The following is a 288,358-nucleotide window of genomic DNA, read 5'->3' as shown; positions in this document are numbered from 1 at the left end:
ACTAATTACACAACTTTTCTCTTTCTCTTTTGCTAGTCAATCAATCAAAGAAATACAGAACCATCTTTGGAGAAGCAAATAGGTGAGTCCTTTTATACAAGAGCCCTGAGTTCCCAAAGATGATCCTCAGAACTGAACAAAGTTGGTGGAATGTCTTGAATTTTGTCCCATTCTTAGGTTTATGAATACTATGAGAGGAATCCTGGCTAATTTTGAATCTCTGGTCAATATGGTTCCTTGAACTATTTTAAAATATTAAGTGAATTTACTTGCTCAAAATCAGGTAGCTGAGCACTGTTCATAATTCAAACTAACTTCCACTTCACTTTGAAAAGAGAAATAGACCTGGGCCTTTGCCCCCAGCTCCAGACCACTGACCCAGGCCTGGCCCTTTCTCACATGTCCTGGTTCTGGGACGGGTGCTAGTGGCTGTGACTCCATGGGAGGAAAAGGGAGATGTTTGGGGGGAATGTCCTCCACTCTTTTAAACTCTCTAGAAATGATTAGAGCTAAGCTTTATTTTAAAGTATTTTATAGGACATGACAAAGATTTCAAAAAGTGGACAATCAATTGCCCACAGTAGGGGTTCTTTTGAAGTCACTGGGGACCCAAGGGTACACTTCAGCTGTTCTTCAAAGGAAGTTCAGCTTCACCCACAGAAGACTCATGAACTGCCTTTGACAACAAAGGAGAACCCTTTGCCTGAGATCTGGGACAGGAAGAAGAAGACACGTGAAACCCTGACCTCAGGAGATTTCAGGGCAGAGTTTTGGAAGCTGTAGACAGATAAAGTTTAGGGTATTCTTCATTTGTCATAAACACAGATTCACTGAAGTTTTCGATTTGGTTTGAATTAGAAGGGAGCTTCCCTGGTCCAGATAAATCTTATTTTTTAGAAGAGAAACAACAGATGAATTAGATAACATGCCCAAGACTATCAGCATGGAACTGGGGCTAGATGAAAGTCTCCTGATGGCTTGTCACCTATAGGTCCTTCCAGGACATGGTCTGGTGCCTCATGAAATAGAGAAACTCCTGTCTCTGTAATAGCCATGGAATGGGGAAAAGATGCCAAGCAGGATACCTCCGCAAAGATGATAGGCAAATCTTATCCTTAGAAACTTAGTAGAAAGTTTCCTGGCAACAGCAAACCCCGGCCATCTTCAGTGCAGCTGGTGGAGACTCAGAATGTGCCTACTGCCGTTGACCCAGGGCAGCTCCGCATCTTTGGGATGTCTGGGCCTAAGTTCTGTGTCCAAGTTTCTAAATGTTAGAGAGCCCAGATGTATACAAGCCGGGGGCACTAATAGAACACTGAAGCCTCTGGGAGGATTTCTAAAGTACAATCACTTTGAAAATCAGTGGAATGTGGCTTGTGAGATGGGCACCTAATTATTCATTTTTCACCCACTTCATGGAGTTATTTTAGTGTTTTGAAGTCAAATGAAAAGATGAGTCAGGTCTACCAACCGCAGTAAAGAATTATCTTCTCTACATCCACCCAGGTGGACCAGAAATTGGTGAATGATCATATGGAAATCAAATTAGTAACTTTACTAATAAGAGATATAAAACATGCAAAGAAAAGACATAAGAGGAAAAGACCTGCTTAAATTTTAGTTTCAGCCAGTATGCATGGAAGGTAGACAAGAGCAAGCCAGTAGGTGCTTCCAGTGGCAGGTAGAAAGCCCTGGTGCAGGAAGGAGTCCCCACCACTGTCTAGGATGCCTTTCTAATATTTATCCAGCAGATATTTAGAGTGAGTACCTTGTATGAGGAGAGTGTTATACTAGGCTCTGAAGGATATCATGATTCGAACATGTGGTTTTCAGTTCCATTTCCTGTTAGTTTGTGGCCACGTGCCAGCAGAGCTGCCCGGATGGCTGTGGTATGGGAATGTAAAGGAAACTCAGTTTTGCCTTTCCTGCTCACTCACACCTCCCTCGAGGTGGTTTGTCTTGGGTGCTAAGAGGTCACGACTGCTCAGGTAATGTTCACAGGGGACAGGGCCGTTTTCACACCTGGGGGACTTTCATAGACTGATCACTAGCCTGAGGTGGACAGGCATCTTTCCTGTGAGTCGTTCCTGAATGTCTTAGTTAGCTGAGTTAATTAGCTAAGTGACAGCTTTCTACCTTGGCTAACGTATTAAAGGTTGGAGAAACGGTGTCTGGTTAGGAAAATATTATCAGTTTCAACTCCTTTGATTTAATATGCTGAGCATTTGCTGAAGGCAAGCTTCGTGTTAGGAACCAGGCTGAACTCACTCTGATGAAGTCAGCATATAGTGAGGAACCTGCTGTTTATTTGGGGGGGGGGGGAGAAATAAAACAATTTTTACATTAAGCAAGGATCCCTAAGGTCCTATCCAACTTTAGAATTTCTTGGATTTGGCTTTTCCTTTCAGGGAGGGACAACAAAGTTTAAAACTTTCAAGTTTTAAAGATCATAAGATCTTTGTTTCAGAGAGCTAAATTTATCTCAAAATTTTTCAATGCAATTGATGGGGGACATCTCCTTAGAAAAGGGGAGTCAGAACTGCCAGGAGAAGTAAAAACAGAGGGGTCTTAGGTTTCAAAGGAGAGAAAGAACATAGTTGACTTTAAATCTGGGAAGGTTTCCCAAAGAAGGAGACATTTTCGATAGAGCTTAGAGAATGGATTGAAGTTTGGCACAGAAATCTCTCTGGGACAGCATCCAGGCAGACAGCATGGCGTAAGTGCAGGCCCAGGTGGAGGACCAGGGGCAGTGTCCAGTGGGAGTGAGCAGGAGGAAGTGAGGCTGAAATCACGTGGGGCCACAGAGGTGTCTGAGGTCTCAGTGACATGGGTGGCTGAGGACTTAGAATGATTAATGTGGGTGCAGATTGTACAATGCCAGTAGGAAGAGACCTGGTAGCCAGGAGACACATTAGCAGTCTTCTTCTCTGTGTCCCTGGGGCAGCACAGCCAGAGTGGACAGAGCCCTGGATTACAGCAGGAGACTGGGCATCGGTCCCATCGGTGACTCTGAATGCTGAGTCATCCATTTTCCAAGCTCACTTTGTCAACTGTAAGTCAGGACAATAATCCCTACCTTCAATACCATGGGAAGTTCTAAACGAAATAACTGATACAACAGTTTTATGCACAGTGTAACATTACAATGAACATATGTGTCTATTTCAATTTGGCTTACTTTGTTCAACCTGTTTCTGAAACACAGACTGTTGTTGAGAATCTCTCAGAATATCGCCACCTATGCTTTTAAAATCTTGTATTCAAATGGGATTGAGTTCCACCATGGTAGTAGCTGGCATCTCATTTTACGTATGTCTTTTATCTCTCTGTGATACAGGCCACCCCAGTTCACCCTCTGATAAAAAGGCACTGAGGAGAGCGGCCCATTTAACAGGTCTGTGTCTGCAAGCCCCGGGTGGGGGCTGGGAAAGCCTTTGGCAAAGCGCAGAATGGTTTCCGTGACCAGTTCTGGGGACAAGCGCTTTCCAGCAACAGTATTTGGAACCCAAGAAACAGCTTTCTAGGGGGTCAGTCGCATGCCCCTGCTCTGGGCGAGTGCTAGACTGGAGCTGTGGAGTGAATGAGATCCGAGGGAGCCCACTCTTTTCAAACATTTTAAAGACCCGGAGGGGTTCCTGCCACAGAGAAGAGTGGGGAGTGAGTGGTGAATTATTTTAGTGCTTCTCTGATTTTCTGGAAGTTTCATTCTGCTTCCAGAGGAGAAATAGGAGTGAGAGGCAGCCTCAGCCCTGGCCCTGGGGCTTCAGCCTGGGATTACGATGGGCGGTGAAATGGTGGCTGTCAGGATGGGATGGGCACTCCCACTGGAAACCACAAATACAGGAGAAGTAGACAAAGGTCACACAAGGTTGTGTGCTGTGCCACTGCTTCTGCAGTTTCTCAGGCAGAGGCTGTAGGTTGACTCAGGTAGACCAGCAAACACTTCAGGAGTACCTGCTGTGTGCCAAGCTTTGAGGGCATGGAGACAGAGAGCTCATGGTTCCTGCCTCCAAAGGAGCTTGACATCTAATAGGGGAATACAGGCACACAGCCTTAAGTTCAGTATTGGAGCGAGTTCTTTGTTTAAGGTTTGGACATAGGGGGGAGGTGTGAGGGATAGAGAATTTCAGCCCAAATAGAGGAGTGGAAGAATCCTGGCTGTGGTGAGAAGATGGAGCAAGGATCCCTTAGGTCCTACCCATGTCTTCTTTAAATTCCCTGGATTTGGCTTCTCCTTTCAGGGAGGGACCACAAAGCTTAGCAGTGTTGCTTCTAGTTCTGAAGATCATAAAATCTGTGTTTTAGATAGCTAAAATTATCTCAGTAATTTTTACTGCAGTCGGCTGGGGGCATTTGTTATTGTCCCTAGTGTGTAGATGATAAGATTGATATAGACAATTTGACAAAGAGAATTCAGTGATGGGCCACGTTCTGACCCCTCCGCCCGTTCGGTGGGAGCTACCTCACTCTGGATAGAACATTTGTAGAAGGACAGGCCCGTAGTTATGCCTGGGAAGTTAGCTTGTCGGCTGCATGAGCTTTCCTTGCTGACGGCTCCTCTCTGATTGACTTCAGGTAAGCCCAACTCAAGGCCCAGCCCGCTGGAATGGGAAGACACCTACGGAATTTCCCTGATCTCTGGAGTGAAGTATCAGAAGGGTGGCCTTGTGATCAATGACACTGGGCTGTACTTTGTGTATTCCAAAATATACTTCCGGGGTCAGTCCTGCAACAACCAGCCCCTGAGCCACAAGGTCTACATGAAGAACTCTAAGTATCCCCAGGACCTGGTGCTGATGGAGGGCAAGATGATGAACTACTGCACTACTGGCCAGATGTGGGCCCGCAGCAGCTATCTGGGGGCTGTGTTCAACTTCACCAGTAATGACCATTTATATGTCAATGTATCTGAGCTCTCTCTGGTCAATTTTGAGGAATCTAAGACATTTTTTGGCTTATATAAGCTCTAAGAGAAGCACTTGAGGATTCTCTCCCTGTGGTTCCTTGTTATAGGCACTGGGGACATTGGCCTGAATGAAGGTCTTCTTAAGCCTATTGAGTTCAAGTGCAAAGACATAACCACAAAGACCTTGAGACCACAGAGTCCAGCAGGTCTGCAGTTCCTCATCTCACCCAAGGTCCATGAGCCAGAGAGGAAGAGGAATGTGGCTGAAGAACACAGAGCTTTGGGCTGCCACGCAAAGGTGCAGGACATAGAGAAGCCGCTGCCTGGAGTTCTAGACCCATGTTAAGTGGCCAAGAACAACTTACGTGGAAAAGGAGGACACCTTCGAACCCAACTCCCAGGGTGGGTCTAATTGCTACCTCAGGGAAACTGTCTTCAGATCCATGGTTATAACATGGATGGACAGGGATGGGGAAGGAGAACCAGGCACGCATGATAAGCTAAAGAGACCCAAGGAGGTCAGCACCCCATTGGTGGCATCTTTACTTCTAAGTGCATATCCTGGGCTACCAGGCCATGCTATCAGAGAAGCGAAAGGAGTGTTTGGGGGACTTGGTCCACTCCTACATCATATGCATCTCTAGTGCAATTATAAGGGGGGGGGGAGAGAGAGAGAGAGAGAGAGAGAGAGAATCAGTCTAAAGAGTCACATACATAGAGCAAATGTGAGATCATGAAGTATGTATTTAGGAAAAACTGTTTTGAATGCTTCTTGGCAACCAAGTGTAATAATAGTCTTCAAAAATTTTTGTCACCCACCAACATTCAGCTCTTGATGCTGTTTTCCTTTAATATAACCAATATTTATTTTTTTTTTGCATTTTTAATGAATGGTTGACATGTAATAAAAGCTCCACTTTAGCATCTACAAAAGTATTGTGAGTATAAGTTTTGGAAATCACCAAGATTTGGGTTTTTTGCTTGTTAGTTTTGTTTTTTTTTTTTAATCTATGGTTTCTTCATTGTGACTTCAGATCACATTAAGGAGAATTCTTTAAGGTGAGAAGAACTGTGCTGCAAATCCTTTCATCTGTGCCAGGCTCTTCTCTCTTTTTCTGTCTCTGTCCTCTGTGAACCAGAGTTTCCATTATCAATGTAATTGCTGGTGCTAAGCTTGCCCAGCTTTCTAGATACTTGATGACGAGGTGTCTTCCTGGGGCAGAGCCATGGTCTGGTGGAAAGGGCACAGACTTTGAACTAAAAAAACAGAATTTGAATCTTTGTTTTTCCACCTACTGACTTCACAGGCTCTAGACAGATCACTAGAACTTTCTTGGGCCAAAAAGAGCTAATATGTGCACAAAGTATCTGACATGCTGTAGGACATCAAGAAATGGTACCCAAGATTGCTCATAAACTCTTCTTTCAGAAGTGCTTTCTTCTCGGGAAGAAGCTCTTTTGGGGTGGTGCCTCCAGACACCTGGGCACTTGTGTCCTCCCACTCCTCACAAGGACCTTTTGCTGTTTTCTTCAGCTACTCACAATCATGGCCTTTCCCTTGACTTTGTTATCATTGAAAATTCCTCCTCTGGATTTTGGTTTTTGGTGTCTTCTGTTCACAACATTATCACGTATTGTTCTAGTTCAATTACTCCAACATTTTCTTTTCTAAAATATTCTTAAAATACTGAGCTCTCTAATTAATAAACTGTATCTTTTCCCTAATGTGTTCACCAGGTCCTTCCCCAGCTTCACTTCCCTCTCTGCCCAGTTCCATCATCCTTCCATTAGAATCAGTGCCTTGGAAAGACTCTTAATTCCAGAATGATTCCTTCTTCCCTTGTGTTCTGCTCATAAGGATCCATTTCTTTCGGTTGCAGGTTGCTGGAGAAAAACTGCCCAAACCGGATGGCTGATCTTATTTTTATTTATTGTATATTTAAGTCAGCCCATCCATTATTGACTTCTTACTGACTTATTTCTATCTTTTGATTGACTTGAATAGGCAACGTGTACATGTACAAATTTTAAAAGAAAACGCAAGGATATAGGATGAAAGTCTTCTTCTCATTCTGTCCTGCAGCCCCATTTCTACTTTCATAGAAGATCACTGTCTCCTTGTGCAGCCTTCCAGAGATGGTGTGGACATAACCCTGACACCACTTTATGTCGGAGTTTCTCAGTTTGGGCTCGGCTGATATCCCACGGCGGGCAATCCTTTGTGCTGAGGGCCATCCTGGGAGTTGTGCCGTGCTTAGCCGCATCCCTGCCCGACCGATGCTTGACAGAAGCCAGGAGCATCCCCCATCTGCCCACCCAACATGTGCCAACCCAAAACTACCTCCAGACATTGTCCCTGGGGGTGAGAGGAGGACAGTTACCCTGGGTTGAAAGCCACTGCTTTACATTCATGGTCACAGGTCTCCAGTGGCCCTTCAACACGGCCAGCACCGTTTCTTCGGTTCCCTAGTGAGATGGGCTTTTGTTCTTTGAGTCATTTCTGTCATATTTTCCCTCTTGCATCATCAGCCACATCCCCACCTCCCACCACTTAACCTTCCTTCCACACAAAACTCAATTCCATCTGCATCGACACCCCCTCTTCCTTTGGTCTGGTTGCAGGAGGAGAACCATCCATTTGCTCACATTTCCTCTTTCCTTCTTTGCCACTTACAATATCTTTCTCTGTCCCCTAACCCCCAGACCAGCCCCATCTAGGAAATCATTTCTAACAGCAAGTACTCGTGTTAAAGCAGCCCTTTCAGCACAGACCACCCAACCCAGACCAAACAGAATGAATCTGCACCCGAACCTTTCTTTCCCCTCTGTCTCCCTCCCATTTCTTAGGTAGATACAGACAGCTGAGCAGGTGGGACACCACAAGGCCTCCACTGCCTTCTCCAGGGTGCTCTGCTTGGGTTTTTCACATGGAATTCAAATGTCATCTTCTCTCAGATCATCCTAGCTAGGGCCTATTCTCTTTCCAAAATTCCATTGTTGGAATGGAAATTCCCAAAGCAGAGCCTTTGTTATTCCTCTATCCCAATCACTTAACCCAGTACCTGGTACATATTAAGCATTCAATAAACATTTGTTGACTAAATAACCTTGATTATAAGGCAAGGGTCTCTCAGCTTTGGATGTGTGTGATTTAGGAGTTGGGGAACCCATGTTTATGCAGTCTCCTGAGCATGTGAATAATCCAGCTTTGAGGAGATTATCCAATGGGAGTTTGAGGTCACAGATACTAAATCATACTAATTCACAGCATTGGAAAATAAGAAAGATAGAGCTGGTTTCTGGCAGTGCCAGGAGTTTAGTTAGGAGAGGGCTGAAGGAAATCACCATTGCTTCAGTAAAACTATCATTTAGAAGATAGTCAATAAGTATTTGTTGAATAAATTAAAGAACAAAACCAAAGTTCCAGGTTGGAAGGTGTCATCTAATCTTCCTAAAACTTCACTCATCTACTCTGGAGGATGAGGTTCCTGACGGGACATCTCATGGAGACAGAGAGGTTTTGCCCTTACCTTGGCTGCTGATCCGCATTTCCAGCCACCATGATGAAATCCTCCTTGTCTTTTCCCTCCTGTTTTGACTTCAGCCATCAAGTGTGCCAGTTGCAGGGGTCATGGGACGTTTTCTGGTAGATGTATGATTTTTTTGGTCAATGGTACCTTCTAGATAATAGTACCTTGTATCACAGCAAGAGGCAGTGGGGATGGAGCTGGGCATCCTGAGATGACTTGGTGCCATCAGCTAATGGTGACACCACTGGCCCACGATCTCTCCAAGCCTCGGCTACACTAGGATACCTTTGGGATCCTCTGAAGATAGGATTATAGCTTACTGTGCTTTCAGTACTTGTTCCAGGGAAGAGGTATTAACAATTCGTTTGAAACACTGAGCTATTTTTCTCTAACACAGAACATAGGGAATGTCAGAAACCCAGGACCTTTGTTCCTTGAAGGTGGGACCTGCCATTGCTCCTCTGTGAAAAGCTAACCCCAAAGTAGAGCACAGGTTTCACACAAAAAAGGCTGCTGCTGGTTCAGTCGTTCGAGGTTTCTTCTTTCTTTCTTTGTTTTTTCAAACAACTATAAACACACAAAACCCGTGTCTTAGCCCCTCAGAGTGGTGACTGTGTTCTCTGAAGTAGGTTTTGACTTACCACAGCTGAACAGGAAAGAGCTCTGCTGTGGGCATCATGGTGAGGGTGACAACTTCGAAATGATAACTTATCGGAAGAGGGAAGTGGAAGGGAGAAGCCAGGCCCCTCAAAGCCAGACCGTGGGCTCTCTGTGGTGGGTTGAGTCCTAGACATTCTCTGGCCGCCCCCCTTTTTTTTAAAGATAAACATATTATATCTATCTTTATTTTATTTATTTTTATGTGGTGCTAAGAATTGAACCCAGTGCCTCATACATGTGAGGCAAGCACTCTACCACTGAGCTACAACCCCAACCTCTCTGGTCCCTTTTTGAAGCAGCATGTTAACTTACATTCTTTAGGGACCTGAGTAAAATCTGGTGTTAGTAGAGATGGATTTTACTTTTTTTTTTCTTTTTAACTTTCCAAGGTTTTGGATCATCCAGAATCAGATTAATTCTACTAATGATTCCTATGAGGACTAATAGGATTAACAGAGCTCAGAAATGAGTCCTGTTCAGAAACAATAGACCTATTGACAGTGCCGGGGACCTTTGCGATTCGCTTGGAAGGCAGCCAGCCTGAGGACCTGGTGGGTGCTGGGCCCCAGCGTCTACCCAGTGGGTGGAACGCACCTCTTCAATGGAGGGCTGCCCACGTGGGTCCAGTCTTCCCCCTCCTGCGCGACCCCTCTCCACATTTCTGGAAAAAGGGCAGTAAAGGCAGGGTAGATGTCTGTCTCCCCCACCCACCCAGGCTCTCTCAGGCTTTGGGGCCATCCTTCCTTCCGATTCTCAATGGGATGATGTGACCTTTGACCTCGCCTTCTGTGGGAATGCAGTCTTCTCTCCAGGCCCCTGGACACTCAGGAGAGACCCTCATTCTCTTGGGCAGTCCACACAGCAGCCGGTTTCCTGGTTCTGCTTTGGACTCTAGCAGTGGCCACTCACTCAGGGCTCCTACCACTGCCTCTGGGGGACACTTGTCTTCAAGACCTTCTTACCACGAGCTGCTGTGTGTGGACGGAGTTCACCGGAGGCTTGGGGTAATGGAGAAAGATCACCTTATGGCACATGTGTGTGAGCTGCACGTCTCTCTCCACCACTCCCCCATCTTCCACAAGTGTCTCCTTAAAGACGCCACCCCAAATTCCAGTACTTGAAGTGAGGGTGGGCACTTTATTTATTTGTTCATTCCTCAACAAGTGCTTTTCCAGTGTCCTCTGGGTCCTAGAAACCACGCTTGATACTGTGGAACAGGGGAAAACAAAACCTCTGTGGAGTTAGTGTTAATGGAGAGAAGGTAACAATTAAAAAAAAAAAAAGCAGATCAATATTCAGGTGACGTGGTAGGAAGTGCTAAGAAGAAAAAGTAAGCAAGTCAGGCAGCAGAGCACCAGGGAGAAAGGGTGCCTGACAGGAAGGAGACGAGCCTGGGCAGAGCCCACCAAGCAGGACAGCGCCACACCCAGCCTTGGGTCCCCGAGCTGTTTGGGCACCTGAGGCCAGGGGGCTGGTTAAGGTGAGCTAGGGGAAGCCGGTAAAATTGGAGGAGTAACCAGGAACGAGATGATGTGGGGCCCGGAAAATGTGGAAAGGTCTGTGGATTTTATTTTAATTGTGATGGAAAATCATGAGACAGCTGGGAGGTGATAACACGTGATGTAAAAGGAACATCCGGTTGTTCATGGAGAACAGGCTGTGGCCAGTCCAGCTCTGACCTGGGCAGTCCAATGGGACAAGCAGCAGTGTGAGCAAGGGGGTTGCTGACGGTGCTGTTGACAGCTCTCGAGGACATTAGAGTTAACTAATATACTCACTGGCTCAGGATTGACAGAAGGGTCATTCTCTGACTTCTGATCTGAGTAGCTGGCAGAGGTGGGTGCTGACCTTGGTAGGAGGCACAGTGTGGAACGGAGGCAGAAGACTGTTTCCTCCTTTGTGTTGCTGAGTTGGTGCCACGGGGCTGGCTCAGCTGGTGGAAGGCAGAGGCCGGCCAGCCTCTGGGTTTTGCAGGAGTCTGTTCATTGACAGGACTTTGTAACAGCCCCCAGAAGGAAGGAAAACGTTGTATGTTGAGATTACCACAGGAAAACCAAAAGCTGTTCCAGTTGCTGAATGCCACTCATTGCAGACCTTGGGTTCAGATGTGATCTCAGAAATAGTAACGGGCACTTTCCCCTCCAAGCCAGGAGTGCTTCCGCCATATTTCCACATACTCTCATCTCCAAGCTTCCTGCAGAAGGGCCTTACTGAGCATCTGTTTCTGCGCTGGACGATATTGCATTTTATCAAGTTCTTTCTTAGGTTTTTAAATCCTCTGTTTTTAAGTTCCACACACTGGCCATGGCGTTCTGCTGCTGGATGCCCCCGTGCTATGCATGGCTCCCTAAGCTCTCTCATGCCTTATCTTGTTCAGGTTTCACAACAGCCCTGTCCTGCAGATTGTTACCCTTGTTTCATACATGAAAGCAACTGAAACGGAAAAGTTATGGGCCTTGCTCAAGGGGACAGAGTGTATAGGTGGTGAAGCTGGGACTTGATCCTAGCCATCTCACCCTAAACTTAACACTTAGGGTTTCCATATGCAAAGAGACTTCTAGAACCTACATGACAGTACTCTCTCCGTGAGCCTCATTCCATTAATCTCCAGCAACACTTCTTATGAGAGGTGAATGTTATCATTGCATTTTGATGTCAGTCTCTCTTTGCCCAATATCCATACTCTGTGTTATATAGAAATATACGTGAAGTTCATGGCATCAGTGTGTATTATATACATAAATAAAGATATATATGGTCTCATGACTGCTATGGTCTGAGTGTGTCCCCCAAATTCTCATGTGGGAAACCTGATCCTCGACGTGCTGCTTTTGGGAGATGGAGCCTAACAAGAGATGGTTGGTTCATGAGGACAGGGCCCTTGTGCAGGGACTAGTATCATTGTCCCAGGATTGGGGGAATTTCCACCAGAGCAGCTGGTTACAAAAGCAGATTCATGGATGCGTTCTTTTCTCCACGTCACTTGCCCTTTCACCTTCTGCCAAGTTACAAGGGAGCACGAAGGCCCCCGTCAAACATGACCGCCATGCCCTGGGACTCCCCAGCTCCAGAACTGGGAGCTACACAAGTTCCTTTTACAGCCCCCACCCGCCAAGTCTGGTGGACTGTTGTAGGAACTGAAAATCGACCAAGAGGGTGACGCCGTAGATAGAGATCTAGTGTCTCCGCAGTGTCAGCAGCTTTTAGATTTTCTTCTCCTGTTTCTTCCTGAGTTACTGGTCTCTCGTCTGTCTCTTGCTCACTGTCCCTCTGAATCGCCCTGTGGCCCCTCTGCCACGATGGCCTCCTGCTTCTAGTAAAGTGAGAAGGGAAGAGGTTGAGCGTGGGGTCAGGGGGCCTGGGCCCGAGTCCAGCCTCCATAATTCCTCGAGCTCCGCGGTGCCCTTGGCAGCACGTGTACACCTTGAGGCCGCGTAAAGCGGGGAGGCTAACTCCTGTCCTCACGGCTGGGCAGGCACGTGGTTAATGCCAAGTACCCGGAGAGTAACTCTGGTGCAGGAAGACGCGGGGAGGCCAGCAGGACCGTGGGCTCCTCACACTGCTCCTGGTAGTCATTGGTGAAAAAATCCTAATGTTTAGTTTTCCCTGAAATTGATTATCCATAATCCTGCCACACATAAGGACCCACCAGCCATTAAAATAGTAGAAAGAACAGATAAATTCCATCCTCTGTGGTATAAAACAAATGAATACTATTTTATATTAACATAGCCTTTTAACATTTCTCTTGTGCCTCTTGCCCTCAATGTTTTTCTAAATACAAAATAATACACATAACCTCAGCTGGCTTGCATCAGATTCTGTATAAATGTTAGTTGAACATGTTGACTATATTCCGTCCTAGTCACAGCCTGGTATGATTCACCCTTTTGATAGCTATTCTAATTCCTGAAATACTATTAAGCATTTGACTTTAAGCATTTGATATTTAAGCATTTGACTAGGGAAACAACACTTAAACTCAATGCCATCCTTATTTACAGTCAGTGCAGGGTCATCCGCAAGATGGGAAAGGGTGAGGGATTCCCCTCCTCCAGCCTGGCTTGCAACAAGGGGACAGGACCTCTTGGTTCTCATGTGGCAGCCCAGCTTTCTGTAGGTAAACCACTTCAAAGATATTGTGAGTTTTGTTGTGAACTCTTAAGTGTGCACACACATGAGACCCTGTGTGCAAGACCAGAGCCATTGCACATGAGCCCAGAGAGTTGGATAGGTATCTGCTGGCACCTTGGTTGCATCTCTAGGCAAGATTCCGGTAGGTTCCTTTGTTTCGGAGCTAACACGGCATCCTGACACCATTCCCTCACCACCTCAGGCTGCAGAAGGGAACTTGATACATTTCCTGGAAGAAAGAGTTTTACAAGTTGTTCTTGATTGGAGGAAAAGGTTGATGGATGATTCTGAAAGCTACACAGAGGCTTGTCTCTGTCCTTCAATAAATGACCTAGAATTCTAGACCCTCACAACAGACACTAGTCTAGAGATGGGGGTTCATGGGCCATGAAAAGTGTTTGCTCTCCTCGCCCCAACTTCATGGAGGAGACACCGCCCTGACGAGGTGGTGAGAAAGAGAGTGAGGTGTTAAACAGAACTCTCAAGTGTGAGCTACAGGGCACCAACCTCAACCTCAGCATCCTCTGTGCATCACTGGGGTGGGCCGTGTTCCAGCTTCTAAGAAATTCTGGAGGCCCAGGCACGGCTCAGGAGGGGTGATGAGGAGACAGAACTGCATCTCAGCCCCTGATGTGGTCGACTGGACAGCCAACTAGCTTTTCCTACCTCCCCAAATAACATGAAAGATGGCTTCCACTTTGGAAGAGAGAGTCGCCGATGGAGAAGATGGCCGACAGCAGATTCACTTTTTTTTAGTACCAGGGATTGAACCCCAGGGGTGCTGTGCCACCGAGCCACATTCTCAGACCTTCTTATTTTGAAACAGGGTCTCATTAAATTGCTGAGGCCAGTCTTGAACTTGTGATTCTCCTGCTTCAGCCTCCCAAGTCACTGGGATTCACTTTTGAAAGGAATGTGAGTAGGGTATACTTTTTCTGCCTTACAGCCAAGTTTACATTATGGCACGCTAGATGGTTATTGTTTTATTTAACAATAATGGGACACTTACTACAAGACTTATTCTTGCCCCGAGTCTACTTACGAAGTATCTGAGCAGCAATGATACTTGTCCTTTGTCGACTTCCTATTTGTAAGAGTTACATAAAGCACCCAACCTTTGTGCTTACTAATCCTATAACAACCCCCTAAGTCAACTTTTACTAACTCCATTCTGTAAGTGAAAAAAAAAAAAAAAAAACGATGGGGGTCAGATAGGTTAAGTGAGTTTCCCAAGGTCAGAGCAACAAAGTAGGATTCAAGACCAGGTGTGTTTAATCATATTGCCTCATTTTTAAAAAATGCTTATTCTTCATCTATTCAGCAGTGTTTATTAAGTCCCTGTGAGGAACTGAGCATCACTTAGAGAATAGAATGAATAATAAAATAGATAATAGTCATCACTATCCTTAAATTTACGTCCTAGTTGGGGTGAGGAGACGAGTGGAAAAAACAGACAAACAAGCACGTAAGTACATAAATTAGGAAGCTATCAGATGATGATAAAGCTACACAGATAATAAGATGGGAGAAAAGATGAACAGAGAGACTAGAGAACATGTTAGAGGGAGGCTTCTCTGAGGAAGGGTCATTTGAAGTAACAGTGCAGGCTGCCATGCAGCTCAGTGGTGGGGCTCTCCCCTAGCATGCCCGAGGCCCTGGGCTTGATCCCTAGCAGCACAGCTCAGTGGTGGGGCTCTCCCCTAGCATGCCCGAGGCCCTGGGCTTGATGCCCAGCATCACAGCCCAGTGGTGGGGCTCTCCCCTAGCATGCCCGAGGCCCTGAGATTGATCCCCAGCTGCACAGCTCAGTGGTGGGGCTCTCCCCTAGCATGCCCGAGGCCCTGAGATTGATCCCCAGCATCGCAGTAAGAAACAGGTAAATAAGAAAAGCCACGCTGTCATTACAGGGAATGAGCAGTTAGTCAGAGGGAAGGGTTTGGTGGGCTGCTTTTGTGTCTTGGATGAAGCAAAGCACCACTGGGGGACAGTCACAGCCATGGAAAGTGCTTGTCATTCCTAGGATCCAGATGACAGTGGGTCTCTCTGCACTGTGACAGCCGAACACGTCCCCTGCTCATTTCCAGACCCCCTGTGGGGCCGGCGTCCTCCTCCCTTCTTGTTGAAAACCACTGGGCGTTAATCTTTTCTTCCTGCTCTTCCTCCCTGCTCTATTCTTAGTTGCTCTCATTATATCAAAGAAGACATTTGGTATTTGTTTTTTAGGGATTGGCTAGTTTCACTAAGCATAATCTGCTCTAGTGCCATCCATTTCCCTGCGAATTCCATGATTTTGTCATTTTTTAGTGCTGCGTAATACTCCATGGTGTATAGATGCCACATTTTTTAATCCATTCATCCATTGAAGGGCATCTGGGTTGTTTCCACAGTCTAGCTATTGTGAATTGCGCTGCTATGAACATTGATGTGGCAGTATCCCTGTAGTGTGCTCTTTTAAGGTCTTCAGGGAATAGTCCGAGAAGGGCAATAGCTGGGTCAAATGGTGGTTCCATTCCCAGCTTTCCCAGGAATTTCCATACTGCTTTCCAAAGTGGCCGAACCAATTAAACAGAGACATGAAGGGGGAGGGAAAGGGAGAGAGAAGGGGAATTGCATGGAAATGGAGGGAGACCCTCATTGTTATACAAGATTACATATAAGAGGCTGTGAGGGGAATGGGAAAATAAACAAGGAGAGAAATGAATTACAGTAGATGGGGTAGAGAGAGAAGATGGGAGGGGAGGGGAGGGGGGATAGTATAGGATAGGAAAGGTAGCAGAATACAACAGTTACTAGTATGGCATTATGTAAAAATGTGGATGTGTAACTGATAAGATTTTGCAATCTGTGTTTGGGGTAAAAATGGGAGATCATAACTCACTTGAAGCTTATGTATGAAATATGATATGTCAAGAGCTTTGTAATGTTTTGAGCAACCAATAAAAAAAAAAAAAGAAAAAAGAAAACCACTGGACGACGGTTCTCAAACAGGAATGAGCTTGGTGTGGAGCAGGAACAGTGGCCAGGGCCAGGCGGGGGTGACCGAGGTGGAGAAGCGGGCGGCAGGGCTTGGTAAGCCACTGAGCAGGTTTCGGTGTTCATACCAGGGGGGCCTACTGAAAAGCATCACAGAGGAACTGAGGGGAAGTGGAAATTTTTGATATATATTTTGCCAGTAGAGTTTTCAGGTCTGCTGTCGGGTGTTAGGTGCATGGAAAAGAGATGAATCAAGGATTACGCCTACTATATTTCTCGGTTTCCTTCACAGCACGAGCTGCAATTGTTTCCTAGGCTGCTCTTTCCTATTTGCCTGTTTCTCCTGTCGGATCCACGTCTACATTTATTCTGGTGCGAAATGAAATGTGCTGAGTGACCCCTGCCTGGGACCCCATGGTCACCTCTCACCCCACACACAGAACTACCCTGTTCTTCTTCAGGGGCGTGTGCAGAGAGCATCACGTTTTCTGTCACTTTTCTTACTGGGAGATATTTAGGTGGTTCTCAATTTTGAGTCTTTCAGAAAAGTGTTGCAATAATTATGTTTATGTACATGGCTATACTTTCCTGCTAATATTTCTTAGGATAGAAGGTTGAATTGGAAGGACTAGGCATAAACTCTGCACTATAACTTCTGAGGTACATTATCAAATTGCTTTCTCAAAAGTTGTACAAACGTACACTCTCACCTGCACCATGTGAGAGTGTCTTCTCTTTAGTGTAAGTACTCTTCCATATATTGTCACTTATACAAAAATTTTGTAACAGCAGCAGGCAAAAATGATCTCTGATTTCAACTTGAATTTTAAAAAAATATTTGGGAAGTTAGATTTGCATTTTTATTTGTTGCCATTCGCAATTCTTCTTCTGTGAATTACGTACTATAATTTGTTCTTTAAAACTCAGCTCTTGTCCTCTGGAGTGGTTAAGACAGTTCTTTACATGACATTGATCTGACTCTGTTACATGCTTCACACACATTTCCTCCCAGGTGTCATCTGTCCACTTTTCCGTGTAAAAGTGCCATGTTTTCTAAAAGAAGTGTATAGTTTCCTTCAGAGCCTCTCATCCCTCAACCACTGGCCTCATCCATGATCACAAACATTTTCTTCCAACACAAAGTTTTCATTGTGCTCCTTACAAACCCGTTTTTATGCAGTGTGAGGCGAGGGGTAAGCTTGAGTTTGTGAAAACAGGTAACTGGTAAGAGCAGCACCATTGTTTAGTTTTTTATTCATTGAAATAAAAGCACTGTGGACTAAACTTGGGTTTGGTTCTTCGTTATTTTCATCTTTTTTTTTATTATTGGACTAATGTCTCCTTTAAATAATTGTCTTTAAGGATTTTTTTTCTTCAAAGTATCATTGGCAATTTTTGCGTAGTCGCTCTTCCCGTAGACTTTATAACAAACTTGTCAATCATCCCTCTCTCCCCTCTGCTTCTCCGCTAAAGCCCATTGAACTTTGGAGTAGAAGTACATGGAAGTTATTATAATTCAATTTGTAAAAAATCTTGACTGCTTTACAACTATGGCGTCCACCTTTCAGGGAAAACACGGTGTGGCTCAGCTTTTATTTAGGTTGCCTTCACTCCTGATTCGGTCAGCTTTTGCACTGCTGTGGCCAAAAGAGCTGCCAAGAACAACATAAAGGAGGAAAGGCTTGTTTTGGCCCAGGGTTCCAGAGGTCTTACTCCATGAAGGCTGGTCCACTCCATCGCTCTGGGCCCCAGATAAGGCAGCACATCATGGCGGACGGGCCTGGCAGAGCAGAGGACAGCAGCTCAGACCACAGTGACCAGGAAGCAAAGTGAAAGCTCTGCTCACTAAGGACAAAATATACCCTTCAAAGGTAGGTCCGCCCCTCTGCCCCCCCCCTCTGTCCCCCCTGCCCCCCTGCCCCCCTCCGCCCACCATGACCACTTCCTCCAGCCGCACCCCACCTGCCTACAGTTACCACCCCAATAATCCACCCATGAGGTTAAAACTCTCATAATCTGGTCACTCTTCCTCTGAATGTTCTTATGTTGTCTCTGAGCTTTGGGGGACACATATATCCAAACTATAACAATTCCTCTAGAAAACTAATAGTTTTCTTTACATAGGTTTTGGGTATTTCTTAATATATACTTTATAGTTTTATATTTGGCCGCTTTATTGAAACCTCTTATAAATACACCACCTTTAAAATGCCTGGATTTTTCTTCTCCTACGTATTGCTGCTTCCCATCTCTTTGACTTTAAACCAGCCAACACTACTCCTCGGAGGGCCTTGCTTTTTCTCCACGTGTGTGCAATACACTATCAGCTGTGAGGCAAGGTGTTGGCTGGCAACTGGCAGATCCATTAACAGCCATTCCCTCCTTACTCCCTGCCTTCAGATGGTACCCTTGCCTTTCCCCGCTCTGCCCTCAGCCCACAGGCTGTGCTCCCCAGGTTTCTGGAGGCCTGGTGGGTGGTGGGAGGCAGAGGAAAGGAGTCCAGGCGGTCCCTCCTTTGCTCTGTGGCTCACACAGCAGCCCACAGGCAGCTGCATCTTCTCCGTGACCTACTACTGCCTGACAGGCGGCCAGGGTTTCCGCTCTACCAGAGGCCACTGGGCCTCAGTAAGAGACCCTCCCTCCTTTGTCAACCCGGCTACTGGGGCTGTGCCCCACCGTCACCTGGCCTTCTCTGCTCTGGCCACTTGTGCACATGTTTGCTATTTTAAGCACTTGGAATGATGTCCTTTCTCCTGGTTGGACCTGACTGACACACATCTCTTCAAAAGTCTGTTGAATTCAGAAATCAGATGAATTTTACAAAAGTCTTCAAAGCATGTGGCACAGGTAGGTCTCCTGGGAGACTTCCAGTCAAGAGAGACGTGGTGGGATGAGACTGCTCAGGTGGCAGTGGGGAGGGAGGAAGGGGTGTTAAGGAGGGAGGAGAGGAGAAGCATTTATAATAGTGGCCATGCTGGGGACTTTGTGACGGCAGCCGTGCATGGTAGACACTATTTCCATTTTACAGTTGAGGAAACAGGAGGCATCCTCACAAAGGATGTGGCCACACCATGACCTACCTGCTCTCACCGCAGATCTCCAAAGAAGTGAACAGCCTTTGATGGTGTAATTACAGTGGTGAACTCCATGTCACGGGGAGGGCTGGTCCCAATCCTGGCTGCTTCCCTCACACCACTCTGCAGGGCCCAAGGTGACTCTCTGTGCTGCCTGGGACTTTGTCTGCTAGTGGCCTGTAAAACCTTGGCCAGGCCTGTGAAGTCTTGTTCCATGTATTATTGGACTCCAGTGACAGATGGTCTGGTGTTTTTAAGGAAGTTCATTCCTAATAATTGTTTTAACTTTCTTTTTAAAGCTGATCTTACTCTCTATCAACTCAAAATGTAAGTGGGTCAGAGAGGGCCTTGGATCCTAAGACCCATTTAATCAAAGCGGCAGTGTTTGTCTCCCGTGACTTCTTTCCTCTTTGACCCATCTTCCCCTCCATCTTTGACATTCCCTACCTCAGTAAGCCAGAAACCCTGTTTCCTTTCCTTTTCTTTCTTTATTTTTTATATTCAGAAGACCCATTTCTTTTGGGTTTGTCTTTTGTCTTTCATCAAAACTTACATTCTTGAGTTTCATTTTCTTACTGGATGATGGGAAACAGTTAAATGAGCTAGCAATTAACTCAGGAAGAATTGTTATTGTAAAGTGTAACTTTTCTCAGGCAATTGAATGCCTTCCGCACAGTGAAAACTCATTATTAGGCTCATAGTGTGCGACCGTATGAGTGTCTGTTTATTATCCCACCTTACAGATGACTGAGGCTTAATTTAATTGCCCAAATTCACACAGCTGGAGAGTGGATCAGATTAGCCCAAGTCAACACACCGACAGGTCTCCCAAACTGTTGTTCTTCCTACTCTGAAATTTCTTACAGGGTCATCCCAGGAGTGGTGTGCTGAAGGTGTGAATTAGGGTCATGGCAGGGGGGAGACAACAAGCCTGACTGGAGGGGCCTTCTGACTCAGCCTGGGCTCATGCCCAAATTCCAGGCCAGGGAGGTTGGGTGGGTGAAGAGTCGGTCACCAAAAGATGCAGACAGAAGATGAGGGTCTCTGGGGAAGGCGACGAGCTGAGTTTGGACAGTGGAGTTTCTGATGCTGCTCCTGAGGTAAAGAAGGGGTGCAGAAGGGGTGCAGTTTTTCATGAGTTGGGGTGCGAGGACAAAAGAGAAGGGTGACCCTAGTCCTGGAAAAGGGGTTGTTGACATCATTCCCAACAGCTAGGTCCCCACAAGCTTTACTACTGTTAACGGCCCCTGAGTCTTCCTGGAATACATTGTTTACCCTCTAAAGTGCGTGTATTCTACCAAGGTCTCCAAAAAGCTTGCTATTCTTTCTAATCTTGCTTGATGAGCACGGTGTCATCTAGAGAATGGATGAATGGGATGTTCTTTGGGTTGTCCCTCCAGACTTTATTATGACAGAAGGAGAGGGAAATATAGCCCCAAGGCAAGACCATAATGTAGACTGATGTTCCTTCCATAAGAATGTGAACTGTTTCTGGTCTGCTGTTTTGACAGGGTGTAAAAGAACTCATTGGCCAGAACCAGGGTGAAGCCAAGCCTTTGTCCTGGTCAACACGACTCCCATGCAGCTGGTTCACTGATCCCCACGGGGAAGTGGTCTGGAGCCAACAGGAGGACTGGACTGCAGACAGGTGTGGTGAGCCAGGGGCACTGACCTGCCCCCCCCATCCCCAGCAGCCCTAGCAGCCTTCCCAGGACCAATGTGTGGTGAGAAAATAAAAATGGAGGCAGACCAGAGTAGAGACTGCAGGAAAGCTCAGACTCAAGGGCTGACCATAGCACTGACACTTTCCAAGACCAGCTGAGCATAAATTTGAAGCAATAGCTTTTGTACTTTTCCAAAACCTGATTAGCATAAATTTGGATCAGTAGTGTTGACCCAAAAGCTCTATAAATTCCTAGACCCATGCTCTCACGCACTGACCTGCTATCAGCTCCCTCTTGCCCTGCAGGAACTCTGTCTCTTCCCCCCTCACTTGAAGAAATCCTACCCCTTTCACTCTTGTCTTCTGTTAATTGTCAATGGATTTCACTCTTTGAATGTGTGGGACAAGAGCCCAGAAAGCAATTGGTGGTGAGCTGCTGGGGTCTGCTGCGACCCTGGAGGCCATAGCCCATCATTACAAGCTGCCACACGCCCCTCGGTAGCAGTGGAGAAGAATCTGAGTTACTGGCTGTCATCCTCAGAGCTGACCTCAGCAGGCGTGCCCTGCTGTGATGGGCTCCTGACACTAAAATGGGCTTTCTCATCTGCAGAGGCCTGCAGCTTACACAGACTCCACCCACCAGCAGAAGCAGAGAATCGAGTTCCATCTCAAACCCTGTTTTCTTTTTTCTTTTTTTTTTTTTTTACAATACCCTTATTTTATTTATTTTTATGTGGTGCTGAGGATGACACCCAGGGTCTCACATGTGCTAGGCAAGCACTCAACTGCTGAACTATATCCCCAGCACTATTTTTTTCTCTTTTAAGTCATCTTCTAACTAGCAGATTTTTTTTTATTGGTTGTTCACAACATTACAAAGCTCTTGACATATCATATTTCATACATTAGATTGAAGTGGGTTATGAACCCCCAATTTTACCCCAAATACAGATTGCAGAATCACGTCGGTTACACATCCACAATTTTACATAATGCCATATTAGTAATTGTTGTATTCTGCTACCTTTCCTATCCCCTACTATCCCCCCTCCCCTCCCCTCCCATCTTCTCTCTCTACCCCATCTACTGTAATTCATTTCTCTCCTTGTTTATTTTCCCATTCCCCTCACAACCTCTTATATGTAATTTTGTATAGCAATAAGGGTCTCCCTTCATTTCCATGCAATTTCCCTTTTCTCTCCCTTTCCCTCCCATCTCATGTCTCTGTTTAATGTTAATCTTTTCTTCCTGCTCTTCCTCCCTGCTCTGTTCATAGTTGCTCTCATTATATCAAAGAAGACATTTGGTATTTGTTTTTTAGGGATTGGCTAGCTTCACTAAGCATAATCTGCTCTAGTGCCATCCATTTCCCTGCAAATTCTATGATTTTGTCATTTTTTATTGCTGCATAGTACTCCATTGTGTATAGATGCCACATTTTTTTTTATCCATTCATCTATTGAAGGGCATCTGGGTTGGTTCCACAGTCTAGCTATTGTGAATTGTGCTGCTATGAACATCGATGTGGCAGTATCCCTGTAGAATGCTCTTTTAAGGTCTTCAGGGAATAGTCCGAGAAGGGCAATAGCTGGGTCAAATGGTGGTTCCATTCCCAGCTTTCCCAGGAATCTCCAAACTGCTTTCCAAATTGGCTGCACCAATTTGCAGTCCCACCAGCAATGTACAAGTGTACCCTTTTCTCCACATCCTCGCCAGCACTTGTTGTTGTTTGACTTCATAGTGGCTGCCAATCTTACTGGAGTGAGATGGTATCTTAGGGTGGTTTTGATTTGCATTTCTCTGACTGCTAGCGATGGTGAGCATTTTTTCATGTACTTGTTGATGGATTGTATATCCTCCTCTGAGAAGTGTCTGTTCAGGTCCTTGGCCCATTAGTTGATTGGGTTATTTGTTATCTTATTGTCTAATTTTTTGAGTTCTTTGTATACTCTGGATATTAGGGCTCTCTCTGAAGTGTGAGGAGTAAAAATTTGTTCCCAGGATGTAGGCTCCCTATTTACCTCTCTTATTGTTTCTCTTGCTCAGAAAAAACTTTTTAGTTTAAGTAAGTCCCATTTGTTGATTCTTGTTATTAACTCTTGTGCTATGGGTGTCCTATTAAGAAATTTGGAGCCCGACCCCACAATATGTAGATCGGAGCCAACTTTTTCTTCTATCAGACGCAGAGTCTCTGATTTGATATCAAGCTCCTTGATCCATTTTGAGTTAACTTTTGTGCATGGCGAGAGAAAGGGATTCAGTTTCATTTTGTTGCATATGGATTTCCAGTTTTCCCAACACCATTTGTTGAAGATGCTATCCTTCCTCCATTGCATGCTTTTAGCCCCTTTATCAAATATAAGATAGTTGTAACTTTGTGGATTAGTCTCTGTGTCCTCTATTCTATACCATTGGTCCACCTGCCTGTTTTGGTACCAGTACCATGCTGTTTTTGTCACTATTGCTCTGTAATATAGTTTGAAATCTGGTATCGCTATACCGCCTGATTCACACTTCCTGCTTAGAATTGCTTTTGCTATTCTGGGTCTTTTATTTTTCCATATGAATTTCATGATTGCTTTATCTATTTCTACAAGAAATGCCATTGGGATTTTGATTGGCATTGCATTAAACCTATAGAGAACTTTTGGTAATATCACCATTTTGATAATGTTAGTTCTGCCTATCCATGAACAGGGTATATTTTTCCATCCTCTAAGATCTTCTTCTACTTCTCTCTTTAGGGTTCTGTAGTTTTCATTGTATAAGTCTTTTACCTCTTTTGTTAGGTTGATTCCCAAGTATTTTATTTTTTTTGAGGATATTGTGAATGGAGTGGTTTTCCTCATTTCCGTTTCAGAAGTTTTGTCGCTGATATACAGAAATGCCTTTGATTTATGCGTGTTGATTTTATAACCTGCCACTTTGCTGAATTCATTTATTAGTTCTAGTAGTTTCTTTGTAGACCCTTTTGGGTCTTCTAGGTATAGAATCATGTCATGTGCAAATAGTGATAATTTAAGTTCTTCTTTTCCTATTTTTATGCCTTTAATTTCTTTCGTCTGTCTAATTACTCTGGCCAGTGTTTCGAGAACTATATTGAATAGAAGTGGTGATAGAGGGCATCCCTGTCTTGTTCCAGATTTTAGAGGGAATGCCTTTAACTTTTGTCCATTCAGAATGATGCTAGCCTGAGGCTTAGCATAGATAGCTTTTACAATGTCAAGGTAAGTTCCTGTTATCCCTAGTTTTTCTAATGTTTTGAACATAAAGGGATGCTGTACTTTGTCGAATGCTTTTTCTGCGTCTATCGAGATGATCATATGGTTCTTATCTTTAAGTCTATTGATGTGGTGAATAACATTTATTGATTTCCATATATTGAACCATCCTTGCATCCCAGGGATGAATCCTACTTGATCATGGTGCACAATTTTTTTTGATGTGTTTTTGTATTCGATTCACCAGAATTTTATTAAGGATTTTTGCATCTAGGTTCATTAGAGATATTGGTCTGTAGTTTTCTTTCTTTGAGGTGTCTTTGTCTGGTTTCGGAATCAGGGTGATGTTGGCCTCATAGAATGAATTTGGAAGAGCTCCCTCTTTTTCTATTTCCTGAAATAACTTGAAAAGTATTGGTATTAATTCTTCTTTAAAGGTTTTGTAAAACTCCGCTGTATACCCATCCGGTCCTGGGCTTTTCTTGGTTGGTAGTCTTTTGATGGCTTCTTCAATTTCATCCATTGATATTGGTCAGTTCAAATTGTGTGTATCCTCCTGACTCAGTCTGGGCAAATCATATGACTTAAGAAATTTATCGATGTCTTCACTATCTTCTATTTTATTGGAATATAGATTTTCAAAATAATTTCTAATTGTCTTCTGTATTTCTGTAGCATCTGTTGTGATATTGCCTTTTTCATCCCGTATGTTAGTAATTTGAGTTCTCTCTCTTCTTCTCTTCGTTAGCATGGCTAAAGGTCTGTAGATCTTATTTATTTTTTTGAAGAACCAACTTTTAGATTTGTTAATTTTTTCAATAGTTTCTTTTGTTTCAATTTCATTGATTTCCGCTCTGATTTTAATTATTTCTTGCCTTCTGCTACATTTGCTGTTGTTTTGCTCTTCCTTTTCTAGGGTTTGAGATGAAGTGTGAGCTCATTTATTTGTTGGTTTTTTCTGTTTTTGAGGAATGACCACCAGGCGATGAATTTTCCTCTTAAAACTGCTTTCATTGTGTCCCATAGATTCCGATGTGTTGTGTCTGTATTTTCATTTATCTCTAAGAATTTTTTGATTTCCTCCTTTATGTCTTCTGTAACCTATTGATCATTCAGTAACATATTGTTCATTTTCCATGTGATGTAGGATTTTTCCTTCCTTCTTTTATCATTGATTTCCAGTTTCATTCCATTATGATCAGATAAAATGCAAGGTATTATCTCCACCCCTTTATATTTAATGAGGGTTGCCCTATGGCATAATATATGGTCTATTTTTGAGAAGGATCCATGTGCTGCTGAGAAAAAAGTATATCCATTTGATGATGGTTGATATATTCTATATATGTCAGTTAAGTCTAGGTTATTGATTGTGATATTGAGTTCTATAGTTTCTTTATTCAACCTTTGTTTGGAGGATCTGTCCAATGGTGAGAGAGGTTTGTGGAAGTCACCCATAATTATTGTGTTGTGGTCTATTTGATTCTTGAACTTGAGGAGAATTTGTTTTATGAAGGTTGCAGCACCATTATTTGGTGCATAAATATTGATAATTGTTATGTCTTGCTGGTGAATGGTTCCTTTTAACAGTATATAATGTCCTTCTTTATCCCTTTTGATTAACTTAGTCTTGAAGTCGATTTTATTCGATATGAGGATGGCCACCCCTGCTTGCTTACGAGGACCGTGTGCGTGGTATATTTTTTCCCAACCTTTCACCTTCAGCCTGTGTATGTCTTTTCCAATCAGATGTGTCTCCTGGAGGCAGCATATTGTTGGATTTGTTTTTTTAATCCATGTTACCAGCCTATGTCGCTTTATTGGAGAGTTTAAGCCATTAACATTCAGAGTTACTATTGATATATGGTTTGTACTTCCATCCATGTTTGATTATTTATCCTTTTTTAAAAAAAATTAGTTTGTTTCTCCATGATTATCTTTCCCCTCGCCCTCTATCTTTACCAAGGCCCTTCCCACTGATGGTTTTGGTTATTGTTTTTCATTTCTTCCTCGTGTAGTGTTTTGCTCAAAATGCTTTGCAATGCTGGTTTTCTGGCTGCAAATTCTTTTAACTTTTGTTTATCATGAAAGATTTTTATTTCGTTGTCATACCTGAAGCTTAATTTTGCTGGATACAGAATTCTTGGTTGGCATCCATTGTCTCTCACTGTTTGAAATACATTGTTCCATGACCTTCTTGCTTTCAGTGTCTCTGATAAAAAATCCGTTGTTAACCTTATTGGTTTACCCCTGAATGTAATCTGCCTCCTTTTCTTGTAGCTTTTAATATTTTCTCTTTGTTCTCTATATTGGATATCTTCATAACAATGTGTCTTGGCGTTGGTCTACTGTGATTTTGTGTGCTCGGTGTCCTGTATGCATCTTCAATTTGTATATCTGTTTCCTTTTTTATTTCTGGAAAGTTTTCTGTAATTATTTCATTCAGCAGGTTACTCATTCCCTTGGTTTGAATCTCTGTACCTTCTTCTCTCCCGATGACTCGTAAGTTTGGTTTTTTTATGTTATCCCATAACTCTTGGATGTTTTTCTCGTGATTTTTTACCAGCCTTTCTGAGTTGGCTAGACTCTTTTCAAGATGATATATTTTGTCTTCATTATCTGACATTCTGGCTTCTACTTGCTCCACTCTGTTAGTGATACTCTCAATTGAGTTTTTAATTTGGTTTATCGTTTCCTTCATTTCTAGAATTATTGTTTGATTATTTTTTATAATCTCTATCTCCTGATAAAGATGCTTAACTTCTTCTTTTATCTGTTTCTGTAATTCATTCTCAATGTGTTCTTTCGCTGCTTGAATTTGCTGTCTCGTATCCTCTTTAAGGTTCCATTCCATCTGTCTAAGGTGTTCCTTGAGTTCTTTATATGACCATTTTTCTGATGACTCTAGGTCCTCCTGAATATTTAGGCTGTCCTGCATTGTTTGTACTCCTTTTCTTCCTTGCTTGTTGAAGCTGCTCATGTTACTTCTTGTTCTGTTTGACTGCTGAGTTACTGTTTACTTCTATAAATTTATTTGATGCTTGGGAGGAAAGGTATTAGAAGGGAAGGGAAGAAGTCACTAAAGAGAATGAGAGTAAGCAGGTATAATTCAAGGAAGGGGGGATAAGATAATTGAAAAGAAATGAAAAGACAAAAGAATAAAAAAATGGGAAATAAAAAAAGAAAAAAGTTTTTTAAAAAAATAATTTTAAAAAATTAAAATTAAAATTAGAAGAAAAAAAATTTAAAAAAAAATTGTAAAAAAATTTTAAAAAACAACAAGAAAGAAAAATGAAAATGAAAGAAAAACCCAAATCAAAAAAAAAAAAGAGAAAAGAAAAAAAACCTAATAAATGACGTCTTAGAGTTTGATTAACTTCTCTTCCAGTAGGTGGCGCTGTGCCCACTAGGCCAAGGTTCTCCTGTCAATACGCGGGAACCAATCACTGTGCAGCAGCTCCTCCCAGACTGGGCGAGTCTCCAGTCCTGAGTGCCTAGGGCCTCCTCTTGTGTCTAGTCACTTCCCACTTTTCCTCTAGCCAGGCCCCTCTCACGGGCGCCGCTCATCACAATACTGGCTGCACGCCAGGTCTGCTGCTCCCGGGAGCCCTGTTTTCATGAACGACTGGGCACACTCTTCCAGTTTGCCATTCCCTCAGACCCTAAGTTTGTAGAGCTTGGGGCTGAGAATCCTCAGCGAATTTTACTTGCCCTCCGGTAGCCACACCCCCGGTAGCTGGTGCAAGAGACCTCATCTGTCAGCACTGGTGGGAGCGGTAGTTCCGCGCCGCGGGTCCCGCGCCACCTCTGATTCCCTCGGGCTGGCTGTCGCACTCACGGGAGAGCTGGGAGGGGCCCTTAAGGTTTCCCCGATGTGTGGAGAGGGAAGGCTAGGGAATTACACACCTGTAGCCGCAGGTTTCAATGAAGTTATCTCCTCCGCCGCAGTCTGATGACGTCAGTTCTCTGCCATGGTGGTGTCTCTTGCAAATGGTGACAGTTCGTTTCCCTTTGCCGGGCGACCAATGCAACGGGTGGGTCCTTACTGTCTCTCCCAAGCCCCGTTTCAAACCTGTGGCCACTACCTATGAAGGCTCGGTAGGCATTTACCTCCGTAGGATCAGAAGGGCTGACCAGTTGTTTCAGCCGGATGGATTAGTGCTGAGTCACAGTTGTTTGTCTGCGGGAAGCAGGCGAATGGGAGCTTGAATTCAGCCGATCCGGGCTCAGTGTGTGTTCTGAGAGGCCCAGACTGTTCGCCCCAGATCCACGTCAGCTCAGCATTGCCTAGTGATCCTGAGCAAACAGATTTAGGTTGTTTACGACTCCCTATGCCTGCACAGCTGAAGAGGTCAGGGACTTGATCTCTCTGCGCCCGCCGCCATGTTGGAATCTCTCAAACCCTGTTTTCCATGGCACATGTGCTTATTGCTCTAGCCTAGGTACCATCTGTCTCAAGGCAGCTGCATGCAGAGCTGGTAGTTTTGGAGTTTGCTGTAGTCCACTGGCATCCTCCAGGTAAATCAGAGTGGGAAATTGAATGGGGATCTGCTGGTTACTGCAGCTTGTTCTGTATCTGCTTCCTTGGCTGTGAAGCGATGGTGGTGGGTCTGGTTTTCCCTACTGTGTCAGAGTATGCTGTGAATGACTCTAGTGGTTGGTCTGGTGGCCAGAGGGGAGGTGGCAGTATATTCTGACACTTGGAATTATTGTCCCGCAAGGCTTGGTTTCTGGGTCATTTTGGAGCAGTGGGGAGGAGTGGTCCACTCTGCAGGTCCTGGAGGAGTAGACAGAATCTGATGTTTCAAGGACTCTCCCTTCACCCATGCAAATGTCCCATTTTTCAAGTCTCTGGGGACCATTCTTTTTCAAATAGGCATAGCAGACTTGACAGGGTATTGAACTTAAATTTCTCTGGAGTCCACTAACCTTGTAATTGAGACCTGGGGCTGATTCGCAGGTTATTTTTTGCCCTCCAGCTTCGGGAAGTGAAGGTCTGTCTCTGATGCTGTTGGGGTGGTGGGGTGTTCTTTCTACTGTAGGAGGTTTAGCAGCCTCACTAACTTCTGTGCACCAGCCAGAGCAGCACCCCACTCCTCAGCTGTATCAACCCCAGATGCCCCCAGACATGACCAATCTTCCCAGAGGCAGAATCACCCACCACAGAGAACTGCTGAATTTTGTAAAGTGTTGACAGGGCAGAGCAAGCAGACACCACGCGCCTTCACAGCCCTGATGCAATATGACCCTCCCTTCAAAAGAAAGCTGAAGCCAGGTGGAGTGGTGCAGGCCTGTAATCCCAGCGCCTCCTGAGACTGAGGCAGGAGGATCGCAAGTTTAAAGCCAGTCTCAGCAACTTAGCAAGGCCCTAAGCAACTTAGTGGTAACCTGTCTCAAAATGAAAAGGGCTGGGGATGTGGCTCAGTGGTTAAGCACCCTGGGTTCAATCCTGGTACAAATAGTAATAATAATAACAACAACAACAATAATAATGCTGAAGCTGGTGCATTCAAACTGGAGAGCACACAGCTTTTGTGCATGAGGTGTGTTGCCTGCCTCTCCCTGCAGGGCAAGGTGCTGGCTGGCTGGCTGCTGAGTGCTGGCCACTGAGGTTTCACAGCCAAGCTGCCTTGTGCAAGGTTCCCGCCCGCCCTGTATGCACCTGCATGCACTGCTGGGTGCCAAGAGAATGTGCTGGCAGGTGCCCTCCATCCAGTATTTGAGATGTCCAAGGGACATGAACTCATAAGGGCAATGGGCTTAGAGGGCTGAGTGCAGTCGGTGCATTGAAGAAAAATGAGGAGAGTCTGGGGTGGGAAACCCTCGCAGTGCTGGGGCTGGTGTCTTTGACCTGATGGTTTCAGCCATTGGCCATCTTTGCTTGACTCGACTATTCACTAATGTTTGCAATTTTGTCATTTCTTCCACATTTATTAGTTAGAATTCTGTGGGGTGGGGTGGGGGGAGAGCTTTTTCTCATCATCAGGGTTTACATGATTAAGATTTTCATTTAGTGTCATAGGAAAGCCAGTTACAAAATGGGATGGTAGGAAGGAGAGTCAGAAAATAATGACGATTTTTTCCTGTGGACCTAAGATACAGATAATTGAAACAGGTAGGAATGAAAACCAATGAGATTTGGTAGAAGGTAGTTGCTGAGGGTAGACAGAAGTTAGGATGGTTGTCTGATTAGGAGGATGGTTTTTCCAGTAATTAAATAGAAGAGAAAAATTGGGAGAGTAAGAGACGCCGAGACACTAAGTGCAAGAACTGCTGTAGATTCAATTCTCCTTTAGCAAATATTCACGTCCCCTTCCCAAGCCATGGGACAACTTCCGGGAGCCTGTGAGCTTGGCCACTGGGATGTGATTGAAATGACAATGTGCCCTTTTCGAGTCTGGCTCCTCACAAGAGGCAGCGAGCATTCCTGCTCAGGGAAGGAACCTCCAGCCTCACCGCAGGTCCCATGAGGTCACAGGAGGGCAGGCCTGCTTCTCACCTGCAGCCTAGATCCCTTGAGCTGGCATCAATCAGCCTGCAGACTCAGGAGCCTAGGGGTCCCGGTTTTCCACCTGCGATTTTGTGTAAGATTGTTCCATGTTAGGAATTCTCTCTATGTGCTTTCAAATCACTGACAGCTGCAGTATGCACACAAACTGTGGATTACCTAGACGTGATAAAACAACCACCTGCGGTTTTTCCCGGTGAAGAGTCTCTCTCCCAGGGTAGGATTTGGTAGTTTGACCTGGAAGGGAAATGGGCCCTGCTTCTCTGGACTCTCCAGTTCAGCTTCCTGCTTGGCTGGGTTCTGTCTCCACAACAACCTTTCTAGTCTTCTAGGTCTATTTTTGTTAGAGACCATCCTAGTCAGTTTCTATCCATCTTTCCTAATTATTCAGCTGAGAAAACTCAATTCTTTTTCCCTTTAAGACACTGCAAAAGTTGATTTTATTCTGCAAAGGCAGGAGGTTCCTGTGTGGTGTTACGCTGATGGTCTCTCTTGGCCACCCTCCTCAGTCCTCCTCCTCTCCTCCTCTCCTTCCTATCTTCTCTCCAAGTTCCCACCTACACAGGTTTTCTTCTGTCTTTGCTAGTAATAAAATGTTCACCTTCCTTTTAAATGTCACGTTTCCCGTTAGCTGTAAGAATCACAGTCATATCCTTGACCACAAAAATGCCTCACGACAGGGTCTGGAGCCTCTGCTTCAAGTCTGGATGGAGACAGACTCAGAACTGAAATGACACCAAACCACACCTACTGGCTTCAGAAGCCCTCCTTCCCAGTTCAGCCTTCAGAGCCGTTTCCTGTTCTCAAGAGGAACAAACTGAAAGGAACTGCTTTGTGCAGACCAGACAGACCCAAGAAAGGTAGTGTCATTTCCTATGCTGAGATTACAACTTAATTCTCAAACCTTTAGCAAGAAAGGGGAAGTCCTGGGGGATAGCTAATTATGTGGTCAGGCAATCTATTTAATTTGAGAAGTACTGAGTTTCAGCACCTAGCAAGGTCAATCACACCATTTGGGGATCTGTGCAGTCAGTTTGGCTTTGTGCACACTGAGTTTGAGGTCCAGGGAGCGTTCATGCCGAGGCGACCTCCAGGCAGGGCTGTCACACAGTAGAGATGTCAGGGCCTGTTCAGATTCAGGAGTTCCCTGGGCATTCGAAGCTTTGAGAGGTGATGGGGCAGCACGGGAATGACGGGAGCAGGAGGCTGATGCTTGAGCCTTGGGTCGTGTGCGATTTGGAAGATGGAGGAGAAAGGAAAGCTAATGAGAGAGAAAGGTTAGCGCCTGCCGAGGGCACTGAGAGCGGCGCCTCTTGCACACCAAGGCCAGGGGTTCTGAGAAGCAGCGTGGTGATGAGTGTCTGTGGCCAGAGGGATGGGGAGGATGAGCACCGAGCAGCCATCTGATGGGTGACAGGGGACGTTTGAGGAGATAGTTTCTGTGAGGTGGGTGGACGGGGACGGAGCCCGCAATTAGGAAGTGATTCTGTGGTGAGGACAGACAAGTTTTCACGAAATGTAGGCAGGAAATGAAGGAAGCAGAGAACTCTAGAGTTCAGCTATCGTCATGCTGCGAGAGGCGCTTCGGGGCTCCCCACGGCCCTTTGTCCTGGGGGCGGGGGTCGTGCTTTCTGTGATATTTGTGGCATGTGTCAGCCTTTTAGAATGTCCAGTTGGTTGTCATGCTTTGCCTCACTGTGAAGAAACCCTGACTTTTGTATCTGCTTTCATATTTGTAATTTCATATTCTTTATTGTAAAGGCTGTCACTGAAATTGTGAAAGCTTTAGGATGCCCAAGCACAGCTGCTCCCCAGAGGGGACGTGTTCTAGCTCTTCCAGCAAGCAGGCCAGCAGCCGGAGGTGACCAACCAGACCCGGTGCCAAAAGGGTTCTTCTGGCTTTTGACTCTTCCTCCCCTTTACACTCACACTAGCAGATTGGTGGATGAGTGTCGCCACTGTCACTATTACCTTAATGGGTGAGCCTGGAAGACTGGGTTCTTTGTCAACTTGAGGTTCTGCATTTATTTCAAAGAGCAGGACTTTGAGGGTGTCTATGATCAGAGGGGACAACAGGTGGTGGAGAGAGGGTGGCAGGTGCATGGCTTGAAGAGAGGATGCAGAAGGGGCAGCATGAGAGGTTCTGTAGGTGAGGGGTTGGGGTGGGGTGCCTGGGTTTCCTGGGGTTGACTGAGAGCCAGGCTCAGCTGGCAGGACCAGGGACAAGAGACCAGGGCAAGCTGAACCAGAGAAGAGAGAGGCGTGGCAGGGGAGGGTGGTGTGGGGTGGAGATGCCCCCAGAGCACCCGCTCACAGGAAGCTTCTGATCACTGACTCACCCCGTGGCTGGCTCTTCCTGTGCTTTAGTTTCCCCTTCTGCAAGATGAGAAGCACCGCAGGGGGCTCTGGGGAGGAAAAACTAAGAAGAATAGGCCTCCAACACTGGCAGTGCATAAGTTCTTCTGTGGTTTCCAGGGCAATGCTTCTGGGTTGGAATGAAACAAACAAAAACAATGTGAAGCGAGCAGAGCCCTTGTCTACTCTGCTAGGAGAATGCAGTCTAAATCGGGGTTTTTCTCTTCCAGGGGAAGGTCAGTAAAGAAACGATTTCCCCGGAGAAAACTCCAAGTCTCAGTCTCCCTAGTATGTCATTGTCATGCAGAAGTTGAATCAGGCACGACCTGTTGGCAGTAGGGAAAGAAATGCGACAGGAATATCAGCTCTTCCATTCAGAATGACATTTAGTGCCCCCAGAGCTCAGACAAGCCAGGAATGCAGGGGACAAAAGCCAGCCCATGCTACACAAAGAAGCAGCCCACATGTGAGCCAGGCTCTGCAAATGCTGGATGAGCACAGCCCAGTAGCACAACAGAGAGAGGGAGGCCATAAGCCTCCAGTCACAGATGCCAGGTGGATTCCTCTTCACACACCCAGGGCTTTCCCCAGACTTCTCCCTGGTGGAGTCCCAACAAACGCTTCTGTTTAATTCACTCCCTTTTCTGAAAGGATGCCCTGGCTTCTGGTTGACATGAATACAAAGACAAGCAACCCATACATACCAAGTTCAGGCCCTTTGTGACCTTGACTCACCTTGGGCTGCCCTGTGCCCACCCCCTTGACCTTGCACTTGCTCTGTGGCTGCTGCATTCCGGGCCTCTGGGTACCCGTCCTCCTGTCTGGACCAACCAAGATTACCTAAGTAGACTCTCTGTGCTCCATCCTGGTTTTCTCTATTATTGTATCTTATTGCCAAAAGATTTGTTAGGTGAATTGAATGTTGCTTGGCTTACTGAGGGCTTTACTATATGATTGGTACTATGCTCATTTCCTTATGAATATTTCCTCAGTTAACCCTGGTAATAAAGTAAGTTCAACTATGATTCCTATCGTACAGAAGAGGAAACTGAAACTTAAGAGAAGCCAAATGAATTGGCACAGGAAACACAACTAGTGACAGTGACAAACTTAGAAATCAGAAAGTCTGATTATAGCATCTACCCTTAAGCATATTTGGCTGATTTTAAATACTTCCTTTTGGATGTGTCTGTCCAAAGAGTTGGCAAATGATGATCGTGTATTTCTTTCACATCAGTCTTGTGTTTTGTGAATTTTTAAATGATCATGAAAATTAATCTAGAATCTTTCACTGAATTTTCTATGTCATCTATGATTTCGAATTAAAGGAAAGGAAAGCATAAAGTTCATTCTCTCCCTTTGACTCATCAAATTTTCCTTCTCCACAATTTATACGATATCAGTGAGCTTGCATTTGGTGGCAAGTTCCAGGGCGGGCATCTCAGACATTCCTGGATCTTACCAAAATGCAGCTTCTGATTCAGGGTGCAAAGGACCCTGAGGTTCTGCATCTCTAGTGTTGTCCTGGGTGGGGTGGCTGCTGCTGGTGGGGGAGCACTCTCAGAGTCCCAAGTTCCTAAGGGACGGTGTAATTTAGAACCTGGGTTTTCCCTTCTTCTCTCAACAGGAGAAATAAGACACTAGCCATTGAGGGGACAGATCTTGACAAGGATGAGCGTGAGCATATAAAATTACGCTAGAATCTAATCTCCAGGAGACCAGGGTCTTTTTATACCTGTTCATAGCGTGTTCCCCATTTTTGACACAGAGTTAAAGCTCAACAATTATCAAAGAAAGATGATCTAAGAGAATCACTTACAAGAGTAGACAGAAGCTCTAGCCTTATTGTCCCATTCATTCCCAGCTGTGTGGTCAGAGTAGGAGCCACACACACGCAGGTGAAATCCATTCTTAGGTGACAGGCAAAGCCCATATGGGAATGTGAGAAGGAAAAGGAGATCCTAAGACTTGAACTTCTACTTTGATTAATAGTCAAATCCTTCTTGGAACCGTTTTTCTGGTTTAGGGTCATATGAATAGACAATCCTCTACTTTAAATTGAGTATGTTTCTGAACACATTTATTCATTCATCTAGGACATATTTGAAAAGAACCATTTTTAGGATTTTGAGAAGCATGAGTTGTTAAGAAAAGACTTCGATCCCCACAGAGCATCCTTGCAGCTGCTAGAGACAGAAATAACCACAAATAATCATAATCTGTGCTATAAGGTGATAGGGCTAAGAAAGACAGGTGCGGAGCAGAGTGAGGACAGGTGGGAGCTGAGGTGGGGGGAGCTGGGGAGTTGAATGGGATGGCCAGAGCGGGTTTTATTGAGAAGGTGGCTCTTGAGTGAAGACTTGAGCAGGGGTGGTAGTGAGGAATGAGTTTGCCAGACAAAGGCAACAGCTGGCACACAGAACCCAGCAGGAGAGTCCTGGAATGTTCCAGAGACAGCAAAGAGGGCAGTGTGTCTGAAGTGGGGCAAGGAATGGGGACAGTGATAGTGAGTGAGGTCCGAGAAGTAAGGGCGTGGGAAGCTTCGTTCAGGTGGGTCCCTGTTGGTCACTCTAAGGACTTTGGCTTTTACTCTGAGTTAAGTATGTGATCTGATATGTCTTAAAGGGGCCTCTCTGACTCTGTGCTGTGAACAGACTATGGATGAGGAAGAGCAACGGCAAAGAGACTGTATAGAGTAGAGAGGGATCTACTGTGCCTGGTGTCAATAGGACGAGAGTTGAGCATTTCTGAGAACTGATCACAGGAACCTCCAATGGTCACCGTTGGTGACCTTGACAAGAGCAGGTTTGATGGGGTCACGTGGACAAATGTCTGACCGAGATGAGTTTAAGAAAGGGCAGGAGATGAAAATCTGAAGATGATAGCATATACAGACTCACTTGAGGACTTAAAATACAGCCTATTATTAAGGAATCCTGAGACAAACTTATGATGACGTTTGAAATAGAAATGGAAAAGAAATCCCTGCAATTAAGTAAGGTGAAGAGGAGAGGAGAGAATGGAAATCCAACGTTTATTTATTAGAGAAAACTAATAGGTTGCCTGGGTGATAGTCGAATCATTTTATGGTTCTTTCAGTGTGTAATTCCAAACACCCAAACCAGAATTCCCAGCTCATACTTCTCCACATTTCTGCGTACCTTCGAGAAATTCAAACACCCTTAAGTGGGTCCCTTGATCAGAAATGATGAAAAGGGCTTTGGAAAGAGGCCCTTCCTTTCTTGTAGATGAAAGAACTACAGAAAGGACACAGGGACCAAGCGGCTGCTCCTGAGTGGTGGGGAACCTACATCTCAGTCCCTTTCCTACAACATGCTGGTTTCCCAGGATAAAGGTGCCTTGTCCTTTCCCAAACTTATTCAGAATTGATGCTCAACTAGGGTTGCCTTTTACAAATCTGGAATTCTAATGGAGTGGATCATGGCTTTCTTCCTACCTGCATCCTAGGTTTGTTTTCTTTGTGGAGGAGTTCAAGAATAGAAAAAGAGTCAATTCATGTAACACCAAAGAGACATGGTGGCTAGGGGGTCAGGTCTTAAACTAGGTTCTAGTTAACTGTGGCCTGAGGCCAATTACATCACTTGTGGAACCAAGGCCGGCCTGGCCTTGCTCAGTGCCAGGTAGAATTTCCACATGAGTCCTGGTCTGAATTAAAGGACAGGGGCTCACTGGACAAGGTGGCAAAAGCCATTGCTAGGGAGTGTGTGGACCCACATCCCTGGAGAGATGGATAAGTGTGGACCCAGCAGAAAGACGTGAACAACAGCACACAGTAGTAATGCCCGTGGGTGTGCAAGGGCCAGTATACTCTTCTGTCACTAAAGTTGAGTCGATAGTTCATAGAGAGGTGAAGGTCAGGGTCACCAAAGAGGGCTACAAATCCTTTTAAAATCTCATTTTACTCAACAGTGGTGATTCCTCACCTCGATGGAACTTTACTTTTGAGTTGCTTAGAAGAAACAAAACCAAGAAATGGTTTTTCCTTTTGAAGTTGGTCACCTCTTTGATGCTGTGGATGGGTGGCACTTATTCAGAGGCTGCATCCGGAGATGGGCCAAAGACAGAATCAGAGAGAGTGTGGTCATTACTTAAATAAAGGGTCACAGGGGTCAACAGGCTTTTGTCTGCCTGGACTCTTAAAGGAGTGGCCTGGTCCTGGGAGCAGAGGAAGAGAATTTTTATAGGAGAGTCAAATGTACACATGCTTCTACAAAAGAAAGATATCAATGCTGTATGCAACATACACACCTTCCCCCCACCCCAATTTCTGTAAATTTCCTACATTGTAAGGAGAAGGAACATGAGAGGATTCCCAGCTCAGACCCACCAGGCCATTCACAGGCAAAATGAGGACATTTTCAGGACCAAACATGTGGCACACTCAGGAAAAGGGCACAGTGCAGGGTGCAGAATGAAGAATGCCAAGAGAGAGTCTCGACCTTGCCCCCCGACCACTGCTGCTTTCCAGCCTCTGTAGCACTTTCTCAGTGGTCACTTCATGTGCCCAATTGTGGCCCCTTCCAAGTGTGCTCTGTTACCTTCCAGGATCCCCTTCAGGAAAGCAGCCTCTGCTCACCCAGCCTTAGGATGAGCCCATTGTCAAAAGTCACCCGCCATGTTCTCCTCCTAGGCTACCTGTCAGGCCTCCAGTCTGCACAGCCAAATGCCCCTCTGCTCCCAGAGCCAAAGAAGAGGAGAGGGCTTTCAGTGAGCTTCACTGCAGCCTTGATGCTTGATGGTTATTTTAAATCATTTCCTTCTCAAGGAAAGTATGATTCAAATCATTTGCTTATACCTTATATAAGTATGTATTATCTATGTATCTACTATGATATACTCATATGATACACACAGATAGTAGTGAACATAAATGAGCTAGGCCTCCCGACCTGGAGAGCAAACATGTGATTCCACAGGCAGCGAACCAGCCTGGGCCCTGTGGGGAGGGTCCTCTTTATTTTCTGCAGCTGCTTTGTTCTCTTCTCTGTGAACTAAATACCAGGCCAATGCAAGGCCGCAGGCCTGTGGTGTCCCTGTGACCATGGTAGTGTGACCTTCGTGGGGCAGAGAACCAACATGGGAGGGCTTCAAGCAGTGGACTGGGCCTTTTCACATTAAATCTTATTTTTGAACCCCACTCAAGATGATCTCTGGTCATCTCATCAGGGCAGAGTCCTCGTGTTGAGGTCATTTTTATGACCTTGGGGAAACAGGAGTTAAGTATAGCGTTTGAGTCTCTGCCCCAAGTGGGGTTCAGGGCTGCTGAGGCTGCTAGAGGACTGCAGAGCTCGGAGAGGTGAGGCTCTTCCAGACACCCCGAGTCAGTTTGTAGATGAGCTGCCCAGATTCCTGCGCACAACTTGGGCTAACAGGGTGGGGTAGGGTGGTGGAGATGGTGTGATCTTTCCTACCTCTTATACAGCTCAAAATCAATGTTCCTCAGTCTGAATTTCTGTCCCTCCTCCCTGGCCTCTTCGTGGCCTTCCCTGCTCTGACTCTGAGTAACAGGCACTGCCTTCTACCACTGGGCCAGAGACCCGGGTCTGATTGCCACCCCTCCTTCCCCCTGCTCCAACCCGGTATCAAGTCCGCCTACCACTTACACGCTCTCCACTCCCGGAGGCTTTCCCCTCCTGGCATTCCCTCTGCTGGTCCGCTGCTCTCTGCCCACTCCTGACCCCGTTCTTAGAGTTTCTCCTGTCACCTCACACCCCAGTGAGCCATTCACTCTTTTGCTGATACCTTTCCTTGGCTTCTCAGTGACTTGAGCTCAGCCCCCAATTCACAATGTGGCTTACCTCCTGGTAGCTACCCTGCCTCTGTTACCCCTCCAAGGTCACTCTGGGTCTCCCTCTCTCTGCCCCAGCAGTACCTGAGGTTTGTTGTTTTTCTCAGCTGCGATGGTCTCTGCTGCCCCCAGGCTGTCCTGTTACCTGAAGCACCTTCGGGTCTCCAGGCCCCCTGTCCCCTGCCCCCCCCCCCCCCCGCAGTCACACATGCCCATACCCCATACCCGGTGCTTAAATAATCCCCATTCACTCTTCAGGACTCAGTGTAAATATCACTCCTTCAAGATGACCTTCTCCGATGACCTCTTGGTTGTGTCCCTAGTTATACCTGCTTGTGGACCCCAGGATTCTTCACGGGACTTCCCACGCGCTGGAGGTCTCTTCACTGTGCACCCTGAAGTACCCAGTGTGTGTCTTCCCCACTCAGCTGTCACGTGGAATTCCCCCTACCTCCGGCTACATCCGCAGTGTTCCCAGTCCCCTGGCACGTGGAGGCACCAGAAGTTTTGTTTCATTTTTCTGATTAATGCTGACTTCCCGGATCAGGATGGTTTGGCCAGCAAGTAGCAGAACCCCCAAACTATATGCTTTTCTTTCTTTCTTTTTGAGAAAAAAGAAAAAGAAGGTTTATTGCTTTCCTAGCAAAAGAGAAACCCAGGGGACTCCTGCCCCAAAGGCTGTGACTCTCTCAATCAGTAGGGTCAGGGGGGTTTTAAAGGAATTTTTCAAGGGCTACCTTCCTGTAGGGGGTTCCAGGGTGCCCTGATGGTGTGTTAGGGTTCACTTGTTAATGTGGGAGATATTCACTTCCCAGATCCTCAGCAGGCATCTCCTTCCTGTCGTGGGTGTGTTCAAGGGCAGTTAACTAGGGGAAAAGATAACACTGTCTCCCTGATCTTGTTAGGGATGGGGAGAGGGGAGAAGAGAGAAAAGAAACTTAAAAAAAAATAACCTTAGAGCAAAGAGGGCTACATTCAGAAGGTGAAAGGACCACTGTGGCTCTTCCCCACTGTCAATTTCTATCTTCCATTTCTATGGAAAAGTGGGCAATGATATCTCCAAGCTACTTCGTGCTGAGAGGGCAAAGTTGGGGGAAAGTGACCCAAAGTCCTTGTTTTCTGTGGGTGGGGCATGGACAGTTAAGGGTACTCAGCATCACAGCAGTCCAGAGGCCCATGGTGGCAGGGGGCAGACGACTGGACAAGGTATACGTAAGGCAAGGTCCATGCTGAGTTTTAGAGCCCTTAGAGGGGTCCCCTCCTTCTCTGGGTCCTGGCTGATCTTAGAGGACAAGGGTCAATATCGGCTGCTTTTTATTTTGCCCTTTTACTTCCTTGACTTAGGTCTCCAAATGTTGGTTTTAAACATCCAGCAAGCCAGTTTCACCAGACTTGAAGAGGGGGTAACAGGTTATAGCTTTAATATCTGTAACTTTACAGTTACCCCTTCCATTTAATTGGGTATTAGTACTGCAAGTCAGCATCATATACTATCTGTCCTATAGGTGATGGCTTTTTCTCCCAAATTAACCCGATTTGGTTTTTTTTTTTCTTTTTCTTTTAGAAGCAGTACCTCTTGGTGTAGATCTCGATGGGACCTCCAAATATGATACGGCTGGTTATGGGTGATGAGTTCTGCTCCCTCACATGCTCACGTTTGAACATTAGAGAAGCATGCTGAGGCAAGCATTTGAAGCAGGGTTTATTTAAAAAGGGGTGACAGACTTCTCCAAGGAGGGAGAAGGGGGCCAGAGCTGGTACTTTGGTATCCCTACGTGTGCTTTCTTTAAGATAGGGTGTGTGATTCTTTCCTGTGCCACAGTTCAGAGAGAGGCAGACGTCAGGGCTGCCGCTGAGTCTGCAGCCTCTGAGGTCATCTGCATGTCTCCATGCTGCCCTCCTCTGCCCTGGTTTTAATTTCTGTGTGGTTGTTAGAAACTTGCATGGAGTCTGCCTTGCTGCTGGGGTGGGGGGTGGGAGTAGGAAGGGACCCTGGCCACGGACACCTCAGAAGCAAGCTTAGGGCCTTGGGTCCCCTGCTGCTGGGACTGCTTAGTCAGCAGGGTGTTCAATATTCTACCAGCACCGCCACTTAGAAGGTGTTCCTTATGTAAGATCTGTTGAATAAAATGCTGTCAGTCCTGTGCTGCTTCTTTGGAGCAGTAGGAGGGCACAGCAAGCTTGTCCTGCAGATGGCCCTGACTTTCCCAGGACAGTCCAGCACCTGGAGTGACCTTTCCTCCCAGGAGGCTCCAGATTGGCCTGCAGCACCTGCCACCCTGAATGTTGAGTGGCTTAGTGACTTAAAATGCCACCTCTTTTTTTTTTTTTTTTAATTTTGGAATAACATGGAGATGCTTGGGTTTGGATATAAACAAGCGGTTCTTAACTTTACTTTCACCTTTAGTAACAGGCCTGATTTCAACACTGGACTTAAACTTTCTGCTTTAATTAAGAGGAGTCAGGATTTTCCTTTTCTATTTCCTCAATTCTGTGGGAACCATGGTAACCCCTGAGATTCTCTGCTTTGACAAAACATTCAGATTTTTAAAAATTACATCTGGGGAGGGGCGAGAGACCTACAGTGAATAAACCACCCGTAGACCTTGGTGGTAAGAGAGCGGCCAGTTCTGTGACTGGGGCTTGGTCAGGTTGAATGAAGACTCTTGGGGGCAATGACAGATTCAAGGAAATGAAGGCCCTGGGTTGGGGCTTCTGAAGAAAAGGTTTTCCTGGCCGGGATGTGGGAATGAGGTTCCTGCTTGTTACCGAGATCATCACCCATTTATTACCTGCTCAGAACGGACTAGACCACAGGGCTGTCTGCTCTTACATTTGTTGCTGTTGTTCAGTTAGTGCTATGAAGGTAGGGGTGTGCTGCTTCTCAAGAGCGACCTCGTGCCTGCGTGGGAGGAGGACGGAGGCCAGGTGGGCCTCCCCTGCTCGGCTCGGCCTCTTTCTGAGCAGAGGACACCTGCTCCTGCAGACAGGGAGAAACGAGCTCATCAGCTGAGGGCTTTCTTTCGATCCTTCCACTGCGGGTATTCCCCCACCTCAGGTTTGCTGAGCATGGATTTCCACTGCCGAGAGGAGACTTCTGCATGTGTCACGGTTTCCCTCCTTGTCAACTTTTACTTTTTATTTACTCAGGCAACCCCGCGGGGGTGGAATCTTACCTGGTTCCAAGGAGCGCCCAACCAGACACCCTGGGGCTGTTTGCAGCCTGGGGCTCTCGGGGACTCCTCCGCTGCAGAGCTGATGGGCATCTTGCAAGTTAGCTTTGCAGGCTGAGCCGCCTCCTCTTTCTGAGGCTGGGGAAATGAGATGAGAAAACGGTTTTGTCTTTTCTGCTAAGCTCAGCAGTTTATTTTTAAGCTACTTGCAGAGCGCAGCCTGGTTCTGTACTCGGATAGTCGGGACAACTGCTTATCCCTGCTCTTTGTAGGTCCCTCCAGAAGGTTCCATTTCAACAGGAGAGGCTGCATTTTATTAATAAACAAGCTCCTTTCTGTACTCAAGAGTATTTGAGGAATTAACATGGCTTCATTCGTACCCTTTGGCCCTCAGATCATCTTCTCAGAAAGGCCTTTCACAACCTCATTAATAAGTGTTCTCTGTAACTCTACACCTGTTCTATCATGCACTTATCAATAACTTTTGATTATTTGCCTGTGTATTATCAGTCTCTCCCTGTGGGCCCACAAAGACTATTCTTATTGTTTTTTCTTCTCTGTTCTCTTTTTCTTGAGGTGGGCAGATGATCTAAAAGAAATAATTCTTTGTAGATTATTTTCAGAGTTATGGTATAATTTACATCCTATAAAGAAGGAAGACTGTTAATGCTTTGTAACCATCATTTATATGAATTTCCCATCAACTGTGACAGTTTCCTTGTGCTTTTCTCCTGCTAATTCTTCACTAGGAGTGAAATTTTCTGACTTAAACATCACCTTAGTTTTGCCTATTCTTGACTTCTTCTTTCAATAGGACATCTGTAAGAATCATTGTTGTTGCTGTATTAGAAGTTCATTCCTTTTTATTCCTGTATGAATATACCAAAAAAAAATGTATCTCCATTCTCTGTTGATGACATTGGGATTGTTTCCAGTTTGGGACTATTATGGGCAAGATATTTGTACATATATTTTTATTGATATATATATATATATATATTCTTCTCTTGGGCAAATATCTAGAAATGGAATTTCGGATTAGGGGGTGGATGTATATTTAACCTTAAAACCATAAAAAAAATGACTAAAAAGTTGTCCATGTTCTGTTCACTAAAATATACTGGACTTCCATTTTGAGGCCTGATACATAGTAGTTACTTACTGGTCTGTTGAAAGACTTCCTGCTGTTTTGGTGTTCTGACTTCAGACAGGCATCAGTCAGTCAATTATTCAAGGATGAAATTATTTTTTTCTTGGGTCATTATGATAAACAGACTTTGGCTAGAAAAAGATACAAGGTCAATTTTGAAATCAGCCCTCAGCCTTAGTATTTTGTTTTGTTTTGCCTTTTTTTTTAATTTTTATTTTTTATTAGTTGCTGGAGACAATACAATGATCTGGACATATCATACATTTGACTCAAATGGGGTATGAATTCTCATGTTTTGACTTTTTATTCTTCCATTTTTTTTCAGTGACCACCACTGCTCTCTAAGCAGAAAACCTACCATTTGGTAGTCCAAGTTGAGCGCCATGTGGGTTGTGCTCGGTTTTCCTTCCCAAGAGGTCAGAGTACTTAGTGTGAAGTACCTGCCAGGTAGCACTGTCTGGGAAACTGAGTCTTCTGGGTCAGGGTAGGGCTGCAGTTATGCCCCTCAGCTCTCCTTGTCGTTATTAGGAACTATGAAAGCTCATGACTTCCTCTCCATACCCGTGAGTCACCCGATACATCAGTGGGTGGAGACCATGGGGCTTCCATTCAGGGTAAAATCTCAGGGAGTCCCCTTCCTGATGTGAAGTGATCCACATGGGTTCACGGGCTCTTGGGTCCTTTTTATTCCTTCGATTTTTGCGGGGAATCTTCAGGGAGCTCAGGAGCCTCTGGGGGATTCCATTAGGTGAGTGAACCTGGACGGTGGGGAGGTGGGACTGAGGAGAGGGAGGAAGAGGGTAATGAGTAGGTGGCAATTAGCTTTAAAAATCGGATGCTGCTATTGCAAGTAACTCCTTAAAAGGCAGAGTCCTCTGGGTTCGTGCATATTTGCATAACTGCTAATTAATACTCGGGAGAACTGAGTCAATGCCACGCCATGCCATGGGGCTGGTGGAGTCTTGTGGTGGGCATGGCTTGCCGGGCCCCTTCTTTTCTAGCGGTCATCGGGTTGTAGTGACCTGCAAACACCGATGACTCAGGAAGCCTCTGGGGGTCAGATGGGGAAGGAAAGACACTTTGATTTTCCTTTCCCAGAATCTTGGGTAGTATCCAAGTGAAATGTCTTACAATATTGTGTAAGGCCATTCGTTTTTTTCATAATTTTTGCCCTTCCTATTTCAAAAAAATATGTTTTAGGTCAAGCTATAGTTTTCAAGAAAGTATAATATGAGGCAACTAAAAAACATATCAGAAACTGTCTGTAGGGGAGGAAGACCATACGCCCCAACTGGGATGATATTATCAATATCAGCAGATTCTACAATTAGTGCTGGTCTTCATGGCAACCTTAGCAAAACAACAGTGATAACTAAAATGCAGACACAGTTCCTGTTATTTGGTGAAGGGATCCATAAAAATCCATTTGAAGTTTATCTTCTTGGTATTGAATTTCTAAGAGAAATTAGTTTACTGGGAGAAATGAGCCATCTATTAGGAGATGGCGGAACACTCAGTGCAGAGGTCCGTAGACTCTGGACCGTTTGAAATCTAAGGGCATAATGTTACATTGTTCTCACTGAATGAATTCAGCTTGGGAGCTAAGCTAACAGGTTTTGCTTAAAGATGATCTAATTTGATACAGTATTAGAGTTTTGTGAACTTATTGCAAGAGTTCTTTACTTTCTTTAGCTGTGGTCCTATTTTTAAAATATTTCACATCCATGAAAAAAAGCATTTAGGATTACCTGGAAGGCAATCACATTGACATATAGTTGTCCTATTTGAAACAAAATTGTGATATAGTATAATTAACACACTAAATAACCAGAACTATCAGCTGATCTATAAACTATCGAGTTTAAAATAGTAATGAAGCAAACACTGTTTGAACATATTTCTACAGCTTCAACGTGAAAAGAAAAAGGTATCTGTGGTTTCTATCACAGACATTGCTAATACTACTGAATTCATTCCCCATATTCATAAAAGAAGAAAATATAAAATATTAGGATTAGTTAACATAAAGATGTTCTTTCCCCATTTAAGTTCGTGGCTCCGTGTGGTCTATCCATGGACTTTTTGGAATCCATGGACACCATGGATTATTCTATTAAGCTTGGTGGAATGGCTTAGAGAAATCAAAATATCCAAGAAAGACAACCCTTCATCCTGTGTTCTCATCAGGAGTTTGGTAAGAGTTAATTCTAATATAGATGTTCCTCAGCTTATGATGGGGTTACAGCCTGGTAAACCCATAATAAGTTGAAAATACTATCAAGTCAAACAATCTTATAATTCACCTAACTACCAAGCACCACAGCTTAGCAATGCTACAGGTTATTGGCTCTTATGATTGCAGGGCAGACTGGCAGCCACAGCTCATTTTTGCCGCCCAGCACTGCCAGAGGGTCTTGAATCACACATTGCGGGGGTGGGGGGTGAACAGGATCAAACTTCAGGCTGGGGCTGCAGCTTAGTGGTGGAGCTGTATTGATTGACTTATGTAAAGACTTTCTTATAAACGAACAGAGGTCTATCAGCTTTAGATAACTACAAACAAAGTTGACTTTTTATTATGCAAACATGTTTTTCAGTCTTTTATTTGCTTTTCTTTGTTCTCTTGATTTAAAATTATTCCTTAATAACACTTTAATAGCGATGAAATGCTTTATTTCATTTATCTCATGCTCTGACAAAAAGAAAAAGATATAGTGTCAATGTTTGAGTAAATAAAGGAACGAATGAATTTGCTCTTGATGATCTCTAGCTTCAGTTCTTCCAATACACCTTTCTCAGACCTGCTAAGAAGAAATAGAATTGATTGATTTCCCTTCCTTTTACCTCTCTAACCTATTGCACTGTAGAGAGTTCAACACTTTTAGCAAAGGAAAAAGAAAGAAGGCATGATTTTGCTTGATAAAGGTTCTTCATGCATAGAAAAAAAAAGAGAGAAAAAGGCAAAAAAAAAAGATTCTTTTTTTTGGTATGGAGGTCGAATCCAATGCTTAACCACCAAGCCACGTCCCCAATGCTTTTTATTCATTTATTTTTTATTTTGAAACAGAGTCTTGCTCAGTTGTTTAGGGCCTCACTAAGTTGCTGAGGCTGGCCTTGAACTTACAATCCTCCTGCCTCAGCGTCCTGAGCTGCTGGATTGCTGGTGTGTGCTACCACTCCCGGCTGGAGGGCATTTATGAGAACACTAATGAATGACCATCTGCTGTTCAGAAGGTCAAGGCCAGTGAGGCCCTTTCTCCTGCTGTCATCTTCCTTCTCCATCATTCACAGCTGCAAATGCAAGGACCAGAGCAAGAAGCAGTGGAGGGGCAGGAAGAGGAAAGGGCGGTGGAGGTCGGGGAGAGGAGTAGTGAGGGGAGGAGCAGGAGGAGGAGACAAAGGAAGAGACGCCACGGAAGCTACGAATTAAAAAAAAAAACAATTAAAATTCTCTGTGTTCAGGATAATTTGCCTTGGGAAGTGATACATACATTCCCTGTCACTGAGAGTATTGGTAAGCACCCCTGGATTCAATCCCCAGTACCATTAAAAAAGAGAGAGAGAAGCTGGTGTGCCTGTCATCCCAGCAGCTCAGGAGGCTGAGGCAGGAGGATCTCAAGTTCAAAGCCAGCCTCAGCAAAAGTGAGATGCTAACAACTCAATGAGACCCTGTCTCTAAATACAAAATAGGGTTGGGGATGTGGGCAAGGGTCTAGTGCCCCTGAGTTCAATCTGTGGTACCAATAAATAAATAAATAAACAAACAAATAAAATAAAATTTAAAAAGGGGAGATTTAATTAACGTCTAAGTTCCTGTTCCAAACCTTGAGATTCTGTTTAAGGAACCCAATCTTATAACTGATTTATGGAGTTTGTCCAACTTGATTAAAGGAAGCAAAACACTGTGGGAAAGGCTGGTGCAGATTCTGCTCCTTGGTCTTTCACAGCTTCTTGGCCTCAGGCAGGTCACCCCAACATCTGGGGCTTCTCCTTAGAAGGAAAGGAAGGGCTTTGAGCCACAGGACTTCCAAGGCTGCACAGGGCTTGAGCGCTGTGTACCTAAGAAGCGTCATGCTAGCCTTCTCTCCTGCTCACGGCCTTCTCCGAGGGCCCACCTCCTCACAGCTCACAGGGGCTCAGCGGCCAGCAGCAGTGGCCTCTCCTGAGGGACTCCTCTTTGCCTCTAGGGAGGCACCTGAGCAGCAGGTCTACACTGCAGGCCAGTGGCCACTGCACAGGGGATGGGTCCGGAGAGTGGTAGGGTCAGGACCGTCCAGGTCTTGGGGTTTATCCCAGTGCTTGTCGCCCCCAGAGCCACAGCTAGAGGTGGAGTGTCAGGTAGCCGCTGCCTTTCATCTTCCTCCACTGGGCCTCGCAGGGCTTCCTATCCTCACCCCTCTCTCTGCTGCCGTCATGTGATGGAAAAAGGCAGAGGAGACTCGGCTTGTTTTGCTGCCTCTCTGGGGAGACCAAGCTGAAGTGTAAACAGAAAACCCAACGAATGACTGAAAAACAAAACTTGAAATTATTCTGAAGAGTCAGTGAGAAAGCCACGCACCAAACCCACATCAGAAGCCCAGCTGGTGGGGGACCCCTTTCCATTCCATAACTACAGAGGCCACAACAGGAGGGGGCCAGGCGGAGGCGAGGCGTGTGTTTGAAGAAAGAAAAGGTCAGGGTGGTAATGAAAAAAAAAGTAGCCTGGGGCGGAGGACAGAGAGACTATGGAGCTTAGTTCCCAGGAGGCACAGGTGATTTCTTACTGTCACCTTCCTTTGTGAGAAGTTATTTTTGGCAAGTCTTTCTGGTGGATTTCACTGGAAGATATTTTGATGAGATTTTCTCCCCCACCATGGGCAATTTTTTTTTTTTTAAAGCATGACTTAAATCCTGCAGCTCCCTCTCAGAAGACAGATTTGAAGTCTGGAAAAGGGACAGTGAGCGTGAGCAACGAGGGCAGACTGGGGTAGGGGAACCCAGATCCTTTCCAAGTGGGATCTGGGAGTGGGGCTGGTGCAGTTCCAAAATGGCACCGCGCCCAGTTTTGGACGAGGCTTTGCTTGCTTTGTGATCCACCTCTCACCCTCCGGCAGGGGCAGTTGCGCCGTAAGCAGTGTGTTCGTGAGGACTTCCTTCGTCACGGCAATGTCAATGACTAGACATACTTTCTGTGATGTCACCAGAGATCCAGGAATGATTGCTTCTAAGCACAGGAAACAAAGACTGAGGACACCCCATCAATTCCTGGGCTGGGAATCATTCCAATATCTCACAGCTGAAATCAAATAGAACAGATTGCTCCCACGAACTCCAATGATTGATCTAGTAATGTTTTAGTCCTGTGGATCAGAGATAGGGTGAAGTCATTTAAAGGAGATTCCATAGAAAGCATGAGGATTAGGGGCAGAACCTAAGCAGGAGCTCCGAGCAAAAGCCAGAGGGAAAGAGGCATTGCCCTCCTTTTGGGATGTTTGAATATTAAGGAAATAATTTGTGGTTAATAATTATGGCTTTGGGGTCAGACATCTGTGGATCAAATCTTGCCCTTTCAAGTGGTATGCCTTGGGAATTTTCTAAGTCTGAATTTTCTTATCTAAAATACATGGAAAATGCTAGTTCTTGTATGTAGCAGTTAAGATGCTTTTGATTCTGAGTAATAGAAAACTCATGCTAATGTAATGGTCTGGTTTGATCTAGATGCTCACATTCTTCTAAGGAGTCTTGCTCCATGTCTCTGCCACTTTCTTGGCTGTGCCTGCCTTCTAGTTCTAGCTATCCTCTCAGGCTGCCTTGCCTCAGGGCAGCAACTGCAACTCTAGACCTCACATCCTCACATCGCACTATTTAAAGAGGTGGTTCCCTTTTGCTAGTTCCCTGGAAGAGAAAATCTAAGAAGCCCTCACCAAGCAACTCTTTACCTCTCAAGCTCTGAAGTAGCACAATCACTGAGCCGAGGAGCTAGGATATTCGACTTCAGGTTCACTCCTAGACCTGAGGGTGGAGTCACATGCACACCAACCACCTGAAAGGGTCCAGGAGAGGCAGTTCCTCAAAGGCAAATAGGCATGTTGTTCCAGGAAAGGGAAGAAAAATATGTCAGCAGGCATCCAACAGCAGTGCCCCTGGGGTAGGGGGTGCTCGTACAGTGCAGGCTCTTGGGAGGACTGGGTGCACAGTAACCGAGGCTGCCATCTGGTGCTGTCCTGAATCACTGTTCCTGCCTAGGTGTGGCTCCTCACCTGTCCTTCCACCTTCCCCTGTAGTGCCACCTCTCCTCTTTACCACGTTGGGAGAGGACTGCGCCCCAGTTGCTCAGTTATTTCGGTGAAGCTACTGGTTTCCTGCTTTATGCTTTAGTTTAAGGACAAAAACCTATGAAGTGCGGCAGATCTGATTTGAACCCCGGGTCTGCTGGTGCTGTGATTGGAACCCTCCAAGCCCCAGCCTCTTTGATGGTACAGGGGGAAGATGGGAAATAATATTTAACATCCAAGGCTGGCTTAAATGAACGTGAAGAGTTGGACTGAGGTAGAAGTTGAAATTTATATGGTGCCAGAACCAATAAGTGACCTGTATTTAGGAATGCATGTTGATGATTTGATCCACTTTCATTTTAAGTGTCTTGTCATATATTATTATATTATTCCCCCTCAGGGGTACTGAGACATTGGAAAGTTAAATTGGTAGCATAGGTTGGGATGTTCCATGGGGTGAAACCCCACCGACTGTTTCCCCCACTCCCCTGCAGGCCTGCATACGCCTTCCGCTCCCTGGCGCCACCTAGTGGCCATTTCAGGTATTACTCAGGCCCAGTAGTGGCATCAGTCTTTGAAGGAAGAGTCTTGGAAATTGAGATCCTGCCTTATCCAGAACCTGGAGCACCAGGAGTGAGGCTCATGTTGGGGGAATCTCACAGGAAACCTGAAATGACAGTGAGTACTTGAGTTCTCCTGTCTCTTCATGAGCTTCATGAGCAAAACCAGATTCCAGGAGTCAACATTTTTGGTAATGATTTAGTCATTCTTAACAAGCTAAGATAAAATGATGAGACTGAAAATGTAGGGAGCAGAGGCGTGGAGCAGAGCTTTTGGAGCCGGTGGAGAGATCGACACACATGACAGCTGTCCAGCTCCAAAGAGGCACCATCATTGATGGATCCTCAGGAACAACAAAGTGTCCAAAGAAACATCTCAGGATTCGGTGTTCATGTGAAAATTTGATAACATACAAGATCTCCAAAGACTCTGAAGTACTTGTTCATGGCATTCTTATTGTTACTGGCTCAGTGGGTTCTTTTGCCCTCTATCAGAAGAGATAGAGAAAAGAAATTATTCTGTTTCTGTAGGATGGAAGGCAGATTAGTGTCATTCTGTTTAGCTAATCTGCAATTACATTTATTTTTATCTTGTTTTCTCTTGTTTCTGATGTGGGCAATTGACTGAATTCAGTTAGTCAGGATCTCAGCAACCTCTGGTCTGGTTAAAGATTTCTTTTTCTTATTAAAAGTACTATTAGCAATACTCTTGGTAATAATAGCAATACTTAGAAGTGATTTTAGAGTAATTTGCCAGTGTGAAGAAAACTCTGGAATTGGAATGTGGGATCAGGAAAAATTGCCTTTTGAAAAAGAAAACAATGAAAAATCAACGGATAATTGTGCTCTTCACTAAACCATCTATAAAAGTAGCCTATTCTGAGGAATAATTTCTAACTGTGTTGCTGTTGAGAATCTAAGAAATCTCCAAATACAAATAAGAAAAATTGAATGTGATTGTTTTTACTGATTAAAATGGGCATTTTAGTGACAGACAAAAAGAATATTTGGGCAGGGAGCACTTCTCTGTGTAGCTATGGCTATTCCAGGCTGCAGATGGTGTTATGTATGCATGGTGTGTTAGAGCTTGAAGGGACCTATGGGACATTGCCATGCCATTTCTTTAAAGATGTTTTAAAAATGGGGAACTGAGATCCAGAAAAGGGATTTCTCCAAGATCAGGTGCAAGTCATGAACAGAGTGAAGTGGAACACCCAGATGACTTCCCATCCTTCAGGTACATGGCCTGGTGAGCGCAGCTCAGGTCCCAGGGTGAGGAGCAAGGAGGGACCTTGTCCACAAGAGCTTTACTGTCTAGTGGAGGAGACCCAGAACAGGCAGCTATGTGGAAAGAATGCCATGAGGGGACACTAAAGACATGAGCAACTCGCACACTTTGGGAAGACATTTGAAAAGATAGTTCACTCTTCCTGCAGAGAGTTTAAAAAGTGTTAGAGAAAACCTTCCTATATATACGGTAATAACCATTTTCAGAAGTTTGAAATAATGGGGACAGCTCCAGGAGTCTTCCTAGAAAGGTGACCCCAGGCCCCTTGGGTAACAAAAGAGCGCTTAGCTCCTGGGGTGTGGGATGAAGCCATCTGCAGGGTGAGCCCAGGGCCCTCTCTGCCTCTCCCCTGGGGTGGTGGGAATTCCCTTGACCATGAGAGAATCCCCTGGCTCCTTCAGAAGAAAGAGTTTGCTGTAAGAAGAAACCAGGAAGGAGACGGACATTTCTTGAACTTCTAATTTGGCCTAACATTGTGTTGGAAACTTATTATATGTGTTACTTATTGCTCACAACTATGTTCGAGGGAGAATGAACAGGTTAGAGTCTTCATCTTTTTAAAATTCCTGAAATTGACGCGAATTAAAGTGAGTTAAATTTGGCCTAAACCTGTCTCCTCACTCCGGTGACAAAGTTTGGCCTAGGGCTGCCTCCGTACCCCGTGAGCTGTAACCTAACTTGATGCCTGGACCAGCTCTAACCAAACTTTGGAGTACTCCCTTGTAACCGGGCAACGGTCTCAGCCCATCAGCGCAGCTGGGCGGGCCGTGAGAGGCGGAAGGCCGTGCAGGTGCGCCGAGGGCCTGCCTGCGGGCCCAGCGCCTCAGGTGAGGCTGCCGTTTCTCTGCGGCTGCTTCCTTTTCTCTCCCCTTCCTGTCACGCCTGTGGCCTGGCACTCGTGGGTGGGGTTTGGTCCGGGCAGTGTTGGTGGGCTCTGGAACCTTCTCTAGCTCTCAGAGGCTGAGTTAAATCTACCTCCTCGGGGCGCCTGCACGCGCCGGGAAGGCGCTCGACCCTGGGCTTTGCCACTGAGCTGCACCGCGGCCCTTTTGATTTTGTATTTTGTGACGGGGCCTCGCTGAGTTGCCCTGGCCGGCCTCAGTCGCGGGAGCCTCCTGCCTCAGCCTCCCGAGTCGCAGGGTCACAGACGTGTGTCACCAAGACTGCACGATTTTTGTTTTTGTTGTTTTGGGTTTTTTGATGCATACGATTGGCAGGGGTGGCAGGGGGCTCCCTTTGCTGCAAGAGGATCCCTTTCGGGTCGGAGCTGCTGTCCCCCACCTGAGCTGGAACCTCGCTGGTCCTAGGGACCCCTTGGGTTCGCCTCTCCACCGGGAACTTTTAATTAGCACCAGGGGAGTGACACATCTGTTCGTAGACAGTGACTGAGGAAGTAAGGAAATGGTGGGCGCTGTTAGAAATGAAGACCAGCAGAGCCGGCCGCCTGCTTCTTAACCCCAGAGACCCCCTAGGTCCAGGCGGGAGGATGGCATGTTCCAAGCCCTAAGCAACTCAGCTGGACCCTGCCTCTAAATAAAATGTTAATAGGGCTGAGGTTGTGACAAAGTGGTTAAGTGCCCCTGAGTGCGATCCCTGTACTGAGAGACCAGGACGCAAGGAAAGACCACTGACTCCAATTAAAATCAAATTAAAGCAAGCTTATTATTTCCACCAGCCGGGCTGCCTCTCCCAACAAAACCCCCGAAACAAGACAGCACTGCAGCTTTCCTGCAGCCTGCTTTATAGCCCAGAAAGTTACACAAAGGGGGGTTACAGATAACAAAACTCTGACAAGCATCACACAAAGCCCTGACATCAGAATTTATGAAGGTCATTAGAGCCTCAGAGAGGGGTGTTATGTGGCCAGGGAAGGCCAAGATTTGTGAGGTGTCACTAAAGTTTCAGAGAGGGCTGCTATCTGGTCAGAGAGCCAGGCAGGGGTGAGTTCAAGGCACGGGCAGGCATTCCAAGCAGGTTCAGAATTTGCAGTAATTTATAGTAAAGCCCAAATTAGCTTTTCATGCCTTTGTGGCCAGATGGCTCCCAATTTTAAGAGGGAATCAGACTGGGTCTATCAGTATCAACAAGTAAATACTGACCTGAAAACAAGGCAGTGTGTTTTGGGGCTGGGGCTCAATGGTGCCCTAGGTTGGATCCTCAGCACCACATAAAAATAAATAAATTAAATGAAGGTATTGTGTCCAACTACAACTAAAAAATAAATATTTTTTAAAAAAGACTATATGTATGTATGTGTGTGTGTATGTATATGTGTGTGTGTGTGTGTGTATATTTAAAATCAATTTCAATCCAATATGCATAGAAGAATCTCATTTTAAAACTACAAATGGGACTGGGAATGTGGTTCGCCTGGCATGCGTGTGGCACTGGGTTTGATCCTCAGCAGCACATAAAAATAAAGATAATATGTCCACCTAAAACTAAAAAATAAATATTAAAAAAACTGTGTGTGTGCATAAACACAAATTTCTAAAGTTATATGATGAAGTGCTGACCATGGTTTCTTAGGAAGATGGACTTGGGATGAATAGAGATATAGATAGGTAAAAATAATGCTGGAAATGGGCAGGAAACCTCTTTTAGTTATTTGTATAATTTTCATGTGATGAAATTATGAGTGGGCTTTTGTGGTATATTTTTCAATTAACTCATTTTGTTCCATCATCCTAGATATGAAAAATCTGTAAAAACTTAAATATAGCACATACCATATAATTATGTAATATGTAATATGACAATAAGAATATGATTATACTATCAATGTTAATTAATATATACAGTCTAGATTATGGTATTCGAACCTATTTTAATGCATCTGTGTTAGTTTTGTTAAAATATTTGCAGAATTGAAAACTTGGGATTTAAGGGATTATGAAAAGGCATAAAACCACTCTTCACCCCTGCTTTGTTTCTTAGGTTTTGAATCAGGATACTTTGTACTCTTGATGTAATGGTATAGATTCGGGGGAATGATTCATCTTTAACCCCCTCTTCGTTAGAGTCCTCCCCTCAAGGACTCTGGTATGACACATGGGACTCTTCACCTGACAAAGAGCCTTAGTATTTTGTCTCTCCAGTCCTGTCCATGGACCGGGGTTAGGCATGTGCACTCTGGATAACTTACTTCCTTTGAATAACTACCTTCCTTTGTATTGCGGTCACTTGGTGGATTCTCTAGAGGTATTCAGAGAGGACTGATTTGCAGTATGAAGACAACTAAGGCAATTAATCGGTGACCTCGGCATACAGAAATTATCATTCATAAGGCAGCTCAGAGAAACTGAGGAGCTCGTCCCAGTCACTTGACAAATATGTGCAAAGCAAAGAGGCCTGTAGCTAGGCCCACCTGCCCAAGCCACGCTCTGCTCTAGTACCGTCTGTCTCGCTAATGTGATGTCTTATGCTTTGAGATTGGTGGGGTGTTGTCATCTCTTGGTGGCAAAGCTTGCCAGCAAACAGGCACGGTGGTAAGCAGAGAAGACCTATCTCTTCTTGAAGCCCAGGAAGAAACTGCTGCGCCTGAGAGCTGGAGTGCTGGCCAGGAGGAGCGGCTGGAGACCTACACCCAGGCTGTTTGCACTCGTGACCAATTCCCTTTCCACTACTGATTTTTAAATTGCTTTCCCATGTGTTTCCATTGGAAGTTTTCTCTGGATTCCATAAAAATAAGATTCAAATTAATTTTTCAAATATATTTTGATTTTCCAGAAAATCGTAAAAGAAATCCTTTGTAAAAATAGAATAGTTTCTTTTGCCATCACTGTGTATGTATGTGAATGCCTTATGATAATTCTAAGGAAACTCTGCACTCGCCTTGTTTTGAGTTTAGACCTGAATAATGTCTGCTGATACAACAAGTGCAAGTGAGCAGGCGTGGGGGCGCGTGCTGTGAGTCCGTGACCTGGGAGACAGAGGAGGAAGATCACACATCCAGGCCAGCTTCCGCCACTTAGGGAGGCTCTGTCTCAAAGAAAAGGGAGGTGGGCTTGGGCTATAGCTCAGTGGCAGAGCACCTCTGGGTTTAATCCCAAGTCCCCCCAGAGTGTGCAAGTGGATATGTGTGTGGCCTCCAAGTAAGTGTCAAGCACTGATCGGACACCTCTTCTCTGAGCTTCATGCCATTCTAGATACTTGTGCAATAACAAGTTAAAGTGAAAGAAGATGGGTAATACAATATTTTACTTTTGGTTAATTTAGTATTTAAGTTCTGGATGGTTTCTGGGTGGTTTTGTCTGACTATATAATGATAAGGAATAGAATCACTAGCTAAATATTATTTAGTGGATGAACTTTAAAAGCAAAAATTAAGGCTCGTCATCTTTTTAAAAAAATTTTTATTTGTTTTAATGACAGTAGAATGCATTTATGTACTTTGATATATCATATGTAGATGGAATATAATTTCTCATTTTTCTGAGAGTACATGTTATAGAGTCACATATATACATAAAGCAGTAATGTCTGTTTTATTCTACTATCCTTTTTATCCCCACATCCCCTCCCCTCCCTTCCCTCTACCTAATTTAAGGTACCGTATTTTTCTTTAGTGTCCCCCACCTTATTGTGAAGTAGCATCCACATATTAGAGAAAACATTCAGCCTTTGTTTTTTGGGATTGGGTTATTTTGCTTAACATGATATTCTCCAACTCCATCCACATACTTGCAAATGCCATAATTCTTCTTTAAAGCTGAGTAATATTTCATTAAATATATGTGCCACATTTTCTTTATCCATTCATCTATTGAAGGATACCTAGGTTGGTTCAATAGTTTAGCTATTGTGAGTTGAGCAGCTATAAACATTGATGTGGCCATGTCATTGTAGTATGCTGATTTTAAGTCCTTTGGGTATAAACTGAGGACTGGGATAGCTGGGTCAAATGATGGTTCCCTTCCAAGTTTTCTGAGGAATCTCCATACTTCTTTCCATAGTGGTTGTACCAATTTGCAGTCCCACCAGCAGTGTATGAGTCTACCTTTCCCCCTACATCCTTGCCAACATTTATTGTTTCCTGTATTCCTGATGATTGCCATTCTGACAGGAGTGAGATGAAATTTTAGTGTAGTTTTGATTTGCGTTTGTCTAATTGCTAGAGATGTTGAACACTTTTTCATGTAATTTTTGATTGATTGTATTTCTTCTTCTGTGAAGTAGAAGATTGTATTGTTTCTTCTGTTCAGTTCCTTAGTCCATTTATAGTTCTTTATATATCCTAGAGATTAATGCTTTATCAGAGGTGCATGTGATAAAGATTTTCTCCCAATATGTAGGCTCTCTCTTCACATTATTATTTCCTTTATTGAGAAGCTTTTTAATTTGAATAAATCCCATTTATTGATTATTTTTTTAAAGACATTTTTTTAGTTGTAGATGGACACAATACCTTTTTAAAAATATTTATTTTTATATGGTGCTGAGGATTGAACCCAGTGCCTCACACATTTGAGTAAGCTCTCTGCTACTGAGCCACAATCCCAGCTCCCATTTATTGATATTTGATTTTACTTCTTGTGATTTAGGGGTCTTGTTAGGGAAGTCAGATCTTAGGCCCACATGGTGAAGATTTGGACCTACTTTTTCTTTTATTAGGTGCGGGGTCTCTATTCTGGTGCCTAAGTCTTTGACCCACTTTGAGTTGATTTTTGTGCAGGGTGAGGGATAGAGTTTAATTTAAGTTTGCTGCATATGGATTTCCAGTTTTTCCAGCACCATTTATTTAATAGGCTATCTTTTCTCCAGTGAATGTTTTTGGCACCTTTGTCTAGTATGACATAACTGTATTTAGATGGGTTTGTCTCTGTGTCCTCTATTCTGTAACATTGACCTACAAGTCTATTTTGGTGCTGATACCATGCTTTTGTTATTATAGCTCTGTAGTATAGTTTAAGATCTGGTATTGTGAAGGCTAATCATCTTTTAAATGACTTGATCCACTTAAGTGAAGCTATTCTGAGATTTCAGTGTGAGCCATTCACTTTGAAACTGCTTCTGTTTGTCTTGACTTCTAAAGTGCTGGCTCTTCCTGTGTGAGTCATGTGAGCTTGACAAACCTGTCATTTGCCTTCTCAGGATTTCAGTTTTCTGATCTGCACACAGAAGCACTTGAACTCAAAGAGCATTTTGGACTGCCTCAGCTCACTGATTCTCTGAGAGCTCCTAAGTTCACAGCTCATTTACAAGGCTAGTGAAATTTACTTTTGGGAACTCTTTTCCATGTCCTCTGAACGTTAACATCAGAATTCATAAATATATTAAATAATATAGTCACTTATAACTGGAAGTATCTTAAATGCTTCATTTTTTTATATTCAGAGTTATAGTTTGTCAGGAATTATGTAAAATAAAGCATGTTGATGTGATTTATTCTATAGCATATTTCAAAAATATTATGCAATAGTCCTAAATTTATAGAATGCTTCCTCAGAAAGAGAAACTGATACCTTTCTAAATTTTAGTTGTTCATGTATAAGAAGGAAACCCACTTAATAACTATTGAGGAAATTCTGCAGAAATAACTAAACATGTGGAGGAGTATTTGCTATTTGTAATATTTGACATTTAATTCTGTAGGTTCTAAGATTATCCAAACAATGAAAACTTAAATCTATTAATAAATGTTGCACATTTATTTTACCCAAACAGGGAACATATCTTTTTTTTGTGGTTGTTCTAATTAGTTATACATGACAGCAGAATGCATTTTGACTCATTGTACACGAATGGAGCACAAACTTTCATTTCTCTGCTTGTACACAATCCAGAGTCACCATTCATGCAATCATACATGTACATAGGGTAATGATGTCTGTCTCATTCCACCATATTTCCCCCCTTTACCTCCCACTCTCTCCTCCTTCCCCTTTGCCCAATCCAGAGTTCCTCCATTCTTCCCTTGTCCCGACCCCATTATGGATTAGCATCCACTTATCAGAGAAAATATTTGGCTTTTGACTTTTTGGGATTGGCTTACTTTGCTTAGCATGATATTCTCTAACTCCATCCATTTACCTGCAAATGCCATAATTTCACTCTTCTTTAAGGTTGGGTAATATACCACTGTTTTTTTATCCATTCATCTATTGAAGGGCATCTGGGTTGGAAACATGTCTTTTTAAAAATATTTTTTTAATATTTATTTTTTAGTTTTCAGTGGACACAACATATTTATTTTTTTAAATTTTTATGTGGTGCTGAGGATCGAACCCAGTGCCCCGCGCATGCCGGGCGAGCGCGCTACTGTTTGAGCCACATCCCCAGCCCGAAACATGTCTTTTTAAAAAAATCATTATCAGTAAAGATAAAATTTTTAAATCTCTTTGATATGTCCTTTCACATGGGGAGGCTCTCTATGCCACATAAAATCAGCATTTCAGAGATGGAATGGACTTTAGAGGCCATATATGCAAACCATCTCATTTTGTTTCATAAAGATGCCCAAATCCCCAAAATAGTTTTAACCCTTGAAAAACTCAATGATATAATTGTAGTCATTTACTTCTTCGCTATTTTATTCATCTTTAATTTACATACATGAAAATTCACTCCAGTATGTATAGTTCTATGAGTTTTGCACATGCATGGAGTCATATAATTACTACCACAATCAAGATACAGAGTGGTCTCACTGACCTCCAAATTCCTTGCAATAATTGCCCACATCACTCACCCCTACCTCTTTGTTGCTGTAGGGTTGCCTTTTCCAGGAAGCCATAGAAATAGAATCAGACATTTTATGACCTTTCAGTCTGACTTCTTTCACTCAGTATAATGCACATATTTGAGATTCACTCATGTTGTTGTATACATCAATAATTTGTTCCTTTATGTTGCTGTTGGCATTCCATTGTATAATGTATCATAATCTGTCTACCAATTCACCAGTTGGAAGAATGTTTATTTTTTCCCTGTTTTTTAGTGATTGTAAATAAAGCTGCTATAAACATTTGCAAACAGGTTTTAGTATGAACAGTTTTTTATTCTCCTTCAGCAAATACGCAGTAGTGAGGTTGTGAATCATACAACACATGTACATTTATTAACTTTAAGAAATAGTGATTTCCAGAGCAGCTATGCCATTTTGCTTCTCTACAAACAACGTGTGGGAGTTCCAGCACTTAGTATTGTGAGTTACAGTTTTTTTAAGTTATGGAATTCTGCTAGGTGATAATGTAATAGGTGAACCTGGGGAGGACATGAGTTCCTGCTAGTAGTGCTTCACTAAAACTCAGAAGAGGCTGGTGAGGGGACAAGACAGGTTTTATTCAAGGATGACCTTGATGAAGATAGAGGAGAGCTTGTCCTTTCTCAAGTCTCCTTTAGGGACTGAGGCACAGGAGAATTTTGTAAGAGGAAAGGAATCACAGTGGGACAAAAGGCAGGATAAATAGGTATGTGCACTTGGCTAAGCTGTGTTAATCAGAAACGTGTCACAGTGTGAGGTCCCTTGGTTCCAGTCTGAGTCAGGGGGCATCCCTCAGCTTCCATTCTCAGTGTGAGTAAGTTCAGAAATTAAAACCATTTGGAGTTTCTAATTTCAGCAGGTGTCTGTTTTATAGGGACTTAGGCTGCCTTTGCTAACAGCACTGACCGTACTTGGGTTTGCAGGTGCTCAAGGGGTAGCTAAAAGCAGGAGAAAGCTTGGCATCTCTGCTTTCATTTTTTATCTGTCTCCTTTATTGCTTTAAAGTGGAGCTTTTTGACACTGCTCCTCCATTCTGCATGTAGGCATGCTAACCATTTATGAGGTGTCCATCTAAAAACTAGTAATATGGAGTTCTTGAACCTAAGTTTACCTAACCTATCTCATCTCCCTTCAAGACCGAGACAAGGTTTTTGGAGATGTTCTACTGTGAGCATTTAAGATCCCTGGAGTGGCACCTAAAAGTTTTCAGTCACTGTCCTGCACTTTCCAGGAATAGTAGGAGGCAGGCACATCACTCCAGTATGAGTGATATTTCCAGTCCTGTCCCTTAGGAGCAGTCCTCTCATCAGAACTGAATTGCCCCTTTCCAGGATCACAGGTCTGATGAAATCCTGAACCCAAGTGGAAATTGAAATTGCCCCCTTAAGCCATGAAGACTTTTCTGAAGCCATCTTGCCTGAAATAATGATCAGCCAGCCCCAGTGTGACCAAGACTGCTTCATTGTGCATTCCCCCACCCTGCCCTGGTGCTACCTCTATTTTCTCAAGTCAGGGTGAGAGGCTGGATCTCACTAGGACTTCTCAATCTTCTCAACATGCCCAGATTGATTCAAGTTCCTTTCGTGCTTTTCACCATTACCTTTTCTGTTTGGTTTTTGGGGTGAGTAGCAGGATCTGGTTTGTTGGGAACCGCAGGATCAGGCATTTGGCCTAGAACTCTGTAAAAATTGTGGTGTCTCATTTCTCTGGTGACTGTGATATGGAATATCTTTTCATTGTTTTTTTCTTTTTGAATGTACTTGGATTTGCTGGTATTTCATTGAGAATTTTGTGCCCATTTTCATAAGGATATTGTTTTTTGTTTTATTCAAAAGGATATTATTTTTTGTCTTGGTCTGGTTTTGATGTTGGCTTGCTGGCCTCATGAAATACACTAGAAAGCATTCCTTCCTATCCTGTTTCTTACTATATAAAATTGACATTATTTCTTCTTTAAATGCTTGGTTGGCTTTAGCAGTGAAGCCCTATGGGCCTGTTTTTTTCTTTGTTGGAAGTTTTCTTAACTAAATTGCTTTCCTCAATAGAATACACTACTTGATTTGTCTATCTTGAAGGAGTTTTGGTAATATGTCTCTGAGGACTCAAATCATTTCAGTTAAGTGATTGAATGTATGGGCATAAAGTTGTTTATAATATTCCTGTTTGTTCCTCCTTTCCTAGTGACGTTACTAGAAAGATAAGGTTTAATTTGAAGTTCTAGTGACCAAAGGACCCATAAGGCTTGGGGTTGTGGCTCAGTGGTAGAGAGCTTACCTAGCATGTGTGAGGCCCTGGGTTCAATCCTCAGCATCACATTAAAATAAAATAAAATAAAGTTATTGTGTCCATCTACAACTAAAAATATTTTAAAAATATTTAAATATCCTATCCATGGCTGGGATAACTTCAGGTCAAAGTGATAGAGAGGAGAGAGGGAGAAAAACAAGTGATCCCTTTACATTTTGTGTACCAAAGGTCTCTCTGTTTCTGGTTTCTTTGGTCATAAATTTGGATTTTATTTCAGGTATTAGGTGCTGGAGGCCCTATGGCCACCACATTGTAGTTCATGACTGGAGATGCTCTTAGTGCAGACTTGGAGAAGAAATAGTGTTAAAAAAAAATCAATGGGCTTTCCCCCACCCTCTCCCATTTTTTTCCAGCCTTCTTTTTATGGAACTGCTTTTCCCAGTCCTTTGGCCAGAAAGATGCTATTAGTGTTTTTGCTACCTCTGCCTGCCACTCAGTTCCACAAGGGAAACCCCACCTTTGGGTTGAAGTGGGAAAGCAAAGGAAAAATAATCAATGACATTCATCTGTGTATGAATTTTGGCTCAAGTTTAGGTTTGCTCCCTAATCTGCTTACATTCTTTTCACAGTTCTCAGATGGTTGCTTTTTGTGATTTGCCCACAATCTCTGGTTGTAAATAGTGGGAAATAAAGACTGCAGGGGACTCATTCCACCTTGCCAGCAACAGGACTTCTGTGTGTCTTTTCACATTTGTCTGAATTCTTTAAAAAAATTATTTTATTTATTTTTATGTGGTGCTGAGAATTGAACCCAGCCCCTCACACATGCTTGGCAAGTGCTCCACCACTGAGCCACAACCCAGCCCCTGTCTTAATTCTTAACCACTTAATGTATATCACTTAGGAAATGATAAAAATTATTAGTCGAGTGAAAGAATGAATGAATAAACAAAGGAAAAGAATAACATGAAAAACTTAAAGGATAAAAATGAAGAAAGTAAAAATGAATGAGTGGTGAATTTGGATTGAAATGGCTGTCTTTAGGCATAATTCTACTTTTTGGTCAGTAGATGGCAGTAGAAGCCAATGTGAACTCTGATCCTTCAAAATGTGTTCATTGTGCTGGGTGCAGGTAGAGAGTGCCTGTAATCCCAGCAACTCAGGAGGCTGAGGCAGGAGAAGTCCAAGTTTGAGGCCAGCCCCTGCAATTTAGCAAAGCCCTAAGCAATTTAGTGAGAACTTGTCTCAAAAAATATAAAAGGGCTGGGGATTTAACTCAACGGTAAAGTGCCCCTGGGTTCAATACCTGGTACTAAAATATATATTTATATAAACAAATGAGATTGAAGTAATCCTATCATAGATATAAATTAATTCTGCAATAAAACAGGGGGAGAGATTAATTCTGATCACAGGATTGGATTGAGGAAGGTTTTGTAGAAGCAGAGTTTGAGTGAGGCCATGAAAGATGGACATAGGTTGAATTATAAAGATGAGGAGCTGGAGGTAGGGAGGGGGAGGCATTCTACACACAGGGTATAAATTTGAGGAGAATATTTATATAATAGTAAATATTCTCGTAGTGTAGCTGTAAATATGTGGAGGAAATGATGGGAAATTTGTATCTAGATATGGGAGTTCTTAAATGCTGAGAGGGTCCCCAGTCCTGTGTCATGCCCCTGTCTGAGTGCTTCCTGGTGGGTAGTCCTCTGCTGGTGGGGCAGCCTGTTTGAGGGCCCTGGCAAGCCACTGCTGGATTAGAAGCCAAAGACTCAAATTGGTTCCTAGAGAGAAGCTAAATGAATGCCCTAGACTGGTTGGTTATGCCAGACACAGTCTCTCGCGATGGTCTGGTTGAGCTCATCTTGTTACCATGTGGGGATGCAGGCCTGGCATTACCACATCTTTCCATTTTTCAAGAGAAATTAGAAACACAAATATGGAATTTCCTGATTTTTAAATGCTGGTGCTGATGCACAGTTTATAAAGCAGAAAATGAGCCTGTCAGAACATGTTGGAGGGGGCCCTGGCCTGTCACCATGTGACATCCATTGCTGTCACCTCTGATTTTTCTCCTGGTCTCTGCCATGGCTGAGATTGAGACCTAAGTGATCTTCCAGGGTTTCCTTCTTTCCTAACCCCCTCATCCGTGTACAAGGCTTCCCCCAAAGTATGTCTGGAAGTTGTGCTTCCTACCCTCTGGCTCTGTGAGCCCTCTCGTCTGCCATCTCCTCTAAGAAGGCACGAGAGTGCTGGCCAGTCAGGGCAGGTGCCTGGCTGCAAGGCACTATGTGCCCATCATCTGCCTTGGACGGCAGATGCGGGGCTGTGAGCTTCCCATGACCCTGAGGCTTCACTGGTGCACAGAAAACATCATTTAGGAGTTACGTTGGTCTTAAAAATCAACTTTCTTTTTGTTTATTTAAAAACGTTTTTAAGCTTTTGGGTTATATTTAAAATATTTTTCTACATACCTGTATGCAGATATTCATAATTAGTTTTTGGTGGTTAGAAGTGGAAGAGAATCTTGACTTTGCCTTTCTCTTGCTGATTCCTTCTTATAGCTACCCAGATCCAAGGAAAGGTGTGATTGCTATTCTGTTTTCCCAGAGGCCATAGAATAGGAAATCTGGCCTGAGGTACTCTGGTAACTGGAAACTGTAACAAGAGGCCCAGGATGCAGGCTCAAGACAGAGATAGGAAGTTTTTCTTCCTCTTTTTCTCTGTTCTCCAGCCATCAGTGCTCTTGGTAGCATAGGAAGAGTTAGAAAAATGCAGCAGTTAAGAGTACTGTTTCTCTCAGATTCCACCTCAGCATTCCCCCAGTCAGCAAGGCACCTTTGGGCACATTGCTTAGCCTCCCTGTGCCTTTACTTTCCTCATCTGTGAAGTGAGGATATTAGTTCATATTACTTTGTGAGGGATGGGGAGAGGAAAGATGTTGATCAAAGGCTACCAAGTTTCAGGTAGACTGCAGGAATAAGTTTTAGTGGTCTGTTGCACTGCATAGTAACCACAGTAATAACATATTGTATTTCAAAATTGCTAAAAGAATAGATTTTAATATTTTCACTACAAAAATATGATAAATTGGTGAGGTGATGGATTTTTTTTTAAATTTTTTTAAGAGAGAGAGAGAGAGAGAGAGAGAGAGAGAGAATTTTTTTTAATATTTATTTTTTAGTTCTCGGCAGACACAACATCTTTGTTGGTATGTGGTGCTGAGGATCGAACCCGGGCCGCACGCATGCCAGGCGAGCGCGCTACCGCTTGAGCCATATCCCCAGCCCCAAGGTGATGGATGTTAATTAGCTTGATTGGGTATTTCTACAGGGTGTGCATAGGACCCAGTGTGTCACTAGGAACCTTTTTTAATCCAGGTGCACAAAACCAGAAAGGTAGGAAGTACAACTTCCAGAGACATTTTTTGGGGAATCTTTGTACACAGATAAGGGAGTTAGGAAAGGAGGAAATCCTGGAATCCCACTTAAGTCTCAATTTCATACTATACTTCATAAGTATATGAAATATTATGTGTACACAGACACACACAGACACACATAATCTTAGAGCTACTGAAAAGGTAAAACGTGGACTAATGGAAACAGAAATAACGAATATTTATTTTTTGTTTGTTGACATTGAATTCATTTAAGGTCAACGATAGATAAAATTATGATGACATAAAGATTTCCTCTGGAATCTCAGCCTCACTTACCGTACAGGGCTTGGAGATCCCAGCTGCCAGGGATCTGCAAGTGCTGAACACTTTCTGGCGTTTCAGAGCTGACATCTGAGGGTCTGATTGATTCTCTGTGTGTTGAGGTGAGGCTGTGTAGAACCTGAAAGTCTGTGGCAACTCAAGTGCCCCGTTGGCTGCACAGCATCAACAGGTGGCAGCAGAGCATCATGAAGAATAGGGAAAAGGAAAGGTGGATTACTCAGTCTCTGTTATTCTGAAAGTGACTCATTAGTGTTGTCACATCAAGCTGATTCCAATATGCATTCGGTAGTAGTATCTCCATAGAAAACAGCCGAGAGAGAAGAGATGGCTCAGTCAGGTGAGAAGAGACTGCAGAGCTGTGGACAGCAGACCAGTCCCCACCCTGGAGAAATCCATGGTGGGGAAACCTGCATGAGCATCAGTTGATGGGCTACCTGGAAGTTCAGCGGTAGGTTTGAAGTGCAGGGGCAGCTCTTTGTGTCGCTGGCATGGATGAATTGGAGAAATCAGGAATGTGTGCTCTTCCACAGTGTGTCCCAGTTTTGCTATGGCCTACTGGGGTCACATTTGTTTCTACAAGGAAACTCTTGCAATCCAGGTACATGACAACCCTCCAACTTAGGAACAGAATATTAACTTTATCAGTGGAGATTAATATTCTTCAGATCAGTTTACTACTTGGGAGAGTAAACTGGCCCAAGGAGGGAATGGAGAACAGAAGTGTTTTAAGTCCGAGGTGGGGGGAGGTTAGAGTCTTTGCTGTGGAACTTGGATTTAGATCAGGGTGGCCCTGCTGGATGAACACTGTTCTTGCTCGGTCGCCTAGACCTTGTTGTTGCCAGAGCCAGCCCCGCTCTCATGGCTGGGTTTGGTGTTCTGTTGAATAAAAAAGCCAACATCTGACAAGGCCTTTCTGTGACCATTATGGAGCAAGGAAAAAAAAAAGCACTCTATAGTCACATCTGACCACAAGCAAAACCAGGAGCACTGTCTTGGTGACACAAATGACCAAATATGTCCTTATTCTTGTTGGCGGGAGGGGTTGCTGCTATTTTGCCAATAACAACTTTAACTTTATTTCATTCTTCACACTTTCTAGATAAAAATTATTAAGATACCAGACAATGTCCAATCCCAAAGTCCCACTTTCTTAACCTCTTCCCCAAATCCTTTAACAGAGTTTCACAAGAGAGCAACAGATGTTCAGGGACAGGATCAAAACTAAGGAAGAAAGTGAAATAGAACAGGGAAGGGACAATGAAGTCAAAACCCACGGCTTCACAATGGGACCTTGGAAGGGCCCTTGTTTCAATGTTTTCAGTAGCCAGAAGCCAAGGACCCTGTCTACACTTGATGCTGACATTTGTTCATTGCTTCAGGTCTTTGCTTAGCAAAGAAGCTCCCGGTCATCTGGAACTGGGAATGAATTTGTTGAGTCCACTGCCTCTTCTCCTCCCGAGCAGCTGACTTATTCTGATGTGGTTTTGTGGTTACACAGTAAGAAACACTGCTGGTGTGGACATGGTGTACTTTCAGTTTCTTAAAGTGAGTCATGTTGACTTTCTTCTTAGGAGTAAAACTGACCCTTGTTCAAAGGAACTATATGACTAGAAAGAAGAAAAGCAGAGGCCACCAGTACCAGAATGTTTACACTGTAGGCCAGCACTAGTTTCTGGGAGTGCTGTCATTTCTTCAAGGTAAATTAGGAAGAGTCTTTGAATGTCTGCCAGTGTTGAGAGTATTTCTTTATTCTTACTCAAAGCTTGGAGAGATGATTTTCGCCTAAAGCACTTAGGATCTACAAATGGACTCAGATTTTCACTTGATTGGTTGGTGCATGATGGATGAGGAAATTTACAAGAGGATTATTTGCTGTCATATCTTTAATTTTCTTATCTATTAAAGAGCTCATGATACTGGACTTTCTACCCAGACCCTAAGAAATCTTGACAGGCCTATTACAAATCAAAGTTGAGCCTGTAAAGAACCAGCCAATAGAAGAAGGGCTTTTTTGTAATTGTTAATTTCCTTTGTGGTTCCATTTCATTAATTTTTCATGAAAACATGGAAAGCCATAATGGACTTATGTTGCCACCTCTGTGCTCTTGACAAGCACTGTTAATTACTTGTAGCACTTTTTCATACTGAACAGGAGTGTCACCTTAAGATACTTCTTATCACTGTGCTCCACGCATCATTCCCCCTGGGTTACAATACGCATATGAGATAAAGCCTGCTTGACCTGAGTTTTCAAGGCAAGGCAATCCCCTTTCAACTTATTTTAGGTCCTAGGCCTCAATGTTTGGGATCCTGAGTAGTTGCTATAAAGTAAGCAGTGTTATCTATTAGGGCAGAATAGATTCAGTAATGGGCCCTATGTAAATTGTTAACATTTATGAAATCTAGCATTCGATACCTATTTATCCTTTTTCTATAACATATTAAAATCATAGTTTGTAAACTTTGATTAAATAATGTTTCAGCTCAGAGTCTTGGTTTCATTGAATAGGTATGAACCTTCAATTACATAAGCAGAAAAGGACTGATTAGAAGGATCTAGAGTAGCTCAGAGAAGCAACCAAAAGAACAGAAAAACCGGACCTACACCAAAAGACAGTCTCCACTTTAATGTCAGGTCAGGAGCTGTGACTTGTCTGATTTCTCTTCAGGACAGGAGTTTTTAATCTTCCTCATATGAATTCCTTTGGCCATAGGGTGAAGCTTATGAACCATCTTTCAGAACAAAATTTTAACATGTGTAAAAGAAAGTACATAAGGTTGCGAAGGAAACTAATTATATTGAACTATAGTTATTAAAATCAGAATATCTCAAACATGCTTTAGTAATAAATGTGCTTTATTAAAGCATTAATTAATATTAATTGATGGGTCTGATTACTTATGTAATTTCTGTGGTAATGAGCATAAAAGAGTCTTGGGTATCCACTTGCTCAGTAGCTTAGTATCTGCAATGACTATAAAAATGTGAAACTATCATTTCAGTTGGTGACAAGTTTACAATTACTGCTATAATATTGATGTTAATCTATTGCCTATATCCATAATTGAAGGAAATACTAAATATCAGTTTGCAGTTAGTAAAAAAAATGGAATATATTTTTTCCATGTGATTTCATGGATTCTTTTGAGTTCTATTTTTATACTCCAGGTTAAGAACCCTTGTTTAAGACTATGGATTTCTTTTTTTTTTTTTTTTAAAGAGAGAGTGAGAGAGGAGAGAGAGAGAGAGAGAGAGAATTTTTAATATTTATTTTTTAGTTCTCGGCGGACACAACATCTTTGTTGGTATGTGGTGCTGAGGATCGAACCCGGGCCGCACGCATGCCAGGCGAGCGCGCTACCGCTTGAGCCACATCCCCAGCCCAGACTATGGATTTCTTAAAGGTGGGATTTGTGTTATCTCTATTCAAGTATATTCTGCAGGTATTCCTCTAGAGGGTTAACTTCTTTGACTATTAAGTAGCATACTCCTTTTTCTAAGCACTTGTGGAAATACCCAGTACCTGGGGCAATAGATCCCTAGCATTTTGCAGATCACCATTTAATACTGATGATCTGGGGGTTTTCTTTGTATGGAGAAGCCCACCCTCCTCATTCTGTTGTCAGTACACTTTACTCCTTTCCCTAGTAGCACTTGTGGAACTCTGAGCAAGAGTCATCCTGTGCATCTTCTGCAGACCCAGCTGCTCTCCTGCACTACATGGATGGGCATCTTCCAGAAAGACAAAGGCTTTACAGTATGGATTTTATGCCCAACCCTCTCCCAGGAAAGCAATGCAACTGCTTTCCAGGCAATAAGATTATTTTCTCATCTGTTAGTTTCCTTGCTTAATTGGAGTTTCTTCCTATTCTCCCTTGGCCTTCCAGTTGCTGATTATTTCTTGTTTTACAATCCTTTTAAATTTGAATTGAGCAACTTGTTGTTAATGAGTGTTAAGGAAAAGTTTATGGTGATGATATGAAGAAGTTTCAGATGCAGTGTTGACTGCCTCTAATATCCCAACTCTCCGGTCCTCTGTGGATCCTTACGTCTGCGGCAGCAATCAGTGCCTTTACCCTACTGCAGTTTAGTGGCTTCCTCTCAGCGTCTGGAAGTGACTCATCAAATGAAGCATTTCTTTTCTTCTCTTCTCTTCTCTTCTCTTCTCTTCTCTTCTCTTCTCTTCTCTTCTCTTCTCTTCTCTTCTCTTCTCTCTCTCTCTCTCTCTCTCTCTCTCTCTCTCTCTCTCTCTCTCTCTTTTTTGTTACCAGGGATTGAACTCAGGGGCACTCAACCACTGAGCTTCATCCCCAGCCCTCTTTTGTATTTATTTAGACAGAGTCTCATTGAATTGCTTAGCACCTCGCTTTTGCTAAGGCTTTTTGCTAACTCTTTATCCTCCTGCTTCATCCTCTCAAGCCACTGGGATTATAGTCCTGTGCAGTCAGGCCCAGCTGAAGCATTTCTTTTTTACCTCCTTCCTACCATCCTTATCTCATTGGGAAACATAAAAAGTAAAGAAATACAATGTTAAATGTCAAAAAGCATCATAGGGGAAAACTCCCTAAAATACATGACATTAAAAATGTGAAACAAAATAAAGTTCTCACATTAATCTGAGCTTTGAAAAGTTATTGGATATCACTGAAGGAATACTACTAATCCCATTTGATCAGAACATCTTCCTGAAATAATAAGTTGTTTCTCTTCTGAAAATTAAGCCAGGAAATTCACTCTGTCCCATTTCATTCCCTTTATTCCACAAACATTCTTTTTTTTTATTCTCTAGGTATCAAGAACTGATGTAAGACAACCCTAAGGAATTTAAACCCTTGAAAATTTGGTCACATATCTATCTAGAATTACAACTCTGAGGGATTATTAGCCCTCTTAAAGAGATAAGGAAGCTGAGGTCCAGTAAACCGATCCAACTTGGTTAAAAGTCAAGCATCTGTTGATCGTCCACAACAGCCTGACGTCTACATTTTTGAAATTATATCTAGTTGTCTCTCCAAAGAGTCTATTTTCACAGTAAAGTAACTTTCACATATCAATCCTTTTTAATCTTCTTAAAATAATTTTATTTAGCATTTAGTATTTCTAAGATCAACTGTTTACCCACTGTGGATATTTTTTCCTAGAAAGAGCAGTAGTCATCCGTTGTGCTGTGGAAACCTGAGCCTGAGTGCTCTCTTCAGTCATCCTGGAGCTGTCGACACAAACTGTGTTTCCCTCAAGAGGAAATGCAGTTCACTTTAGCCTAAGTGTCTCTTTCTTCAAGCCATTTCTGTGTAGCTTTGCTAAGTATTTATTAAGCAGATGTTGTCTGTAGAGCCTGGTACTTCTGTTCATTCAGAGGACTGGGACATGTATCATTGGCCATTCCTAAGGGCTTTTACAGTGGACAGACACCTGGTCTTTTTTCTGGGGAGGAACTGTAGAATTCCCAGACATGATGATCGGAGGCATTTCTAATACATTAACTACTTCTGAGAATATGCCCTTACTGGTAGAAAAGTTGACCTATTGCTTCCTCTGAATCATATAAAAGTGTATTTTGGTTCATTACCATAACTGTGTGTGCACAGGATGAACTGAATTCTTGTCCTTTAGAAGTAACTGGTTTGAGTATAAAATAAGGAAGTAATTTCCTTTTTATTCAGATTTTCCTTTTTTTAAAATTTTTTTTTTCTTTTGGCACTGGGGATGGAATCCAGAAGCACTGAGATATACCCCTAGTCCCTTTCTTTTCATTTTAAGATGGGGTCTTTCTAAGTTGTGGAAGCTGGCCTCAAACTTGTGGTGATCCTACCTCAACTTCCTAAGTCACTATGTGCCACCACACCCAACCCTTTCTCTTTTACATAATTTTGGTTTTTCAAAGGATGTTTATTGAGTCAGAACCAATCAAGGAGCATACAAACTATATGAATAAAATATGAGTTTTGGTTGGAGGAGGAAGACATGACATAAATTACAGTGTAATATGTGTTTCTGTAGTGAAGATATCTATAAAATTCAATGGCAGCACAATGCATGAGTGCCTAACTACTGCAGGTAGTTAAGCATGGCTTTAGACTCTGGTGAAATCTGAACAGGGTCTTGGAAAATGATAAAAGTTTCTACTTGTAATTTAAAAATTCTGCATTCTGCAGTAGATAAATAACAGATGTCAAATAGAAGGATCTGATTACCTTAATTAGATTTTGGGAAAAGAGACTCCAAGGTGCCAATCGACTGCCAACGACTTCCTCCTTTTGGGCCTCTGAGGGTTCTGGTGGGAGGTCTGTAAAGCTAGTGCCTGGCTTCTCCACCAAATACCACTTTGTTCTTGGGGAGAGGGCGTTGGCCAACAACTCAAAACTGAAGTTGTTAGTTAAACCACAGCTCTGACTACTTAGTCCCCCAAGTCTCCAGTAGTACTTGTTAATTATCATCTCCACTCCTACACAAAATCTGCCCCCCTTTTGCTGGGTGATGCCAGTAAACTCACCTCTGACTAGGATCAGGCTGTATGGGAGGCTCAAAGCCCTGTGGGATTTTCAGAGTTTAATAGAGTGTAAAAACATCTATGGGGGGGTGGGTCACATGTGCCAATGTGACCTATACCCATCCTAATGTCTCAAATACATGTACATGGTGGCTTTCTTTCTTTTTTTTTTAATTTATAGTTACTTTTAATGTTTTTAGGCTTTGTAAGAATAGCACTTGTTTTAATTCTGTAATTGATAATTTGGTTGCTTCTTTTTATTTTTTTAATTTTAATTTGTTATATATGCAACAGAATGCATTACAATTTATATTGTACATACAGAGCACACTTTTTCATATCTCTGGTTGTACACAGAGGAGAGTCACGTCCTTCGTGTCTTCATGCATGTGCTTACGGTGATGATGATCATCGCATTCCATGGTGGCTTCCTTTTAAAGCTCATTTGCAGTATGTGTATTTATAAGTGCACAGCTAAGAGACACCTCACCTTTAGAAGGAAGAGTCAATGACAAAACTTCCAGGGTCTCAATGCAGATTCAGTTAAACCTCTTCAACTTTTTATTCCTGCATCTGTGCTTCATATACATAATTATGGAAGATCAGACTAATGAAAAATGTTTTTTTTTTCCTTTTTTAAGCCAGAAATATTAGAGCAATAAAAATTAAATCAGAAAGGAGGTAGCTGTAAGTTAACCATACAATTACCTTGAAAATTCTTTTCTCTATGTGTTTGGGTTAATTGGTTTCTTTTTTTTTTTAAAGAGAGAGAGAGAGAGAGAGAGAGAGAGAGAGAGAGAGAGAGAGAGAGAGAGAGAATTTTTTAATATTTAATTTTTAGTTATCGGCGGACACAACGTCTTTGTTTGTATGTGGTGCTGAGGATCGAACGTGGGCTGCGTGCATGCCAGGCGAGCGTGCTACCGCTTGAGCCACATCCCCAGCCCTAATTGGTTTCTTATTATAAAATATTGTGTATTCTTATTCATTTTATTTATTTAACTAAAAAGTTTTAGAAGTACTATACATGTCAAGAAAAGAAAGATTATTCAATAAAAAATGAAGAGGAATTGTATTTTAATTTTAATTCATTGCTTAATTTTATTGAATAACTTTTATTTCATTATACAGGACAATTGCATGCCCATTGTTACAAAATAAACACAAGACAATAGTCACAAATTTAAATGCTCTAGCTTAGTTACAGATTTTATGTACATTTAACCGGTGATTTTAGACAGGATTGGGGTTCAAATCACTTATGGAATATTTTCAAAATTATATACTTCCTTCAGTGCCCTGCCAGTTGTATTCACTGGATGAGAGGCTATCTGGATGAATGTATTTTGGAGATACTTCCTAAGTAATTTTGAAGTTTTCTATTTTGAGAACTTCGTATTTAGATTTTTCTCTTTTAGTCCTTGTATTCTTCATTTTGCCTCATCCCAATTTGCTGCTTAATATTCATCGAGCAGTTTTTATTTCTTGATTTGTATCACTTCCTACCTACAGACTCCAAAATGAACACAAGAATTCAGAGATGTGTAGCAATAGTTCATCATCTAGTAGATGCCAGTCAATTGTCTATATTACAGTGTAGAGGACCCTATGGGAGCAGAGGCTGAAATGGGAGGAGAAGGTGGAGAAGCCTGGGGTACTGAGACCTGTGAAAAAATGAGATGAAGCTGGGTTCCCTATGAAGACGTGGGAGCTGTGTCAAGAGTATTGATGAGAGTTTAAGAAGGGCCAGTCGTTTTCCAGTTGTCATTGTTTTCAGAAACAAAGCAGAGAATTATGGTTCATTGGCTTGTGCTCTTGAAGTCTTGCCTAGTTGGTTTCTGAGTTCCAAAGGAGAATTGATTGTCTCATTGGCCCTTCTGGAATGGATTAGAACTGTGGAGGGGATTGACAGGCCCAGTTCAAACGATCTCACAAAGCTTTACCTCTCATTGGTATGTTGAATTGAAATCTCTTTATTCTTACCACTCTACGTACAACTGAGAACTCCACCATGAGTCAGTAAGTGAAGACTTATCATTAGTGGGGAACTGCTGTCCTAAGGATGAGTCAGTCAAAAAGAGAACATTTCAAACCAAATATTTCATTCCTGTGCCAGCATTCTTTTCAGTTTCTAACTTAAACTTCTAATTTGAATGTACTACAAGCCATGGATTTGAAATCTAATGTCATGTCAGTTTTCTTTGCTTTCCAGGCTAGGAGGAATTTCCCAATGTCCCCATGCCCTGCTGGGTTCAGTCTGCTCTTGCTGTGTAGCTTTCCAGGAGTTCTGTTGCTTCCTCTTCTCTCTTCTCCATTTTTACAAACACTATGACACAATAACTGTCCCTCTCCTTTTATCAAACCACATAAAGTCACAACAAGGAAATAGCAATACTTCAGCAGACACAGTGCAGATATTTTCTTTCTGTGTGTCTTGAGGGAGGATAATGAAGAATTTGACTCAAATTTTCTGCATTTCTGGTTGGAAGTATACAATCACTAAACCACTAGTCATTTTCACATTTTCTTTTGGGTATTGTACTACAAAGACAATCCGTTTCTGAACCTTAATGAGATTTTATGGATAAGGATAAAAGGAGATGAAGATTAAAACAAAAAGAGTTTTCTCAAATACTTTTTTCTTTTAACATCTTCAGAAAGAAATAGCCATTTATTTTCATGATTGTGAAACAGAACATGATTTTGTTCTTAAAAAGCTTAAAAATGGGGCTGGAGATGTGGCTCAAGCGGTAGCGCGCTCGCCTGGCATGCGTGCGGCCCGGGTTCGATCCTCAGCACCACATACCAACAAAGATGTTGTGTCCACCGAGAACTAAAAAAAAGAAAAAAAAAAGCTTAAAATATTGAAGTTAAATTTCCATTAACTTGGAGTTAGCAAATGTAGATTTACTATATATGAAAAAAGATAACATTCATCATAACTATCACTTTCAAATGACAAAATAGCTTAAAGGTTTATTTCAGATGTATAATGTGGTCTCAGAGGACAAAGGAAAATTAACCTTTGCTTAGAGCTCAGCAAGATGTCCATCAAGTACATGTTAATAGTATCAATTCTTACATTATTAGCTATTGACCTTAGGAGACAGACATATTTTAGCATAGTATTTTTTTCTTTTAGTTAGTAGACTTCATTTTTAGAGTAGTTAATAGAAAAATTAAGCAGAAAGTATATACATATTACCACCACATCTACAATTCCTGTTGTTTTAATATCTGGCATTAATTTAGTGTATTTGTTACATATTATAATTAATATGACCTTGAATTTTATAAGAATTTAATTGTAAGGAGGAAGGAGAACATTCACTAGTCAGAAACCACTGTTCTCAATTTCCTTACATCAAAATTGCAAGATTTGTTTTTCTACTTGAATATACTCAAGATCCATCCAAGATTTCTTAATGATTAACAGGGCCAAGGAAGGGAACTAGTGATGTTAAGAAAGGGAATCTGAGATATTTTGATGCTCAAGCTCAAAAATTTTTATATATTCTTCTTAATCTTCTGTTATGGGCTAAATTGCTGCCTCTCAAAATTCATGTGTTGAAGCTCTTACCCCCTGTACCTCAGAATGAGACAATTTTTAGAGAGAGTGCTGTTAAAGAGGTTATTAAGTTAAAATGAGGCTGCCAGGGTGGGCCCTAAAGTAGTCTGACTGTTGTCCTCATAAGAAGAGGAAGACACAAAGAGAGGCACCAGAGGGAACCATGTTTACATACAGCAACAAGAAAAGCTGTCTGCAAGCCAAGGGCAGAGGCCTCAGGGGAAATCTCAATCCTGGTAAGATATGGCAATGGTGGTAGGGGACAGAGAATCTCAAAAATTTCTGTTTGAGATGCCCATATCACTTACCCTGGTGATATCTTAATCCTGGACTTGCAGCTTTCAGAACTGTGAAAAAAAAATTTCTACCTAGTTGAAGCCACCTGGTCAGTGGTGGTCAATGGATGGAGGGAAGTAGACGCTATTCCCTTTTCATTCTATGGGTAAGGCATTCTCTCAGTTTGGAGCTTGTGGATTGGATACTTGTATCACTCTGGGTACCTGTATCACTTTAACCACTTGGAAGGTTAAAAAGTTGGGTCCTAGCAATCTAATACACCCTCAATTGGTACACCACTACAACATTCCCTTTGCATAAGTTTATTTCAACATGACCTTTACATTTCTTGTTCTGATTTTCAAACTATCAAGGACCTGTCCCTACTCTACCTTTTCCCACATAAGTTACACTACACACAACTCTAGCAAAAATTTTCAATACCTCACCTTTGTACTTTATATGTTCATATGTGTGTCTTGTACTTTATATGTTCATATCTTTGTTTATTCCATCCCATGGGATCTTATCCATCAATGTTCATTTCAAGTACATACTCATCTATGGTTTGGATTTTTTTAACTAGCATATCTTTCTACATATTGTCATTTATATTTTTTTCTTATCCCTCCTGCTTGAAGGTAAGATCATAATGTGCACACCATATTTTTATACCCAGGTATAAAGCTTCTAGTACAATATCTTCCAAAAAGAAGGTGACTGCTTCATTCATAAATTCACCCATATGCTGCTATTAGCCATATATTGTATTAACTTGTGGAGATAGAACCCAGAATAAAAAGGATTTGGTGTCTGCTTTGTGAAGCCCATATTCAATTGAAGGTACAGATAAATGAGTGAGCAAGTTATCTGCATCTTAATGCTCAGTAAAGGCCTTCTGAGGAAGTTCTGTTGAAGCTAAGACAATTAAAATAAGAATAAACCAGCCCCACACAGAGGGATAAATAAATGCTAAGCTCCAAGGTAGGGCTGAGTTTAATGTGCTCTAGACTAGTGTACATAGAGCACTGTGAGCAGGAGAGAGAGTGACAGGAGGGAAGGTCTTGCAAGGCTCTGGGTGAGAAGAGGCTTTATTTTAAAATTCCAAAGAATTTTAAGCAGGGAAGAGTCATAGGATGAATTTAAAGTCACTCCTCTGTGTGGAGAATGAATTGTAAAATTGAAAACATGGAAACTGGTTAGCAGGTTAGTGTGGTGCCCAAGTTAGAAATGGTGGGTCATAAATGAGGGGTGGTGGTGATGGCACAGAAAGAGAAAAGTGGTGGGTATGTGATATTCTGAAGCAGAACTTGCAGAGGGAGAGAATGTGGGGGAAAAACAAAACAACAACAAAACAACATCATGAATATCCCCCCCCCATTTCTGTCTCCATTTTAAAAAAAATAGCTAAATAAGACCTAATCATTGAAAATAGTCTTAACACACACACACACACACACACACACACACACACACACACGAAAATTTCCCAACTTTGCCAAATTCCATGTGTCAGGGATAAAGGGACATAATCTCATCAATAGTTAAATATATATATTTTTCCAGAGCACTTAATTGCTTGTGTGTGTGTGATGAGAAGAAAAAGAATATTTAAAATAAAAAACAGCCATAGTCATTTCTACCTTCCATGGGATAGCTTAAATCCATCTAAAGAAAACAATGTTTTGGGATTGGGGTTGTGGCTCAGAGGTAGAGCGCTCACCTAGCACTTGCAAGACCCTGGGTTCGATCCTCAGCACCACATAAAAATAAATAAATAAAGGTATTGTGTCCAATTACAACTAAAAAATATTAAAGCAATGTTTTGCTTAGAAAGTCACCTCAGTGGGTGCTTTTGGTGAGTGGCCTGGTGGAAGAGTAGAAAACAGAGAAGTGAATTACCCTGTGTAATAAAGTGATAGAACTGAATAGACAGGGGCAGCTTGGGAGAGAGAATTAGAAAATGAAAGAGGGGCATATGTGAAAGAGTCATTCAGTAGGAGCCTGAGGAAACTCTGCATGTGGACATGATTTGTGGTAAAGGTGGTCAGGGCACATCAGGAAAGCAGTGATTCTGTTGCCACAAGTTTCTCAGCCTTGTCCTGCTCCTTCTTAAACTTCCATTGAAATTCTGTTACACACAGCAATTTTAAGCTAATGGCACTTTAAGGAATAGAAAGAGGGTTGGTTTCAGTGTGGGAAAGGCAGTGTAGAAAGGGATATCAGGCCAACAGCAGAAGGCCAAGTAGTCATGGAGAATCAGGAATGGACCAATGGAGGGAAGTAGACGCTACTCCCTTTTCATTCTACGGATAAGGCATTCTCTCAGTTTGGAGCTTGTGGTTTGGATACTTGTATCACTTTAACCACTTGGATGGTTAAAAAGTTGGGTGTTTAAGGATATCGAGGCACTGGAATCTCTGCATGTGTATGTACACTGTACACACACACACACACATACATTTTAAAAATTATTTGACGGCCTTCTCATGTATGTTAAGCATATTTCAAACAGTAAAAAACTATATCTGTAGCTAAACACGTTTTTTGAACATATCTTACTAGGTTTCTAGGCCTAGCGTAAAATTTCTATGAGAAATTTCTAGGCCATGAGTCATAGTTCTTTCATTATTTTAAACAATTCAGTATTCCTGGTAAGATATGGCAATGGTGGTAGGGGACAGGGAATCTCAAAAATTTTTGTTTGAGATGCCCATAAATAAGAATTGGCAAAATTATTACGTAGCTTTTAAATTTAGATTTTTCAACTATTGCAACTTCTGCATTTAATCTATATTTGAAAGGTCACTAGAAACCAAGAGTTTAGAAAAAATAGTGTTGAAACCGAGAAAAAAAAGTTTAATCAACTTCTATTCAAATCAAGATCCCTTCTTGCATTTTTTCCCTTTGAGGAGGTTATGGGGTAGAGTGAGTTGTGGGGAGCAAGGTGGTGGTTATTGTTTTTGTGAAACTATTTGGTTTTGACTTTGACCTTTACCTTATAGTGGAAGGTAGAATGTTCTGTATTAAATGGAAGAAACTTGTGGTGAAGGAGTAGAGAAATTTTAATTGTGGAAGCTGTGATATGGCCTAAAAGATTGGTCAGAGAGAATCACTTAGCAGCAACATATAAACTCTAAGTGGGCAACAGGGTGACAAAGTTTAATTCCAAAGATCAATGTTCCAGGGATATCTCATAAGCTTTAAAAATTTGATTTGTCTTTCCAGCCTTGATCAGTACCATCTCTTTTCCTCCTAGCTCCTAACTCCTTTTGCATCATATTCTACCAGTTCAAGAGAATGTTGGCATCTTGACTGCAAAAACTAGGTAGGGTTCCCCAAGTGCATCCACTGCTGCATTCTCCTCAACATGCCTTTTCCATAAGATCTACTTCCTAAGAAATTGGGACAAATAATGGAAGATGACTGAATGGTTTTGATCAAGTTCACTCTATTTTGTTCATCAGGCTTATAATGTGTATAAATAGTAACACTGGGGTTCTCTTCTTAGTTCTGTAGTTGACCTTGGTGTATTTCTCAAGAACCTAACAGTCTTGTGTAATACCATACCCACTAGCATTGTGAGAACCAAACTACTTTGAAGTTTTTCTGTAATATTAACTTTATCCTTGTTGTTTTCAACCACAGGATTTATTGCTCTGGGTACTTTACTTTCATGGTGAAACAATGCAGTTATTTGAATTCATGTTTTGATTTTCATGGAAATTCTTGCATTGTGGTTAGCAAGAAGTTAGTCACTCTCTAGGGAGCTACATAGAAAGAAAGCACAGTTGCCTTAGGACAGCAAATTATTAGTGATAGTAATAATTTGGACAACTTGTCAGAAAGGAAAACCAAATAACCAAATGAGAAATCCGATTTTTCCTTTCCTTCAGCCTCACTTTATCTCTATTCCACTGAATCACAAGGAGCTTCCTCTGATCCCAGCTGGGGTTCTTGATTCTTTCCATCAGTCGTGGTTCACTAAGAACTGTTCTTACTCTGTGCTATAATCTAGAGCTTTCTAACACCATGCTTGCTCAAGAAGCTGGCTCATCTGCCTGCCAAATATAGAGCTACTTGGAGATTGGGATAGTGTCTTTCCTATTCATCTGTTCCTCCTCGGGCTATGTCAGCATGAAGGAAGACTACTTCATCACAATGTGTGGGCCAGTCTTGGGAATATTTGCCATCCTAGGGCAGACAAGGCATGCTGTTTGCCTCAGGATTTCCCGGGCTAACTGGAGAAAGACATAATGGAATTAATACTCCTTAATAGTTCAGACAAAAGAAATCACAGCTTGTGGAAATAGGAAAAGAGATGACCTGGGGGATGGACTGGGAGTGTCACTGAAGTCACATTATGACAACTGAGTTGCTGGTTCCTAATCAGGAGGATCACATTTGAATTGATATGTCAGTGTCACTCTAATGCATTATGGTCTAGTGTTTGGGAATTTGTCTCTGATTCCTTAATTAAAAAAAAAAACATTGTAAATTAAAATCCTAAACCTCCTTTGAGGATTAGCTCAAAGCTGGGGCAGAGAATCTGTAATGGCAGGGGTAGAGAAGCAGCCATCATAAAGGGGAGGCTTGCAGCTATTGTGGAATGTCTCCTAGCTGTGATGTGAGGAGAGGCTTACAGCTGAGTGGTCAAAATGGTGTTAGACAGAGCAAAATTCCAAGGATAGAGCTCACAGTGAAAGAGGACAACATCCATTCACAGGAATAGGAGACACTGGGACACCAAGGAAGAGATGAGACTTAGGGGAGTTGGATCCCATGTCAACAAAGGTCAGGGGCTGAGGAGATCAAAGACACCCTCGTTGCTATCCAGCATGGGTCAGGGGGCCTGAGTTACACCTGGGTGATTGGAAAAATCATTGCTTTCTCAAGGCAAACAGTTGATCTGATGAACAGATGAAGGAGTAGCTTTCTTAAGAAATCCATGGTTCTTTTAGTGAGAGAAAATAACTTAATAGTTCCCCAGGGAAGATCATGCTCTTGGTGAAAAATGCTGCTTTCCCATGAAGAAGGTGTATTTGAGCTGGTCTGTTATCTGTGTAAAAGGCTTTTTCATATAAGATCAAAATGTGTGGTGGTTGGGGTTTGCGTAGGGGCAACCCACAGGTGAGAAGCACTTCACTTGGGTTTGTGTTTGAGTAGGCTGAGCAAATGAGGAAGGTTGCAGGGAGCTCAGTAGGTTTTAGAAGATCAGTTTCAGTCCCACTTGGCTGGTTGGCTGGCTACACAACTGCTGCTCTGTCTCTAGAAAAGTTTCACATTCAACCTTTGAAAGTGTTCTCACATCTAGATTCTGTTTATGTAAGAAGTTTGATGAGACGCCCACAGTCACAGGAATACTTTAATTACGTATAGGAAGGGTATCCTCTCGCCCCCACCCATGTCTTAATACTCAGAACAGAAATGTTGCTCTGTTCTCTATACCTTGAATTTCTAAGGTAGAATCACCTCACACAAAACTGTCTATCTCTCAGTGGGTATGCTATGGTCAGTTGACCTCCTTGGTTTGTATTGCTACAGGACTAGGGGTTAATGATTGGAAATAAAATGAGTAAGCATGAATTTCTGACTTTTCCATTAGATTCCTTCCATTATAAGGAATCTGCTCTCTTCCCCCATACTGTGTCCCTCTGCAATTACAGATAGTTGGATAGTAATACCTCTACATGATAAGACACAAGAAAAAGATCAGGATTGGGGGGAAATCTTTGGACATATTGAGTGAGGGATACTTGGAATATATTAAGTGGAAGATTTAAGAAGTTCTTTAAATATATTGCCTATAATGTTGTGGAAAGTTCATGGTCAAACAGATTTATGGATCATCAATTTATAGCAAGTAATAAAATATGGATGACAGATGAGATCATTCAAAGAGAACATGTATAGAAGGATGCCTAAAAGAGAAGCACGGAAAATGGTTGAGTGAAGAAAGGAAAGTTTAAGAAGTGGTAGGAAAGAAGAGGAGAGTAAGAAGTGCAGTATCATAGAATCAAAGCAGGAAATATTGAAAGGTATGGTTATGTGTGTCAAAGGATAGAGAAAGATGCTTCTCAAAGTCTGTTCCAAGGAATAATCTTCCCATGAAATACTCTATGGGAAAAGATTCAAATAGAAAATACTGAATCTGTACATTTGTCCTGCAGAATCTCTCTGACACACACATACACACACACACAAACACAAACATTGGCATACTAGTGACTCTGAGAAGCCTTGCTGTAAAGAAACCCATAAATTTTAATTTTAATTTTCAAATTATGTTCCAAAGCTTACTTGGGCAGTATTACTTCCTTTTCTTCCTGCAAAACTACCATTAATAGTACATAGAAAGCGGGGCAGGGGCCATAGCTCAGTGATAGAGCACTTACTTGCTTTGCATGTGTGAGGCACTGGGTTCGACCCTCAGCACTACATAAAAATAAATAAATAAATAAAGATATTGTGTCCAAAAATATTTTTAAAAATATTAAAAATTGTATATAGAAAGGAAGTCCAGTGAGCATTATTTGAAAACCAATACTCTAGCATAGTCAGATAAGCATTGAAAAGACTCCTTTGCATTTGAGAATTAGGAGTTTTATTGTTCTTGTCTGAGTGGTTTTTATTGTGAAATCTGAAAGTTGAATAGGATGGGATGTAATAAAAGCAAGAGGAATAATGAACTCCTCCTATAAGAGGAGGGAAGAGGTAGGGCTGTGTTTTGGGAGGATGTTGTGTAAGGTCAATTATTATTAGCTAAAGAATTTAGCCTTTATTTTATTTATTTGTTTTTATGCAGTGCTGAGGATCAAACCCAGTGCCTCACCTATGCTAGGCAAGCACTCTACTACTGAGCCACAACCCCAGCCCTCAATAATTATTTTTGAGATGAGGAAGATATGACTAAATTTATAGACAACAGACTGAGGAATAGCAGCAATAGGAGTTGTACATAGTCATCACTCTATATCTCTGGGTTCCACATGTGGAGATCCAATCATTGATCAAAAATATTTAGAAAAGAATTTTATCTGTATAGAACATGTATAGATATTTTTTTCTTTTCAGTATTCTTAACAAAACAACTGTTCACATAGCATTTACATTACACTAGATATTATACATAATCCCCAAATTACGTGTGTGTGTGTGTGTGTGTGTGTGTATGTATGTATGTATGTAATGGCTGTTATAATTATATATGTATGGCTGTGCATAGGTTATATGCAAGTATAAGGACTTGAACGAACATATGCTGAGTTTTGGTATCTGCAGGGAGTCCTGGAACCAATCTCCAATGGATATCAAAGAGATGACCAATCAGTAATTAGTAATGGAACAATGTCTACAAGGAGACAGAGAAACTCAAGTCAGAGAATGCACTCCTCTTTTCTAGAGACTGGAGTAAAGGAAAGAAGAGAATGCCATGTATAAGTAGGAGAAGAGTTTGAAGAATCCCATGACAACTTTCTCAGACAAGAACGTGTGCCCAGAACTTGCCTTTGATATTGAAACAAAAGGTTCTCTCCGCTTCTAAGAAACAAACAAAAGGCAACTCACATATGACCTTGCTCATGTAAAACTCTTTTTCAGATGTTACCATTGTTACTGCTATGGTTAGGGCATCACCTCTATTTTAGACTTCTGTATAAACATCATTGCCTATACCTTTAATCACCTAGTTGGATGCATTTCTATGTCTGGGTTACCTTTCAGAGTGTAGTGCTATCAACATCGTGGAACGATTAGCAAGTCGCAGAAGCCCCCCAATCTGCCCAATGAATCACATTACTATAGCTTGAAGAAGTCTAGTGCCAGGGTGTAGTTACTCCAACCAGTTCTGTATACTCTTGGTGTAAATCCTACATCAAGATTTGTCCTGATCTGGTTTCTTGGTATTCATTTCATGTTATCCATGCTCAACTCACTTGATTTCATTATCCCAGATTGCTCTACATGGTTGTCTCAAAAAGTATGTTGACTTTGTATTTCTCTGAGTAAAGCCTCTATCAGAGAGTATGACATAAATAAAGTTCAATATGTCAAGGTTATTATTATTATCTTTACAATAGATTCAATTTATGTTATAAGAGCCATTTTACCAAAGCTACAAAGAATTGTATCTCTCAGTTATCTAGGTACTGTTTTCATTCCCTCCTTTTTCTCCACATTTTCATCATGATTTTTCTCTTTATAAACTATTTAGTCCTTTTATGTATCTACTTTCTTAGTTTTTTATCATCAATTTTAAATTTATATTTATTTAACATACATATTTATTTAATATTTATGTTTAAACTTTGATTTCTTTCCTTCTCCAGTGTTTCTCTTACCTTTAATTTTTCTCAATACCAAGCACTCAAAAATATCATTCCTTTATTTCTTTTCCCTCCAGTCATTAATTTCTAACAAGAAGTCTGGGGGCCATCTTTCTTTCTTTCTTTCTTTCTTTCTTTCTTTCTTTCTTTCTTTCTTTCTTTCTTTCTTTCTTTCTTTTTTTGTCAAGTACTCAACAAATATTTGTTTGTTGTGTACTTACTGTGTTCTAACAACTGTGTTTGCACTGAAGATATAAACAAGGTAAATAAGCCATGAAGTTTATATTCTAGTGAAGGAAATAAATATTGAACAAGTAATACTAGGTAATTAATACTTAGGTGGGTCATTAGACAGTAGAAAACTAACTTCCAAGGAATCTGTGGCTTGGGCAGAGAATAATCCAGGAGCAAAGACTACAGGCAAGCTGCATCTGTTACCAGATCATGTACAGAGCGAGTCTAGCAGTGGTCATATGGAACGACCCCAAAGGGTTAACAAGGCAAGGTGTGGATGATTGGGGGTTGTTTTCTGTCTTGTAACCATTTTAGTCAATTCCACAGTACTGTCCTAAAGCAGTCCTACTTAAGAATTGTTGCTGATAACCTTCTAGGGATCTGAGGCTAGGTTTTGTGGGGGTATCCTCAGTAGTAGAAGGCAGCTATGAAGCACATTTTATTATTTGGATCTTCTGTTTGGGTTTTTAAACAGTCATTGCCATTATATAGATGACAGCAGCAGCTCACTCCCTAATGGATGCCAGAATCTCACTCTTAAAGAAAATAAATCTATTGAGAAAATAATTAGTGGAGTTTTTGAGCTGTTGGTATTTATGGAATCTTCAATAAGAAATAGTCAGTTAGCATTTTAATACATAGAGCAATGGGCTTTAGAGGGGAATCTAGGCCAGAGACAAAATATTTTGGTGTCATCCTAGTGGGAATGAAGGAGATTGTCCGGGAAAGTGTGCAGCATTTCTTAGTATTTAGAGCAGGGTGCCAGGTAGGGGAGGAAGTGACAATGAGAGGAGAGAAGGTTGAGGGACTCATTGGATTGGCAGCTCTGATGAAGATAAAGAGCAGGCATAAGGAAAGTCACTGAGTGAGAGAGATGGTGGAGTAAAAGTTTGTGTTCAGAGATGACTTAATCTAATCTTTTAAATCTGGAACTATTGTAAGTGTCACAGTTATAAACATTCCTAGGAGGTGGACAAAAGGGAGGAGAGGTCCTGTGAAAGGATTGTTAGCAAAGATAAAAAGGAGAGGACAGGTGGTACTGTGGCAGTGATGAGGGTATGCAAGAGATTAACTTTCCCAGGGCTTAGGTGTCAGGAGGTGAGTGAGGATACCAGAAATGTACGGCATAGGGAACTACAATAGGGAGAAGACACCTGGCTCCAGCTGGCCCCTGGAGAGATGGCTGTGGGTAGAGCCCTGTGGGCGCTTCTAGATTGAGTGAAAGCCTATATAGGCTACATTTTTTGTGGGAATGTTAATTGTCAAGGATGTGGCAACTCAGATCTCTATAGGCCTCCATTGAATTGATTCTAGGGTTGAAATTGTTGGTGTTCCACCTTGTACTAGTTGTTGGTGTTCTGGGTTTAAAGTTGTTGGTTTCAACCTTGTACTATGTAGAGGTTCTTGTTCTGAGGATGTGGACTCCAGGCATTGTAAATAATACAATTTCTAGGAATCTGTATTAGCTATTACTTTACTGTCTTCAAATGTGTTATCCTGTGGGCTTTTCTGCAAGCCCATACCAGGGAAGAGGGAATAGGACTACATCCAGCTCACTTGTGGATACCCTGTTGAACAAATGGATGGAACATTTGGAACATCATGTGTTGAGCTAAAGGATTTAGTGAGAATGAATGAATACCAGGCAGAAGGTCAGAGCCAGAAGGGGATTTGAACCACTTCCAAAATCATTAAACCACAGAGGTAAAATGAGAGGATTAGCAGGTCAAATGTATTGAAGATAAAAGAGAATGGTTAGATATGGAGTATCTCTTCTTCCTTCTAATAAGCTGAATTTGTTATTAGGGTCAAAGTAGAAGTGAGTCTGGTTATATGATATACGATTGGTTTGGTATTAACGGTATGCCTCCTTAATTGCAGAAGCTATACAATTAACAACAACAACAACAACAACAACAACAACACACACACACACACACACACACCAAAAACAGCCTAGCCAAAACATGGCTATGTTGAATAGTTAGCTCTTGCAACTTCTAACCAGTAAAATGATCTTGACCAATCTCTTAAAGTCCATGGTACTCTGTCTCCTCATCGGTAAAAATTAAGCAGCTGGGTCAGGTGATCTCTGAAGTTTCTGATTGCTCTATGATTCTGTATCATTTATTCTTCCCTCATTCCCATCCCCAGCATGTTCCTCATTCCCCAGAGTTCATGTTAGGGCTCAGAGCACACCTAAAAGTTCATTGCATTGGGGCAAGTCTAGCCCTATATGTTTGTTTTCATTGTTTTATTTTATGTTGAAATAACTGAAGATATTTGGGGGAGAAGTAACTCATATCCTGCTGGAAATCACTGAATAATCTAATTTCTCTAGAACAGAGTGTGATTCCTTGTTTATATTTTGTTTCTTTGTTACCAGGCAATCAACATGAATGAACCCTGTTGGAATGTTATGTATCAGTTGGGTATTATTATGCCTCATTTCTTCTGAAGGAAGAAGAGTGTAAAAGCTGCTTTGGGGAGTAGAGAAGACTGAAGAGAAGGCAAAGGGTATATGCAGAGAAACAAGATGGCAGTGGTGGAGAGAAAAAGGGAAGGGAGGGGGTCACAGTGGTGCTGAGAAGAAACAGACTTTTCTGCTGTGAAGGGCAGAAGATGGCAACTGATGTTCATTCAGCTGATAGTGTCCAGGGACATCTGGTTGCAGAAATAACACATCATGTGGCAGCCCACTTCTTCAAAATGGTGAGCTTTCTGAGCATTTTCATTATCTGATATGAATGTTGTCTAGCTGGAAGCTGTATTGCATAAGCATGTCTTGGCAGGTGCAGACCTAATCAAAGATCTAGTGGTCTTTGAGAGGAGGACATTGCTCTCATGATGGCTATATATTTTATTTGAGAAACAAGGATGGGAGAATTTGGATTAGTAATGGAAAGATATATGTTTTTGTGTCCCTTTTAAAATATGAGAGTTGACTCGAATTGTGCAAACTATTTTCTTCTCATTTCTATATTACCATACACTTAACTTGTATAACAAACAGCTTTTTTTTTTTTATTGAGTAGCTCAAGTATAAGAACAATATCCTATAGAAAGGGAAAACAAAATCAGAAGCAAACCTAAACATTATTGATGCCATGATGTTCCTCAGTGGCTGTCTCATGATAGTTATTTCATTATACCACACAACTCACACACACACACATACATACACACATGTGCATGTGTGTTCAATACTTTATAGTAACTCACCACATATAGGGAAATTATGGATTTTCTACCTTCTTTTCTCTTTATCTCTTTCACTTCCTTCTAAAGCGCTGAATTTGGATAATCTGGGGGATGCCAGGTTGACCCTAATTTGCATTCTTTTTCTTTATTTTATTTTTGGTACTGGGGATTATACCCAGGGGCACTTTACCACTACATCCCAAGCCCTTTTTATTTTTTATTTTGAGATAGGGTTGTTGTAGGGACACACGAGGCAAGGCATGGAAGATAGCAGGAAACAGTTTTATTTGGCTGCAGCCAGGTTCAGAGGGCACAGCTTTTGCTGTAATCAATTAATCCCCTGAACCCCAAGTTCGGATAGTTTCAGAATTTTATACCCAGCATGTAAGGGGAAGGGTGTAGAAGTTCACAGTCTATAGAAGTTCACATAAAATGAGCTTTTTCTTTCAGTGCTCTGGGCAAGTTAACTCTTCAAGGACAACACCCAAGAAGGGGAGAGCTTCTTCTCCCCTTTCTTTCCTCCCCCTGCTGCTGTTACCATGGAGCCCAATCACTAACTTCTCTTTTCTTAGAAATGTGGACATCTCTGTGAAGCTCCAGCTCAAGGCCAGAGGCCTTGTTTACATCTCTCTACAAATTACTGTACTGGATAAGTGTTTGTAAAAAACTAGTAAGGGGGTGTCCAGCACCTGGCATGCTGATTCCCTTCCAGGCTAGTGGCCAAGTAAAATAGGGCAACACGAAAATTGGAAGTTTATGTCTACATTGAACTCCTTTGTAGAGACTCTTTTGCCAACAGTCCTAAAATCAGCCGTGGTGAAGATTTCTGGAGAAGCCCAGTTAAGATTTTTTGTTGAGGAGGGGGTGCCACTACAGGGTCTCATTAAGTTGCTTAGGGTCTCGCTAAACTGCTGAGGCTGGCTTTGAACTTGTAAACCCCGACCTCCCAAGTTGAGGGATTATAGATGTGTGCCATTGTGACTGGCTAATTGGCCATTCTTTTTTAAAAAAATATTTTATTTTTTATTTGTGGTTGGATACAATATCTTTATTTTATGTATTTATTTTTATGTAGTACTGAGGATCGAACCAGGGCCTTGCATGTGCTAGATAAGCACTCTACCACTGAATCACAACCTCAGCCCTAATTTGATATTCTTGAAGAATATCTTCAAATGTCAGCTTTCAAAATGTAGCCAAAAAAAAAAAATAGATTTCTCTGTAAGTTTTATAGCTTCTATGTAATTTTTTTCAGAGGCCTTTCTGATTCTAAAATTGTTAGGTCTGTGATTCTTTTGTGATTTTCTTAAAGGAAACATTTTGGAGATGAAGAGACTGAGAAGTTACTATAATCTACAAAATTAGAGAAATCAGAAAAAACATGAGGTTAGCATAACAGTCTTTGGAAACTGAAATAATTCAGTAAAGAGAATTAAGTTTAGAGTTTTAGAATTGAAAGTTGGATTTTTCAGAATCTGGTATGTTTCACTCCAAATTTATTATTCATAGTCATTATGTTTAATAAATTGTTAATATTTAGTGATGTTCTCTATAATTTAAAATAGCCCATTTTTTTCATGTGCAAATAATCAAAGAAATGGAAGACCTTAGGGACAATTATACAAGAAATTATTTTTAGAGTTGGCTACTTGACAGCTATTACACAAGGCAATTCTTTCCATCACATTGGAAAGTATTAATTAATTCCAGATAAATTCAGAACAGTTCTAAAACTGTGGTCTACATTTTATGCTGAATAAATACTTTGTCATTTAAGAATTTGTTCTAGTTTCTGCATGCTTGCTGCACTAGATTAAGATTTAAAGCTCTGAAATTTGAGTAATTAGATGAAGCATCTGGAACAATTATGAAGAATAATTTAAAAACAATTACTTATTAGTTTTATTTCAACTATTATTGTTCTCAAGCTTAAAAAAATCACTTTTGCTTTTCTTCCCTTTTCTAATTTTTTTGTCCATTCCTGTGTGTATTTTTAAAAATGTTCAGTCATGGGCTGGGGCTGGGGCTCAGTTTCGAGTGCTCGCCTAGCACGTGTGAGGCCCTGGGTTTGATCCTCAGCACCACATAAAAATAAATAAACAAAATAAAGGTATGTGTACAACTATAACTTAAAAAACTATAAAAAATTTATATTTTATATAAAAAAATGTTCAGTCATGGGCTGGGGTTGTAGCCCAGTGGTAGAGTGCTTGCCTAGCATGTATGAGGCACTGGGTTTGATCCTCAGCACCATATAAAAATAAAAATAAAAAATAAAGGTCCATCAACAACTAAAAAAAATGTTCAGTCATAACTCAAGCAATAACAAATCCATTTAAATCTCTCCATACCCAAAGAAATCATGTCCCCACTGTGGACACTAATGTCTCATCTTAGTGAAGTGGAAACCAAATTAAGTGTGGACCCAAGTCTCTGGAGGAAGTTCCTGAGGAGTCTGGTTCTGTTTAAAGCCTTGGGGTGATTTTTTTAGCCTGGTCACAGAGAGTAGGGACTTTAACTCGCAGGCCTCTTGGGGGAAGGCAGTCTTCCCCTCACCAGACTTCCAATAGAGCCAGGGCACTGGAGTTTCTGAAGGAGATTGCAATCCAGGGCTCAGATCCCCGTGACCGTCACACTGTTTTCCACATTTATATTCCCAGCCCAGGCACTTTCATTCCTACTTCTTCTCCTCTTAGGCCTCAGGCAGAGCTCTTTCTCAGGCCCTGTGCAGAAATCTCCTTATGGGAAATGGAGAAAACCTTGAACACACTTTTCCTCACTGACTCAGTACCTAGTACGATTCTATTCTAGCCCTTCTTTTACTTCCCTGCACTCTCCCTCATCCCCCACCTCCATTTTTGTGACTCCCTCATAGTTGAAGTGACTCCCCTGTGTGATGATCCATCTGACCCTCTGCCAGTGTGCCCTTCCACAGGGGAAAAAGGAACAGAAAGTTAGTGGATCCTCTACTTTTAGCCTCTTGCTCATACCATCACAGTAAGAAATTAAAGGCTTAACTCTAACCTTGGGCTTGTTCGATGGGCTACTGTGACACCTGGTAGCCTAACTCTTTCTTGTCAGTTTCTGTGTGACCCCTTAAAGGTTGTGTGAAACTAAGGTGAATCATTTAACTTTTCTGAGTTTTAGTTAATCTGTAAAATTTGGACAATAATACTTGTTTCATGAAGGTCTTATGAATATTATATATAATGCTTGTGAAAAATATATTACTCAGATCTTATTTAGTCATATGTAGAAACTGAAACAGAGCTATATATAGCGTGGTCACTTATCTAGGTCCCCTGGGCAGAATTCACACTTATATATTTTCCTGATTTTACATTAAGTTGTAAATGAATTCCAGGCTCCAAAACAAACAAAAGTTTCAAGATTCTCAGCTTCATTCCCAATTGTTCTATTAGAATGGATTCTCTAATAGCAGAAGGAACTTCAGATAAAAGTCTAAAATATGTAGGGTGAAACCTCACTGAAAAACCTAACAAGGTGATATTTCCCAAGATTATCTTTGAAAGGATCTAGAAATGACTAAACATATCACCTCATATCAATGTCAGGGAAAAGACCAAGATTAGACACCTAGATCATGTTCATATTTTCAGACAGAAGCTTTAGCATGAACTAATAGGTATCTAGAAAACTTTGCCCATGCTGGGACAGGTCAAGATACTTTCCTTAAAGCCAAACATTTTAAAGATGCCTTTTGCTAAGTTGGTTGATAGATTTATTCTGTGGTTTTTCAAATGGCATTGCCTTGAGTTGAATTTAAATAGTTATTAGTAATTTTCAGATCTTAGACATGGCCTGTCTCACCATTAGATGACTGATTCTGAAAAGGGGTAATCTCTGTTTGTAGATCATAAAACAACATTGACTGTTTCCATTACCATGTAAGATATTTCAGCTTTGGGGGTAGAATTGAACTGGTTCCAGTTTTGGCAATTTTCTTTATGTTAGCACATGCTAGAGTTTCTGCTGTGACAAACATGAGCACCATCTGCATTTTTGACCTTTACCTTCTTCTTCATTACTGAATCTACCCTCAAAGCAAGCAGGTGCTGTGTGTGTGTGTGTGTGTGAGTGAACGGAAGTCTGTGATTCCTGAAGCATGTTTCATATGGTTTCTCAGAAGGTCCTCAGGAGAGTAGCTAGGATATCTTCATGAATGGCAGGGAAATTTTGGAGGGAAAGGTAGGAGATAAGGATGTGGTGACTGCTAGGGGGAGATTTGCTGATTGTCAGTTCTTTGCATGAAAACCTGTGACATAATCCAGTGACACTGCTCAGATTAGAGATCTAACCCCTGCGTCAATCGCATATCTCTAGAACACACAGGTCAAGGCCAATTCTCATGTAAGTTGTGTGTGGCATCCTACACTCTGCCCCTGGGGGAGAGGAGAGAGAGTAGAACTGTTTTCTCATAGAGAAAGATGCTTACTGAAGAAAAGATGGGATAGAGATGGTGGCTGAGAAAACATGGGAAAACTGGAAGGTGTCTTTTTCATCTGGAAAATTTTCCAGTGGCCACTGTACCTCCCAGGCCATGATTCTTGTTTTGAGTGAGACATCTTTGTTTTAAATGAAGTCCCCAGGTCAGAGGAAGTAGTGGGTCAATCGAGGAGATTACCCTGTGAGGCCTGGACATCTGTCCATATTATTAGGGCAAAGACTGCTGTTAAGAGACTCTTGAGGACTGAGTGAGGAGGAAATGTCTTTATGGGATATCTTCGTGGATGGTAGGGGAATCTTGGAAGGGCAGATGGCAGTTAAGGATATGGTGGGGAGATAAGCATATGGTGACTGCTAGAGACAGATTTGCTATTCATCAGTCACTAGTAGTGGGTCCTGTGAAATGACATTGGGGCATTCTTGTGTCAGAATATTACATTCTTTAGTCAATTTAGCTTTTCCTAAGTTTCCTTCTTGGCTGATTTTTTTAAATTAAAAAAAGAATCTGGTAAGTTTCCCATAGTTTTTTATTCAGAAGAGATCTTGGGTAATTTATGGGTAAATTATGAGGTAATTTCTCCAACACTGAGGTGGAATAAAGCAAGGATTAAGTTTGAAATCCTAAGCAGCAACACTTACTAGCTGTGTGACCTTGGGAAATGTACCTCAGCTTCCTCATCTACACAGTGGAGATATTGAAAGTGTCTCTCTCATAGAATATTGCAAGGGGTAAGTGAATTAAAAGACAGATGCTTGATACATAGCCCTTAGTAATTGTTTCCCACGGAAATAATATGCAAACTGATCCCCCAGCCCAGGCTGCAGAGCCTTTTGCAGTTAGACTGGATATGAGATCTGCCTAGATCAATTAGAACAAATTAAATGTTACTTCTTACACACATGCTAACATGCACATATGCTTCGTGCATATGAGGCACTGGGTTTGATCATCAGCACCATTTAAAATAAACAAATAAAAAAAGGCACACTGTTCATCTACAACTATGAAATTTTTTTTAAAATTAAAAATGTATCAGAAAGAAGCTAGAATAACAAATTATTTTTAAATTATGTAGTAGCAAGGAAAAATAAGTGTAGGAGCAGAAATATATGAAGTGGATAAGAAATAATATAGTTAAAATTTGATAAAAATCAAATAAGTCTAATCAAGAAAAAAGCAAGAACACAAAAATTAATATCAATGGAAAGGGAGCTATCAACAGATGCTAAAAATATAGTAAGATAATATTACAATTGTATGCCAACACACGTGGATAGCTTACATAACATGGTATTAGAGAAGGACCCATGTGCTGCTGAGAAGAGAGTTTTAGTCATTGATGGATAAAATATTCTATATATGTCTGTTAATGTCTAAATTATTGATGTATTATTCAGTTCTGTAGTTTCTTTGTATAAATTGTATTTTTTACTTCTATAGCTTCTTTATTTAGTTTTTTTTTAAATCTAAGGAAAAATTATTTTCTTTTAAGGTAATGATGTCAGTCTCATTCAGCTAGCTTTCCTACCCTTATAACCCTCTCCCCCACTTCCCTTTGCCCAGAGTTTCTCCATTCTTCCCATCCCCTCCCCACCCTAGATCAGCATCCACTAATCAGAAAAAAAATTTGGCCTTTAGTTTTTTGGGATTGGCTTACTTTGCATAATATTCTCCAAATTCCTGCAGATGCTATAATTTTGTTTTCTTTTAATGATGAGTAATATTTCATTGTGTACATACACCACAGTTTCTTTATCCATTCATCTACTGATGGGCATCTAGGTTGGTTCCACAGTTTAGCTATGAATTTAGGGAATTCAGCTGCTATAAACATTGGTGTGGCTATGTCACTATAGTATGCTGATTTTTTAGAAATATGTTTTAAGTTATAGATGGACACAATATCTTTATTTTATTTATTTTTATGTGGTGCTGAGGATCGATCCCAGTGCCTCATGCATGTGAGGCAAGCGCTCTATCACTGAGCCACAACCCCAGCCCAAGTATGCTGATTTTAAGTCTTTTGGGTCTAGACCAAGGAGTGGGATAGCTGGGTCAAGTTATGGTTCCATTCCAAGTTTTCTGAGGAATCTCCATATTGCTTTCCAAAGTGGTGGCACCAATTTGAAGCCCCACCAGCAACTTATGAATGTGCCTTTCTCCTCACATCCTCTCCAACAGTTATTATTGCTTGTATTCTTGATAACTGCCATTCTGACTAGGGTGAGATGAAATCTTAGTTTTGATTTGCATTTCTCTAATTACTAAAGATGTTGAACACTTTTTTTTTAATATATTTGTTGATTGCTTGTATATCTTCTTCTGAGAAGTGTCTGTTCAGCTCCTTAGCTCATTTATTGATTGGGTTGTTTGTTTTTTTGGTATTAAGTTTTTTGAGTTTTTTTAAAAAAATATTTATTTTTTACTTGTAGTTGAACACAATACCTTTATTTTATTTATTTATTTTTCTGTGGTGCTGAGGATCGAACCCAGGGCCTTGTACATGCTAGGTGAGCACTCTACCGCCGAGCCACAATCCCAGCCCTTTGAGTTCTTTATATATTCTGGAAATTAGTGCTCTATCTGATATATGTGTGGTAAAAATTTGTTCCATAATGGAAGCTCTTCATCTCAATAATTATCTCTGTTAGAATAAGCTTTTTAGTTTGAATCTATCCCATTTATTCATTCTTTATTTCACTTCTTGCACTTTAGGGCTCTTAGTTTTTGTTTGGAGGATCTATCTAGTGTTAAAGTCACCAAGTATATTGTTGTGTTGTAGTCTATTTGATTCTTATCAGTGAGAAGGGTATGTTTGATGTATGTAGATGCTCCATTGTTTGGGGTATAAATATTTATGATTGTTATGTCTTGAATCCCTTAAGCATTATGAAATGTCCTTCTTCATCCCTTCCGATTAACTTTGGCTTAAAGTCCATTTTATCTGATACAAGGACAGAAACCCTTGCTTGTTTACATGATCCATGTGAATGTTTTTTTCCCATCCTTTTACCTGCAGTCTGTGGATGTTTATGCCTTTGAGGTAAGTCTCTTGGAGATGGCATATTGTTGGGTCTTGTTTTTTAATCCAGTCTGCCAGTCTATATCTTTTGGTTATTATTGAGATATGATTTGTATTCCTGGTCATTTGGTTTATTTCTCGTTTTTAATTTGAATTAATTTCTCCTTTGATTGATTATTCCTTTAGTGTAGTTACTCCCTTTGCTGATTTTCACTTTTTTTTCCCATTTCATCTTCATGGAATTATTGTTGAGACTATTCTATAGTGTAGGCTTTCTAGTTGCAAATTCTTTTAACTTTTGGAGAGTTTTTATTTTATCTTCAAATCTGAAGCTTAATTTTTCTGGATATAGGATTCTTGGTTGGCATCTATTTTCTTTCAGATCTTGGTATATGTTTTTCTAGGACCTCCTAGCTTTGAGGGTCTAGGTTGAAAAATCAGCTGAGATCTGCATTTGTTTCCCTCTCTGTGTTATCTGATAATTTTCTCTCGCAGGCTTTAAAATTCTATCCTTATTCTGTATGTTAGGCATGTTTGTCATAATGTGCTTTGGCATGGGTCTGTTGTAATTTTCTACATTTGGCTCCTGTAAGCCTCTTGTATTTGTTTTTCCATTTTATTCTTTAGATTGGAAAATTTTCTGATATTAATTTATTAAAAAGAATGTGCTTTCCTTTGGTTTGTATCTCCATGCCTTTTTCTATGCTGGTTAATCTTAAAATTGGTCTTTTCATGTTATTCCATAATTCTTAGATGTTCTGTTCATAGTTTTTAACATCTTATCTCCATAATCAGCTCAATTTTCAAGATTATATATTTTGTCTTCAGTGCCTGAGGCTCTGTCTTCCAAGTGGTCTAGTCTGTTGGTGATGTTTTCAATTGAATTTTTAATTTGGTTTATTATTTCCTTCATTTTGAGGATTTCTGCTTGTTTTTTTTCTTCCAGAATCTCTGCCTCTTTATTGAAGTGATCTTTCACTTTATCTTTTTTCTCTTTGATTTCATTTCTTACACTGTCCTTTACTTCTCAGATCAGTTTAACTATATACATTCTAAATGCCTTCTCTGATACTATTTCCACTGTGGTATCGATGGATTCTGTTCCTGAAGTAGCTTGGTTTAGGGCAGTTTGTTCCCTTGTTTTTTCAAGTTTTTTTTTTTTTGTGTGTGTGTGTGTGAGTGTGTGTATACCCATCTAAAAATATATAGATCTGAGGCATTAGAGTTTCTACCCTGTGGATTTCCAGTGTCCCTGAAGATTTCCAGTACCTCACTGTTTAGTGGGAGACAGATAATAACATCAACAAATGTAAACAATCTACAGCATTAAACCAAATAGTTGCTACAGTGCCATCTACAATGTTAATTATCACAATAAACAAATGATACGATCAGTTATTGCTTAGAATAAAAACATCAAGTTTGCAAAGGTGTTTACAATTTCAAATGGTGGACAGTAAGAGAAGTGATATAGGATGTGATGGTTATGAGGGAGGAGGAGGGATGATAGAAGTAAAAAATTAAAGGAAGGATGAAGGAGAGAACAATAGCGATTGTCTGTTAGTAGAAGAAAAGAGAATCAAGGGAAACAGAAAATACACACACACACACACACACACACACACACACATATATATATAGTAAAATTTTAAAAACAATTAAAAATAACAGAATACAAAGCAAATCAAAAGGATATTATTCAAATATCCTAGTTCACAAAAGACTAATCCATGAAAAATAACTGGCTTCAAAAATGCTAGAACTGAGAAAAAACCAACTATGAATATGTATAAAGAGTGTATTAATTTTTCCTTATTTAAAAAAAATTATTTTTAGTTGTAGTTGGACATAATACCTTTCTTGTATTTATCTATTTTTATGTGGTGCTGAGGCTCAAACCCCAGGGCCTTGCATGTGCCAGGCGAGTGCTCTGCCGCTGAGCTACAATCCCAGCCCCTCTCCTTATTTTTAAAGGAATGTTTTGCTGCATAGAATTTTTGTGTTGAGTCTTTTTATTAAGCACTTTGAATATGTCATTCCTCCACTTATTGGCTCAACAGTTTTTGATTATAAGTCAGCTGTTCATCTTATTGAAGATCCCTTATTATGAAGTAAGTAATTTATTTTCTTGCTGCTTTTGAGACTCTCTTTTTATCTTTCAACAGTTTGACTATTATATGTATAGGTACCTACCTCCTTCAGCTTATTCTATTTGGAATTTCTTATGACCTTTCTATGTGTAAAATAATGTTAAATATGTTCTTATCATATTTGGAACATTTTCTGCCATTATTTCTTCAAATATTCTTTATGTCCTTTCTTCTTCAGGAAATTGCATTATGTGTATTAAGGTATGTTTGATGGTGTCCCAAAAAAACTCTTTAACTTTGTTTAGTTTTCTTCATGTTGTTTTTTTCTTTCTAATCCTTAATCTGGACAATATCAGTCTCAATTTACCCATCCTAAGTTCCAGATTGTTTCTTTTGTCAGTCCAAATTTGCAATTGAGCCTCTGTAGTGAATTTTTTATTTTGAAAAGCTAAGTGCTTTTCAACTCTTGAATTCTTTTGCTTGTTTACATTTTTACCACTTATCGATTTCTAAATCTTCATGATATTTTAGTTGAAAATCACTTTCATAATCTTCTTTAGTTCTGTAGATATTTTTTCTACCAGTTCTTTGAACATATTTATAATAGCTGATTTAAAGGCTTTCTCTAATAAGTCCAATACATGGGTTTTCTTAGGTATATTTTCTCTCTCTGTGTGTGTGTGTGTGTGTGTGTGTGTGTGTGTGTGTGTGTTGCTGGTGATCAAATCCAGGGTCTTGTACATGCTGGGCAAGCACACTACCATTGAGTTATATCCCCAACCCTTTAGGTACATTTTCTGTTGAGTGCTTTCAATTTTACGTGAGGAAGCATTTCTTCCTGTTTGTGTGTTTTTTGTATATGTGTATTTTTGATTTTTGGTAAATAATGGGAATTTAAAATAATGTAATATAGCAATTCTGGAAATCAAACTCTCTTCTCCTGTATTTTTTTTCTGTCTGTTGTTATTATTGCTACTATTATTTACTAACTTTCCTAGATCAATTCTATAAAATCTGTATTATTCATAATGTAAAATCTCTGAAGTCTCTCCTTGTTTGCTTAATTATCAGTTAAGATTAGACAGAAATTGCCTTAAATGTCTTTTATCAATAAATTTCATACCTTTTACTGGGAGGCTTTGTGCATAGTGTTGGGACAGGCTTTGCATACCCTGGAAGTTTATACTCTGCCTTAGCTATTTCTTCCTTTGTGTGCAGATCTTTTAGTTCAGCTAGAGTTGATTATATCTTTTAAAAAATATCTTTCTTGGGGATGTTCATAGGCCCCAAATGCTAATATTCTTTTAGATTCCCAGGAATATGTTGAAACTCTCAAAGTCTACTATAGATATCTTATTCCCCAGATTTTTCCATTAGTTTCCCGACCAGTTTCTTATTTGCTTCAACTACAATCCATGCCAAGGCCACTGCAGTGCAAAACAATCACCAGATCATTTCATCAGATGTTCTGGAGGTAGGGCTTTTCTCACTGTGTGAGCTCTACGTCTGTGCAAACAACAAACCTTATGAATAGGGCTTTCAAAAGGATCTGCCGGACAGATTAAATAGTGAGATTCTCTAGGAATGGGGCTTTCAGGGAAGGCCCTCCAGTGGATGCTAGATTGCTGGTTTAATAGTTCCCCTGGTTCCAAGATTGCAGAATTTCAAGATTATTGTGGTCAGGGCCACCTTGGCTACATTACAACAGGGTAAATGAGTGCAAAGGGAAATGACTGTATATAGAAGATGGCAGGTACATGGAGTGGCCATGCTTTATAATAACCTGCTCTCTTGGGAAGTAGCTGGAGTCTTCTAATCCTTTCTGAGATAAATGCCCAGTGACCTAATTACCTTCCATTAGGCTCCACCTTTTAAAAATTCCCCTACCTCCCAATAACACTACACTGGACACCAAGCTCCCAATACAGGAACTTTGGGGGACACACCCAAGCCATTTTTAATGGTAGAGTGGATACTTTTGCAGACTGCTTAGTATTTTCCCTGGATTCCCAAGAAAACATTTTATTTTCTTAGTTTCTAATTTAATTCTGCAGATTCCTCCAGAGTCAATACCATGTTATCAATGTTTTATTATGTTCAGTTCTATTTGCTGAGTAACTATTAAATATGAGTAATAGTCACTGACCCTTTTTCTTGAGTCTTCTTCTTGATTTTTCCAAAGTACTGGGACCAATAATTACATGAGTATATGTATGATTATATTATATGTGAAGTAGAAAATAGGTAGTCATTAAGGAATAGAGCCTTAATGACTGGGCAGGAGGTGGGAAGAAGATGGAAAGAAGCATGTAAGAAAAATATAGTCAATCTCATGAGGAAAGAAAACACAAAGTTCAAATTGGGTCAGTAAGAATGAGTGTATGAAATAAAGATAAGATGTACAAATAGGGGATGAGGAATGTATAGGGTAGGAGCAAAAGATAGAGACCTGAAAAAAAGGGTAAGCAAGGAGAAAAGGGTAAGAATATTGGGTCTTAAAATGATGGTTTAGAATATAATAGAGGGTCAAATGATAAAAATGAATGAAGATTGGGAGAAAAAGAGTCACTGGGTTATCATGATTAGAAAGAGAAAAGATGAAGCTAAGCCCTCGACTCTTGGACTGTGTTAAGAGAAGCTATAAGACTATGGATTTGTTAGGTGTGTTTTTTTTTTGTACCAGGGATTGAATTCAGGGGCCCTCAAATACTGAGCCCCATCCCCAGCCCTATTTTGCATTTTATTTAGAGACAGTGTCTCACTGAGTTACTTAGTGCTTCGCCATTGCTGAGGCTGGCTTTGAACTCTCAATCTTGCTGTCTCAGCCTCCCAAGTTGCTGAGATTACAGGCTTGTGCCACAGTGCTAGGCAGATTTGTTAGGTTTTGAAGTGAGGTAAAGACCTATGAAGGGAAGGAGACTGAGGGTACCTGGTATTGATTCTGTCTTAGGGTTCTCTAGAGGAACAGAGTCAACAGGAAGTAAATTATAAAAAGGGGACTTACTAGGTTGGCTTATGCAGCCAGAAGATGGATAGTCCACAATGGCCGTCTGCAGGCTGGAGAGCTGGAAAAAACTACACAGTCTACACAGTCCAAGAGGCTGAAGCCCCAGAACAAGAGGGATCAACAGTGCTACCCTAGTCTGAGATCTAAGCCTTCTGGAGAAGAATCACTGTCAGAGTCCACTTTGGAAGAGTGAAGAAGGGAGCATTTGATATCATCAGGTGATCCATCACAGCAGTAATCAACAACTTGTTCAGGAAGAATTGAACTTGGATCTGCTGCTGCTTCTTTGTTCTTCCAACTTTTATTCTATCCAAGCCATAATCCTATTGGTTGGTGCCACCACTGCTTAGGGATGGTCTCCATTTCAGTTGGCTATCCCACATGCCAACTATTCCTGGATTCACCCTTACCGACACACCTATAACCCCCTTAATCCTTGGCATCTCTTAATGCAGTCAAGTTGACAATTGACATGAGCCATTATAGATTCCTAGTGCAGTTCTTTTGAGATTTCAGTTTTATTCAAGAATTTACTTTTCCTTCCTTGTTTTGTAAAAGAGCATAATATAGCAGTAGGATACTTGTGGAAGAGAGTACCTTATAAGAGCAACATACAATTTATAGATTCCTGATTCACAGCACCCAAGAAGAATTAAAGCACAAAAATCACAAGACAAAAACCCGTGCACCCTTCTTGAAGTTCTTTCTTGTGTTCCTTCTCTTCATCTCACCCATGTACATAAACAAGAAAAACTTAACCAAATTCTAAGTGATTTGTCACATTACCTACTAGAGGAAGATTACTGTGTTTTCCTTCAACAACAAATACTTAATGAAAGTCGTTTAATTGGGCTGGAGTTGTGGCTCAGTGGTAGACACTTGCCTAGCATGTGTGAGTCACTGGGTTCGATCCTTTTACTACATAAAAATAAAATAAAGTTATTTTTAAAAGTCACTTAATTTACTATGTGCCAGATATCCACTAGGCCCTTGAATGCTATGGTAATAGAATTCATCTCTTCTAACTTGTGCCTCTTTGTGTGAACTCATTTTGGGGTCAAGGAAGGGATTGTGGTGGTGTCAGTGGTGGTGAAGGTGGCAGGACTGCCCCAGGGATGACCTCATTAATCCATATTGTAATAAGGCCTTTGAGCTGGCAAAATTCTAAATGGCAGTTACAACTTTGCTGACCCTAGGACCCTGTGTATGGTTGAGGTGCCTACCTTAAGAATGCCGACCAGTACAGTGACATGGAGCAGTAGCAGAAGGGGACATGGGAATAATCCAAGAAGAGCCCTAATTGCTCATCTGTCTTCAGCACATTAATGCTCCTCTTCCACCTGTGCTCAGACAAGGTGGGTTTGCTTAAACTGACTATCTGCTCTAATGCTCCTCTTTATTTATAAGATAGTATCTAAGGGAATGAGGGCACAGGTGTGTGCATATTTGTGTATAGTGTACATCCCCTTTTCCTCTCCTTTGCTTTCCAATGCTTATGTTATTAACTAGGCTGATTGTGGCTGTCCTTGATATTCACTTAAATAAGATCAAGTCTTTTAAAAAGAAACCTCGGTTAGAACTTGGCACTCAGGAGACTTAATTTGGTGCCTATGTATAAAGTACTAAAGGGCACATATGGTGTGACTTTTCATGACTTCTGCATTCTCAGTAGGCCTCCTCCCTCCCAAGCCTCAGCTGAGGAGGGACTCAAGGGTAAGAGATTGGCTTTCTGTGACATTTGCTATTTGTTGCTGGCTCACTGTTTCGGTGGAGGAGGTGTCATGCTGTCTGTAGGGGCAGTAGACCATGCACTTTTTGACACTATGACTCATCTCTTATGGAGAATGTCACCTAGTGTTACTTCCCCCATTTTTTGGTGTATTGGAGCTGGCCGACTCCTTGTTGTCTCTCATGCAGCAAGCAGCAGACTTCACAGCCTCAGAGTCGGTGAGGGAAGAGTCCTGCCTTCTCTCCTTTTGGTATCTGTGTTGATGTGAGCCCTTCAGCTGCTGTGTCCCTTAAGGAGGCTGAGACTTGTTCTGCCCCAAGCTTTATGATGGGTGCCTTGGCTTATTTTAAATATTTGAGAATCTTGCTGGGTTAGAGGGCTCTAGAAGGGGAACTCATCACTAAAGTGTCTGTTGGTTTCAGTTTCTGCCCATCACTCTGTGAAACCAAAGCACAGGGTAAACTTTCTCAGTTTTGTTTTCTCGTGTTCTAAGGCCTTCATGTCTTTCCCTCAACATTTTAATGCACAACAAGACCTTTTAGCTGAACTTTGAGTTTAAATTAAAACTAAATGTTTTTGTTAGATTGGGAGGGACCTTTGATAAACCTTTGTGCCGGAGTGTGCCTCCTCATTGCAGACTCACTTTTCCCATAGGTCAGTTGACAAAAGGCGTCTGTGGTCAGGTGTAACTGTGGAGCCCTGGGTAAACAAGGTCGCAGCTTCTTCTGGGAGTCTCTGTATTGCTGAGTCTCTTCACATGCCAGGCACTGTATGGGGGCTGCAGACCAAGTCCTCACACACATCTAAGAACTCTGACCTCCCTTTTATTTTGTAACATCAATTAGGCTTGGGGTGCTGAGGAACACACTTTGGGAAAGGCTCTGTAGGTTGAAGAGGATCTAATAAATTAAAAAAAATCCAAGAAGAAGATTCTCAATGGCTCCCTATTTTTCATACACAGAAGCTTGTTTTCTAGAAGACTTCAGACTTACATAGGTGCAGGATAGGCTTGCTCAGGGAGGCAGCATGGTCCAGTGCAGAAGTGAATAATACATAGTTCTGGCCCTGCTGCTCCCTGCCCTTTTCCTCCACATGACCCAGGTTTGCACTGGCTTCACTGAGAGGCACAGCAATATGTTGGCCCAAAGCTCCAGCCTCAGACACACCCACTTAAAATTCCTGCTAACTCTAAGTTACAGGCAGCTGTATGTCCTTCGAGCAAAACACCTGGGCAATGCTCAGTAAGTGGTGGTTACTAGTTTGAAAGGGCATTGTGTTCATAAGAATAATCCAGATTTTACAGCCCATAACTCCACTCATCTGCTCCTTGGGGACCTTGAACTTCTGCAAACTCTCTTCCTCCCTCCTCCTCCTCTTCCTCAACACATGATAATTATTTTTAAAATTTATTTATTTTTTTTATTATTGGTTGTTCAAAACATTACAAAGCTCATGACATATCATCTTCCATACATTTGATTCAAGTGGGTTATGAACTCCCATTTTTTACCCCAAATACAAATTGCAGAATCACATTGGTTACACATCCACATTTTTACATAATACCATATTAATGACTGTTGTATTTTGCTACCTTTCCTATCCCCTACTATCCCCCCTCCCCTTCCCTCTCATTTTCCCTCTCTACCCCATCTGCTGTTGTTTAATTCTTTCCCTTGTTTTTTTCCCCCTTTCCCCTCACAAACTCTTATATGTAATTTTGTGTAACAATGAGGGTCTCCTTCCATTTCCATACAGTTTCCCTTCTCTCTCTCTTTCTTCCACGCCACTCGTCTCTGTTTAATGTTAGTCTTTCCCTCATGCTCTTCTTGGGTGTTCTGATCTTAGTTGCTCTCTTTATATCAAAGAAGACATTTGGCATTTGTTTTTTAAGGATTGGCTAGCTTCACTTAGCATTATCTGCTCTAATGCCATCCATTTCCCTGCAAAATCCATGATTTTGTCATTTTTTAGTGCTGCGTAATACTCCATTGTGTATAAATGCCACAGTTTTTTAATCCATTCATCTATTGAAGGGCATCTGGGTTGGTTCCACAGTCTAGCTATTGTGAATTGTGCTGCTATGATCATTGATGTGGCAGTATCCCTATAGTATGCTGTTTTAAGGTCTTCAGGGAATAGACCGAGAAGGGCGATAGCTGGGTAAAATGGTGGTTCCATTCCCAGCTTTCCTAGGAATCTCCATACTGCTTTCCATATTGGCCACACCAATTTGCAATCCCACCAGCAATGTACAAGTGTACCTTTTTCCCCACATCCTCGCCAGCACTTATTGTTACTTGACTTCATCATGGCTGCCAATCTTACTGGAGTGAGATGGTATCTTAGGGTGGTTTTGATTTGCATTTCTCTGACTGCTAGCGATGCTGAGCATTTTTTCATGTGCTTGTTGATTGATAGTATGTCCTCCTCTGAGAAGTGTCTGTTCGGGTCCTTGGCCCATTTGTTGATTGGGTTATTTGTTATCTTATTGTCTAATTTTTTGAGTTCTTTGTATACTCTGGATATTAGGGCTCTATCTGAAGTGTGAGGAGTAAAAATTTGTTCCCAGGATGTAGGTTCCCTGTTTACCTCTCTTATTGTTTCTCTTGCTGAGAAAAAACTTTTCAGTTTAAGAAAGTCCCATTTGTTTATTCTTGTATATAACTCTTGGGCTATGGGAGTCCTATTAAGGAATTAGGAGCCCGACCCCACAATATGTAGATCAGAGCCAACTTTTTCTTCTATCAGGTGCAGGGTCTCTAATTTGATATCAAGCTCATTGATCCATTTTGAGTTAACTTTTGTGCATGGCGAGAGAAAGGGGTTCAGCTTCATCTTGTTGCATATGGATTTCCAGTTTCCCCAAAACCATTTGTTGAAGATGCTATCCTTCCTCCATTGCATGCTTTTAGTGCCTTTATCAAATATAAGATAGTTGTAACTTTGTGGATTAGTCTCTGTGTCCTCTATTCTATACCATTCGTCCACCCGCCTGTTTTGGTACCAGTACCATGCTGTTTTTGTCACTATTGCTCTGTAGTATAGTTTGAAATCTGGTATCGCTATACCGCCTGATTCACACTTCCTGTTTAGAATTGCTTTTGCTATTCTGGGTCTTTTATTTTTCCATATGAATTTCATGATTGCTTTATCTATTTCTACAAGAAATGCCGTTGGGATTTTGATTGGCATTGCATTGAACCTGTAGAGAACTTTGGGTAATATTGCCATTTTGATGATGTTGGTTCTGCCTATCCATGAACAGGGTACATTTTTCCATCTTCTAAGATCTTCTTCTATCTCTCTCTTTAGGATTCTGTAGTTTTCATTGTATAAATCTTTCACCTCTTTTGTTAGGTTGATTCCCAAGTATTTTTTTTTTTTTAGGATATTGTAAATGGGGTGGTTTTCCTCATTTCCATTTCAGAAGTTTTGTTGCTGATATACAGGAATGACTTTGATTTATGCGTGTTGATTTTATATCCTGCCACTTTGCTGAATTCATTTATTAGTTCTAGTAGTTTCTTTGTAGACCCTTTTGGGTCTTCTAGGTATAGGATCATATCGTCCGCAAATAGTGATATTTTAAGTTCTTCTTTTCCTATTTTTATGCCTTTAATTTCTTTTGTCTGTCTAATTGCTCTGGCTAGTATTTCAAGGACTAAATCAAATAGAAGTGGTGCGAGAGGGCATCCCTGTCTTGTTCCAGATTTTAGCGGGAATGCCTTCAGTTTTTCTCCATTTAGAATGATGCTAGCCTGAGGCTTAGCATATATAGCTTTTACAATGTTGAGGTAAGTTCCTGTTATCCCCAGTTTTTCTAGTGTTTTGAACATAAAAGGATGCTGTACTTTGTTGAATGCTTTTTCTGCATCTATCGAGATGATCATATGGTTCTTATCTTTAAGTCTATTGATGTGGTGAATAATATTTATTGATTTCCGTATATTGAACCAACCTTGCATCCCAGGGATGAATACTACTTGATCATGGTGCACTATTTTTTTGATATGCTTTTGTATTCGATTCACCAGGATTTTATTGAGAATTTTTGCATCTATGTTCATTAGAGATATTGGTCTGTAGTTTTCTTTCTTTGAAGTGTCTTTGTCTGGTTTTGGGATCAAGGTGATGTTGGCCTCATAGAATGAGTTTGGAAGAGCTCCTTCTTTTTCTATTTCTTGAAATAGCTTGAAAAGTATTGGTATTAATTCTTCTTTGAAGGTTTTGTAAAACTCCGCTGTATACCCATCCGGTCCAGGGCTTTTCTTGGTTGGTAGTCTTTTAATGGCTACTTCTATTTCTTCATTTGTTATTGGTCTGTTTAAATTGTGTGTGTATTCCTGACTCAATCTGGGCAGCTCATATGACTTAAGAAATTTATCGATGTCCTCACTGTCTTCTATTTTATTAGAATATAGGGTTTCAAAATACTTTCTAATTATCTTCTGTATTTCTGTAGTGTCTATTGTGATATTGCCTTTTTCATCCCGTATGTTAGTAATTTGAGTTTTCTCTCTTCTCTTCGTTAGCATGGCTAAGGGTCTGTCGATCTTATTTATTCTTTCAAAGAACCAACTTTTAGTTTTATCAATTTTTTCAATGGTTTTTTTGGTTTCGATTTCGTTGATTTCCGCTCTGATTTTAATTATTTCTTGTCTTCTGCTATATTTGCTGTTGTTTTGCTCTTCCTTTTCTAGGGTTTTGAGATGTAGTGTGAGTTCGTTTATTTGTTGGTTTTTTCTTTTTTTGAGGAATGAACTCCAGGAAATGAATTTCCCTCTTAGAACTGCTTTCATTGTGTCCCATAGATTCCGGTATGTTGTGTCTGAATTGTCATTTATCTCTAAGAATTTTTTTATTTCCTCCTTTATGTCTTGTGTAACCCACTGATCATTCAGTAACATATTGTTCATTTTCCAGGTAATGCAGGATTTTCCCTTCCTTCTTTTATCATTGATTTCCAGTTTCATTCCATTATGATCAGATATGGTGCATGGTATTATCTCCACACCTTTATATTTACTAAGAGTTGCCCTATGGCATAATATATGGTCTATCTTTGAGTAAGATCCATGTGCTGCTGATGGTTGATGATGGTTGATATATTCTATATATGTCGGTTAAGTCTAGGTTATTGATTGTGTCATTGAGTTCTATAGTTTCTTTATTCAGCTTTTGTCTAGAGGATCTGTCTAACGGCGAGAGCGGTGTGTTGAAGTCACCCATAATTATTGTGTTGTGGTCAATTTGACTCTTGAGCTTGAGGAGAGTTTGTTTTATGAACATTGCAGCTCCATTGTTTGGTGCATACAAATTGATAATTGTTATGTCTTGTTGGTGGATAGTTCCTTTTAACAGGATATAGTGGCCTTCTTTATCCCTTTTGATTAACTTAGGTTTGAAGTTGATTTTATTCGATATGAGTATGGCTACTCCTGCTTGCTTCCGAGGGCCATGTGAGTGGTATGATTTTTCCCAACCTTTCACCTTCAGCCTGTGTATGTCTTTTCCTATCATATGAGTCTCCTGAAGACAGCATATTGTTGGGTTTGTTTTTTTGATCCAGGTTACTAGCCTGTGTCTCTTGATTGGTGAGTTTAGTCCATTAACATTTAAGGTTACAATTGAAATATGATTTGTACTTCCAGTCATGTTTATTTATTTATTTATTTTAGTTTGGCTAGTTTTTACTTTTTGATTTTTTTCCTCCTCCTTTACTGAGAAACCTCCCACTGTTGGTTTTGGGCACTATTTTTCCATTCCTCTTCTTGTAGAATTTTGCCCAAAATGCTTTGCAGTGCTGGTTTTCTGGCTGCGAATTCTTTTAGCTTTTGTTTATTGTGAAAGAATTTAATTTCATTGTCAAATCTGAAGCTGAATTTTGCTGGATACAGTATTCTTGGTTGGAATCCATTATTTTTCAGCGTTTGAAATACGTTGTTCCAGGATCTTCTCGCTTTCAAAGTCTGTGATGAAAAATCAGCCATTAACCTAATTGGTTTACCCCTGAATGTAATCTGCCTCCTTTCCCTTGTAGCTTTTAATATTCTCTCCTTGTTCTGTATGTTGGCTATCTTCATAATTATATGTCTTGGAGTTGGTCTATTATGGTTTTGAATGTTTGGGGTCCTGTAGGCTTCCAGGATTTGGCAATCCATTCCATCTTTCATCTCTGGGAAGTTTTCTAGGATTATTTCATTTAGTAGGTTGTGCATTCCTTTGGTTTGAACCTCTGTGCCTTCTTCTATCCCAATGACTCTCAAATTTGGTTTTTTGATGAGATCCCATAACTCTTGGATAGATTGCTCATGAGATTTAAGCATCTTTTCAGTGTTGACTATACTCTTTTCAAGTTGATAAACTTTGTCTTCATTATCTGATGTTCTGACTTCTACTTGATCTAGCCTATTTGTAATACTCTCGTTAGCGTTTTTAATCTGGTTTATGGTTTCTTGCATTTCTAAAATTACTGTTTGGTTTTTTTTTTAAGATCTCTATCTCCTGGTATAGCTCGTTCTTTGCAGTTTGAATTTGTTTGTTTAGTTCGTTTTCAAAATATACTTTCAATTCTTGGACTTGCTGTCTCATGTCTTCTCTAAAATTCCGTTCCATCTGAGTTAGGTATGCCTTGACTTCTTTCCCTGTCCATGTTTCTGATGCTTCTAGGTCCTCCTGTAGATTAAAGTTGTCCTGCATTATCTGTAATCCTTTTTTCCCTTGTTTTTTCATGTTGTTCATGTTACTTTCCAGCTCTGTTTGACTGCTTTGAAACTGCTTTCTCCTATACATTTGTTTTGGCTTTGTTTATCTCTGTTGTCTCTCCTTTGTGGTGGGAGATTATGCCTATAGATGTTGGGCTTTATTGTACTTTAGAGCTGATTTATTCAATTTATAAAGGGCTTCCGGATTTTGTATGCATATAGTCCTTTGTTTTTTATTCTTAGGACTTTAGGTTAGGTGCTATGCAGGTATAAGGGTTAGTATGTCTTGGCTACTTTAGAAGATTGCTCTACTGAAGGGGGATACTAACCATCAATTGGAGCTAGGTATTTAGGAGCACTATAGACGGCCTCAAAACATTCACCTATTTGCATTTAGACAGTTACACGAAATGGAGGACGTAATGCTTGGGATGAAAGTTGGGGGGAAGGGGAAGGTAGGTGCTCTTGAAAAGAAAGAAGGAGAGGGAGATAGATAGCATAGAGGAGAATGGAAAGAGCAATAAAACTTGGAAGGGGTGAGAGAGAGGGAAAAGGGAGAGAAAAAAATAAAATGAGATAGGAAATAAAATTAGGTCTTAGAGATCCATTTTCTTCTCTTCCCGTAGGCAAAGCTGTGCCCTCCGGGCTGAGTTTTGCCCTCAATGTGTCATGATAATTATTAAGCACTTACATCATGAGAAGTGTATTTGCATTGTTCTGTAAGCCTTCAGTCCTTAAATCTCTGTTCAGTTATTTCTTTGCAATGAAACCTAATTTAATTGCCTTATTTAAAAGTGAAATTTGTCCCTTCTAAACTCCTAATTCCCCTTAGCCAGCTCCTCCCCCATGGGACTTACCTTCTAACATACTCTATATTTACTGTGTTTATATATTAATTATTTACTTTTTTTTTTACACTCCCCTTTTAGAGGATAAGTTCCACAAAAGCAAGGAATTCAAAAAATATATTTTTTAAATGATGAAGCCTAAGGGTCAATGCAGCGTATAGCCGGAATACATGCTTATTAAGTATCTGTTCAGCAAATGACTGTCATTTATTCATCAAAATATGTGTGACTCTAACAGTGCTTATTTTGCGATTAAGGAAAATGAATTCTAATGTGTAATAAAATTGTGGAGGGAATAGCTAGTGTGCTTTGGAGTCTGAGCTTCACTTATCTGATTTGAGAGCTCAGCTCTTGATGATTTGTCTTTATCACTCTGTCACCTAATCTGCTTGGGGTTTTTCAAGGGATGTTTCCTGTGTGATCACAAAAAATCCCACTCTTGTTTGGCAGCACAACTGATACCCTGTGAGCCCTTAGATGGCAGAGCTGGGTGGTCAAGGTAATGTGGAGGAGACAGCCTTTGCTGTCTTTGTGTACTCTTTTAGAAGAGCCCCAGAGAGGTGTTATTTGTGTCTTTATGTTTCTCAGAGTGTTCCCTAAATCTTCAGTGTTATGTAGAGCACATAGACCAGGTGTGATCAGAGCATTTTTGCTTTATCTTCGACAGCTGAGCCTTTTAGATCAATACTTTGATGCGAATCCTTAAAGAGTATACTGTGTTGCTTCTGGAAATGTCAACAGTAGCCTCGGTCTCACTGGTATAGAAAGTGCGATATTGTCCCTGCTATCTGACTATTTCCAGGAGATGACAAGCTGAACAACCTCTGGGCTGGAGTCTGGTCTTAATTTTTTGAGAGTTGATGAGAGTCTCTTTTGGGAAGCCAGTAGGAAAAATTGTGAGCCAAGAAATTGAAGTCAGCACAGTTGGTGCATCGGACAGGGAGAGCATCTGGGCGTCTGATATTGATGTGATCGAAATATGCTGCTACTTATCTCAACATCACCTACCTGTAGCCCTTAGGTGTAGAGCAAAGCAGAAATGATTTTTTTGGTATGAAAGAATGTCTTTAGCTGGCCTATGCTGAAGGGAATGGAGGAGATCCTAGAAACTTCTGTCAACCCAGCATCAGGACAAGCCAAGGACAGGTAAGAATCTGTACCTGGCCTATTATCATATTCTGTACTCAGTTTAATAAGATGAGTTAACAGAGGTTAGGCCTTAGTAAGGGAAGCTTTTGTCATATTTGTCTTGAATCACATTGCTTCAATTCAGCCTGGTGTCTAGACTCTAACTTCCTGTCTGGAGGGCAAGTGCTATCTGCCAGTGTTCTGGAAGCAGAAACAGATGGCAAGAGTTTGATGAACTTTGTATTCCTTCAGCACATCCCTTTCTCGCCATGTTGGGTGAGGTACCTGTGCCTAAAATGAACCTTCTATATCCCCAGCTCTTTTGCCAAGATGGAGAAATGTGGAGAAGATGAAGGAATCTAGAGATTTTAACTACCCTTGAAATAGTATTCACTTGACACAGCTTATTTCAGATAGCTTTTTTTACTTCTAGTTCTAGCTGTTGCTAGCTTTCAAAATGTGTTGCTGTGGTATCTTCTCCTAGTCTACCTTTTTTTTTTTTTTTTTGGTGGATTTGTGTCTTTTGAAAGCTCCCTTTACTGTATTTCTAGTTTTAGGAAAGAGTGAAAAGAAAGCATGTATTAAATCTGTCACCTTAATCTGGAACCTCTGAGAAAATGTTTTTCTTTTGTCCAGAGCCAAAACTGGAACCTCTTCAGGAGGACTCATTTGTTGATTACCAGGGGAGAATAAAAATCATAGTGTTCATCATGTTTAAATTAGTGCAATCTGATAATTTAATCAGTTACTTCAAGTACTACTCAGTCTCTCTAGGGGAAAAAAATAGATTCTAATTGCTTTTCCTTCTTTCCGTGTTTCTCCCAGAAAGGATATCTAGACTTCTGGGTAAGGATGTGTGAACAGAGGACTATGGAAGCATATTCTCTGGAATTCAGGTGATGTTTATGTTTTCCTGGCTGCTTTTTGCCTTGCTAGCATTTTACGTGAAGTTGAAAGCTGGTATTTTGTTCTGGCTTGCTCAGAACCTGTTAGTACCCCTTTGGCTGGCCTGGCTGTTATTGGCTACAATCCCGGGGTCTCCACCATGCCCTTCAGCTAATGATGTGGTCCATAGATCCACCTCAGCCTCTGCAATAAGACTACTGCCACTCTGGAACCAATGGCTGATCAGCTGGATCCAACAGGATTGCTTGTGGAAGCTAAACTTAAGAAATCTCCTCCACACTGGATTCCAAACTGATGTGGTCATACATCATTTTGGTGTGATCATTCTCCACATGCCTTGCCGCAGTCCGCCTGCAGCAAAATAACCGGGGGGTGAAGAACAACTTGTGTAGATTGATACAGCAGGAGTGGGAGCCGTTTATCGTAGGACCGGAGTGATATTTGTACATTCCCCACAGCTTATCTTAATTAGCATAAACTCGATACAGCAGTCAACCAATCAGGAATCTCCACACTTAATGGCTCGCTGGCATTACTTCACAAACCACTCCCTCTGGCATTTTGTCAGGTGCCATCCAGACTTGTTTACAGACTCTAACAATGCGTCAGTTGGGAGCAGACACTATGGAACCCCTCCTGCCCTCAGTGCCGCACTAATGTGTCTTATCCTATATGGGCCAAAGCCTGGAATGCAGATCTTTGGGACACACATGGCTAATAGTTTTGTTTGCCTGTCTCCCCAACTTTCTTTCTTTTATTAAAAAATGGAGAGGAATGGTCTTTGTTTTTACAGGCAGAGTCATGTCCTCCCCTTGTCTTTGAGCAGAAAGTCTCATTGGGGTTTGCTCTTGGGCCCAGGGCTCTGTGTCTCCACACTGAAGGCCATCTCTTGGAGTGGGCTGCTGGATGTGGGTACAATATTGTTTGGAAAGATCCTCTTTCAGGACAGTAGAATATTGTCTTCTGAATATTTCTATATTGTATTTCAGAGGCTGAATGTTAGTACCCTTTTTCTCTTTGCATTATTTATGTAAAATATTCTATTTTTTCCCCAAATAGACTCCTTATGCTGAACTATTCAAAAAAGACAAAAGAGAGAAGCAGGTATAATTTTTCAAAATTGAAAAATATTTTTGACTATAGGATTCTGGTTACTAAAGCTGTAAGTCTAAGGTTTGGGGCAGATGTTCACTATCTACACATTAGCTGTGTGAAGTAGAGTCATTATTTAATTACCATTCCTTTGTAAAGCAGAGTTGTTAAAATTAAATGAGAGGGCTGGGGATGTGGCTCAAGCGGTAGCGCGCTCGCCTGGGATGCGTGCGGCCCGGGTTCGATCCTCAGCACCACATACCAACAAAGATGTTGTGTCTGCCGAGAACTAAATAAATAAATAAATAAATAAATATTAAAAAATTCTCTCTCTCTCTCTCTCTCTCTCTCTCTCTCTCTCTCTCTCTCCTCTCTCTTTAAAAAAAAAATTAAATGAGAATGTTGTAAAACATAAGAGCTTCATAAATTTTTACCATCACTGTTATTAATGTCATTACTTTTAATACAGTATTCAGGAGTCCATTACCATGATTTGAAACATGTAAAAAGCCCAGGTGTTCTGGTTTTCTGATTTAGAGTGCTTCCATTCGAATTATACAGGTTCAGTGGAAACATCTTTGGATTAGCAGATAAAAAGATGTAGGGAGAAGCCAATGCACTAAGGAATTTAGGAAGTAATTAAAGACAGCATTAATAAACAAGTGAGTGGCCTGGCTGAAGATACCACCCTGGACAAAGGTTGCCCAAACCTTGTCAACTTTAATGTTTTTACTATTGGACATTAATTTAAAGTTCCAGAGTTGGTGACTATTTTTGGCTAGGTGGGATTAAAATAAAAAGTAAAATAACTTTTATAAATATGAGAAATATTTTTAAAATCTTAACTCAGTAGAATTAATAAATGATTAGTTAGTAATTAAGTTAAAGCTTTCAGTTTTGAAAACTTCAAGTTTTGAAGGTGCCAAAATATTAAAGATTACTCTTGGTGCACTGGATTTTGAGTGATGTTTTTGCCTTTTATACCCCTAAGAAACGTCCACTTTTAAAAAACTATCAGAAAAGAGAAAAATATGATAAAAAGGAAAGCAAAAGGACAAAGATATTATGGAATTAATTTTTATATCTTAAAACTATAAACATTCTGATTATCACCTTAGGTTTGACTCTTAGTAGGCATGTTTCCTATTTCACCATTGCATTTGAACTTGTATACATGTGCATTAAAAAAAAAGATTCAAATGAAAATCAAACTTTATGTTAATGTCATGGCAGAATGGCGGTTGATAAAGATTAATTTTGGAACATTGTTGTGTGTATATTGCTGCATTTTGTCCATCTGATGGACTTACGTTGTCTGACAGGATGCTTCCTTTGGGTTTGAGTAAAAATGCAAAGTTTCTTTGTGTTTTGTGTTGTCTACTTTTTATATATATAACTACTCACATACGCATAAGATATCCATGATCAAGTTAAAATAAAAAGAAAAATTGAGTAAATTACCTCTGTTCTCCTTGTCTGAAACATAAGGAGATGTTTTCTAACGCCTCTAAGCAGCAGACATCTTCTCTATTGTTTTTTTTAATTTTATTTTTTTATTGGTTGTTCACAACATTACAAAGCTCTTGACATATCATATTTCATACATTAGATTGAAGTGGGTTATGAACCCCCAATTTTACACCAAATGCAGATTGCAGAATCACGTCGGTTACACATCCACAATTTTACATAATGCCCTATTAGTAACTGTTGTATTCTATCCCCTACTATCCCCCTCCCCTTCCCTCACATCTTCTCTCTCTACCCCATCTACTGTAATTCATTTCTCTCCTTGTTTATTTTCCCATTCCCCTCACAACCTCTTATATGTAATTTTGTATAGCAATGAGGGTCTCCTTCCATTTCCATGCAATTTCCCTTTTCTCTCCCTTTCCCTCCCATCTCATGTCTCTGTTTAATGTTAATCTTTTCTTCCTGCTCTTCCTTCCTGCTCTGTTCATACTTGCTCTCATTATATATCAAAGAAGACATTTGGTATTTGTTTTTTAGGGATTGGCTAGCTTCACTAAGCATAATCTGCTCTAGTGCCATCCATTTCCCTGAAAATTCTATGATTTTGTCATTTTTTATTGCTGCATAGTACTCCATTGTGTATAGATGCCACATTTTTTTTTATCCATTCATCTATTGAAGGGCATCTGGGTTGGTTCCACAGTCTAGCTATTGTGAATTGTGCTGCTATGAACATCGATGTGGCAGTATCCCTGTAGCATGCTCTTTTAAGGTCTTCAGGGAATAGTCCGAGAAGGGCAATAGCTGGGTCAAATGGTGGTTCCATTCCCAGCTTTCCCAGGAATCTCCAAACTGCTTTCCAAATTGGCCACACCAATTTGCAGTCCCACCAGCAATGTACAAGTGTACCATTTTTCCCACATCCTCGCCAGCTCTTGTTGTTGTTTGACTTCCTAATGGCTGCCAATCTTACTGGAGTGAGATGGTATCTTAGGGTGGTTTTGATTTGCATTTCTCTGACTGCTAGAGATGGAGAGCATTTTTTCATGTACTTGTTGATGGATTGTATATCCTCCTCTGAGAAGTGTCTGTTCAGGTCCTTGGCCCATTTGTTGATTGGGTTATTTGTTATCTTATTGTCTAATTTTTTGAGTTCTTTGTATACTCTGGATATTGGGGCTCTATCTGAAGTGTGAGGAGTAAGATTTGTTCCCAGGATGTAGGCTCTCTATTTACCTCATTATTGTTTCTCTTGCTGAGAAAAAACTTTTTAGTTTAAGTAAGTCCCATTTGTTGATTCTTGTTATTAACTCTTGTGCTATGGGTGTCCTATTAAGGAATTTGGAGCCCAGCCCCACAATATGTAGATCGGAGCCAACTTTTTCTTCTATCAGACGCAGAGTCTCTGATTTGATATCAAGCTCCTTGATCCATTTTGAGTTAACTTTTGTGCATGGCGAGAGAAAGGGATTCAGTTTCATTTTGTTGCATATGGATTTCCAGTTTTCCCAAAACCATTTGTTGAAGATGCTATCCTTCCTCCATTGCATGCTTTTAGCCCCTTTATCAAATATAAGATAGTTGTAACTTTGTGGATTGGTCTCTGTGTCCTCTATTCTATACCATTGGTCCACCCGCCTGTTTTGGTACCAGTACCATGCTGTTTTTGTCACTATTGCTCTGTAATATAGTTTGAAATCTGTTATCGCTACACCTCCTGATTCACACTTCCTGTTTAGAATTGCTTTTGCTATTCTGGGTCTTTTATTTTTCCATATGAATTTCATGATTGCTTTATCTATTTCTACAAGAAATGCCGTTGGGATTTTGATTGGCATTGCATTAAACCTATAGAGAACTTTTGGTAATATCGCCATTTTGATGATGTTAGTTCTGCCTATCCATGAACAGGGTATATTTTTCCATCTTCTAAGATCTTCTTCTACTTCTCTCTTTAGGGTTCTGTAGTTTTCATTGTATAAGTCTTTTACCTCTTTTGTTAGGTTGATTCCCAAGTATTTTATTTTTTTTTGATGATATTGTGAATGGAGTGGTTTTCCTCATTTCCGTTTCAGAAGTTTTGTCGCTGATATACAGAAATGCCTTTGATTTATGCGTGTTGATTTTATATCCTGCCACTTTGCTGAATTCATTTATTAGTTCTAGTAGTTTCTTTGTAGACCCTTTTGGGTCTTCTAGGTATAGAATCATGTCATCTGCACATAGTGATAATTTAAGTTCTTCTTTTCCTATTTGTTCCATGACCTTCTTGCTTTCAGCGTCTGTGATGAAAAATCCATTGTTAACCTTATTGGTTTACCCCTGAATGTAATCTGTCTCCTTTCTCTTGTAGCTTTTAATATTTTGTCTTTGTTCTGTATATTGGATATCTTCATAACAATGTGTCTTGGTGTTGGTCTACTGTGATTTTGTGTGCTCGGTGTCCTGTATGCATCTTCAATTTGTATATCTGTTTCCTTTTTTATTTCTGGAAAGTTTTCTGTAATTATTTCATTCAGCAGGTTACTCATTCCCTTGGTTTGAATCTCTGTACCTTCTTCTATCCCAATGACTCATAAGTTTGGTTTTTTTATGTTATCCCATAACTCTTGGATGTTTTTCTCGTGATTTTTTACCAGCCTTTCTTAGTTGGCTAGACTCTTTTCAAGATGATATATTTTGTCTTCATTATCTGACGTTCTGGCTTCTACTTGCTCCACTCTGTTAGTGATACTCTCAATTGAGTTTTCAATTTGGTTTATCGTTTCCTTCATTTCTAGAATTATTGTTTGATTATTTTTTATAATCCCTATCTCCTGATAAAGATGCTTAACTTCTTCTTTTATCTGTTTCTGTAATTCATTCTCAATGTGTTCTTTTGCTGCTTGAATTTGCTGTCTTGTATCCTCTTTAAGGTTCCATTCCATCTGTCTAAGGTGTTCCTTGAGTTCTTTATATGACCATTTTTTCTGATGACTCTAGGTCCTCCTGAATATTTAGGCTGTCCTGCATTGTTTGTACTCCTTTTCTTCCTTGCTTTTTGAAGCTGCTTGTGTTACTTCTTGTTCTGTTTGACTGCTGAGTTACTGTTTACTTCTATAAATTTATTTGATGCTTGGGAGGAAAGATATTAGAAGGGAAGGGAAGAAGTCACTAAAGAGAATGAGAGTAAGCAGGTATAATTCAAGGAAGGGGGGATAAGATAATTGAAAAGAAATGAAAAGACAAAAGAAGAAAAAAATAGGAAATAAAAAAAGAAAAAAAAAGAAAAAAATAATAAAAAAATTAAAATTAAAATTAGAAGAAAAAAAATTAAAAAAATCGTAAAAAAAATTTAAAAAGACAACAAGAAAGAAAAATGAAAATGAAAGAAAAACCCAAATCAAAAAAAAAGAGAAAAGAAAAAAGAAAAAAAAAAACTAATAAATGCAGTCTTAGAGTTTGATTAACTTCTCTTCCAGTAGGTGGCGCTGTGCCCACCAGGCCAAGGTTCTCCTGTCAGTACGCGGGAACCAATCACTGTGCAGCAGCTCCTCCCAGACTGGGCGAGTCTCCAATCCTGAGTGCCTATAGGGCTTCCTCTTGTGTCTAGTCACTTCCCCACTTTTCCTCTAGCCAGGCCCCTCTCACGGGTGCCGCTCACCACAATACTGGCTACACGCCAGGTCTGCTGCTCCCGGGAGCCCTGTTTTCATGAACGACTGGGCACACTCTCCGTTTGCCTCCCTCAGACCCTAAGTTTGTAGAGCTTGGGGCTGAGAATCCTCAGCGAATTTTACTTGCCCTCCGGTAGCCACGCCCCCGGTAGCTGGTGCAAGAGACCTCATCTGTCAGCACTGGTGGGAGCGGTAGCCGGGAGTTTTGCGCCGCGGGTCCCACGCCACCTCTGATTCCCTCGGTCTGGCTATCGCGCTCACGGGAGAGCTGGGAGGGGCCCTTAAGGTTTCCCCGATGTGTGGAGAGGGAAGGCTAGGGAATCACACACCTGTAGCCGCAGGTTTCAATGAAGTTATCTCCTCCGCCGCAGTCTGGTGACATCAGTTCTCTGGCATGGTGGCGTCTCTTGCAAATGGCGACAGTTCATTTCCCTTTGCCGGGTGACCAATGCAACGGGTGGGTCCTTACGGTCTCTCCAAGCCCCGTTTCAAACCTGTGGCCACTACCTATGAAGGCTCGGTAGGCATTTACCTCCGTAGGATCAAAAGGGCTGACCAGTCGTTTCAGCCGGATGGATTAGTGCTGAGTCACAGCTGTTTGTCTGCGGGAAGCAGGCGAACGGGAGCTTGAATTCAGCCGATCCGGGCTCAGTGTGTGTTCTGAGAGGCCCAGACTGTTCGCCCCAGATCCACGTCAGCTCAGCATTGCCTAGTGATCCTGAGCAAACAGATTTAGGTTGTTTACGACTCCCTATGCCTGCACAGCTGAAGAGGTCAGGGACTTGATCTCTCTGCGCCCACCGCCATGTTGGAATCCCAGTAGAATCCTCTTGAAAATCAGCAGACATCTTTTCTGTAATTCAACATAGTAGCCGACTAGGGGAAGTTGAGAAAAACGCTGTTCTCCAGAGTGGCCACATGGTGGCGCAGTGACACCTCACAAAAGTGATGCTCAACCTCCCTGCAAGCAATTGAATTATTTAAGGACTCTAGGAGATGCCTGAACCAAAGGAAGAGCCAGTTCCCTATGCTTTTGGCTCCCACGGAGAACAGAAACTTCCTACTTTTTCTGGATAAAAAAGTGGTTAGAACTCTACCAAAGGCAGTGCTTAAGACTTTTTCTTCTGCTCTTTTGTCTGAAAGAGATATTTGAGTATTAACCTGTATACTTGTAAGCTTTCTCTTGTTTTCTTTAAAACAATGGGTTAAATAAAGACCACCAGTTCACTGAGGGCCCCTGCTGTCTCAGAGGCTAAGTTGTACTTCATGACTGTAAGTCATCTACTCTTTAGCTTATCACATTTTGAGCCCACACTCATTGGTGAGTTTTTACTGCCAAATCCAGGACTGTATTCTCAGTCCTTATCTTGTGCCCCATCTTAAAATCTCTGGTTGATTTGTTGATTCTCATCTGTCTTGGTATTCCTCCTACTTCTTTAGTTATTCTTTCTTGGTCTTTCTGGGTTATTCCTTTTCTCTGTATCTATTAACCACTGGTGTACCTCAGGGTATATCCCTGTCTTCATTTCTTTAACATACTTTACTTGTGGAATCTCATCATTAATATTTTCAAAGGGATAGAAGGTGGTGATCAGGAAATAACAATTAAGGCAGTTTTAGATAGGTTAAGTTTGAGAATTTTATGGATTAAATTAAACTAAAGATCACATCTGAGGTCAAGATTAAAGATAACATTTATCAGTGATTGTCATCACTGGCATCACCATCTAATTGCCCAAACAAGACAGAGGAGTCATGTGAAACGTGTTTTCCTGAAACTCCTGTGTCTACAAAATCAGCAAGATCTAATGGGTTTAGTTCTAATGTGTATCTTCAAATCTGTCTTCAGATCCATCTGTGATGGGATTCCTGTGTAGGCCCCCATCCTTTCTTACCCGGAGCATTGCCATATGCTGTCTCCTTTATCCTATCTGGATTCCCTTGTATATGATCTCTACAATGTAGAGAAAATATTCTCTAAAAGCAAGACCCAATCGTTTAACTTCCTTACTTCAATATTTTTAATGCTTCCTCATCATTTATAGATCAGAATGAAAAGTTTTAAAATATAGTTTATAACACCTTGCATGTCTGGCTTATTCCTTCTGGTCATGTCCATCTCATCTTTCACCAGTTCTTGTTTTACAGTGTTAATTATCTATTGATACTCAGCTGCTTCTAGTCCTGCACCACACCCCCATGCATTCTATTTATGTCTCCAGTTTTATTTATTTTATTTCTTTTGTCTCAAATTCATTTTCTTCCTTTCTTTGTCTTGATAGCTCTTTCTTATCTTTTAACATTCTTATAACATTCTATCTCTTCTAAGATTTTCTTTAACCTCTAACTGGACTAAATACCTTCTGTACTCACTTCACAGCACTGTGTTTACTTTCATCTTGGAATTTCCCATATTTGAATAAAATGTTATGTTTATGTGTCATATTATGCAGATGATATTTCATGTATTATTTTTAAGTCCCTTGAAAGGAGGGATTGCAACTATTCATTTCCTATGTTCCCAGCATAACGAGTACTCATAGCCTTTTGTGAATAGAATTTTACATTTTTGAGGCTCAGAGTCCTTAAGAGTGCTCAGTGAGACCTACTGTAGTTTTGAGAAAACTAAATAAGATTTAACTGTGGCTAATTCCTGGAAAAGAAAAGACTTGAGTTAACAGGGTTTGGAGAATAGGAAGAAGTGAGAGGTATAATCAAACAGAATTATATAAGTGAAGGTGAGAAGTCTTGTATGGAGGAGAGTGTAGACATGATGTTAAACATGGTATTTCTAAAGCAGAGTAGTGGATGAAAGTTAGGATAGGTAGAATCCAGATTATTAAAAACCTCTAATGAGGGGCTGGTGGACTGGGGGCTCATTTCTATAGTCAGAAGGAACCATTTAGGGATTCTTAAATAGAGGAATGCTGTGGCGATGGGAAATAGATTGGAATCAGTGAGGCTAGTGGAAAGGGATGACAGTTGAGAAGATGTCAGATGGTGAGACCTGAGACCAAAATGACAGCTGGCTGTGAAAAAGGAAAGGGTTGATGTTTTTCTAGTTGAGCCACTAGAAGGAAGTCAACAGAGCCTGCTGGCATGTGGTCATAACGGAGAGAAGAGTCTTGATATTTTGAGGTAAAACAGCAGAAAGTTAAGGATATATGTTTTTAAAAAGGGGAAAATAGAAATGGAGGAATGGTTTGTGGGGTGGCAGGTGACTTTGGTTTGAAACCTTTAAATTTGAGATGAATCTTTACAAGACTTCATTTTTACCAGGTTGCTTAAGAGGCACTCTGTGCATTTGAGCTGGTGGACAGATGAATGAAAACTCAATAGAAGGGTCTGTCAGGCAAACAAAACTGAGGTATGAACAGTAATAAATAAAAATTAAAAAGCACATTTAGAAAGTAGAAAATACCAGTTTGTTAAAAACAAAAGTCCTCACCCTATATTTCTTTTCTTAGTTATAGTAAATATTTTTTAAAGATTAAAAAAAATGTAGAGATTGTAAGCTCAGAGGTGTGAAAACTGTAAGGGCATGAACTTCTGAAGAAAGGAATGTAGGGATGCAAGCCTTGGGAGTGTCTGTTTTTTAGGCAAATGGAAGAGTTATTGAAAACCAGTCAGCGCTTAAGGTGGGTGGGTACAGATCTGTTGCTTTGAGCCTAAACAAACATAACTCAATTGCTTGCCTCTCAAATAAATATGAGCTATTAAATCAATTAGAAAGCAAATTTCCAATCACAAAAATATTTTAGCATATATGTTCTATACATGGCCAGAATATACAAAAGCTTCTTTATGTTACAAAGAGAAAAATGGATATTCTAGCAGGAAAAATGGCAGAGGGCATAAACAGGAGTTTCTAAAACAAATACTCAACCAAGAAACATGCAAAAATAGAGTATATTTTGGTATATTATATGTACATGGAGTGGAGTATAACTTATTCTAATTAGGATCCCATTCTTAACTTTATAAAGTATAGAATTCTAGATGTAGTTTAAAAAATATTAACTTCATTGGGGAAAAAGACAAATTAAAATAATATGATTTTGTTGCTTGGCTTGGAAAAATTTAAAGTAGAAACCAGTACTCATAGTTATGGTGTGGGAAACAGGTGTTTGGTAGAAAACTAAACTCAAACGAACCCTCTGGATAACAATTTGGTGATATTTATCTTTGACTCAGGGCTTTGTGGTCCAGCAAGTTCTTGAAAAGTATCTTAAACAAATAATTGCTTAGTACCAATATTTAAATACAAAAAATTTCACTTTTACTTATTAGTTATGCAAAGTATAACAAACTCTAGTTGATCTTATATGTTATATGTAGTGAATTGTGTTTACTTTGTTTCCTAAATATCTTGCATTGCAGTAGTCAAAATTGTAACTTATTTCTTCTCTTATACATTGCATACTTTCATCTGGTAATTCTCTTGATTCATCTATGACTCTCTTCATTTACAATTACACTTCTCCTCCTTCTGACTTCTTGTCCATTAGAGTCTCATTTTGTTCTAGAGTCTCATTTTGATGTAGTGAACTCTGGTCTCCCCTCTGTTTTACCAACATATTTTTCACAAAGAGTGAAACATATTTTCTTCAGAGTGCTTGCACTTCTATTGATTGAACATAAATCAATCATTGTTATACTTCTTTAAACCTTTGAAAACAGTAAACAGTGGTTGAAAAAACTGCATGGAGTACTTATATTGTAAATATTCTGTTGTCAGAAATATACTCAATTTTTGCAAAACTTTTGCTGCATATTGTTGAAATAGGCAACTTTTATTTTAAAAAAAATTTTTTTAGATATACATGACAGTAGAGTATATTTTGCACATTAGATGTACATGGAATGGAGTATAACTTATTCTAATTAGGATCCCATTCTTAACTTTATAAAGTATAGAATTCTAAATGTAGTTTTACAAAATAGTAAGTAAATGCATGCTTAGAGGCTTATACTATTTCTATATATAGTATATGATTTATCAACTACCATGCCAGTAATTATAAATACATTAGTTAACACTAATAAAAAGCCTGTAACATTTTCACTTCTTGGGAGATCCTACGGAAACTTCCTTCTGACCTTTGGGAAGTATTCTTGAATGTATTGTAGATAATGATAGGTAGGTAGATAGATGATAGTTAAATAGCAAATATTTGAAAACAATGGGGGATTGGTTGAATAAAGAATATAATACATTGTTTTACTTAACTAACAAGCATCAAATGGCAGTCGCTGCAGTATTGACCAGTGCCTGTTTCATCATGCTTTCTTTGATATTGCCAAGAACACGGAGGGAAATAAGAGAGGTGTCATCATCAGTCATTAGACTTGTTTGAACCAGTTACGTGTTGAGGTTCAGTTTAAGTTTATGTGAAGTGCTTCTCATTTTTACTATTTATAAAATAGTAAAATTTTTTCTCTCCCTAGGGCAATGGCCTGGGTTTAAAATATTGCTAATGTATCTTAAAACAACTGAACAACACAGCTTCTTTATTTTGTACTGGGAAGGAAGGGAACATGTAGTTGTTTACCAAAGAGTGGTGAGACAGGGAAGATTGACAATCACCCATCTGATGTCACAAGGACAGTGCATTGGACAGTCCTAGTCATGTATGATAGAGGTCTGTAAAGGTTGCAGGAAATACATCCCCTGGACTCTCTTGCCTCTCATAGAATTGGGGGTAAAGACTTTTATTCCGTGGTTAATCATTTTATTATCTGTAAATAACATCTTAATTCTGTAGTGTTTGTCATGTAGATAATTCTGGTATTTTGGTCAGAGAGTCAGGGTTAAAAATCCTTGAATTCTGGGGTCCTTGAGTTCTTTTGGGACCATCTCACTTCCTGTCCCAACCAAAGTGAACTCTGGTTTCCTGCATCTTTTCCAGCCCTGTCTAGCACTGGCTTCTGTCTCTTTCAATTATCAAGATCAGAGTAAGCAAGTCTGAGGAGGTGCAAGCTAAAGAATATCTTTTTAGGATGGAGCATTATCTGTGGTTTGATCTGCAAACCCCAGGGAAAGATCCTAAGCCACATAGGGTAAAAGTCTCCTACTTTTAGGAGGCTTAGGGCTTTAATATCTTTAATATATCAAAAATTCTAGTTTTTGGCACTTTAGTTCTATTAATTCTTTGAACTTAACCCCCAAAAATTGAGTGGGAGAAAACAGAGGGGAAGAGGACAATACGTTACAATCACTGAGTGATTGGTGGAGGCAATGTAGTGTAGCTGTCAAGGGAACCGGCACTAGTGCCAAACTGCCTGAGTTAGTGTCTTGTTTCTGTCACCTCACACCTCAGTCAAGTTACTTAATGCCTTTGTGTCTGTTTCCATCTGTGCTATGAGGATAATAATACATGACTCTTTAAGAATTACTTAATAGAGGCAAACTGTTGTTGGGACACACCAAGTGCTTAATAAATGCTATTGTTGTCTAGAGATGCTGTATGGTAGCTTTGTCAGAACCTCACAGAGCAGTGCTTCTAGGAAGCAGCCAACAATATCCTCCTCCCCCCAAAAAAAATAGTTGTTGTGCTCACAGTTTACTCAAGTAGACTTCTTTGTCCTAACAAGACTCACTACCAACTGATTATGAACGTAGTAAGTAGTAAGTGATGATGTAAGTATGTAAGTAATGATGGGAGGTACAGGAGCCTTGTGGACTAGAATGGTTTGTTCTCATTGATGGGTCATTCTCTCCATGTAGAAAAACTACCTGAGATATGAAGTCAAGTAATCAGAAAATTAAATGGAAAACATAAAATTCAGTTGTGAGAAGATTATGTGCACACTCAATATTCTTGATCAAATGTACTCATTATGTCCTAGAATAAATATGCAGATTGGTAGATCAAAGGACATCTTGACTGGACAGTGAAGACATAAGGAAACAATGCTTTCTGGGCTTCTCTTTTCTAGACTCCAAGAAGTCTGTTTCTCTTTCCATTAATAAATTTCCACTTTCAAGGAGAGTCAGCTAAAGGGGTTAGGTTTTCAGATATATTAGTTACAATCATATGTAGTCTTATTTTCAGGAATCTATATGCCATTTGTCCTGATCAATTTGGAAGTCCTCAAATTTTAGTCACACAATTAGAGATGATCTTGTAGGACAGTATTTCTCAAATGTTAATGTGTATAGGAAGTACCTGTATATCTTGTTGATATACAGGTGGCCTGAGATTGCATATTTCTAAGTAGGAAGTGATGTCAATCCTACCGGATCATGCCTGCATTGAGTAGCAAACTTGTCAGTTACTGGTATGAATCCTAATGCCAGCCATTGCCTGCATTTTTTTCTATGGTTTTATTTTTGAAGAAATATATAATCTTTCAACTCTGGAAGTAGGAATGGAAAGAAAAGTGGGAAGGGAGAGTAATTTGGTGTTGCACACAGGGACTTGCTCTTCTGTGTAATAAGGCATATCACTGAGAGCTTTTGGCAGGATATTTGTGAGGCCATGTAAACTGTGAATAATTACCCAATCTAGATGGACTGTTATGGACAAACTGCTTTATTTTTTGTGAAATAAAAAACATATCAAAAGATATTGAACATATCTTTTATATTTGATGAAAAATCTGCTGTTTTTACCTGATGGAATAATAAATAGTATTTGCTTTATTTACATATATTAATTGTATATATTTGCATATATTAATATGTATTTGTGGTACTGGGGATTGAACCCAGCGTGCTTTACCAAGAATCTGTCTCCAGCCCTTTTTATTTTGAGACAGGAGGAACTTGGGATCCTCTTGCCTCTGTCTCCCAAATAGCTGAAATTACAGTATGCACCACCATGCCTAATTCATTAATTGCTTATTAATAAATAAATTCTGCTAGTTCCTTGCTACTTAGATTATGCATATGGCAAGAAACTGGATAGCAAAGTAATGCTTATAATTTAGAGCATCTGTGTTTGTCTTTTGACATGGGCTCTTTTAAAGTCACTGTTGTTTTCTGTCTGTAATGTCTAGCCCAGAGTACCACTCCCAACAAACCAGTCATTTGTCCTTGTTTCTAACTTCTTTGGAAAGTACTTCTGTATGTCTTTGAGCAAGCCACAAAGTTAGTTTTGGAAAACCACAGTCTCTCTTTTAAGTCAGACTATCTTGAAAATATCTTTTATATTCGGTGAAATATCAATTTGCTAGTTTCACCTGATGGACTACTAAATAGTATTTCCTTCATTTACACATATTAATTTTAGACATTGTTGTTGAGTCTTACTACTACTACTAATAATTAATATTTTTTGAGTTCTTACTTTGTACCATGTACTATTATATACTTTATATACATTCATGCTTTCCTATCCCTATCGTTGAAATAAGCCTGAAAAGTGAGGCTTATGTATTGATCAGAACAGTTTCAACTCAGTCAAGTTCTCATGGCCCCAAGATCACCCCAAGAAAGACTAAGAAATGCAGTCTTTCTGTTGTTCAGGAAGAGGAAAATAAGATGGGATCTGGTGAATACATAGATTGCTTCTGCTATACTATTATGATCTCCAAGTTGTAAGAGTAAACTGTGGTCCAGTTGATTGTGATTTATCTCAAGTATTCATCTTGTAAATGGCTGAACAGTGCTTGAATCCAGGCACTTGAATCCAGGGAAAGAAAATCATTTTCTTTCTCTGTATCACATGACCTCTATATTTAAATTAATAATCCTGACCATGATAGATAAAATAGTCTGATTGATCATATTTGCAAGTTTATAATTGAGAAGGAACTCTGGATTATCTTCAGAGTGAAGGCCAATAAGAGCTAAGGAATCAGCTGGGTTCCAGTTAGGTACAGTCTGTTTGGACATTCAGAATATTGAATATAAAGGAAAGTGCCTAATTTTTCAGTTGTGTTGTCAAAATTTGAAGGTAAAAAGTCAGGGAGATTATATAAGATTAGGAAATAACAGCTAATAGAGGCTTTGAATTTTTGTCTAAAAAGAGGTATAAAAAGAACAATCTTATACACTAGCAGGTTCTTTTGGTGAAGTAGATTGGTTAGAGTCTGTCTGCTATCCCCAAGGTCACTGTATTGCATTCTAACCAGTGCTACCTTGATAATATATCTGGGGAATCATCAAGATAGCTGATGGTGAGATCAGGGAAGGTACATAGTGGTGTAGAAAGTCCCCAGTTATCACCACAGCAAGTTCCTGGAAACTGTGTCATAAAGCAGACCATTATGAGGTGGATCATATTTTTCCAAATGAACAAGGCTACATATTGAGTGGAGGTTGTGCTACTAACTAAATACCAAGTCAAACATATGACTGTATGATTTTTGATAACAAGGATATATAAACTATAAACTCCTATTGTAATTTAACAACAGTAGTGCCAAATTCTAGATTTTATATAACAGTCATAAATATAGAGTTTACATTGAATGTTAAGGGGATTTTAATAAAGTATAGCACATAAATTATATCTCTACTGTTTTATAAACTTGACCCCAAATGTAATCTCCTACTTATTATGATTAATAATTTTGTTTGCAACTTTAGAATGTAAAGTTTTGTTAGGTTATCCAGGTGATTCCAGTCTCTTTAAGGACTTATCTGAGGAAGTCTAGACTTATACACACACACACACACACACACACACACACACATTTTCACACAGATATTTATCTTCTATGAAGTTTTCCATATTAAATATGCATTTTCAGAATAATTTTATGGATCTATTATTTATTAAGTTAAGAATAGAGATAGAGATGTACTAGGAAATTATTCACCTATCTACAGTAGGGGAAATGTGCTTATCTACAGTAGAGGCTTCTGTTTATAATAAGGACTGTCTACAGTTGGGAAATGGTAAGAATTGGCCCTTGACTTAAGAATTGGCACTTCAACAAAATTGATAAATTCTTGTCTTCATCTTGGAAGCAACATGTGTGAGACAGAACTTGTTTGAATCAGTATGTCCCATTTCCCTTATAATTCATAATAAATGTTCTACTGACTTGGATATTTTCATATTAAACTCCACTTGCTAATGATGAAGCAATTCTACTCCTAGATACGTAACCAAGATAAATGCAATGTTATATCCTCACAAAAACATGTTTGTGAATGTTCCTGTTAGCATTATTTATAGTAGCTCAAAATGAAGACTACTAAATGTTTGTTGTATTATAGCCACACATAAGAATATTATTTTGCCATCAAAAAGAATGAAGTATCGATTCATGTTATAACATGAATGGACCTTGAAAGCATTATACTAAGCATTGATAGCATAGCAAGGTCATACACAAAGGCCTGAATATCGTATGATTACACTTATATGAAAAGTCCAGAATAGGCAAATTTGCAGAGGCAAAGCAGATATGTGGTTGCCATAGGCTGGGGAAAGGGATGGGTGGAGCTGGAGATAACAGTGAAGAGATGTGTGATTTTTTTTTTGAGGTAATGAAAATGTTCTAAAAATATATTGAGGATGCTCACAAAATGGTGAGCCACTGGATTGTAAACTTTGGCTGAATGGTAGGGTATGTGAATAATATTTTAATAAAGCTGTTAAAGTAAAAGCAACAACAATTCCACATGCTATACAGCTCACCACTCTAAGAAGCACTAAAAAAATCCTTTTTATATGATGTGTCCTGATTTCAGGCACAAAATACGGTCTTTGTAACAGCATTCCTGACTCTGGTGTAGGGAGAGAATATGGATCAATGAGATAATCTCAGTTCACCCACAGTTTGTTGTTGAGGAGGCAAGAGTTAAATCAAGGAACACTCAGCAGGTTGACTCCTACTTGTTATCATTCATGTGACTCTTTTTTGGCTGTTTTTAGGTCAGATGATCAGATTTTTTTTTTGTACAAGGCAAAGCATTTTATAATATATTTTTTTCAGAGATATTTATAAGTGTATGCTATATTCAAAATATTGTAAAGGGGAATTCATTTTTCAACTTCAGTTTTGTTCCAGAATATCATAATCCAGGGGAATAAGGGTTAAGAAGTTGAGACCATCACTTTCAGAACTATTGTGGGTGCTGGAAAAAATCTGTGGTGAGACTTGGAGATTCTGGCTGGTTTGGGCTTGATATTCATTGGCTGTGTTGTCTTGGACCAATCATGTATCTTTGAACCATAGTTTGCTTTTCTGTAAAAGGAGGGGACTAGATTTTCTCTTGTCCCCTTTCAACTCTGCATCCTAGTTAGATTGCATTGGATGTTGATATGGGTCCTTTTTAGAAAGCATCTCCTTCTTTGTGCTACTTTTCAGGAAAGAAAATGAAAAATCTTGAAATAGAGACACTCATTTTATAATTTCTTACATATATTATATGCATTTTCATGGTGTTCTGAAACCCCAAGTTTTCATGGTGAACGGTTATTACCTCTCTTCTCACTTTCACATGTGTGAGTGAGTCTCAGGTGTATTGAGAAGTGAAGTTGGAAAGGCAGCTTCTCCCTACTCACAGAAAGCATCCTTTGCCAACTGTTCTACATTTATTTACAATTTTAGGAAGAAAATTAATAATGAAACTTGAATAATCACCCATAATGTTACTAGTTTCTATACACTCCAAGACTCATTTATCTCTTGCCATCTATTAGCATTTGATCAAAACCCAAAAGATGCAAAAATGAGTCATGGCTTGGTGAGTCTCACTCTCTCCATATACTTTATCCGCAAGGAGAGAGAAGGTGTGGCATACCCAAGCCCACTCACAGTCACAGAAGGGACCAAGGGAGCTCTTAAAACATTTGAATCAAATGTATGATATGTTAAGATCATTGTAATGTTTTGAGCAACTAATAAAAAAAATTAAAAAAAAAAAGCCTGAGGCAAGAATGTGTGTTTGTTGTGGTCATCGGCTTGGAAAAGGAGAGACTGAAGTTGTTTTCTGTGATAAATATTTTAATTCTCCAATGTTATATACTCCTAAGAGAAGAAGAACAGCAATAAACAGAGGGTGATTTGTATAGGACTTTCCCTGAGATAGGGAGAAGGCTGCAAATTCCACATGTTTTTGTGAACACTGACTTGTGGTGCCACTAGACAAAGACCTGGTGTGAAAGGGAACTTAGGGAACTTTTACTCTGAGTGGACTATTCCTGCCTAAGCAGGACCTCTCTGCTGAAACTGGGGCAAAGTTACTATTTTAAGTGGGACCCATTCTACAGCATAGTAGTAACACAAAAGCAGTTTTAAAAGTTTGAATCACCATATTTAGGAGAAAACCTAGAAGACATTTAGTATAATCTTTCTCCTGACTCTATTCCCTCATTCTCTTGTTCTTATTTTTTTCCACAACTTCTAAGAGATGCTAGTGACTGAGAAAACCCTGAAGTTCTACATCGCCAACATTCATTTTACTTCCATCCTGTGATACTATGCAAAACATTCTAGAAAGCATAATTCCTGACTTTTAGTCTTGTTAAGCCTGAGGGCAGCCATAAGTCACTCTGATGCACGACTTCAAATTCCTAATTAGAATGAGATATATCCATGTTGGTATAAACATATCAAAATAGATTCTACTGTCATGTATAACTAAAATGAACAAATTAAAGAAAGACTTCAGATTGGCATATTATTTGAATTTCTGCTGTTCATAAATTCACTTAAGAAATATTTATTGTTCTGGGAGAGGTGGTACACAATGTGAATCCCAGCAGCTCTGGAGACTGAGGCAGGTGGATCACAAGTTCAAAACCAGCCTTAGCAATTTAGTGAGACCCTGAACAAGACCTTGTCTCAATAAGTAAATAAAACTTTAAAGAATAAAACAGGCTGGGGATGTGGCTCAGTGATTACGTGTCCCTGGGTTCAATCCCTGGTACAAAAAATATATATATATTTATTGAGCACCAAATGTAAGCTAGGAACTCTGTTAGATGTTGGGAAGACAGTAGCAAATGTGATGGCTCCTGTCCTTGCAGAGCCTGTGGTTTAGTGGGGGCAGTTTATTAACATGAAAATATTTCAGAGAGAAATTATATGAAGGAAATAAATGTGATATGTGAGAGTGGAAAACAGGGTTAATTTTAGATGGAGAGGCCACTTGAGCTGGGGCCTAGAGGGTACAATAGAACTTGCCACAAGAGTTGTCTAGGCAGTGCCATTCCAGGTAGAGGAGCAGGGGTGAAATCCTGAGGAAGGGAGGATCTGGAGAGAAAGGAAAGGAAAGCTGCAGTGCTTGGAGTAAGACAGCTGGCGGTCCGGGCTTTATTCCCTCAATCTTGGGAGAAGTTTGGGTTTTACTGCAGGGAAGTGATAGGTGCTGATGTAAATTTTGGAAAGATTTCTCAGGGTTGGTACAGGGAGAATGGATTAAAAAAGGACAATGGGAAGGGGGTGGTGGCTCAGGGGCAGAGCACTTGTCTCGCACATGTGAGGCACTGGGTTTGATCCTCAGCACCACATAAAAATGAATAAACAAAATAAAGGTGTTGTGTCCATATGTAGCTAAAAAATATTTTTTAAAAAAGGGGCCAACATGGGGAAGCAAGGTGACCACTTAGGAGACCACTATAGAAGCTCAAGCAAGATCGGACAGTGGTTTCATCTAGGGTGGAGCAGGGGATTGAAGAGCAGTAGAGGCTTGTGATTGAAGGGAACAGGATGGCTTTAGTGATGCAGATGTAGTTTCTGGAACCACACTCCCTGGGCTCATCCAAGTTCTGACACACACAAGTTGTGGGATCTCTAGCAATTTACTGAAATTCACTGTGCCTCAGGTTTTTCCATCTGTAAAATTAGGGTATAATATCTATGTATAGATATTATCTTGAAGACTAAGATAAAGCACTTGAAAAATCTAGGCCACATGGTAAGCATTCAGGAAATGTTCTATCATTAGATTTTGAAGGTGGTGATTACGGGGCTTACTGATAAATTGAAATTTTAAGATAAAGGAAAAAGAACACCAGGATTATGTCTTCTGTAGGACCAATCCCACTATTCCCAAGAAGTAATTTTCTTTTCTTTTTATTTTTAATGTTTTATTTTCGTTGTAGTTGGACATAATACCTTTATTTTATTTTTATGTGGTGCTGAGGATTGAACCCAGGGCCTCGCACATGCTAGATGAGCGCTCTATAGCTGAACCACAACTCCAGCCCAGAAGTAATTTTCTTTTTCAATGGAACATTGTAGAACTTTCATTTCAGTTTATCTCACACCCAGCCTTACATTAGAGTTTGTTGAATGTGTATCTGTTCTTTTCTACATGGTGATTTTTGTAAAGTTTTTGAGAATTGGGCATAAGGTCTAGGATGGATTCTCAATTAGACAAGATGGTTTTGGAAAAGAGAATTCTTTTTATCAAACTTGGGAATTGCTTCAGTGTGAATCTCTTCTTGAAAATACACAGAAACCAAAATCCAGTGGGAAACAAATTTTCTCAATAATGAGAAATTGATCTTTTTCAATTTTCCTCAGACTGGTTTGATCCTTGAACTCTTTGAGAAACAAAGAATACTTAACATTTCCCAGAAGTATATTCACAAAGCAACCTCAGGAAACAGAGGGATGACACCCCTTGCATAGCCACTTGTGCAGGCAACTTACCATGGCTGCTTGTTGGATGAAGAGCCCCTGAGTATTTATGATTCCATCAGTCACTTAAATGGAGGATTATTTTTATTTTTATGTGTTCTAGTTAGTTATACATGACAGTAGAATGCATTTTGGCATGTCATATATAAATGTAATACAACTTCTCATTCTTCTGGTTGTACATGATGTAGAGTTACACTGGTCATATAATTATATATGCACATAGGGTAATAATGTCTGTTTCATTCTACTATCATTCCTACCCTTACACCCCCTCCTCTTCTTTCACTCTCCTCTAAGCCAAAGTACCTCTATTGTTCCCTATCCCCCACTCCGACCCCTTATTGTGAATTAGCATCCATATTCAGAGAAAACATTTGGCCTTTTGGTCTTTGGGCTTGGCTTATTTCGCTTGGCATAATATTCTCCAACTCCATCCATTTACCGGCAAGTGTCATAATTTCATCATTCTTTAAGGCTGAGTAATAAATAGTTCATTGTGTGTGTGTATAAATATGTTTATATATATATATGTGTGTATGTATATACATATCACATTTTCTCTATCCATTCATCTGTTAAAGGGCACTCAGGTTGTTTCCGTAATTTAGCTATTGTGAATTGAGCTACTCTAAATATTGATGTGGCTGTGTCATTGTAGTATGCTGCTTTTAAGTCCTTTGGGTATAAACTGAGAAGTGGGATAGCTGGGTCAAATAGTGGTTCCATTCCAAGTTTTCTGAGGTATCCCCATACTGCTTTCCAGATTGGTTGCACCAATTTGCAGTCCCACCAGCAATGTATGAGTGTACACTTTTACCCAAATCCTTGCCAACATTTATTGTTGCTTGCATTCTTGATGATTGCCATTCTGACTGGAGTGAGATGGAATCTCAGTGTAGTTTTGATTTGCATTTGTCTAGTTGCTAGAGATGTTGAACTTTTTTTCATATATTTGTTGATTGATTGTATTTCATCTTCTGTGAAGTGTCTGTTCAGTTCCTTAGCCCATTTGTTTATTGAATTATTTATTTTTTGGGGTGTTAAGTTTTTTGAATTCTTTTTATATCCTGGAGTTTAATGCTCTATCTGAGGTGCATGTGATGAAGGTTTTCTCCCATTCTGCAGGCTGTCTCTTCATGTTGTTGTTGTTATTATTATTATTATTATTATTTTACTTTTTTTGCAGAGAAGAACCTTTTTAGTTTGATTACATCACATTTATTAACTCTTGATTTTGTTTCTTGCACTTTAGGAGTCTTGTTAAGGAAGTCAGTTCCTAAGTCAACATGGTAGAGATTTGGGCCTATTTTTTCTTCTATTAAATGCAGAGTCTCTGTTCTAGTGCCTAAGTCCTTGATCCAATTTGAGTTGAGTTTTGTGTGTGGTGATAGATAGGGATTTAATTTCATTTTCTGCATATGGGTTTCCAGTTTTCCCAGCACCATTTGTTGAAGAGGCTCTGTTTTCTCCAATGTATGGTTTTGGCACCTTTGTCTAGTGTGAGATAACTGTATTTAGATGGGTTTGTCTTTGTGTCCCCTATTCTGTACCAATGATCTACATATCTGTTTTGGTGTCAACACCATGCTGATTTTGTTCCTATAACTCTGTAGTATAGTTTAAGGTCTAGTATTGAGATGCCTCCTGCTTTACTTTTCTTGGTAAGGATTGCTTTGGCTATTCTGGGTCTCTTATTTTTCCAAATGAATTTCATGATTTCTTTTTCTATTTCTATGAAGAATGTCACCGGAATTTTAATAAGAATTGCATTAAATCTGTATAACACTTTTGCTAGTGTGGCCATTTTGACTATCAATTCTGTCTATCCAAGCACATGAGAGATTTCTCCATCTTCTAAGATCTTCTTTAATTCTTCCTTTAGCATTCTGCAGTTTTCATTATAGAGGTCTTTTCCCTCTTTTGTTGGGTTGATTCCCAAGTGTTTTATTTATTTATTTATTTATTTGCGACTATGCTCCATACCCAGACATGTGTGAGTCTCCCCCAAATGTTAGCTCCTTTAATTCTCTTATGTCTCCACTGTGCTCAGGAGGGATTGCTTTGGCTGGTTCTTTTGGCCTGGCCATGGCAGCAGCTGTGCTGCTGGGGAGTTTTTCCTTATTTTATGGTATCCAACTTCTGGTGTCCCTAGTCTGCTTTGTATGTCCAGTTTTAAATTTTTTCATTACCTTGTGGAGAAGATCTTGTCTGCTTTCTTGTTTTCATGCCATGGAGCAGCCAGGAAAGTGACCTCTTGTATTCTGCAATCTTGAAGAGCCCTCTGAGTTTGATTTTTATATGTGATAACGATTCAATAGGTGGTCTGCAGACCTTGACTGTTCCCAGACTCCCCATCAAATAATTGTTTAAAACCCACACTAGTAAATGTTGGGGAGATTTTGCATTTAAATGAATCAATGTATAATGAATTCATTTATAAAGAGAGAACATTTTTGGCATGAAGACAATCGTCCCCTATTTTTACTGGATTTAACAATATTCTTTAACGGAGTATATTTACTTTCATTGGATATTCTAATGGGAAAAGTTGTCCTCTGTCTAAAAGGTGATTAGGGATGAGGAAAGTGAAGAGTGGATATTGGCAAGGAATCCGAGGCAGTACAGGAGGAGCCATGGAGATTGCTGCTTTTCTGTGCTCTTTGAAATTACTCCAGCAGTGTTATTTATGATTTTTCCCTCCTTTGTTAAAAAATTGAGATATATGGGCAAAAAAGAGAGGACTAGATCATAGGGTATGACAAATTCTATAGCTCTTATACTGCCAGAGGGCTCTCCAATGTGGCTGAACTAATTCATTATTTTATATACAATTATATGAAGTCAGTATTTTAATTAATTCAATAAATATTGCAATACTGCCTCATACCTGTTTTAAATTGAATTATTTCATTTTAAAATTTTTATTGGCACATATAAATTATACAGAATTTTACAAAATATAGTAATTATGCAAAGTTCATTGTGGCATATTTGCACACATGTAAAAACATACGAATTGCATTTTTAAAATTCTTCAGTCTGAACCTTTCCCACAGGCTTTGTTACTATGCTTGCTAATTTGTAAACACTTGCATTATTTTAATTCTTGTTAAAGTTAGCTATTTTTATGTAAAGCTATCTAATAAATTGAAAGTATAGAGATGAAAGCTGAAAACGAATTGCTGAGCTTCTTGATTGAAAATAAATTATCTAGGGGCTGGAGTTGTAGCTCAGCAGTAGAGCACTTGCCTCGTACGTGTGAGGCACTGCATTTGATTTCCAGCACCACATATAAATAAGCAAATGAAGAACAAAGGTCCATCAACAACTGAAAAAAAATTGGAAAAAAATTAAAAATAAAATAAGTTATCTAGTTAACTGAACCTGACCAAGGCAGCCTGGCTCTCCCCCAGGCCCCACTCCAGCCTCTCACCTTTCACCACAAAGTTAAGAGTCATGCCAGTTATGTTCACTAACCATGTTCTCGGCAGACAGATGATGTTTAATAAGTAGTAATGGAAAAAAGAAAGAAGGGAGGGAGGAAAAGAAGGAGGGGTTTACACTTCTAGAAATGTTCTAATAATAAAAGTATCTTTAAACTTATTTAGAACTTAACAACAGAAATGTGTTGTTCTTGTTTTCATACTTCCTTGATTAAGTCACATAAACTCACTGGTCGTATTTTATGAAGAACTGGAGGTTCTTGAAGATTCTCTGGTCTTAAAATGATATTGTGATGTGGAGATTAGATCCATGTAAAAATATCAGACCAACGTAGGCTACAGATTAAAAAAAGTCCGTCTCCAACCTTGTCTCCTTTTATTTCCCACTAGAGATGGGATGCCTTATCGATCCTGCCCCCACCTTGGACACACACACACACATACACTCCCTTGCCCAGTAGTTCCTGCCTTATAGTCTTCAGGGTGTTTTCCCTCCTAAAATACCCTTGCTTCCCCTCTCCACTCATCTGCCTCATTCCCACTCTTGAAGGCTTAGGTCATATTCGAAGCCATAGAATCATGAAGCTGCTACCTGGACAATATTCTTTTCTTCATAGATTTCCTCTAACAGGTTCCTTCAACTTTCCAGTGATCCCCTCCAGATTCCTAAAGTTAAGATTGTGTGCTCTAGCCTCTTCCTGCCCGGGGACTGCTTCCCTGGCCATCTCGGATGAAACTGTCAAACCTTGGACAGGTCCCTGGCTGTCCCCTGGGGCAGTCCCCCTGTCCTGGAGCTGACGTGGTTTGAAACTCCCACACAGAGGTGATCTTCTGCCCTACTTCTGGATTTTACTGTAACTTAGCAGCTGGAGGTGCTGAAATTGCAGAAAGGCATTGTGGGTTTGCTTTTGATAATGTTTGAGCATTTCCTGTTCTTAAGAGCTGTTACCTCCACTCTCTGGCTATTCTCTCTCCCCAGCTCCATTCTTATTATCCATTTTGACCAAACCCATTTCATTTCTCTCTCTCTTTTCCCATGTACTCTTCCCCCCAGTCATCCAAATATCCCCTGCCTTTCTTCCTTTTTTAATTTACTATCTCCATTTAGCATCCTGTTATAGGTTTTGACACTTATTTCTATTACTTAATAGCTTTTTCGGAAAAAAAATTCCAAGGCATTTAGTAGAATTTTAAAGTTAATAAATAATAATCTTCTATTTCTATTTCTTACCTTCTCATGAATGATTCACTCCATTTCTATGTTGATTGTTAACTTTCTGCTCATTTATTTGTTCAGCAATATTTGAGCACTTATGTGGCAGGCAAATTAGGTACCTGGGGATACAGTGGTAAAATGCACCAGTGTGCCTGCTCTAACAGAGTCTATAATCTAGTGGGAGTGTTACACAAGTCAGTGGAGTAACATGCGACAGTGTTATGCAAGTCATGTGCATCTCTGATGAGTTCCCAGGGGATGCACATGCCAAAGCTGTAGGAGTTGAGAGGATAGTGAAGTCAGAGTGCTGGAGTAGTCAGGAAATAAGAGTGGGGGTCTGGGGTTGTGGCTCAGCGGTAGAGCGCTTGCTTAGCATGTGTGAGGCACTGGGTTCGATTTTCAGCACCTCATATAAATAAATGAATAAAATGAAGGTTCATCAACATCTAAAAATATATTTTTTAAAAAAGAAAAAGTAACAAGAATGGGACAGGTAGTAAAATGTTTACTCGGATGCAAAAGATATCTCTGAACAAGGGACAGGTGCTTCAGAGTCAAGGTAACTTGAATTCTGTAGCCTTGTGCAGGGCCATAGCCATATGGATACTGAAGGCAGCTGAAGAACCAAGTTCTTCAGGAAATGGCTATAAAGATGAGGGGTCTGTTCCAGACAAGGAAGGCAATGTATGCAGGACATGGCTGTGGGAATGCACTGGGGGATTGAGGACTCTTGACAAGAGAGTTTGTATTGGAAAGATGAGGAGGCAGATCTGGCCACTCTGCTGCAGGTCTTACCATGGCAGTAACTGAAGTTTGGACGGAATCGGTTCATTCTTCACATCATTTGGGGGTAGTATAAATTATACACCGAAGAAATGAAATGAGTCAGAGAGAGACCCCAGCCTCTGCTCCCATTGATTGATCAGAAGATACCCCTCCCGGTGGAGGGGGGCTTTCCTTAGACCTCACTCCTGACAGTTTCTATCTTTACCTACATTTCTAACCTTCAAATTCTGTGTTCTTTTCCCCCCATTTTTTCCTCTAACATATTTTTCTTACGTATTTCTTTTGTAGTCTTTAATTTTAATCCATTTTTTCTGCTTCATAAACATTTAGCACATTGAGGGAATATTTTAAAAATCTAAGTCTTTTATATCAGATATAGATTTTTATTTTTTTTAAATAAACTATTAAATGGAGTATTTTTTTTGGTTCTCCCAAATCTAATCCTTGTAGCTGTTTTGTTATGTTTATTTGTTTTTGCAGGTTCAAGTTTTATTTCCTTTTAAACTTTAATTTTTTTAATTTTAAATTTCTATCACCTTTTAAAGATTTTAGCATTTTTATTTCTCTGACTTTGGTCCTTACTCACTTGTTAATGTTTTTCTTTTCTAGTGAACCCTACCATATATAAAGCATCTTTGATTTCCTGGAAATTGTCCTCCACGAACATCTTGTATTGTTCACTTTCTTTTGGTATCAGGGTTTGAACTTGACCATTGGGACACACCCCCAGCCCCATTTTGTGTTTTATTTAGAGACAGGGTCTCATTGAGTTGCTTAGCGCCTCACTTTTGCTGTGGCTGGCTTTGAACTCACAATCCTCCTGTCTCAGCCTCCTGAGCCGTGTTCAGTCTTTTTAAATGACTAACATGTCTTTGAAAATCTAAGCCTTCTGATATACATGTTATATGTTCTATAGAGGAAACAAAATAAAGAAGTAGAGATAGTGAGTAGAGGGAGGCTCAGAAGGTGACACTGTAAAAGAGGCCTGAAAGAAGTGTTGGAATCACCAGCAGGTACTGGTGTAAGAACATTTGAAGCATGTACACTTTCTGGAAGAGAGAAAGCAGCAAGGTGAGTAGTAAGTGACCAGGCTGGAGAGCAGTGGTGGTATACATAAATTCATGTAAAACCTTAAGGCACTCCAAGGACTGGGATTTTACTTGCATGAGATTGGGAAGCCTAACTTGGGACCTAAAGTTAAAGGGAGATGTGATCTGATTTATATTTGGTAGGTCACTTTAGCTGCTCTTTTGTAAGTAGACTGAAAAAGGGCCAGGGAAGAAGAAGGTTGTTACCATAAGCTGGGTGAGATACCAAGGCACACCTAGACTAGAGTAGTGGCTGTGGGGGTGACAAGATGTGTCAGATTGTTGAGGCATGCAGCCATTTAAGTTAGATAGGATTTGATGTTTCATTGAATATGGAGTATGACAGAGATAGAAGAGTTAAGGATGACTGCAATTTTTTTGTTCCAAGGAACCAGAAAAATGCCATATTCTGAGATGGGGAAGACTTTTGAAAGAGGAGTAGGTAAGGCATACTTGGGGGAAGCAGGTGTTCAGATTTGATCACGCTGGTTTGAAATATCTCATGGATATCCAAATCCAAATATCAGCTAAGCAGCTGGATAGATGAATCTAGAGTTTGGCAATCAGTTCTATGGAAGGTGTAAATTTGTATTTATGAATCATTAGCATAGGGGTGGTATTTAAAAGCATACCACTAAATGAGGTCACCTAAGGCAGTGCTTTGGACCACAAGCCACAGTAGGAAATTCATTTACATTATGACATGGCAAACACACACACACACACAAGTGATTAAAAAATTTCGAGAACCAAAACTGACACCACATATTGTACTCACATTTTTTCAGTTTTATTTTATTTCACTAAAAATACTGGTCATGTTCTTCTAAGTTGACTTTACATTTCATCAGTGGGTTGCAGCTCACATTTTGAAAAACCCTGGTCCAGGGAATGACTATAAGCAGAGGAGAAAGGAGGTTTGAGGACTGAACTGTGGTACCAACTAATGTTTAGAGTTTAGAAAATGAGTTGGATCCAGCACAGATGAGACCAAGAAGGTGTCGCTGGTGAAGCTGGAGGAGAAGCAGTTCTCCCAGACACCACCTGGTCTGTGTTCTGGCCCCCAGCCTCCTGGGGAAGGGTGTCCTCTCTCTTCTTATTTCTCCTGTGGCTCTCCTCTCTCTCCCTACCACTCATTCTATGGATGGACGGACATGAGCTTTCCCTTCACTGCTCAAAGGCCGTGAGGTTTGATTGATCTCTATTGTAAGCTTGAGGACACCGTGTGAGATCACAACACTGTACAGAAGCATCTCACAATTGAACATTACATTTATTCTCAACATTCTTTACCAGCAACAGCATAGCAAGTTTCCCACTGGCCCTTCTTCTTGTTAGACCTCAGGTGGCTTCAGATCATTTTTCTCAGACTGCCCACCCTTTTTCCTCAAGATCTTATTTTAGTCTTTTTTTCCTCAGACTCCTACTAAAGGCTTGGTGAAGTGTTCTTTCCTCCCAAATAACTTTGTACTCCTCTGGAGGAGATCAGCCAGACTTACAGCTTTTAAAACACCACTTTTCCTGGTTGCTACATGTCTATTGAGCTGTACCATATCATTTGTTTCCAGTCCCTGCTCCCCAAGAATTAAGCTAAAAAAAAAGAAGAGTCCTGGTAATTGCAAAGGTTTGATAGATTGCCTCAATTGGTGTTAATAATGCTACTGCCATGGTACTTGGCAATTTTAATTTTGAAATTGCTAGTTATGCAATTTGGTTTGTTATCAAAATAAGTATATGAAGAAAGTGTACTTATAACCAAGTATTGAAAGATATATTTAAAAAATGCAAACCCACTTAAAACTTTAAAAATCAAATGTAATAATTCATAGGCATATTTAAACAGAAAATCAGACATCCTGTCAATGAAGGAAACACAAGTTTGTTTTCAGAGCTCATGCTCTCAGTAGTATAATAAAAAGCTTCTTATACAAGATGCTTCTGTTATCACAGAGCTTTGTTATAGGAATCAAGTAATTATACATTAAATTATGAAATAAAATCATGCCTTAGGTCTTCAGTTTGGATGTTAAGCTGGATTTTGTGTGGTTTGAATCTAAGGTTGTATCTACATTTAAAAAAAACGAAGTGATTCTGGAAAATACTCTTGTTTCAAACAGGGCTCCATCTGACTTCTGCCTGTTTTGAAATAAAGGTTATTGGAACATAGCTACATCTGTTTAATATTGGTTATGACGTTTTAATGCTGTGACAGCTGAGTTGGGCAATTGTGACAGGTACCTGCTCATAGATGATAAAGGCTAAAATATTTAGTACCTGCCCCTTTCTAAGCAAAGCTTGCTGACCTCACTTTAGTGGGTCAAAAGCTATTGCTATGAAGTTTTCTGTCTTGCCATTATGATGTTTTCACACAGGTTCAAACATGAAAAATAATTCCGATCTTAAGATATTTTGAAGTAGCATACTTGATAAATTACTTTGGCAATCCACTGAAATACAAAATGTATGGATTCTAATGACCTTTCTTTTGTAAATTACTAGAAAACTAAGAGTTAATTGCTAGCCCTGATTGAATGAGATATATTTGCAACATTTTATTTTACATATTTTGGTAGTCTGTGTGACATGTAAATTAGAATAGCATATTAGTATTTATATTGCATGAGAGGAAACATAAAAAGTTATGTAAATATTTTTCAAAGAGTAGATAAATAAATTTGTTCTATTCCAACAAGTCGTGAGGTTAATACCAGTTCTCAGAAGTAGACTAACAAACTTAATGCATCACTATTTTCACAAGGTATTTTATTTTATTTTTTTTTAATTTTTTTATTGGTTGTTCACAACATTACAAAGCTCTTGACATATCATATTTCATACATTAGATTCAAGTTGGTTATGAACTCCCAATTTTACCCCATATACAGATTGCAGAATCACATCGGTTACACATCCACAATTTTACATAATGCCCTATTAGTAATTGTTGTATTCTGCTACCTTTCCTATCCCCTACTATCCCCCCTCCCCTTCCGTCACATCTTCTCTCTCTACCCCATCTACTGTAATTCATTTCTCTCCTCGTTTATTTTCCCATTCCCCTCACAACCTCTTATATGTAATTTTGTATAGCAATGAGGGTCTCCCTTCATTTCCATGCAATTTCCCTTTTCTCTCCCTTTCCCTCCCATCTCATGTCTCTGTTTAAAGTTAATCTTTTCTTCCCGCTCTTCCTCCCTGCTCTGTTCATAGTTGCTCTCATTATATCAAAGAAGACATTTGGTATTTGTTTTTTAGGGATTGGCTAGCTTCACTAAGCATAATCTGCTCTAGTGCCATCCATTTCCCTGCAAATTCCATAATTTTGTAATTTTTTAGTGCTGCATAATATTCCATGGTGTATAAATGCCACATTTTTTTTTATCCATTCATCTATTGAAGGGCATCTGGGTTGGTTCCACAGTCTAGCTATTGTGAATTGTGCTGCTATGAACATCAATGTGGCAGTATCCCTGTAGCATGCTCTTTTAAGGTCTTCAGGGAATAGTCTGAGAAGGGCAATAGCAGGGTCAAATGGTGGTTCCATTCCCAGCTTTCCCAGGAATCTCCATACTGCTTTCCAAATTGGCCGCACCAATTTGCAGTCCCACCAGCAATGTACAAGTGTACCCTTTTCTCCACATCCTCGCCAGCACTTGTTGTTGTTTGACTTCATAGTGGCTGCCAATCTTACTGGAGTGAGATGGTATCTTAGGGTGGCTTTGATTTGCATTTCTCTGACTGCTAGAGATGGTGAGCATTTTTTCATGTACTTGTTGATTGATTGTATATCCTCCTCTGAGAAGTGTCTGTTCAGGTCCTTGGCCCATTTGTTGATTGGGTTATTTGTTATCTTATTGTCTAATTTTTTGAGTTCTTTGTATACTCTGGATATTAGGGCTCTATCTGAAGTGTGAGGAGTAAAAATTTGTTCCCAGGATGTAGGCTCCCTATTTACCTCTCTTATTGTTTCTCTTGCTGAGAAAAAACTTTTTAGTTTAAGTAAGTCCCGTTTGTTGATTCTTGTTATTAACTCTTGTGCTATGGGTGTCTTATTAAGGAATTTGGAGCCCGACCCCACAATATGTAGATCAGAGCCAACTTTTTCTTCTATCAGACGCAGAGTCTCTGATTTGGTATCAAGCTCCTTGATCCATTTTGAGTTAACTTTTGTGCATGGCGAGAGAAAGGGATTCAGTTTCATTTTGTTGCATATGGATTTCCAGTTTTCCCAACACCATTTGTTGAAGATGCTATCCTTCCTCCATTGCATGCTTTTAGCCCCTTTATCAAATATAAGATAGTTGTAGTTTTGTGGATTAGTCTCTGTGTCCTCTATTCTGTACCATTGGTCCACCCGCCTGTTTTGGTACCAGTACCATGCTGTTTTTGTCACTATTGCTCTGTAATATAGTTTGAAATCTGGTATCGCTATACCGCCTGATTCACACTTCCTGCTTAGAATTGCTTTTGGTATTCTGGGTCTTTTATTTTTCCATATGAATTTCATGATTGCTTTATCTATTTCTACTAGAAATGCCGTTGGGATTTTGATTGGCATTGCATTAAACCTATAGAGAATTTTTGGTAATATCGCCATTTTGATAATGTTAGTTCTGCCTATCCATGAACAGGGTATATTTTTCCATCTTCTAAGATCTTCTTCTACTTCTCTCTTTAGGGTTCTGTAGTTTTCATTGTATAAATCTTTCACCTCTTTTGTTAGGTTGATTCCCAAGTATTTTATTTTTTTGGGGGATATTGTGAATGGAGTGTTTTTCCTCATTTCCGTTTCAGAAGTTTTGTCACTGATATACAGAAATGCCTTTGATTTATGCATGTTGATTTTATATCCTGCCACTTTGCTGAATTCATTTATTAGTTCTAGTAGTTTCTTTGTAGACCCTTTTGGGTCTTCTAGGTGTAGAATCATGTCGTCTGCAAATAGTGATAATTTAAGTTCTTCTTTTCCTATTTTATGTCTTTAATTTCTTTTGTCTGTCTAATTGCTCTGGCTAGTATTTCAAGGACTAAATCAAATAGAAGTGGTAAGAGAGGGCATCCCTGTCTTGTTCCAGATTTTAGGGGAAATGCCTTCAACATTTCTCCATTCAGAATGATGCTAGCCTGAGGCTTAGCATAGATAGTTTTTACAATGTCAAGGTAAGTTCCTATTATCCCTAGTTTTTCTAATGTTTTGAACATAAAGGGATGCTGTAATTTGTCAAATCCTTTTTCTGCGTCTATCGAGATGATCATATGGTTCTTATCTTTAAGTCTATTGATGTGGTGAATAACATTTATTGATTTCCATATATTGAACCATCCTTGCATCCCAGGGATGAATCCTACTTGATCATGGTGCACAATTTTTTTGTTGTATTTTTGTATTCAATTCGCCAGAATTTTATTGAGGATTTTTGCTTCTAGGTTCATTAGAGATATTGGTCTGTAGTTTTCTTTCTTTGAGGTGTCTTTGTCTGGTTTCGGAATCAGGGTGATGTTGTCCACATAGAATGAATTTGGAAGAGCTCCCTCTTTTTCTATTTCCTGAAATAACTTGAAAAGTATTGGTATTAATTCTTCTTTAAAGGTTTTGTAAAACTCCGCTGTATATGCATCCAGTCCTGGGCTTTTCTTGGTTGGTAGTCTTTTGATGGCTTCTTCAATTTCATCCATTGATATTGGTCTGTTCAAGTTGTGTGTATCCTCCTGACTCAATCTGGGCAAATCATATGACTTGAGAAATTTATCAATGTCTTCAATGTCTTCTATTTTATTGGAATATAGGTTTTCAAAATAATTTCTAATTGTCTTCGGTATTTCTGCAGCATCTGTTGTGATATTGCCTTTTTCATCCCGTATGTTAGTAATTTGAGTTCTCTCTCTTCTTCTCTTCATTAGCATGGCTAAAGGTCTGTCGATCTTATTTATTTTTTCGAAGAACCAACCTTTAGTTTTCTTAATTTTTTCAATAGTTTCTTTTGTTTCAATTTCATTGATTTCCACTCTGATTTTAATTATTTCTTGCCTTCTGCTACATTTGCTATTGTTTTGCTCTTCCTTTTCTAGGGCTTTGAGATGAAGTGTGAGCTCATTTATTTGTTGGTTTTTTCTTTTTTTCAGGAATGACCTCCAGGCGATGAATTTCCCTCTTAAAACTGCTTTCATTGTTTCCCATAGATTCCGATATGTTGTGTCTGTATTTTCATTTATCTGTAAGAATATTTTGATTTCCTCCTTTATGTCTTCTGTAACCCATTGATCATTCAGTAACATATTGTTCATTTTCCATGTGATGTAGGATTTTTCCTTCCTTCTTTTATCATTGGTTTCCAGTTTCATTCCATTATGATCAGATAAAATGCATGGTATTATCTCCACCCCTTTATATTTACTGAGGGTTGCCCTATGGCATAATATATGGTCTATTTTTGAGAAGGATCCATGTGCTGCTGAGAAAAAAGTATATCCATTTGATGATGGTTGATATATTCTATATATGTCAGTTAAGTCTAGGTTATTGATTGTGGTATTGAGTTCTATAGTTTCTTTATTCAACTTTTGTTTGGAGGATCTGTCCAATGGTGAGAGAGGTGTGTTGAAGTCACCCATAATTATTGTGTTGTGGTCTATTTGATTCTTGAACTTGAGGAGAATTTGTTTTATGAATGTCCCAGCACCATTATTTGGTGCATAAATATTGATAATTGTTATGTCTTGTTGGTGAATGGTTCCTTTTAACAGTATATAATGTCCTTCTTTATCCCTTTTGATTAACTTAGTCTTGAAGTCGATTTTATTCGATATGAGGATGGCCACCCCTGCTTGCTTATGAGGACCGTGTGCATGGTATATTTTTTCCCATCCTTTCACCTTCAGCCTGTGTATGTCTTTTCCAATCAGATGTGTCTCCTGGAGGCAGCATATTGTTGGATTTGTTTTTTTAATCCATGATACCAGCCTATGTCGCTTTATTGGAGAGTTTTAGCCGTTAACATTCAGAGTTACTATTGATATATGGTTTGTACTTCCATCCATGTTTGATTATTTATCCTTTTTTTAAAAATTTAGTTTGTTTCTCCAAGATTATCTTTTCCCCCACCCTCTGTCTTTACCGAGGCACTTCCCACTGACTGTTTTGGTTATTGTTTTTCATTTCTTCCTCGTGTAGTGTTTTGCTCAAGATGCTTTGCAATGCTGGTTTTCTGGCTGCAAATTCTATTAATTTTTGTTTATCATGAAAGATTTTTATTTCGTTGTCATACCTGAAGCTTAATTTTGCTGGATACAGAATTCTTGGTTGGTATCCATTGTCTTTCAGTGTTTGAAATACATTGTTCCATGACCTTCTTGCTTTCAGCGTCTATGATGAAAAATCCGTTGTTAACCTTATTGGTTTACCCCTGAATGTAATCTGCCTCCTTTCTCTTGTAGCTTTTAATATTTTCTCTTTGTTCTGTATATTGGATATCTTCATAACAATGTGTCTTGGCGTTGGTGTACTGTGATTTTGTGTGCTCGGTGTCCTGTATGCATCTTCAATTTGTATATCTGTTTCCTTTCTTATTTCTGGAAAGTTTTCTGTAATTATTTCATTCAGCAGGTTACTCATTCCCTTGGTTTGAGTCTCTGTACCTTCTTCTATCCCGATGACTCGTAAGTTTGGTTTTTTATGTTATCCCATAATTCTTGGATGTTTTTCTTGTGATTTTTTACCAGCCTTTCTTAGTTGGCTAGACTCTTTTCAAGATGATATATTTTGTCTTCATTATCTGACATTCTGGCTTCTACTTGCTCCACTCTCTTAGTGATACTCTCAATTGAGTTTTTAATTTGGTTTATCGTTTCCTTCATTTCTAGAATTATTGTTTGATTATTTTTATAATCCCTATCTCCTGATAAAGATGCTTAACTTCTTCTTTTATCTGTTTCTGTAATTCATTCTCAATGTGTTCTTTTGCTGCTTGAATTTGCTGTCTCGTATCCTCTTTAAGGTTCCATTCCATCTGTCTAAGGTGTTCCTTGGGTTCTTAATATGACCATTTTTCTGATGACTCTAGTTGCTCCTGAATATTTAGGCTGTCCTGCATTGTTTGTACTCCTTTTGTTCCTTGCTTTTTCAAGCTGCTCATGTTACTTCTTGTTCTGTTTCACTGCTGAGTTACTGTTTACTCCTATAAATTTATTTGATGCTTTGGAGGAAAGGTATTAGAAGGGAAGGGAAGAAGCCACTAAAGAGTATGAGAGTAAGCAGGTAGAATTCAAGGAAGGGGGAATAAGAAAATTGAAAAGAAATGAAAAGACAAAAGAAGAAAAAAATAGGAAATAAAAAGAGAAAAAAAATTTTTATTTTATTTTTTTATTGTTGGTTGTTCAAAACATTACATAGTTCTTGACATATCATATTTCACATTTTGATTCAAGTGGTTTATGAATTCCCATTTTTACCCCGTATACAGATTGCAGAATCACATCAGTTACACTTCCATTGATTTACATATTGCCATACTAGTGTCTGTTGTATTCTGCTGCCTTTCCTATCCTCTACTATCCCCCTCCCCTCCCCTCTTCTCTCTCTACCCCCTCTACTGTAATTCATTTCTCCCCCTTGTATTATTTTTCCCTTTCCCCTCACTTCCTCTTGTATGTAATTTTGTATAAACATGAGGGTCTCCTTCCATTTCCATGCAATTTCCCTTCCCTCTCGCTTTCCCTCCCACCTCTCATCCCTGTTTAATGTTAATCTTCTTCTCATGCTCTTCGTCCTTACTCTGTTCTTAGTTACTCTCCTTATATCAAAGAAGACTTTTGGCATTTGTTTTTTAGGGATTGTCTGGCTTCACTTAGCATAATATGCTCTAATGCCATCCATTTCCCTCCAAATTCTATGATTTTATCATTTTTTAATGCAGAGTAATACTCCATTGTGTATAGATGCCACATTTTTTTATCCATTCATCTATTGAAGGGCATCTAGGTTGGTTCCATAGTCTTGCTATTGTGAATTGTGCTGCTATGAACATCCATGTAGCATTGTCCCTGTAGCATGCTCTTCTTACGTCTTTAGGGAATAGACCAAGAAGGGCAATAGCTGGGTCAAATGGTGGTTCCATTCCCAGCTTTCCAAGAAATCTCCATACTGCTTTCCAAATTGGCTGCACCAATTTGCAGTCCCACCAACAATGAGCAAGTGGACCCTTTTTCCCACATCCTCGCCAGCACTTGTTGTTGTTTGACTTCCTAATGGCTGCCAATCTTACTGGAGTGAGATCGTATGTTAGGGTGGTTTTGATTTGCATTTCTCTGACTGCTAGCGATGCTGAGCATTTTTTCATGTACTTGTTGATTGATAGTATGTCCTCCTCTGAGAAGTGTCTGTTCGGGTCCTTGGCCCATTTGTTGATTGGGTTATTTGTTATCTTATTGTCTAATTTTTTGAGTTCTTTGTATACTCTGGATATTAGGGCCCTATCTGAAGTGTGAGGAGTAAAGATTTGTTCCCAGGATGTAGGCTCCCTATTTACCTCTCTTATTGTTTCTTTTTCTGAGAAAAAAACTTTTTAGTTTGAGTAAGTCCCATTTGTTGATTCTAGTAATTAACTCTTGTGCTATGGGTGTCCTATTGAGGAATTTGGGGCCCGACCCCACAATATGTAGATCAGAGCCAACTTTTTCTTCTATCAGACGCTGTGTCTCTGATTTGATATCAAGCTCCTTGATCCATTTTGAGTTAACTTTTGTGCATGGCGAGAGAAAGGGATTCAGTTTCTTTTTGATGCATATGTATTTCCAGTTTTCCCAGCACCATTTGTTGAAGATGCTATCCTTCCTCCATTGCATGCTTTTAGCCCCTTTATCAAATATAAGATAGTTGTAGTTTTGTGGATTGGTTTTTGTGTCCTCTATTCTGTACCATTGGTCCCCCCGCCTGTTTTGGTACCAGTACCATGCTGTTTTTTTTACTATTGCTCTGTACTATAGTTTGAAGTCTGGTATTGCTATACCGCCTGATTCACACTTCCTGCTTAGCATTGTTTTTGCTATTCTGGGTCTTTTATTTTTCCATATGAATTTCATGATTGCTTTATCTATTTCCACAAGAAATGCCATTGGGATTTTGATTGGCATTGCATTAAACCTTTTGGTAATATCGCCATTTTGATAATGTTAGTTCTGCCTATCCATGAACAGGGTATATTTTTCCATCTTCTAAGATCTTCTTCTACTTCTCTCTTTAGGGTTCTGTAGTTTTCATTGTATAAATCTTTCACCTCTTTTGTTAGGTTGATTCCCAAGTATTTTATTTTATTTTTTTTGAGGATATTGTGAATGGAGTGTTTTTCCTCATTTCCATTTCAGAGGATTTGTCGCTGATATACAGAAATGCCTTTGATTTATGTGTGTTGATTTTATATCCTGCCAGTTTGCTGAATTCATTTATTAGCTCTAATAGTTTCTTTGTAGACCCTTTTGGGTCTTCTAGGTATAGAATTATGTCATCTGCAAATAGTGATAATTTAAGTTCTTCTTTTCCTATTTTTATGCCTTTAATTTCTTTCATCTGTCTAATTGCTCTGGCCAGTGTTTCGAGAACTATGTGGAACAGAAGTGGTAAGAGAGGGCATCCCTGTCTTGTTCCAGATTTTAGAGGGAATGCCTTCAATTTTTCTCCATTCAGAATGATGCTAGCCTGAGGCTTAGCATAGATTTCTTTTACAATGTTGAGGTAAGTTCCTGTTATCCCTAGTTTTTCTAGAGTTTTGAACATAAAGGGATGCTGTACTTTGTCGAATGGTTTTGCATCTATCGAGATGATCATATGGTTCTTATCTTTATGTCTATTGATGTGGTGAATAACATTTATTGATTTCTGTATATTGAACCAGCCTTGGATCCCAGGGATGAATCGTACTTGATCATGATGCACAATTTTTTGGATATGTTTTTGAATCCGATTCGCCAGAATTTTATTGAAGATTTTTGCATCTAGGTTCATTAGAGATATTGGTCTGTAGTTTTCTTTCTTTGAAGTGTCTTTGTCTGGTTTAGGAATCAGGGTCATGTTGGCCTCGTAGAATGAATTTGGAAGTTCTCCCTCTTTTTCTATTTCCTGAGATAGCTTGAAAAGTATTGGTATTAGTTCCTCTTTATAGGTTTTGTAAAACTCTGCTTTATACCCATCCGTTCCTGGGCTTTTCTTAGTTGGTAGTCTTTTGATGGTTTCTTCTATTTCTTCAATTGATATTGGTCTGTTTATGTTGTCTATATCCTTCTCACTCAATCTGGGCAGATCATATGACTTAAGAAATTTATCGATGCCTTCACTATCTTCTATTTTATTGGAGTATAAGGATTCAAAATAATTTCTGATTATCTTCTGTATTTCTGAAGTGTCTGTTGTGATGTTGCTTTTTTCATCCCGTATGCTAGTAATTTGAATTCTCTCTCTTCTTCTCTTTGTTAGCATGGCTAAGGGTAGAATTCAAGGAAGGGGGAATAAGAAAATTGAAAAGAAATGAAAAGACAAAAGAAGAAAAAAATAGGAAATAAAAAAATAAAAAAAATTAAAAAATAATAATAAAAAAAAGTAAAATTAAAATTCGAAGAAAAAAATTTTAAAAAATTGTAGTAAAAAATCTAAAAAACAACAAGAAAGAAAAATGAAAATGAAAGAAAAAACCCAAATCAAAAAAAGAGAAAAAAAAACTAATAAATGCAGTCTTAGAGAGTTTGATTAACTTCTCTTCCAGTAGGTGGCGCTGTGCCCACCAGGCCAAGTTTCTCTTGTCAATATGCGGGAACCAATCACTGTGCAGCAGCTCCTCCCAGACTGGGCGAGTCTCCAATCCTGAGTGCCTAGGACCTCCTCTTGTGTCTAGTCACTTCCCACTTTTCCTCTAGCCAGGCCCCTCTCACGGGTGCCGCTCACCACAATACTGGCTACACGCCAGGTTTGCTGCTCCCAGGAGCCCTGTTTTTATGAACAACTGGGCACACTCTTCCAGTTTGCCATTCCCTCAGACCCTAAGTTTGTAGAGCTTGGGGCTGAGAATCCTCAGCGAATTTTACTTGCCCTCCGGTAGCCACACCCCCGGTAGCTGGTGCAAGAGACCTCAGCAGTCAGCACTGGTGGGAGCGGTAGCCGGGAGTTCCGCGCTGTGGGTCCCGCCCACGTCTGATTCCCTCGGGCTGGCTATGGCGCTCAAGGGAGAACTGGGAGGGGCCCTTGCGGGAGAGCTGGGAGGGGCCCTTAAGGTTTCCCCGATGTGTGGAGAGGGAAGGCTAGGGGATTACACACCTGTAGCCGCAGGTTTCAATGAAGTTATCTCCTCCGCCGCAGTCTGGTGACATCAGTTCTCTGGCATGGTGGCGTCTCTTGCAAATGGCGACAGTTCGTTTCCCTTTGCCGGGTGACCAATGCAAAGGGTGGGTCCTTACTGTCTCTCCCAAGCCCCATTTCAAACCTGTGGCCACTACCTATGAAGGCTCGGTAGGCATTTACCTCCGTAGGATGAGAAGGGCTGACCAGTTGTTTCAGCCGGATGGATTAGTGCTGAGTCACAGCTGTTTGTCTGCGGGAAGCAGGCGAATGGGAGCTTGAATTCAGCCGATCCGGGCTCAGTGTGTGTTCTGAGAGGCCCAGACTGTTCGCCCCAGATCCACGTCAGCTCAGCATTGCCTAGTGATCCTGAGCAAACAGAATTTAGATTGTTTACGACTCCCTATGCCCGCACAGCTGAAGAGGTCAGAGACTTGATCTCTCCGAGCCCACCGCCATGTTGGAATCCCCTTCACAAGGTATTTTAGATACCCTGTTGTTGTTTGGTGCTGGGGGTTTAACCAGAGCCTTGTGCATGCAAACAGATACTTTACCACTGGGCTATACTCCAGCCCTGTGTTTTAGAAACTCTTAACTCAGAAAATCAGTCCTTTTTTCCCCACGTGATTTTGCCACTATTTTCTATGATTCCTTTCCAAGGCTCATAAAACTATGTGTTAGAGAAAGTATGGTATTTAGCACATACTATGAGTCTTTGTTTGGGGAGATTTAGAAGAAAATATCAGGACTCCTTAAACTTACTTTTCCTTCCTTTCACACTTACACTTAGGGTCTTTTTCTCCTGTCTCAGGAAAGCTGTCTTCTCTGAGGCTTACCCTCTACTTGTGACTGTTCTCCTTCCCTCTTGCTTCTGCAGCATTCTTGCTCATTCATCAAGCCCCTTTGCTTTTGTCTTTTTGATCTTGGCTAGCCTTCCAGAAAGAAGCTCATAATTTGATATTTATTAAATATTTTAAGTCTTGAGACTTCAGTATGTCCATATACTGCAATGCTATTCTAAGAGCTAATTATTGCTTGTAACCTGTCCCCACCTTTAGAAGCTTTTTGGATGTTCTTCATTTAGAATTTGAAATTGTATAATGATGTTTCTTAATTTGGAATGAATCCTCTGTAATATTTGCTGAAAAACATAACAGGCCTGTTCAAATAAAAAACATGTCTCATGGTGTCTGGGCAATTCTCTTGAGTTAGTTCTTTGGTAATACTCTCCCTTTTCTTCTTTCTTTCTTTTACTAGAAGATAATCTACTCTGATTTTTGAATATATTTTATGGTATCTAATTCTAAACTCCTTTCTTCTGTATTCTTAGTTTTATCTGATAAGTTTTCTTTTGCACTTTCCGCTCCTATAATTTCCAAGAGTTGTTTTTCTTCTTGCTTTTGTTATACCATAATTTCATGTGTTGTATTTAGTACTTTTATCTGTGAGAAGATGTTCATAATGGTTTGAGCTGGATTTCTTCCAAGGTGTTTGAGGTCTATTTTTCAGGCTTAAGGCATTCTTTAAATATCTATTAATCCTCAGATGCCTGTTTAAATTGGAGTGGGGCACTATGAATCTATGAAACTAATTGAAAGGCATAGGCTTTTTAAAGTGATTTTGCTGACATTTGGGCTTCACTTCATGGGGACTTGACAGTATGTATTTGGAGACTATTCTGATTGTTAGTATTTTTAGGTCAAGCTAGTTATTAGAATTTGAGTAGCTACATATAGTTAAAAGTTCAATTTTTTAAACTACTAGGTCAGTAATTGTTTTAGTTAGCTTTTTTTTTCCTGATGTGACTAAAAGACCTGACAATAAAAATGAAAAATTTCAGAGGAGGAAAAGTTTATTTGGAGACTCACGGTTTCAGAGGTCTTAGTCCATAGACAGCCAGCTCCTTTTCTTGGGGCTCCAAGTGAGACAGGACATCATAGAAGAAGAGTGTGGTGAAGCAAAATCTAATAGAACTGAAAAGAGAAATAGACAAATCTATAATTATATTGGAAAACTTAAACACTCCTCTATGAAAAAAAATTGGTAGAACAACAAATCAGAAAATATGCAAGGAGATAAAAATCTCAATAACATCATCAAATAACAGAATAACTGACATTTATAGAACAATCTACCCAATAACAGCAGAATTCTTTGCATGTGCCCAAGAAACATATATCAAGATGTACAATATTCTGAGTTAGAACAAAGCTAATTTAAAGGAATTGATATTAGACACGAGTATGTTCTCTGATTGCAATGCAATCAGACAAGTATCAATAATAGAAAGATAATGGAAATGTCTTAAAAAACTTGGAACGTGAACAACACACACATAAACACTCCAAGGGTCAAAGAGGAAATCTCAAGGGAAATGAACTCAATGAAAACATAAATACAGCATACCAGAATTTGTGGTAAATAACTAATGTTATACAGAGAAGAAACTTTCTATCACAAATGAACATATTATAAAAGAGAAAGTCACAAATCAGTAATCTAAGAGCTCACCTTGTGGGTAGGTAGAAAAATGGCCACCCATAATCTATGGGTATATTAGACAGCAAAATAGACTTTGCAAGAGGAGAATTAAGTTTAAGATCTTGAAATGGGGAGTTTATATTGGTAGGTCCTATGTAATCACAAGTGTAAAATAAGCTCACCATACATACACTGATGACCAGTTCCAAGGAAGGAAGGATTCCTATGACATGGGGGGTAGCACATGTCAATACTGTGCTAACCATGGGGAAGAGGAGTCTGAACTATATTTTGAGATTGACTTTTTAGTATTTGTTTAGTGAAACAGAGTACTCACACAGCAGGCTACATGAAGTGGATTTCTTACTTATAGAGGGGCAGCAAGGGATAACAGAAGCCTAGGATTCTTGATGAACTCGTCCTCCAAGTCTTAGAAAAGCTGTCTAGGTCAGGTGGTGGCTCATTTCTATGTACATCACTCTTACTGCAGCGAAGAGATCTCAGGAAGCAGTTCATTGTGGCTTTTATACTTGGGAGAGGGTAGGAATCACTGGCATAAAGAGTTGCAGAAAATCTTATTCTAGGAGGGGTAGGAACAGAGCTTGAGATGTCCTGGTTAGTCCCTCCTTATCTCAATGTCTTGTCTTCCCAAGAATAGAATATACAGTAATTTGTGAGAACTACAAGCAAGCAATAAGGAGAAATGGATTGGTCCAAGGCTACCTAGAGAACTGTCCTGAAACAAGAGTTCTTATGAGAAGTAGTCAGGAGTATGAGAGAAGAAGGGAGGAGAGCAGGAGGTCGAGGTGGGGAGGGAGAGGAGAGAAGAAGAGAAGAGAGAGGAAAGCTATTGATTGATTGATTTAAAGACATTATGCTTCTGGCTCTGAAGATAGAGGAAAAAGTCATGAGACGATGTGTATGAGAAGTCTCTGGCAGCTGGAAAAGCAAGAAAACAGATTCTCCCTTGATGCTCCAGAAAAAAACCAGACTATTTTACATGTTGATTTTAGTCCAGTGAAACTTCTGACCACAGAATAGTAAGATGATAAATTTATGTTGTTTTAAGCCATTAAGTTTTTGGTAATTTGTTATAGCACCAATAGGAAAAGAACACATACTCTGAGTGAGTTGTTTGTATGATAAAACCCCTGAAATTGTGGAAGAGGCTTTAATATTGGGCAATGGCAGAGACTAGAAGAATTTTGAGGAACATGATAAGAAAAACTTTGAATGAAGTATTAGTCAAAATATGAATGCTAATGAGTCTATACAGAAAGAAGTGAAGAGTATGGTAGAAAAATATATGTCATCTTAGAGAATACCTGTCATGATTTTAGTAGAAATATGGATGTTATATGTGCTGTTGGTGAGGACTCAGATGAAGATGAGAAACATATTATTGAAAACTGAAGGAAAGGGGATCTTTGTTATAAGATAGAAAACAGCTGAATTGTGTCCTGCAGTTATGCACAAAGCAAAGCTTGGAAGTAAGTAACTTGGACTTTTAGCTGAGATATCCAAGCAAAGTGTTGAAGGTGCAGCCTGGTTTCTTCTTGCTTCATCTAGTAACATGTGAGATGACAGAGATAAGCTTAGGGTAGAACTGCTAAGTGAAAAGGAAACAAGGCATGATGATTTGGGAAATTCCTCTCTATTCAAATTGCTAAATATGCTAAAATCAAATTCATTGTCAGGAAGGCATACTCTGGTGAAAAAGCCATGGGTGTGGCTGGACAATCTTTTGCTACTACCTTGAAGAGAATAAAACATCACAGTGTGAAGTTATAGAGTACTCCTTGAAAAGATTAGATGTGTGACTCCTGGATCACCTCAGCTATCTGAGAAGAATCCAAAAATAGAAAAGGTATTATCTAGGGTATCTTGTCAAATAGATAAATCCTCACAGCATACCCAGGAGAACCACAGGTTTCCATGGAATTTGTACCAGCAGAAATACTACTAACTTTGACTGAAAGACAAACTGAAATATTATTGGATTCCCAAATAGGTTGGTAAAACTCTTCAAGGAGTGAAGAGTTTTACTAACGTGCTAATTCATGAACAAGGAAGGATAACTCCAATGGTAGAATTCAAAACCAAAGGGCAGAGCCTCAAACTCAGAAATCAGAGCCATGAACCAGGATGCTTTTTCCCATGCCTGGAAAACCAGTGCTTTTCCCCAGCTAGATGAATAAACTAAGCCCCACTCCAACTTGAAGTAGAATAAGCAGATAAATTATGATTATTCTAAATTAAATGATAGCACTAACAGGAGACTATCATGATTAGCATATGAAACATATAATTTTTTCCCATATCATAAAATGTTTATAAGGGGACACAGCAAAGTAAAAGAACAAAAGATAGCAGAGTAATTTCAACTTGTTAAGACAGTTGCCAATATATATACATATTTTAAGTTCTGACATTAATTACTAAATACACAAGCTTGATAACCCCATTATCACAGCATCAATTATTATATATTTATGGAAAAATATTTTTTTATTCAAAAAGAACTTTTAACTAGTCAAAGAGAAATAACCCAGTGTAAAAAGTATTTTGAATATAGACGCCTCTGTAGGCTTTATCAAAATTTGAAATGACCATTAAAAAGAACTTTTGAAATAAAACATTATATATTAGATATAAATGAAAATGTATTTTTTTCCTATTACTTTGATTCACAAATATCCCTGGAAAGCTGTCAGAATTAAACAATTTTGTTCATTTTTAAAGAACATACTTTTTGCTAGGTTAACTAATATCAAAGTTCTGGGTACTCTCCAAACAAGCTGGTCATCTCTAGACATCAACCCAAATCTTAGTATTACACATGGGACTGTGTCACAAAAGGCCAACACCTTTGAATACTGTTGCATCAATAGAAAATACCCTGGAGTTTCCACCTTCCACTTTCCCATTGTTCAAGTAAAGGGATTGTGAGCTTACCAGTATGTAGGCATGAAACTTAGGGACACCCCCATATCTCAGTGTGACTCTGGCTGCACTATGAGAAGAAAAAGTTGTGGCTCACTTGCTGTCGCAAAAGCAACAGAACCCATTGGTGTCTGAGCCAGCTTGCCTGGCATCTGCAGCATCTGAGTCTTGGCTAACAAAACTGGTCTTCCTCAGCTTCTCCCTTGAATTGGAGTCCTGCAGGGTATTGCTCCCTAAAAGCCTCCTGCACTCAGTGTTGCTGATTCCCCCCGACCCCACACAAATTCGCCACATCATTAGGAATCTCAAAGTCATGTGAATATGGCCCCTCCATCCTCATTCACCTCGATGAACTTCCTATCTTTCTTCTTTTAGTTTCTTTCTCACATAGTCATTGCAATAGTCCCATAACTGTCCTTCTTATGTCCTGACTAATGTGTCTTTAGTCGTAGCTTTCTTGGTGCTGTCATTCAGCCACTATCCAGTTAGACAAATCCAAGGGAGGAGTTATGTCCAAGAGACCCAAGATGGAACTGGATGGAGTGATATAAGAGCTCCTGCATTGTACCATGCTAACTGGTAAATGTTGATTTTATGTCTAGAAGAGTAAAAGGCCTAAAATATCAATGATGCAAGAGCAGAGATAATGGTATGACTCAGCATGAAACATGGAATCAAATGAAGCAAAGGGTCACCATCTGGTGAAGAAGTTTGGAAATATGTTGTAGGTGTGGAAGGAGGAGTGAGTTGCAAGGTGGAACATATGTGCCTTGTTCATATGGTTTCTACAGATAATATGGGTCAGGTGGAAGCCTTTAGAAGGCCAAATGGGCAGAAATCAGACTGTGTCAATTTCCCGCTTAAACTACCCCATTTTCTAAATGATAAAGTCAAAAATCTTATGGTGGTTCCCAAGACTTACAGTGATTTGACGCTTACTCAACTGCCTAGGCTTCTTTCTTACCACTCCCTTTTCATGTATGAGCTGCTTAGTGAATGCATAGCTATTTGATACTTTAATATAGGCTGGTTTCCTACCTGGACTGCCTGTTTCCTGCCCATCAAGTCTCCTTTTCTCTGGTTTATTCTTTGAGATCCAAATCAATTTCTCTTTGACTTTGAAAGCCCAATTTTGGGCCACAATTTTGATTACATCTCTACTTGAAAATTATATTTTTTTGTCTCCCCGATTAACCTGCAAGTTCTGAGTGAAGGGTGTTAATTGTTTATGTAAACCCAATGACTTCCATATAGCAGATAATATGTGTATGTTTATTAAGTGATTAGTGAGAAGTTTTAAGAATAGCCAGGCACAGTGGTGCGTGCCTATAATCCTGGCTCTGGAGGCTGAAGCAGGAGGATTATGAGTTCAAAGCCAGCCTTAACAATTTGGTGAGGCCCTGAGCAACTTACTGAGACTTTGTCTCAAAATTTAAAAAAAATTAAAAATAAATAAATAAAAAGGGCTGGTGTTGAGGCTCAGTGGTTAAGTGCCTCTGGGTTCAGTCTCTGGTACCAGAAAACAAAAACAATAAATAAATAGCTTGGTGTGGTGGCACATGCCTGAAGTCCCAGCAACTAAGAGACTGAGGCATGAGGATTGCAAATTCAGGATCAGTCTCAGTAACAGCAAGGTCCTAAGCAACTTAGTGAGACCCTGTCTCAAAATAAAAAAATAAAAATAAAAGGGGTTGAGGATGTAGTTCTGTGGTAAAGTACCCCTGGATTCAACCCCCAATACCAAAATATAAAAATAAAAATAAAAACAAAAACAGAATAAGTCAACCTAGTGTTAAGCAAGCAAAACTTTATAGGTAAAAATGAGCACAAATGAGTTGTTTCCTCAGATATGCCTTAATACATCATTGCTTCACTCTGAACCCTATCAAGAGAACTTCCTATCAGCCAAGGTGTCTCAGAGACTAGTCAGCACATAAGCATCAAACAATGCAAACCTGATTGCTGCTTGTGTCTTTTCCTTTATGGCCAAGTTAGACACTTTTCATTTTATCCTCAAGTGATAAAGACCCACTATGTGTTTTAAAGAAGGCCAGTGACATAGTAAAAGATGTATTTTAGAAAGATAAATCTGTTACTGCAAAGAAAATTCAGGAAGGCAGAGAGACTAGTTAATCTGGGAAAATCCATGCAGCGAAGTAATGAGGCAGTGGGTGGAGACACATCTGCAAAAAACAAACTATAACAAAGGCTGTGATTTATGATTATGAAATTGCATCAGAACAGCTGTTTGAAAACATCTGTCTGGTGTGTTTATATATTTATTCCCAACTCAGTAGCTAGTAACAAAGCCATTTTAAGATCTATAACTGATCCTGATATTCTTGCTTTTGGAGGTTCTGCCTCCTGTCAATGCCAAACATGTTAAATTGTTATGTCATACAACACTCAATATTAACATAATGATATAAAGACTGAATTAGTTGTTGACTGTTGAAAAAGTCACATTTTGTTGATATTGACATTAAATATTAAGTTACATTTGGAATAATTTTTCTTTTTTTCTGGGCAAAATGAAATGAGAAATGAACAGGCCAAAATTATCATGAAACAAACAAAAACAACAATAAACCCACAAAAGTCTTAATTTTCTGGCACCAAGGCTTCTGGGATTCCAGATCATGTTTTACAATAATAAAAACAGAAAATTTATGAATGCTAAATGGTAGTTCTCATCATTCACAGACTCAGATTTTTATTTATCTCCTTCTATTTATTTTCAGCTTTCTCAATGATAGTATATACCAATAAAAGACTTTGAAAAAATTAAAGAATATTTGGGCTAATAGGAATTTTTAATAATAAATTTTCATTTTTTCCCTATATACTTTGATAGGTCTGCACGGTGGGGGGTGGGGGCTGCCTGTTTTTTCAGGCTTGATTTCAGGGAATAATTTTAATACATAACTGAGTTCTAATATCATAGTGGAACGCTTGGCATAGAATCATAAAAAAAGCATGACTCATGAAGCAATCATCTAAAATGACTGCAGTTCTGTTGTTTTTCTTTAACTTCTTTTTTGGGGGATGGGGTGGGATTGGGTGCCAGGGATTGAATTCAGGACACTCAACCACTGAGCCACATCTCTAGCCTTATTTTATATTTTATTCAGAGAGAGGATCTCACTGAGTTGCTTAGTGCCTTGTTTTTGCTGAGGCTTAACCTCTGTTTTTTATGTTGCTTGAGTCTCTATGGGCACTATAAGGTCAAAAGATTTTCCTAGTGTTATAAGAAAGAGAAAAATAAATATAACAATTTACTTTTATCTTTATGAAACCAAAGTATACAAGATAATCAGGGTTTCTTTAAAAAAAAACTGAGAAGAGTTTGTATTTCTTGTGGGAAGTTCTTAGAGACAATAGCCCACTGTGGGCTATTTTATGAAGTTGCAAACAACATCAAATGTGGGAAGTTCTTAGAGACAATAGCCCACTGTGGGCTATTTTATGAAGTTGCAAACAACATCAAACAATATCCTGCAAAAGACTGAGTATAGTGAAAGAAAAACTCCTACTATCTCTCCAGGGAGATTTCCAGGCAGAGGGGGAAATCTGGCCACCTATCTTAAACCTTTAAGGTTGTCATTTGTAGAGGTACTTCAGTATTTTAGCACCACTGAGAACTAAGTATCTTTTTAAAGTTAATTTTCCATTTAATTGAAACTTTCTCTTTTAAGTATCATAGTTTCTTTTATTTTTCCTACTATTAATGAAAAGATTACTTTAAAAGCACACGCTTGGGCTGGGGATGTGGCTCAAGCGGTAGCGCGCTCCAGGTGAGCGGCCCAGGTTCGATCCTCAGCACCACATACAAACAAAGATGTTGTGTCCGCAGAAAACTAAAATAAATAAATAAATAAATAAATATTTTTTAAAAAGCACATGCTTTTTTGGTTTATTTATTTTAAACAATGCACTGCATAACAATTAATAGTCTCTGAGTGACAGAGTCATCTAGGAATGACTAAACTACACTTACCTGAGAGAATTTTGAAAATTGTGTATAATATATATATATATATATATATATATATATATATATATATATATCACTATTCTAAACTACCTTAGATACTCTAATTGCTCTTGAAAAAAAATTTTTTTTGTGTGTGTGTGTGTGTGTGTGGACTTTAACTGCCACTTATTGATATTGTATCTTTAAGAAATACCTCATTTTCAGAGAAATTAAAGAAATCTAAGTAAGTAGACAGATATATCCTGTTTTGGATCAGAAGACTCAATATTTTTAAGACATCACTTATCTAAAGATTGATCTGTCAATTCAGAGCTATATCCAAATTGCAGCAAGTTTTTTAAAAAATAGAAATCGACAAGCTCATTCTAAAATTTTCATGTAAATACAAAAAAAAGGTAGAATAGCAAAGACAATTTTTAAAAAGAACAAAATTGGAGAACTCCTAATACCTGATTTTAAGAATTATGTAGTTATAAAGCTACAGTAATGAAGAAATACAAAAAGGAATGGTACAGATGATAGAACTTAGAAAAATATACCTATTTAGTAAATTGAATTTCAACAAAAGACACTAAGGTAATTAAAAAAGGAAAACCTAATATTTTAAAATATAAAGTCTAGAGCAATTGGTTATTCTTAAATGTAAAAAGTGAAGCTATATTACACCATACAGAAGAACTAACTTGAAATGGATTATAGATTTAAATGAAAGGGTTAAAATTTAAAAACTCTAAAGAAAATATAAGAGAAAAATCCGCATGACCTTACACTGCAATAGCTTATATATGACAACGAAGTGACACCAAAACATAATCCATAAAAGAAAAAGTTGATAAATTAAACTTTAGCAAAAATTAGGATGTTTGCTTTTTGAAAAATAATGGTAAACAAATGAAAAGACAACCCATAGACCAGGAGAAAACATTCACAAATTAAATATCTGATAAGTAACTATATTTCCTAAAGAACTCTGAATTTCAATAATAAGAGAATAATCTAAAAAGAAAATGGTCAAAAGATTTGAACATGCACTTCACCAAAGAAGATGGTCTCTAAGCATAGGAAAAATGTTCAATATCATTAGTCATTAGAGAATTGCAAGTCAAAGCAATAATGTGCTCCTACATACCTATTAAAATGTCTTTAAAAATCCACAGTGACAAGTGATAACAAAGATGCAGAGCAATAGGAACTCTCATTCATCGATGGTGGGAATACAAAACTATATATCCACTTTGGAAAAGTATGAATTTCCTTATAAAGTTGAACATCCACTTGTTTTTTGAACTAACAATTATAATTTTAATGATTTGCCCAAGTAAATTGAAGAAAATATGTTCACACAAAATATGTTCATACATGAAATGTTTTGTAATTTTTGCTTTACTAATAATCATTAAAATGGAAAATAATTAGATGTCCTTTATCAGGTAAATGGATAAACAAACTGTGGTACATTCACAGAAAGGGATATTATTTAATTAGAATAAATGAACTATTGATTCATGTAATAATCTGAGCAAATCTTAAATGTATTTTTCTAAGTGAAAGAAACCAGAGTCCAAAGACTATATATTGTATGATTCCATCGAAATTTCATTTTTTTTTAAAGAGAGAGTGTGTGAGAGAGAGAGAGAGAGAGAGAGGGAGAGAGAGAGAATTTTTAATATTTATTTTTTAGTTCTCGGCAGACGCAACATCTTTGTTTGTATGTGGTGCTGAGGATCGAACCCAGGCCACACACATGCCAGGCGAGCGCGCTACTGCTTGAGCCACACCCCCAGCCCAAAAATTTCATTCTTGAAAGGACAAAAATCATAAACAAATTGCTTTCACAGGTTTGAGGAAGTGGGAAGATTGACCAGAAATGAACTGTGCAGGGAAAGAATAGGGGTGATCTGCATGGTACACGGTGGTGGATACTACACTGTGCTTTTGCTAAAACTATACATCACAGAGAATGAACTTCACTATATGCAAATCAGTCAAGAAATTAGAGTATCCTGGGATGAATTTCAGACCTTGTCAAATGAGTCAAACTGTATTACAAATGTATGACACAGCTTTCCTCAAGGGGATTGAGAAGAGACAATCTGTCTCACAGCTAAGGGTCTAAGGAGACATGTCAATGAAATGCAGCAGGGCATTCTGACTGGCTTCTGGAACAGCAGGAGACATTAATAGAAAAAAGATGTAGACTGAAAACCAAAATCCAAATAGTCTGAAATTTAGTCAATAGTGATATACCATTATTAAGTTCTAGTTTTGGCAAACACACTGTGGTAATGTAAGATTATAGCATTAAGAGAAACTGAAACTCCCCTGCAAATTTACTGCAAATTTAAAATTGTAGACAAAAAGTTTAATAAGTTAATAAATATCTATGAGTATATAACATCTAGTTTATATGTACTGATTTAATATATACTGATATAAATGATTGAAAGAACAAGTGAGGGAGAATGGACAAATCTTTCTTAAAGAAGATTTTTCAAATAATAAATGTAGAAACGATGTGGGAAATACAAAATCATCACCAGAAAGCCAGGGTAATAATTGCTGCAGGCAGGTCCACCAAATACTAGAATTCCTGTGCAAGACTTAAAAGAGAACCAGAATATTTGCACAGCTTCAAACTCCTCTAATTATGAATTTTTGGTGGGGTGGATATAATGTCTTTTTTTGGGGGGTACCAGGGATTGAACTCAGGGGTATTCAACCACTGAGCCACATCCCCAGCCCTATTTTGTATTTTATTTAGAGATGGGGTCTCACTGATTTGTTTAGTGCCTTGCTTTTGGGCTGAGGCTGGCTTTGAACTGTCGTCCTGTCTCACCCTCCCGAGCTGCTGGAATTATAGGCATGCGCCACTGTGCCCAGCTGGATTTAAAATTCTGTCCACACTCTTTGAAACTCCTTCTTCGAGGAGATGTGGAGATCAATTCCCAGATCTTGAGTGTAGCTTGGACTTAGTAACTTGCTAATGGACTATGGACAGGTGGGAATAGTAGCTTTACAATGGAGAAGCCTGGCAGTTATCATTTTAACCAAATGATCAGGTGAATACCACCAATAATAAATCATGCTGTTACCATGTACTGATATGATGTAATATAAAGGGTATTTGCCCTCGGTCTTAGTTTTCATCTCAAATTCATAACTTTGGTAATAATGACAAAATGCCCAACAAATTCAAATTGAGGGACTCTTAAATGTGTCTTTCTGGGAAGAAAGCCAGATCCCAAAGTCCACATATTGAATGTTTCTACTTATATAATGTCTCAGGAAAAGGCAAAATTCTGCAAAAAACCCAAGCAAGACTCTTCAAAACTGTTAAAGATATGAAAAACAAATGAAGTACGAGATTGCTGCAGATTGGAGGAGACTAACAACTAAATGGATTGGATCTAGAAATCAGAAAAAGACATCAGTGGAAAAAAATGAGAAACCCGATAATAAAGGCTGTAGTTTATGTGCTGAATTAATGTTAATTTCTAGTTTTGATAAATGAAATGTGGTTATGTAACATTACAGGAAGCTGGATGGAAGGCATGAGAACTCTTTGAACTACCTTTGCAACTGCAAAATCAAGTTAAAAAACACAGGAATATTTTTAAGGCTATTGCTTCTGAATATTATTGCACATTCTAATACTACATTATTAAAATTCACAATAAAATAAAATGATGATTAGGTATGATATAATAAAATAGATTCTACTGTCATGTATAACTAAAAAGACAAACAAAACAAAACAAAATGATGGTTTAGAGCTCTAAATTTTGACCCTTTGAAAGAAAATTCCAGTTTTGCCTTTTACTAGCTATACAACTTGAGCAAGTTACTTAATTTTTCAAGTCTCAGTTTTCTCATTTGTAAAATTAGAATAATATTATATAGTCTATAGATTTTATGAGGATTAGAAAATATAACGCACAGCACAGCATCTAGAATATAATAAGTGCTCGATAGAGTTAGCTAATTTATTATTAAAATTTATGATTATAATTACTTTATTTAGACGAGGGTAGTTACATTTTCATAGAAGAAGCTAAATATTAATAAATTCCATCTTATGTACTAGATTATTATCCACAGCCTACAACTATAGAGAGAATGTATTTTGGAGCTATCAGTGCTGTCACATGACAGGCTTAACTTGGCAAAGGTGCCTGTCACATGACTTAACTTGGAGAAGGGCTGGTTTTTGTGGGGAATGGGGACTGAAAACAAAGGATTGGTGGATGGTGTCTTAGCAGCTGAAATTTCCTGCTGAATATTTAGAGTGAGAGTGGCACAGGGATACACTGATGCTCTGAAGCATGCTGTTTTTATATACTGGCTTCCCAGGAAGGAAAAACACAAACAAGGAAACTGATGATCAGCGCCTTGGTTTTCCAATTCGTTCTTCATGCTTGAGAAATTTTCTGATATTATCTCATTGAAGAGAGTATGCATTCCTTTGATTTGAAACTCTGTCCCTTCCTCTATCCTGATACCTCTTAGATTTGGTCTTTTGGTGGTGTCCCATAATTCTTGGCTGTTCTGTTCATGGTTTCTTACTATCTTCACTGTGTGATCAACTTTATTTTCCAGATTGTGTACTTTGTCTCATTATCTGACGTTCTTTCTTCCAAGGGATCTGTTGGTTATACTTTCTATTGAGTTTTTTGATTTATTGTATCCTTCCTTTCAAGGATTTCTGTTTTTTTTTTCAGAGTCATATCTTTTTCTCTCTTTAAGTAATCTTTTGCTACCTGTATTTGCTCTCTTATCTCTTTGTTGGAGTGATTAATTTTTGCCTGTATTTGCTCATTTAGGTCATTCTTTAATTCACAGATCACTTTAATTATGAACCTTCTGAACTCCTTCTCTGACGTTTCATCAACTTTTCTGTCCATGGGTCCTGTTATTGTAGTGTCCTGGTTTGTTTGGGGCACTTTCCTCCCTTGTTTTTTCATGTTGTCTATGTGTCTTCCTTTATTTCAGTGTGGATCTGAGAAATTATAGTTTCTTCCCTATATTCTTGTAGTACCTGTACAAATTGTCTGTACCTCACCTTGATGTTGGGCTTCCACACCCTGCTGGAGTCCCTCAATGAATGCTACTGCATCCTGGTCCAAGGTCCTGCGCAAGTTGATGTGGACAGATCTGGGTGTGGCCTGGACTCCTGCAATAGTCTGCGCTTCGGAAGAGGCTGAGCTCCAGCAGGTGTCTGCCCACTGGTGGAGGGGTGAACTGGGTCTACTGTGAGCTTGGGTCCTGTGTGGGCTAGTGTGTGTGGTCCTGGTCAAAGGTGATGTTTAAAGACAATTTCTGTGCCCTTAAGTGCCTCCCCACGCTGAAGTCTGCTTTATTCTCTGATCTTCAAATATAATGTAGCCAGATGATGATGGCTTGAAGGGCGTTTGAAGCTATGAGGCTCAATCCCAGGCACAAATAAGCTTGGGAAGATTCACACAGAAGAAAGAACATGAAATAGGAAACCAGACATTGTTTGAAGAGTGTGTTTTCAACAAGGATCAGCAATACTAAAGAACAGGTAGATAGTAGGTCATGGGAATGGGAAATATTTGCAGATTGAAACAAAGCAGTCAAGATTTTGAGATTAAATTCTAGCTCATGTCTGAGTAAAGCAAAACCAACAGACTGTGGCTTGGGAACCATAGTTATGGTCTTATGTAGGAATTCTGGGAAAACCCCCAGAGTCATCTCTCTGAGACTTACCTGCGGGCATGCATGTAACAATAGAGATGTTTGGTCTTCAACATAGTCACTAAAATATAGACTTGAGGATGCCAGGACACCTGGGAGAGCCATCCCCCTGCCAAAAAAATAGTCATTGCCATTTTAAAAAATAATTACAAGATGTACGTTCATTGGGGGAAAAAAGCTTACCAGAATGTATAGAAAGTGGAAGTTTCTCATAGTTGAGCACCACTGTTAACTATTAAACCTAAACAACTGTATTTTTTTATAAAAATGAGATACTGCTATGTATGCTCTTAACTTTGTGTATTTGGTGTAAGTATGTAGAGATGTTTTTCAGCCTTCATGTTTTCTTATTAATGAAAGAACAAAAATCTACTTGTAAATTTTCGTAATGTACAGATTAATAAAATTATTTCTGAATTCCTATTGATGGGTATTTGAGTTGCTTTTGAACTTTTACAGCTTTAGACAGTATGATAAAACACATTATTTCTTTGAGAGGGCATGGGTATTTCTATTGAATAGGATTCATATCACTTTAATTTCTAAAAATATATTTGCCAAACCACCCTGGGATAGCTGTCACAGAGCTAAAAACAGCACCTGTAGCAGAGGTTCTTAACTTGGGTTATTTCTACTGTGGATATTGTCAGAGCATCTGTGAACTGCAATGGGAAAAATAAGTCCATCTTCACTTTCTGTAATTTCTAAGTGAAAGTGAGTTTTGTTTCAATTATTGACAATACCAAACCACCTAGGATTAGTGGTGGCTGTGATTTTGTCACTAATAGAGACAGTTATTTTCATTGTCATTTCCAATAATCTGGAATATTGTTTATGCTTGTCACTACTTTAAAATTATGGTAGTTGGAATCCCAAAAGCATTTCTTGTTAGTGACTGTGTAATAAAGAAGACATATTACTATATCATAAATTTAAAATTATTTTAATATATTTCAGTATAATATATTTTCTTTGTCATGTATATTTTACAGCTTTAGACAGTATGGCAATACACATTCTTTCTTTGAGGGGGCATGGTATTTCTATTGAATAGGATTCATATCACTTTGATGTCATGTAGCATATTTTGGTATATTTTAATATAATTTGTTTTCTTCGTCATCTTATGTAGTTTATGTTATATTTTTAAAAGCATTATTAGGATAAATGGCTATTAGGTTTTGCCAGATTGTCAAAAGTTTTGTAGCACAAAAAAATTAAAATTCCTATGACTTAGAGGCATAATATAAGAAATGAGAATTATAGTAGTAATAATAGAAAACACCTATGATATGCCAGTCCTGTTCTTATGAAGCATGTAACTTATATTACTCATTTAATTATCACAACAACCCAATTAAGAGGTAACCTGATATTTTTATTGGCAAAGAAACGGAAGCACAGAGAGGCTAATTTGCCTAGGATCATACCACTAAGCTAATTTTGTAGCCAGCCATGTACTCAGTACTTGAGTCTATGTGCTTATCTACTCGGATATGTGATGTGCTGAAGTCAGTTGCTTTACCTGGTCTTCCTGGCCTCATACCTGGTACATATGATCTCTTATATGTATTTATTTTTTAATTAATTAATTAATTCTAATTAGGTATATATGATCACAGAATTTAATTTTGATTCATTGTATATAATTGCAACTTTTATTTATCTGGTTGTACATGATGTAGTGTCACACCATATGTGCAGTCATACATGTACCTAGGATAATGATATCCATCTTATCCCACCATCTTTCCTGTCCCCATAGCCCCTCCCCTTTCCTCCCCCCCCTTTGCCCAATCAAAGTTCCTCCATTTTTCCCATGTCCCCTCATTATGGATCAGCATACACTAATCAGAATATTCAGCCTTTGGTTTTTTGGGATTGGCTTACTTTGTTCAGCATGATATCCTCCAACTCCATCCATTTACCTGAAAATGCCATAATTTCATTCTCTTTTAATGCTGAGTAATATTCTATTGTGTATATATACTACAGTTTATTTATCCAAGAAGGGCACCTAGGTTTAGCTATTGTGAATTGTTCTGCTATAAACATTGATGTAGCTGTGTCACTGTAGTATGTTTTTTTTTTAAGTCCTTTGGATATAGACCAAGGAGTGGGATAGCTGGGTCAAATGGTGGTTCCATCCCAAGTTTTCTTCAGAGTCTCTATACTTCTTTTCATAGTAGTTGCACCAATTTGCAGTCCCACCAGCAATGTGTGAATGCCTTTCCCCCCACATCCTTGCCAACATTTATTGTTGCTTGTATTTTTGATAACTGCCATTCTGACTGGAGTCAGATGGTATCTTAGAGTAGTTTTGATTAGCATTTCTCTAATTGCTAGAGATGTTGAACATTTTTTATATATTTGTTGATTGGTTATATATCTTCTTCTGAGAAGTGTCTGTTCAGTTCCTTGGCCCATTTATTGATTGGGTTATTTGTTTTTTTTTGGTGTTAAGTTTTCTGAGTTCTTTATATATCCTAGATATTAATACTCTGTCTGATGTGCATGTGGCAAAAATTTGCTCCTGAAGTGTAGTCTCTCTTCATCTCATTGACTGTTTCTTTTGCAGAGAAAAAGCTTATTAGTTTGAATCAATCCCATTTATTAATTATTGATTTTATTTCTTGCACTTTAGGAGTCTTATTAAAGAACTAGGGGCCTAATCCAACATGATGGAGATTTGGGGTCTATTTTTTCTTCTGTTAGGTGCAGGGTCTCTGGTCTAATTCCTAGTTCCTTGATCCACTGTGAGTTGAGTTTTGTACATGGTGAGAGATAGGAGTTTAGTTTCATTTTGCTGCACATGGATTTCCAGTTCTCCCAGCACCATTCATTAAAGAGGCTATTTTTTCCACCAATGTATGTTTTTGGTGCTTTTGTCTAGTATGAGATACCTGTATTTATGTGGGTCTGTCTCTGTGCCTTCTATTCTGTACCATTGGTCTACAAGTCTATTTTGGTGCCAATACCGTGCCATTTTTGTTACTATAACTTTGTAGTATAGTTTAAAGTTTGCTATTGTGATGACACGTGCTTTACTCTTCTTGCTAAGGATTGGTTTGGCTAATCTGGGTCTCTTTATTTTCCAAATGGATTTCACAATTGCTTTTTATATTTCTATAATAAATGACATTGGGATTTTAATTGTAATTACATTAAATCTGTGATGGTAGTATGGCCATTTTGACAATATTAATTTTGCCTATCCAAAAGCATGGGAGATCTTATCATCTAAGGTCTTCTTCAATGACCTTCTTTAATATTCTGTAGTTTTCATTGTGGTTCTTGTTAGATTGACTCAAAGTATTCTATGGGAATATAAAAAGAGACACAAAGACAAGATGCAGAGGTGAAAGATGCCTGCATATCCATGTGGTCCCATTTACTTATACCAATAGGTTACAGTAGGTCATTAGTGCTATAGTTACATTACTGTTTATCATGTCAGTAAGTTTGCTTATTTTACAGTTACATTCTACATTTACAATATGCAATGTTAGGAGCTTTGTGTAGCTCTCAGTCCATTGTTTGAAGTTACGGTTAGGCCAGCAAATCTAGGGTGCTGGAGCTTGGTGAAACATTGTAGTTATCTAGCAAGCAAGTTCCTTTATTCCCAGGAGCTATGCCTGAGATCTGATAAGACTCTAGCACAGAGCCTCCTCATGCAGAGCATTGCCACAGCAGCTAGATATTGCACATGTATTAGTTATCTTACTAGTTCCTAGGAGAAACTGCAGGGCATTCCTAAGCATTCAGAATGCCTATTGCCTCCCAGGAGTTTGCTCACCAGAGGAACACTTCCCTGTATATTTCCACAGTCAGAATCCCTACAAAGTATTTTATTTATTTATTTATTTATTTATGTATTTATGTATTTATTTATTTATCTATCTATTTATTCATTCATTTATTTATTTTTGAAGCCTCACATATGTATTTCTATCTACAGTGTTTATGCAAAGTTGGGGGCAGGATACATAAAGGAGCTAACCAAGAAACCAGGACCAGATTCTCCCTTGACCTTAACCTAGTCTATATCTCTAAAGTGATTCTCCTTTACTCATCAATTCATTCATTCACAAATATTTTGAGCCCCTACTGTATTAGACACTTCGCCAGGTCTTAGGGATATACTAATGAATTAGAAGGAAGCAATTCCTGCCTTGTCCGGACCTAATACTTTAGTAAGGAAAGTGAGACAAAACAAATAAAGATCATCCCATAGAGAGGTAAGTAGGTGAGGGAGGATAGCAATGTTGTCCTCATGGGAAAGTATGGGTAGAAGGTATTAGCTACCTTCTGGGCAAGTCTTCACCATCCCACTAGCAAAATCATGTGCTTTGAGCCTTACTTCCTCACCCTCAGCAGGAATTTTTCACCCCCAGAGCCAGTGCCTGTGAAATCACCAGCATTAGGAGTGCCTTGGTGATCACCAAGTCACATTTCTTATTATTGGATCTCCAGTTTAACCACTTTACCCTTCTTCACCAGAACAAATATGGTTGTATATTTTTCAAGTTGCTTTTCTCTCCCCTGGGGAAAGAAAATACTGGGAAGGAAACAGATTCTGCCAGTTACAGAGTACAGTGTTGACAACACACTGAAAGTCTGAACCGGCAGACTCAACTCCAGAAAAGTGAGTCTGTCCACAGTTTCAAGTTTCAGTTCTGCTGTTGCCTCACCACTGCCCAATTTTATACCCATAGAGAATAGATTGGCTTTAGTGAGTACTTCCACCTCAAATGTGAGAAAAAAACAGTAAAAAGTACAGAAGAGAAGAGATTCCAATGCAGCTCAGAGAAGGTAAATAAGGCAAGGACAGGGGTGTGAGCTTGAGCTTCCAAAGCTGTCAGCTCATTCTCACCTCTCCAGAAGTGTGCAGGTGCTAAGGGAAGAGGTGCTGAGCAGTTCAGGGAGTGCATCTTCCTGAGCAGGCTCTCACCATTTCTGGGAGTGCTGATGTGATCTGGCTGTGGAAATGCAGACTATGGTTCTTAGAAGCCTCAAGCAGTTTCCAAAAGGGAAAGGAGTTCCTCCTGAATTTTAAACTAACATCAGCACATATTCTGCCTTCCTGACACAGTCAGACTCCCTCCTTTTCTTGCACAAACTTTCAAATGGTCATCTTTAGTGTCTTTGTGAAATGGCTGTGCACAACCCCAGCCCATTTTACAGTTGACAATATCGTCCTCTTGGGGCAGAATATCCCTGGTCATTTCCTCCAACTCCAGAATTTCTGAAGGAGTGGAAAGGACCTAACTGGAAGGCTCCTTTCCCATTCCATGCCTCATCCACCTCAGATCACATCACCTCTTGACTGCTGCCTGGAGTTTTTTGGTGCTTAGCAGTGGAGAAGAAGCTATTGTTCACAATTAGAAGTAAGGGTTAATAATGTACTAATAACTAATACTGCTAGAGTAGGAACCCTGACTTCAAGGATGTCAATCCTAACTTCAAAGATGTCAATGAACTATATTTCCATTTTTTTTGAAATGGTGTATAGGCTTTGAGGGAAGCAGAAGAAGAGAGAGCAGAAGGAGTCAGTTCATTAGGCCCTACTAAGCAGAAGAGGGGACAAAGAATCTGTGAGAAGCTGAAGATTCCAGAATATGCTATCTCCCCATTTCAAAACTTCATCTGTTTTTAAAGCCCCTCTATGTAGGAAGAAAGATCCTACTTAGTCTACTTCACCTTCATTTTTATGCAGTCAAATCCCCCCTCAAGAATGCCAGGATGATTGGGCTGGGGATGTGGCTCAAGCGGTAGCGCGCTCGCCTGGCATGCGTGCGACCTGGGTTCGATCCTCAGCACCACATACCAACAAAGATGTTGTGTCCGCCGAGAACTAAAAAATAAAGATTAAAAAAAAATTCTCTCTCTCTCTCTCTCTCTCTCTCTCTCTCTCTCTCTCTTTAAAAAAAAAAAAATTCTCTCTCTCTCTCTCTCTCTCTCTCTCTCTCTCTCTCTCTCTCTCTCTCCCTCTCTCACTCTCTCTTTAAAAAAAAATTAAAAAAATTAAAAAAAAAAGAATGCCAGGATTGGGCTGTCATTGTGACTCAGTGGTAGAGCACTCGCCTTGCACGTGGAAAGTCCTGGATTCGATCCTCAGCACCACAAAAAATAATAAATAAATAAAATCAAAGTTTAAAAAAAAAAAGAATGTAAGCCAGGATTGATCTCCTTGGAAAGCTTTTTATTACATAAGAGCACATCCCAAATAATTGGATTAGATACTGAGTTTGCTTCCCACACCTAATGTCACCTAATAAATGCTTACTTACTAATGAATACGAGGAAAAGATTTTACATAGGCTAGTAAAAACTCTTCTAGGGTTTTGAGTTTGGTACTTAGCAGTCAGACTCTGCCTGTCCTACTGCTAATATGCTTATGCCTGACAGATATTTTTTTGTATTTTGCCTCATATTAATTTGTTCTAGTAATAAACTTACAAACTGATGAAAAGTAAAGGATACTCAACCTTTTTTGAGCTTCAAATTAATGAGCATATGGCTAGGTAAAGTCAAGATGCTGGAAATTCTCAGACAACAGGTCAGATGCAATTCTTTCAGAATATCTGCTGTTAGCATATTGTCTGGTTTCTTCTCCCAGTAACTTTTCTTCTCCATCAATGATGGTGCCAGCCCAACCTCCTTGGTCCTATCTTCTTAGATCTCAGAATTTCATAACAGCTTATTAGCCTTCTTTGTCTTTCATTCCTCTGATAAAAAGTCATCATTGTTCTAAGTCCCTCTGGTTCTTCCTACTATATTTCAGGAAATAAAAAAAATAGCAAGATCAGAGGTGTAGAAACCTTTCTACTGATCTACAGAATAACGGCTTCCAAAGAGTATTGTCAAATATGAATTTTACAGGTTAGGTTAAGATCCCACACCTGTAAAAAACTATTACTTGGCACGTAGTCATTCATAACAGTGCAAGTAGATCTTTCATCTGGTACGAAGCCTGTAAGCCACTTTTAAATTGACCAAAGTACTAACATCTTTTGAAAAAGTGTATGAAAAAAAATAAAAATCCAAATGGTCACTTGAACTTCAAATAAAGCTACAGTGGAAAGTTTTTTTCACTGATTCATACAAGTAGAAAGTAGAATATTCAAATATATATGTAAGTGCCATTTTAAAAATAAGTGTTGGTTAGAAATGAAACAAGGCAATAAAAAAGTATAATGGTGAATCTGTATTAAGGTGTTTTTTTAAAATGTGTTTTTTTTAGTTACATATAATAGTAGAGTCTAGTTTGGCTTATTTATACAAACATGGAGTATATCTTATTCTAATAAGGATCCCAGTCTTGGCGGATGTACACGATGTTCTCCCTGATATGTAGATGCTAATGCACAACAAGGGCGGGGGAGGAAAGAATAGAAGTTCAGTGGATTAGACAAAGGAGAATGAAGGGAAGGGAGGGGGCACAGGAGTAGGAAAGACAGGGGAATGAATCTGAGGTAGCTTTCCTAAGTACATACATAAATAAAATGGTTTAGAGCCACTAATCTGAGTTGGTCTAGGCAGCATGCAGCATGGAAAGAAAATGGAGATACTGAGTGAGTTTCATCTGTATTTCAAAAGCATAGGATGTAGAAAAGCAAATTAAATTAAGGAAATTAAGTCCTGGAGAGTTTAAATAGCTAAATCAGGTTACACAAGGACTTTGCAAAAAGCCCTAAATAAGAATCTGCTTCTCTGTCTCCAGCCCAAGCTGCCCATTGATCTTGTCTTTTCCTACAATCAATTGACACTGTTATTTTTTTAATACCCTTTTAAGTTGTAGGCGGACACAATACCTTTATTTTACTTACTTATATGTGGGGCTGAGGATGGAATCCAGTGTTTTGCACATGCTAGGTGAGCACTCTACCGCTGAGCCACAATCCCATCCCCTGACACTGTTATTTTAAGTACATGCTGTGTTCTTCCTTAGGTCATGTGATCTAGAAATAACTTCAGATATGTAATTCCACCTGATTTCCTATGAGTGTGGCCTTCAGTACTGAAGATATTTAAAAGAGCAAAAGAGATTGAGCCAGGAGAATTAGACACAAATCAATACCCAGCTATGTTGAATAATTAATTACTATTCTGATCACAACTTTCCTAATTATTAGTGGGCATAATTTATTCTCAGCCTATATCTCAGAGACTAGAATCAAAATTCTTAAAATAGAAATTATAACAGAGAAAGAATTGTCTAGAACTTTTGAGTATCTTAACAACTCATTTTTTTTTAACCAGGTATAGTTAGTAAAACATTTATGGTGTTAAATAATTTTTTAAAAAGTGAAAACAGTGTACAACAATATAAAATTTTTATACATAGGTGATCATCATAAATAATTCATAAATGACAATATTTAGCAGATGATAAAGCTTATGGTGTTCTAAGAACATTTTAACTGGCAATCTTCCTGCTTCAGCCTCCTGAACTGGTAGGAGTAGAGGTATGCACCACCACGCCTGATTATTAATTTTCTAAAGGAAATGAGTTGTTTCATTTTCAAATTCAAAATTATCTCATAATTTTATGACTAACTTGTATAGTACACATTTTTTAATTGAAGCCATGAAACTTATTTTAGAAATATCAAGACAAGCTCTGACCTCTTCAGCTGTGCAGGCATAGGGAGTCGTAAACAACCAAAATCTGTTTGCTCAGGATCACAAGGCAATGCTGAGCTGACGTGGATCTGGGGCGAACAGTCTGGGCCTCTCAGAACACACACTGAGCCCGGATCGGCTGAATTCAAGCTCCCGTTCGCCTGCTTCCCACAGACAAACAGCTGTGACTCAGCACTAATCCATCCGGCTGAAACAACTGGTCAGCCCTTCTCATCCTACGGAGGTAAATGCCTACCGAGCCTTCATAGGTAGTGGCCACAAGTTTAAAATGGGGCTTGGGAGAGACAGTAAGGACCCACCCGTTGCATTGGTCACCCGGCAAAGGGAAACGAACTGTCGCCATTTGCAAGAGATACCACCATGGCAGAGAACTGACATCATCAGACTGCGGCGGAGGAGATAACTTCATTGAAACCTGCGGCTACAGGTGTGTAATCCCCTAGCCTTCCCTCTCCACACATGGGGAAACCTTAAGGGCCCCTCCCAGCTCTCCCGTAAGGGCCCCTCCCAGCTGTCTCATGAGCACCATAGCCAGCCCGAGGGAATCAGACGTGGCGCGGGACCCGCGGCGCGGAACTACCGCTCCCACCAGTGCTGACAGCTGAGGTCTCTTGCACCAGCTACCGGGGGCGTGGCTATAGGAGGGCAAGTAAAATTCGCTGAGGATTCTCAGCCCCAAGCTCTACAAACTTAGGGTCTGAGGGAATGGCAAACTGGAAGAGTGTGCCCAGTCGTTCATGAAAACAGGGCTCCCGGGAGCAGCAGACCTGGCGTGTAGCCAGTATTGTGATGAGCGGCGCCCGTGAGAGGGGCCTGGCTAGAGGAAAAGTGGGAAGTAACTAGACACAAGAGGAGGCCCTAGGCACTCAGGATTGGAGACTCGCCCAGTTTGGGAGGAGCTGCTGCACAGTGATTGGTTCCCGCGTATTGACAGGAGAAACTTGGCCTGGTGGGCACAGCGCCACCTACTGGAAGAGAAGTTAATCAAACTCTAAGACTGCATTTATTAGTTTTTTTCTTTTTTCTTTTCTCTTTTTTTTTTTTTGATTTGGGTTTTTCTTTCATTTTCATTTTTCTTCCTTGTTGTTTTTTTAAATTTTTTTTACAATTTTTAAAAAATTTTTTTTCTTCTAATTTTAATTTTAATTTTTTTTTATTATTTTTAAATTTTTTTTTCTTTTTTTGTTTCCTATTTTTTTTCTTCTTTTGACTTTTCATTTCTTTTCAATTATCCCCCCTTCCTTCAATTCTACCTGCTTACTCTCATTCTCTTTAGTGACTTCTTCCCTTCCCTTCTAACACCTTTCCTCCCAAGCATCTAATAAATTTATAGGAGTAAACAGTAACTCAGCAGTCAAACAGAACAAGAAGTAACATGAGCAGCTTCAAAAAGCAAGGAAGAAAAGCAGTACAAATAATGCAGGACAGCCTAAATATTTAGGAGGACCTAGAGTCATAAGAAAAATGGTCATATAAAGAGCTCAAGGAACACCTTAGACAGATGGAATGGAACCTTAAAGAGGATACAAGACAGCAAATTCAAGCAGCAAAAGAACACATTGAGAATGAATTACAGAAACAGATAAAGAAGAAGTTAAGCATCTTTATCAGGAGATAGAGATTATAAAAAATAATCAAACAATAATTCTAGAAATGAAGGAAACGATAAACCAAATTAAAAACTCAATTGAGAGTATCACTAACAGAGTGGAGCAAGTAGAAGCCAGAACGTCAGATAACGAAGACAAAATATATCATCTTGAAAAGAGACTAGCCAACTCAGAAAGGCTGGTAAAAAATCACAAGAAAAATATCCAAGAGTTATGGGATAACATAAAAAAACCAAACTTATGAGTCATCGGGATAGAAGAAGGTACAGAGATTCAAACCAAGGGAATGAGTAATCGGCTGAATGAAATAATTACAGAAAACTTTCCAGAAATAAAAAAGGAAACAGATATACAAATTGAAGATGCATACAGGACACCGATCACACAAAATCACAGTAGACCAACGCCAAGACACATTGTTATGAAGATATCCAATATACAGAACAAAGAGAAAATATTAAAAGCTACAAGAGAAAGGAGACAGATTACATTCAGGGGTAAACCAATAAGGTTAACAACGGATTTTTCATCACAGACACTGAAAGCAAGAAGGTCATGGAACAATGTATTTCAAACACTGAAAGACAATGGATGCCAACCAAGAATTCTGTATCCAGCCAAATTAAGCTTCAGGTATGACAACGAAATAAAAATCTTTCATGATAAACAAAAGTTAAAAGAATTTGCAGCCAGAAAACCAGCATTGCAAAGCATTTTGAGCAAAACAGTATACGAGGAAGAAATGAAAAACAATAACCAAAACCATCAGTAGGAAGTGCCTCGGTAAAGACAGAGGGTGGGGGGAAAGATAATCATGGAGAAACAAACTAATTTTTTTTAAAAAAAGGATAAATAATCAAACATGGATGGAAGTACAAACCATATATCAATAGTAACTCTGAATGTTAATGGTTAAACTCTCCAATAAAGCGACATAGGCTGGAATCATGGATTAAAAAAACAAATCCAACAATATGCTGCCTCCAGGAGACACATCTGATTGGAAAAGACATACACAGGCTGAAGGTGAAAGGATGGGAAAAAATATACCATGCACACGGTCCTCATAAGCAAGCAGGGGTGGCCATCCTCATATCGAATAAAATCGACTTCAAGACTAAGTTAATCAAAAGGGATAAAGAAGGACATTATATACTGTTAAAAGGAACCATTCACCAACAAGACATAACAATTACCAATATTTATGCACCAAATAATGGTGCTCCGACATTCATAAAACAAATTCTCCTAAAGTTCAAGAATCAAATAGACCACAACACAATAATTATGGGTGACTTCAACACACCTCTCTCACCATTGGACAGATCCTTCAAACAAAAGTTGAATAAAGAAACTATAGAACTCAATATCTCAATCAATAACCTAGACTTAACTGACATATATAGAATATATCAACCATCATCAAATGGATATACTTTTTTCTCAGTAGCACATGGATCCTTCTCAAAAATAGACCATATATTATGCCATAGGGCAACCCTCAGTAAATATAAACGGGTGGAGATAATACCATGCATTTTATCTGATCATAATGGAATGAAACTGGAAATCAATGATAAAAGAAGGAAGGAAAAATCCTACATCACCTGGAAAATGAACAATATGTTACTGAATGATCAATGGGTTACAGAAGAAATAAAGGAGGAAATCAAAAAATTCTTAGAGATAAATGAAAATACAGACACAACATATCGGAATCTATGGTACACAATGAAAGCAGTTTTAAGAGGGAAATTCATCTCCTGGGGGTCATTCCTCAAAAAAAGAAAAAACCAACAAATAAATGAGCTCACACTTCATCTCAAAGCCCTAGAAAAGGAAGAGCAAAACAACAGCAAATGTAGCAGAAGGCAAGAAATAATTAAAATCAGAGCGGAAATCAATGAAATTGAAACAAAAGAAACTATTGAAAAAATTAACAAAACTAAAAGTTGGTTCTTTGAAAAAATAAATAAGATCGACAGACCTTTAGCCATGCTAATGAAGAGAAGAAGAGAGAGAACTCAAATTACCAACATACGGGATGAAAAAGGCAACATCACAACAGACACTTCAGAAATACAGAAGACAATTAGAAATTATTTTGAAAACCTATATTCCAATAAAATAGAAGATAGTGAATACATCGATAAATTTCTTAAGTCATATGATTTGCCCAGACTGAGTCAGGAGGATACACACAATTTGAACAGACCAATATCAATGGATGAAATTGAAGAAGCCATCAAAAGACTACCAACCAAGAAAAGCCCAGGACCGGATGCATATACAGCGGAGTTTTACAAAACCTTTAAAGAAGAATTAATACCAATACTTTTCAAGTTATTTCAGGAAATAGAAAAAGAGGGAGCTCTTCCAAATTCATTCTATGAGGCCAACATCACCCTGATTCTGAAACCAGACAAAGACACCTCAAAGAAAGAAAACTACAGACCAATATCTCTAATGAACCTAGAAGCAAAAATCCTCAATAAAATTCTGGCGAATCAAATACAAAAACACATCAAAAAAATTGTGCACCATGATCAAGTAGGATTCATCCCTGGGATTCAAGGAAGATTCAATATATGGAAATCAATAAATGTTATTCACCACATCAATAGACTTAAAGATAAGAACCATATGATCATCTTGATAGACGCAGAAAAAGCATTCGACAAATTACAGCATCCCTTTATGTTCAAAACATTAGAAAAACTAGGGATAACAGGAATTTACCTTGACATTGTAAAAGCTATCTATGCTAAGCCTCAGGCTAGCATCATCCTAAATGGAGAAAACCTGAAGGCATTCCCTCTAAAATCTGGAACAAGACAGGGATGCCCTCTCTCACCACTTCTATTCAATTTAGTTCTCGAAACACTGGCCAGAGCAATTAGACAGACGAAAGAAATTAAAGGCATAAAAATAGGAAAAGAAGAACTTAAATTATCACTATTTGCAGATGACATGATTCTATACCTAGAAGACCCAAAAGGGTCTACAAAGAAACTACTAGAACTAATAAATGAATTCAACAAAGTGGCAGGATATAAAATCAACACGCATAAATCAAAGGCATTTCTGTATATCAGCGACAAAACTTCTGAAACGGAAATGAGGAAAAACACTCCATTCACAATATCCTCAAAAAAATAAAAATACTTGGGAATCAACCTAACAAAAGAGGTGAAAGATTTATACAATGAAAACTACAGAACCCTAAAGAGAGAAGTAGAAGAAGATCTTAGAAGATGGAAAAATATACCCTGTTCATGGATAGGCAGAACTAACATCATCAAAATGGCGATATTACCAAAAGTTCTCTATAGGTTTAATGCAATGCCAATCAAAATCCCAATGGCATTTCTTGTAGCAATAGATAAAGCAATCATGAAATTCATATGGAAAAATAAAAGACCCAGAATACCAAAAGCAATTCTAAGCAGGAAGTGTGAATCAGGCGGTATAGCGATACCAGATTTCAAACTATATTACAGAGCAATAGTGACAAAAACAGCATGGTACTGGTACCAAAACAGGCGGGTGGACCAATGGTATAGAATATAGGACACAGAGACCAATCCACAAAGTTACAACTATCTTATATTTGATAAAGGGGCTAAAAGCATGCAATGGAGGAAGGATAGCATCTTCAACAAATGGTGTTGGGAAAACTGGAAATCCATATGCATCAAAATGAAACTGAATCCCTTTCTCTCACCATGCACAAAAGTTAACTCAAAATGGATCAAGGAGCTTGATATCAAATCAGAGACTCTGCGTCTGATAGAAGAAAAAGTTGGCTCCGATCTACATATTGTGGGGTCGGGCTCCTAATTCCTTAATAGGACACCCATAGCACAAGAGTTAGTAACAAGAATCAACAAATGGGACTTACGTAAACTAAAAGTTTTTCTCAGCAAGAGAAACAATAAGAAAGGTAAATAGGGAGCCTGCATCCTGGGAACAAATTTTTACTCCTCACACTTCAGATAGAGCCCTAATATCCAGAGTATACAAAGAACTCAAAAAATTAGACAATAAGATAACAAATAACCCAATCAACAAATGGGCCAAGGACCTGAATAGACACTTCTCAGAGGAGGACATACAATCCATCAACAAGTACATGAAAAAATGCTCAGCATCGCTAGCAGTCAGAGAAATGCAAATCAAAACCACCCTAAGATACCATCTCACTCCAGTAAGATTGGCAGCCACTATGAAGTCAAACAACAACAAGTGCTGGCAAGGATGTGGAGAAAAGGGTACTCTTGTACATTGCTGGTGGGACTGCAAATTGGTGCGGCCAATTTGGAAAGCAGTTTGGAGATTCCTGGGAAAGCTGGGAATGGAACCACCATTTGACCCTGCTATTGCCCTTCTCAGACTATTCCCTGAAGACCTTAAAAGAGCATGCTACAGGGATACTACCACATTGATGTTCATAGCAGCACAATTCACAATAGCTAGACTGTGGAACCAACCCAGATGCCCTTCAATAGATGAATGGATAAAAAAAGTGGCATCTATACACAATGGAGTACTATGCAGCAATAAAAAATGACAAAATCATGGAATTTGCAGGGAAATGGATGGCACTAGAGCAGATTATGCTTAGTGAAGCTAGCCAATTCCTAAAAAACAAATACCAAATGTCTTCTTTGATATAATGAGAGCAACTATGAACAGAGTAGGGAGGAAGACCAGGAAGAAAAGATTAACATGAAACAGAGACATGAGATGGGAGGGAAAGGGAGAGAAAAGGGAAATTGCATGGAAATGAAGGGAGACCCTCATTGCTATACAAAATTACATATAAGAGGTTGTGAGGGGAATGGGAAAATAAACAAGGAGAGAAATGAATTACAGTACATGGGGTAGAGAGAGAAGATGGGAGGGGAGGGGAGGGGGGATAGTAGGGGATAGGAAAGGTAGCAGAATACAACAATTACTAATAGGGGATTATGTAAAATTGTGGATGTGTAATCGACGTGATTCTGCAATCTGCATTTGGGGTAAAATTGGGAGTTCATAACCCACTTCAATCTAATATATGAAATATGATATGTCAAGAGCTTTGTAATGTTGTGAACAACCAATAAAAAAAATAAAATTTAAAAAAAAAGAAATATCAAGACAAATAAATCACTTTGTAGTACATATCTTAAGTATCTACACATATTTCATCCCAAAATATGTTCTCAATAGGTCAAAATATAGTGAATCATTTAGAGAACATATCTAGGGTGAATGTGTATTTATATAAAAAAAGAACATTTTAACTATAAATGTGACTTGAATTTCAAGTCATAAAATACATTATAGTCATTTAAGAACAGATACTATGATAAATGTGTTCTAAATCCAGGTTTTAAAACTCGTCTTATGTGTTTATCCACTACTGTATCTATCAGAATATCTAGTACATTCCATGTTCTCAGTATATTTTGTGAATTTATTTAAATTAAGTTCACTCAAAAGACTCTATCAGCAGCTAATTAGTGTAGGCTTTTGGAAAGTCACTTCAGTCCTTTGGACCTGGGGGTGGTGGTGGTGGTGGTGAAAAATGTGTAGAACTAAATTCTGAAAGTACTTTTTAAATGCATTGAATGCTCATTAGTTTTCAGTAAATAACATGATCAAACTAATGATTTATGTTCTGTTGTCTTTTGACATCTTTATAGAGATATAATTTACACACGAAAAGTTCACTCATTAAGGTTTACATTTCAGTAGTTTTTAGTATATTCACAGAGTTATGCAATCATTATGATAGTTCAGGTTTAGAACATGTTTTCACTCCAAAAAAGAAGCCCCATACCCATCAGAATTCACTGTCCTTTATCTTGACCTGGTGGTAGTCAACCACTGAGTGGCTATAGATTTGTTGTATTACATTGATTTTCTTATATTTATTCTAGCTTGCATTCCATGGATAATTCCCACTTGGTTATAGAATACACTTATTTTTAAATATTACTGGATTGGCTTACTAGTATTTCTTTTCTCTTTTTTTGAGAATTTTTTTTCATCCATATTACAGAAGGATACTGGTCTGTAGTTTGTTTTTTTTTTAGTTTTTTTATTTGTATACTAGAGTTATACATAATATTGGGTGTCATTTTGACTTGATCTTACATGCTTGGAGTGTACTTTTCTTCATTTCAGTGCCCAGCACTTCCACTTTTCTTGAAACTTCCTCCCTCCCCCTCTATCTTCCTCCTCTACTGTACTGTTGTTTCTTCTATTTTTATGGGGTCTCTCCCACACTGCTCTCTTTCCCCCCTTATTTTGTTCTAGCTTCCACATATGAGAGAGAACGTTTGACTCTTGACTTTCTGAGTCTGGCTTATTTCAATTAGCATAATGTTCTCTGGTTCCATTCATTTACCAGCAAGTGCCATAATTTCATTCTTCTTTATGGATGAGTAAAACTCCACGTGTATATATACCACATTTTCTTTATCCATTCATTTGTGGACAGGTACCTGGTCTTGTTTGGAAACTTAGCTATTGTGTGTTGTATTACTATAAACATCAATATGCCTATATCAATATAGTATGCCAATGTGGGCTCTTTTGGAAAAATACAAAAGAGTAGGATAACTGGGTCATAATGGTCTTTTGAGGAATCTTCATACTGCTTTCAAAAGTGACTGTACTAATTCATAGTCCCCCAAATAATATTTGAGTGTACCTTTTCCCCCACACGTCCTTGCCAGCATTATTATTATTTTTTTAATATTTATTTTTCAGTTGTACTTGGATACAATACCTTTATTTATTTTTATGTGGTGCTGAGGATTATTTTTGATGATTTTCATTCTAACTGAAGTGAGATGAAATCTCAATGTAGTTTTGATTTGCATTTCCTTGACTGCTAGGGATGTTGAATATTTTTTCATATAATTGTTGGCCACTTGCATTCCTTCTTTTGAGAAATGTCTATTTAGTTCTTTTGCCTATTTATTGGTTGGGGTATTTGGTTTTGTGATGTTAAGTTTTTTGAGTTCTTTATATTCTGGTTTTAATACCCTGTCAGAGGAGTAGCTGGAGTAGTTGTCTCCCATTCTCTAGGCTCTTTCTTCACATTCTTAATTGTTTCCTTTGCTATGCAGAAAATTTTTAATTTGATGCCATTCCTGTAATTGACTCTTGGTTTTATTTCTGGAGCTTTAGGGGTCTTGTTATGAAGTTGGTGCCTGTACCAATATGGTTAGTGTTGAGCCTATGTTTTCCTCTAGGATTTGAAGTTTCTAGTCTAATTCTCAGGTCTTTGATCCACTTTGCATTGATTTTTGTACAGAGTGAAAGATAGGGATCAAATTTCATTTGTCTACATATAGATATCCAGTTTTCCCAGCACTATTTGTTAAAAATTTATCTTTTCTCCAACACGTTTTTGGCACTTTTGCTGAGTATCAGATAATTGTATCTATGTGTGTTTGCCTTTGTGTTTCTTATTCTGTTCCATTGGTCTTCATGTCTGTTTTGGTGCCAGTGCCATCTGTTTTTGTTAAGACAGCTCTGGATATAATTTGATACAGTAGTTCAAATTACCCAATTTGAGAACAGGTATTGTGATGTCTTCAGCATTGCTCTTCTTGCTCAGGATTACTTTGGCTATTCTGGGTCTCTTATTCTTCTAAAGAATTTTATGGGCTGGGGATGTGGCTTAAGTGGTAACGCGCTCACCTGGCATGCTCGGGGCACTGGGTTCGATCCTCAGCACCACATAAAAATAAAATAAAGATGTTGTGTCCACCAAAAACTAAAAAATAAATATTGAAACATTCTCTCTCTCTTTCTAAATTAAAAAAAAAAAAGAATTTCAGTATTGTTTTTTCTGGTTCTATGAAGGATGTCATTTGTATTTTGATGGGATAGCATTGAATTTGTATAACACTTTGGGTAGTATGGCCATTTTGACAATATTAATTCTGTCTACCCAAGAACTTGGGAGACCTTTCCTCTTTTAAGGTTTTCTTCCATTTATTTTTTTTTTCAATGTTATAGTTTTCATTGTAGAAGTGTTTTACCATTTCACCTCCATAGCTGGATTTATTCCCAAGATTTTTTCTCTTTCTTTCTTTCTTTTTTCTTTTCTTTTTTTTTGAAGTTATTGTGAATGCAGTAGTTTTCCTGATGTCTTTCTCAGCTGATTGATTATTGGAGTATAAGAAAACTATTGATATATGTATGTTGACCTAGTATCCTGCTACTTTGCTGAATTTACCAGCTCTAGAAGTCTTCTGGTAGAGTTTTTTGATCTTCTAAACATAGGATCATGTCTTCAGCCAAGGTAATTGTACTTCTTTTTTTCCTATTTGTGTCTCTTTAATTTCCTTTTCTTTTCTGATCGCTGTGGCTAGAGTTTCAAGAACTATGTTGAATAGGAGTAGTGAAAGTAGACATCCTTGTCTTGCTCCTGATTTTAGAGAAAATGCTTCCTGTTTTTCTCCCTTCTGTATGTTAGCCTTGAATTGTATATAGCCTTTCTTCCTAGTTTCTCCAGCATTTTTAACATGAATGGGTGCTGGATTTTGTCAAAGGCCTTTTCTGGATCTATTGAGATAATCATGTGATTGTTGTCCTTAATTCTATTTATGTGGTAAATTACATTTATTGATTTGCATATGTTGAACCAACCTTGCATCCCTGGGATGAAACACACTTGATCATAGGGTACTGTTTTCTTAATGTGTTTTTGAATGCAGTTTGCCAACATTTTATTAAGGACTTTTGAGTCTATGTTCATTCATCAGGGATATAGGTCTGTAGTTTTCTTTCCTTGATGTGTCTTTGACTGGTTTTGGTGTCAGGGTGATACTGATTTCATAGAATGAATTTATGAGTATTTCTTCCCTTCCTATTACATGGAATAATTTGAGGAGCATGATAGGTCTTCTTTAAAGGTCTGGAAGAACTCAACTGAGAATCCATGCGATCTTGGGCTTTTGTTATTGTTAGAATTTTATTTGCTGCTTCAGGCTCATTGTTTGACAGTAGTCTGTTTAGGTTTTATATATTCCCACTATTCAATTTGGATAGGTCATATGTGTCTAGAAGATATTTACAGTCTTCTAGATTTTCCAGCTTATTGGAGAATTTTCAAAATATTTTTAATGATCCTTTAGATTTCAGAAGTGTCTGTGTGAATATCTCTTTTTCATCTTTACTTTTGTTGATATGGGTCTTTCTTTTTGTTTGTTTGGGTAAGGGATTATCAAGTTTTTTTTAAAGAACCAATTGTTGTATTGATACTTAGTATTTTTTTAAAAAATCTCAATTTATTTAAATTTGGTTCAGATATTAATTATTTCCTGTCTTCTAGTAATTTTCAATATAATTTGTAGTTTTCTTTTCTTTTAATTCCCATGTCTGGTTTGGATATAAGGGTGATTTTTGGACTCAAGTTAGGAAATGTTCCTCCAATTATATATTTTGGCAGTGTTTGTAAAGAATTGGTATTAATTCTTAAATATTTGGTAGAATTCACCAGTGAAGTTTTATGTCCTTAGGATTACTTCTTGAAAGCTTTTAAAATTACTAATTAAACCTTTTTACTTGTTATAGCTCTATTCATATTTTTAATTTCTTGATGAGTCAGTTTTGGTAGTTTGTATTTTTTAGGAATTTTACCATTTCATTTTGGTTATCTAATTTGTTTCCATATGATTATTCATAGTAGTCCCTTACAGTTCTTTTTATTTCTGGAAGTTTGGAAGTCCTCACTTTGATAATTAATGCTAATTTGTAATTTAAATCTTTTTTCTTTTTTTTAATTGGTCATCCCAGCTAAATATTTATCGATTGTGTTTATCTTTTTAATGAACCAACTTTTGATTTCATTCTTTATCTCTATTGTTTATTCTTTTTTTTTTTTTTTTTGTCCAGCACTGGGATTTAACCCAGGGTCTTACATATGTTAGGTTAAGTGCTATACCATTAAGTTACATTCCCAGACTTTTGTTTGAATTCATTATGTTAGTTACTTTTGCCCTAATCCTTATCATTTCTTTCCTTTGCTTGCCTTGGGTCTAGTTTGCTTTTTTTTTCTAGTTTGTTACTATGGAAAATTAGGTTATTGATTTATGATCTTTCTTATTTGTTTAAAATCCCCCCTGAGCACTTCTTTAACTGTATTCAATAAGTTTTGGTGTGCTTGTTGCCATTTTTAGTTATCAAGGTATTCTCTATGTTTTTTTTTTTCCCGTTTGATTTGTTGTTTATTCAGGTGATTTAAATATTTCTGACATATTTGTGGATTTTCCAACTTTGCTTTGTTGTTAAATTCTAATTTTATTTATTTATTTATTTTTGGTACTGGGTATTTAACCCAAGGATACTTAACCACTGCACTATATTCCCAACTGTTTTTTTTTTTTTTTTGGTCTATATAGGAGAATGTTTCATATGTGTTACAGAAGACTTCTGCTATCACTGGGTGGAGTTTGTATACATGTTTGTTGGATTTAGTTATTTTATAGTCTTGTTCAAGACTTTCTATTACCTTGTTGATCTTTGGTTTAGTTTTTTATTCATTATTTAAAGTGAGTATTGAGGTCTTTAATGATTATTTTTGAATTGTTTTTCTCTCATTAGTTCTTTCAGTTTGGGCTTCATGTAATTTGGGCTCTGTTGTTAAGGGATTATGTTTTCACAATATATTCCCAATAAAATGACCTTTTCATTATACAAGTTCTCTGTTATTTTTAGTAATATCTTGTTTTTAAAATCTATTTTGCTTCTCTTTTTGGTGCTAGGTATTGAACCCACAGCCTCACACCTTCTAGGCAAGCACTCTCCCGTGGGGCTACACCCCCAGCTGTATTTTGTCTGATGGTCTACTCAAGCTTTCTTTTGGCTAATATTTCAGGATGTCAAATTTTTCTATACTTCTATTTTTAACTTAATTTTATCTTGAATCTAAATTATGTCTCCTGTAGATAGCTTACAGTTGGATTTTCTAATCCAATCTGATAGATCTTGCCTCTTGATTAATTTATTGAGATTTAATGTTATTGTTGATATGGTTTGATTTACATCTGCCATTCCTTTTAGTTTTTTTTTCTTAATATTCTTTTTTAGTTGTTGATGAACCTGTATTTTATTTTTTGATATGTGGTGCTGAGAATTGAACCCAGTGCCTCACACATGCTAGGCAAGCATTGTACCACTGAGCTACCACCCAGTCCCCCTTTTGTTTTTTATATCCTTTGTTATTCCCTATCTTAGTTCTTCTTTTGCTATCATTTTATAGTAAGAGGATATTTTCTAGTGTGACATTTAGAACCCTTAATGATTTTTAAATAATATTTTAAAATTATCTTCTTAGTGGTTTTGATAGGAAACAAATGCAAATGGTGGGAACATGAGGTTAAGGGAATAAGTCTATAAAATGGGCTCACTGTGCTGACTCCCACATGCATTCTTTTTTAAGAAGCAAATTACCTGCAGCGCTGACTTTATATTTTCATAGTCATGTTGCTATTATTACAATGGATATATAGTGTCAGTTCAATGGATCTCCATCCAGTTCTTCACTGATTTTTGACAATGGCCTTGGAATAAAATTCTCTTCCAAATTTAGTGACAGTCCCTTCAGGTGGAGTTATGGAGCTCTTTCCTGATAGCCCTCCTCTTCTCCTGGGCAGAACTTCTGTACCAATGAACCAGAGCTGGGGTCCCCTCCCTCCTCCCTGAGAGCAGGTACTTGGCAGCACATATTCGTATCCCCTGGTGTTGTCAACTATCCCCTCTCTGTGTAGAACCTCTGTCCTGATAGTGAGCTACACAAGAGTGATAGGCCACTTGTATTTTGACCCACCGTGCTCAGAGCAGAGTTACTATCCCATGAATGAGGGATGAGTGGGGCAAGGGAGCCTTACTCCTCTCAGATCTTCAGGCATACAGCTTCTGCAACATGGGTAGAGGGAACACAGGTAGTCTACTCCTCCCAGAGTGAAGCCATAGCCCTAGACTGGGAGCTGGGTGGGGGGCACTTGGGGGACACTTTCCTTCTCATTTGTGCCCAGCCCAGGATACAGCTTCTGAAACAGAGTAAAAGGGGTGGATAATAATAGAGGGACTGTGACTCATTTCTTTATTCTCTGTTGACCTCCCCAACAAGCTACTGGTGTGAGTGTCTACTTTTGGAGAAACCCACACCAAGAAGAAAAAGGATTATATATTATTGAATCAAGTACTAGAAAACCAGAGAGAAAGGGGAATATACACATATCTCAAGAGACTCATCTAGAGAGAAAAGTAGGATATCAAATAGTAAGAATTAGCAGGTCACTGACTAACAAGCTAGCTCTTTTACCTGTACCATCCTGTCTGCTCTTAGTTTGTTGACTTCCAAGCCTGAGCAACATGATCTCAGAAGTTGCATTATCAGGTCCACTAGGAAAATCTCATATGACAAGTCTGTTGTGCAAACCTTTCCTTCCCAAGGCTGATAACATATGTGCCTTCTTGATGGTTAATGAGGAGGAGGAAGCCACCAGTGTTAATGTGCATGTGATTCCGGGAATGAGGGTATTCCCAAGGCATAGAGATACTAGTAACTGTCATTTTCAAAATTACTGTGGTGCTGCTGCTGATGAATGTACCCCAGAATAGTTGCCTGCTTATCTGGAGGACAGTGAGGTTTTTTGGACCCGTAGAGGTAGGCTTAAGCCAGAAAGCTTTTCTCTCAGACTGCCTGAGCTTTGTCAACAAAAGCATGGAATTCTTGTAGCTATTTTTAATATTTACATGATGAAGAGTAAGGCTGGCCTTTGGCTCTTCACCTGCTGTCTCATGATTTATGCTTCCATATCCTAACTGACCTTCTTTGTGTTACAAGGCAGAAACCTCGGGGGAGAAGCTGTGCAGGAAGCAGACAGGAAGAAAGGATGTCCTTAGCAGACTCCCATGACTCCCATGAAAAGATAGTTTTAAAAGGCTAGAGAACTGAAAGAATGAATCTGACTGATGTTCCAAAGGACTTCCAAGCATTTCAGGGAAACAGACCTCCAAGGTTCAGTGATGGTCTGGAGTAGGCTTTCTCATGAGACTCTCATTAACATTGGCATCATTGCCAAATGATGAAAAAGTGTTTCCATGCAGTAAATAACAAGACTACAGAAAGAATGCAAGAAACCATTTCCAAATGTTTTGAGCTTGGAAAGTGACTCTGTTTTAAGACTTAACTGATGAAGTATTGTAAGGGACTGGCGAAACGTCGGAGGAAGAGACCACCAAGAGACTGTCTCATGCAACAGCAAAGGGTTTATTTGGGGACCAGCATGCTGGGGCTCAGAGCTCAGTTGAATAGAGCAAAGAGATAGAGCCCTGAGAACAGCTTAAGCAGAGCTTATATACTTTCCTTGGAGAGAGCAGGGAGAGAAGTTACATTTTGTAGTTTGGCAGTTGGGGACAGCTCATTCTGGGAATAAGATTAGCAAACAGTTCACAGTTGGGGACAGCACATCCTGGGAACAAGATTAGCAAACAGTTCTTAAGATTTCAACAGTGTTTTGTTAAGCATATAGAAAAACAGGAGTGACAAGTACCTATTTTATTAACCTTTCAGTATGATTTTCTGAAAGTAAATTGGTTGAAAACAACTGTTGAAATCAGGGTGAATGGCACAATGTCTATGATTAGTAGAAAACTAAATTAATAAAAAATGATATAAAAGTATTTATAATTTCTTTTTTCATTTTAATGGTAAAACAAAATTCTAAACCATGCTACTCTTTTCATAAATATTTGACAAGAAGAAAAGAAAAATCAGCATTCATTTGTTCTTTTTGGAGGGTTTGCTCTCTTCTTTATAAAGAATGATTTGTTGCAATTCCTTAACTTATAAAAAAAAAGAGTCAAGAAACATGGTTGTATATCATAAAAAGTGAACAAAATAGCTTCTAAGTATGTTTTTAAAAGTTTAAAAGTATGAGAAATTAGTAGTATGGGAGTATGTTAGTCAGCTTTCTATAGCTGTGACAAAATACCTGAGATAGCAACTCAAAAGGAGTAAAGTTTTATTTTGGCTCACAGTTTCAGAAGTTTCCTCCATGGTTGGATGGCTCCATTGCTTTAGGCCTGAGGTGAGGCAGAACCTCATGCTGTCCAAGAAGCACAGAGAAAGAGAGGAAGGGCCTATATGTCCTCCAAAGGCACACCCCCAGAAACTACATATCCTTCATCTGGGCCCTATCTCCTGATAGTCCATTTGGCAGTAAACTCATCCATTGATGAGGTCAGTGCCCTGATGGTCCTATCTGTCACTTTTCCCAAAGCCAACCTCTGAACTCTGCTGTACCAGGGACTAAGCCTTTAACACATGAACTTTGGGGAATATTCCACATCCAAACTGCAATAGTGAACAAGTGCTAGACACTTTATATACATTTGTACCAATTTACTTTGGATAATTCATACAAGGAAACAATTTTTTTAATTCCTGAAAATATTACCAATGAATTTAAAATTATCTTATAAGATTTAAAATATTAAAAATGCTAAAAACTAAATTAACATTTGCAAAGAAATTCAATAAGATGATTCCTGAGTCAAATAACTTAAGAAGATTTAAAAGGAAATGTAATATAAAAAAATAAAATAAATTCACAATGTACAGAAATTATTTATACATTTAAAAATACAATGACTGGAATTTTTTATTTTTAGCCAATTTTCTTTTGAATTCAATTGGATGGAGAAATTTTAGTCATAAAATCCATACAGAGCATCTTGCCATTCTAGTGTCTGATGTATTCTGCTGTCTATCCTGTGGAAGTGTAACTGATGTGATACAGCAATCTGTATACGGGGTAAAAATGGGAGTTCATAACCCACTTGAATCAAAGTGTGAAATATGATATATTAAGAACTATGTAATGTTTTGAACGACCAACAATAAAAAAAAAAAATCCATACAGAGCAATCACCCATTTTCCTAGATGTTTCTATAAGATCAAATGACTTTTATGTGCATTATTTCCAAAATGACTCAGTGAGATTAGAAATAAAGACTTTGGGGTTGATGAACTGGTAGATGGAAATCTTACTGTCTGGTGCAGCATACCTTTGGATGTTCCTGTTTTAGGGCGGTATGTGCAGTTTGTTATTACTTGGCCTTTGAGCAGAGAGAGCAACTGTGTGCTGCTTCTCAAAGACCAGCTCTTGAGGATGAATTCCTACAGAAGTTCTTTTAGGCCTGAGTAGACAATGCAAGATGTGATCCTCTTAATGCTTCGGTACCAAATATTTTGATACTGTAATCTGCTCTGTCCACTGAAGAAGTATCAAAGTAAGTCATAATAAAGCATCCAGTGAAAAAGTAGTGTCCACAGAGCAAGCTGCCGAATAAAACTTGGGTGTGTCATAAGTATTGTCACATAATAGGCATTCCAAATTCCTTTGATTGAGACAGAAGTGAAAAGAATATAAAGAGAGGGGCGGGGGTTGTGGCTCAGTGGTACAACACTTGCCTGACATGTGTGAGGCACTGGGTTCGATTCTTAGCACCACATAAAAATTAAAAAAACAACTAAAATATATTTTTAAAAAATTCAGCACACATGAAATAATATTTCTAAAAAAAGATAATACGGAGGGAAAGAATGAGCAAACAGACCATTATGATATTAGATTAATATAGATATAATAATGATTATATTAGTTTTTCCAGGCTTAAGAACATCCAAAGTAGGAAAGGATATCTGATCAAATTCTTTGCAAATTTTGAGTACTAGTCAAATTTTGATGAGTACTGTTCATTTCATATTACTAAATTAGATCCCATACAAGGATTTAAATGACTGGTTCTTAATGAAAAGATCAGAGAATGTCCTTTCATCCATTAGTGCTAACTGAAAAAGCTAAAGATTTTTTTTTTACAAGCAAAGGCAACAGGTTGAGAAGTGTATTTCCTGAAGGGTGGCTTCTGACATTTGAAAGTGAAACTCAGCATTAGAAGGCTAGATGTATCCGGTGAAAAACAATCTGTGAGCTGTGAAACTGCAAAACAATTTTCTGACTCATTCAGTGAAGTCACTTCTTGATCTGGTTTTCTTTACTAGTGCTAAGATATTGACAAAATTGCTTTATTTGTGTGTTTTCTATTTTCTACTATTCTGAATGCTAATTAAGGGGTCTATAACAATTTTTGATGACAGAAATATAATCGCCATCATTTTCATATTTACTAAATGCATGCTTGGTATACATCAAACAAATAATAGTGAATGAAATGTTGTCTCCCTTGCTGGTTCTCTCCCTGAAGTGGACAGTGTTGTCAGTTTGCCATCTGTTCTTCCATACCTTTATGTCTGTCAAATGATGTGCATTGATTTGCAAATGTGGCAAAGCATTCTTCTCACCCCTGAGGGCACTCTTCCACTCAGTGTGACTTTACTGCTGCTCACATCAAGGAATAGTCTATTTCTCCATCTGTGGAATCTGGGTTTGGCAGAGGCAAATTCCTTTGGGTCCATAAGTATTATGGTCCACAAAGGTTCATATGTTGAAAGGATTGGTCCTCAATATGCAATGCTCAGCAGTGATGCTTTTGGAAAATGGGTAATGAAGGTTCTAATTTCATCAATGGGTTAAATCATTGACAGATTAATAATTGAATGGACTATTGGGAGGTGGTGGAAACTGAAGGAGATGAGGCATAATTGTAAGAATAGGTCACTGGGAACATGCCCTTACAGGGCATGTACTTTCCCTGGCCTCTTCTTCTCCCACTTGTTCTCTTTCTCTTCACTTCCCATCTGCTGTGAGGTGAGCATCTTTGCTCTGCCACACCCTTCAGCCATGATATTCTGCCTCAACATAGGCCTAGAAACAAAGAATCCAGCCAACCATGGACTGAAACCTAAAACTATGAGCCAAAATAAATATTTTTTCCTTTAAGTTATTTTCTCATGTATTTTATCACAGTAACAGAAAGCTAACTAACACACTGGGACATGACAAATATAATAGGTGTGACATTGGGACTGAAAACAATGAAAAGAATTTGCCATTCAGGCTTGTCCTAATTACCATGTGAGTTCCATCATGTCATAGTTAGGCATACACTGCCCTCCTAAATTATGAAATAAATGTAGTGTGTTAAAAGGTTTTCTGAAGTCTTTAGTTTAAAGGGCTAGGCCTTTTATACCCTTTGCCCAATCAAAGTTCCTCCATTTTTCCCATGTGCCCTCCTCATTATGGATCAGCATCCACATATCAGAGAGAACATTCACCTTTGGTTTTCTGAGATTGGCTTACTTCACTTAGCATAATATTCTCCAACTCCATCCATTTACATGAAAATGCCATAATTTTATTTTCTTTTAATGCTGATTAATATTTTATGGCATATATATATATCTATATATATATATATATATCACAGTTTCTTTATTCGCTCATCTGTTGGAGGGCATCTAGGTTGGTTCCACAGTTTAGCTATTGTGAATTGAGCTGCTGTGAACATTGATATGGCTCTGCCACTATAGTATGGTGATTTTAAGTCCTTTGGGTATAGACTGAGGAGTGGGATAGCTGGGTCTAATGTCTGGTTCTATTCCAAGTTTTCTAAGGTATCTCCACACTGCTTTCTATACTGGTTGCACCAATTTGCAGTCCCACCAGCAATGTATGAGTGTACCTGTTTCTCCATATCCTCACCAACACTTATTATTCCTTGTATTCTTGATGATTGCCATTTTTACTGGAGTTAGATGAAATCTTAGAGTAGTTTTGATTTGCATTTCTCTAATTAAAAAAGAAGTTAAGGGCTGGGGTTGTAGTTTAGTGGTGGAGACTTGCCTCGTATGCATGAGGCACTGGGTTCAATCCTTACAGAAAGAAAGAAAGAAAGAAAGAAAGAAAGAAAGAAAGAAAGAAAGAAAGAAAGAAAGAAAGAAAGGAAGGAAGGAAGGAGAGGGAGGGAGGGAGGGAGGGAGGGAGGGAGGGAGGGAGGGAGGGAGGGAGGAAAGAAGAAAGAAAGAAAGAAATTGTGTCCATCTACAACTAAAAGAATAAAAAAAGAGAAGTTGAACATTTTTTTCATACATTTGTTGATTGATTGTATATCTTCTGAGAAGTGTCTATTCAGTTCCTTAGCCCATTTATTAATTGGGTTATTTATTTTTTTGATGTTAAGTTTTTTGAGTTATTTTATATCCTGGAGATTAGTGTTCTATCTGATGTGCATGTAGTAAAGATGTTCTCCCACTCTGTGGGCACTTTCTTCACCTCAGTAATTATTTATTTTGCTGATTTTATTGATTTTTTTTCTTGTACTTTGGGGTCTGGTTAAGGAATTTAGGATCTAATTCGACCTGATGAAGATTTGGGCCTACTTTTTTTTTCTATTAGGTGCAGGATCTCTAGTCTAATTCTTAGGCCCTTGATCCACTTTGAGATGAGTTTTTATGCATTAAATGTATTCAACAAAGCAGCAGGATATAAAATCAACACTCCTAAATCAAAATGCATTTCTATGCATCCGAAAAAGAAATTAGGAAAACTACCCCTTCACAATTGCCTCAAAAAGAAATAAAATGCTTGGGAGTCAATCTAACAAAAGATATGAAAGACCTATACAATGGAAACCATAGAACACTAAAGGAAGACATTGAAGAAGAAGATGATGAAAGATTTCCCGTATTCTTGGATAGGAAGAATTAAAATGGCTATACTATGAAAAGAGTTATACAGATTTAATGCAATTCCAATTAAAATCCCAACAACAATCCTCATAGAAATAGAAAAAGTAATCATGAAATTTATTTGGAAAAATAAGAGACCCAGAATAGCCAAAGCAATGCTTAGCAAGAAAAGTGAAGCAGGAGGCATCACAATACCAGACCTTAAACTCTAATACAGAGCTATAGTAACAAAGATTGCATGGTATTGGCACCAAAATAGACATGTAGACCAATAGTACAGAATAGAAGACACAGAGACAAACCCACAAAATACAGTTATCTCATACTAGCCAAAGGTGCTGAAAACACACATTGTGAAAAGATAGCCTCTTAAACAAATGGTGCTGGGAAAACTGGAAGTCCATGTGCAGCAAAATGAAATTAGAATTAGGATATTGATCATTAATGTAGTCAAGAGGTTTTAGTTTTCATTACTGGCAGAGGAAGGAAAACAAAAATGTGACTCAACTAAAATACTATACCTAAATATTTTAGCATATGGAAATATTAGAGCCAACCAGATCATTTTTAAAGATCTATGCAAAATTGTAATAGCATCAACTCATCAGTAACAATATTCACAAGCTAGTTACTTCATTACAAATCACATTAGTATGACCAACTACTATTCATATATAAACACTTTGGGACTAAAATTGGTATAGCTAGATTAGATAGATAGAAAAATAGATGAATACATACATAGGCATTTATAGAGATATAAGTAGAAAGAGACAGATATAAATTTGTTTTTATAAGAAATATTGTTGTATAATTCAATTTAGTCTGCAAATGTTTGTTGTCTTTATTGCCTTCTTTTTTATACCTGGATCATAGTCTTCTTCTGTAAAACTACCTTGCTATCATCCTTGGTGAATTCAAAGTGTACAAATCTTAAATTCAAACTTTCTACTCTCTGAGCACGGACTCTGGTCCTATACTTATCGGTTCTACTACTATATTCTACCTTATATCTCATCAAGACCTCCAGTATCTTGATACCTTCCTGTGTCCAAGTACTCATCCTCTGTCCTTCTCTCTCTTTCCTCTCCCATCTCAACTGTATGATTCCTCACTTCTAATATTCTCTTGCTAATACTGACCAACACTCTTGTCTTTTGACCTTCTACCTGCCAGCCTGGTAAGACTCAAATTATTTATAACATATATTGTTTCAATCCAACTCTTTTCTCTCTGTGTTCTTATGGTCAAGCTGCTAAGCACTAATTTAGTACTATGATAAAAACATGGTTTCAACTTTAACTGAGCCTCACTGCTACTCAGCAAATATTTCATCAGTTGTAGCTTCCATTTCTCATAATAATTATTTCAGAGATCATTCACTTTTCTCAGTCCTCTTATCTGAAAACATCCTTCCAAAAATCATAAAAAAATTGCCTCTCTCATCTACTTTTCTAAAAAACAAAAAATAGTTCTCTTGGTTGACCTTGGTGTTCTAGGATTGATATGGCTCTTTTTGAAATTGACTGTTTTTAATGAAATAATTCCAAGACTCTTCTGAAATTCTCAATAAGCAAAATAATTTTAAAGTTGTGACTGATAACCGTAATATCTGGAGCCCTTGTGGGTCCCTTTCTGTACCTGTTGTTTGTGTTAGTTCTCACCTTGTCTCCTGATGTGTCTGATTAATTCCTAGTGTGTACTGACTTTGTATTTGAAAAATTGTTCATAAGCTATTTGAGGCCTAGGATAATTTCACCATTCTCCAAAGAACATTGATTCTTGTAGACACCTGGAAAATTTGTAACCTGGCATCACTAAAATGCAATTTCAGGCATTGATGTGAATCTGGGCTACAAGTTCTGTAAGGGAAGTTTTATATTACCCTTTCTTTTATGGTGCAATTAAGATCTTCCTAAGGAGATGGTAAGAAGAAGTAAATCTTAATGTGGAACCTTGGTTATTAAATGGATGAAAACAACAGTGCTCTGACTTAGTGCATGGATTCAGCCTTTTTCTGGTTTATATGATCATTCCCAAAATACCTCCAAGGAACTCAACTTTTCTAGATCATCTTTTAAGACACATTGAATTTAAGAAATGAACATTTTTTAAATCTATTTTTATAAAGCTTAGTTGGCTCAAGATCAGTTCTCTGCAATGCCTATAAATCCCTTACATCTCATTAGATTTATTTACATTTATATTCATAGGCTGTATCCTTACATTCAGGCTCTCATTAATAAAATTTGAGTCCACAGCCATAGAACCAGAGAATAAATTTAGCTTGATATAAACCAGTAGTAGTCAAGTGACCCCAAAACTTATTATTTTTGTAGATGAACAGAATATTTTGATTATTTATTTACAGAAATACTTTTGTTTATTGCTTATAATGCTCTAGATTAAAAGACATCGTTATTTAAAAGGCAGACAACCTGTTTTTGGTTTTCTAGTCCTTTCCCTGTGTGGAAAGGCTCTTTTTGTAATATGCTTTTAATCATGTGTTTGAACACCAAGTTTTCAGTAAGTCTATATTAGTATCTCTTTAGTAACAACTTAAACTTCTATACTTTCTATTTCTTATATGTATTCTTATTCACCTCTAATTGGTGACATCTCTTCCTTTGAAACCCCTTAATTCCAAGCGCCTGTCCTATGATGGCTCCCATAGCTTAGAAGGTTGGGCCTGAGTTTTCGCCCAACTACAGCCTCTTTCTGCCTGGGATTTGAGCTCAGCAGCCTTAATCCTACTGATAAATCTTTTCTCATCAATTTCCTGCAGCAGCAGTTTTATACTCTATGACATGTAAGTAATATGTTTTTTGGCAATAGAATGTTCCTTATTTTCTCACTCTTTTCATGGTCATGTTCCCAGTCAAAGGCTACTTACTCCTCAGATGGTGCAGACTCTGAGAACTACTCCACAGTTGGTTCTCAACATCCCATCCTAGTCTTTATCCCCATGGTTTATCTGATGGCTTCATGGTTGCTTTGTCTTTCTTCTACAGTTATCCCTGCCTTTGCAGTTCAGCAACATACTTACATGTGTAGGTCTTGGACTTGGTCAGTACCTGGAAAACTGTGACCTTTAAGTCTTTAACATCAAAATTTCCCTTTTGACCACAACCTATTATTCTTCTATATTTTTCTCCCTCACACCCACTATACCTCACTATTGAAATCATTTTGAATTCTAACTCTTTTGATCTAGTTGATTAGGCTGGTTTCCCAGGACCCTCACTATCTTTACTTTCCTTCACTTTCAGATACATCACCTCCTTATCCCATAAGTTTTCTCATCTTCTCATTACTCTGCCAAGTAAAACCTTCTAATTTATGATACAGTATTCTTATTATTTTATTTCTGATTTAGGTTTCCAGCTGGAGAAAAAGTACATGTTGCTATTGATTAAATGAATTTCAGATGTGCTATTCCAATCTCAGTCAGCCTTCTTCAGCCTTCCTGCATCTCTTCCTGTCCTCCACAAAGAGTACTCTGGACTTTTCTCCTCTGCTCCAGTTCAGCAGATGGCTCAGTTCCTATTTCACAAAGAAAAGAAACACTGTGAAGTAAAAATATTCTCATATCCTATTTTCAACTACTTTTATCTTCTTCTGAAGTAGAAGAATGAGTTCTTCTGAATTGGTAGGTTAATTTATCTGTATGTTTTGGATTTCATCTTCTGAATTGTCAGGGATTTTGCTGTCAGTCAACTTATTCTTTGTTTCTCCATTTCTTTTCCTTTTGCATGAGTCCCAAACAGTCAGTCACAGATGTGTTTATTATTTAGTATTTCCCTTTCTGAAAAGCCCCTTTTCATTCAATTGTCTTTCTTTCCTCTACCATCAGTTTATTTTCTTTCTCACTTAGTTTATTGATGACTTGTCACCACTGTTTCTTTACCTTTCATATGATATTATCCATTAGATTTGACTTCTGCTTCTTTTGTTCTGACCATCTCAAAGGTCACCAGTGAAAAGATTCTGTTTCCCAAATGCAATGGCTTCTTTGTTGTCTTCATTCTTGAATCTCTCTATGGTATTTAATAATATTGATCACTTTTCTTTCTTGAGACTCTCTCCTTTTTCAACTTCAAAGATGGACCTGTTCTTTTCTTATTCTTTTTCTGTCTCCTTTACCTACTCTTTGGATCTCCTCCTTATCTTCCTCTTACATGTTTATTAGAATCCCAACTTCTGTTCTGTTCTTGTTTGGTACTCTTTTCCTGAGTGTTTGCACCAACTCTCTCTTCAGTTCTCATCTAGAGGGCCTAAAAATCTCTTTTACCCTTCCCTTCCCTTTAGCTTCAGCTAGGCACTTCTCCCTACTGTCTTGCTCCTACAGATACACCCCAGTTCAAACTTAGAATTTTTTTCTTTTATGCTTCTTCCCACAACTTAACCCCCAACAAAGCCTGAAAAGTCCTGTTCTTGAGTTCTTTCTCTATTACTAATCCCCCAATTTCCTTCATCATCCAAGTTGGAAATTCTGGAATCATGCTGAATCCTCTTCCTCCACCTCACTGAATCAGTTGGTAAGTTCTCTTTTTATTAAAATTAATTTATTTATTTTAATTAGGTATATATAACAGCAGAATGCATTTTGATTCATTGTACACAATTATAGCAAAACTTTTCATTTCTCTGGTTGTACACAATGCAGCATCGCACCATAGTGCAGTTATATATGTACCTAGGGTAATGATATCCATTCCACCATCTTTCCTGTCCCCATACCCGCTCCCTACCTCTCCCTCCTCTTTGCCCCATCAAAGCTCATCCATTTTTCCCATGTGTTCCCTGCCCCTCATTATGGATCAGCATCCACTTAGAAGAGAGAACATTCAGCCTTTGGTTTGGGGGGACTAGCTTACTTCACTTAGCATGATATTCTCCAACTCCATCCATTTACCTGCAAATGTCATAATTTCATTCTCTTTTAATGCTGAGTAATATTCCATTTTGTATATACACCAGTTTCTTTATCCATTCATCTTTTGAAGGGCATCTAGGTTGGTTCCAAAGTTTAGCTATTGTGAATTGAGCTTCTATAAACATTGGTGAGGCTGCATCATTGTAATATGCTGATTTTATTCCAGGGTTACAAGGTTGGTTCAACATATGGAAATCGATAAATATAATTCATCACATCAATAGACTTAAAGAATCATATGATTATATCAATTGATGCAGAGAAAGCATTTGACAAAACACAGCACCCTTTCATGTTCAATACACTAGAAAATCTAGGGATAATAGGAACATACCTCAACATTGTAAAAGCTATATATGTGAAACCCAAGGCCAACATCATTCTAAATTGAGAAAATTTGGAAGCATTCCCTCTAAAAACTGGAACAAGACAGGGATGCCCTCTTTCACCATTTCTTTTTTTTTTTACAAGACAGTCTGTTTTTTATTGGTTGTTCACAACATTACAAAGCTCTTGACATATCATATTTCATACATTAGATTGAAGTGGGTTATGAACTCCCACTTTTTACCCCAAATGCAGATTGCAGAATCACGTCGGTTACACATCCACAATTTTACATAATGCCCTATTAGTAACTGTTGTATTCTATCCCCTACTATCCCCCTCCCCTTCCCTCACATCTTCTCTCTCTACCCCATCTACTGTAATTCATTTCTCTCCTTGTTTATTTTCCCATTCCCCTCACAACCTCTTATATGTAATTTTGTATACCAATGAGGGTCTCCCTTCATTTCCATGCAATTTCCCTTTTCTCTCCCTTTCCCTCCCATCTCATGTCTCTGTTTAATGTTAATCTTTTCTTCCTGCTCTTCCTCCCTGCTCTGTTCATAGTTGCTCTCATTATATCAAAGAAGACATTTGGTATTTGTTTTTTAGGGATTGGCTAGCTTCACTAAGCATAATCTGCTCTAGTGCCATCCATTTCCCTACAAATTCTATGATTTTGTCATTTTTTATTGCTGTGTAGTACCCCATTGTGTATAGATGCCACATTTTTTTTATCCATTCATCTATTGAAGGGTATCTGGGTTGGTTCCACAGTCTAGCTATTGTGAATTGTGCTGCTATGAACATCGATGTGGCAGTATCCCTGTAGTATGCTCTTTTAAGGTCTTCAGGGAATAGTCCGAGAAGGGCAATAGCTGGGTCAAATGGTGGTTCCATTCCCAGCTTTCCCAGGAATCTCCATACTGCTTTCCAAATTGGCCGCACCAATTTGCAGTCCCACCAGCAATGTACAAGTGTACCCTTTCCTCCACATCCTCACCAGCACTTGTTGTTGTTTGACTTCATAGTGGCTGCCAATCTTACTGGAGTGAGATGGTATCTTAGGGTGGTTTTGATTTGCATTTCTCTGACTGCTAGAGATGGTGATCATTTTTTCATATACTTGTTGATTGATTGTATATCCTCCTCTGAGAAGTGTCTGTTCAGGTCCTTGGCCCATTTGTTGATTGGGTTATTTGTTATCTTATTGTCTAATTTTTTGAGTTCTTTATATACTCTGGATATTAGGGCTCTATCTGAAGTGTGAGGAGTAAAAATTTGTTCCCATGATGTAGGCTCCCTATTTACCTCTCTTATTGTTTCTCTTGCTGAGAAAAAACTTTTTAGTTTAAGTAAGTCCCATTTGTTGATTCTTGTTATTAACTCTTGTGCTATGGGTGTCCTATTTTTTTTTTTTTTTGGAGAGACAGAGAGAGAGAGAGAGAGAGAGAGAGAGAGAGAATTTTTTTTAATATTTATTATTTTTTAGTTCTCGGTGGACACATCTTTGTTGGTATGTGGTGCTGATGATCGAACCCGGGCCGCACGCATGCCAGGCGAGCACGTTACCACTTGAGCCACATCCCCAGCCCTATGGGTGTCCTATTAAGGAATTTGGAGCCCGACCCCACAATATGTAGATCAGAGACAACTTTTTCTTCTATCAGACGCAGAGTCTCTGATTTGATATCAAGCTCCTTGATCCATTTTGAGTTAACTTTTGTGCATGGCGAAAGAAAGGGATTCAGTTTCATTTTGTTGCATATGAATTTCCAGTTTTCCCAACACCATTTGTTGAAGATGCTATCCTTCCTCCATTGCATGCTTTTAGCCCCTTTATCAAATATAAGATAGTTGTAACTTTGTGGATTAGTCTCTGTGTCCTCTATTCTGTACCATTGGTCCACCCACCTGTTTTGGTACCAGTACCATGATGTTTTTGTCACTATTGCTCTGTAATATAGTTTGAAATCTGGTATCGCTATACCGCCTGATTCACACTTCCTGCTTAGAATTGCTTTTCCTATTCTGGGTCTTTTATTTTTCCATATGAATTTCATGATTGCTTTATCTATTTCTACAAGAAATGCCGTTGGGATTTTGATTGGCATTGCATTAAACCTATAGAGAACTTTTGGTAATATCGCCATTTTGATAATATTAGTTCTGCCTATCAATGAACAGGGTATATTTTTCCATTTTCTAAGATCTTCTTCTACTTCTCTCTTTAGGGTTCTGTAGTTTTCATTGTATAAATCTTTCACCTCTTTTGTTAGGTTGATTCCCAAGTATTTTATTTTTTTTGAGGATATTGTGAATGGAGTGTTTTTCCTCATTTCCGTTTCAGAAGTTTTGTTGCTGATATACAGGAATGCCTTTGATTTATGCGTGATGATTTTATATCCTGCCACTTTGCTGAATTCATTTATTAGTTCTAGTAGTTTCTTTGTAGACCCTTTTGGGTCTTCTAGGTATAGAATCATGTCTTCCACAAAGAGTGATAATTTAAGTTCTTCTTTTCCTATTTTTATGCCTTTAATTTCTTTCGTCTGTCTAATTGCTCTGTCCAGTGTTTCGAGAACTAAATTGAATAAAAGTAGTGAGAGAGGGCATCCCTGTCTTGTTCCAGATTTTAGAGGGAATGCCTTCAGATTTTCTCCATTTAGGATGATGCTAGCCTGAAGCTTAGCATAGATAGCTTTTACAAAGTCAAGGTAAGTTCCTGTTATCCCTAGTTTTTCTAATGTTTTCAACATAAAGGGATGCTGTAATTTGTCGAATGCTTTTTCTGCGTCTATCAAGATGATCATATGGTTCTTATCTTTAAGTCTATTGATGTGGTGAATAACATTTATTGATTTCCGTATATTGAATCTTCCTTGAATCCCAGGAATGAATCCTACTTGATCATGGTGCACAATTTTTTTGATGTGTTTTTGTGTTCGATTTGCCAGAATTTTATTGAGGATTTTTGCTTCTAGGTTCATTAGAGATATTGGTCTGTAGTTTTCTTTCTTTGAGGTGTCTTTGTCTGGTTTCGGAATCAGGGTGATGTTGGCTTCATAGAATGAATTTGGAAGAGCTCCCTCTTTTTCTATTTCCTGAAATAACTTGAAAAGTATTGGTATTAATTCTTCTTTAAAGGTTTTGTAAAACTCTGCTGTATACCCATCCGGTCCTGGGCTTTTCTTGGTTGGTAGTCTTTTGATTACTTCCTCAATTTCACCCATTGATATTGGTCTGTTCAAATTGTGTGTATCCTCCTGACTCAGTCTGGGCAAATCATATGACTTGAGAAATTTATCGATGTCTTCACTGTCTTCTATTTTATTGGAATATAGGTTTTCAAAATAATTTCTAATTGTCTTCTGTATTTCTGTAGCATCTGTTGTGATATTGCCTTTTTCATCCCGTATGTTGGTAATTTGAGTTCTCTCTCTTCTTCTCTTCGTTAGCATGGCTAAAGGTCTGTCGATCTTATTTATTTTTTCAAAGAACCAACTTTTAGTTTTGTTAATTTTTTCAATAGTTTCTTTTGTTTCAATTTCATTGATTTCCACTCTGATTTTAATTATTTCTTGTCTTCTACTACATTTGCTGTTGTTTTGCTCTTCCGTTTCTAGGGCTTTGAGATGAAGTGTGAGCTCATTTATTTGTTGGTTTTTTCTTTTTTTCAGGAATGACCTCCAGGCGATGAATTTCCCTCTTAAAACTGCTTTCATTGTGTCCCATAGATTCCGATATGTTGTGTCTGTATTTTCATTTATCTCTAAGAATTTTTTGATTTCCTCCTTTATGTCTTCTGTAACCCATTGATCATTCAGTAATATATTGTTCATTTTCCATGTGATGTAGGATTTTTCCTTCCTTCTTTTATCATTGATTTCCAGTTTCATTCCATTATGATCAGATAAAATGCATGGTATTATCTCCACCCGTTTATATTTACTTAGGGTTGCCCTATGGCATAATATATGGTCTATTTTTGAGAAGGATCCATGTGCTGCTGAGAAAAAAGTATATCCACTTGATGATGGTTGATATATTCTATATATGTCAGTTAAGTCTAGGTTATTGATTGTGATATTGAGTTCTATAGTTTCTTTATTCAACTTTTGTTTGGAGGATCTGTCCAATGGTGAGACAGGTGTGTTGAAGTCACCCATAATTATTGTGTTGTGGTCTATTTGATTCTTGAACTTGAGGAGAATTTGTTTTATGAAAGTCGCAGCACCATTATTTGGTGCATAAATATTGATAATTGTTATGTCTTGTTGGTGAATGGTTCCTTTTAACAGTATATAATGTCCTTCTTTATCCCTTTTGATTAACTTAGTCTTGAAGTCGATTTTATTCGATATGAGGATGGCCACCCCTGCTTGCTTATGAGGACCGTGTGCATGGTATATTTTTTCCCATCCTTTCACCTTCAGCCTGTGTATGTCTTTTCCAATCAGATGTGTCTCCTGGAGGCAGCATATTGTTGGATTTGTTTTTTAATCCACGATACCAGCCTATGTCGCTTTATTGGAGAGTTTAAGCCGTTAACATTCAGAGTTACTATTGATATATGGTTTGTACTTCCATCCATGTTTGATTATTTATCCTTTTTTTAAAAAATTTAGTTTGTTTCTCCATGATTATCTTTCCCCTCGCCCTCTGTCTTTACCGAGGTACTTCCTACTGATGGTTTTGGTTATTGTTTTTCACTTCTTCCTCGTGTAGTGTTTTGCTCAAAATGCTTTGCAATGCTGGTTTTCTGGCTGCAAATTCTTTTAACTTTTGTTTATCATGAAAGATTTTTATTTCGTTGTCATACCTGAAGCTTAATTTTGCTGGATACAGAATTCTTGGTTGGCATCCATTGTCTTTCAGTGTTTGAAATACATTGTTCCATGACCTTCTTGCTTTCAGCGTCTATGATGAAAAATCCGTTGTTAACCTTATTGGTTTACCCCTGAATGTAATCTGCCTCCTTTCTCTTGTAGCTTTTAATATTTTCTCTTTGTTCTGTATATTGGATATCTTCATAACAATGTGTCTTGGCGTTGATCTACTGTGATTTTGTGTGCTCGGTGTCCTGTATGCATCTACAATTTGTATATCTGTTTCTTTTTTTAGTTCTGGAAAGTTTTCTGTAATTATTTCATTCAGCAGGTTACTCATTCCCTTGGTTTGAATCTCTGTACCTTCTTCTATCCCGATGACTCGTAAGTTTGGTTTTTTTATGTTATCCCATAACTCTTGGATGTTTTTCTCGTGATTTTTTACCAGCCTTTCTGAGTTGGCTAGACTCTTTTCAAGATGATATATTTTGTCTTCATTATCTGACGTTCTGGCTTCTACTTGCTCCACTCTGTTAGTGATACTCTCACTTGAGTTTTTAATTTGGTTTATCATTTCCTTCATTTCTAGAATTATTGTTTGATTTTTTTATAATCTCTATCTCCTGATAAAGATGCTTAACTTCTTCTTTTATCTGTTTCTGTAATTCATTCTCAATGTGTTCTTTCGCTGCTTGAATTTTCTGTCTTGTATCCTCTTTAAGGTTCCATTCCATCTGTCTAAGGTGTTCCTTGAGTTCTTTATATGACCATTTTTCTGATGACTCTAGGTCCTCCTGAATATTTAGGCTGTCCTGCATTGTTTGTACTACTTTTCTTCCTTGCTTTTTCATGCTGCTCATGTTACTTCTTGTTCTGTTTGACTGCTGAGTTACTGTTTACTCCTATAAATTTATTTGATGCTTGGGAGGAAAGGTATTAGAAGGGAAGGGAAGAAGTCACTAAAGAGAATGAGAGTAAGCAGGTAGAATTCAAGGAAGGGGGAATAAGAAAATTGAAAAGAAATGAAAAGACAAAAGAAGAAAAAAATAGGAAATAAAAAAAGAGAAAAAAAATTTAAAAATAATAAAAATAAAAAAATAATAATTAAAATTAGAAGAAAAAAATTATAAAAAATTTTAAAAACAACAAGAAAGAAAAATGAAAATGAAAAAAAACCCAAATCAAAAAACAAAACAAAACAAAACAAAAAAACTAATAAATGCAGTCTTAGAGTTTGATAAACTTCTCTTCCAGTAGGTGGAGCTGTGCCCACCAGGCCAAGTTTCTCCTGTCAATACGCGGGAGCCAATCACTGTGCATCAGTTCCTCCTCCCAGACTGGGCGAGTCTCCAATCCTGAGTGCCTATGGCCTCCTCTTGTGTCTAGTCACTTCCCCACTTTTCCTCTAGCCAGGCCCCTCTCACCGGTGACACTCACTACAATACTGGCTACACGCCAGGTCTGCTGTTCCCGGGAGCCCTGTTTTTATGAACGACTGGGCACACTCTTCCAGTTTGCCATTCCCTCAGACCCTAAGTTTGTAGAGCTTGGGGCTGAGAATCCTCAGCGAATTTTACTTGCCCTCTGGTAGCCACGCCCCCGGTAGCTGGTGCAAGAGACCTCAGTTGTCAGTACTGGTGGGAGCGGTAGCCAGGAGTTACGTGCTGCGGGTCCCGCGCCACTTCTGATTCCCTCGGTCTGGCTATCGCGCTCACGGGAGACATGGGAGGGGCCCTTAAGGTTTCCCCGATGTGTGGAGAGGGAAGGCTAGGGAATTACACAACTGTAGCCACAGGTTTCAATGAAGTTGTCTCCTCCACCGCAGTCTGGTGACGTCACTTCTCTGCCATGGTGGTATCTCTTGCAAATGGCGACAGTTCGTTTCCCTTTGCTGGGCGACGAATGCAACGGGTGGGTCCTTACTGTCTCTCCCAAGCCCCATTTCAAACCTGTGGCCACTACCTATGAAGGCTCGGTAGGCATTTACCTCCGTAGGATGAGAAGGGCTGACCAGTTGTTTCAGCCGGATGGATTAGTGCTGAGTCACAGCTGTTTGTCTGCGGGAAGCAGGCGAACGGGAGCTTGAATTCAGCCGATCCGGGCTCAGTGTGTGTTCTGAGAGGCCCAGACTGTTCGCCCCAGATCCACGTCAGCTCAGCATTGCCTAGAGATCCTGAGCAAACAGCATTTAGTCGGTTTACGTCTCCCTATGCCCGTGCAGCTGAAGAGGTCAGAGACTCGATCTCTTCTCGCCCGCCGCCATGTTGGATCCTTTCACCATTTCTATTTAACATAATTCTTGAAACTGTAGCCAGAGCAATTAGGCAAAAAATACAAAGTGATCTAAAAACCAATACAAATAGGAAATGAACTATCATTATTTGCTAATGATATGATTCTATGCTTAGAAGATCCAAAAACTCCACCAGAAAACATCTAGAATTAATTAATTCAACTAATTAGGAGAATATAAAATCAATACTCATAAATCAAATGCATTCCTATATATCAGTGATGAATCCACTGAAAGAGAAATTAGGAAAACGACCCCATTCACAATAGTCTAAAAAAATGTTCTCTTTTTCTGTTTCCAAAGCATATTTTCATTTGACATGCTTTCTACTTTCCCTTCATCAAGGCATCGTCTCGTCACGGTGTCCCCACATCCACCCTGCTCTCTCTCAGCCTCCCAGGTGGCTTTTGTGAGCTCTGACTCTAACCATACCATAACTTCCTCACCCTCACCCTCATGTTATTCTTTTTCACAGTGTGATCCAAATGGTGCTCAGTACTCGTATGCTGAAAGAAAATTTTAACCAAAGGAGGGCAGTTATTCCCTTTTTTAATTAAATAAGTTACTAAAGTAACTAATTTTACTAAATTTAACTTTTATTGGAATTACCATCTTTCTGAATGGTTTTTACATCTCTGGAATTAGTAGAGGGTTCATTTTGATGTCTATAATTTATAGAATAAGGATGCTTTAATATGAAAGCAACTTTGAAATAATCTTCAATTCTAATTTATCAGTCCCCTCTTCCATCAGAATTTTCCCAGTCACTTAAAAAGGGAAGGAAAACAATCCCATACCAATAAAGCTGACTCTTCTCAATTGTCTGTGTTGGAAAGCATTCATATATCCCAACCTTCTTTATTCTTTTCTTCCTGGCTTGGGGATTTTTGGAATATGTCCTTAGTCATGAACATCTTAGAGTGAAGAATAAAATGAATTAAAAAAATAAAACTTAGTCAATTTGGGTACTTTTAAAAAATTCTAATTAAAATGAAGTGTTGAGCAGATGACAAATAAATAAATCAAAGGTCTTGGGATTGTAAGTAGATGCCAATTATACAAGATTTACTTACTATTGTTGTCAATGACTGAGAGTTGCCATGTGTGATTCTAATTGTTGATTGTGATATATAGACTGAAAAGATAAAACAGAGCATTAGATTTATAATGGTGATGGTTTTTCTACAAGCATATTTCATATGTAAAAAATCCCATGAATGTTTAGCAATGCATGAATTAATTTTGGAATCAAGGAAAATTCAATTTTTTGTACTTTGAATTCTCTATAGAGTCATATAACAGTGAATATTGTACATTACTATGTCACCTTAGATCACAAAAGAATTAAGGAAAAGAACATTGAAAAGAAGGTTTTCTTCTGAATGAGGAAATCCAATGTCTAGACCTGAAGTTGATTATGATGGCTTGGTTACATTCATGTGTGTGAGTGAGTGTGTGCGCGTGCATCTGTGCATGTGTGCATGTGTGTGTGTGTGTGTGTGTGTGTGAGAGAGAGAGAGAGAGAGAGAGAGAGAGAGAGAGATCACAAATTAATAAATGTAGAAGTGCTTTAAAATGAAATTTAAAATGCAAATCAGTGTTTTCATAATACTTTGAGGTTTTAAACTGGTTCTGTAATATCTTAGATATTTAGAGCTAATATCTTCTCTAAATTATATGTTTGATATTCTTTAAGCTAGAAGTAATTTTTGGACATTCCACTAACAGCAATGTGTTGAGTTCAAAATCATGTCATTTAGTTTCTCGTAAAATTAAATGTCATGATGCAACATTGACCTTATAGACCACTTGAAAATACTGTCCCTGTGGTAAACTTAGTCCTCTATTGTTTCAGAAAGTTTCAAAATGTATCTAATTTTAAGATGTGGTGACTGTTGTTAGTATATGTCTACCAGTGACATTGCTAGTCAGAGTCTTTGGCTATATAATGAAGAGATACATAGATCAGTGGTAGAATTTTTATGAAATCAAGTGTGGTAATACCATTATATGTAGCAAAAAAATTTTTTTTTACAGTTTAACATTTTGCTTTATTCTTCAAATTATTCAGCAGACCAAATGTTCCTAATAAGTGAGAGTAGTTAAGGGAAGATAGGTCAGAGTGTACAACCCTCTTATTAAAGAAGAGTGCATCCTCTCTTCACCATCATTAAGTGAACACATCATTTCCCCACTGGGAGTGCTATCATTTCTCTTTTGCAGTTTTCATTTAAAAGCAAATCAGGATCATTATCTTCCTTCCCTAAGTTTGAATACTTTAATCATCAGTTAGGGAAAATTCATATATTAAAACTGAAATGGGGAGTAAGAAATCTAGTCACAACAAATGGGTCTAGGTGGAGAAACCTGGAGGGAAATTTACCATTAATTTTTAGTCAAGTCATAATTCGTGTAACCCAGAGAATTCCATTATTGCTCTTTAGATGTCTTTATCCAGCCCAATAATATCTGCATACAAAGTTGATAGTGTGGATTTTCTTTTCATTAAATGTTACTACAACTGTAATCTTGCTAAATAAACTGTTTGTTGGCTATGTGTCCTTTGTGTTATCTCAAAGCATATTTGACCATTTCTGTATTCAACATGTATTCTCTGCCTTTGGATCCATTTATATCACCTATTCACAAAATGCCTACAAATTTATTTGTCTATCCCTAAACATTAATGATTCCAAAATGTTCTTCAAATATAAGCAGAGAGTGCCTAATCCGTAATCACTGATTGTGAGAAATGTGGAATAAAAAAGAAAAATGAGGAACTGTGGAATGAAATTGACCAAACCATGTATGCTATGTTCATGTATAAATACATCTCAGAGAACTTCATTTTTATGTACAATTATACACCAATTAAAAGACAATAAATAAATAGAAGGAAGACCAGAAGAAGAGAGAAGGGGGAAGTACTGGGGATTAAAATGTGGCAAATGATGTTATATGCATTATGAATATATTATAATGAACCCCAGTGTTATATGTAAGTATAATGAACTACAAAAAAAAACATTCTTAAAAATGAGATTTGAAGTTAACAGCCATATCATCTGTTCATTAGAAAAGATAAGAAAAGAAAAAATCAGAAGTTCCAGCTTCAAAACCAATGAACTAAATTAAATGGCATAACTGGGTCCCTGTGTCTCTTGCCTTCCAGTAATCATCTCATGTGATACTTATGGAGCTATCAAGAAGTTTGGCATTTGAGGAAAGGCTTATTCTTTGTGTGTTTGATTGGGTCGTGAGAGAGACAGCCTGAGAAATTCAGGAATAATTAATGACATGTTCTTGGTTGAATGGATAAGTCCTTTTGAATTTTATATTTGGCAGGGAGAAAAGCACATGGACATAATTAAAGGATCAAACCAGCAAAGCACATCAGCCTCAAAGCCAAGGAAATAGAGACCTTAGGGAATTTTGCAGGAAAATACCAAGTGTCATGGTACATATAAAAAGGATGTTTCTAGAAAGGTAACTAATTAGAAAAAATGTTGGAAGTAGATGGAACAAATACAAAGAAATCTAAAGTTTTGATAGTATTTACCTTGGCTCAGTTAATCTTAATTACCATTGAATTAAACAGCATTTTATAAGTGTACATAAATTAGAAATGAAGGAAGTTCTAAAAATATGTAGAGAGCACTGCTTTCATGACATTTTTATGAAGGACTGTTTTTGATAAATATGAAAGTAGGACAGAGTGGCTAATTTAGCAATAAGAAGATATTGTTCTGTAGGATGGCCTCTCCATTTGCATGCCCTGCCATGGTGGCACAAATCTCACACAGTTGTACACTCTTGGCTCCTCGAGGCTCTGGTGAGCAGCTAACTTCTCCCCATTAGTGATAAGACTCAAATGAAAGAGGTGAACCTATATCCATTAAATATGCTGGGTTCCTTTTGGGTTTTCTTTCCTGTCACTGCTGGTTCGACCCCCACAGTACATGCACCCACTTGTGGGGAGGGCAGACATGGACTCTGTTTTCTCTTTAGGTTGGTCCAGGTCCTGCCAAGGCTTACGTCCATTTATTTGTTATCAGAATTCAGAAGTGTCATTTCCTTCACTGCCTCTAATGACTCACAATCACTTTTAAAGCCATTGCTTCCTTTGTGTGTTCCCTTAACATCTTGCTCTCAGATGTGAAGGTGAAAACATGCTGAAAACCTGCCTACAATTTTGCAGCTTTGATTTTCATTCTGGAAAATCCCGGAAAGAACTTGGCTGCACCCCTTGGTGGATAGACAAGCAACTAGGCAAATGGCTTGCCCTTAATAAGTCTTCAGAAGTTTGAACTGTAATTAAGGGCAAGCCATTTGCCTAGTTGCTTGTCTCTCATAAATTTAATAAAGTTTCTAGCTCTCATAAATTTAATAAAGCTTCTTATGCCACTGACGTTTTTATATTTGCTGTAATCACTTTCCTTTAGATATCTACAAAAAGGTCTCTGTTGTGGCTCAGCAGTCTCCAGGATTTTTTTATGCAGTTTCTATTCTAGCTTTCAACTGGTGGGAATTGATTGCTACCGATGTATTTAGAGATGGAAAATGGCATTGGCACATGCCAGAAGTGGAGGTTGGGAAAGGTGGACAAGAGAAAGAGGGACTACTACTCTTGGCTCATCACCTTAGTTGAAATGGGTTCAGTGGGTTTAATTCCTAATGGTGTTAAATGTATTTTCACTGATAGCAAAACACAAATGTAGCTCCCTGAGGATTAGCAGAATTGTTCATTCAAGCCTGGAGCGGTTCCTATTACAAGTGTTTGTGATTTGTTTTTGATTTGATGTAGGAAGTGTTGGAAGGACCAACAGTTGTTCAGATAATTATTTTGGGACAGACCATGTCCAAACCTCTCATGTTTCAAAAGTGTGAATAAAAGTGAACATGTGTCCCTCTGGCCCTTTGGGGCTAAAGAAAATAACTAACTGTGGCATCTACCCCCAGGAGTCAAGAGAGATTCAAAATGCAGGATGGTAGGCATCTGTCAGAGCTGCAAACAAGGTTACCATGGTTTATGTCAAAACTTCAATCACAGAATCTTCCTTCCTAAACTTCATAGAAAAACTCCTTCCATCAATTGTTGAGAGCCACAGCGGAAGGGGCCCCAGCAAACTTCCAGCTGCCAGCAAACTTCCAGCTGCCAGCTGATGATTGGCTCACAGCGGCCCCAGCAACTTCTAGCTGCCAACTGATTGGCTCCTCTGCAGTGATGCTCATTGGGCTGTTTCCATGCCCTTCAGACTGCCAGCTGATGATTGGCTCACAGCGGCCCTAGCAACTTCTAGCTGCCAACTGATTGGCTCCTCTGCAGTGATGCTCATTGGGCTGTTTCCATGCCCTTTCAGACCACTGGAGCTGCTCACTGGGGGACTTTTTTGGCTCCGCCCACGCGACCCAGCCAATAGGCCTCAAGAGCAGGAGGAGTGGGGGAGGTGGAGAGGCTTGTGGGAAGCCGGTGGTGGCAGTTGGGCTCTGAAGGTTTTTTCTGAGGAGCTGTTTTGTTTGGCCTGTGTGGTTCTAAAAATAAAGTTCGTTTCTTTTGACAAGTGGCTCCTGAATTATGCCCAGCCAGACTGCGGCAGTCAATCTCCATCTTTGTTTTACTTCTATGCTTATGTTGGAAAATGCCTTAAGAGAGCACAGGGCAAAATCATTTCCTCACTCTTCATATTTCTGCTGGATGACTAAGCTCTCCTTCAACCCCAGACAGAATGTTTATTCCAGACCTGCCTGTGGTGTGGGACTGGATCCAGTACTATCCCACCCACATCTGTGCAGAGTTTACGCAGCTGGCCAACCTGCCAGGACAAGCCATTGCTTCATAGGGAGACACGAAAGCACAGGGGTGCTCAAGGAGGGTGCCCTCAGCCCTGCTGAATCTAACCCCAGGTTGTCATCAGCCTGTACTGTGAGCCACACTTGGAGCAGCAGCTGCCACTACAAATGCTCACAAATTACAGTGCTTATTGCTGTTTGAATTACTGTAGCATGAAGTCTGTCACCTACATGACAGAGGTCACATGTTGTCAGCTCCTATCTAAGCATGAACCTCCTCTGTCGCGTCACACTTAATTTCACCTGAAGAACAGGGTCACCAGACTGCTGTGGGGAAGCAGACGTGATTTGGGTCTCCCAGCTGAAACAAAAATGAAGCATCTAATGTCTGATGTTGTCCACTTGCTTCCTGAGGCAAAGCTCTGTGCTTTCTTACTCTTGCCCTCAGGTCTTACATTTAATCATTTTATTAATCTCTGACATTATTTAAGTTGGCATGGCTTGTTTTCCTGATTATCCTTCTCCTTCAGTTTCTGTTATAAATTAAACCAAGTTCAATTTATCTTCTAAGGTAATCCTGCCTCTTAGTTTATGGTGGGTTTTTTATTTATTTGTCTTTTTTTTAATTTTTAAAAGTCTTGATTTTTAAGGTCAAATTTTCTAACCTCTCTTTTTAGGTTTCTGGATTTTGTATTTTGTTAGAAAGGCCTATCCCTATGACAAAGTTAACTTTTATTTCCTTTTCCTCTGCAATTTATTTTAATAAAAGGGGTAAGGTAGCAAATTTTTAAAAATTTGTTCAGTGACTTTTTAGAAATTTGTTTAAGCATCTAGGTTATTGTATAATTCAACATCACTTATTATATAATTCATCTTTCTCTACTAATTCAAATGTCAGATTAATCTTTATCTAATTTCTCATGCACATTGTATTGTCTTTTGATTCTCTCGGTTATTACATAGATCTATTTATCTCTAACAGCACCAACTAATTTTCATTATTTATTGTGGCTTAAATTCATTCTTTTATGCCTTTATCCAACATATTTATTGAGTGCCTGCTGTGTAAGGGCACTGTGTTTTGGAAATTCAGTAATGAGCATAATACATTTTAATAACTAGTAATTTTTCTGTGGATAAGAATTTGTTGATCAGTTTTTTGGTTTATTTTCATATGAATTTTAGAATCAGTTTGTTATGTTAAAGAAAATTCTTTCACTATGTTTATTGGGACAGCTTTAATATTATTCCTTAATTTAAAAAGAATTGGTATCATTTAAATATTACAAATTTCTATCCCCAAGGAATTATTTTCCATAGATTCAAGACTTCTTATATGTTCCTGTGCTCCTGTTGAGAATTTAATGTAGGTCCTGGGTAGTTTTTATTAAAAGTTTGTTTCTATGTATTTCTCTTGTTTTCATCATAGATGGCATCCTTTCCTCATTATATATGTGTGTGTACACATATGTGTGTGTGTGTGTGTGTGTGTGTAAATATATATATATATATATATATAGAGAGAGAGAGAGAGAGAGAGAGAGAGAGAATAAATACATATATTATTGAAAACTACTGATAGTTGTGAATTATTTAATCAGTCACTGCTGATTTCTCATTTTTAAAATCAATTCTAAGGGTTTTTTAATATGCTAACCTATATTATCAGTAAATAATTGAAATTTTTCTTTTTCCTTATTATTTTTACATCTTTTTTTCTCATATGCAATTACGTAAGCTTGTAATTCCCGAATAGGCTTAAGTACAATGCTGGGAATAGTTACCTTTATCTGATTTCTAATTTTAATTAGCACCTCATTGTGATGATGGCTCAACGTTTGAGTTATTGAACTTTTTATCACATAAAAAACTAATCCATCAGTTTCTATTCTGAATTTTATTACTATGATTTAATTATTTTTCTCTTTTGACCATGAACATAATGAATTGCATTCATGTATCTGCTATAGAGAAAATTTTGCATTTCTGGAAAGAAATCTTACTTTGCTGTAGTTTGTTATTTTTCAATATGCTGCTGAATTTTACATGTGTATATTTTAATTAAAATTTTTGAATTAATATTCATGTATCACTGCATCAAAATTAATCAGAAAGTTTTCCTTTCTTTGTCAATTTGGTATTAACGTTACCATGGTTTTCCAAAAAGGAAAGTTTTCCTTCTATTTTAAAGTTCCTGAACAGCGTTAGAATTTCTCCTCCTATTCCCATGATTTTGTCATACTCAGTCTTATATTTAAAAAGAAGTTAAAATTTGAGGCCACTCATGTTTTAAATTATATTCTTAATTTAAATTAATTTATTCAATGGCTAGTACAATGTATTGTATTCAAATATGATATAGAATAGTCTTAAATATTAAAGAATTGGTAGTTTATTAAATGTAAAGGAATTTAAGAATTATCTTCTGTAGTGTAAAGAGAGAGAAATATAGATGAATCTTATGTTCTTACTCTGACTATCCAATTCTGGGACTTAGGAAAGACACTTAACCTCCTGGGCCTCCATATTTTCATATGCAGCACAAATATTAGATAATCTGTAGGTCCAAACACAACTACAACATAACTCTGATTTAAAAACTCATAATTGCCTCCTTTCAACTACAATGGTATTTGAGGTTAGATCATCAGGACTATTAGGTCCTTGCCCTGAATACTATTTTAGTATTTAGGTTTCTAAGAATCTGCGTCTGAGATGCTGGTCAGATAGTCTAATTGCTCCCCATGTCCTTTGGTTTCTCAGTGCCCAAGGTGGGAGAAAGAAAAGTGTGGTGAACAAGAAGCAGGTCTAAATAGGGAAAAAGACTACCTACCTGTCTGCCTAAGATCAATAAAATCAAAAGCCATGGTAAAAGATGTGCCATTACAGAAGCTTGACAGCTGAAAATAGTCCACTGGAGAGATGCCACAAACCATCTAGCTCAGCTATGACTCCTTGCTGACTAAGTCTCAACAACTGAGCATAGGAGTTGCAGATTTGTTTATCTTCCTTGAAATTTGCAAAAATAAGCTCTGTTCAAATAATTACTTAATCAGTATAAAGTCAGACTGGCTGTCTCTCTGCCTTGATTCAAATAACTACAAGTATTACTCTCAAAGAATCATCATCCATTTCTTAAAACCTTGAAAATCTTGTGAAACTTTACTGATGTCTAGAAGGCAGAAACAGAGGATGTCTGTGCAGGACATCACACAGCAAGCTCCCTAAAATCTTCTTTGGGCCTCTCTTTCTGTTCCCCAGTTTCACTCATGATTGCTATTAAAACCAGTCCTTTGGGCGTCTTCAGGGCCTTCTTGCATGCAATGGGACCCACAGTGGAACCCATCAGTCCATTCGTTGACTTTTTCCAACAGCCTGTCCCCCAAAAGAAGAAAGTTCCTACTACCCTTGGAAAAGGCTGTCCCTCCTAAGAGGAGTTCCAACAATAATTCTAGCAAATAAAGCCTTTCATAGCTTTAAATTTATACTCCCACTACCACAGCTGAGTTTCTCAGGATGTACTGGAGAACTAGAGAAGAATTTCCATCTTTTGTTTTTTTAAAAATATATGACAGCAGAATGCATCACAATTCTTATTACACATATAGAACAATTTTTTACCTCTGTTTGTATATAAAGTATGTTCACACCAATACATGTCTTCATACATGCACTTTGGATAATAATATCTATCACATTCCACCACCCTTGCTAATCCCCTGCCCCCTCCTTTTCCCTCCTTCCCCTCTTCCCTATCTAGAATTCATCTATTCCTCCCTTGCTCCCCCTGTCTACCCCACTATGAGTCACCCTCCTTATATCATAGAAAACATTTGGCATTTGTTTTTTTGGAATGGGCTAACTTTACTTAGCATTATCTTCTCCAGAGGCATCTATTTGCCTGCAAATGCCATGATTTTATTCTCTTTTATTGCTGAGTAATATTCCATTGTGTATATATGCCACATTTTTTTTTAATCCATCCATCCACTGAAGGTCATCTGGGTTGGCTCCACAGTTTAGCTATTGTGAACTGTGCTGCTATAAGATGTGAAAGATCTATACAATGAAAACTACAAAACCCTAAAGAAAGAAATCAAAGAAGATATGGGAAGATGGAAAGATGTATCTTGCTCTTGGATAGGTAGAATTAATATTATCAAAATGACCATACTTCCAAAAGCACTATACAGATTTAATGCAATTCTTATCAAAATCCCAATGGCATTCCTCATAGAAATAGAAAAAGTCATGAAATTCATCTGGAAAAATAAGAGACCCAGAATAGCTAAAGCAATCCTTAGCAGGAAGAGTGAAGCAGGTGGCATCACTATACCAGACCTCAAACTATACTACAGAGCAATAGTAACAAAAACAGCATGGTATTGGCACCAAAACAGACTGATAGACCCAATGGTACAGAATAGAGGACACAGAGACTAAACCACAAAATTACAATTATCTTGTATTAGTCAAAGGTGCCAAAAACATACATTGGAGAAAAGATGGCCTCTTCAACAAATGGTGCTGGGAAAACTGGAAAACCATATGCAACAAAATGAAATTAAACCCCTACCCCTCACCATGCACAAATGTCAAACTCAAATGGTTCAAAGACTTAGGAATACAACCAGAGACCCCCGGCACCTAATAGAAGAAAAAGTAGGTCCTAATCTCCATCATGTGGGATTAGGCCCCAACTTCCTTAATAAGACTCCTATAGCACAAGAATTAAAACCAAGAATCAATAAATGGGATGGATTCAAACTAAAAAGTTTCTTATCAGTAAAAGAAATAATCTGTGAGGTGAATAGAGAGCCTACTTCTTGGGAGCAAATCTTTACCCCTCACATCAGATAGAGCATTAATCTCTAGGGTATATAAATAACTCAAAAAGCTAATCACCAAAAAAAAAAAAAAAACCAAATAACCCAATGAATAAATGGGCCAAGGACCTGAAGAGACACTTCTCAGAAGAGGATATTCAGTCAATCAACAAATATATGAAAAAACGTTCATTAACTCTAGCAATTAGAGAAATGCAAATCAAAACTACTCTAAGATACCATCTCACTCCAGTCAGAATGGCAGCTGTTATGAAGACCAATAACAATAAGTGTTGGGAGGATGTGGGGGAAAAGGTACACTCACACATTGCTGGTGGGACTGCAAATATGGAAAGCAGTATGGAAGTTCCTTGGAAATCTGGGAATGGAACCGCCATTTGACCCAGCTATCCCTCTCCTTGGTCTATACCCAAAGGACTTAAAAACCGAATACTATAGGGACACAGCCACATCAATGTTTACAGCAGCACAATTCACAATAGCTAAAGAACTTCCATCTTATGGAAGGAAATTATCAAAGAGAAATACTGTGACCCTTCCAATGAAAGGAGGGATCTCATTCAGGTCCTCACTAAGTGAGAGCTTGCAGAGGTGATGTTGCTACAGGCTGTTTATATAAAATTTACTGTGATCCCTTAAAAGCATCTTACACTGTAACCTTCTACTTTGTGACTTCTTTAATTCATTGATAAATCTCTTGCAAATCAGCACTACTTTAGTATGAATCAGTATAAGATCATTCTCACATTTATGCCTAGCCTATTTGGAAATTCTTGGTGGAGACTTCTGAAGATAGATGAAGTTTGTGAGACCATTTGGGAAATGGTACTTAATTAACTGACTTATTTTCCTATCAGGAACTCATGACTGAAAATAGGAGAAACTGCAGAAGAGAGCCAACTTGTGTTTTTTGGGGTCCTGTCACATCCCAGTGAGAGCAGGGGTGAAAGTATTTTCCACCAACACATCTTCATACAAGGGCATTCTTCTGCAGAGGAGAAAGGATAGCCCCGCTGGAAAAAATACAGGCTAATGGGGAGTTGGGCTGGAGGAGATGAACTTCCTTGGATGTTGTAGCCCAACTCTTACCTGCCCATGTTAGAGGAGCTGTTTGTCTTTTCTATGGAGTTTGCTTTCAAAGAAAGGCTTCCTGAACAAGCAGCTCACTTCCTGCCCCTTTCGAGTGACTAGTGATAGGAGAGGATTTTCATTTTCTCATGCTGAGGCTACCAGTTAAAGCAACAAGAAATTATTTATTACAGCCAAATAAAAGTAGAAGTATGCAAAGGCAGAGCAGGGGACATCTGTCCCAGTAGGGTTGTCCTCTCAGACCTTAGTTTACTCCCCAGAAGGGGAAAATCTATTTCTGAAGCCCATAAAGGAAATGAGAGTTGGTGTTATTCTAAATATTGTGTTCTTGCATTAGCCACATTTCAACAGTCATAGGAATTGAGAGAATTTCCAGGGTTTTTTTGTTTTGATTTGTTTTGTTTTGGACACTCCCCTCTTTCACAGGTGGCCCTGCCTAAACCCATCCTCAAGTATATCCTGTTTGTCAAGATCCTGAGGAAGAGACACATGACAATCTGTTTCAGAATCCAAAGTCAGGAAATTGCATCATAGCCAGCCCAACTACATTTGGTCCAAGTCTGTGGTTTTTTCTATTTGAATGGCACACAATATGAGTTAATAAATTAATCTTTAATCACAAAATCTTAGGGTAGAGAGAAGCCTTCAAGTGTCATCTAGGCCATTTATTCTCATCCAGAATTATACTATGGACTGACAAAATAATGAATTTTTTTTAACATGGACCCTAAGCATGTAGGAGAAGAAAGGTTCTGTAGGAGAGGACAAGGAGGTATGATTAAGGAAAAAAATTTACCCAGAGGTCAGAAAATACACTTCTTCAGACCAGTGGTTTACATATACCAGATTGAGTCCTCAGCCTGGATTGCTGTCTACCAGATGATTAGAGCAGTTTGTTAAAAATCTAGATTATAGGGCTCCTCTTGTTTCACCCCCCCCTCAATTTCCATCCATCCTAATTCAATAGGTGTCACTAAAGTGAAACCCTAAAGCATTTAGGGTTTCAAGATCTTTGCAACACTAACACTCTCACCCTGGTCGGTAGAAAGACTTCCTGCATGTCTGCCCAGCCTCTGCTTCAGCCTCTGCTGACATGGAGGGCAGGAGCATGGAGGTTTCTATCACCTAATGAAGCAGCCACTCTCCTTTTCAGGCCATTTTCATGGTCACAGAATTCTTCCATGCATGAAGCTGAAATGTACCTCCTCTTGACCTTGTTCATCACCTCAGTTCTGTGTTGCACACTCTTGACCTTGTTCATCACCTCAGTTCTGTGTTGCACACTCTTGACCTTGTTCATCACCTCAGTTCTGTGTTGCACACTCTTGACCTTGTTCATCACCTCAGTTCTGTGTTGCACACTCTTGACCTTGTTCATCACCTCAGTTCTGTGTTGCACACTGATGGAGGGCACAGATGTTAAGTCTCTTAACAGGGTGCCTCCTTTTGTTTGACCATCAGACATGTTTCCCCTCTAAAGAAGCAGAACAAAAACAAAAGTCATGATTCTCTGAAAGCCAGGGAAAGACTTGAAAGCCCTCGACCAGGACTTTCCAACCCCACACATTTACCCCTGCGCCACTTTTGTAGTCATTTTGAATTAATACTTCCTTGCTCAAAATAACATTGAAAATGTCTTCCCTGTGCACCTTTCCATGTGATGAAGATCTGGCAGGATGTCTCGGGCAGTCTGCTCCACCCTATTCTATGTTGTGGTTTGCCGCTTGTCAAATCTCTCTTGTAAAATCCAGGGGGAACTTCCCCTGCCTGTTAATGATGCAAAATTCATGTAGAAGATCAGGGCCTTCTGAGACAGGGTAAGGAAACTCTGCATAGGGTGAGAGCCAGAGAAGGTCAAGGACCAACCCCCTTGCATCCTTTACAAAGACTCTCATGCTGTAGCTCCAAAACCTGGAGTGAATTTTCCAATGAAATTTTCATCTTCACAAATATCTAATTTATGGTCAGAAGATGTTCTCAGGAGATTAGACATTGCTGAGCTAGAACTTAAAAACTTAATAAATTTGGCTAAAATCGCATGCGTCTAATAGAGTACTGTCACTTTGGTGGCCATTTAGTTAATTTAAGAAGATGCCATTCCTGGGATCCAAGAAGGTAGGCCAGAGAGAGGCTGCATTCTGTGTCGCTCCAGGACCTGGGATTCAAGTAGCAGGAATACTGTTTCTCTGCGAGTGATTAGAGGACCCTCCAACAGCTGCTCCCACTCAGGAATCATGGCTGCTGTGCTGGGCAGGACTCCCAGCCACTCGTCCACACAGGTCCTCTGGATACCCAAATAGGACCATCAGCTTTAGCACCCACACAGGACTCCTGGCCACCCACTCACACAGGAATCCTGGCCACCACTCCCATCAGGACCCCCATCTACCGATGTGGGGCTCCTCCGGTTGCCTCCATCTTGGGGCACTGCAACCACTGCTACAGTCCCCTACATGTGGTAGCCTACACTTGGGGGCACTGCACTGAGTCCAGAGACAGTTGCCAGCTACAATTCTTCACACCACAGAGCAGCATCTCTGACCACACCACTCAATGCCAGTGCCTATCCCCACCTGACCTGACACCCCATTGTTGAAAGCAGCCGCCTCCATCTTGGGATACCTTCATCACCATCTTTAGTTGGGGCAACTCCCAGCTTGGAACACCGGGTGGGGCCTAGAAACAATATCAAGGTACCAAAAGTCCCCAGCTTCTGCCTCTCCCCCGCAGCCGCTAACCTGGCACAGTGCCTGTGGCTACATGGCTAGTCCGTATCTTCCAAAACCAGGGCCTGAACTACCCAATATAAAACAGCTCTCCACAACAGGTGTGCAGCCCCCAGAGCGCAGCCCATAAGATCTCTCAAGAGAGAAAGGTTCCTGATTGGGAAGTAGAAAGGGAGGGGGTGAGTGAGATACAGTGTAGAGACTAAATTAGAGACCAGGAATTGTGTGGTCTATGGGTGATATAAGAGGATAAGACCAAACATCCACATCACATGAACAGGCCCCAAAGGACATCCTTGGACCAACCCTGATAACCTTCACCATCCTCAGGGTGAAGATACCAGCAAACAACAGACAACCCCACCTATTGTATGAGAAGGAAAGCTGGAAAGATACTGATCTCCAACAAAAACAATCCTTGTGTCTTCCTTCCTTCCAGATTTTTTTTTTCTGTCTCTCTCTCCTCCTGCTCTCACATCCCCAACATTTGTGAAACCAAATACTTTTCATGAATTAGGCTACTGAGGACTGGGATGTTCAAATAGTATATTACATGGTGTTGTATATTATTTTATCTCCTATCTTTACATTTTTTACTTTTCTTAATATTTATGTTTTTTGCTTTTTTGTACTCTACTGTCTTCCTACTTATTTGTCTCCCCCAAATCACTTTCTCTCTCTTCTCCTGCTACTAACCAACTTCTTTAGATTCCTCTTTCATGCTTCCTAAAATCTAATAACTCTGTATTCTCACCTCCTACCCCCCTCAACATCTCATCCTACACCTCACCCCAGGTTCTTTGTCCACTATCAGAAACTGTAGACCCTTTTGCAAACTACTGTTTGTAGTAGTTTGTAGATAATAATTTTGTAGTTAATAATTAAACATTTTGTAGATAATAGTTAAACATACCATTTCTGTATATTGTGGCAAAACCACAAACATCTTAATAACACCTATTTGGTTTAAGGTTGTATAATCTTTGTATTGGGTTCTTTACACATTGTTCTCCCCCTTAAGGGAGAGGTATTAGAAACCTGCAGGGACACTGTAGGGTAAAAACTTAGCTACTCTTATGGATTGTTTCTTACCTTTTTTACAAAATGGCTACATTATGGGTCTCTAGTCTTGTTCTGAGTGATGTTAATTGCCCTTGCTAAATGCTGAATTTTGTAAAAAAAAAATTTAAAACAATGAAAAATTGTATTTATGGGCTGGGGATGTGGCTCAAGCGGTAGCGCGCTCGCCTGGCATGCGTGCAGCCCGGGTTCAATCCTCAGCACCACATACCAACAAAGATGTTGTGTCCGCCAAGAACTAAAAAATAATAAATATTTTTAAAAAATTCTCTCTCTCTCTCTCTCTCTCCCTCTCTCACTCTCTCTTTAAAAAAATGTATTTATCATGTACAACATAATATTTTGAAATATATATGTACATACGAATGGTTAAATTTAGCTAGTTAATAAATACATAGCCTCACATAACTATCATTTTTGTGGTAAGAATACTTAACATCACTTTCTTTGCATTTTTTTCAGAATATACTGCATTGTCACTAACTACAGTCACCATTCTATTTGATAGATCTTTTGCACATATTCTTCCCAGCTGCAATTATGTGTCTTGTGACCAAACCACTTTTATTTTTATCTTTTTATTTCCTCCTGACTGGGAGACTCCCTGGGATACTGACAAAAATTTTCCAAACTGAACTGGGAAAGGGACATCTTACCCTTGAAACTAAAAGTTGTTCCATTTTCCATTTGGTTGATAGGTTGGGAAATTTCTAAAGCCTATCCAAACCTCACTCCAGGCATTTCTGGTCTTAAGAAAATGTTTGGCCCAGGTATCTGTGGGAAAGTGAGTTCCTGGAAGCAGAGTCACAGCCCTGTAGTGGAGGTAGGCACGCAGCATGCCCTCCATGCCCGTGTGGCTTTCTCCCAGACTGCACTGAGTCATCTGGTAGTTTCTCATTGGCAAGCACCCCTCATTAGCTGTGCTCTCCCCGTTGAGCTGCACTTTTCTTTTATGAGTTCAACATTCTTTCACTCATGCTCTGTCAGTGAGTCACAGGCACCCCCCACAGTAAAAGGGAGAGGTACAAAACCAAAGTTGAACATGTTCTAGATACTTGCATTTATCTTTGTGCTGTGACTAAATAGGTTCAGGGAACATTCCAGTGGAAGGCGCTTCTGCATTTTACTATGGGCAACTTTCCACTATCTTCACCCAGAAGAAAGAAATGGAGCATGGGCTTTCCCCCTTTATCCATACCTGGTATCTCTCTTTTAGAGTACTATTCATGACATTTTCTCACACTTGAGTGATGGTACACAGTTGATTTTGTGTTAAAGTTAACTCAAGAGAAGAGCTTCATACAAGTGAATAAACGACATGTACGTGGTGAATATGATTATGAGGTCATGAGTAATTTCTTGTGTGGCTTTTAGGGAATCAGTAGATTATCATCTTACCTCCATCAGTCTCAGTAATTAATTGAAAATAATCATCCATCCCCAGTTTTACTTCTGAGTTCTCCTTTTGGGACTAAACAGCATAATATACTCAAAAACATACAGGAGGATGTAAAGTACCTTGCAATAGGATCTGAGTCCATCCTGTTGTCTGTCTCTAGAGAGACAGAGTTTGGCACAGTTACCTGTTGTTTGTTTACAGTTCAGTGGGAGTCAGATATTTAAAGTAAAGTCTAGGTGAGCAGAGGCCTTGTTTGTTTACCCAGAGTTCAAAACAGTGCCCTGGGCGTTGTAGGTTCTCCACAAATAATTGGCTGGGCTCTCCCCAGGCTGCCAAGTTCCTGCTCAGTTCTCTCTTATTCTGCTACACCCTGTCTACTAGCTAAACGTTAAGAAGGCACTGTAGGTAGAACATGGCCCACTTTTACTCAAGAGTCTTCGGGGCTCACCCTCATGCCATCTTGCTCCTCTTCTCTCCACATTTCCTGCTCTGACTGTCTTCCATCTCTTCTCATTTAGATCCCCCAAACCCTTTCTCTGGTTTGTGTTCCCAGTCTGAAGGCCTCAGCAAAATCTCCTGTATATACAACTTCTTTTCCCATGAATGTCTTCATTAGCCTGTCTTAACTGAAATCCACATCTCCTTCAAAAACACTGACCCTCCCACATTGCTTTCAAATGAGAATGATTTATTTTTCTTCTCAAACTTTTTACTTAGTATGGGAGTTAAGATATATGTCCTTGATTTTCAATTTTTCTCCTCTCAAATACGGTTAAATCTCCCTTTAAAAAGTTCTCTGAAAACATCTGCCATTATTTTTTGCTTTTTTTAAATTGAGAGATTAAATTGTATGTATTTACATTGTATAACATGACATTGTGGAACGTCAATGTTCATCTCCTACCTAGTTCTTAAGCCCTAGATCTCCACTCTCTCTTTATTTTTATTTATTCTTTTGATTCTGGTTTTGAACACGTAGCCTCACTTGTGGTTAGCACTCATTATGACCACTGAGCTCCACTTCAGGGCAATGACATGCCTTAGGGCATATCCTTGGCAGGAACCAGACCTCCCTCTGAGCTCTGTGATTCCGACTCACGTTTCCAACTCAGTTCCTCTAGTAACACTCCTCCACTGGCCATGGAATCTTCTCTCATTTACCCTTTCCTCTTTACTGCCTTTTGTTTCCTCCACAGCCTCTCTTCCCTTCTTATCCAGTTTAGTTCTTGGGTTCAGTCTCATAATATTTCTTCAGATACATTTTCAACTCCCTTGCCCTTTGGATGTTCATTTCATTAACCTCATTAAATCTAATTCTTCACCCATTTTGTTTGCACCCAAGCAGGCAAATAGGACTAGAGAACAGTAAACAACTAGGCAGACTGGCCTGTTTGAAATCCATGTGTATTAACTTAAATGACACTATTCACTTGCACTTGTTAGCAAGTCCTTCTCCCACTTAACCGGAGCCTTGATTGTCACCTTTTCCTTTCCCTTCAAACCTTCCTCTTAGCTGATATTTTTCTTCTTATTTTCATCTTTGCTTGGTATTTTGCTGAGTAAATACCAACAATCAGGAAAGAATCTTCTCATTCTTCCCTACCAACCTCCAAGGTACCTGCACCTGTGCCCACAGTCCCTCTCCTCCTATTGTAGTGGACGAATTCCCCGTGTCTTATATGAGGTCAACCCTGGATAACTTTGCTCTGGATTCTGTTTGTTCCATTCATACTATGTCAGACTGACTGATGCTTTGCCATTTTTAGAGGAAACAGCTTTCATGATGACACCAAGACACCAGGTTCTACAGGTTTTAGCAGAGAAGAATTCTAGGAAGAGAAATTTCATAGAGTTTTAGGGACAACCATTTAAGCAGAGCCAACTCTGATAGCCCCAGTTTCATTTTCTCCTTGAGATTTTATGTTTATTCTTGCATCTCCTACTGTATTTTGTACCTAAAGACACACAGCTCTCCTAAAACTTTGATCCAAGTACTGCCACAATCAAAATCAACTTTGGTCTTTTCCTTGGTATAACTGAGGCAGGCTAGAATTTCTCAAAGGCATTTTACTGGAAACATGGGACTCATGTTTATTTGTTTATTCAACCATCATTGAGTGTCTCTTATTTTTATTATGCTCAGTAAAGGGGGTAAAGTCAGGAGTCATAGGACACAGTCTATGTTATCAGTTCAGAAGCTAGAAGAGAATAAAAAGAAACAAATACTTGCACAGAATGCAACAGTATTCAGATTAAGTACAGGTGGGACTCCCATAGAAGTGGCTTTCTCTCCCTCTCTTGGGGAGGTTGGGGAAGCAAACAGAGAAGAGGTTCTCTGAGTTTGGGGAAAAGTAAGCAGTTCAGCATAGTGAGATTGTTGATATGAGGGAGGAGGCCAGCAAGAAGGACACAAGAAGTCAGAGAAGGGCCCAGCCTTGGAGGCTCTGGGTTCGATCCTCAGCACCACATAAAAATAAATGAATAAAGATATTGTGTCCATCTACAACTAAAAAGATATTTTTAAAAATTCAGACTTTGTCTTGCATATGAGAAGGCGATTTTGAAGGTTTTTTAAGTATTAAAGTTTACATTCAGGCAGTGCCCTCTAGTCGGGAAGTCTGAGAAAGACAAGGTGAGAATGCAGGTGCAAATGATATGGGGGTCTCTTCAAGCAGGTGTGAGGAGAGTGCATCAGTGGGTTTTCATGGCCTTGGGTGGAGTTAGGGGATGAAGTGAGGAATGACATATTCTCCTTTGGCTGACTAGAGGGATGGGGGTAAATTCGAAAGGAATCAATAATTTATAGTGAAAAGTGTTTCTACTACATCCTTTGGGGATTAACATTAAAAAGTAATTTTTGCCTACAAAATAAAATTATTCTTTTGTGACCTTTTCCTTAAATGGGTTGGTGATTAATTTGCCCTAAGATTTGTTGTTATTATGTGTTATGTTATTATGATTTTTAAAAATTAAATAAGACTATTTGTAGAATGACAAATCTGTTTTCACCTCACTCCAGAGCTTAGTGAAGCTGTCCTGAAACATTTGGAAAGCTCATTCCCAGACAAATATTTGAAAGATTCCATTCAAACCCTATGACTGTTAGCTTTATAGTATCATCTGTTTAACTCATTACTCCAGTAAAGACAGATTTATTCAAAAGTGGTTAAAGAAGACATGCCAAAAATCTCAGACTTTCTTTGAGATTTAGAAATGATAGAACTAGAACAGAAATGTTAACAATAGGTCTTACTCTCGTCCAAGCTGCAGTAAGCAACGTGACTTTGGTCACAGCAGTCCCCTGAGGTAAGCTTGGCACATGCTGCTGCTGCTGGCTCTGAGAAGATTTATAAGCCGTTCAAGAGAACAGCTGGGAAAGGCAGGACCAAGATTCGACTGAAGTGGGAGGAGAAATCTACAAGTTGAAGAGATATAGACTTGAAAAACTGATCTTTTAGATGTCCAGGGTGATTTACATCTGATGCTAATCGAAGGGCAATGAAGTTAAGCCACAGTAGAGAAAATACACAGAGGTGTGTCATTTAGCATGCTGCATACACACAAAGAAAACAATACGCTGGAGTTTCTTCTAGGAAATTTGGCAACCGCAAATCCTGACCACTGGTTGTGCTTCGATATGGCCTATGCTTGTCTAGAGTGATTACAGTAAACAAAAAGCCAGGATGCTTATGTGTAGTGATCGCCAAACACTTTGCTCACATAAGCCCTGGAAAACTTTTGTAAGATGATATAAAGCTATGCAGTGCCACTCACATTTTAAGTTCCTAGATGAAATTTTTTGTTACAAGTTCAAATAGTTTCAAAACAAATAATTTCCAGCATATTATAAATACTATTATCAAGCTGTTAAATAGTTCCTTTAAATATATCTGATGGAATCTAAATACCATCAGGATTTGATACTGTCATCCATATTAAAATAGATGAACATGTTTTATAATATTTGAAAATTTATTATTATTCTTATTGTTGAGTTAACATTCCCTTCCACACAGAATTTTATTCTAATAGATCTATTTTGGCCCTGGAAGTCTTACATTGATTACTTTATAATTCTCCTTGAAGAAAATATATAAATTGAAATTTCAATATTTAAAAAATTTCCCAGAATGTATTACTATACAATTTATTAGTAAAAATGGGTTCAATAAAATGTGTGGAATGTAATGTAAAATTCTAAGTTTGGAAAATAATAGGACCATTTTTCTTTATCCTAATTATTTCCGGTATCTCTGAGGCAAGGTGCATCATCAATTTTATTCTCACTTTTAATTTTTATACATATAGGCACAGAGAAATTTTGTCCAATGATTTGATAGCTAGGAGTGGGAATGGAATGATACAGAAATATTGCTTAATTAATTACTCTCCTTCTGTGTTGAATACCAACACTTGTATCAGGAGATTGAGCAACAGTTTACTTAATGATCTATCAACTGATAAATCAATTAGGTATTCCTTCAATTATTTCAAAATCAAAGAGCTGGAAACCACCTGACTTGTAACAAACCTCCAATTATTAGTCCTTTGTCTTCTCAACACCAACATCAGTATTTGAAACATTCCCTTGCCACCCATAGGTTTTTAAACTCTGCGGGCAACTTTAGAATGGGAGAGATAGGCCCGTTTATATAGTGAGAGAAAAGTTAATCTGTGGCCCATTGCATACCTCTTAGGCATTGCAGAAAAGTAGAGAATTTGAAAATTTAGTCTTATATAATCTATGTTTAAATGTCTCTCAGGAAGTTGTCACATTCCACTGAGCTATAGACATTGTGAACACTACAAATTCAGTGCTCTTGCTCACATGCGTGGAAATTATAACATTTGGGTCATCTGGGATGTCTTTATTCCTAAGTAATAGCTAAGTACCTAATCAATGTGATCCAAAGAATACCATAATATTTTTCTGGATTCTGTATTCATTCCAAAGCAGTGTTCTGAAATTTTTACCATTATTCTAAATGAAGTCTTTACAGTGTTTTATTGATAGGATTTCCTAGAAGAAATAATATCTGGTGTTTATTGAATATGGATTATGTGCCAGATTCTTTTAAAATACTTTACATAAATTTATTACTACTAACAACACTATAAAGTAGATATTATCCCTACTTTTACAGATGACAAAAGGAATAGACATATTGAATAATTTTCCTCTGGTTTCATTTGGTGGTAAAACGGGGCTTCAAACCTATGTATGCGGTTTGGCTCCGAAGCCTGGCACTTAATGTGTAATTTAACAAGCTATCTTAACCATTATCTTAATTTGTCTGGATTTCTTACAGTAGTTTTCCAGACAATTGAGAATAAGGAGCATCAGGCAAATGGTGTTTCGTGGAGTGTGGTAGGTGATAACTGTAGAAGTGGGGCACCACAGCAAGACTGGGACACCTGAAAGCACAATACCAGATGGGAAGACTCAGAAACAAGCAGGGCACACTTCAAAGAGAGACACGGCTATGGCTGTATCACAATGGCTCTCTGCCTGGCCCCTTTAGGAATTTGGTGGGTAAAGCAGGGAATTTGTCCTTTTGGGTCAGTGACAGATGTTGAGTATTCTATGTGTCCACATATATAGAGGAGGCCTAGAGGGAGGCCTATAATGACAGCCATTTCATTCACTGGTCTCATATTAGTTGATTGCATTCACTGTGAATGAACAGTACCTTGCTGCACACATGCAGAAATGATCAGGGTTATACATGCCTTAGATCAGAAAGTGTGATATAATCACAGTACATTTCTGAGTCAGGAATGTTTCAGTCTTAGTTTCATATTATTTTCCATTCTACTTGCCAATGGCAAGTCTAAAGGAAGGAAGGAAGGATTGTGATAGATCATCTAAGAGTTTGGGATGAATATTGATGAACACAAACTTTAGTGCATGCCTTGAAGGTCAGAAAGTCAGTGCACGTTAGAACAAGAGAAGAAGGGAATTCCCAAGGTCTTGGTAGAAGATATATGCGGCCACCTGGAACTATGATTCTGGGATTGGAGCCCACAGTAGCTTATGTTTCATTGTGTATTAGAGCACGGGTGTTATTTAGAAGGAAAGAAAAAAAAATAGATGAGCAGAATGGTTAGCATCCAGACCAGTGAGAGTTGTGAGTTAGTGTCCGGAATTGTATCTGGAGAGAAGCAGAAGCTTTGGAGCTGCTCTTAGGGTCACTTCTGTTTGCTCCTGGATGTCTCTTCTGGGAGCCAGAACATTTTTAAGAGGATTTACTGATAAAGACCTGTCAAAGAAAGTGAGAGACTTAGAGTGAGGCTTAAATAAATAAGTCCTTCAGCCCACCTGGAATGTACATCAAATAAGAAGGAATCTTTGCCCGTTTTGTTAAGTATTCTGCAAATCTTAAAAATCTAGGAAACTCTAACTGGAACAGGTGGCACTTCACCCCCTGTCATGATATACCCTCATGTAATTTCTGACAGAGGATTGGAGACACCACTAAAGTGAGAGAATCTTGGCACCTATCTTCCACATGAGTCAGCTGTGATAGAGCTATCCAAATACTCAATCTGAGTCTGGGCACAGAACCAAAATAAAGGGAATCTTGGATATCCTGCACCATGAACAATTGAGTGGCTTGTTCACTGATGTGCTTACCTCTGGGGTTTACATGGTAAGAACTAAATTGAAGAAAATAACCAGAATGAACAGAGTTGGAGACAAGTCATAAGATCATAGACTTGGAGACAAGTCAAAGACAATGAGAAAACTTGGCCTCAAAAGAGAAAAAGGAAAAAATGATATGATTTTTGCATTTGAAGTAATGTCCTATGGGAAAAGGGACAGACATATACTGGTCTGCAGAGCAGATGAAGGGTGGAAGTTTTGGTGAGGCATACTTAAACCCATGACTGGAAAGAATTATCTAATAATTCAGAACTTTGGAAATGTGGAATGGGCTGGAAATGACCAAGGGAATGCTATTATGGGGTAGGGTTTTTTACAGTGGGTGGAAGTCAGAGTGGGCTAGGTAGCTTATGGAGTTTTATTTTTAAAATGAAAATTGCATTTGTAAATTCCTTTGCTTTCCTCCTTCACTTTAAAGATATGCCCAACTTGTAAGCCAAGAAAATTCAACAATTTTTTAAATTACATTTATTTGCTAGAAAACATGACTGTGGTTTGTAACATAGCTTCCTTTCTAGAGGGGGTGATCTGAATACGAATTATGAACTATATTTCAGGTTCCAAACACTTCACCATGAGCAAAAAGAAGGGGATGATGAGTTTCCTCAACGAGAAAAAGATATTTAATTATTTCATGGCTGGAGGGCACTCTTGCCCTAAGGAAAGAGTAAGACCTGATCAATTTTTCATATCCCTTTGTATTTTAATGCTCTATATTGAAAATATTTCTAGACTTCATGCTTACTTTTTCCTAAGTAATTCAGATTTTGCTAGGTATTATATAATTATTCTGGGTTTTCCTTCTAGAATCTTATAAATGATTTAGGAAGAATTTTATGTCTAATTATTCTTCAAAATGTTCTATACTGCATATGCATTCATTCACTTATTTTCTCAGAAAATATTTATTATCCTATGACATCTGGGAATGCAGGAATGAACAGACAGAAAAAGTTTCTATTTCAAAGGTACTTAGATTCTAGGTGAGAATAGGCAGTCAAAAAACAAAGGACTAAGTAACACACAGAAAAGCCAATTAGTAGATAAATTCATTTAGCCATTTATAAAAGAAAATGAGATATCCATGATGTAGGCACTGGTTGATCTAGAATGCTCAGTTGTGTTCTAGAGAAGATAGCTACCAAAAGCAGGCAGACATTAAATACAGGGGAGGATTCTTCCAGGTAAAGAGAACATCAAGTGCAGCACCACTGTAGTAAGAAGGAGGCTTGCTGGGGAGCAGCAGGACCGTGCTGAGCAGAGCCCAGAGAACACAAATATCTATGCGGCAGATATTGCTGCAAGCATTTGATCTACAGGTAGCATTGTGTTCTGTGCCAGCATCAGTTTCAGATCCTTTGCTCTCTTTATAAAGGTTCTTGTACTCTCTGGTTGTCTTTGAGCTTCATGATAAAGGCATAGACAGCTAGCTACCTCATGGACACCCAGAGTGGGGCTCTCCAGCTTTAGGGTGCATTAGAATCACAGGAAGCACTTGTTAAAATACAGAGTGCTGATTCTTCAGGCGAGACCCAAGAATCTGCATTTCTACATATTTCTATGTGATAATGATGCTTCAGGCCTGAGAACCATGCTTTGAGTATCACTCGGTGATGGGAATGGTTGACAGGTGAGGAAAGGAAGAGGAGTAGTTGTGTCTAATGTGCACCCTGCTTGCTACCCCTGTAAAATATTATGAACAGATAAAGTTAAGTTGTAGGTGGGGAAAATGTCAAAAAGATGAACTGCAGCTAAAAAATGTGGAATACCAGGAAGGAAAGGGGCATGCTTGAAGTTTGATTGAAGATGAAGTGGGAATAGGAGCTTGGGAGTTCAGATAACTGCATGAGATCAAATCTCATGGGACTGCGACTTCTAGATGCTGGAGCATTTTTCTTTTAACACTGGCTCACTACTTTTCAAACCTGGATGTTTTTTAGAACTAACTGAGGATTTTTTTAAAAAAAATATTGATTATTGTGCCCTAGGCCCAGAGATTCTGATTTATTGATTAAGGATGAGGCTTGGGCATTTGTATGCTCCCCAGGCCATGGTGCAGCCAGTGCTGCAACCTCTGCTTCATTTTACTACAATAAATAGCTTTCTTTACCTTGCCGCCAGGTCTTCAGTGCTGAATGTAGAGCACAGTGGGCTGGGTGGAGGGACAAAGGTGGACTTCAGGTGAGACCAGACAGCTGGATCACGGTGGCTCCCAGGTAGCAGTTCCAGGAAGTAAAACATTTTTATATATTTTGAGTGCTTATGTATTTTAAGAAACCAGAATCATTGATTAGACCTTGGTCCTGATGTAGGTTTATGTAAAACAAAACAAAACCTTCTGTGCGTTCAGAGGCCTGGTTTGGGGACTGGTTCTTTTCTTATTGAAGTAGAGGCAGATTGAATTGGGCTCTACAGCTGCTTCTTGTTTCCCCTGTGACATCACTTCCTCCTGCCACTCATTTGGAACTTTTATATATTTTGTTAACCTACACTTGCCAGATCTTAGGCTGCCCAGGAGATGGAAGGTAGGAACCAAAGAAGAATTACAACAACTTTGCAACCCTCCTGGGCTTAGGCTATGGTACATCCTAGAAATACACCAGTGATAGAGGGTGAGTCATAGCCATGTTGAAACAAGTTAGCCAGATAACCATCCAAAGGATTTCCTGTTTGTCTCTGAACGAGAATTATTTTTTTCCTTTTATTTGACCAATTTGTGTTGTGAATGATTCCATAGAGGAAAGTTCCTCTGGTCCCTGTGTCAGAACTCAGTCTGTTCTTCCATATATAGGGGAAAGATGGATCACAAGGTTCTTGAGCAAGTTTGTGCCTTTGAGTTTGACACAATAAGCTTCACCCCGAAGTGGACAGAATTGTCAGGCCTCCCAGATGGAGTTCATGTGATCTCATGATCATGGATCAGAATGAAGTGATTCTTGGAGGATAGAGGTTGGTTGCCAGAGGAGCCAATTATATGATTAGAAGGTTGAAACTTTCAGCCCTACCGTTTTCAACTCCAGGGGTGGGAGCCAGGCTGGAGATTCAGTGTAATCAGCAACGGCTAATAATGTGATCAATCATACCTATGTAATATAATCTCCATAAAAACCTTTTAAAATGGGGTTTGGAGAGCTTCCAGGTTGGTGAGCATATTGAGTTGCTAGGAGGAGTGACATGCCTGAGGAGGGCTTGGAATCATCTTGCATCCCTCTCCCATACCTTACCCTATGAATCTCCTCCATTTGACTGAGTTGTATCCTTTACAATAAATTTCTGTAGTTAGTAAATGCTTTTCTAAGTTGTATGAGCTATACTGACAAAGTACTGAATATGAGAAGAGGGCCATAAGAACCCCCTATTTATAGCTGGTTGGTAGGAAGTATGGGAACGTGGCCCCATGATTGGCATCTGAACCAGAGGCAGTCTTGTGGGCTGAGTTCTTAAACTGTGGGATCTGTGTTAACTCTGGATTATTAGTGCCAGAATTAAATTAAATCATTGTACATTCTTTAGGTGTCCAAATCATTGGATAATTGGTTATTGTGAAAAAACCCCACATATTTGGTATCAGAAGTGTTGAGAGTAATTTTCCCTCTTTGAACACAAAAAGTTATGATCTAAAAATAGTACAGTTAGGTTGATGATAGTGCAATGTGTTATGGATCACTGATGAGAGGCAAGAATACTAAGGAGAAGAATTAGGAAATAGAATAGGAAAAAGTAAGCGATGATGGGGAGGAAGGGAATAGAAGCAAGAGAGAAAAGACCAGAATATTTTTGGAGGTAGAATTTAAGTGGAAACAATTATATTATCTTTCCATGCCTGGTGAAAGTCAGGTAATGGAAAAAATAGAGTCACCCATTGTGTGGTCACCCACTTAGCAAGATTGTCCTGGACCTGTTCAGTGGCCAAGATTCTCTTTCTTTTAGATCAAAATTTTCTCAGCACAATTACAAATTCTCTTATACAGGGCATTCCTTATCTGTAACAATCATATCTAGCTTCTCTTTGCTGAAGCATTTGTATCTTGAGTAGTTCTCAGCGGACTGGGTCTCACTTGTGCCACTACAGGGACACGTCAACATTTTCTTCCTATAACCAGAAGATATCTTCCTAAAGAAAAATCCCTGCCCCCACCCTACTATAGCCTTTTTCTCCTGGACGAGTCAGCATGAATCACATTTTCATACTTCTTCTAGTTAGGCTTTCAAAGACATGAAGCAGTATCTTAATAATATACAACATATCAAACAACTGATGGCCCTACTGTTGGTATTTCATCTTCTTTCTTTATTCCTTAGAAAGCAAATTGTGTTTACAGCTGCTCCTCCATGTGCATGCACCCATACGCATATACCTGCATCCAAGGCTGGCAAGAAAGCTCTCTTCCTGTGTCTTATTTATTTATTTATTTATTTATTTTAAAAAAGCCAGGTTTTGAATTCTGAGGAAAAGTATGAACATGTTCTTTCCCATATATTCTTACTAGAAGTGAATGGATTTAAAATAGATTTTAAAATATAATAAATTTTGATAGTGTGTTAGGGTTCTTCAGGAAAATGGAACCAGTACTTTGGGGGACAAGGAGAAAAAGAGATGGGAGACGGGGAGAGGGAGGGAGGGAGAGAATGGGAATGAGCATTATGAATTGACAAGTTTCAATATCTGCAGGCTGCAAGCTAGATCCCAAGTTCCAGTATGAGTTTGAGTGCAAAGGCCTGAAAGACTAATGCCCCAGTTCAAAGCAGTCACACAGGGAAGGTTCACCTCAAGAAGGTGATGTTCTTTACCTAGTCTACCAAATTCAGTGTCAATCTCATCCAAAATACATTCTCACCCCAATACATTCTTCCTCAGCCAAATTATGTCCTTGCAGATACACCCATAATAATATCACCATTATCACATCTGCAAATTCCTCCATTTTGTTTTCGCTGGTGATTTTTTTGGGGGGATATAGCTCACATGAAAGAAGTTCACAATTTTGACAGTGTTATTATTTCCCATTATTGCTGATTTCATTTTCTGGGCTCTAAATCTTCACATGCAGATGTTACCTTTAAGGTTTTATATTTTTGAATTAAAAAAAACTAAAATGAATGTTGTCTAAAAATGGAATCTTATAAAACCTTATGGCAACCTACCCCAATCTCTGATAACTGAAACACCCCAATGTATTTCAATATCATTGAAACCTGTCACTCTTGACTTAGTCCAAAAATGTCTCTCACCATGAAAGACTGTAAAATGATGGTTAATTTTTAATCAACAAGGAAATAGATGAGAACAATTATTAGTTAGACTCTCAGTCAGAAGATGTTCACTGGCTCACTGATGTTCCAGATGAAGTACAGATTTATGGAGTAGGCTTTTCTTTAATCAACGATTACAAAAACTTCCTATTACTTTGGCCTTATTTTCATGGGAGTTTTTTCCATCTTACTTTCTGTTTTCCGTATGTGATCCACAAGAAAGACTGGACTTCTAAACATGCTATCGCCTCTAGAAGCTCAGGAAAGTCTACCTACAATGGAGGTGGTAGCAGCAATATTTATTTGTTTGACCTGAAAAGGGTAATTGTATTTTGCTATTTTAGTTAGATTTTTTTGCCACTGTAACCAAAAGACCTGACAAGCTAGTCAGGACCTTAAGCAAGACCCAGAGATACAGGTGTCAGAACCGCTACCTGACAAGAACAACACAGAGGAGGAAAAGTTTATTTGGGGCTCCTGGTTTTGCTCTGGGTCCAAGGTGAGGCAGATCATCACTGACAGAAAAGTGTTGGGGAGGAAGGCAGCTCAGGACACATCATTCAGGAAGCAGAGAGAGAGTTCCATTTACCAGGGACAAAATATATGCCCAAAAGGCACACCCTGGTAACCTGCCTCTTTCAGCTACATCCTACTTGCCTTCAATTACCACCCAGTAAATCCATTCAAGGGATTAATGTGCCAACTAGGTTAAGGTTCTCATATCCTAATTATTTCACTTTATATTTTTATATAAATACAATTCTTATATTGTCTCATACATGAGCTTTTGAGGGCTACCTCATATCTAAACCATAACACTTGCTCTGAGGGTGTAGCTATCAAATCCACAGCAGAATAAATTTCTGATGGGGAGAGGGTACAAGTTAGGGGATGTCCTTAAACAGGACCCAGAGATGGAGGTGTCAAAACAGCTACCTTTTTCAAGCAGCAGCCGATCACAGTCATGTGTTGCTTAGTGGTGGAAATACATTCTGAGAAAAGCATTGTTAGGCAATTTCATTGTTTAGGAACCCATAGAGTGTATTTCCACCAATCTAGATGGTGTAGCTGACTACACAGTCTATGTGGAGCCCATTGCTCCTAGGTGTCAAACCTGTCGAACACGTTACTATACTGAAAACTGTAGGCAACTGAAACACAACAGGAAATATTTATGTATGTAAATATATCTAAACTTGGAAAAGGTACAGTAAAAACATAGTACACAAGGTAAACAAACCAACAGACCTACAAAGCTTTATCTGATTAGGGCACTACTGGAAATGGAGCTTGCAGGAGTGAAAGTTGCTCTGGGTGAGTCAGGGGGTAAATGGTGAGTGAATGTGAAGGCTCAGGACAGTACTGTACACTGCTGTAGGCTTTATAAACACTGTGCATTAGGTGGCACTGAATTTATTTTAAAAACATCTTTCTTTAATAATAAATTAATCTTAGATTATTATGATTTTCTACTTTATGAACTTAATCATTATTTTAATTTTTGACTCATTTGTAATGACAGCTTAAAACAAAACACATTGTTCAGCTGTATAAAAGTATTTTTCTTTCTTTAAATCCTCATGCATAACCTTTTTCTATTTTTAATTTTTTTTCTATTTAAACTTTTGTCAAAGACTAAGACACAAACACAGACATTAGGCTGGACTTACAGAGGATTGGGATCACCAATATCTCTGTCTTCCACCTCTACTCTTATCCCACTGGAAGGTCTTCAGGGGCATTAACTAATATGGGCAGTAACAAATATCATCTATGCTGATAAAATGCCTTCTTTTAGAATATCTCCTGAAGGAACAACCTGGGCTGTTATATAGTTTATCTCCTCCCCCACTTTTTTTTTTTAAAGAGAGAGAGAGAGAGAATTTTTAATATTTTTTTATTTTTTAGTTCTCGGCGGACACAACATCTTTGTTGGTATGTGGTGCTGAGGATCGAACCCGGGCTGCACGCATGCCAGGCGAGCGCGCTACCGCTTGAGCCACATCCCCAGCCCACCTCCCCCATTTTTAACGAATAGAAGGTGTAGACTCTAAAATAATGATTAAAAGTAGCCAGGGAGGTGGCTCATGTCTGTAATCCCAGCAGCTCTGGAGGCTGAGGCAAGGAGGATCATGAGTTCAAAGCCAGTCTCAGCAAAAGTGAGGCACTAAGCAACTCAGTGAGACCCTGTTTCTAAATAAAATATAAAATAGGGCTGGGGGTGTGGCTTAGTGGCTGAGTGCCCCTGAGTTCAATCCCTGGTACCCACTCACCCCAAAAAGAAAATAAAACGTATTGTACATGTACTATGTAACATATTAATGGTATACGCACAATATATTTAGTATAATATAAACTATGTGGTATACACATAAACTAGTAACAATCATTTGCTATTACCAAGTATTACATACTGTACACAATTATATATTCTATACTTTTACACTACTGGTGGCACAGTAGGTTTGTTTACAATAGTGTCACTGTAAGCACATGACTAATGCACTGTGTTAAGATGTTATGATGGCTATCATGTCACTATACACTAGGATTTTCCCAGCTCCATTATAATCTTAAGAGACCACAGTTCTATATGTGGTCCATCCTTAACTAAAATTCAGTATACTGTGGGTTTACTGTCTTAGGTCAGGTTCCCCAGAAAGGGACCAAGACAGGGATTTTTGAGAAGGTAATTTATCACAGGAGCCCTCTCAATGGAAGAGAAGTAAAAAAAGTGAGATAGGGCAAGGGGCATAAAATAAGGCTAAGGTCTCAGCTGGGACTAGCTTCAGCCTGTACCTGACAGGGAATTCTGGGGCATGAATTAGACCACAAGTGAGTCTCACTTTGAGACAAGGGAGACCGTCCTATACATAACCCTATCAAATAGGCCGTGGATGGAGGCACTGTACTCTTTCAATGGATCATGGCTAACTGGTGGGGGACGTTCTCTGGAGAAGGAGCAGCTGTGGGTTCTGAGCAGCGACCCTCAAGGCTGGTGGGGGTGCCTGCAGCCAGTGAAGGGGATGTGAGCAGGGCACCAAGAGCATCCTCCAATAAGAAGATTCTTTTCCTTTTCTCTCCCTCTCAGGAATTTTTTAAATAATAGAAAAGAGAAGCAGATAAATTCCCTTGCTTTTATTTAAGGAATAATATTATTAAGGTTCTTTGAATAAATGTTTTTTTAAATTGTTGGCCAGAGTTAACTACAACTGCAGTTGGAATCTTTTGGTTTGCTAGTAATTTGTGGTGATATGCTTGGAAGAATTCCCAGGCTGTAAGTCACATCGGTTTCCATAAAACCATAGCAAAAATTGGTTATGTGCAGAACATGTTTTCCTTAGTCACCACCTACGAAGACAAGGTTCCTTGTATGTCACTTTAAATCTATAAAATCTAAACTTTTCATTTATGATCATTTTTCAGACATATGATCAGCACGTATTTTTGGAAATATTTGATTCAGAAAAGCCAGCAAGTCTTCAAGGGGGTGAATTTGGCCTGGGATGAAACACTAACTAGCAACAGACACAGAATGATCTGCTGTACGGTCACCTGCCCCATAAAATAGAGCCTACCTCTCAGCTTTAGGTTGATAATGCTGTGACTATCTGAGGGAATACCAATCAGTGGTGACAAATACTTCACCTTTTCAAGAGAAAATGGAAAACTGAGTTTTCTACACTAAAAACCCAACTTTGAAATATTGGAATAAACTTAAATTTGTAATATTTTCTGGGCCAGCTCTGCAGAAGTCAGACATAGTCCCAGGACACTGCTTTTGCTTTGGAGGTCTGTATGCTTGCTTGTAGCTACTGGATTTGAAATTTTCCTGGAATGTAAAATACATCTCTAATTTATCTTTATATCATACACAAAAGGGAGCCTTGCACTTAAGAGATTATCAGCAAACATTTATTAAATAACCTGTGAAAACTTTTGGAAGCTATTAGCATTAGTCTTTGACCATATTTAAGATGTGCAATTGATGTGGGGATTTAGATCATTAGAGATCCAGAGATAAAGAGCTTTCTCGACCTCTAGGAGTTCACAGTGACTAGATAAATGGGCATGTGGAAGACAGTGATAGTTTATGGGGCTGGAAATCAAATGAAAAGCGAACAAATGGAGGGTCTGTGAGAGGCAAGCCCTGACGAGGGCACACTGTGGATCAGGGCAGATTCCCTAGAGGAGGTAATAGTGGAGCTGAGTTTCAAGCCTGTCAGTAGGATGGCAGAAAGGAGAGGCTTTTTAGCAAAGGAAGCTCTGTGTGCAAAGGCATGGGGTTACTAGAACAGTGCGGATGAGGGAAGAGCTCACTGCCTGGCACCCAGGGTGAAGGATGGGAAGGGAAGAGATGAGACACCTGAAGTGGGTAGCAGTTAGGTTTATGTAGGAATAAAGCTTATGGGCCATGCTTGGAGCTCAGCCTGTCGTGTAAGAATCAGGGAAGTCCCTGAAAAATCAGACAAGGTGGAGGAAGAGCATGAGCTGCTACAAGGGCTAGGGCCTGCTGAGCAGCAGTGCACCCTCAACTCCTGTGTGGCAGGGGCTACAGTAGTGACACGCCTGCCTTTGCATCGCAGACACTTCCGGTCACCTGGGGTCCTTCACACGACCCTGGGTGTAACAAGGGTGGCATCCATGAAGCAAGAGCATTCTCTGGAGCTTAGCCCCTGAGCGAGCTGCGCTTGTGCTGATGAAGTCGGGAGGGAAAGGACCACCCTGAGGCTCTTGCAGTCAGTTCTGGCAACCTGATGTGCCTGGGAATGGCTCTGAGACCATGACAGTGAACCAGAGAGCTGGGAGTGAAGCCCACAGAAAAGCTCTACTCTCTTAGAGCAAAGATCTCTGGCCACTTCAGCTGCAGGCTGGTAGCTCAAGGGCAGATTGAATTACCCACTGAAAAGCAATTTGTTTGAATTAGTTGCTATCAATTACTATCTTATTTATCATAGAATCCCAATTCCTACCTGCCATGCTTCAAACACCACATCAGCTATTAAACTGATGTGTTCTGGTTCAAGGGCATATTTGGAACATGAGGTATACTAGTATGAGTCATTGGCTGTATGCACACTTGGAGAAAATCAAAATGTGTGTAAATAATAGAGTGGACCATCAGAAGACCCAACCTTTTTGTAGTTTGCTAATTAGCCGAGAACATCATTGACAAGAGTATTACCCCCAAATTCAGCTTTTCTATAAATTCTGTGCTAACCATTGCTGTTTTTGTGAATATAAGCTTTGTTTCTGTTAATTTAAATAACAAGTAAACAAGTAATATAAAACTTTATCCTTTTTATTGTAAATCAAAGATGCTTATATAACATGTAAAAGTGTATGTGTGAGACATAAAATACAGCTTAAGACAGCAATATGAGTATAGGAATTAGGAAGGATAAAAACAACTATAAAAGGCACAACTTGTAAACAAGGCTTAATTTATGATTATGTCACATGCCGTCATGAAATGCTTCTACATGCTGAAAAAAATTCCCGGAATCCAAAGTGTTTAAAGGTAACAATCTTATCAAAGTGTGTGTCTTATTCAGTTTGCACTGCTATAACAAAATATCATATAGTAGGTGATATAATTTAAAAAGAAACATAGATTAGCAAGGTGTGGTGACTCACACCTGCAAACACAACAGGAGGTTGAGGCAGGAGGATCACCAACGTGAGGCCAGCCTTAAGCAACTTAGCAGGACCTTTTCTCTAAAAGTGAAAAAAGATGGGGCTATAGCACAGTGGTAAAGCACCCAGGTTCTTTACTCATTACCAAACAACAACAACAAAAACCAAAATGTATTTCCCATAATTTTCAAGGCCTCAAGTCTGAAATGAGGGTGCTAGCCTGGCTGGGTTCTGACAACAGCTTTTTCCAGTTTGGGAACTGCTGATTTCTCATTTTGTCCTCTTGTGACAGAAAGCAGGGATGTGTTTATTTTTTATAAAGTAAACAATCTTCTCACAATGGCCCCAGTGTGACCTTATCTAACCCTAATCTGGTCTAAAGGTTCCACCTTCTAATACCAGCATTTAGGATTTCAACATGTGAATCAGGGGCGTGCATAGACATTCATACCAGAATTCATACCAGAGTTGTGTGCAGCAGAGATGAAATGTACTGAGCAGGAATGCCCTCTTATGAAAGGAGTCTAAGCAGATACATGCTGCTCGTTATTCTGAAGATATAGCTGAGAACCTACCGAACAAATTTTGTGAAAAAGTAAAATCATTGGGGGTATCGTCTACTGAAATTTATGGGAATTAAATGGTACCTTCCCACTTTAATGGTCTTGATCAATATTTTTAACGTTACTAATTAACATTTGGAGGAAGCACAGGAGGCCCCAGAGAGATATGACCTCAGGAAATTACTTCATTGTCAAAGTTAGAATGTTCTTTGGTCATTTATACACATAGATTGCCTTAGGTTCTTTCAGGAAAAATGTGGAGGATGAACAGGTGGATGGATGGGAGTATGGATGGAGAGACAGATTAACAGCGGGAATGAATCTCAACCCACACTTAGAGGTGTACAATGTAACAGTTGTTTGCATTTTTATATCTCTGATTGATATTTGGAGCTCACAATTCCACCCTAGAAGAGGAAACTTAAACTCAGTAAATTTAAGATTTCCTCTCCTTCCCAGAAGAGCTCTGGCTCAGGTCTAAAGTGCTCATGCAGAACCAGGCATTGAATTGCAGGAGAATATCTGTTTTCAAGTCACTTACACCCACAGGTTTTCACTCAGACTCTGAGGTTCAGCCTGGGCCTCAGTCGTTGGTCCATTCAAGTCACTGCAGGACTACCCAAGCCTCTTCTGTCTAGTTGGTGACTCTCCTCAGAGTTGGGCCTCATTTGAGTCATGGGATCATTTCTCTGCTGTCAGATCATCCTGGGTCATATTAACCCTGTAGTTTGGTCGTGGCTCTCCAGTCTTTTTCACCACCAAGTCACTCCTTCTGCTGCAGGGTGTAGATCCTCCCCTCCTCTAAATCTCTCAGGAGTCTGACCACTCCTCTGGGACTCTTGGCAGGGAGCAGAGGATCAGGCCTCTTTTTCTGGAGTCCACTCACTGATTTGTAGCCATTTTTGTCTGTTCTTTCTCTACATCTTCCCCAGCCTGGAGAAACTTTGAGAACTAAAGCAAATACATGGCTCTCAGGGTATTTCCACTTTCTACCTTGTTCCCCTGAGGCAGTAAACACAGGGGCAGTGATTGCCTAAAGGGGGTGCAGATGTGAGGAGATTAAAACAATGGGGTATGGGATGGCATCGATGTGGAGGAAGGAAGAGAAACAGAGATTTATAGAACAGAAGAAAGCTGAGGTTTGATGCTCCAGGACATGGTACTAAAAATCACTCCAGTTTGAATAATGAGTTACTCAAAGGGAGAATTTGCCAAATATCTGGAATGTTCCTCCTCACTGGCCTTTTCTGGGACATCTGTACACTCAGCACTTAGCTTGTCCTATAGCACTGTCACTCCTTGAAAACAAATTTCTCTGAAACCTGGTAAACGCTTTTTCAGTAGATTATTCATTTAATTGCCAAAACACATTTCTCAACTTACCTGAAACACCTCATAGAAATTAGCTCTTGACAGTGTTGATTTTCTTTTACTACCAGATTAATTTCCACTGCCAGGTTTGAGTTGCTTAACCACGGGGAGTTTGTGAGTTTTCTCTCCACCCATACACCCACCAATTCACCCACCTACTCAATATCTGATGAGCATCAACTGTGCTTGAAGAAGTAGAAATTCTAATAAGGACACAAGGGTTAGAACAAGGAGACCAGGCCAGACCACACTTCACAGATCAGTTCAGCCTTTATTCAGGAACAGGACTACACCTACAGGAATGGGCCCACTTTCCTGGTGGAAAATGAGCCACCGAACAAATGAGGGAACTGGGCTTATATGGGTTTGTGGGTGATGTAGTGAGCGTGTCCGCCTGCACACTCAGGAATCTGAGTCCTTGAGCTGGGGGTCAGTGGCCAGCACCTGGAGAGGAGTTGTCTTGAAAGAGATTAGTGTTTCCTAGAGACTGTCATTTCTAGGTTTGATGAGACAATGTCCCCCACCTGTGGCCATCAACTGGGAAGGATTTATCTTGGGAGAGAAGAGAGTCATCATTGTATGGCTTTCTTTTCTATTTCTTTCTCCCAGGCCTCACTACTTTGGGGTTTTTCATTTTCCATATCCATAACAAGAGTGTCATTGCTTCCAAGCATTTGGTCTACTGAGGGTGGGAGCTCTTTACCTAGAAAATTGTGATTCAATGTCATAAGGGCTTTGACAGAAGTTGGTGGAGTTGTGGGGAATCTTTACAAAGCTATCCCTAACTTCGTGATCCCCAGCTCAAAGATATCAGAAAAGGGTGCCTATACACCACTTCCCAGGCAATCACAGCTGTACTAAAGATATTTAATCCCTGTCAACTACCTACTGTCTATCTATCAGTCATCCATCTATCCATAGAGTTTTGAACTTCAGATGCAGGGGATTGAGTTATTGTGCCCTTTTATTCATGGCTAACAGCTGTTCACCAACTGCCTACTCACTAGTGAGGCTAGGCCCAGCAAGCTAGCAGGGGTCAGGAGGATACAGAAGTGGAAAAATTCACTGTAAATGAGACAATTAATCTTTCCATAGCACATTGATGGCTTATCTGCTTGATTTGTTGATTTACCACTTCATTATAGAAAGGACTGGAGAGGCAGCTGAGACTAAGATGCTGTACTGACCAGCGTCAACAGCAATCCTGCCTGGACTGTCCATTCTCCTTGACTGTAAAAACCAGGGAAAGCACAAAAGCATATGACTCACAAAGACCAAGGATAATAAACTTCTTTTGACAGAAGCTTGAAAATCTGTATTGTTGTTAAGGATAAGATTACTAGCTTAATTCAAAATCTTTTGGAGCTAGGCAGCTCTGTTGTCTTTCCTTCACTTTCTAGATCTCTTTCCCCCCTTTTTTATTGGTGCATTATAATCATTTCTAACAATGGGATTTATTATAATACATTCATACATGCACACAACAAAACATTATAATTTGATCAATTTCATTCCCTAGTACCTCCCCCTTTCTTCCCCTCCCTCCCCCTGCTCTCCTTCTTTTATTCTACTGGTCTCCCTTCTATTTTTTAAAATTTGTTCTAATTAATTGTACATGACAATAAAATGCATTTTGACACGTTACACAAATGGAACACAATTTCTCATTCCTCTGGATGTACGTGGTGCAGAGTCACTCTAGTAGTGTAATCATACATATATATAGTGTAATAACATCTGTCTCATTCTACCATAATTCCTATCCCTACCGCCCCCTACCTCACTCCCTTCTGCACAATCCAAAGGTCCTTCATTCTTCCCTCCCCTTCCAGCCCTCTCCCCCCCACACACACACTATGGATCAGCATCTGCTTATCAGAGAAAACATTCTGCCTTTGTTTTGGGGGGGATTGGCTTATTTCACTTAGCATGGTATTCTCTAGTTCCATCCATTTACCTGCAAATGCCATAATTTCATTTTTCTTTAAGGCTGAGGAATATTCCATTGTGTATATATACCATGTTTTCTTTATCTATCTGTTGAAGGGCTCTAGGTTGGTTCCATAGTTTAGCAAATATGAATTGAACTGCTATAAACATTGATGTGGCTGTGTCCCTGTAGAATGCTGATTTTAAGTCCTTTGGGTATAAACTGAGGAGTGGGAGAGTTGGGGCAAATGGTGGTTCCATTCCAATTTTTCTGAGGAATTGCCACACTGTTTTCCAATGTGCTCAACCCCTTTTTCTCTTGCTGGCATCTCTTCACCCTCGGCTCATTGCCAGCTCATGTTTTGGAACATGTTCTGTGACCACTATTCCTTCTTTGGGGGGAATAGCCCTCCCATATGAGTTCATTTGGTGATACCAGTTCAGGAAATCAGTGTTTCCTCTAGAAAGCAACTCTGTTTCCTCATTTGACCTGTCACAGGAGGTATAACTGAATGAAAATGAAGAGTAATGAAATAGTTTTCAATTCTCAGACATTTATTATATCAGTTGTTTACATTCCTGTTGTCCTTGTGAACTGGTAAGACAGAAGGGCTCCTCAGAAGGAATTTGGGCTTTGATATCAAGTAGCTCTACTTTAATTTCCAGTGTGTAATATACAAGCTGTGCATTCCTAAACAAATTACGTAATTTGTCTGAGTCTTGCTCTTCTCTGCTAAAACAGGGGTGATCATGGCTTTGCACTTTCTGCTTCCATTGTGCATGTGCTTCCCTTCACCCTGCAAGCCCTTCGTCTCTCGCTCCTTCTCACTTGATCTGAATTCCTTCCCATCCTGAAGACCAAATTCCAGTCACTATTTCATCAGTTGCCCCCACCTTTTTGAATTTTCTGTCCCTTTTGAATTCTTTATTACAATTAGATATTCCCTGTGCTCAGTTAGCACTTCCCACTCACTGCCTTTTGAAAACATTATTGTTAAAAAGAAGGAAGAGAAAGCCAAAGAGGTAGGTGGAGAACAAACTGTGTTCTTTTGCTGAATTTCTGGTTAGGCCTCCATCAAATGCACTCATTCTAAATTCCTTCAGCAGTCTATAAGACTGCTCTGGGATTTCCTAGGTAGGAATGTCTAAATTCTATTTTCATTTACCTCATTCCAGTTTTACAAATAGCTGAAAACTGCTATTGGACCACAGACATGAGCCTTCTGACCCTTCCTAGCCCTTTCCCCACTTCCTACTAGGGCCAGTGATGAGCTTTTCCTCTAACAAATGAGGCCAGTATTGTTGCTGCTAAATGACACATTAGAACTTCCCACCAGCAGTTGGAACTATTTCACTAACACGAGCACCTAGTTGGAACCTACGTCTTTTCATTTTCATTCCTGCTCCCCTCTGGCAATGATCTTCTCTAAAACACTTCTAACACTGTGGACAAAGCTGTTTTCTTGCATCCAGCACTTTGACCAGTCCTGTAGTAATTTAAAATGGTCCTCCAGAAACTCAACCTCATTTCAAAGCCCTTTATCAGACCACAAACAGCATGTTTGTTCTGGCTCCCCACCAGCTCTACTCCATTTCCATCCTGGAACCGTGTTGTACCATTAGCTTGGAAGATGGCACATTCTCTGAATCAGGGTCCCCTAGGACACCTGCCTCAACCCTGCACACATGTGATGATGCTCAACAGTCATGAGTGCAACTAGCTTTCATTCTGCTCATCCTCAATGAACTTGTCATTTGTTTATTTTTATACTTGGACATCATAGGATGTCTCTTAAGTCATTTGTATTTTTCTCATGGATTTTTCATAGCCCGGTTCTAACATTTTTCCCCAGAAACCTACTGATAACATAGCATTCTACTACATATATTTATCAATTTCTACAAATGCTGGATCATCCAGCATAGTCCCATTTTGAGGTTTGAAAAATATGGTTCTCAAAATCTGCTTCTAGATTTCAAGCAGTCTTCCATTCTGTTGCAGAGGCAAGATTGCAAAACAAAAATTAGAGACCTATAAATTAAAAGTGCCAGGGTAATGATACACTGTGTCATTTTAGAGAAGCTCAGGGTCAGGAAGGCAGGGAACCCTTTCCATGCAGTGAAAGCACATGGCTTTATCAGAATATTCTACTCATTCCCACTTTTAAAGTAATACACTTGTCAATGTCCTAAGGGATATGTTATCTGGAGTTGGAGGGAATTGAAAGACTAGTAAACAGAAGATGCTCAATTTTATCAGAAATCAGGAAGAAACAATTAAAACCACAATGTGCCAAAATCTGAGAAGATATTATTAAATATTTTCAGCAAAATTATTTTTCTTCATCATTATCATCATTTAAAAGCCGGATATATCTAGTGTTGGTGAAACTGAGAAGTAAATAATAATTTTTATATATTTCTAGTACCAAGAAGTATAAATTGAAAGGACCAATTTAGCAATATATTCCTTGACTAAGCAATTTCGATTTTAGCTATATATTAACTTAGAGAAACTCTTGCACATATGCAAAAGCGTATTATCTTGATCCATTTTATGCTGCTGTAGTAGAATACCTGAGACTGGGAAACTTCTAATAAATGGAAATTATTTGACTTATGATTCTGGAAGCTGAGAAGTCCAAGATGGAGAGCCATCATCTGGGAATGGCAGAAGGTGGAAGACAGGGGAGCATACATGACAGTAAGCAATCAACCCACAGCCTCCAGCCCTTTTGTAATCTGCACCGAGGTCACTAATCCAATCATGCAGGTGGAGCACTCATGATCTGGACACCTCCCATAAGGCTCCACCTCCCTACACTGTCACACTGAGGAGTAAGTTTCTAATGTATACTTCTGGAGGGACACATTCAAACCACAGCATGCACACACACACATTTATGTGTACATATATACACACACATATAAATCTTCCTTGACAATTTTTATGATAGTGAAAAATTATAAATAATCCATAGGACCATGAAGAAAAACTGAATAAATATAATAGTAGAAGAATCATATGATTCATATGATGTGATATTGTATAATAATTCAAACGAATGTATGAGACTTATACATTTTAGTGTGAATAAATCTCAAAAACATAAGTTATGAAGCAAATTATGAAGGATGCATTCTGCATGATACTGTTAATGTTACTTTGAAAATACATAAAACATCTCTCTATATATTTTGATGATTCTGGCTCTTCTACTTATCATATGATCTTGGGCAAATTACTAAACTTCTCTGTGCTTCAGTTGCCTCAGCACCAAAAGAGAAGTGACAATAATACCTACCTTGTAAAAGGAACAGGTCACAAGTAAATACTAGGGAATGCTTAGAACAGCACTGGGCACATCATAAGCACTATATATGTTAATTGTTAGTATTATTATTATCATTGATGTATAGAAAAAGTGCACAGAAAGTGATAGAAACATCAACCCACCTCAAGATTGTGATTACCATTGTGCATAATTCCACAACAGCAATTTCATTTATATCTATAACATTCTATTTATTTAAAATTGGCTCTACCAGGGTGAATGTCAGCAGGACATACATGGAAATTATGGATACGGGTACTCCTAGCTGTCCTTTTTAATGCTTATGACACTATCCAGTGTTGTGAAAGAGAACCAACCTTACTCCATTTTCCTAAGAAATACCTTGAGAAAACTTCATTTTCTTCTTATTTTCTAGCAGTTAGAGGAGCAATTATATCACGTTTGACTGATGTGCATAAGAAAACAAATACTTTTGAATGAGTCTCCCAACTTAGTGGAAAGTATAAAATTTATATCAAATAAAATATATGATTCCAAATTAACACTAGAGACTGTGGTGACATAGTTCTCCTTATTATTAAAAGAATATTTTCTAAACTCCTTTTCTGGCCCTCATCTCCAGGTACAGATTTTGGACTCATGGTGGTCAGAATGTCATGTTCAGAGGGTATTATGAAATGCCATACTGACAGAGAGATGCTACTCCTAGCTGGCAGCATCTCTATAAGACTCCTGTTATAATGAGAATTCTTTTAATTAAGAGCATCGAATCTCCTCTTAATTGGAATTGAAATATTTGAAGAATGCACTTTCATGATCTGATGGATCCGATGGGCTCAGTACTGAGATCTGAACTCCTCAATTGCTGAGCCATTAACAGAGGGCCGGTTCTCCTCAGGGCTGCACGGGTCCTGCCACATTTGTAAAGTCAAGTCCTAGAATGAGGAGACTTAGGCGTGGTTGTCAAGTGAGTCAGGCTTGTGATCATTCCTAAGTCCTTTCTGAAAGGCCCATACCTGTCTCATTGTTGTCACAATCCTAGGGTAGGTCTTGAGCCAAGCCAGAGCAGCAGAGAAAGTCGTGGTGCAACCTGGAGAATTTCCTACGCAGTTTGCCTTCCCAAACCAGCTCCACTCCCGGAGTTGGCATGAGTCATTTCCACTGCTTCCCACCCGAGGGAGTGAAAGAGGCTCTCCTTGTGCAAGTGTCGCTGCCTGAAGGTGTTTCTGCTTCATTACAGCAAAAGCAAACCACTGGGTTCACTCTAAGCTAAGGAGTGTTCTCCAGCCCTAGAGTTGATTTTCTGCTGATCCACGTTTCACCCTACCTGTTCTTATCATTTCCCAAAGGACAGTGTCAAGTTGACCTTTCTTGAGTGCTTAAATGTGTGTTTTAAGTCACTTAAATCCTCACAATAAGCCTGTGGTTGTAGGTATTGTTATTTCCACTTCAAAATGGGGAATTAAGTATTTTTTAAATTTTTTTATATAATTATAAGATGGACAGCATGCCTTTATTTTATTTATTTATTTTTTATGTGGTGCTGAGGATTAAACCCAGTGCCTCACAAATGCTAGGCAAGTGCTCTGACACTGAGCTACAGCCCCAGCCCAGGAATTAAGTCTTTTTTTTTTTTTTAAAGAGAGAGTGAGAAAGGAGAGAGAGTGAGAGAGAGAGAGAGAGAGAGAGAGAATTTTTAATATTTATTTTTTAGTTCTCGGCGGACACAACATCTTTGTTTGTATGTGGTGCTGAGGATCGAACCCGGGCCGCACGCACGCCAGGTGAACGTGCTACCGCTTGAGCCACATCCCCAGCCCCAGGAATTAAGTCTTAAACAGAGAAAAAGTTTCTAAGTAACACAATATGTGGCAGAGTGAGTATCAGATTTGAAGTTGTGTTGATCTAATTGTGAAACTTGAATTTTTAATGGCTGTATTACAATTTGGACCCCTTCATCCTAGGAAGCTTTTCCTAATTATGTGGAGGAATGAAAATTACAAAAAGAAGAAACAGAGTGGAAACACTCATAAGCGCATAATCAGGCATACTCCTTTGAATGTGTGAAGAATCCATGAGGAAAAAAAAAAAGTTACTGTCAGAAATCTCGTCTTGTCAGGGAGAGGTAAATAAGATTAGGGAAGAAATAAAGCTCAGGTCTGCCTTTTTTCCCCAACATTTCTAAGATGCTTTTTAGTCATTATTTTCAAATCATCCCGAAAATGTGCCACCATTTGTTTTGCACTGTCTATGATACCTGTCAGGATGGGACTTCCAAGCCATGATGTCGAGAATCCCTAGAAAGCACTGGACTGCTTTCAGTGGTATTGACCTGAATTTTCATGGGAGAAACCTTAGTAAATCCATTTCAGACCATGGATAAGCCCATTGTGTCCATTTTATGGTGTTATAGTCCTTAAACACAAGAGCTGTCTTTCCAGATATTCTTGTATGAAAACAGAACAAAACATGCAAAAAAATGTAATGAAAATCAAAATACAAGGAAAGGATCTGAGTCTAGATTTTTATCTTAAATAAGTTCATTTGCTACTGGATTCCATAAAGCTAATCTGAAGCTCTAGGATTGGAAACAGACTTGTTTTTGGTGGATAGCTCTTGGTAGTCATTTCTCGGTCAAAAACCAGCTTGTTGCCAGGCATGGTGGCGCATGCCTTTAATCCCAGTGGCTGAGGCAGGAAGATCACAAGTTCAAGGACAGTTTCAGCAACTTAGGGAAGCCCTAAGCAACTTAGTGAGATCCTGTCTCAAAATAAAAAAACAAACACACACACAAAAAGGGCTGGGGATGTAGCTCAGCGGTAAAGCAACCCTGGGTTTAATCAACCAAACAACAACAACAACAACAAACACATTAAAGAGGAGCTGGCAATTTCTAGGAATTGGTCCACCTGATTTTTGATGCTTGCTCTTCAGGAATATTAAAAGCTCAGGAAGGAAAGGGAATGTGAAGACAGGGTTTGGTGAACTGTCTCGGTACTCAGTATTTCAAACCTGTGTGGGGAACAATTATCTCCACGGCCTGATGGAGAACAAGAAGAAGGAGTTGCACAAGGGAAGTGATGCCAGATGTCAGACAGTAAAGTATCTGGGGAAGTGTCCAACTGGCATTGCTTTGTGTCCCTCATTTCAAACACAAAAACACATCTGCCTAGTTTGGGCAAGGTGTTAACTTGTCTGGCAACAGAGCTGAACTGATCTTTGCAACTCTGAGATTCATTCCATGATTTCTGCCAGGGGAAACCATAGTGTGAGCATCCAGGTCATTTTCTAGGTATTAGAATAATAAGGCGCTTACTTGCAAATATGAACAATCAATGAAGTGAAGGTTAACGATTGGTGTGGAACTGAAATAGGAAGAGTTCCCCAGGAAAATTGCTTTGGCTCCCTAAGATTAAAATACAAATGTCTGAAGAGTTTACCTTTTGGAATGCCTAAGAGGTGCAGCAGGTAATCAGTTTGGAATTCAATGCAGGTCAGGCTTCTCTAAATGAAGTAGAAAATGGTGGAAGCAGTAACGAGGCTGGGAAACTGGTTCGGAGTTAGTCTCCTTCTCCCTAGGGTGAGGATATCTCTGTTTCTCTCCTGGAGTACACCTTGGCAAATCTGAGAGACACGATGATGGTGAGCCACTGGGGCAAAGAGAACAATGTAAACTTGCTCTAACTTCCCAGCCATGACGGTGATGTCCCTTGAAACGCAGCTTCTTCTTACTCCGCCCCTTTCACACAGCTCCACCAGAACCCGTCTCTACACTGGGACTCTGTTTCTCTCTCACTATTCTCTCCAGCTTTCCCCACTGCAGCATGGATTTAAACTACTCCTTTCAGGTCCACTCCCCTTTGGGCGTTTGAAACACGGCCTTTCATGGAATGGTCAGGAACATTTCCTGGCCAAGGAAATACCCATTAACAAATATTCATTCAGGTTTTTTAAAATTTCAATTAAATTTTCAAACATGAAATCATATCTCAGTGAATTCGTTTTTCTCAAGGTAAGTAGCATGGTTTTTCCTTTCTTCTTCTCTTTTATCTGGGCTAAGGATGTAAATCATTAGCAAATTATATAAAGCTAGCAGAGTTTGCAATTATTTTATGGCATCAGTAGTTGCAGGTTCCCCTTGCCAAATCACCAGAGAGCTTGTGACAGCAACATAGCTAGCTGCTGGGCTGGGGCTGTGGCTCAGTGGTAAAGCACCTGCCTCGCACATGTGAGGCACTGGGTTCAGTCCTCAGCACCACATAAAAATAAATAATATTGTGTCCAACTACAACTAAAAAATATATATTTAAAAAAACATAGCTAGCTGTTGACTTTCAGTGTATATAATTCTTCAGGCATATTGGGAAAATTGTTATGGTAAAAATCAATTGAAAATAATTATATAATTGCCTTCAGGTGGGTGTGAATCCAGATGGTCCCTGGAATACAGCCGGTAAGAACCTACTCCAAGCATCTTCCATTATCATTCCCACTTGGATAAACAGGAAGGAGCCTCTTGACTTTGGACACATGGTAAATTTTACCTTATATGTATTTTACAGTAAACAGTTGATGTGATCATGAGGATATACAGATTAATGAGGGTTAATACACAGATATGCAGATAATCAATATGAATTAAATTCATGGGACTCTGGAAAGTTTTAATGTTTTGCTCCTGGAAGGAAAAGTATTCTCCATTTCTCCAAAATAAGTTCCAATTTTTGGTGTTTTTTTTCTCTTTAAAGATTTTACTTCTCAAAACTTTTCTTTTTAATCTAGAAGACTGAAGAAAATAAAATAGCAAACACTTTTTAAACCAGGCCTTTCAATCATCAGGACTGAAGACTTCTGGTATATGGAAGCAAAGTCCAGTGAAATGTGGATCCCTGTAACCGTTGACACAGAGAAGCATGTGTCAGTGCCCACAGCTCTAAGTCCAGTGAAATGTGGATCCCTGTAACCGTTGACACAGAGAAGCATGTGTGAGTGCCCACAGCTCTGGTGTCCGGCACTTACCAAATGCTTGTCAAGAGCAGTTTGAATGAGGGCAACTATGCCAGTGGAGAAGGGATGAGCATTTTTTTTTTTTTTTTTTTGGTGGTGACACATGGTCTCTCAGAGGTAGGAGCCTGCTGCTCTAATTGCTGCATTTGACCTTTCACCTTTCCATGTTGATAGTGGGTTTAGTTAAAGACTAAGTGTTAAATTTGTTTGGATTTGAATTTATTGTTAAATTTTCTTCTGTGGGGAAAGGAAGTTGCTGGATGGAAAAGTACCATTACAGACGCTTTATCAACTATCATAGGAAAGCATGTTTTCAGATACTTCAACTCAGGTACTTGTAACATGAAAAAACAGGGTTAAAACTTGGCTTATCAGTGGCCATCTGAGAGCACTGAAGTGCCTCCTGAGCATCGTGTAGGCTCCAGAATAAACCCTGGGTAATATGCTGGCTCTGTGACCACTGACAAATTTTGTAATCTCTTTAAAACTTGATTTTCTCATGTTTAAAACTGAACAATGCCAGTAACTTGCCTCTTATGGTTGCTTTGAGTTTTACTATATATGTGAGTATTCAGAATGGGCCTGGACAGAGTCCATGCTCAAACACTACCAGCAACACACACTCTTTCCTCAGTTCCCTAAGAAATTGAAACAATAGCCAAAGAGTTCCCTGAATTCTTCAGATAATTATGGCTATGCAGACACAGATGCCCAATATAGAAAAAGGGAAGTCATACAAAGGAGTAAGAAACTGGAGGGAATGATATTTTCAGAATTCTCTTTTAGATTCTTCATAACAGGAGACGAAGAAATTTGAAAACAATCCAACTCTTCCAGGGCAAGGTAAAGTGCTTGCTTTGGGCTAGCTCTTCTTTTGGACCAGCTCTCCATCTTTTTGATGAAAGAATATCCATAGTCAAAGCATTCCCTGGAAACCTGGGAAGGCTGAACTAGCACTAACTGCAAAGCCTCCTGAGTAGAGGGAAGGAGAACTCTGCTCTGAGGAAGCCACCTCCTGCAAGGCTGCACAGATGCCACCTTTACAATGCCTCTCTGACCACCATTCTTTGAATTGCGATTGTTACCTACTGCTTTCTTCTGCTCCTTGCACTCAGTCCCTCCTTCTTTGCTGCATTTCTTTTCTCCATGGTACTTAGTATCTCCTAAGACATTCCATAATTTGCTTATCTGTGTGTTTACTGTTCATGGCAGTCTCTCTTTGCTTGAATTCAAGTTATATGAGAACAGAGAACAGTGCCTAGTACATAGTCGGTGTTCCCTAAATATCTGTTGAAGTGATGAAGGGCTAAATGAATGAGTTAGTGATTCACTGAATGAGTGAAACTGGGTGAGGGTATGGAACGGTTCAGCAGGACTTCACCTATTCTAATTACTTGGATTGCTCATGCTTCCAAGATCCAATCAGACATAACAGCTAGGAAACAGAGAAGTTATCTTCAGTAGTGCTTTTAGTTTCATTTGAAAGCTATGGGATGGACTTAGGCAGCCAAGGAATTCTTGTATACCAGCCTTCTCCCTCCTCAGTTCCTGCACCAAGTGATAGAGACAGGAGGTGGCTGGTCCTGGTTGCTGCCAGCACTCCAGCACTGGGAGGTTGCTGAGGATCTGTGGGAAGCAAGCTTGAGGGCAAATTCCTCTCCAGCACACCTCTGTCTCTGCCTCTGGGTGGGGATTGGTTATAAATGGTGCAAAGCTTCATACCTCATTGAACAGAGATGTGTGAGAGTCTACTCTGCACTGTCAGATAGCTTCTCAGTGTCCTGTCTTAGCATGCTTTATTCTCTGACTCTTCTGATCTATCTGTCAGTGGGTGGGAAGTGGTAATGAGAAATCGTAGGATAGTTTAGTTTTTGTTTCCAAAAGATGAGACCTACCCACCTCTGACCAGTGGAAAATGCTTAGCCAGGAAACAGTCCTGTATAAGGTACGTGGCTTTAAAGTAACCAACTGCTGACAGCCATCACCAGAGATATGAAAAATTGTGCTCCAAATGTATAATATGAACTGTTATGCATTCAGCTCTCATTTGTTTTTAAAAAATCAATTAAAAATTAAACCACTTACAATAACCAGAATGGAGTTATAGATGGAAACAATCCTCTATATATCATTGACTCAAGAGCCATATACCAACTAGTCCCTAATTGTCTCTGCTGCCCTTTTTCTGCAGTGCCTAGACCACAGCCAACACATACAGCAATTTGTCATTGCCTTCTCCTGTTTTAGCACATACTTGGAATGCCTTCTTTTCCTTTGAGCCTATTTAATAACCCTTGGATCTTTTCTGACTCAGCTAAATTTCTTCCTCACCTGCATGGTTTTGTTTTGGGTAACTGGTTTCCCTCATCTCACCCTCTCCTGGACTGCACTTAATCCACATCCCATAATCATTAGCTCAGTAGTCTTGCCTTGCTCTACATTTGTAGATTGGATTGTGGCTGCCCAGCATTGTGACATTGTTAAGTCCCTGTGTCTTTCTCAATTGTTTTCTTCTTTGTGTCTCCTCTTTAACATCAGTTTCCTCCATCCCAGTCTGATACTAGAATAATCATGTTAAAAGAATAAAAGTGACCATATTATTTTTTAAAAAGCTTCTGTTTCCCCATTGTCACCTATGGGATAGAATCCAAATGCTTTTAGCTTCGTAGTCAAGACCCTTCAATGTCTAATCCAACCTACATTCTCCCTGTGATGATTTTCCCTTTACATTTTGCCCATTTGATAGGTGACTTTGGTACCTAGAGGCTTTCTTGGGTACAGTTTCTCTCCTTGTGATAGCCTTTCCCCAGCTCCACCTATTCATCCTTTAAAAATCCTACTCAATTTTTCTACACCATCAGGCTCATAGTTCCCTAATAAAAGCCAACATCTAAAACTTCATTCATGTATCAGTCATTTATTGAGCATCTGTTACATTTTAAGGATCAATGTTAGGTATTAAAGACATAAAGATGAAAAACCTCAAAGAACTCAAGGAAAAATGTGACGAAGAATGAATAATCGCAGTGCTGGAGGATAAACACAGGTTGAGCATTACAGAGTACCACGGTAACAGGAAGGAAGGCAGCACATTATTTAATTTCAAAAGAAGGAAGTTGGGAAAGTTTTTGTGAATGAAATGATAGTAATTAACATGTTTGTTTTCCAATTTAACTCTGAACTCATCAAGAACAGAAACTGTATCTTAATTATTTTTCTATCTCTTGTAGCTAACAAGAGGAGACTGGACTAAAGGGACTTTAAATAACTTCCAAACCATATTCTTATTTTAGGAAATATCATCAGAATTAGGTAAGATGAAGTGTCATGATGAACCTACTTTCAAATGGGCTCTGGAGAGAAAGATATTAAATAAGCCGATTTTCTAAAATATGAATAATTTCTATAACCTGATTGTGTACCTAATAATACATCCTGAACTAGTCTTTCATCTTTTTGGTATACTTGAAAAAATTTTCATAATTAAGAGATAAAGTTATAGAAAAAGAATTAATGAAGAAAATTTCTTAATGCAACAAACAGGTAGCCATCAAACTGTTGAGTTCAGGGCCCAGTGACTCAACACAGGCAAAGTTGGAGTACCAGGAAATCCTCCTGGCATAAATAGAATGATAGTTTCACAGTAAGACTAACATGAGCAAGTTCTGTAGAATTTCACAGAACTAAACAGTGAGTCCAAAATTGCAAAGATTCACACATCTCTGGTTTTGATGTGTGAGAAAGATAAGTAGGTCTTGCAGGCTACAATTGCCCAGGAACGTGTGCGTGAGAAGATGTGCAGCTCTACACAAACTATATGTTGAACATATGTGTTAAGAGTTTCTTTTTTATTAATTAAACGTTTTAATATAACTTTGGGAAGCAATGCTCATTCTAAAATTTAGACATTCTTTGGAGAGAATAGGCCAGATATATAGGTCAGCATAATTCTCTGAAAATGATTACCTTGAAAAAGAAATATGTTTGAATGCAACTTAGTCCATGCCTGCAGAACCTAAAATAAATTAAGCTCACTTGATAGGAGTTTTGGACCTCAAAATTCCTTTTGTATATACATTAATTTAAAAATTTTTAGTATTATTTGATTTTTCTTGGGAAGGATGAATATTTATGCTATCAAAGACATTTGCAATTCCTTATCCTGGAAATTAAAAGTTGTGAATATGGACTTTGTGCCACTCCCTGTTGGATGCTAGAATACGTCCCACTCTGGAACATTCCTCCATCTTATTCTGGGACTGGCTTTGCTGAAATGGGGATTGGAACCAATAATCCCACTGTTTAGGGGACAAGTCCTTTCTAGATGTGTCAGCTCATTCAAGGCTCCATCTAGCCAGGGAATATGCACTCCATTTGGAAAGAAGAATCAGGGGGAGTTTGTTTTACACCAGAAATACCCCCAAATTATTTAATATGTTATTTAATATGTTTTGTCTTCAAATTCATGTATTCATGTTAAACTTTAGTTCTGAATTAAATATTTCCCCTTTTACTTTTCTTTAGTTCTAGATTTTTTAAAAAGAGAACAATAAACTTCACCATGATACTTGATCACCATTGTTTCTCATCCCAGTTCTTGTATATGTTTCTCTTATTTAGAAATTTCCCTGATAGTATATTCATTCATATGCAGTATGTGTATGAGGCAGACCTAAGGTAGTATAAAAAATCTTTTTTGGTCTTCTTTTTAAGTGAAAATGTAAGTGGATATATTCAGAATTATCTTCCTTCAATAATTTAAAAATACAATTCATTTTCTTTTTGCAACCTCTATTGTTGTTGACAAAGCTAACCACTCCCTGGGTGGGTCTCTTCCTTTGGAGCATGGTACATCTGTAGGCCCCCGTCCTCCCAACCAGATTGGGCTGACAGTGTAGCTGATGTCATTAGGTACTTAAGCCAAAGCTTTGCTCTCACACGAGAGCCTCCATACAGTTCAAGGGCCTATTTGACTTTAGCTAGGGAAATGTCTTAGGATCTTGGTATGTGAAAGTCCTAAGCTTGTTAGAACAAGCTCAGGTGAAAGAAGCTGCTGGGCAGGGACTGCTAACATGGTGCCAGAAAGTAGCATAAGGTTTGCAACCAATCCACTGTGGCAAGACTAGTGTGCACATGCTAACAGAGCCAGGCATAGCCAAGACAAGCGTTTGCCTTCCTGTTCAGTTTTCTCCCACAAACCAATCTAAATATTCAGGCTGGGGTGATACACAAGAGACACACGTATTTTTCAGAATGTCTTATACCTTTTCCTGTAAGACTATTTGGACCTTAAAGAAGGGAGGTGGATGGTGTGGTGAAAGTCAGTGACTACTGTCAAAAACTTAAATAGTAGGAAGTCCTATTGGTACAGCCAACCTGCTGCCCACCTCAGCCATTCATCATTCATTAGAGTCATTCTTCGGCCCTTGTTACATTAAGTCCTGTGCTAACTGCATACCAGGGATAAAAAGAAGAACTCACCCACGAAGAGCTGACCCAGTGGTGGGGAAAAGATGATATCAGACCCTCATACCCGGGAGGAGTGCTCTGAGGAGAGTGTTCTGAGGCTTCATGTGGCTGTTCACTGTACTCTGCAGACCTAGAAAAGGGGTTTGGTCCGTTTGGGGTTGGAGGAGGAGTTCCAGGAAGGATGCCTTGTTGGCATAATGACTGAACTGAGATTTAAGGATGAGCAGGAATCAAATAGAGAAAACAAAGAAGGAAAAGTGTTCTGGGTCAAGAAGTAGGATGGACCCGAATTCATGGGACCTGCTAGGCTTAGCAGGGGATTTTGCTCTTCAGCCTGTGGGCATGGGAAACTCTTGAGGATTTTGTCAGCCTGAGTGTAGAGGTGGTGTGACTGCTGTACCATGTGGGAAACTTCTCCCTTGGCTATGGCATGGAGGGGTATTGCCATGGGCAGGCCTGCCAGTGGCAGCAGTATGTGATTTTTCCAGGAACTATAAACATGTTAGCCATGTGTTTGAGTGGAAGCTAAGCTTCTTAACACAAGCCAGTGCAGCCTGCTTTGAAATTGGCTGTCTGCCTATGCATACCAGCAGCACGAAGAACATTTCCTTTCCTTCCTGAAGTTTCTAAACTTTAAAAGTTTATGACTGTGCTGACTTCTGGAATTGATCATTCAATCTAATTGCAGATACAGTTCTGAGACTTCATGTGGCTGATCACCTAAAGGCTCTGTTACTGATGCTCATGCTGGGCTCCTCACCCCTGAGCTGCACTGGAAGCTCCTGGGAGACTTGTTGGAACACAGGCTGCCAGGCTCCACTCTCAGAGTTTCTCATTCAATTGGTCTAGTGGGCCATACAGCACTTTGCCTCACATAGGTAATGGTGATGATGGTGTTTGGGAACCAGGCTTTGAGAACTACTGCTCTGATAGTGGCTGCTCATTAAGACCAGAATAGGGGTCTCCAAATTGAAGAAATCAGTTTATTCCAGGTGGCCCTAATGTGGACAAGTTTCTTAGTCTGTGTCCAGGGACTAAGAAACACCAATCCAGTGTCTTTGGCTTTTATATCAGGCCTGGAGTTACACTATCTCTTTTTCCTTTTATTTCCAGCTGACTCATTAAGCCCTAGCCATATGTAAATTTGAACTTATCAACAGAAATAATTCTGATGTCCATATTGTTTATTAAAACATCTGAGTCCACCTTTAAAGGCTACTGGCCAACAGGCCCTCCCCTCTCAATAGTGCAGATAGTGAAAACCTGTGGTCTGTGCTGTGTGTGCTCCTCCTCTCAAGCTCAGAAAGTACCAACTTTGTTCACATGCTGTGGAAAGGTAGCTGCTAAAAGGTGGTACTCTTGTCCCTACCATCCTTCCTCTTCCTCCTCCTCCTCCTCTTTTCTGTGCTGGGGCTCAATCCCTGGTCCTCTTACATGCTAGGCAAGTGCTCTTCTACTGAACTACATCTTTAGCCCATTCCTCCATCTTCTCATATCAAACGAATGTCTTGAAATTCATGTCCTCAAAATATCACCAACTAGAATGTGTTTTTTTTTTTTCAAGTTAAGACTCATCCTAGGAAGTGAATAACCAGAGTGCTAATGAAACCTCTGTTACATAATTTTCTATAGCACAGAATGCAATCATCAGGGAAGGGTTTCCCCAACTCTCCACTCCACTCCCTGCTCCAACTTCTTCTTGCAAAGTAAACAGCTTTTCCCTTGACATGCCACCAGCTCCCACAACCAGTTTCAATCTGTCATCTTTCAGTTTGCACTTGCTTCAGGGAAGAGGCTTCCCTCCTACATGGCCTTGACCTGCCCAGGACCGAAGGCAGGAGGAAGATTATTTGTGACCCAGCAAACTCCTTCTCCTAGTTCATGAGCTACATCATGCTCTTAAACCATGGAAGAAAGATGTATGTGGCTCAAGGTATGTTCTTTGGTAAGGAAAAGTGCAGCTCTGAAAATTGGCTGTCCTCAGGGGAGAGGTGCTTTGTTTGTGCTATGTCATTAGCTGGTTACAAGTCAACATAAGGGAAAGGATCCTCACTGGGATGAGCTGAAATGCAGCCTCAGCACAAGTTGAGTGGTTTGTTACTTGGAGCCGTTCTCATCTATGTTGTCTTTATGCCATCTTGCCTAAAAATGCATAAAAGATGATATCAAGAATAAATGATTTATATTTCTTTCATTGTGGAAAAACCCTAGGTTGGAATAATCTAGGGTTTGCAATGGCACACCCTGTACCTTCTACTGAAAACATGATTTTTCAGATCATTTTTTAAAACACCAAGGAGAAGCTGGTCAGTCACCCAGCTCTACATGGAGTATGTGTTTCATGGTCTTTAATCCTTTTTCTTCCTTAAATTTACCCAAAAACTTTTTTAAAAATTGATTTTGTAAAAAATAAATGACAGCAGAATGCATTACAATTCATATCACACATATACAGCACAATTTTTCATATCTCTGGTTGCATATAAAATATGGTGACACCAATTCATGTCTTCATACATGTACTTTAGATAATGATGTCCATCACATTCCACCATCCTTGCTAACCTCCTGCCCCTCCCTTTCCCTCCCACCCCTTTGCCCTATAGAGTTTGTCTATTCTTCCCATGCTCCACCCCCACCCCCCACCCCACTATGAATCAGCCTCCCCATGTCAGAGAAAACATTCAGCATTTGTTTTCTCTGGATTGGCTGACTTCACTTAGCATTATCTTCTACAACACCATCCATTTACGTGCAAACATCATGATTTTATTGTCTTTTATTGATGAGTAAAATTCCACTGTGTATATTCGACACATTTTTTTTATCCATTCGTCCACTGAAGGGCATCTAGGCTGGCTCCACAGTTTAGCTGTTGTGAATTGTGCTGCTATAAACATTGATGTGGCTGTGTCCCTATAGTATGCTGTTTTTAAGTCTTTTGGGTATAGACCAAGGAGAGGGATAGCTGGGTCAAATGGTGGTTCCATTCCCAGATTTCCAAGGAATCTCCAAACTGCTTTCCATATTGGCTGCACCAATTTGCAGTCCCACCAGCAATATATGAGTGTACCTTCTTCCCCACATCCTCACCAACACTTACTGATGTTTGTATGCATAATAACTACCCTTCTGACTGGAGTGAGTTGAAATCTTAGAGTGGTTTTGATTTGCATTTCTCTAATTGCTAGAGATGATGAACATTTTTTCATATATTTGTTGATGGATTGTATATCCTCTTCTGAAAAGTGTCTGCTCAGGTCCTTGGCCCATTTGTTGATTGGGTTATTTTTTTTTTTTTTGGTGTTCAGCTTTTTTAGTTCTTTATATATACTCTAGAGGTTAGTGCTCTATCTCATGTGTGAGGGGTAAAAATTTGCTCCCAGGATTTAGGCTCTCTTCACCTCACAGATTGTTTCTTTTGCTGAGAAGAAACTTTTTAGTTTGATTCCATCCCATTTATTAATTCTTGGTTTTAATTCTTTCACCAAAGGAGTCTTATTAAGGTAGCTGGGGCCTAATCCCACCTGAAGAAGATTAGGTCCTACTTTTTCTTCTATTAGAGTCTCTGGTTTAATTCCTAGGTCCTTGATCCACTTTAAGTTGAGTTTTGTGCATGGGGAGAGATTTAGGGGTTTAATTTTGTTGCATATAGATTTCCAGTTTTTCCAGCACCATTTGTTGAAGATGATATCTTTTCTCCAATGCATGTTTTTGGCACATTTGACTAATATAAGATAATTGTATTTTGGGGGTTAGTCTCTGTGTCTTCTATTCTGTACCATTGGTCTACCAATCTGTTTTGGTGCCGATACCATGCTGTTTTTGTTACTGTTGCTCTGTAGTATAGTTTAAGTTCTGGTATAGTGATGCCACCTGACTCATTCTTCTTGCTAAGGATTGTTTTAGGTATTCTGGGTCTCTTATTTTTCCAGATGAATTTCATCACTTTTTCTATTTCTATGAGGAATTCCATTGGGATTTTGATTGGAATTGCATTAAATCTGTATAGTGCTTTTGGAAGTATAGTCATTCTGATAATATTAATTCTACCTATCTAAGAGCAAGGTACATCTTTCCATATTCTCAGATCTTCTTTGAGTTTTGTAGTTTTCATTTTATAGATCTTTCACCTCTTTTGTTAAGTTGATTTCTAAGTATCTTTTTTTTTTTTTGAGATTGTAAATGGGGTAGTTTTCCTCATTTCCTTCTCAGAGGATTTGTCACTGATGTACAGAAATGCCTTAGATTTATGGGTGTGGATTTTATATCCTGCTACATGGCTGAATTCATTTACTAGTTCTAGAAGTTTTTCTGGTGGAGCTTTTTGGGTCTTCTAGGTATACAGTCATATCATCTGCAAATAGTGCTAATTTTCTTTTGTTTCAGTTTCATTGATTTCAGCTCTAATTTTAATTATTTCTTGCCTTCTACTGCTTTTGATGCTGTTTTTTTTCCCCCTAGGGCTTTGAGATGTAATGTTAGGTCACTTATTTGTTGACTTTTTTTTTTAAGGAATGTACTCCATGAAATGAATTTTCCTCTCAATCCTGCTTTTATAGTGTCCCAGGGATTTCAATATGTTGTGTCTATGTTCTCATTTACCTCTAAGAATTTTTTAATCTCCTCCTTGATGTCTTCTGCAACCCATTGTTCATTCAGTAGCATATTGTTTAGTCTCAGGTGATGGAGAAATTTTTATTTTTCATTTTGTCACTGATTTACAACTTCATTCCATTATGATCTGATAAAATGCATGGTAGTATCTCTACTTTTTTGTATTTGCTAAGAGTTGCTTTGTGGCATATTATATGGTCTATGTTCTGCTGAGAAGAAAGTGTATCCACTTGATGTAGGTTGAAATATTCTATAAATGTCAATTAAGTCTAAGTTGTTGATTGTATTATTGAGTTCTATAGTTTCTTTATTCAACTTTTGTTTGGAAGATCTATCCAGTGGTGAAAGACGTGTGTTAAAGTCACCCAAGATTATTGTGTTGTGTTCAATTTGACTCTTGAACTTGAGAAGAATTTGTTTGGTGAACATAGCTGCACCATTTTGGGGGGCATATATATTTATGATTGTTATGTCTTGTTGGTGTATGATTCCCTTGAACAATATGTAATGTCCATCTTTATACCTTTTGATTAACTTTGGCTTGAAGTCTACTTTATTTGATACGAGGATGGAAACTCCTGCTTGCTTCCGCAGTTCATGTGAGTGGTATGTTTTTACCCAACCCTTCACCTTCAGTCTGTATGTCTTTTCCTATCAGATGAGTCTCCTGGGGGTAGCATATTGTTGGGTCTTTTTTAATCCAATCTGCTAGGCTATGCCTTTGATTGGTGAGTTTAAGCTATTAACATTCAGGGTTATTATTGAGATATGGTTTATAATTCTAGCCATATTTGTTTATTTTTGTTATATAACTTGACTTGATTTTCTTCCTGGTCTTTCTGTTAGGCTCCAAACTTTAGTCCCATCTCCCTCTCACTTAGCAGTTCCCAACTGTGGGACCTCTCACTCCCAGGCTCACACAAGTGGGTGGTGCCCTTGTCGCACTGCACATCTGCCCAACTGAGAGCTGTTTTTATGTTGGGTGGTCACTGTGCAAAGTTATTGCTGCTAGGGAGGAAGGGGGCAGTTGATACCTGGTATCTGGCCAGATGGAGATCCAATCTGAGAGCTGACCCCACCAAATATGGTGAGAAAGGTCATCCAAGATCAAGGCAGTCTGCTTCCAGCACTGGGGTGTCTGGTGAGGTGGGGGGAGCAGGGTGATGGTGTTGTGCTGTGGGTAGGTAGTCACTGAGTACCCTGCGTGGGAGCGGATAGCAGTCCAGAGTTCTGCAGAGATTCTGATAGGTGATTCTGCTAAGCCGCTTGAGAGCCATGTACGGGCTAGAACTGTGGGCTTTGGGTTTAGGGAGCCAGGAGTCCAGAGTCCTGCACAAATGCTGAGGCTCTGAGCCTGCACAGGGGTCACAGCGCTGGTGATTTCTTCAGAAATCAGCTGTTTACTCTCTGAGATGCAGTATCCCGACTAGGTGAGATCTGGGTCACAGATGGACACAGTATGCTGCCTCCCTCTGGCCCGCCATCTTGGAATCCCCTACCTTAAATCTTTTTTGCGGTTCTTTATCTCTTGACTGCCATGCCACTTTATGTGAAAGTCAGTCAAAATAATGCATAGATGTTAAGAAAAATGATCAACACACCCAAAATGCCTCAAATTCAGACTCCATACTGGAAGGCAGCTTGACTCATAGACTATTTTGTAGAGTGTTTGGATGGCTGACCTTTCAGTCCTTTCCCACTCTTAAGATTCTATATACCTAAACTTCATTTTACATTAGAGGAAGAAATGAAGGAGTTTTTCCGTGTTCCTAATTCTAATTCTAACATCTTTTCATAGATGCATGACTTATAAACAATGAAGTGTTGGAGTCTTAAGAGTATAGCACTTACACACTACTCTGATCAAGATTACAATAATATTACTGAATCAAGATGGCAAAGTGAAAGGAGGCTGCAGATCTCAGCTCCTCTGCAGTTTGGAACCAAAGCAGTGAGAAGAGCTGATAGGTGAGGTGTGACAGAGGAATACACTGAGATGCAGTATTAGACTGTCAGAGACTTGGGGAGACCTAAACATTCTGGTTACTGGAACAGAAAGCAGGGAAGAATTTGTTAGCATGGAACCTGCATCTGCAGCATCCAGACAAGTCTGGGGAAGAAAGGGAGCAAGAAAGAGAGGCACAAATGATAAGCTTACTTCAGAAACAGCAGAAGAGAAAGTGACTGAGGAAATGCAGGAGTTGCAAAGCTACCTGGTGCCTGGAAAGTGACACGCTTCTCTCAATTGGTTGGTGGAGAACTGTGATAGGCAGCCATTTTGCAAAAATCAGGCTTAAGGTAGCAACTCTGGAAAGGGTTAAGTCACTACTGCTTCATCCCACCTGGAGACACCAGCAAATATCACCTTTGAACTGGCCATCTTAGAATACCTGTGTAGTGGGATCACTGTGAGCAGACAACTGCGGCACCCGGGTGTGGGCGCCAGTTCATCCCCACTCCACAGCAGCAACAGGATGGGTCCCCCACACTAGGAGCAGCGTCCTTCCTCCAGACGCACTGTCTCTGCCTGGATGCCAACAGAACCCTAAACTCCTAGGCTAGCACAGTATCACTACAGCCCACAGACTGGGATATCAAGGCTTGTGTTCTCTGTGGAGCATCAGAGCCACGTGGCCTCCCAGAGAAGGTGGGGTGGGTCTGTTTTTATGGCTTTGGGCACATTTCAACAGGCAAGTGGGCAAAGTTGGCATCCCAGTCAGGGGCAGATCTGTGTTAGGCGCCCTTTCCCCCTGATGATCCAGAGCTCTTAGGTGCCCTGCCATGCCGAGGAGCTGCAGGAACCATCTCCACTCACCAGAGGTGGTTGGCATGAGGCCTGAATGGAAGGGTGCCAGGGCCTGATTTCCACCAAGTTTTTGAAGCAGAAAGTTGAGCTAGCTGGGAAAATATATTAAAAAAAAAAAAAACCCAGCTCCCAACACAGGAGAGATGGCTGATGGAGTCACTGCTTCACTACTGTTGCACCAGAGACTCGGCAGGCCTGTTGCCAAAACTGCTGCTCCGGCTTTCACACCTTCCAACACCTGGAGAGTCCTGGTCTGGAAGGCCCAGAAAAATCTCTCTGCTCACACACAGCTCAGCAAGGAGAGATTTTAGCTCTTTAATATTAATTTTAGATTTTACTGGATTGTTTTCTGTGAATCTGATAGCTTTCCCCTCACTAGTTAATATTATATACTTAGGTCCAATATTATGTTTATTTAAAAAAAGTTTAATGTGTTAATTTCATTTATTCTTTTTTTATTTCTCATCTTTTTTTCTAAAATATTTTTTTAATTGTAGATGGACATAATATCTTTATTTTTGTTTGTTTATTTTTATGTGGTGCTGGGGAAGGAATCCAGGGCCTCACACATGCAAGGCAAGAGCTCTACCACTGAGCTACAACCCCAGCCCTCCTTCTCATCTTTATATTCTCTTTTTTCTTCTCTTTCTCTGATTGCATTTTTTGCTTCTGCTTCCATTCCACTCATTTTTTCTTTTGGTGTTTCTTTTCTCTTTTCATGCCCTATAGAGTTAACAGTAACTTCATTTTCTTTAATACCCAATCTTTCATTCTATTCTAGAATATCACTCCCCACTTATACTTTTGGACTAGTGGAGTTGGGAAGAACATTTTCAATAAGTTTTTATGGTTTATTAGTGTGTGTATGTATATATATATATCTCAAATGGTAGTTGTTACTTGTGATTAGTATCTCCTCTCAAAGCAGTGCTAAGGATTGATCATAGCACTGTGATCACATTGAGTGGGTGCTTTGACACTGAGATGTAGCCTCCCAGCCTGGGGCACAGTGTAAAGAGAAAGCACCTCACTACAAAGACCCTCACACAACAATGGAAGAGACACATCTATCACAGAGGATGCACCAAACTCAACATAGAGATGCAGGAAACACGGGAAAACAAGGTAGTAAGATGCCTACAAGATTCATGATACTTCAATAACCGAACCCATAGACGCTGAAGTGGAGGAAATGAGAGATAAAGAATTTTAAAAGTTGAAATTTAAATTTATTAATGAATTAAGATATAAGGAATGAATAAGGGGTGAACATACAAGATATGAAATAGCATTTCACTAAAGAGATAGTGATTCTGGAAAGGAGTCCAACATAAATGTTGGAAATGAAAAACTCAGTGGAGAGTCTCAACAGCAGACTAGATCAAGCAAAACAAAACAACAACAACAACAAAAAAAAAACCCAAAAGTTGGAGGAATTAGAACACTCAATTATAGAGAAAAATAAACTGAACAGAATATACAAGAGCTCTGAGACAACATTAGAAGACCAAATTTAAGACCAATTAGTCTTTATGAAAGAAGAAATATGGACTAATTGGTATATAAAACTTATTCAGTGAAATAATAGCAGAAGAGTTCCCTAATCATAGGAATGAGATGGACATGCAGAACATTTAGAACTCCAAATAGGACCAGAAAGACGATATACATGACAGAGTTAAAATTCCAAAAATTCAGGGGAAAAAAAGAATTTTTTTAAAGAAAGAATTTAAAAAGCTACAATAGAGAAGTGCTGAGTAGTTATAAAAGTAAACTCATTAAAATAACAACAGATTTCTTAGAAGAAACTCTAAAAGCCAGGAGGAGATGAAATAATGTATATATTTCAAGCCCTAAAAAGCCAACAGCTGCTAGTCTAGATTACTATGTCCAATAAAATTATCCTTAAGAATTGAACAGGTAATAAAAACCTTCAAAGATAAGCATAAAATAAAGGAATTCATGACCAGTAAACCAATATCGTAGAAGTTACTTAAAGGAATATTACACAGAGAAGCAGAAGAAAAAAAAATAACCAAGAAAGCGTAGGACATAATAAATCACTTTAGAAAATATGAATTAGGCTTAGCAATTTGTCTGAATCAAAATTGTTTGAATCAAAAATGAGAATTAGGAGTGATTCAAATATTAGAAATAAAGCAAAATGACAGATAGTAATACATGACTTTATAATGACACTGAATGTAAATGGTAATAATTTTTCAATTAAAAGATATAGGCTAGAAGATTGGACTTAAAAATAAGACCCTGGATGCTCTCTCCAAGAAATATACCTCACCAGCAAAGTCCTACATAAGCTGAAAGTGAAGGGATGGAAAATTAAATTCCATGTAAATGGAATCCATCAGTAAGCAGCAGTGGATACTCTCATATCAGACAAACAGACTTCCAGCCAAAATTAGTCAGAAGAGACAATGAGGGTCATAAAAAAACATTTCTTGACCTAAAAGAACTACTAGCCCCTAATACTATAATGGGGGAGAGGGTTAATACACAACTTCCACTAATACATGGGTCATCTAGACAAAATCAATGAAGAAACACCAAATTTATACTATTAATGGATCATATGGACCTGACAGACAGCTATAGAATATTTTATCTGACAATAGTTGAATATACTTTCTTTCAGCTACTCAAGGACTTTCTCAAAAATTGATCATGTTAAACTGTAAAGCAAAAGAACTGATTTTCTTGCATCTCTTCAGATCGTAATAGAATGAAATTAAAAATAAGCAGCAAGAAAAACTACAGAAACTATACAAATACATAAAAATTGAATAGTACATTTTTAAATGATAAATGGTTCACTGAGGGAATCCAGGGAAATTTAAAACACCTTACAACTAAATGAAAATGGAAAAACAACATGCCAGAATAAGTGTGACATAATGAAGGCAATTCTAAAAGGTAAGTTTATAGCTTTGAGTGCCCACTTAAAAAGAGAGGGGGTATCTCAAAGTCTTAGAAAAACAGGAAGAAACTAATACTAAAACTAGTAGAAGGAAAGAAATAATTAAATCAGATCTAAAATGAATAAATAGAATCTGAAAAAATACAAAGGATTAATGAAACAAAGAGTTGATTTTTTGAAAAAATAAATGAGATTGATAACCCTTAGAAAAAGTAACCAAAAGAGAGAAAAGACAAATTAATAAAATTAGAAATGAAAATATATATATTATATCATAAATGACTGAAATACAAAGGATCATCAGTGACTATTTTGAAAACTTATATTCCAATAAATTGGAAACTTTAAAAGAAATAGAAAAATTTCTAGACACAGATCACCTACCAGAAAGGACCAAGAAGATATAGAGAACCTGAACAGATCAATAACAGTCAATGAAATTAAAGCAATAATTAAAATCTTCCCAACCAAGAAAGCCCAGGACAGATGAATTCTATCAGAAATTTCAAGAACTAAAACCAATGCTTCTCAAATTATTTCATGAGATAGAAAGGGAGAAAATTCATCCAGTCATTCTATTAAAGCTACTATCACACTTATACCAAAACAACACTTTAGGAAAGAAAAATACAGACCAATATCCTCGATGAACATAATTGGAAAAAATACTTAATGAAATTATATTTAAAATACACTAAGAAGATTATACATCATGATCATGTTTTTATTTCATGGATGGAAAGATGGTTCTATGAGTGCAAATCATAAATGTAATTCATCCATAAATAGAATTAAGAACAAAAGCATATGATCATCTCAATATATGTAGAAAAAACTCCAACAATATTTAGTATCCATTCATGATAGAAACAGGAAATGAAATAGGCATAGAGGATTTTTATTTGTGTATTATAATTATATATAATATTAGGATTCATTTTGACACAATCATACAAGCATGGAAAATAATTTGCTCAAATTCAGTTCACAGTATTTCCCCTTCCCCTATTTCCTTTCTTTTACCCTAATGACCTTCCTTCTGTTCATTTTTAGTTTTAAAAGTTGATTCTTTATCAATATATACATAGGTGAAATTCACTGTGGTATATTTATATGTGTACATAGCATAGTTGGTTCAGTTTTATTCCATTGTTCCTCTCTTTTCCTGTCTCTCTTCCCTTCCCTTGAGTCCCTTTCTTCTGCTCCATTAATCTCCCTTGTGTCTTCATGGGATTCTTCCCTACCACCTGTTTTTCTCCCTTGTTTTGGTCTAGCTTTCACATATGAGAGAAAACATTCAATTCTGACTTTCTGAGTTTAGCTTATTCCTTAGTCTTAGTATGATATTCTCCAGTTTCATCTATTTACCAGCAAATTTCATTCTTCTTTATGGCTGACTAAAACTCTAGTGTGTATGTGTACCACATTTTCTTTATGCATTCATCCTTCTGTTGATGGGCACCTGGCCTTTTTCCATAACTTGGCTAAAGTAAATTGTACTGCTATAAACATCAATGTGGCTGTATAACTATAATATGTTGATGTTAGTTCTTTTGGATAAATACCAAGGTGGAATAGCTGGGTCATATGGTGGGCCATCCCTACTTTCTGAGAAATCTCCATAAGGCTTTCCAGAGTGGTTGTAATAATTTGCAGTCCCACCAACAATATATGAGCATACATTTTTCCCCACATCCTCACTAGCATATATTATTATTTGTATTCTTGATAACTGCATTTGAATGGAATGAGATGAAATCTCAATTTAGTTTTGATTTGCATTTTCCTGATTGTTAGGGACGTTGAACAATTTTTTCATATTTTTTGTCCATTTACATTTCTTCTTTGAGAAGTGTCTATTTAGTTCTTTTATCCATTTATTAATTGGATTATTTGTGGGTTTTGGTGTTAGGTTTTTTGAGTTCTTTATATATTCTGGATATTAATCCCTTGTCAAGGGAACAGCTGGCAAAGATCTCCCATTTTGCAGGCTCTCTATTTACACTCTTGTTATTTGATGCCATCCCACTTAATGATTGTTGGTTTTATTTCTTGTGCATTTCAAGTTTTGTTAAGGAAGTCAATGACTGCATCAATGTTAGAGGGCTGAGTATATTATCTTCCAGAAGTTGCAAAGTTTCTGGTCTAATTTCTAGGTCTTTGATCCACTTTGAATTGACACTTTTGCAGAATGAAAGAGGGATCACATTTTATTCTTCTTTATATGGACATCCAGTTTTCCCAGCCCATTTGTTCTAATCTCTTTTCTCCAATATATGGAACTTTTGTTGCATATCAGATGACTGTATCTATGTGGTTTTGTTTATGTGACTTCTATTCTATTCCATTGGTCTTCACATGTGTTTTGGTGCCAATACCATCTATTTTTGTTACTGTAGCTCTGTAGTATAATTTTAGATCAGGTATTGTGAGGCCTTCAGAATCACTGTTTTTGCCCAGGATTGCTTTGGCTATACTGGATCTTTTATTCTTCCAGATTAATTTTAGGATGTTTTTCCTCGTTCTTAAAAAAAAATCTCATTTTTATTTATTTTGATGGGTATTGCATTGAATCTATATATTGATTTTGGTGGTATGACCATTTTACCAATATTAATTCAGCCTATCCATGAACATAGAAGGTCTTTTTATCATCTTGTGACATTCACTTTCTTTCTTCAGTGTCCTATAGTTTTCACTGTAGAAGTCTCACCTCCTTGGTCAGGTTTATTCAAAGGATTTTTTTGAGGCTATTGTGAATGGATATTTTTTCTGATTCCTTTCTTTCTCAGCAGATTCATTATTGGACTATAGGAAAGTGATTAATTTATGTTTATTGATCTCATATCCTGCTAATTTGCTGAATTTGTTTATCAGGTCTAAAGTCTTCTGGTGGATTGTTTTTTATTTTTTTGTTTTTGTCTTCTAAATATAGAATCATGCCATCAGCTGCCGCAGTCTGGCTGGGCAAAATAACCCGGGGGGGGGGGGGTGACAAGCAACTTGTGAAGATTGAAACAGTGGGAGCCCCTTTATTGCAAGACAGTAGAGGTATATATACCCAACTAATTACACACAGCTTAACTTAATTAGCATCATCTAGATACAGCAGTCAGTCATTAAGGAATCCTCATCATCTTAATGGCTCGATGGTGTTACTTCACAAACCACTCCTCCTGACAAAGTGCCAGGCGCCATCTTGACTTGATTGTGGCCCTCAACAATCAGCAAACAGAGAAATTTGACTTTTTCTTTTCCTGTTAATGTCTTTTCTTTTCTTCCTGAGTGCTATGGCTAGAGTTTCAAGAACTATGTTGAATAGGAGTGGTGAGAGTACACATCTTGTCTTGTTCCTGATTTTAGAGGAAATACTTTCAGTTTTCTCCCACTCAGTATGATATTGGCTTTGCTTTACAATGTTGAGGAAACTTCCCTCTATCCCTAATTTGTTTAGCATCTTTAACATGAATGGGTACTGGATTTTTTTCATAAACTCTTATATGTATTAATTAAGATAATCATGTGATTCTCATCCTTAACTCTATGTATGTGATGAATTGCAGTTATTGATTTGCGTATGTTGAACCAACTTTGCATCCCTGGGATGAAACACACTTGATCATGGTTTGCTAATATTTTATTCAGGATTTTTGTGTCTATGTTCATCAGGGATATTGATCTGAAGCTTTTATTATGCGATGTGTCTTTGGTTTTGGAATCAGGGTAACATTGTATTCATAGAATAATTTTGTAGTGTTTTATCAAATAATTTGGGAAGGATTCTCATTAGTTATTCTTCAAAGGTCTGCTAGAATTTAGCTGAGAATCCATCCACATGGTCTTAGGTTTTTCTTTGTTGGAAAGCTTTTAATTGTTGCTTCAATGTCATTTCTTGATATTGGTCTAAGTTTCCTATATCCTTTTGATTCAATTTGGGTACATTATGTGTGTCTAAAAATTTGTCAATATCTTCTAGATTTTCAAGTTTATTTGTTTATTTTTTTTATTGGTTGTTCAAAACATTACAAAGCTCATGACATATCATCTTTCATACATTTGACTCAAGTGGGTTATGAACTCCCATTTTTACCCCAAATACAAATTGCAGAATCACATTGGTTACACATTCACATTTTTACATAATGGCATATTAGTGACTGTTGTATTCTGCTACCTTTCCTATCCCCTACTATCCCCACTCCCCTCCCCTCCCATCTTCCCTCTCTACCTCATCTGCTGTTGTTCAATTCTCTCCCTTGTTTCCCCCCCCTTCCCCTCACAACCTCTTATATGTAATTTTGTGTAACATTGAGGGTCTCCTACCATTTCCATACGATTTCCCTTCTCTCTCCCTTTCTCTCCCCCCACTTGTCTCGGTTTAATGTTAATCTTTTCCTCATGCTCTTCCTCCCTGTTCTGTTCTTAGTTGCTCTCTTTATATCAAAGAAGACATTTGGCATTTGTTTTTTAAGGATTGGCTAGCTTCTTCGCTTAGCATAATCTGCTCTAATGCCATCCATTTCCCTGCAAATTCCATGATTTTGTCAATTTTAGTGCACATAATATTCCATTGTGTATAAATGCCACATTTTTTTTATCCATTCATCTATTGAAGGGCATCTAGGTTGGTTCCACAGTCTAGCTATTGTGAATTGTGCTGCTATGATCATTAATGTGGCAGTATCCCTCTTTTAAGATTCTCAGGGAATAGTCCAAGAAGGGCGATAGCTGGGTCAAATGGTGGATCCATTCCCAGCTTTCCCAGGATTCTCCATACTGCTTTCCAAATTGGCCTCACCAATTTGCAGTCCCACCAGCAATGTACAACTGTACCCTTTTCCCCACATCCTCGCCAGCACTTATTGTTGTTTGACTTCATAGTGGCTGCCAATCTTACTGGAGTGAGATGGTATCTTAGGGTGGTTTTGATTTGCATTTCTCTGACTGCTAGAGATGGTGAGCATTTTTTCATGTACTTGTTGATTCATTGTATGTCCTCCTCTGAGAAGTGTCTGTTCAGGTCCTTGGCCCATTTGTTAATTGGGTTATTTGTTTTCTTATTGTTTAATTTTTTGAGTTCTTTGTATACACTGGATATTGGGGCTCTATCTGAAGTGTGAGGAGTAAAGATTTGTTCCCAGGATGTAGGCTCTCTATTTACCTCTCTTATTGTTTCTCTTGCTGAGAAAAAACTTTTTAGTTTAAGTAAGTCCCATTTGTTGATTCTTGTTATTAACTCTTGGGCTATGGGCATCCTATTAAGGAATTTGGAGCCCGACCCCACAATCTGTAGATCGGAGCCAACTTTTTCTTCTATCAGACACTATGTCTCTGATTTGATATCAGCTCTTTGATCAATTTTGAGTTAACTTTTGTGCACAGCGAGAGAAAGGGGTTCAGCTTCATTTTGTTGCATATGGATTTCCAGTTGTCCCAGCACCATTTGTTGAAGATGCTATCCTTCCTCCATTGCATGCTTTTAGCCCCTTTATGAAATATAAGAAAGTTGTAATTTTGTGGATTGGTCTCTGTGTCCTCTATTCTGTACCATTGGTCTACCTGCCTGTTTTGGTACCAGGACCATGCTGTTATTATTACTGTTGCTCTGTAGTACAATTTGAAATCTGGTATCGATATACCTCCAGATTCACACTTCCTGCTTAGAATTGCTTTTGCTATTCTGGGTCTTTTGTTTTTCCATATGAATTTCATGATTGCTTTATCTATTTCTACAAGAAATGCTGTTGGGATTTTGATTGGCATCGCATTAAACCTGTAGAGAACTTTGGGTAATATCGCCATTTTGATGATGTTAGTTCTGCCTATCCATGAACAGGGTATATTTTTCCATCTTCTAAGATCTTCTTCTACTTCTCTCTTTAGGGTTCTGTAGTTTTCATTGTATAAATCTTTCACCTCTTTTGTTAGGTTGATTCCCAAGTATCTTATTTTCTTTGAGGATATTGTGAATGGAGTGGTTTTCCTCATTTCCGTTTCAGAAGTTTTGTTGCTGATATACAGGAATGCCTTTAATTTATGTGCATTGATTTTATATCCTGCCACTTTGATGAATTCATTTATTAACTCTAGAAGTTTCTTTGTAGACCCTTTTGGGTCTGTTAGATATATTATCATATCATCCGCAAATAGTGTTAATTTAAGTTCTTCTTTTCCTATTTTTATGCCTTTAATTTCTTTCATCTGTCTAATTGCTCTGGCTAGTATTTCAAGAACTAAATTGAATAGAAGTGGTGAGAGAGGGCATCCCTGTCTTGTTCCAGATTTTAGAGGGAATGCCTTCAGATTTTCTCCATTTAGGATGATGCTAGCCCGAGGTTTAGCATGTATAGCTTTTACAATGTTGAGGTAAGTTCCTGTTATCCCTAGTTTTTCTAGTGTTTTGAACATAAAGGGATGCTGTACTTTGTCGAATGCTTTTTCTGTATCTATCGAGATGATCATATGGTTCTTATCTTTAAGTCTATTGATGTGGTGAATAGCATTTATTGATTTCCGTATATTGAACCTGCCTTGCATCCCAGGGATGAATCCTACTTGATCATGGTGCACAATTTTTTTGATATGCTTTTGTATTCGATTTGCCAGGATTATATTGAGAATTTTTGATTCCAAGTTCATTAGAGATATTGGTCTGTAGTTTTCTTTCTTTGAAGTGTCTTTGTCTGGTTTCGGGACCAGGGTGATGTTGGCCTCATAGAATGAATTTGGAAGAGCTCCTTCTTTTTCTATTTCTTGAAATAGCTTGAAAAGTATTGGTATTAATTCTTCTTTGAAGGTTTTGTAAAACTCTGCTCTATACCCATCCAGTCCAGGGCTTTTCTTGGTTGGTAGTCTTTTGATGGCTTCTTCTATTTCTTCCTTTGTTATTGGTCTGTTTAAATTGTGTGTGTCTTCCTGACTCAATCTGGGCAGATCGTATAACTTAAGAAATTTATCGATATCTTCACTATCTTCTATTTTATTGGAATATAGGGTTTCTAATTATCTTCTGTATTTCTGTAGTGTCTGTTGTGATATTGCCTTTTTCATCCCGTATGTTAGTAATTTGAGTTCTCTCTCTTCTTCTCTTCGTTAGCATGGCTAAGGGCCTGTCGATCTTATTTATTTTTTCAAAGAACCAACTTTTAGTTTTATCAATTTTTTCAATGGTTTTTTTTTTGTTTCAATTTCGTTGATTTCTGCTCTGATTTTAATTATTTCTTGTCTTCTACTACATTTGCTGTTGTTTTGCTCTTCCTTTTCTAGGGTTTTAAGATGTAGTGTGAGTTCATTTATTTGTTGGTTTTTTCTTTTTTTGAGGAAAGAACTCCAGGAAATGAATTTCCCTCTTAAAACTGCTTTCATTGTGTCCCATAGATTCTGGTATGTTGTGTCTGTATTGTCATTTATCTCTAAGAATTTTTGTATTTTTTCCTTTATGTCTTCTGTAACCCATTGATCATTCAGTAACATATTGTTCATTTTCCAGGTGATGCAGGATTTTTCCTTCTTTCTTTTATCAATGATTTCCAGTTTCATTCCATTATGATCAGATATGGTGCATGGTATTATCTCCACACCTTTATATTTACTAAGAGTTGCCCTATGGCATAATATATGATCTATCTTTGAGTAGGATCCATGTGCTGCTGAGAAGAACGTGTATCCACTTGATGATGGTTGATATATTCTATATATGTCAGTTAAGTCTAGGTTATTGATTGTGTTATTGAGTTCTATAGTTTCTTTATTCAGCTTTTGTCTAGAGGATCTGTCTAATGGCAAGAGTGGTGTGTTGAAGTCATCCATAATTATTGTGTTGTGGTCTATTTGACTCTTGAACATGAGGAGAGTTTGTTTTATGAATGTTGCAGCTCCATTGTTTGGTGCATACAAATTGATAATTGTTATGTCTTGTTGGTGGATGGTTCCGTTTAACAGGATATAGTGTCCTTCTTTATCCCTTTTGATTAACTTAGGTTTGAAGTTGATTTTATTCGATATGAGTATGGCCACTCCTGCTTGCTTCCGAGGGCCATGTGAGTGTTATGATTTTTTTCCAACCTTTCACCTTCAGCCTGTGTATGTCTTTTCCTATCATATGAGTCTCCTGAAGACAGCATATTGTTGGATTTGGTTTTTTAATCCAGGTTACTAGCCTATGTCTCTTGATTGGTGAATTTAGGCCATTAACATTTAAGGTTACAATTGAAATATGGTTTGTACTTCCAGTCATGTTTACTTATTTATTTATTTTACTTTGGCTAGTTTTTCCTCTTTGGTTATTTTTCTCCCCCTTTACTGAGAAACCTCCCACTGATAGTTTGGGTGCTATTTTTCAATTCCTCTTCTTGTAGTATTTTGCTCAAAATGCTTTGCAGTGCTGGTTTTCTGGCTGCAAATTCTTTTAGCTTTTGTTTATCGTGAAATATTTTAAATTCATTATCAAATCTAAAGCTTAATTTTGCTGGATACAGTATTCTTGGTTGGAATCCTTTATTTTTCAGCATTTGAAATACATTGTTCCAGGATCTTCTCGCTTTCAAAGTCTGATAAAAAATCAGTCGTTAACCTAATTGGTTTACCCCTGAATGTAATCTGCCTCCTTTCTCTCGTAGCTTTTAATATTCTCTCCTTGTTCTGTACGTTGGCTATCTTCATAATTATATGTCTTGGAGTTGGTCTATTATGGTTTTGAATGTTTGGGGTCCTGTAGGCTTCCAGGATTTGGCAATCCATTCCATCTTTCATCTCTGGGAAGTTTTCTAGAATTATTTCATTTAATAGGTTGTCCATTCCTTTGGTTTGAACCTCTATATCTTCTTCTATCCCGATGACTCTCAAGTTTGGTTTTTTTATGACATCCCATATCTCTTGAATAGATTGCTCGTGCAATTTAAGCATCCTTTCTGTGTTGACTATATTCTTTTCAAGTTGATAAACTTTGTCTTCATTATCTGATGTTCTGACTTCTACTTGATCTAGTCTATTTGTAATATTCTTGTTTGAGTTTTTAATTTGGTTTATAGTTTCCTGCATCTCTAGGATTACTGTTTGATTTTTTTAAAAAAATCTCTATCTCCTGGTAAAGCTCGTTCTTTGCCATTTGAATTTGTTTTTTTAATTCGTTTTCAAAATGTACTTTCATTGCTTGGACTTGCTGTCTCATGTCTTCTCTAATATTCCATTCCATCTGAGTTAGGTATGCCTTGAGTTCTTTCCCTATCCATGTTTCTGATGCTTCTAGGTCCTCCTGTAGATTTAAGTTGTCCTGCATTGTTTGTAATCCTTTTTTCCCTTGTTTTTTCATGTTGTTCACGTTACTTTGCAGCTCTGTTTGATTGTTATGTTTCTGCTCTCTCCTGCTGAAGTGGATTCCACTGGGAAGGAATTCCGTCGGCCGAACTCCGGTGACGTCACCTCTCTGCTATGGCGGGCCCCAGGCTCCTTGCCGGGGTGTCCGAAGGAAGGGGTGGGACTGGTCTGTCTCTGGTTGGTTTCAGCTCCCGGTTGGCTACTTCATGAAGGCCTGGCTATAGACCTCTTCCTAGAGTCTCTGTGTCATACCTGCTGGGCCACACCTCGGGGTCTAGCCACGCGGTCACCGGCGGGCGGGCGGTCTCCAGCTGCCCAGTCACGTGGGCAGCGGGTGGGCAGGTGGTCTCCAGCCGCCCAGTCGCATGGGCAGCAGGCTGGCGGTTGGTCGCCCGTGGGCGGGCGGACTCCAGCCACCCAGTTGCGAGGGCCTGGCCTCTCATCCCCTGGCTTCCCCTGCTAGCCCTGGCTTCTCCTGCTAGCCCAGCCTTCCCATGTGTGATGCCTCTCAGCAGTTAAAACTGTACTCTGGGCCTGCAGTTTGCTGGGTGTGGAGGGTGGCTATTGGAAACCGGCACCCTATTGTTTTGATTTTTTCCGCTTGCCCCTCCCCCAGAGCTGGCAAGACAGGTTTCGTTTTCGCCGCTGATGGGAGGGGGAGTTGGAGGTCAGGGGTCTCTACCTTTCCCCACGTCTCTATGCAGGCTCGTTCTGATAATCCCTCCCGCAGAAAGCCTGGGAGAGATTTTATGCGAATTCCCCGCTATATGGGAGATGGGCTGAGTAACACACACTTGTTTTATTGTTGCAATCTGTTGGAAACTGGCGGTGGTGACATCAGCTCTCCAAGATGGTGGCCGCTGGCTTCCCTGGTGGACTTTCCATTGTGGGGGATAGAACTGGACCACTTCCTTCCCCGTCTCAAACCCCAAACTCAGTTCGGAGCTCAGTGAGGGCCCAGCTGGCAGGACTCCACAGAATCTGTGGCACCGTTTCTCCTTGCTTGCTGGTTGCTTCTTGGCGACGCCCCACCGTCTGTAGCTGCGGGGCGGCCCACGTGGTAGTCGGTGGATCAGTCAGCCTGGATCTCCAGTTGCACAGTTGGCTCGTGTTTGAAACTCAATAACCGGTCCTCGGTGATGGAAATCCTTCCTCTAGGTTTCGGTGCACCCCAATTTTGCTGTAAATTCCTGACAAGATAGCTTTTTGTCGTTCTAACTCGTTATTCACCTTCACAGTGACGCGGTACACAGGGTGTGATGTACTCTATTCGCGGCCATCTTCCAAGACTGTGTCGATGGAGTAAAAATTTTCAAAATAGTTTATCATGATCCTTTGGATTTATGAAGTATCTGTGGTGATGTCTCCCTTTTCATCTCTAATTTTGTTGATGTGGGGCTTCTCTTTTGTTTAGTTTGGCTAAGGATTTATTGATATTCTTTATATTTTCAAAGAACTAAATATTTGTTGCATTGATCTTTTATATTTTGTTGTTGTTGTTGTTGTTGTTCTCAATTTCTTTTATTTCAACTCTAAAAATTATTTCCTATATTCACTGATTTTGGAATTTGTTTGTTCTTCTTTCTCTAGGGTCTTGAGGGATAATGATAGATTATTTATTTGAGATAATTCATTTTTTTAAATGAAGAAACAGTGCTATAATCTTTCCTCTTAGAACTGCTATTTCATTGTATTTTTTTCCATTCTTTTACCTTCAGCCTGTGGATGTTTATCTCCTATAATGCCTCTTGTAAACAACTGATTGGGTCTTATTTTTTAATACACTCTGCCAATCTGTGTTTTTTTTTTTTCATTGCAAGTTTAGACCATTTGCATTCATCATTATTTTAGAGAGATGATTTATATCTCCTATCTTTTTTTGGGGGGAAGGGGTTGCCAGGAGTTGAACTCAGGGAAATTCAACCACTGAGCTACATCCCAAGCCCTATTTTGTATTTTATTTAGAGACAGGGTCTCACTAAGTTGCCTAGCACCTTGCTTTTGCTAAGGCTGGCTTTGAACTTGGAATCCTCCTGCTTTAGCCTCCTGAGCCACTGGGATTACAGGCATGTACCACTGTGCCCAGCTCCTGTCATTTTGATTTGTTTCTAATGCTTAATCCAGACTTGATTAAACTTTAATTGACTATTTTTATAGTGAGATTTATCCCTCTGCTTGTTCTCACTTTCATTCTTCATTTCTTGTGCATGAAATATTCCATTTACTGTATTCTGTAGTGTCAGCTGAATAGTTCTTATAGTTTCTGCTTATCATGGAAGGCTTTTATTTTATCTTTAATTCTAAAGGATAATTTTGCTGGGTATAGTAATTTTGTTTGGCATCTATATTCTTTCATGGCTTAGTGTATATTATTCAAATCCCTCTGGTCTTGGTCTAGGTTAAGAAATTATTTAGAATCCTAATTGACTTACATCGAAATGTGACCTATTGTTTTTCTCTCATGGCTTTTAAAATTCTACATTTATTCTGTATATTAGACATTTTAATTTCAATATGTATTGTAGAAAAACTTTTTGTTCTTTCCTTTTTAGTGTTCTGGATGTGTCTTGTGTTTGAATTTTCATTTCATTCTTAATGTTTGGAAAATTTTCTGATATTATTTCTTTGAAAAGGTTGTGCATTCCTTTAGTTTGTATTTTGGTGCCTTCGTGTATACAAATGATTCTTATATTTGATTTCTTAATATTGTTCCAGATTCTTTTAATATTCTGGCCATGGTATGTGTGTGTGTGTCTGCCCCTCCCTCCCTCCCTCTCTCTCTCACACAATATATATATATATATATAGTTGTGGATGAACCTTTATCTTTATTTATTTACTTTTATGTGGTGCTGAGGATTGAACCCAGTGCCTCACACATGCTAGGTGAGTGCTCTACCACTGAGCCACAACTCCAGCCCCTGGCCATGGTCTCTTAACATCTTTCTTTATTATTGACTTTATTTTTAAGGTTACATCCTTTTTCTTCAAGGCCTGAGCATCTGTTTCCAAAGTGGTCCAATCTATTGGTGATGCTTTTCACTGAATTTTTAATTTGATTTATTGAGGCTTCCATTTCCAGGATGTTTGTTTCTTTTTCAAAATCTCTCTCTTTATTGAAATGATCTTTCACTTCCCATGTTTTCTCTCTAATTTCATTCCTTACATCTTTTTTAGCTCATTAAACATTTTAACTATGAACTCTCTAAATTCTTTCTCCACTATTTCTTCCACTGTGGTGTCAATAAGAAAGATTATTGAAGTGTTGTGGGTTTTTCAGAGTGATTTTTTCCTTTGCTTTTTCATACTATTCATATGTCTACTCATCTTCTGGAATAATTATCACTTCTACTTATATGCAAGGGACTATGTAGTGAGCTTCCTTCTCTTAAGTGCCCTGGGCTGGGTGACTATCCAGGTATTGATACTTTCACTTAATATGTGTCTTCTGCTGTTCCTAGTATCATCATTACTTTGGTAGAAGACACTAAACCCTATTTACTAAAATCACTTCAGAGCAAAGTCATGTACTAATTAAACTTATAAAAAGTAAAAATTTATTGAAAATGTTCTCCATAGTTCCTCTAATGCAGGTATAAAATTTTAGTAAAGTTCTGGTGGAATATGTTGAGAAATTAGTTGTTATAGTAAAGTTACTATTACCTTATGTAGGAGCTGAAAAGAGAGGAGAAATGGGAAAGAAAGAAAATAGATAAAAGATAATACAAACCAAGAAGAAAAAGATGGATGGGGGCAGATTTGAGGTACTAACCCATAATGCAAGAGCAAACGGAGGGGCTAAAAGCAAGTGTAAACCTGAGCTAGGAAAACTATAAAGATAGAATGAGTTCACTTAATACTTTAAAAAAATAGAAGAAATACAATAAAATGAGGGTACAATATCAAATACTAAAGGAACAACTATTGATTAAAAATGAAGTGTAATATAGGAAAGATCAAAATTGGTATTAGAGATATTTATAATAGACCTTGCCAAGGTGGAGAAATTTCTTATTAAGTCTTCCTGGTTTGGATTTTTTGAGGATTTGGAGTCTTTAGAAGATATGCATCACTTCAGCTTTGGATCTTCCTACAAGTCCTGGGACACAGGAGCTACTTTCCTGGTTGCTATTAATTTCTTATCAGTTACTTCTTGTTTGTCAGCTCAGGAGCCTGAGTCTCCACACTGAAGGGTATTCTGTTGCATCTGCTGGCCGCCTGATGCAGGTTTCAGAGCTGAGTGCTGACTACTGAAGGTGCCATGTATGCGCTCTCCTCCACAAGGCCTTGTTAAAAGTAACATAGAGCCTGGTGGCTGTCTTCTAGTGAGAGCCTTATAATTGTGGGTTCTCCGTGGGTGATCTGTGGTATAGAAGCCTCTGCCCAGGATGATGTAGATCATTGGGGTGCCATCCCTGTGCCTGGGATACAGAGTCAGTTGGCCTACCTGCTTCTAAGCTCTTACCACCCATGGTTGTGAATCACAAGCACTCACTCCCCTCTGCTGGGATTTATTTGAGGTGGTGCTATCTAAACACTTGATGGCCTTATGCAACTGTGGGGCCTGAGAATGGAAGCTCTCTGTGAGCCATCTGTGACATAGAATCTTCCATCCTGGCTGGCACAGCCCACTATTTTTTTACCAGTCACCATGTTGGGGTAGGATATCAGTTGGCCCATCTTTGTCTTAGCTCCTGTAGAGGCTATGTGGAGTGCTGGGTCAGGGCTAGCACTCTTGGGAATGATTAGCTCATGGGTCTGCTCCACCCCATTCCTCTCATCCACAGTGAGGGAGAGGGGGGTTTCAGTGGCTTCCAGCTAGCAAAAATCCTTCTGCGGGTTTCTTCTAGATGGATTACTAAAATGACCCATTTCAGAGGTATTCCCTCACGTTTTATTTGTTGCTATCTGAAGGTGAGGAGAAGCTGTGTTAATTTATTTTCTTCTATGAAGACTGGCTGGTTGTGGACTCACAAAATAGCTGCCATGCCCAGCATAGCTTTTAGTCCACAATTAAGATTTAGCTGCATGATATCTTTCACTGTATTTTCTGTTCCTGTTGTATTTTAACTTGGTCTGCTTTGGGGGGGAGTGCAGTGGGGTGGGGGGGTACCAGGGATTGAACTCAGGGGTACTTGACTAATGAGCCACATCCCTAGCCCTGCTTTGTTTTTTATTTTGAGACAGGATCTTACTGAGGTGCTAAGGACCTCACCTTTGCTGAGGCTGGCTTTAAACTCTGGACCCTCCTGCCTCAGCTTCCTGAGCTGCTGGCATTATAGGCATGTGCCACAGTGTGGTCTGTTTTCTCTCTAGCTGTTAAAGACATAAACGTATGTGCTTTCCCCCTCCCTCTCTCTCTCTTTGTTATCCCTCCTCTCAACCCTGCCCTGCTCAGGGTTCAGGGTCAGGAATTCTATCCTTATTTTCTACTCCAATAACCAAATTCTAAGTCTCAAACTGTCCAATATTGAATTTTAGAATATTTACTCTGTTACCACCTTCTGGTCAACTGTTCTTTAACTACTTCCATCTTCAGCTATCAAGGGTTACTGCCTAGATTGTTTCACAATCTTCAGTCTTTCTAATTTTAAGTTCTAAAATATGTCATTTCCTGGTTTTCAAGGTTCCCAATAGATCTTCCAGCACCTGCACAGCAGAACAAACTGGGCCTCCTGAGAATAGGAGAAGGAGAATGGATCTCAAGAATCTAAAAGGAACTTAGCTAACATAATAAAGGCTAACTATGAAAAACCCATAGGCAACATCATACTAAATAGGAAAAAACTGAAAGCATTTCCTCTAAAATCAGAAACAAGACAAGAATGTCTACTCTTACCACACCTATCCAATATAGTACTTGAAATTTTATCCAGACCAATTAGGGAAGAGAAAAAAATAAATGGAACAAATAGGAAAAGAAGAAGTCAAATTATCACTGTTAGCAGATCATATGATTCTATCCTTAGAAGACCCTAAATATTCCACAAGAATTCTTCTGTAGATAAATTTAGCAAAGTGCAGGATACAAAATAAACACATGAAAATTAATAGCTTTTCTATAACCAATAATGAGTTCACTGAAAAAAGAAATCAGAAAATCAATCCTATTCACAGTAGGAATAATTCACCTAGAATAAACCTGACTTAGGAGGTGAGAGACCTCTACAAAGAAAACCACAGAATGATGAAAAGAGAAATTGAGAATTGAAGAAGACACCAGAAGATGGAAAGACCTCCAATGCTCATGGATCAACAGAATTCATATTATTAAAATGGCCATACTACCAAAAATGATCTATAGATTTGGTGTAATCCCCATCAAAATACCAATGACATTCTTCACAGAACTAGAAAAAACAATCCTAAAATTCATATGGTAGAACAAAGGACCTAGAATAGCCAGAGCAATCCTGAGGAAAAAAAGAGCAATGGTGGAGGTATCACAGTATTCATCTTCAAATTACTGTAGAATCATTGTACTAGCATGAAAACAAATAAGTGGAATTGAATAGAATACACAGAGACAGACTTGCACAATTATAGTTATCTGATTCTTGACAAAAATGTACAGTGGACAAAAAACAGCCTCTTTAACAAATGATGTTATAAAAACCGGTATCCATATGCAGAAAGTGGAAATGATCCTTGTCTCCTGACCTGTTTAAAGGTCAATTCAAAGTGGATCAAAGATCTAGGTATGATTTCAGAAACTTGCAATTGTTAGAGGGGAAAAAAACAACAACAACAAAGGGGAAACCCTTTAACATGAAGGCACAGGCAACAACTTCCTAAATAGGGCTCCAGTAGCCCAGGAAATAATAGTAAGAATCAACAAATGGCATCGCATAAAATCAAAATGCTTCTGTACAGCAAATGAAACAATTAAGACAATGAAGAGACGGCCTACAGAAGAAAATATTTGCCAACTACTATTCTGACAGAGGTTTAATATAAAAAATACATAAAGAACTCAAAAACCTTAACATCAAAAAAAAACCCAAATAACTCTTTCAATAAATGGGCAAATGAACTGAACAGACACTTCTCAAAAGAAGACATACAAATGGTCAATAATTTATATGAAAAAATTTTCAACATCTTTAGCCATCAGGGAAATCCAAATCAAAACTACACTGAGATTTCATCTTACTCTAGCCAGAATGGCAAGCATCAAGAATACAAATCACAAATGCTGGCAAGGATGTGGGGGGAAAGGAACTCATATACACTGTTGGTGGGAATATAAATTAGTATAGTCATTGTGGAAATCAATATGGAGTTTCCTCATAAAACTAAAAATAGAATTACCCAAGAACTATACCACATTTTGATATTTAACCAAAAGAATTAAAGTCAGCAAACTTCAGATATACATGCATACCCATGTTTATCACAGTACAATTTACAATAATGGAATCAACCTAAGTGCCTGTCAAGAGATAAATGGATAAAGAAAATGTGCCATCTATACACAATGGAGTTTTATTCAACATAAGAAAGAATCAAATTATGTAACTTTCAGGAAAATGCGTGGAACTGTAGAACAGCATGTTATACAAAATGTGCCAGACTCAGAAAGAGAAGTATCATGTTTTCTCTCATATGTGGCAGTTCAGGGGGAAAAGGACTCACAAAAGTAGAAGGAAGATCAATAGGATAGCAGAATGGGAGTGAGGGAGGAAGGGAGGCACTGGAGAATGCAATTGATCAAATTATGTTCTGAGCATGTACAATATACCACAATGAAACCCACCATTCTGTACAATTAATACACACCAATTTTAAAAAAATGGAAAAAGCAACCTTGGATTTCACTGCATCCTGCACAGCAGGGAGCAGTTAACCATATGGAGGTGGTGAGCCGGCTGAGAAAATAAAGGTCTGAAATAATAATAAGAAATAAAGACAAAAGTCATGAAAAATAGTTTAACAGCAGGGGCCCAGTGGGTGGATTAGACCTGAGGGGTCTGATCCTTAATAAACAGAAAAAGCCTGCCAACTTTTATTGTATAGCCAAACATATCAAAGGGATTTATTGTAAGAGAAGGTTCTTCAAGGTAAACACAAGTAAGAGGCTAAGGGAAAATTGGCCTAACTGGAGCATGATCACTTGCGAAGTTAAATTGGTTCTCAGTTCTCATTCTCTTGACTTCCCAAACCGCATACTTCTTGTTTTCCTCCTACCTCACTGTCCCTTGTTTCTCAATCTTCTTTTTACCAGTCCTTCTAAATTCCTAGCATTTTAACATTGATTTGCTCTATTCCACTTCCCCTCCTTCCAGCCCCAATCTCTTGATCCTTTTTCCCTGCCTTTTCCCTTTATATATCAATGTGATTATTTTTAATAATATGAAATTTGTTTTTCCCCACCCTGCTATTATTAAAAGTATAAGCTCCATGAAGGCAGAACATTTTGTCTCTTTTATTTCTTGATATGTTCTCTGTACTAGAACAGTCTCCTGCACATAGCAAGTATTTGATAAATACATAATAAATAACTGAGTGTTTGAATGAATGAATGAAACAATGGGGTGGGGCAGCGGGGCATGGTGTCTTAGTGAGCTTTTTTGCTGCTGTGACTATAGGGCCCAAACAGAGGAAAAGCTTATTTGAGAGCTCACAGTTTCAGGGGTCTTAGTCCATAGAAAGCCAGCTCTACTCCTCAGGGCTCGAGGTGAAGCAGAACTTCATGGCAGAAGACTGTGGCAGAGGGAAGCACTCACATGGTGACCAGGAAGCAGAGAGAGAGAGGTCTCTACTTGCCAGATACAAATATGTACCCTATAGCCACGCCCCCAACGAATCCCTTCCTCTAGCCACACCCCACCTGCCTCCAGTTGCCACTCAGTTAATCTCATGAGGGATTAACTCACTGATTATGTTAAGGCTATAACCCAATCATTTCTCCTCCAAACCTTCTTTCATTGTCTCACATGTGAGCTTTTGGGGGACACCTCATATCCAAACCATAACACATGGTAAGAGGCATTGGAAAGCTATATTATTCCGAGAAATATTGTATCTCACTAGTACAGACTTAGCCCTCTTTGGACTGGAACAGTGGATTTTATATGACATGCATCATAAAAGTTCGAGTTTCAGAGGCCAATTTAGCCTTTGGACAGAGATGAATGAAGAGGAATAAAATCCTGACAAACATCTGGTTTTGTGGCAAGTGTCAAGGGTCCCTCAAAGAAAAGCACACAAAATAACTTTATAATCGGTTTAAACTGAGCTGTAACTGAGAAAGTGTGCAGTGTAGTGACAATGATATGGCATCACTTCTAGTTTTACTAGAAGGTTCCAAGGAACACAGCAGCTGTTGAATTAGTAGCTGGGGTGTAGCTGGAGCCAGTTACGAATCTGGCCTGAACCCTAGGTGATATCATAAAAGTAGTTGGTTACGTAGATCCAAATGTCTGTGGTCACAGCAGTCAAACTGAACCGTTTGAATACACTTAAATTCAGTTTGAACCGTGAAACTGAAAAACAGCACAAGGAAAGACCAAGCAGAAGCTTGGTAGTGTCTGTCAAATAAACAAAATAAATAAATAAAACCCC

At 39.2% G+C, this 288,358-nt stretch overlaps 1 protein-coding gene and 1 long non-coding RNA gene across 3 annotated transcripts in view; both read left to right on the top strand.

Moving 5' to 3' along the window:
• Positions 1-5,565, top strand: part of FASLG (Fas ligand) — a 6,504-nt gene extending 939 nt beyond the window's left edge. Inside the window, exons 2-4 of one of the 2 annotated variants that reach the window (XM_081299973.1) lie at positions 37-82; positions 3,338-3,394; positions 4,576-5,565. In XM_081299973.1, coding sequence (XP_081156099.1) covers positions 37-82; positions 3,338-3,394; positions 4,576-4,970 — 498 coding nt within the window. In that variant the 3' untranslated portion in view covers positions 4,971-5,565. The remainder of the gene's footprint in view (positions 1-36; positions 83-3,337; positions 3,395-4,575) is intronic. The other variant, XM_081299974.1, reaches the window with a different exon arrangement.
• A 46,453-nt stretch (positions 5,566-52,018) lies between these two features.
• Positions 52,019-256,967, top strand: LOC308652512. Its single transcript, XR_014022801.1, has 4 exons — positions 52,019-52,085; positions 86,214-86,539; positions 253,062-253,178; positions 256,883-256,967. It is a non-coding gene; the product is annotated as an uncharacterized lncRNA (long non-coding RNA).
• Positions 256,968-288,358: the final 31,391 nt, after the last annotated feature.

This window comes from Spermophilus citellus, assembly GCF_964194105.1.
Source record: "Spermophilus citellus genome assembly, chromosome: 6".
Classification (NCBI taxonomy): domain Eukaryota; kingdom Metazoa; phylum Chordata; class Mammalia; order Rodentia; family Sciuridae; genus Spermophilus; species Spermophilus citellus.
The sequence above is the reverse complement of the archived record's forward strand: the minus strand, read 5'-3'. Positions and strand labels throughout refer to the sequence as shown.